We start from the raw sequence: 242,245 nt of genomic DNA, 5'->3' as shown, positions 1-242,245 counted from the left end.
AGGTAGACAACGTTAAAGAGCACAAAAATATTATTAAAAGCAGACAGCTGTTTCGGATGCTCAAAGGGCAACCTTCATCAGTGCAACAGGATGCACTGATGAAGCACTGACTGTTCCTGTTGCACTGATGAAGGTTGCCCTTTGAGCATCCGAAACAGCTGTCTGCTTTTAATAATATTTTTGTGCTCTTTAACGTTGTCTACCTTAGTTTGAGGTTTTACTTGGTCTGAAATTACCCTAAATTTAATTTCACACTTCTCACTATTAAATGGAGTTTTTCAAGAAAGCTTATTTTTAATTAACAAATTTTTGTTAGTGAGTCAATTTTATGAGATTAAATTTTTTAGTGTTAACCTATTTTAAGTCACCAGAATTCGATTCTATGATAAAAAGAAATAAATGAACCTAACTCTTAGTGAAGCAGGTTTAAACTAATTTGTTATTTTACAATGTATGGAAACCCTAATTGTCAAGGTAAGAAAACTCTTTGTAGAAATATGTAGTTAAATTTAAAACTTGTTATATTTAAGTTTTTAACAGAATATTGGAAGACTAAAATTATTAAATCGTAAATTATTCAATTATTCTTGTAACGAAACTATTCAAAGTCATTTAAATTGTTCAACTTTATTTTAAATCTATTTCTGATGGATTTTTTATCTTCAGTAGATTTTAAGATCTTATTTCAATATCTTTCAAATTAGCAGATAATTCAAATTGTTTAGGATTATTTTTAAATATTTAGTTTCCTCTGTTCATTTCTAAATTAAAACTCAACTGGAACTCTTTATTTTTGTTTGCATTCTTTTGACATTTCTTAAAGTTAACTCTAAGAAATCTTCTGTAATTGTCAAAAGCATTCCAATTTGAATGAAAATTAAAGCTCAAAATAAAAATTAATAATGTATAAAAACGCAAATATAGCGTTTCTCTCACTTTACAACAGTGTTTCCCAAAGTGTGGTAAGCGTACCCCCAGGGGTACGTGAACAGTTTAGCGGGGGTACGCTTTCTTATGCGAAATATCTTGCAACAAACGAAAATTTCACAAAATGTTATCTAAAAACAAAGCTAACCATGAAAATTTGCAATAACGTATTTCTCTATTGGCTATTTTTTGCAGAGTTAACAGTTAATAATTAGGGGTGATGCAGTCAGTTATGATTTTTAACTTTTGAGCATTTTTTTATAGTAAAAATCACAATCATTTTTTTAGTGGTACACAGCGTTACGAAAAATTTAGAAGGAGTACACAGAAGACATAAGTTTAGGAAACACTGCTGTACAATAATATATACGTATTATGATAACATTAAAAAGCACTTAAATCTGGTATAAAATTCAAACTTTTAAAATTAATTGAGTATTTTTTTTTCGAAGCTGGTTTTTTTCTACGTTATTGGTTCAGATTGTTTAATTTCTCCTTTAGTTTTTGTGCATAGATACTGCTCGTGTGTCTTGTATTTTTCGGAATTGACTGTCTTCTCGATGTGCTGCTGATGGACACGTTTTGGGGCACAGTATAAGCTTCGAATAAAAAATCAGAATAATCTAGGAAAAGCTGCACGATCTTAAGACCTGAATGACTTCTTCCCACAAAAAAACTTTATTCCTTGCTAGTCTAGCAGGTGAGACGATAACCTTTATTTTTCACTCTTATCCTAAGTCCTCTCTATTTAAACCTAAAATCTTATTTTGCACAAATTGAATACTGATAATTTCCAGATTCATGGGTTTGTGATATCCAGATGAAAGAGCTTCTCGAAGTTGTTCTGCAATCTTTATCAAATGGGGAAAGAACAGATTCGTTGTTGCCCTCCCAATGAGGTAGCTCAAGTTCGAATCGCCAGAATCTGCTGCTTTAGACACATACTTTTTACTCGCACAGACCACAGTGCTGTAGTGGTAGACAGATAGTGAGTTGTAATCCCCATACTATCGGGCTAACCGTGGGAGGTCTTTCATGATTTTCCTCCCCATGTAACGCAAATGCGGGTTGGTTGCAACAAAGTCTTCCCTGAAGGCTAGTTTGATCCAGGTGTTCCCTTGTCTTCTGGTTTCGTTTCAAATGTCTTGCGTTTGAGTTTTGGAGAATAGATTTACTTTGTTCTTTGCTCCAAACCCTGCAGAATTCTTGTAGCTTATTTATTTACACAATGTTATACTCTACGGTCGTATTAAGTGTATACTTAGTTGCTATACTGTTGTTGTTGAAGGATAACGTGTAATGAAAGATAATGATAGAACAAATATTTTTTAAAGAAAACTATTAAACATATTGTGTAAAATATTACCTAATTTTTGTATTTCCAGAGCCTATATACTTAAATGAAAAGTGTTCACAGTACCTGTATTTTACTGTTAGAAAGCTTTTATGGCTAAGAGCAGACAAGCGATCGCAGAGTGAGGTTATATGAAGTGTGGCAATTGGCCTGGCATTTAAGAATAATTTAAAAACAAAAAGTGACTTTTTTTCTAGAAAATTAGTTAAACTAGTTATGTAAACATATTCGTGACAAATTGATACGAGCAGTGATTAATTTTCTATTAATATTGGTTAGAAATTTCTTAGATACCTTAAAGTCTTGAAAAACAAATTAAGCCTTTTGTAGGGAAATTTTCTAAAAATTGAATTTGTCATTTCGAGAAGGGGTGAGCTTCACTTTGGATCCATTGGAGAAAACCCCTTTTCAAAATTATTTAATTCAATTTTTAAGTTTGTATGGAAAATTTTTAAAGTGTTATTTAATGTTCAGTAACTTTGATCAAAATCCTCTTTTATTTACGTTATCAAGCAGATTTAAAATTTCATAGAAAAATTTCCAGTATTTCATAAATACATTCTACTTTTGCTATATGTAGGCTTAAATTCATGAAATAAAATGTAATTTCAGATTGTTGAAATTAGTTTAATCATAGAATTTTTTTTCCTTAAATTTAAATGTTTTCTGGAAAGAAGCTGTTTTTAGAGGGTGAAATTTAAAGATCCATTCAGATTAATAAAATTAAAACCCCTGCCTCTAATTTCTCAAAGCTTTTTATTTTAATACAGATTCATGCGAAACTGAACTGTTTCATGGAACTTTTTTATCCGAATTTACGAAAATATTAAATTCCAAATTTTAAGTTAACTCTTAAGACTTTGTATTCACTGCTGGTTGAGAAAAGTTATATTTATTATACTAGATTCAATCCCTTAAAACAAACTTTCAGATTAACTGCTCTCAGTCACCAAAGCTTTTATTGTCTCTGTCTTTTGATTTGTTCCTTCAGCAAAGTTTTTCAAACTTAGTATTTTATTTATTGCAATATATTCTGTTCTATGCAATCTATTCTATGTAATATATTTTTATTGATCATAAGGACTGTGAGAAAAAGTTGAAAAGTAGTATTAAAAATGTTTCTTTTTTTTCTTTCCATAGTTTGCCACTTCAAATTTATCCAATTTAAATTGGTAGCACATTTTGATATGGTTTTGTGTTGTATAATTTTGATATTGAATATTGTATTAAATTTTTCGCTATTGGATTACTGAAGTTGTTCAATTTTGTAATTTGCGTTAAACTTTTTACATAATGTACAGATTAAATTTCCATTTCAATTTTGTCTTGTAATATTTGAATTACAAAATAAAAGTGTTACACTTGAAATTTAGTTTTTGATTATTTTTTGGTTGACTATCTTTTTCCTAGGATTAATTTAAGATTTATATTGAAATTTCCCGATAAGGGAACATAATTAAACTAATGTTATTGTTCTCAGATTAAAAAAAGGACATATCTGCAAGAAATATATTTCCGTAGTATCTGTTTCAACGCTGTACGGAAGCCCATTGTGCAGCTCTAGTGCGACGTAAATTAACAACAATCAACGCTGTGCGGTGAGCAAAATAAACTAGATCAAATTGAGTAAGTTTTTGTTCTAGATCGAATTTCCACGAAGTGAGTGCAAATCTTCATTGTTCGAAAGAATAACTTCAATATTTAAGTGTCCGATTCTGTAGCTTCACTTCAGATGTGATAAATAATTGGTTTTAGAATCTTTCATTTTACGAGTTCCTGCATAAAATACACTCGGACTTCTATTTAACGAACCTCCATTTTACGAATTTCTCTATTTCACGAATTTTTTCGAGGAACCAGGAACATTTTGGAAATTTCTTCTTAATATAACTTCCAAATAGCGAAGTGAAACTTCTATTTAACGAACTTTTCATTGAGATCCACTTTCCCTATTTTCCGAAATATTTCTTAACATTTCAAACTTGTTAACGCATTTTATGGGGGAAGTGACCTCGAATTAAATTTCGAAGCCACTGCTTTATGAAATGTATTAATGTTTTCTCTAAAATTTATCTTAAAGAAAGCAGTAATTTCTTTTTATCTTTTTGTTTGTATTTCAAATGAAAAACTCAGTTCAAATTTTAGCACAATACAAAGTACATTAAAGTTTTTTTTTCATTCACATTCTTCTGGAAGAATAAATCTTAAGAATTGCTCTTTTTAAGGAAGTAGCAGCATTGAAAAAGTAAGGCTAAACGAGCATTGAGAGAATTTATCAAAATAAAGGTCAAATAATATATTTTAAATGCACATACTTTTTTCTTTCTTTTTGATATGAAACATATCTAATAATTAATGCTTTCATTCTAGTTATCCTTCTCCACTAATTTTTTTAAAATTTCATTCTAAGAAATTATAATATTTTTAACTAAATTATCTTTACCTTTTTATAGCATATTTACATAAAAAATAGGCACTCAAATTTTTTTGTATAAATGCCTATTATTATTTGTGCTAAAATACGCTTAAATGACACTACAATAGATGGCGCCAAAACATTCTTTAAAAACTTTTTACAATTTTTATTTTTAAAAATTAGTGCTGCCATCTGTTAGAAAAACAGATTTGCTAGAAATTCAAAAAGGATTTTCATGCTCACTAGTGATTAAAATCCATTTAGGTACTTTAATTTCATTACATGATACAGTTATGTCAATTTTTGAATATTTCAATAATATAATTTTAAATTGTTAGTTGTAGTTTAATTGTTTAAGCAATCTGTGAAAGAGGCTTCATTTATTTTTTTCAGATCTGGCAAGTTTTAAAGTTGAATTTTTGATTCCGCTGAAATGCTCAGAATTAATTAGAATTATTGTTATGTAAAATAATCATTAAGTTTTCTTTTCGTAATTTTGCGACAGTTTTTTTTTCTCTTCAAAGTTTTGGATTCAAAGTAAGAAGACATCCGATTGTAAGGAAAGCATTTAATTTACCCGTAGAAATATAATATTCTGTGCAAAAAATATTCTAATATTTTCATATTTATTTATATTGTCATCAGTGTTGAACGGTTGATCCAATTCTGAATTTATGGCTATCAATATTCAACTCCGCAGGCATGTCATTTGGAACCCAACACAGAAGACAAAGCAACTCTTGAATGATGCAATGGGACAAACCAGTCGTCATGGAGGATTTTTTTGATGGAAGTAAACCCCATTTGTGTTAAATTAAGAGTATAACCATAAGAAGCTCTCATGGTTAGCACGACGGGATTCTAACCCAGTAAGTGCGAGACGGGAGCGGAATTTACACCAACCAGCCACCGCTGGAACATAGAAATAGGCCTCGCACCTTCATCTGCACCTTCGAAAAATAGTTAGATTTTTTAAACAGTTACTCACATTCTTAACAATACATTTATAATTTAATGAAATAAACATTGTAATGAGTGTACTACAATTTGATACTTTAGTGTGATCGCCATGGAATTTAGCTGCATGATTAATGCCGGTACCAACTAAACCTTCAAGTTTCAGCTACGGAAGATCATTTTTTCACTTCTTCCTCAACTGTAATATTTTTTTTTTAAAATTATGTTTTCAATATTGATGTTCTCTGTATGTTTTATACAGTGTATGTCTTTTGTTTAATTTATATATAAAATTCATAAAAGTATTACAATTATTATTATAATTTCATTTGTAAAATTTAGTTACAAAAAAAAAACTTCTTTTTTTCTTTGAAAAAAATGTTGTTGCCGATTACACATGGAGGTCTACTTTTAGTTTTAAAACAAGTTAAAGAAGAAAAAAAAACAGAGATATTTGATGCTCTGTCATAGATGAGTGTGTGGATAAGTGAAGGAAAAAAAAAAGAATACCAAATAGATGGCAGGACGGAATAATTTGAATTTTTTGGTTGGATGCTTTTTCTTTTTGCTTCAAGTAATGTGTGACTGCAAATTATCATATATGATTATGACACGAGGAAACTCAACCGAGAATAAAATAAGGATTATTATTTTTTACAATATATTTTTAAAATGCATCCACCGTGAAATGGGTGACTTGGTTTGGTGACACACATATATATATATATATATATATATATATATATATATATATATATATATATATATATATATATATATATATATATATATATATATATATATATATATATATATATATATATATATATATATATATATATATATATATATATATGCTGACTCGGTATTAACACTAGAAGGACTGAAACTTAGTATATTGCTCAAAAGCAGTCAAAATGACAAGATTGTAAAAAAAAAGAATAATATGTAAAAAAATTTGTTAAAATTAATTTTTAAAATTTTTTTTAATATTATTTACAGTTATATAGCAAGTTATTAGTAATTATTAACATTAAAAAAATTATATGTTGCACAAAATTCCAAGAAAGTGTGCCATTATATACACCATTCTTTATCTAATTGAAATTAAAAGCAGTCAAAATGACTTCCTTAGGCAATCTAGTGTTAATAGGGTTATCGATATTTTAATAACTAATTAGGATAGGTACGGAAAAACATCAGTGTCGGCTTCGGGAATACAAGGGAATATTTTGGGACAATTACCGATATTCTCATGTTTGTTAAGATTAAAATTCTTTACCCGGTATTCCTTACACTCATGTTTTTTTTTTTAAAGTTACGTTACTTTAACAGGCATTCCCTACGCTGATGTGTTTTCTTTTAATGTTAAGGGCAAAAGCTTATTATGGATATATTTTCCCGATATTTCCAACAATGATATTTTTCCTAATTATTCAATATTGGTTATTAAAATTTTTTATTGTTAATAAATGTTAAAATATCCACGAATAAATTAATATCCAAGTGGACATAACACATACACTGGCTTAAGAAATTAAGAGAATTTGCAGACTGGGTCGATTATCTCTGGAACTACTGGACACGATTTTAATGACATTTGATGTGTACATACATTGATACATTACGAAACAAATAACCATACGATAATTGTAATACACGCGTGCGTAACACTCATTGGAGTCGGAAGGTATGAAACAGCTGCTGCAGAATAAACAAAAAAAAAAAAAAAAATGTGGATATACAGGCCTTGCAGCGTGATTTCATACTTGAAATAAGGCAGTTTATCATTTCCTGTGACATTTTCATACCTTCCGACTCCAGCGAGTGCTGCGGACGTGTGTATTAACAATTGTTGAATGGTTATTTGTTTTGTATTGCATCAATGTATGTACACACATCAAATTTCATTAAAATCGTGTCCAGTAGTTCCAGAGATAATCGACCCAGTCTGCAAATTCTCTTAATTTCTTAAGCCAGTGTATTTCATGCATTATCCAAAGCAAATATGTGATTGTCAACATTCACCGGTGAAAGTGGACATTCTCCAGCAGTCAGTCTTCCCTGGTAACATACACATTTTTTAACCTATTAAAATATACTTTTAGAGCAATTTCAAATCGATACAGACTATCATTTTTTAATGCAATCTTTAATTAAATCTGCTTTTGAGATTTCTTTAATACATTCTTTTTGTTGTTGGTCCTTTTATATCTCCCTCCCCTCCCCTACTTGCAGGTACAATACTAATTAGTTTTAACATGGCAGATTTCTATTCATTTTTTTCATACATAATTACAATTAAAAGGGGCATTAAAAGGAAATCAGGTAATTTATTTACTGGTATTCTAGAACGAACTTGAATGAACATGAATATTCAAAAGGTTTATCTAGAGAGCTAGGGAGGAAATAACATTAACATCGATGATATTTTGTAATACCATTATTTTCAATTTTTTTAGGAATGAATAAAATGTTTTATGTTGAAAAGTTTCTAAAAATTCAGTTGACAGATAGCAAAGTAATAATGCCGAGAAAATTTGACTGCAGTTGCTTAAATATGTTGAAAAAGATAGATAAATATATATCTCAATTTTAAAGCGAGAGTGTGAAGTAATAACTATAAAAGTATAAATTTGGTGACGTGGATCTAACGTGCTATTACGTAATGTTCTTTATTGAATTTATCTCACACAGCGAATATGAATTAATTAAATATTTAAATGTACGCGATAAACTATCTTTTTGTTCAAATAGAGCTACAAGTTAGAAATTATCACTGATGTTATCTTTAAAATATGTGAAAAACTGAATCGCTTCTAGTAAAATTTAAAACACTTACTAACGCTTAAGCCATCGAAAAATTCCATTTCATTTTTCGTTCATCCCTATTTGATGAATGAATTAATATTTGAAAAAATTGTATTAACATCAAGTGTCATCCACTACAAATTGTAGAACAGTGTGTCTGAAAATGGTTAAAATTCTCATTCCGGAAACAAATAAATCGATTTATTGTGATGTCTCTACACCCAGTAACCGTACATACATTCCCTTAAAATTTCGACGACAGATATTTTCCTCTATTCATAGCCTATCACATCCGGGGATTAGGAGCACAAGAAAACTAATTACGAAAAGATTCATATGGCCAAGTATCAATAAAGATTGCCAATCATGGTGCAGGGCATTTGTGGATTGCCAACTATCCAAAGTTCTGAAACATACGAAATCACGGCCGGGTCACCAATGTGGGGGCGGAGTTATCGACCATGCCAACCGTCATCTATCAAAAGGTACCTCCTGATTGAATCAAGTTAGCATGTCTTATATAACAGTGAATTGATGTTTAATTTTCGTAGTGGTAGTTACGCTACAACAGTCTATTTGAAGTTGAGTGGATGAATAAAAAGTATTTTATGAACGATTGAAATTTTCTTCTTCTTCTTCAGGAGCGCAACAGCCCTTTGCAGGCCTTGTCTGCCTCAACAGCACGCCTTCTCCAGCTCCCTCTGCCCATGGCAACTCCCCTCCAGTTCTTAAGTTTTAGGACTTTGAGGTCGTTTTCGGTGTCTTTGAGCCATCGAGTAGGTGGTCTACCTCTAGAGCGGGACCCCTGAGGGTTCTTGAAGGTGGCAGTTTTTACAGGGCTATCTTCAGAGCCTCTCCATATATGGCCGAGCCATCTTAGTCGGTTGCTTCGGATTATCTGCATAATTTGAGGATGTTTATAGAGCCCATAAAGTTCAAAGTTGTACCGCCAACATCCCCCCGATTGAAATTTTGAACAAGATGTATAGGGAGAGTGAAGTGAACTAATAGTAGGAATTGGAAGAAAAAAAAGCTATGAACTAAAAAGAAAACTTAATGTAGAAAATGTACTTATTTGTTACAGAGTACCGTAAAAAGTCGCCATACTATTACTAACACCAATTAGGATTTATTATTATCAGGATAATTGGAAAATTATTATTTTGGGATACTACTGGCATCATAGTAATTGCTGCAGTTGCCAAATAGGCTCTTATTTTAGACAGTACAACGTATTTTAGAGTAAATTTGATGCCATTACAGCTGAATCAACATTTTTAGATTTCTTATGCTCTCTTGAAGGAGAAAGTGGCTTGACTGTGGTGAAATTTTAAATATTATGAGTTGCCTTGAGCATTATTTCAGATAATCTCTATTTTGATACGATGGACTACTAAAAGTGTGTAATCAGGGCCTGATTATCGCCTAGGCCCAATAGGCATGAGCCTAGGGTCCACAATTTCTGAGGGGCCTCAAAATTGAGTAAAAAGTTCTCTATATTACTCTTTTTCTTAAAAAAAAAAAATACTGAAAGAAAAAAAAACAGTTTTTCTCAAAAAATGCAATTATTTTATTTCAATTTCTTTTATATAAATCGTAATACAACCAAATTTACGTAAATATGGCATTAATACTAAACATACCAGCACTTTACTACATAATACAATACAACATACAACTTTTGACCGGTTATGGTTATGTTTAGTGTTAATCAAATTCGAAAGTACAGATGAATTTTGATTGGTGCAATTTTTGCGCAAACGGCTTAAACGAATGTTTTAAACTGATTTACACACTTCCACAATATTGAAATTTCGATTTTCCTGATAGTTTCAGATTGATGAATATCAATTTGGTTGCGCAAAAAAGAAAGAAAAAGCTTTAAATGATGAAACCAAAAAAAAAAAAAAGATAAATTCTTTGTCAAAATATTTCTCTGTTGATAAATTACTGTTTCTGATGAAGCTGCTCTCATTGAGAGCTGGATTAAATGTTTTGTTTAAGACTTTTCACTGAATTCATCGAGAGTTTTAAATATATCTATCAATATTTTGAAAATAACTTTTTCATTACATATGATTGTTAATTTTCTAAAATGCGTTATATATAAATAAATTATTATTTAAACGTGTTTTTAATTTTCAATGAGTGGATATAATTTTGGCTCTTTTCTATGTTGAAATGTATTTTTTAATAAAAATTATTATGAATAACCTTAATATCTTAACATACATGCTGAACTTATCGTTAAATCTAATGAAAGGTGGGCTAACATTGTGTTGGTTTAAGTACTAAATAAAAAATAATTACTGCTTACCATTGAAAATAATTCAGCCAATCAGTGACTTTTAGCAAAAACACTGATTTCAATTGTTTGTGGTCATCAAATTACTTTTATTTTGACATAGCATTGTTTTGTTGTTTGCTTTGATGGATTTAATGCTTTCAAAATTTCTTGAATCATGCAGTTCAGTAGATTATTTTTTTATTGTTTGGACTACTCCTCAGCAATTTAATTTCAAAATATTTTGTAAGGGGGCCCAGAAAATTTGGTGGGTCTAAATTAGTCTTGATCGGTCCCTGTGTGTAATCCAATAAAGTGAGGCTACTGAAAAGGGCAACGAATAATAAAAAATAATTTAAAAAATTGGAATCATTTTAAATTTATTACTTGAGCTCGGGATTTGTCTGAAAGTTTTGTGCAGGACTTTGTTGATGCTTTTTCCACCCTGAGCGAAGAGCGAGTTCGTTCACCAGGAGTTGGTACCTCCCTTCATTACTTTAGTATGCGACGATACTATTTCGCTATCTTTGGGTTGTGAACAAAGTTGCTATTGGGCGATCGTATGGCAAAAATATTTATTTCGCAAACTTTATCTGCATTTTCTTTAAAGTAGTTCATACATTTGCTGATATTTCTCTCTTTTAAAAGAATAGTTTGTCCATTTTGAGATATTTTGCTGGGAGAACAGCAGTTTTTAAGTTTAAAATATATTTAATTAGTTACAGAAACGAAAGGTACAATAGCAGACGATAAAGCGAAGTAAAATGACTGAAAAATAATTCACTGTTTGTGTTTGGCGCGCATTAAGGGTTGTCTCAATTTCAAGCGCAGAGATGTTTCTCTCCCGCGCTGAAATTAACTCTACGTCCAAGGAGGTGGAGCCAAGTGCCAACTTCTGGTGAACGAACTATAGTTTCTTAGAAGTCTATTCAGCTCTTATAAAAAGACTCATTATATGTTTTGTTTTTTACCATATAATACGGAACTTTAATGATTGCAGAAGTTCCCCACAAATGAATATTTCTGTCTTTGGCACAAAGAAACAAAAGAATTTTTTTATTCAATAAATTAACATTTATCTTTGAGTGATTCAGTGAATGCTCTCTTCTTTGGAGGCGACACTGGACTTCATTCTAACCTATAATAATTACTATATATCTTATAGTTATTCTTCAGACATTGATAGTTTTATCAATAGTGAGAATATCATTTTATTCTATAACCAACATTTAACAGTCGATATATCACTATTGATGCTTAACCATGTAATTTTGATGTCACCCAAAAGACAAGGGTACACTTGAATTGAGCATTGAGACAAACTATCATTCGTGGAAGGTTACAAATTGTTTTGATGGAACTAACTTGTATATTTAAGTTACATAGTGATGAAAACCATGAAATCTTCCCACAGTTCACCTGACGGGATTCTAACCCAAGATCCGTCAAACATTGAGTTTATTTTACGTTCGCTTTATGGTAGGTGCGTGCCGAGAACTGAATTCATATCGACCAGCCTTGCTGGGATCCAAACCTGGTTTACCTCAATTGGAGCTACTGCGGCTCAGTGAGAGATCATTGTTAGGATTGAGAAATCATTGTTTTGATTACGTCTAAAAATGTATAATGGTTACCTGTAACTGTGCACTCCAATGTTCTTTAGAGAGCTTGTTTTATGAAAATATATGTAAAATAGGAACAACTTATGTGGCACATTTCAGCGGATTTTATAACCATATAACCGTCGTTGAACAGCCGACTCAATGCTTGGGTTTACCACTACTCATGTTCAACTCCGTAGCCCTTGTCATTTTGAACCCAATACAGAAGAGAAGGGAACTCCTGGATCAAGTAGTTGGAGAAATGTGCCTCAGTGGAGTACTTTTTCATGGACCTAACCCGCATTTGCGTTACATGAAGAGGAAAACCACGAGAACCATCCGCGGTTAGCCTGACGGCAAGGGGACTCTAACCCGTGATCCGTCAACCACTGAGGATCAGTTTCCAGCTCAGTGGAGGCTCAGAACAATGCGTGCATTTCGGTAACACCTTGTGAACTGACGAAAAAACTTGTGCGTATTGAGAACAACAATATTTTCTTTCTGAAAACGCACTTTAGATGTCGTTACGCCGTTAAGCGATGTCCCGTCCGTTTTGCCCGAGCTTCTCCTATCTATAGTGTAATTTAATATACTACCATAGCTACACCAGAGGAAATATTTATAAATAAATGAGGGGGAGTACAATGGAACTTAGTAGGGTGACGTCGGAAAACCTCAAACACCCATGTCTGTATCGCCATGCAAGTGGTACGAAGTGCTTGTCCCGAGTACCGTGGCTCCAACGGCGGTGAATTTTTTAAATTGTATTTAAGAAAAATAATATATATATATATATATATATATATATATATATATATATATATATATATATATATATATATATATATATATATATATATATATATTACAATATTGTAAAGCTATTGAAATATCCCTTTGCTAATTTTATTTTATTTAATTCTTTTTTTTTGTAAGTGTGCTTATAATAGAAGCGTTAAAATGTGTAACTTGTAAACGTAACCTATTTCTTGTGCCGCATTAGTAAACGAAAAGAAAATACAGCCACTAAAGGGGAAGATTAAGGAAAGATTTACAATAGGGGAGCAATTAGAACTGGGGAGATCATGAAGCTGGAAATACTACACGGTTAAAATGGAAACTGGCAAAAGAAAAAAAGAACAAGGTAATATCATGAAGGCAAAGTGACTTTGAAGATATGACTTTGAAATAAAAATCGTATAAATAAAAAGGAAATTAAAATTATAAAATTTTTTCACTTAATATCCAATTTTGACTATGAAAAACCAAACAAATTAAAAAAGGAAAAACAATAATAAAGATTATGAAATGCAAAAAGAAAAAATAAGAAAGTATTTTTATGAATAAAAAGATAAGGATAAAAAGGTTTCAAAGTATTTTTATACCATACTTAAGGAAACTATTTTTTACTTACATAAACTTCTTCATTAAAAAAAAAAAAAAAACTATTGATCATATCAACTCATTTTTGGTCTCATTAAAAATAGGCACTAAAATGTAGAAGGAGCAACACCTAACTTGTTTTGTCATCTACTAGATGGTAGTGCCAAACTTCTCAATAACAAATAAAAAAAAAGTTTTTTTTCCACGAATAAAAGCATTTAAAACTTATGAACTATTTATCCACTTGCGTTGGTTTCATTGTGAAAAAATACTTATGAAATAATACATCACTTGTCTAGATAACAATGTGAGACCCATAAATGTGTCAAACCTTTTCTTTATAAAACTCGAACTTGGTTTCATTCAATTCAGTGTGAAAAAACTTGGAAAACAATGCCTCACTAGTCTATGCAGCAATATTTATAGTGTAATGTTTTGCAAACTTTTAACCACTTACTGACTGAAGGGCACTTTATAGTTTGTCGCAGATTTAATAAAACACATTAGGAAAGAAATATTTCGTTTGCTTAAATAACGATATTTAATATCGGATGCAATTTTCTAATACTTAGAGGAGACTACTTTTCCACTGGATAAAACTTTTTTACTATAAAATAAATACTTTTTTATTTAACAGTATTTACCGTCAATATTTATTTAGCATGAGTTTTTAGTATTATTCTCTGCAATTGATGTGTTTTTAATTTTGATTTTCCATCAAATGAAAGGGCTTATTAAAACTGAAAGCGCTGTTCTTCATTAAACGGTAATTCTATAATATTGCCTTACATAATAGTTTTTTTTCAAAAAACATATTAAGAAACTTTATATAGCTTACTAACCGTTAACAGTTTTTAAACACTAAATAAGCTGTATGTAGTTTTATAAGGAGCATTTTGTAATACTTTGACGACCACTTAACCTGTGTAATTAAAATAAATACAAAATTGTAAAGCATTGCTCGAAATTAACTTTTCACTCTAGTTTTAAATAATATTTTACACAGAAATAAAAACATTTAGCAGGTTTTTATCGTAGCCAAAAAGTACGATTTGAAATTGAAAAAAAAACAATGAAACTGTTACAGTGACCGAGAAATTTTTAAATTTAATTTTAATGGAATTAGTAAGTATATATAGACAGCCGAATCTCTTAAATCATTAAAATTTTTGTTGTTGATGTTTTGGAATCATTGTTCAAAATGTTCAATAATTGATGTTTATTGAATAAATAATCTCTTCAATATTAAGTAAAAGAAAAATTAGATTTTATTAGAGGCGTATTGAGCTATAAAAGCTGATTTATTAATAGTTTCAGCAAATAAAATAGTTCGAATCTAAAATTAACGATTCGTGAGTTTTCTAAGGATATATTTTTTATCTAGGAAATTTAAAAAGTGATTTAGATTTACTAATAATTTCAGCAAATCGAATAGTTTGAATCGAAAATTAACTATTCGGGAGATTTCTAAGGATATATTTTTTATCTAGGAAACTATAAAAAGTGATTTACATTTATTAATAGTCTCAGCAAATCAAATTCATTTAAATTTAGATTTATTAATAGTTTTAGCAAATCAAATAGTTTGAATACAAAATTAACGATTCGTGTGATTTCTAAGGATATATTTTTTATCTAGGAAACTATAAAAAGTGATTTAGATTTACTAATAGTTTCAGCAAATCAAATAGTTTGAATACAAAATTAACGATTCGTGAGATTTCTAAGGATATATTTTTTATCTAGGAAATTCAAAAAGTGATTTAGATTTATTAATAGTTTCAGCAAATCAAATAGTTTGAATACAAAATTAACGATTCGTGAGATTTCTAAGGATATATTTTTTATCTAGGAAACTATAAAAAGTGATTTAGATTTACTAATAGTTTCAGCAAATCAAATAGTTTGAATACAAAATTAACGATTCGTGAGATTTCTAAGGATATATTTTTTATCTAGGAAATTTAAAAAGTGATTTAGATTTACTAATAATTTCAGCAAATCAAATAGTTTGAATCGAAAATTAACTATTCGGGAGATTTCTAAGGATATATTTTTTATCTAGGAAACTATAAAAAGTGATTTACATTTATTAATAGTCTCAGCAAATCAAATTCATTTAAATTTAGATTTATTAATAGTTTTAGCAAATCAAATAGTTTGAATACAAAATTAACGATTCGTGTGATTTCTAAGGATATATTTTTTATCTAGGAAACTATAAAAAGTGATTTAGATTTACTAATAGTTTCAGCAAATCAAATAGTTTGAATACAAAATTAACGATTCGTGAGATTTCTAAGGATATATTTTTTATCTAGGAAATTCAAAAAGTGATTTAGATTTATTAATAGTTTCAGCAAATCAAATAGTTTGAATACAAAATTAACGATTCGTGAGATTTCTAAGGATATATATTTTATCTAGGAAACTATAAAAAGTGATTTAGATTTACTAATAGTTTCAGCAAATCAAATAGTTTGAATACAAAATTAACGATTCGTGAGATTTCTAAGGATATATTTTTTATCTAGGAAATTTAAAAAGTGATTTAGATTTATTAATAGTTTCAGCAAATCAAATAGTTTAAATACAAAATTAACTATTCGGGAGATTTCTAGGGATATATTTTTTATCTAGGAAATTTAAAAAGTGATTTAGATTTATTAATAGTTTGAATACAAAATTAACTATTCGGGAGATTTCTAAGGATATATTTTTTATCTAGGAAATTTAAAAAGTGATTTAGATTTACTAATATTTTCAGCAAATCAAATAGTTTGAATACAAAATTAACTATTCGGGAGATTTCTAAGGATATATTATTTATCTAGGAAATTTTAAAAGTGATTTAGATTTATTAATAGTCTCAGCAAATCAAATATTTTGAATACAAAATTAACGATTCGTGGTATTTCCAATGATATGTTTCTTATTTAGTAAACTATAGAAGCTTTTTTATTAATAGTTTCAAAAAATTAAACAGTTAGAAAACAAAATCAAGATTTCACGAGAAGATATATTTATTTTCCTTCTATGAAAACTTTGTATCACATGGAAACTGATTTTGTATCAAATATATTCGCCTCAGCTGGAGATCTGGATTTGAATCTAGCATATGTAAATTTTTTCTATCAGAGAATTTTTTTTTCTAACAAACTTAAGTGCTTTTTTTTTTGGAACAGTGTCTTTTACTAAAATAAATTACACAGTGTTACAAAATGGAAAATACAAAAGTAAATCGGCTCTTATTTGTGCTTGTGATTTTTTTTCTTCTTCAAATGCTTCTTCCTACAGTTTTTTGTGCATTTTAAGTCACTTTATTTATTACTTTAATACACTCTGTCCTTTCTTCTTTTTAAGTAAATTTATTTATTACTTTAATACAATCTGTCCTTTTTTCTTTTTAAGTAAATTTATTTATTACTTTAATACACTCTGTCCTTTCTTCTTTTTAAGTAAATTTATTTATTACTTTAATACACTCTGTTCTTTCTTCTTTTTAAGTAAATTTATTTATTACTTTAATATACACTGTCCTTTCTTCTGTTTAAGTAAATTTATTTATTACTTTAATACAATCTGCAGCATAACTGGATAGAATTTCCAGAAAGAAATTTTACTTCGGCACACACAGATCTGAAACGCGGATCCGTTGACCTCTTCCAGTGTATTTCTTTAGTTATAGAGGGAGTGAGTCATTGCATTTTTTGTAAAATCATTTTTATCATGATATCAAACTTTTCACGTTATTCATATATTTCTATTGTATAAAGATAGAGATAATAAATTTTTCTTGGACAAGATTTCAAATTATTTCAATAATTTAACATTAAATGGAGATATTAAATGGATATATATATATATATATATATATATATATATATATATATATATATATATATATTTTTTTTTTTTTAAATTTCAAAAATTATATTTTTTTTAAATACTTTTGAAAAATTATTTTTGATAATTTTCTTCTCTTGTCATTATTTTTATTATTTTCCATACCCATACTTTCTCAATATTTTAGCTTATCTCTCTCTCTCTCTCTCTCTCTATATATATATATATATATATATATATATATATATATATATATTTTACGAGAGATACTCGCCTGTTATTGATAACTAGAGCAACAGAAGATAAACTGCTAATCTCGGAAGAAAAATTTTGAGGTTAATTTAGGGTCCTGTTAATGAAAACGAAAAATATTTTATAATAATGATCTCTAAAACAAATTTAAAGAATCCAGATCAATAAAAGTATCCGTATTGCAAAGATTAGAGGATTCCTCAAGGAAACTGACATTAGATAATGCATAAAAAAAGACTTCATTCGTTCCCTTTTACTACATATTATAATTATATTATAGCCATCGTCGAACAACCGACCCAATTTTATGGGTTTGCAACTACTCATATTCAACTCCATAGCATTGTAACTTTGAACTTAGTCCAGAAGAGAAGGGAACTATTGGATCAAGAGTTGGGAGAAATGTGCCTTCTTGGAGGACTTTTTGATGGATCTAACCCACATTTGCGTTACATGAAGAGGAAAACTACGAAAACCTCCTACGGTTAGTCTGATGGCAAGGGGACCCAATATCCTGAGGACATTTTACGTCAGTGATGGGGGTCGGTGGAAGCCGAAATTCGTATCGACCAGCCTTTGTTGGGATACAAACCGGGTTCGCACCTCACTGGAAGGTGAACATTCTATCCCCCCATCACAACTCCCCTTTTATATTATGCAGGACACATGAATGAAAAAAAAACAAACATTCAATGCATTGGTGGCAGTTTTAAAGACTTAAATGAGATTTTGTAGAAAATGTTTCAGGAGTCCCTTTTCAAGTCAAAGTTTTCTGTCTTGGAGGGGGTGGCGAGTCTTTGTCCACCCCTGATATAGGATAAATTCGGTTTTTGATGATAGAGGTAAACTAGATAGATGACTGATGGTCAACTTGATCGGTTTCACTAGTCATTGCTTTCTTTATGGTTGGAAATTTCAAAGGTAAATATGCAAAATAATTTGCTCTATTTTAAGTCACAAAATTAAACGTGACGTTTGTTAGGATTATTGCAACGAGTGTTGCAGGCGCACTGCAAAGACAGTAGGTTTTGCAGTTTGCAAATAACGAATTTTACACTTAGCCTACGACATGAAAAAACCGCGATCTTCTAATTAGCCTACGATATGAGAAAGCCGCGATCTTCCAATTAGCCTACGACACGAGAAAGCCTTGAACTTTCAATTAAACTACGACATGAGAAAGCCTTGAACTTCCAATTAGCCTAAGACATGAGAAAGCCGCGATCTTCTTATTAGCCTGAGATATGTGAAAGCAGTGATAGTTTAGTCAGGCGAACAGTTAAAATGTTGGATAACTTAATGTTAATTCCACGTTTTGTATAGTTAGCAATAATTACTATCAGCAATAATGCAAAATGAATATCGATTAATACACTATTTTAATAGTTTTCCAGTCATTATTATTATTAAAAGTAGTAATATGAACCTTTTTTCTTTAACGCCAATATACTATTTTAATGTAACTATTAGTATTTACAGTAGTAATAATGTTTACTTTAATGAAGTATACTTTGATTATTATTATTAATAGAAGGAAAGCAACTTTACCATTATTTTGTTTATAAGAATTACTATTATTAGTATAGTAGTGATGATCTGACTATCTTTAACATGATTTATTATTAGTAGTATGGCTTCTTCCTTATTTTTACATTCGTAGATTATTAATATTGACAGTAATATGAATGTTCCTAAGTACACATTGATTACTTGTGTGAATGCTTAGCATGACCCTTTAAGATTCTATCAAAAAAGAGTACTCTTCTTTGAAATATTTGTAAAGCAAAATTTCTCTTTTCAGAAACGACTTAAATGAAAGTATATTTCAAGCGAGGGGGGGAAGAAATCCTTGTTACGCGAAAGAGTGATCTATCACAAAAAATTGTCAGCGGGGTCTTTTCAGGAAATGTTGTTCATTCCGAACAAATCTCTCGCAAATCGAATTTTTTTTCCTAATGCGATTGAAGTGAAGAAGATTTGATCTGATGGATCGATTAGCAAAATCTTTTTTCACTTTAGAATAAGATACAGAAATATATTTATAGATATGTATTGATTTGTAAGCAATTACCCGTCTAGAAATAAGCCCAGCTAACAAAATAAGGCTTATTTTAACTCAGCAAAAACCTTTCAATGTAAACCTTAAAAAGTTTGCTATGCTGTTTACGTGTAAACCTTACAACCTTAAAACGAGATCTGTGACATTCTACGCACATTATCCTCATACAAAACCTTGGAACCTTCTCTATAAAAACCTTCAATCGAGGTTGACTTAGGGTTTTCAAGCGTGAAAAAAATCCTTTAATAAAGCTAGTCTCAAGGTGAAAATTACCCAAAATCTAGGTCATTATAAGGTTTCTTTCCGCAAGGTCTTGCATGCTCAGCTAAAATCCACCTCGTCATGAAATTTTATTGGACAATGCCATTTGATCCTGTCGCTAGTGTGACGTCAGCTAAAACATCCTAATCCTTTAATCCTAATCCTTTTTAAAAAAGTTTTTAATTCTTTTAGGATGAAAGGCTGCAATATTTTCGCTTTATTGAAAAAAAAAGGTTTGTAGTACAAACATTTTCGTGGCAATAGAAAGAAAATTCCGACACAAGGTAACATGCCTTCTGGGAAGTTATTCTGGCGGTGGAACAAATTGTTCTCTAATTAACTAGACTTATTAGAATTGTTCTCTAATTGTTCTCTAATTAATTAGAATCATTATGAAGTGGCTGTCGGATTCACAATGGCCTCTGGTGGTATTGAATGGATCGTTCACATCATAATCTGTGGATGAAAGTAGTGTGGCATTAAACAGCAATTCACAATCTTGAGGTACCATTTGACAGATGTCTGGTGTGTTCTCTCCCCATATATTTGACCTATATGGAACTCGTGTGCATCGAAAGTAAACCCAACTTCGATAGAAGATCCATATTGAACAATTGTGACTGCGTCCTCCTGTTGCTTCTCAGTCTCATTTACACACAACGGTGCACAGTCTTCTGCTTATAGCAATCCACACACACAACCGTGAACTTATTACAGCTCTCCCGGTCTTTCGCAAATACGGCAACAAGTGCTTATCGGTTCATCGAATTCTATCTCTCTTGAAATCCTGGTGAGGAAGTGTTGTAGCATCACTACCACTACGTTTTAGCTGTCTACCCTTAAGTTTTTAGCTTTTCTTTTTAAATAATAACAATAATAATAAATAATATAAAAATAATAGTAACAGAGAATAATAGTAAGAAGGAATGGAAAGCTTTGAGGTAATTGCAGCTTAATATTATTAAATAAGAGATAATGATCATATCCCGCGATTGTTTGGGCTACTGAGAATGTACGACCCATATTTCACGCAATAACAAACATTTAATTCTGATGAAGATTAAGAATTAAAAATGTTTTTTTTTCATCCCATTTAAAATGATTACGCATTTCGAAAAATAAGTTATCGAATACAAAGAACAAAAGAAAAGAAAACAAAAATTGTTTAATCTATAGGAATGTTTTCTTTTAGAAACTCAAAACAAAAGAAATCGGAACAAAACATTTTGATTCATTTCATGAAATTACAATTTGGTTCAAATTTAAATACTATTTCACAAAAACAATTAAAATAATCAATAATATATATTTCTAAAGAACACTAGGTATATTTTGAAAGAAATTTAAATTAAGAAATCTTCTTAAAGGAGGATTCGTATTTTAACTTTATAATTCGATGCGTAAATTTTTAATAAAACGTTTACACTTTTATAATCATAAATTTTATCCTTATAAAAAACAAATTGTGCGGAATTTTTAACAAAATATAATCTCATTAATGAAAATAAATATAATATGTAAATAATAAATGACAATAAATATATATGATAAATTCTATAAAGTTGATCCCCTATTGTCAAAACCCACATTTTTCTTTTTATAAAAGCATTCATTCCATATGTTGACTAAATTTGCTTAAAAGCGTTATAAAATGCTAAACTCTGCCCCAGTAAGAGATGTTTTTTATGCTACGTATTAAAATTTCACAGAATGGGAGAAATATACACTCCCTGGGGCCATATTATTAGACGCACTGTAAAAATTCTATGTAAAATCTTAATTATCAGGTAATTATTAATCTCAATTATCACTATACAGCTTTATTGTGTTTACCTCTATTGAAATCGGTCTGCACGTTAGCGTATCAATGGGTTAAATGTGACGATATATAATATAAATGTGACGATAGGATAAACGAGACGATATATTATATAGATCATTTATTATATCAAGCATTATATTAGTAGGGGAGAGTGGGGTCAATTGTAACAGGGTACGATTGTAACAGAGCAAAAATTTCGAGTGTCGGGCTCTAGATTTGGTTCCTAGGTGGCGCACAAGGTGCATTTAACAAATCTACATGTACACCCCTGATGGCAACCATTTTTATGTACTTTTGAAAGAGTTACATCGCAAAAGATATTTTCACGCCACGCAAGTACTTTTTTTCGTACTAGAATACTATATTATAGCAAAGTAATTTTGTTTAAACAAATAAAAATTAGTAACCGAATATGTAAGTGGACACCTTAATTAACATTTCAATAAAAAAAAGATTAGTTTTGCTAATTAATTAGCATTGTTTTTAACAAATGAAGCTGAAATGGCGTCTTGGGGACAATTGTAACAATAAGTAAAGGGACGATTGTAACAGCTGAAAATAAATAATCTTATGTTTACAAACCATTACTTAACTCTTTAAGAACCACCAATAGTTTCCTATTGCATTTATATTATGTTGCATGTGCATTATTTTATTTGTCACCTTTCACAGCATAAATTAAAATTTTTAACCCCTTAAAGTTAAAAGTTTAACCCTTTAGGTCTCTGTTCATTATTATTTTTACTCCTAAAATATCACTACTATTTTGATCAACAAAAAAATATATCACAACTATGATAATATGTATAATTAACTATGTTTTAGTTGAATTTATGAACTGTTACAATTGACCCCGTAAGTGGGGACAATTGTAACAAGTGCACGACTGTCATAAATTGTTAATAACTAATATAATAATATTTAAAATCAGGTATTTATTTTTCTTCTAGTAGAGGATAGTCCACTTTACACGTCTGTCAATTAATACTAATAATATATTGGATTTTTTGATAGTTAAAAATAGTTAAGTAAAAAATGTTACAATTGACCCCACTCTCCCCTATAGTATAATAATGAGATCAAATTATTGGGCGTATTGTAGTACATGTTTTGCACGAGTTTATCTGCATTATTATTATATTTAAACATACATGTAATGGGTTTATATTCAGGAGATTCCTTACATACTTCCTATTTGGATTTATTTTTAACGCATTGCATTACAATGTTAACCCATTGATACTGGAGCAAATGCAAATCGTTTTCATCCGATTAAAAACAATTATAAAGCTGTATAGTAGTATCACCTGATAATTATAATTTTACACGGAATCTTAGAGTGCGTCTCATAATGTGGTCACACAGGGACTCTACAGCCTGAACATCATTGTAAGTTGACACTATGATGAAAATATTAATGCATGATATGACTAAATGAATCTTTAGAGCCACGATGGCTCAGGGGATAGAGCGTTCACCTTCCAATGAGGCGAACCGGGTTCGAATCCCAGTCGATACGAATTCTTCCTCTCCATGTAACGCAAATGCGGGTTAGCTCCATCAAAAAGCCCTCCACGAAGGCAAATTTCTCGCAATACCCGATCCCGGAGTTCCTTTGTCTTCTGGATTGGGTTCAAAATGACAAGGCTACGGAGTTGAACATTAGTAGTCGTAAACCCATAAAATTGGGTCGGCTGTTCAACGACGGTTATAAAATAAAATAAAATGAATCTTTAAATGTTGACATTTTTTTAATTTTTTTTTATTATTATTTCCAATGGCAAGGCAAAAATAAAAATAAATGAACAGGAACAAAAGTAAAGATGACACAACAATAAATTGACCGAAGTCCATTGCCTCATAAGTTCTCTGGCCTTCCAATAAAGCCCAGTCTCGGAGTCGCCCCTAACGACTGCGCAGTGGTGGAGGTGGTGTTTATCCATTTAATTGTTGAAATAAATTTAATATAAAGTTTTCTAGTTTCAGAGGATCTGGTGATCTAGAGAAATTGTTTATAATTAATTACAAGCAATGGCTGTTTTTTTTCTTCTTTTGTAGACAAATATTAAGTTTGCGCAACAAATCTCATTTTAACACTGCAATTAAATTTTAAAAGTTTCATTACAAGGAAATTAATTACATTTATCTATATTTTGATGGGCAGGTTGAATGCTTTGTTATAAGAAATGATGAATCACTTGTGTCTAAATTGGACCATGCAGGAAATGTGGTCTACCGACGCAGGTTCACTCACTTAATTAATAGAAGTAAATCTAAATAAGTTCAATTATTAAGTTACAAAAAATATTGAATCAATATAAAATTCAAAATGTATTTCTCAAGTTATTTGACAGGAATACATACCAAATATGATTTTCTGACGTAGAGCAGAAAAAAATCAGGAATTTTGCAGTTAAAAACACTTATGGGTCCCACGTAAAAGCGTTGGATCTCTTAAAAATATATGAATACATCACATATACCCAACAAAAAAATACACTAATTTTTAATTCGAAATATATATTATACACCTTTATACATCATACCGATATTACACCTATATATATACCTATATTATACACCTTTATACCTCACACCTATATTACATTAATACAGGGTGCGTACCCAAATAATTAAGCAAAAAATAAGCACCTTTTAAGCACTTTTCAAGCACACAAAAAGTATTTTTAAGCACTGTAAAAAATATCACAACTAGACAGGGTTGGAAAGTGTTTGACAATTAACTTGTTTTGACCGTCATGTCAAAAAAAAACCTTTTGGCACTATTTTTGACTATTGTCAAAAATCATGAAATTTTGAATCCCCTAAAACGAATGGCCTTTTCAGACGCTACGGACTGACAATAAGCCAAAATAAATTGGGGTTGAATTAATTGTGAAAACGTTGAATAGAACAATGTGAACTGCGTCTTTTTGCATAATTCGAAGTGAAAATTAACATGGTAAAGGAAAAATCTCATTTTGAGAAAGGGAAAATGACGCACTTTTTAAAAACACTCAATGTCAAAAAATCAACAAAAAGCACCTTTAAGGTCTTTTAAAAATAGAAAATAAGCACCTTTAAGCACTTTTTAAAAACTCTGCACACCCTGCTATATATACCTATAGTATACACCTTTATGCCCATACGCCTATATTGTGCCTATTATTTCATTTATACACCTGAAATGCAAGTTTTTCTTTTTTTTTGTATTCTTTCCTCCCTATGAAAGGAAGAAATATAATTATTAAGGAGAGAGAGAGAGAGTTCGTCAACTGACCGTTCTCGAATTTTTCTTAACGAGAAAATGATGAAAAAATTATTTTCTATCATAAAAATGTCACATAATATTTTATTGCAAAACGAAATTTCCGAAATATTTCAACTTACAAACGAATCCTTCAGAAAGTTCTTCTCTGGGTCAAAACACATAATCCAGGCAGAAAATTAGAAAGAAATGTTTCACCTTTTCCTTGCCTTGTTCTATTGGGTTTGTTAAATGATTAAAATAGTCTCTCAGTATGCAAACGATAGTTTATTTTCCCTTGAAGCATATATATATTCTGGTCACGTAGGGACATCTGCAAACAAACATAAATATAGGTTCGTTTTTAAAATCTGCTCTCGCGTAGAAGTACGGATTTCCTTGTGAGACGGAATTTATATTTATTAACGATTTGTTGCGGATAGGGCCCAAAAATGTTGAGTTTTTGCTTTAGTATTCAATAAAAAGAAATGAACGTCGTTTATTCTTTTTTGATGGATGAAAAAATAATCTATTTTTATCTCATTTAGAACACCGCATAAAATATACAGATTCGATTCCTCAAATATTGAGCTTCAAATATTGCTGTAAAAATTAATTTCTTTATCTCAATTAGAACATTTTAATTTGCAGTTTTGTTCCCCTTATGAAGCTTCACGTTATGATTGAGGCTGAAAAAAATAATCTATTTCTATCTCATTTAGAACACCGCATAAAATATGCAGATTCGATTCCTCCCGTATTGAACTTCAAGTAATACTGATTTTTTTTTATCTCAATTAGAACATTTTAATTTGCAGTTTTATTTCCTCCATATAACTTCAAGCTATACGTAAGGATAAAAAAATATTTTCTTTCGCAATTAAAAAACTGCATAAAATATGGAGCTTCGATTCTTTCCTTATTAAACTTCAAATAATGCTGAAAAAATTAATTTCTTTATCTCAATTAGAACATTTTAATTTGCAGTTTCGTTCCCCTTATAAAGTTTCAAGTTATGTGTGAGACTAAAAAAAATAATTTTTTTTATCTCAGCATCATAACGGACAACAACAACATTTTATAACGTATTTATAATTATACTAATCCGCTGTATAAAGCATTATTAAAAATATACAATCAAGGATCAATGGAGTAATGAAGAGCAGTAAGTATAATTAATTATTTAACATTAGAACGGATTTATAATTCTAGTCATCCGCTGAAATTATTCTTGGATGAAAAAAAAATGTTTTGTTTTAAATCGCTTTATTATTTAAAAAACATTATTCCAATTTTGGAACTACGATGCCGGCTCGAAGATTCAATCAAGCACTTCACAAAGCAATCCGAAATTTAATGAATCAATTGGCGCATCATTATTTTACTTACTCAGCACAATTTTTGATGACTAATTGAACGAGGAAAAGCACTTTTAAGCTCTCTTTAAACTTATTTTTTGCTTCCATTTTTTTTGAAAAAAAATTTATAATGGTGGTTTATGGAAACAAGTCTTTATTCGCCAATTAAATTAACTAAAAAAGGTTGTAGAACTCGAAGACAGAGTTTCATTTTGAAAGGTTGACATTCGAGTGAGAATGTCGTTACAGTAGTGAAAAAAAAAAGTTCGGAGTGAAGTAGTATTTGATTTAGTTATTTATTTTCATAGTTTTACAATTAAAATAAATCAATGTATTTAGAATAATTTAAAAATGAAAATAATAAATATTGTGTATGATAAGTAACCCTTTTTGAATCCGATTTATGCAAATAAGGAGTATTAAAAAGAGAACGTTCCCTCATTAACCTTCTCTTTCTTATATATTCTTCTCAGAAAATTGAAGAACGAATTGTTAAGGATGATCACTGAAAATGGCCATTCTTGCAACAGCCAGTTGTTAGTCAAGTGGGGAGTCAAGGAGTTTAGGCTCTTGACTAGCAATATAATATTGGCTGTGTGGTCAGCCATGTTTATTTCTCAGACCCATTTTATTTTATTTTATAACCGCCAGCCTGATTCTGAGTTTACGACTATCCACGTTCCACTCCGTAGTCTTGTTATTTTGAACCCAACCCAGAAAACAAGGGAACCCCTGAATCGAGTATTGGGACAAACTAGTCTTCGTGGAGGAAATTTTTGAAGCCTTCATAATTGAAAAAAAAAAACACCACAATGATAAATGATTGTCAATGACAACGGATGAAAACGATCAAAATAAGTCTTCATAGGTGAGAAAAAACATCCCAATGATAAATGATTGTTAATGACAACTGATGAAACGATCAAAATAAGCCTTCAAAATTGAAAAAAATATCAAAATGATAAGTGATTGTCAATGACAACTGATGAAAACGATCGAAATAAGCCCTTATAATAGAAAAAAAAAACATCAATTATCATCAAGTATTGGATCATAATCACTTATTGCAGATTTAGATCAAAGCAAGGTGCGTAAAATTTTGTTCGAAAATATGTATAAAAATTGCATATAATTTAAAAAGTTAATATTTGCGAATTCGTAACAAAATGTGTCAATAGAAAGCTTGCCACCCCCCCCCCCGCCAATCCAAAAAGTTTTTTCTTAAATTTTTAGATTTGGTATATTTCATTTTTTAACAGCTGAAAAACTGTTTGAGATAAATATTTGGAATTACTTTTAAAGACACAAGAACTATGCAAGATAGTTTTTTTTTGACGAAATAAAAAAAAGCTTGTAATTTCTTATAAATTTAGATAGTATTCTTCCTTCTTAAACATTTTTATTATCAATAAATTAAAAAAAAAATATTGACCAAATACAAAACTTAAAATGTTGTATTATTGAAAAAAATTAACCTGCTCTTATTTCGCCGATGAATAATCTTTCTAGCAAAAACTTCGGAAGAGATTTATTTTTATTCATTTTTAATGTTTTAACCATTTTTAGGAGTGTTTCAACTGTTGAAATGGTATTTATATGAAGGAGTCTATGTATATATTGAAATTATGAAGTGAAAATTAATTGGCAGCTAATGTACTTCATTTAAACCGTTAACAATTCTATCAACAACAAACGAAAAAGGAAACTTCACCCTCTAGCGTGATAAATACTAGAGAGAGTCAGATGGTGATGAGCAGATCAGCATTGCTGCCATCTGTTTCGGAATTCTGTAACTCTCCCCTCGGCAGTAAACAAGTTTAAAAGATCTAAATGGTTTCACACCACAGAATTTTAATCGACAGCCGAACTCATTGTCCATAGCTAAATTATTAATCTGAGGAAATAAAAGATTAAATTAAGGTAAATAAAATATATAAATCGAGAAAATTAAAATGAAAGACACACCACCAAACTTTTTTAAAAAAGCTCTTGTTTCCTTCTGGAATCTTATTGAAACCCTCAAAAAGTGGTATATCTGAGTATATATCTGAGTGGTATATCCCCCGTCGCAATGTCTGAGGCCGTCTGCTGCTACGGAAACAAGAATAGCGCATTTCAGGGAGGGTAGCTTCTCATCACTCTAGGGCGAACACAATAGACCGAAGAAAAATATTTTCTTTAGTTATACCTTAGTTATACCACGCTACCATAGTCACCTCACCTCCACGGGTCCAGACGGATGGCTAGGGGAGTTCTTACTTCAGACAAACTATAAAGGTTATGTAATGTTATGGGATTTTTCTCAGGTGGTAATGATTCACTGTCATCCTATTTTTTAGACAAAGCAAGTCATAGAAACGTATCAAAATATGACAATCCATTTGTAATTATTATTATTTTGCTGTGAATATAACATATTTAGAGAAATTGTAGTGAAATTATATCTCCATCACTTTCGCCACATATTTTCTATAAACAAAGCTAAGAATTTCTTACTGGAATGTGTCATTTAAATTAATAAAAGTAAAGTAGTCATAAATTTGAATAACATTAAAGTATCAACTATTTAAATGAAATAGCTAGAAAATTGCGTTATAAGAAATTTAAAGAAAGTAATACAAGTCACATAAAAGAAAATCCATTTCGTGAGTGACTGCACCCAAATGGATGTCATAATTATATATATATATATATATATATATATATATATATTTAAATTTCAGTAAAAACATGAGAAATATCAAATAAATTTTTAAGTGAGTAAAACTCTTCAAATTCTCAATAAATCTATCGACAAAGAGCATTGAAGGGATTCAAATAATCAAGAAACTAGTTATTTGTCTCGCAAAAGTAAATGAAGTGCCCTTAAGTTTCATTATGAAGTAAATGAGTGATTTAAATCCCTTTCTTGTGATTTCTGATACTTCAGTTTTGTGAAACTGTGCAAAGCCTTTTTGTGAAAGTTCTTGTCTTCGTAATTTTTATAAAATCTACTCACATCTTAAAATGGGATAGAATCGAGTTCTTTCTGTCAGAGTCCTGTTTTTGTAGGCATGTAAAAAAATAAGTCTTTATGATTTTGTTTTAAAAAAAAAAAGCAAGAAAAAAAAGCCCTTATCTTTAAAATGAAGAAACAAAATTATGAATATCCAATTTTAAATTAAAATATTTTGTGATAACCGCTAAAATAATTAGATTTTTCTTTTAAGGGTTTAATTTAGGATAGAGGTTTAAAAACGTATCTTATCCTAAAATAGCAAATCTTTTTAACATCCTACTTAAAAACCTAAATTTCGCAAAAATAGATTTAAATATAGTTGTCTCCATTTTTATGGAAGTTAATAGCATTAAAAGTGCGTCTCATTTATAGCAAACAAATAGTTAATTCGAACGTTTTCCCAAAATCACGTCTCAGCCAGATTAAAGCGTTTTATTTTTGGAAAAGTTTTATAGCTTATTTGTGTGCGTGGGTGAGATGTCAGACACCAGGTGGCGGGACCACACCTACCTGTGGCACGACTGACCAATCGTTTATTTTGTCAATCCTTTTATCACCTGAACAATACCGCGCAGTATCCGAAAACGGGAGAGTTCTCCCAAAAAGTTTTCGCGCGGGGAGAAGTCCTGAAAATATTCTTTTTTAAAAATCTCTTTTTCCATCCTTGTTTTTGAGGAGATCAAACGATAGGGAGAGTAGCGGCCTGAGAAGGGTGTGCGGAGAATGAATGTTCCCGCTGCTTTGGTGGTACTCATACTCCTCCTAATAAGTTGCTCAGGTGAGTACTCCCCTTTTTTAACACACCACCATTATTCATTTTTGAAGTACAGAACAAAAATTTTACACACATAGCTGCCAACTCCACTGGATTTTGTCAGTTTCTCCCGATCTACTGGCTTAATTAAAATTCTCCTGGTTTTTGTACATTTTGGAAAATTCTCTAAAATAAAGTCAGTCTCCTAAAAAAATCCCTATTGAAATAGAATTTTGCACAGATTATTGCTTTCTTGCTTGAATATTAAAATAAGTATTACTAATACACAATGAAGCAAACCTCATTTATAGACATTACTTCAAAACTTCTTTTTGTTCGAAAGTGCTCAGTTTTTTTTTTTTTTTTTTTAAATTCAGAACTCTCTTTTTAAATGAATTAAAAAAAAATCTTTTAACGATCTTTGAATTAAAAGGCCTTTTGCTATTCTAAATTATGGGTTAACATAATGCATAACATTTTAAAAGCATGTTTAATGTCACTCATAACTGGAAAATATTTCAATTTTTCGATTTCGATGACTCTAAAAATCCCAAAAATTCCCTATGAGTGAAATATGTCATATATTATGCAACAGTTATATGAAATTTCTATTCTTTCGCAAAATCTACAGAATTTTTTCCTATTCATGTTGGCAGATATGTACACAACATATTTAGCGTTTTTTTTTTGTTGTCAAAATGATTTGTTTGCCCTTCTGAAAAAAGAATTAAAAAAGAAAGCGTTTCAGTTTTCGAAACTTTATGGTTTTCTCTATAACTCCCTTTCCCCCCCCCCCTAAACTAAATTTTTAAATCAGAACAAAATTCACCTTGAAGCGTTCTTTCCCGAGGGTGTTCTCAACAAAAGAACGATCTCCGCTGCTTAACGATATACTTACCACCTTCGAAGCACTTTTATGAAATAAAAGCTTCTGATTCTAAAGGTGATTATTTTTGTTACATTAAAAACTGTAATTTATTTTAGCCCTTCAGTTGAGTTCCGCACAGAAATTTATTTTACAGCAATTCAGTCATTTACTATACAAGGAATGAGTTGCAGGTTAAAATTCAAAACATCTATTCTTTTTTATCGTGTTTTAACCCTTTATCTACTGCATTACGAACTACTGAACATATTTTCATACATATATTTATTTTTAGTTAGAGAAAATGCAATGAAAAAAATCTCCCCGGTGAGAAATTTAATTTGTTGGAACTAATTCATTAAAGTTATACTTAAAAGTACCAAAGTGGTGCTTAAAAAGTACCGCCAGTGGATAAAGGGTAAAGCACCATCGTGAAAAAAAAGGGTTCACTAGAAAGCTTTTTAAATTTACTGGAAATTAGTATTATAATTTTTTTTTCATGTTTAAAAAATGTATACTTCATTTATAATTGTAGTATCAGTTTTTATTGTTGAAATCAGCAGGGAAACATGATTGAAATATTTATGAAAAACATTTAAGCACTCATAATAGTAGTTTCTAGAGTTGTAATCAGCGAGCCCTTAATGAGGAACACCGTTGCATCCTTTTCCAATTTTTTTTTTTAAATAGCAATAAAAACCTTCTGTACTTGAAAGAAAAATATTTGATTATTGTCTAAAACAAACAATATAATTGAATTAGTCTGATATTTGTCATGAAAAAATGATTATTAATGAATGATTATATTAATGAAAAACAATACGTAAGGTCAGCAAATGTGAAAAATTCGGATATTAAGTAGAGGCACACATCATCGGTGAAATCCATTTATTTTCTAAAATATTATACCGTAATTTTTAGAGTAATATTTATTTAATTAGAATGATTCAGTGATTTTACTGTAAAAACTTACGGTATATCAGATTTTTTATTCCGGATAATGTGTCGGTAAAAATGGATTTTACGGTAAAATGTACCGACCCCCTGAGAGTCGGTACTTTTGAGCGTAATTTAATATGGAATTTGTTACTGTGTGTGCGTAATAAAGACGCATTTGAAGTTTCTCATTTGTCTAAAGAAATTACTGAATAGGTATTTTTTTCAAACTTATTGAACTAGGTGTTAATTATAAAATAAACAAACAAAATCCAATATTTAAAACTTCAAACAAAGTGTAAACCAACCAAGTGATTGTGTTTGGTAGGCATACATACAGCATTCATATGGAGGTTCGAATCCCGGAAATTCTGTCTTTACACCGACTGAAGTAAAATATTCTCATAAGTTGTGGGAGATTCTCTTTTCCGCCTAATGCTCTGGGAAAAGTAATTCGCGAAGATGTCCTTGTTTTCTGGGTTAAGCTCAAAATTGATTGTCGTACACAGCAGCCGATTATGACTAGTGGAATTATTTAGCATTCATTTTAGTTTATCTCCAGAGATTATCAAACACAGGATTTGAAAAATTACTTTAAATTCCCAAAAAGCACTTTCCCTTTTTGCGTCATAAAAAGATGCTCATTGGACAGAACTATCACGTGATAAAAGAGATTCATACATCTTTGACTTCCATTAAATTAATATCAGTTACGACGGCGTTCATTTGTAAATTATTTATTTATTGTTAACGGTATTGAGAAGTAATATTTATTTATCATCCCTTCTTAATGTCTTTCTCTGTTATTATTATGTTTTTGACAGATCATCATTCAAAATTAAAAGTTTAAAACAAAGTGCAGTTTCTGCATTATATTTGAAAAAAAAGTAATCACAATGCACAATAATACTCTGAAAAAAGTTACAAAAGGAATGTTCGTATTATTATTATTAAACGGTAAATTTTACTTTTAAATAAACTATATTCATTTTCATATCAATTTTATGAAAAGCTGTTCTCTCAGACGCCGATTAAAAGGATGAATGCAAGATATCTATCTATTTATAAAATGAATGGTTTAAATTACTATGCAATAGTAATTTATGATTTCGATTATGATTTCGTAGCTATCATCTAATTTTTAACCAGTTACCTACGTCGGAGGCTTTAATGCTCATAATATATAATTATACACGGCTTTACAATAAATATATTATTGCTTTTTGTTTCATTTTGGTACTCAAATTATTAATTTATACGCATATTGCTTCAAATTTTCTATAAAGTTGGAAGTTTATCGGTTACTAAAACAACTAACTTTTATCGTTATGCTCTAAGATTACAGATTGATTTAATTTTTATTGAATATTGATAGTTGAATAAATTATCAGCTAACTTTTAATTAAAACTAAAATAGCTAATTTTTAGACGTGTAATTATATATTGTTGTTGGTTATTGGTGCAAAATTAGCTATTTCTACAGAACCACTAACAGAACTTTAGATGAAACTTTGAAGCCATGATCAATTTTTTCAAATTGAAAATACATATCTCTAACTAAAATAAGTTACATTAATGAAATATTTAGTATTATTATAGATATTTCTTGTCAGAAAGTTGAACACTTTACTAAATAGCGTTTTTAAAGAAAAATGTACATTTTAGTTTAGTATCAAAAATTTAAAAAAAAAATACAAAAGGGAAAATATAAAATTAAAAATTTGATGATCGTGAAATTAGTTTTAAAAAATACTTTTCATATTTTGGGAACAAGTAATGTTGATTATTTATTTAAATCGAAGTAATCCTCCATTTTGTTACGATTAACACTAAGCATACCATTACCGGTCAAATGAAAGTTAAAGAACTTTTGCATCAAAAATGCGCCTATTATCTTATCGTTTTTGCACATTTGACTTCATGACTTTTTCTAACAATTAGATATACACTTAATATTCCATTATTATTATTATTTTTTTGTATTTTGTTTGTTTCGAAAAATACTTGTTGTATGCCATTTTCTACCACTACCGGTCATTTGACCGGAAGAACCATTTATTGCTTTATAAGATTATCGGATCAGAAATGACGATGTCATGCGTGTTCGACGTATTGCATTCGATGAGTTGCACATTTCTGCAAAGACTGTTGCGTAGTGAGTTCAATCAGAATAACTGTGAATTCAAATTTCGAGATAATACTTAAAATTTTAGATTGGCATTTTTGTGTCAGAAAAAGTGACAAAAATTAAATTTTTTGGTCACTAGCTTATATTTTATGTTGATAGCTTTACTTCATATCGAACTAACTGCTAGACTTTACCCAGAAAAACGTCGAAACAATCAAGACAGCATAAGTTCTTAGAAGAAATAACATTAACTATAAGAATAATTATACGAAGTATAACTCTTATATATTCTTATAGTTATAAGAATAATTGTGAGAATAATCGAAATAATAATCATTAGAAGAAGTAAGTTTGCGGAAAATGTACAATGGAAACAACCTGTACATGTAAAAAATGCGTTGAGCAAATGCAATGAAATGAGAGCAAATGCAATGAATTAAAAATTGTTATCCTTTGTGTTTGTAATACGCAAAAATCGACAATATATAAAATTTTGTTTAATTATAATAAAGTGTTTTTTAGCTTATTTCCTTCCTAACATCCATATTTCATACATTCAATCAAGAAACGTAAATTCCGGTAATTTGACCGGCTGTGGTAAAAATAGGTATAGATTAAGTGTTGGTATGTTTAGTGTTATAATATATGAACATAATATTCTTTCATAAATATAAAATTCCCAATGTACTAGCAAAATCCTAACTAACAAATCATTCTTTCATAATATATAAGCAAAGTATTCTTTTTTAAAACGACTTTTAAAGAAAAAAGAATGTGAGGCGAAGATGGGAGTCACCTAGTTTAAAAATCTTTTTTGTGACACATCTGCCAATCAATCAATATATTTTTTTTTTAGTTTCTCTTCCACTAAAAATGAAGTAATTTATGCACAGACCTCCGTGTAATATATAGCACATTTATGACTTAAAGGTTAACACACGCTTTTTATACATTATTCAGGCATCTTCAAAATGTGCTATAGGGAGGATTCAAATTTTATTTATTTATTTATATTGCTATTTCGAATACACGTTTTTCTTAGAGAAATGTATTGCCAGCACTTTTTAGGTAAAATTAGCAAATAAATATTTTTATACGCGACTAAAATATATTTTAATAAGCCTCAAGTGTTTAAATTCTAAAACAATATCCTATGAAAGTATTTGTTTACAAAGATGTTGAGTACAGATAGGTGTAATATAATATCTAAAAGGAGAAAAAAAACAGATTTGAATGAAATATATTTATAAAATCAATAATAATAGTTTAAAATATTTCAGAATGATCTATTCTGTAATCAAAAACAAACAATTCCATAATTTAAAAAAATTATATTCTTTGTGATTTTGCACCGTTTATTATTTTAATACATTATTGAAATCTATATCTATATTTCTATAATTTCTTATGTCAATTCAATCATGTCAATTCAATTGTTATTCCAACTGTGATCTTCCTCTTTATTTTAATTCAACATGAATCCAATCTATATTTTTTAATATTTTTATGTCAATTCAAGTGCAAACTTTTCTATTAAAAATTATATCCAATTGTGATCATATATGGATTAGTTTGTGAATGCCTTTATTATTCAATTTTTTTAAAATCATTTTATATTCTTCATAAAATATATTTTTGTGGTAAATTTTTATCAGTAAAAAGTTTATTTTCATGTTAAAATGAATGGGAATACATTTAAAAGCTAAAATAGTTTTTCTTTCATTGCTGAACAATTGTTTCATATCCTTAAAATGATCATGTTTCAATTTAGTATACTATTTTTGTCGACATCTTAGCTTTTTAAGGAGTCAAAATTTATTATTATTTCTAATAATTAAATATAATGAATTTTCCCTGGTCCATCAGCACCCCATTTTGATGAAACTCTTCAGAAAAAAGTAATTGGCATGAAAATCACAGACGAGTAAAGAAATGCTTAAGGAAGCACAACATTACTTAAATGTATAATTTTAGTTCCTTAATGTAAAAATCCTCTTTAGTGTTTAATAGCTTCCTTTACCAATTTTTTTGAAGAAAAAAAGTGCAAAAAATCAACCTATTTTTTTATTTCATTCATAAATACAAGGAACTAAAACGAAACATAATACACAAGTTCTAAGTTGAAATTTTAATTTTTTCCATGTGTAACAAATATTTAATTTACCATCATTTAACTATCCCAAATGATCTGGGGCAAATGAAAGAAGTTAAATATGAGTCTTTGTATATAGGTTCACATCTTCATCATCTGAAAAATCATCTGAATTACTTTTACTTCCGCAAGCGAATGTCATTTTTTTACTCTTTTTTCTATGCAAATTCAGCAACCATCATGTATAGACAATGGTACAAAGCAAGTCTGCAGTCCCACAATCTAACAGCATAACTCCCAAACAAAAATGGGTAAACTTCCAATCACAGCAGATTATTCTTTTGTTTTGCTTCCGGCCGAGTAAAATCGCGATAAAACAAAAGGTATTGACGAGTATAATCGGGATAATGAATAGTTGTAATACCCGAGTTAACTCGGGATCATCAGGGAAGCGGTTAAGGACAGAAAGAGGCTGCTGTAATCATCTGAATCAAGTGTTCAAACAACGAATGAAGGATGATAAAGGAAACTACATTTCCTGTAATGAAGAACACACAAAATGAAAGATTAAATCATAAAACACAGAAGAATACTTCTGTAAGTTTTTTTTTTCTTCCTCGGGTCAGTTGGCTGTTCTAGTTCTGTAATCTTCATTAGTGTATTAACGCAGAATGAAAGAAGAAAACACAGGAGATGCAGAATAAAATTACAAATGATGAGACGCACTGTTAGTGTTTTAATAATGGCATGTTTTGCACGAGTTTATACGCAATACTTTTATATTTAAACATGCGTGTAATGAGTTTTTATTCAGGATATATTTCCTATTTGTATCTATTTTTAACGTACTATTGCATTACAATGTTAAGCAATGGATAGAGGAGCGTAAACAAATGCATCCGAGTAAAAACAATAAAGTAAAACAATATAGTACCTGATAATTATAATTTTGCACAGAATCTTATAGAGTGCGTCTCATAATGTGGCCACACAGGGACTGCAGATGCATGGCTGATTGGGTATAGCGATGAAGAGCACCTATTGTAGAATGATTCAGGCCGGGATAGCCTGGTCGTTATGGCGCTGGGCCCATGTCCGAGGGTTCGAACCTTGCCGGCCGAAGACTCCCCGTGTAGTAAAGTGACTGTCGAGTCGCAAAAGTCCTCCATGTTCCATGATAACAAATCAAAACCTCTCTGGATTGGATCGTTCCTCTGATTCAGGTCAAAATGACGATCTGTGGATGTATGAATGGCTGTCCGCCCTGTAAACGGGTGCGACGTATGGTGTGGCAGAAGTCGAGTTCTTGGTCATAGAACAAGAGCAATCGCACCCCCTCTGACTAAACAGGCATAAGCCAACAACAAACTGGAATGATTCTTATAATAGGAATGGTTGAAGTCATGCTAATTAACAAGAGAAGAAGATATTCAACACTCTCTTTGAATATAGCTCGTTCACCAGGAGTTGGCACTTGGCTCCGCCTTCATCACGTGGTATACGACGATACTATTTCGCTACTTTTGGGAGAAGGTTGTGAGCAATCCTGAACAATGTTGCTATTTGGCGATCGTTTGGCAAAAATATTTATTTCGCAAACTTTACGTGCATTTTCTTAACAATAAATATTTCATAAATTGGATGATATTTTGCACCCTTTTTTTATGATATTTCTTTCTTTTGAGTGAATAGTTTGTCCTTTATGAGACATTTCGCTGGGAGAACAGCAGTTTTTAAATTTAAACTATATTTAATTTGCAAGTGTAACAAAAGGTATAATAAGAGATGATAAAGCAAAGTAAGTGACTGAAAAAGAATTCACTTTTTGTGTTTGGCGCAAATTAAGGGTTGTCTCAATTTCAACAACGGAGATGTTTCTCTTCTAACTCCCGCGCTGAAATGAACTCTGCGTCCCAGGAGGTGGAGCCAAGTCTCAACTTCTGGTGAACGAACTATACCTTTGTTTTCCCGCTGGATTTCTGAGCCTTAATATAGCCGCAATCTGTAAATGATGGTTCCGATAGTTTGGTGAGGACAGTGGTCCAAATTTTGGACCCCTCAATGTTCATTTCACTTTTTGCGTATTTCAACATATCTCGAGAATTTTTCAAGTGATTCAAAGTTTTTTTGCACACAATTATAAAAATTGTTTATCCAAAAATAATTACATGAAAAACTAACTTTTAGCATATATCTATATTTTTTCATTATTTTATTTAATAATAGTTATTGCAAAGTATCCAGCTTTTTTTAAATATCTTTTTAAAATATATAATTTTGAATGACAAAATGCATAATTTGAGTGAAATCGGTCTTGAGAAATCGAATTTTAAAAAAGTAGTATTTTTAAAATTCGATTTCTCAAGACCGATTTCACTCAAATTTTGTATTTTACCACACAAATATTATTCTCCTTAAACGGATGTTAAAAACTGTATACTTTACAATGTTTTTAAACTATTATTAAATTAAAAAATAAATATTTACTAAGAGTTAGTTTTTTAATGCAATTATTTCTTGCATAAACGAATTTTATAAAAAAAACTTTTTCAATTTATTTTAAAAAGATTTTCGTGATATGGCGTAAAAAGTCAAATGAACACGAAGAGGTCCAAACTTTGGACCACTGTCCTCACCTAGCCCCCTCTACTTAAAGGCTCAGAAATCCGAATCTGAAGCAAAAAAAAGGTATGTTTATGAGAAGAAAGTGTGTTTTTGTGTCTTAAAATATCGTCTGCAATCATTAAATACCCTAATTGAGATAAAAGCGCACTTTTGAAATTCAAAAATAATGTATTGTTTTCAATCCCCTCTAACGCTTACACGAATTCAAAATTACATGAACCGCCTCCCTCATTATTCCGAGTTAACTCGGGTATGTATAGATTGCAAATATTTATTATTCCGAGAAAACTCGGGTGTAGCAGAATTTGACAGCTTATCTTGTTTTATCACGTTTTCACTGGGCTGGAAGCAAACAAAATATAACCTGCTGTGTTTGGAAATTTGCCAAATTTTGGTTGGGAGTTTTGCTGTTGGATTGTGGGATTGTACACTTTGTGCGATTGCATATACGATGGTTACTGAATTTACATAGGAAAAGAAAAGAATAAACAAAAATGGCGTATCACTTCACCAACGTTTGTGTTGTTCCTTGTTTTAAAAACTATCCTATAAAGACATATATTTATTTTCTTTTCATTTGCCCGAGATATCTCGGGATAGTAAACCTGATAGTAAATTAAATAATTTTTGCACGTAAAAAAATTTACAAATTCAACTTAAAAGTTGTATATTATGCTTTGATTTAGTTTCTTGCATTTATTAATGAAATAAAAATAATATTTTAACTTTTTGCATTTTTTTTTCGAAAAATTGGCAAGGGTTAAAAATTGGTTAACATCGTATAACAACTAACATTTACAACAACTCAACTCTTTTTTTTTAAAGGTGTCTTTTAGGGCTCTTTTTTTCAATGACAGTAGTTTAGAAGTTGACCTTTTATTGTATTGAATGATGCGCTATAAATTTGTTAATAACAAGCAAAATTGCAGAAATATTTCATACGATTTCACACTGAGACAAACGTGAAAAAGCAAAATTGCGTGGTAGTGCAGTAAACGATTCTTCGTGCATATTTTAAAAAATAATATTAAAATTTTATATCAATAACTAAATATATAAATTTTATAATAATAAATAAATTTTATAATATATATAAATTAAAAAATATATAAATTTTATATCAATAAATGACAATTTTTTATTTTTTACTCATTTGAACAGCCAAAAGCGGTAGAAGAAAAAAAAGTTATAAAAAATAAACTGGCTGGTCCAAAATTTCTGTTGAGCAGAAATTTTGCTTTTTAAAGATTAAAAATGTATGTGAATCATGAAGTCACTTTGTTGTCCTGTAGTATCGCATGGATTGTTTGTCAGAATCTCTGTGTGAAATCATTATCTAAATTAATTTAACTTTCTGTGGAAAAAGGAAGTGTAATTAGTCTCTTTTCATTCAATCATACTTGTAGTTAAAAGCAAATAGAATAAACAACGTTGACGTCATTTAATTGACAATCCCTAATCCTATACGAAAGCGTGCTGCTGCCTTGTACGGACGATTCCCCACTGCGAAGTTTTTGATGCCAACGACTTAATTAAAATCTCGTTTGATCTAGTACGATTAAAGTGATTCATTCAGTTCTTTTTTACTTCAGCTTTGACAAGATGGTTTCTGATAGAAATCTTTAAACTTCAAAAATGATATTAGAATCTAGCAAATGTTCTGCAACGCTTAAAACACATTATTTAAGTTCGAAAATGCCTTGGGGGGGGGGGAGATTTAATATTGGATTTTCTAGGTGAGTAGAGGAAAATAAAATGTAAAAGTTCTTTCTTTTTTCCATTAAAAAATTGAGCATTTCTGTGGTAAAGGAAGAAAGTAGGAATTTAGTTATTCAATCCTACTGCCATTTACTGAGCACAAAAAAAAACCAATTTGTTTGAAAAAAACTAATTGATCAGAACTGAAAGAATATAAGAACATATGCAATGCAGAACGGAACAATGTATAACTAGTTACAACGTTCATCAAAAGATGGCGCTGCTTTTAGAGGAAATTTTTTTTAAACGCCATTCCAATTGAAATATTTGCATGGACGATGGTTTTCTCAGACTGCACCACATTGTCAAAGCAAGTGCCGGTTAAACAAGACAAAGTTTTATAATTTGTCTAAGTTGGCAGTGCGACTTGTTAACGAATTCTGCGACTTCTTTAGAACAAAGCAGCAAGCAGGTCATACTTGTCAAGTTAACTACCAGTCTGTGTTGACCTCTGCTATATATATATATATATATATATATATATATATATATATATATATATATATATATATATATATATATATATATATATATATATATATATATATATATATATATATATATATATATATATATATATATATATATATATATATATATATATATATATATATATAAAGAAAATATGGAAAAAATTACAGAACAATGAAAAAAGGGAGGGAAAGAAAAATAATAATAAAAATAACAAGAAACCGAGGAAAAAAATTATAAAAATCCGGAAAATAAAAGATATAATCTTTTCATCAGCTCACACGATCATATCCGCAAAAAGGAGAGTTTTATAACATTGTATCAATATAGTCAACGCATAATATATCAATACAATAGTGTGAGGAGCACTCAAAAGATTTTTACAAAAAAATTACAACAAATAAAATAGAACGCAATAAGTAAAACTATCACGTAAAAACAGAAAATAAAATATAAGGAAAAAACAGAATGAAACATGAAATGAAATCTATAAAGCGAGTAGCGAATTCAAATGAACTTACATGAACGAAAAAAATTTTCAAGAATGATTTAAAATATGCTCGTAACAAGATTGCCAGATTGCAAAATATGAAACCAAAAGCGCAAATTGAGGTAAAAGCGTAAATAGGCATATTATGCAAAAACTAATAAATATTCTTGCCATAACCAGGAACATCAGAGACAATATGTCATAAACCTAATAATAACTTTGTAAAAATACTGGCAGCAAATACAATCACGAGGTGTCAGGACTCCAAGCAAACCATTGCTGCAGCATAAAAACACACTCTGGCCCCATCCCTGACCAGCAAACACTTGGCAGGCAGTCAGTCAACACAAGCTGTTGTCCGTGAGGCTAACAATAATAATAATAATAATAAAAAAACTACAAGCTCGATCCACACAAACAAGAGATGGCCTAACTGTCTATAAACGCACACACAATACACTTATCTATATCATGATCCACCAAAACACTGCCTCAACTACTACTACTCATAATAAAAATAGGTAAAGCACACAACACAACATAAACAAAACATACGTATCGCACAATCAACCACGGACTGGCTCACAATAGCAGCCAACGTGACTGATCACCACGCACGCCACACCACTGACCCTGCTCCCAGTCCCCGGGGACAGACAGTGAGTCCGGAGCTTTCCAGTTACCCGTGATGGCCATTTATGCTAAATGTAAGAAAAAAATAAATATATAAATAAATAAAATAAATAAATAAATAAATAAATAAAAAAAATACCTGTGACGTGACTAGCTATTTTATATTGTACTGTTATTGTCGATATCCATCCTTTGAGTCTGTAATGTAACGCTGCTAGTTTATCTATGTAAAATTAAATTGTCGCTACTAGGCCGGGATAGCCTGGTCAGTGGGGTGCCGGGCCCATGTCCAAGAGTTCGTGGGTTTGGTCACCGCCGGTCGAAGACTCCCCGTGTAGTAAATGGTGACTGATGCACGTTAAATCTGTCGAGTCTCAAAGTCCTCCATGTTCCCATAACAAATCAATACCTCTGGGGGTACCGATCCAGGAGTTTCCTTGTCTTCTGGATTGGTTCAAAATTACAAGGCTTGAACATTAGTAGTCGTAAGCCCAAAAATTAGGTCGACTGTTCAACGGTGGTCATAAAATAAAATAAAATTAATAATTTTAGAAAATTAACATTTGTTTAAGAAAAAAAGAAATAGAATAAAAAATAAAATAGAAAAAACATGAATTGCCTGTTTTGCACACAATTTTAGCCACGAATTTGCCCAAAATGGATTTGCACGTAAAAATTATATAAATTAACAAAGAAATTTTTTTTGAGTACATTTATTTACAATAATATGCTATTAACTCAATGATTTTATATAGAATTTAATTACTTTAGTTGGATATATATATATATATATATATATATATATATATATATATATATATATATATATATATATATATATATATATATATATATATATATATATATATATATATATATATATATATATATATATATATATATATATATATATATATATATATATATATATATATATATATATATATATATATAAAATAAGGATGATAAAAATAAGATGATAATTTCAAGATGGTAAAATGAGTACAGTCTTCTAATTTCATATCGATTTTTTGTGTGCTGATAAGTGCAATCAAAAGTAATAAATTTCAAAAATAAATACTTTTTGACACCATTTTTGGGTTTCTTAGCTAAATAAATAAAATTAGTATTATGCATCTTAAGTAACTGATACGTTATTTAAAGACTTTCATTATAAATGAGAAGGAAATATTTAATTCACAGCTCAAACAACAACAATGTCTGACTATAGGTGATAGCTGGACCTGTAAATAAAACAACAGCTAACAATTATGAACAACCTACGTTCACTAAATGATATGCAAATTAGAAACAGAAATATGTGTTTGATTTGGAGAGGGTTCATTATAAATTCCAATCAAATGCATCTTCGATCCCTCCTCACGTCTCTCTCTTAACCTTTGTATTTAGAGATAACATGTGCCACGTCTGGTACCCTTTTTTTAAAAAAAAAAAAATCTATTTCATTTTTTTATTTCAAAAATATTATATTCTAAATTCATAATGTCTAATTATTGAATTAAAAACTAAATTAGTAAGTAATACGTGAATGAACGTAAATATTTGTTTCAGATATTATAAAATGAGCATTCAATTCGGAGATAACTTGAAATAAACACACTTTTGGGAGTTTTTAAACTTTGGAGAAGAATTGCACCACAGTTTTTAAAGTGTAATTATAAAACGTGCAGTCCCTGGCCAAATTATTAGACGCACTATAAGATTCTATGTAAGATTTTAATTATCAGGTGATACTTTATACAGCTTTATGGTGTTTTTGGGACTGAAACTGGTTTGCACTTGCTTACGTTCGTGTATCAATGGGTTAAATTAGACGATATATAATATAAATTAGACGACGGGATAAAAATAGACGATATATTATACAAATAAAGAATATTTATTACATCAGGCAATACATTAGCATCTATACATAATAATAAACGCGGCTGTGTGTGTGTGTGTGTCTGTAATCACAATATATCGCCCCAGAAGCCTCGCCCGGGCACGAAACTCGGCCCATAATTGTGTTTTGACATAATGAGGAAGTATTTTTTTTCTTTTTCAAAAATTTTGATTAGTTATTTAGTTATCAGTCATTTTGTAAGTCTATGCTTTTCGTCTTCAAAGAGCCATATTCAAAAAACTATTAAAAAATGCATATACTTTTCCCCACTCTTATAAATGTATGCTAATGCGAACCTCACAATTGAAATATTAATTTTCGACAACTTAAACCAATAATATACGAAGGAAATAATAATTTAATTGTAAAGTTCGCATTAGTTTACATTTATTAAAGTGGAGAAAAGTTTAACTTCTGTATTAAAAATGTGGCAACATATTCGATACGTAAATAGAACGCTTCGCTTTGATATATTTGTCGCTGTTCATAATTGTTATAATAAGTTTTTCTTCTTCTTTCCACGCTCTATTTTTTTTTCTTAAGCGAAGACGATAATTTTTATAGCGATATTGTAGTACTTTGTACAACTAAAAATTCTTTTCACAACACTTTAAAAATATTTACTTTATTTTCTTTATATATACAGAGAACAGTCGGCAAAGAACTCGATTAGGTTGAAAAACATTTCGCTAAAAAGGAACGAATTCCAAAAGAAAAAATAAACAACTTAAAGAATAAAAATGCTGATGCCAGCCAATTTTTTGAAAGTTAACTTAGAAAAAACAAACCAAACGATGTTAAATAACAAACCAAACGATGTTAATAACAAACCAAACGATGTTAACAAAATGACGTAGAAAGCGCAACTAGATCAAAATTATACAAGCACAACTAGATCAAATTATAATACCTGAGTGCTTGACGTAACAGATATAGAAATAGAATTTGATACCATAAAAAATTATATAGAAATAGAAATTGATACCATAAAAAATTTATTCGTTTTCGTGTTCTTTTCATGTATTTAGCATTTTAGTTTTTTTTTCTTAAGCGTTGTAGCTATATAATTTCAAACATCCTCAAGAGCTATAACACATCTGCAGCAGAACTGGATATGAAGACAAAATTGCTGGACAGGAACACTTTAATTGTCCACTAATCTTCAGATTTCCGGCTATGTTTTAAAAAACTTTATTTGTGAAAACCTTTAGCTTGGCGAACAGCTGGGCGCCTTTGGCGGCTAGTATTATAATAATTAGATCCAATTATGAGACGCGATGTAGTGTTTTAATAATGACATGTTTTTGCACGAACTCATAGGCAATACTTTTATATTTAAACACACATGTCATGGGTTTTTATTTGCAAGATTTTTCATATACTTTCTATGTGTATTTATTTTTAACGTATTGCATTACAATGTTAACCTATTCATACACGAACGTAAACAAATGCAAACCGGTTTCAGTCCCGTAAAAACAATAAAGCTGTATAGTATATCACCTGATAATTAAGATTTTACACAGAATCTTAGAGTGCGTCGAATAATGTGGCCGAGTACTGTATGTAACATGTTTTGTTTAGACGACTTAAAAAATACAGTTTCGAGCAAAGCTTTGTATATTTCGAGGCCTGTGAGAAACCGTAAAAATTCGAATATTCGGTAATATTTCCTGTTCGTAAATCTTTTGCTATATCATTTTAAGGTACATGGAAACCAGCATTTCAGGGTACAAAATAATACATGGGACGAAAAAAAAAATGATTTTTCTAAACTCATGACTTAGAGAAACGAAACAAATCATTCCAAGTGACTAAACAGGAAAGATATCGTCAATGAGAAGTTTATTTGCTTCATAATTAAAGAAAAGTTTCAAGACGACACAGCAATAAGTGTGTGAAGATTATAAGCAAGAAGCAGATTTCGTTCAAATGAATGTTGATTCCACAATGAATGGTATGAGTGCCATCCTCCATCTTCTTACATTTCAAATATAAATTGCAATGACGTGCCTCCTTCGACTACTGCGGTTCCCCTTGTTATTCCACTGCATTATTTTCTCACCGTTTTCTAACTGCAACTATTTTTTTCCTGTTTTGTACCTTCACGTGTTGTTGTCATAAGAATGAACGTTGGATTAGAATACACAAAACATGTTACAATTCTTCTCTTTAAAATTGCACAAAAATTTTTTCTTTTTTCTTGATTTAAAGTTAATTTAAAAATAAATAAAATAATTCTTATAAATGTACTTTCTTTTTTTTGTTCCTTAACAAATTTTTTATAGTAATAACTTAAGTTAAGAAAAATATGTAGTGGTAACTAATCTAAAAGATTCTGCGCTATTGTATGAATTAAAACATAAAATTTTCAATATGCTTATAAAACAAAAATTATTTACTCAAGACTTTACTTTTTAAGCTGATATGCTTATAATAAAATTGGAAAACTGGATATGAACTAAGAAAGAAATAATTTGAGGTTTATTACGCTATTAAAATGCAATCGCATTGAATGTTCTATCCAACGAAAATATTAAGTAACATTTGGAAAAAGAAGATTTTATTGAAGTGGTTCAGTCTTTTTCAGTTGTTTACTTAATACTTGGTAAATATTTGACGATATAAGATAATTTTGATGTTTAGTGCCGTGAAAAAGAAATTTTTTTTTTTAAACCTTCAATGCGCTTTAAAGAATTTAAGTAACTCAAAACGTGAAAAAAATTACTATAGCGTATAATCTATTATAAATATGTATAAAAAAACTTAACATCAATTATAATGAGTCTAAATTGAAATAGTTTTATGTTTTCATAATTGCATAAAGTTCTTATGATTATAATGAAGTTGTGTTTTAAAAATCGCTCTTCCTCGATACTGTTTAAATTCTAGTGAAGTTCGTTTATAAAATTTTTATTTCGCTAGGAATTGTTTCACTATTATTTCATTACTTCGCTTCACCCATAAATGATTTTCTTCCCCAAAAATTTGATATTTTTTTACAAAAAGATATTTTGATTGTTGTGATTTATACAATCCGTCTATAGAATAAAAATCTTGACGATTTCCTTGAGCATTGGATAAATACTAATTATTTATATTAAATAATCTGTGAAAAAATTACAAAAAATTAAGTCAATTAATTTTGAAGAAAAAAATAATTAACGAAAATTTAATTTTGAACAAAAGTTCATTTATAATGACCGTTTTTAGCAAGCCCAACTTCATCTCTGCAGTTAGTGGCCTGCAGAGTGACATTTTAACTTTGGTAGAAAAACTGTTTTCTGTCAAGAAAAGACAATTATTGCGAAGCAATCATCGGGGTTGGTGAGCGGCAGCGAGCAGTGGGCTTAGCCCCCTAGTATATATATATATATATATATATATATATATATATATATACAGGGTGTCTCAGTTAAACGTTTCAGAACTCCTAAGAGGGGTAGGGGCATCCTGACGACTCGAAATCATATAGCAATGTGGGATCGGAAATGCTTTCCTGAAGCGGTGATGTACACAGAAGCACCATATAAAGAAAAGAGACCCGTAAGTGAAAAATCGTTTTAATAATACACTGAAAAAATAATATGGTACATGGGTTAACGTAAGTGTTCGAAGTTTCTGCCACCGGCTACAATGTGCACCTCACATCTCCGGCGCATGGACATTCTGCAATACTCCAGTTACTGCGATTCTTGCAACCAGCTCCTTAGCATTGTCAACAGGGGTGTCATAAACCAGTGTTTTCATATGATCCCAGAAATAAAAATCAAGACATGATAGGTCGGGTGACCGAGGAGGCCAATACTTAAAATGAACGATTGGAATAAAATAAACAAAAGAGAAAGGATGAGTGAGAGAGCACTGTTCAAAACCATATGACGGTGAATGGACGAATGATCCCGCATGGTTTGCGGTCTTAATGAACTCTTGTCGTAGGTTTAAACATTTTCCAACTTCATGGGAAAATGTCATATTCATACCAAAGTCAGGGAAAGACTGTCACGCTGGGCCCTGGACAAGTGGGTCGCCATTCCATCTTCAGGTGGGTGACCACTTATGGCTTTAGAAAGCTGTAAGAAGCTTTATCAAATATGTAACAGAAGGTCGAAATAAACAATGACACACACTTGCAATTGCGCTTGACGTAAAAAGCGCATTCAACAATGCAAAGTGGAGGCTATCGCTAAAACCTTTCTCAGCACAGAGAAGCTTCCCGGGCAATGTGACAGGTGACAATCTTGAACCTTCCAAATCTGGGAGTTCCATCTAATGTGTGGGTCCTGCTTTTAGGTTTCATCTTACGAGTGATCCTTATACTAAAATTATCCTGACGTTGTTGCTCTGATTTACGGAAAAAATATTTCATCATCTCGACAAAGATGCAACTGAACTGATTCTAAACTGGCTCAGTAGAAAGGGTCTCGATGTCTCTCAGTCCAGATCAGTTTTCCAAAAGACCGATAAACAAAGGTTAGATTATCCTGCGTGCATCTAAAATACCGTGTTCTTCAACAACTTCACAATCGATACAAACTTTAACTGGATAAAGCACCGGAGGAAAATACATCATTAAAGTCATAATATTAAAAATTAAAAAAATGACAAAGAAGAATATGTATGAACATTCTAAAACAAGTTTTTCTATTCTGAGAGGTTAGCCCTTTAAGGGGCTGATGTTTGGTAGAAAGGCACAGAAAAACTAAATACAATACAACGAATACCTAATTACTTACTGCTATAAAATCCCTGAGGCTCTTCAGGTTATGACCTCAAGGCAGAGCTTTTGACTAAGTACCGTTGACGAAGACAATTGATGATGCATGGTCAATAGAACTGGGTCAAGATTTACACGGATGGCGGGATGAGCCTTCCTCCAATAATTCTAAATTTAGAAATATTTTAGGACTGTACTGGTATGTTTTTATGTTAAAAAACATCGAAAAGGATCAATCTTTTAAGGTTCATTTCGAAGCCTACTTCACTGTATAAAGAGCTTTTCACTGGAGTTCCTTAGTAGTAATTATTTACCGTCCATGGCCAAATTATTAGACACACTCTAAGATTCTATGTATAATCTTTATTATCAGGTGATACTCTATATAGCTTTATTGTTTTCACGTGACTGTTTGCACTTGTTTTGTTTACGTTAGTTATTTGTATTTATTTTTAACATATTGCATTACAATTTTAACCAATGGATGTACGAACGTAAACAAGTACAAACCGGTTTCAGTCGCGTAAAAACAATAAAGCTGCATAGTATATCACCTGATAGTTAAGATCTTACATAGTTTTTTCAGTATATAGTTCATAGTTGTTTCAAACCTTTTACTTTATTATTAATCTATTCTACCTTATTATTTTCTATGCGTAGTTCTCAGAATACGAAAAATACGGTTACTAAGACTTATTAGAAAAGCCAACGTTAAAAAGAATGAAACATGAATAAAAGTTCATAATGAAGTACATAATTTAGTATCTGTTTACATAATGTGCATACATTATATTTACTTAAAGTGAAATATTATGTCTGAATGAAATTGTTTTAGATAGTTTATAACAAACCTTTTGTATCCTATAGTAAAAAAATAACAGTAATATTTTAATAAAAACAAGTGAGATTCACTTATTTTAAGGAAATATGACTGAAAGCGGGGACCATAATGCTTTGCTGGGCGAAGGTTATAGTGAAAAAGTCGCGTAGTAATAAAATAATAAATTCTCTTATATTTTAACGAAAGTGTAGTGATAAAACATCCTAAAATGCAACAAAAGTTACTCTTATCTCATAAAGATATTGCATTGATAAAAATATAAGTTCATACAGGGCTCGAAATACCGCCCGTCCTCGGCTGTCAAAAATTCCCCGCGGACGACGAATTTCTCGAATCTGACGTCCGCGAGGGCGGCCATTTTCCCGTTGATGTTCGCGATACATTTTCAATTTTTGTTATCTTACAAGAGTCTAGCGCCTCACTTCTAAATTGACCCTAATCTAGATATACAGCAACATACTGCGTATGATGGAATTGATGCTTCCTCTGTCTGGGAGTACTGTAGCGGTTGAAAGGGGCTTTTCAGCAATGAACTTACAAAAAAACACATTACGTACTGGTCTTAAACAAGAAGCGTTAAACGCAATCATAAACATCTACCTAAATGCAAAACCCCTTTCAGATTTCTGTGCAGAAGCCTCTGTAAATCATTGGCTTGATTGTGGAACTGGCAAACGTCATATTTGATTCATTTAAAAAAACGCAGTACCCGCGGATAAATTGACATTCCAGATAACTTGACTTTTGTCATTTAAATTATTTCATAAAATAAATACTAGGTTACTATTAGTAACCTAGTATTTCTCTTATTATTGTATAATGTAATCCTAGTATTTGTAATCCTAGTAACTACTAATTCATTGTGCAATTTATATAAATATTTGTAATAAATGGGAGAAAATTATGTTTTTATTTATTTAGAAGCTACGGGTTAGTTTAAAATGAGGACGGGTACATTGTTGGACATGTCGTCCTCGGTGACGGGTAAAATTTCTGAGTTTTTTCGAGCCCTGTGTTCATATATCTCATAAAGAAAACATGAAGTAAAATTTTCTTTGTCTCTGAAATAAAGTGCATGGATTAAGTAAAATTTACTTTATCTCTCAAAGACACTGATAGTCTTTCACAATTACAGATCGAAACTTTGCTATTTTACTTTAAGTAGCAGCAATTTTAATCAAAAGATATTTATTGTACAGTGCGCAAAAATCTATAAAAAAAAGTGGTGATCGCCTTATTTCGATCACTGGTAACCCATGGGTGCAAATGTTTTTTCCTTTCTGGATGGACTCCGTTGAACGCCACGACATTTCAAATCATGGGTCGCACAAACTATCTCCATGGATGTTTGATGTAGTTCCCCTATGTACGTGTTTCACAAAATACTCACAAAATATGGACTCCGTTGAACGCCACACGGTTTCAAATCATGGGTCGCACAAACTGTCTCCATGGATGTTCATATCCTTCCCCTATGTACGTGTTTCACAACAATACTTTTCCTTCTTCAGCATTCATATTTATATTGAAATCTACCGTCAATCACAGTCATTATACGTTAACAATAAGAAAGAATGTAAAAATACTTTAAATTATTATGATGTAAGCATATTAAAACTGCCTGCTAGTGAAAAGAAAAACAGCAACGCATGCGCACTGTTTACTATTATTCTTGAACGCAGTTGAAAAGTGTGTGCATGCCATCAAATCCAAAACCAAGACCCATTTTGCCAATGGGTGAAAAAAAAATAACAGACTACTTTGAATAACTTTTGATCTAGTAATCGGATCTTCACTTTCTAGGACTCAATCTTAATGATTTAGGGGAGTGACCTCAAACATGCTAATTATTTAGTAAGGACGATATTTTAAGTTATCAAATCTGTCACAAAAATTTTCTTTTCCTGAATAAACGCGTCTCTTTCTTAGACGGAATTGGATTTCTGACCCCAAAATATGGGGGATAGTCGCAATCTGGAAAATATGCACACATAGATTGGTTTGAAAGAGCGATTCAAAGTTTGAACCTTTTAATGTTACTTTCACTTTTTGCGTTAATTTTCATTTTAAAGATTTAAAATTAGATGTCTCAGAAACTATTCAACCCATTTCGTTCAAATTTTGCATTTTGTTTTGTGTTTTTTTATTTTTATTATTATTCCATTATGCGTTCCATTTTAAAGTTACGAACTTTAAAATGACGCAACAAATTGTATACCTTACAATTCAAAATTTTTTCAACTGTAATTAAATAAAGTAGTATAAAGTAATAATTGTTTACTAAAATGTATTATTTGCGCGGGATTTCTTTTTTTTGGAAAAACGAATTTTATAATTTTGTGCAAACATTTTTCAATTTGCTTAAAAATATCTTGAGATATAACGAAGTACACAAAAAGTAAAATTAACATTGAGGGGTCCGCACTTTGGAACGCTCTGTAACGTATCATAAGCTATATCAAGAACTATTCAGTTTTTCTTTTAAATAAAAACTTTTATTAACAAACACAAACATTAAGAAATATGCAATACCCGTAACGGGATAGTGAAAACATCATAAACAACTAGAAAACCAGTAACGGGATATAAGGAAACTCAAATTCCACAATAAAACTAATCTAAAAAGAATCAACAACTCTGTCGTTCTAAATATTGACTTCTAATTTAATCGTCTGCTTTTATTTTAAGTTTATCTCTTTATGCGTTTACTTTATTTTAATTATGATTTTGCAAACCCATTATTTCTTTAATATTTTTAGACTTTACAATCGTCTGCTTTTATAAATTCTTTAATATTTTTAAACTTTACAGCTCTCTTGACCAAACTACGGGGATCATATTTCCCAGATCGCGGCTGCATCCTCAACATTCGAGGTCAGAAGTCCGAATCCGTCGAAAAAGAGGTCCGTTTATTCAGAGAAAGTACGTTTTTGTGTCTGATATCGTAACTTAAAAAATCGTCTGCACTAACTGATTAGCATATTTGAGCTCATCCGCTCAAACCGTTAAGATTGAGTCATAAAACGTGAAGATCTGATAATTAAATCAAAAGTTATTTTGGTTGCAGACAGAGGAATCTCGATGATTCAGTTATAGTTCTCAAATGCATACTTTATTAAAGAATTCAATAGAAATTTATTGTACAAGGATCGAATGAAATCAATCAGTTTTCTTATCATTCACTCACAATACGATGCAATTTTTACAACCACTTCACTCCATTTAACATATATCTCACGAACTCAAATATTTCATAATTAAAATATTATACAATTTATGTTACATTTAAGACACATTTCTGAAAACCTATTTTAAGAACGCTCATTTTGTTAAAGAAAAAAAAAATCGCTTAGTTCGAAATAGGATCGAAAAAAAAAAACATTCATGTCCTTAAAATTTCATATAGAAGTCGTAAAAATCTCTTTCAAGTCGAACAAATAGCAACTTCAAACCACCATTCTGAGAATAAGAAAAAAAGAGTTAAAAAAAATTTATATCTTTATGTTTGGAAACTAGGAAAATGATTGTAAGATTTGTCTTAAAAAAGTTATTGAAACATGATTTTTCTAGAACGTGTGATGGAGAATATGGGAGATTATTTCTGCACGTGACAAAAACATTTTTTTTTCTTCATGCGAAATTCAAAACAAACTTTATATCTTACATGTATACAAGAACTTAAAAGCAATAAGTTTTGATGTAATTAGGTCAAAAATTAGATATAAACATTCGAAGAGAGTTTTGGATTAACCGTACTTGAACCCAATGTTTCCGACTATTGTAATTTCGAACCAGTGCCGGATTAAGCGTTACTCGGGTCCCTAGAGGCCATTAAAATTTTTGGGGCCCTTCGATTAAGTTGTTTTTCTCGTATATTTTTTATTTATTCAAAGTATTTATATATCTTTTCATTTAAGAAGGCATATTTAAAATTAAAATAAATTATAATAAATAAAATTTTACTTTATTTTGTTAAATTAGAACTAGAAAATAATCATAACATTTTGAATATATTTAAAATTGATTTTGTTTAAAAAAATCATTGTTTTTTCTTAATTTTTTAAAATTTATTTTCAAAATATCCATTTTAAGGGGGCCCCTAATCATTGGGGTCCCTAATGGGTAATCGGGCACAGTTTTGAACCCAATCCAGAAGACTCCGGAAATTTAGCTTCATGGAAGACTTTTTGATGAAATATATTTGGAAAATATGAATGAACTTTTCAATACTTACAAAATTGTTTTGCTTTCTCAAAACTTTATTAGAATAAACTTTCGTTTGAGTTTCAGAAATTTCTTTAAAAACAGTTTAAGGTGCTATAATTTAGAAAATATTGTATGACAATTTATTAAAAATATAACAAATCTATCGGGGCAAAATAAACCATTGTTTCCTTCAACAAAGTAATAATTTACTAATGATTGGGAATTTAACATAAGCGTACACTTATTTACCAACTTCACCGAAAAACTACTTACATTTTCAACCTAATTTTAGTATTTCGAAGAAAAAAAAACCCAATCAAAATTACATATTACACAATTGATTAACAATGGTTTGGGTATAATTGCTGGATAATTCTGATAATCAGATTAAAAATCACATAACCTTTTTCAATAGAGACTTTTTTGTACAACTTTAATGGAACAAAAACAGTGCATTTCTTTTTACAATGCCCACAACTAGATAAATTTGTCAACATATTTCCAATTTAAATAAAAATATTTGTAATGCTATTTTTTTTTTAAAATTTTTAAAAATATAATAATGAGAGTTTTAAAAAAAATATCCCCAATCATTTGTGTCTGATTGACACTAATAGTCCAATCAAACCACGAATATTTCCACCCAAAATTCCTATTAAGACCCGATCATTCGGACAAAAAGTTCTGCAATGAGTTTATTATTGTTATAATCCATGCATCTATATAACCATATCAATATAGATAAAAATGAACAACTTTTGATCCAATTTTTCAAGAGCTTTTCATGAAATATGGTTATAAATGGACGATTTCATAAGTAACGAAATAAGATTTAGAGAAAAAGTACCATTTTTTCGGTGAATTCGTGTTGATAGTTTGGACCCCCTAGTATGAATTACACTTTTTGCATCTATCTCTGCGTCTCTGTTTTTGCATTTATCTCATCTTGGACTGATTCTTTGAGACACGCGCTTTCTCTTCAGAGCGACCCGCAGTGGACTGATCGTTAAGACACGGCTCCCAGCAGATCACCGATGTCAAGCATCACTGGCTACGGTCAGTGTGCGGGTGGGTGACCACTTGGATCAGCCTGCGAAGGGACCGAGGGTGTGCGGTATGGGTCCTCGTTAAACTGTTCTACCGTAAAGCGCTCGCGTGCAGGTCGTCGGGCTACCGAAACGGGGGCGCCATCCCCTCTGCAGAGGATCAAAATTGCGATGGCATGTTTTCGGATCATCGTCAGGGATGTTTCCCAGACCGTCGCCAACAGCCTATTGTGAAGATCTTGGGCGATGTAAATGAACTACAGCATCTATCTTTGGGATTTCAAAACAAAAATTAATTACTTATAATAATTTATTTACTTTAATGATGAGCTAAAAATTGAAATTTACACCATTTCAATGAACATAAATTTGAATGACACAGTTCAAACTTTAAGGAGTCTATAAGTTAATTAATTTAATTAAAAAACTTCTTACAGATGGACTCAAAGAGTAACCGCTTAAACTAATGGGTTTTCAACTATCACTCCCTCCATATTTAGAGTTTGTGTGTTTATATATTCAGGGAAAGTAACGTTCTCATAGTGTTTGATTTCGTAACTTAAAATATCTTCAGCCGCAAAGCATTTAAGTCTTAGTACATAGGAATCCAAAAGGGTTCGGGCTTTTTTTCATTTTCAGTTAATCTTCAAACCAATTGTTTAAAATTTTCTTAGCTAACATAAAATCTTGATGATAAAAAATTGAATGAAACAGAAATGCGCGGCTTTTTTTTAAAAATCAAATTCTGATAAAACACGCACATTTGTTAAATATATAGTCACAAAAAAGAAACATTTCTTTGATAATCACTGTTTCTAACGTAAGGAATATAAATATAATAGAAATTTGTAAACTTGAAAAAAATAGTTTAACCTACAGTTCATAGATAGACTGCATGTTATTTTCGAGATTTAGCATAAGTATTGCGGCAGTAGATAAAGATTGGGTTTTTTTTCTTTCTTTTTTTGGAAAATGCGTGCAGTATTAACAATGCAGTTTTGAAAAAAAAAGTGTGTGTTTTTGTTTGCTTTTTTTAAATTTGTGGAATTGTATTTCGATGTATAAAGATAATTTTTTTTAGAATTTTGAATACCTAATTATTCTAAAGAAGAGCGCGTTTAATTTTTTTATTAGAGATTTTTACGATAGTATAAATATTTTTTCTAAAGATAAATATTCAACTGATGTGGTTTGGATAGTAAGCTGCATTCCGAGATAGTTATTTTGATAACCTTAAAGAGAATGTCCCAGAAAACAGCAAAAAATGACTTTAAATACTTGACAAAAATGATCCTAAAATTAATATATACTGCTTTGTAATAAAGCAACGGATCGCAAACATTAATTCTTACTGAAATTGACATGAAATGTGTAATTATGTTGAAATACGTATGTTAAGAGAAGTTAAGATGAAATTTTAATTAAAGCGTAAAATGTTATATGCCAAAATAACAAAAGAAAGAAGAGGGAATGTATTGCTATCTACGAGGACTATTAACTTATAAATAAATAGCAAAAGTAATAATGTAATATCAAATGTGAAAAATATTGGGAAAGTTTCACAAAAAAAATTGATTCAAGTTTGAAAATGACAACAGATGGACAAAAAAAAATTGACTTAAGTACAAAAATGAGACAAAAGAATAAAAAAAATGGACTCAAGTTCGAACATGATTGACAAAAGAATGACAAAAAAATGAACTGAAGTTCGAAAATGATTGATAAAAGAATGACAGAAAATTGGACTCAAGTTCGAAAATGATTGACAAAAGAATGAACAGATTTAAAAAAAAAAAAGAAAAAAGATTCAAGTTCAAAAGCATCTTAAATTGTAAAAAAATGTCCTAAATTGATCAAAATCCAAAGCATGCTTTTAAAAATCTACCACTCATCAAAAAGTCATCAAAATTCAGGCATAAATCATAACATGTAATTTCAGAACAGATTATTATGAAGCATCCCTCGTTCTATACATAGGGTGAGACTAAATAAGATTTGCAGGGGTGGTAGGCACATCATAAGAAACTGGAAATGTCATCTTCGCGTAGCTATGAATAGGTATTTTCATTTACATCATTATTTCATGTGTTCTAATGATCCATGTTGAAAATGATACGGCATTAGATTTTTAATCCTAATTTGGCCTCAAATGAGTCTTTAAATTAGGATCACAAATCTATCATTGAAATAATTTTAAATGCCATTCTCGACAATAATTATTCGAAATCATTTAGATAAATGAAAGTACCTGTTAAAAGAATTCACACTCCTCTAACGGCGTACGATGACAGACATAGATTCCTATGAAATTTATAATCCTCCGACCAGTAGTTGCAGTTTTGCTCTCTTGTTTAGAATCACGGAAATGATTTCTTTTCAAAATAATAGGATAAGTAAAGAAAAAAAGAAATTATGGTTAAAAAAAGAAAAATTAATGGTTTTTTTAAGATAAATTCTTCGGGGGGGGGGCAGACGACAGGTTTCGTAACAAAACTTTGTCACCTATCGTCGGATATTCATCGAAATATAATTATCTTATTTCAATGTGGGTGGTGGGAAGCACTTTCAATTAGATTAAAAACTGATATTATTGAGAAAATTGTTTCTTAGAGAAAGATAATTAGGAGTAACAGATAGATTGGGTGCAAACAAAAAATGCATGAAAGTTTTGAGACAATGCAATCTAAGGCGTGACACGATTGAGGTTAAAGAAATTACATTTTGCTTTTATTTTCAATCATTGCCAATACTTTACGCAATTGAAAGAAAAATAATTGAAACAATCTAATTCATCAAGAATAAACCACGTGTTTTTGCTGCAATTAACAAACACCTGGGGCCCATTTTATAAATGATTAAAATTATTTAAAGTATTTCCTTCATTATGAGTATGCTTTTTAGATGGCTAAAAATAATAAGTTATTTTTAATAAGTAGTATTAATTTTGCCGACAAAAACATCATCATACATACATTTGTATCTTTTATATGATAAATAGCACAATTTTTTTTAAACTTATTTAAAAACAAAAATTTCAAATTATTGGTATAAATTGTAAATTATCATTTAAAATAATGATTTAATCTATTATAATGTAATTACTTGTATATACTATTATACTATTATAATGTAATACTATTATAATGTAATGTAATGTTTTAACAATCTTTAAGATGTTAGAAGCAAACAAATATATAATTTTTCCAAAATCTTCTTCAACAGATGAAATTTGATTCTACTGAAAGTAAATCGCATCAGAAGTTTGAAAATTATTAATTTTTTTATTTATTTATTTATTTCATGTTTCGCAAATACAATAGCGATGCAATGAAATGGAGTTCATTCCTCCTCTTGAAGGCCTTTTAGAAAATTTTCTTTTTGTTATTACATTGTATTCATTACATACTGAAAATTCGTTATTGATTTAATATTGCTATGCCTTGACAATGTTTCAGACTTCCTACACTTTTTACGAGTAGATAATGCTTCAATATTGGTATATCATACAGTAGATAAAAATTCGTGAACGAATAGTTGCTGTAATTCAACACTTTGGAAAAAGAATTTCATTTACTTTGTAGTTATGTAATGAAAGATTTTGAAGAGATGTTCTTAGAAATGGTTTATATTTACTGTAAGGCAATTTCACCATTTAGGAATGCCGCGGTCTTTAAAAGCATAAATTCAGTTTTTAAAAAAATCCATCAGTTCCTAAAATGTTCAAAATAAGCCATGTACACTTATATCAAGTTTTAGTAATTTTCATCATTTTATAAACTTTTTAAAGATTAAAAACTTGGTATAAAGGACGCAACATGACATGTTACGTTTGTAACAACTAAATTTTTATTTTTTAAAAATTTTTGAAATTCTGAAAGTTTTTATAAATTGAAGCAATTTTATATGGCATCAAGAATTGTTCGCCAACAATTATTAGACCTACTGGAATTTCTTTTTAACTGAGCTATAAGGTTTTAGAGTCAGCAAATATGACATTAGTATGGAATTGCCCTATATTTAACACTTGCTTGCCTAAAGGAAGTCATTTTGACTGTTTTTTAACTGCTTTTTCATTTGCAAAAAATGTACAAATAATTGTGTATAAATTAATATTTTGTTTCCAAGTGAAGTAAATTTTTTTATAGTTAATATTTACTAATAACTTGCTATATAACTGTAAATAATATAAAAAATATTAAAAATTAATTAGGCAAATTTCTTTACACATTAGTTATTCTTTCATAATGCAGTCATTTTGACTGCTTTAGGGAGGTATATACTAAGTCTTTCTATTTTTAATTAGCATTCTCAAATGGTTTTCGGAATGAAATACTTAATAAATTTAATTTATGGTTGGTTAAAAAGGTATATGCATTAACAGAAAAACTGAAATCTGCTGACCTATGCCTAAGTGAAACATGGTTGCATATATATAATCACTTTGAAAATCTGAGAATATACTCTTCAGAAGTTTAATGTAACAAAGTTGGATAAATTTCATATTTTTAAAATTCTTCGTTTATGAGAATAAATTTTTAATTATGCTATAGTTATCACTAAATCATGAATAATCAAAATTATGATTAAATAAAGAGACCCACTTCTTTTAGATGTTATTTTCATTCTAATAGACAGTCATGAGTGATAAAATATAATGAACGAAAAATTGCTTGGAACAAAAATAAATAGTAAATCAGAATTTTTGAGTGTAAGAATAATAACTTCCAATTCTTTTGGGAAACAATTCAAAGCACAAAACGATAAATTTAACGAATGATTATAAATATCAACTTTTCACTATTATTACCAGTATTTGATCAAATAAAAAACTCGATAGTCGTTTGAGAATTAGTGTACAGTTTTTTCTTTAGGGCAAAACAATTTTATTGTAAATTTTTACTGGGTACTTCACTGTAAATAATTTATTATTTTATACCTTTTTGTTTTTAATTTTTATAAAAGAAACTCTTATACTTCGATTCAATAATTATTTTTTAGAATTCCTATGGATACCTGAAAGCTGTTGATGCCATACTTGGAACTTTAAATGTTTTTATAAAATATGGTAGACGATTCTTCAAAGTAATGCAGTGTGAAAAAGATTTAAATGCAATTTTATCTTTCGACAATTTTATACATACGTTTCGACAAATGATAAATGTCGAGCTATTTTTCAGCTTTGCTTTCCTTTGCTTTCGTCTGCATAATATTTTTATAAAGCAGTGTTACTATAAAAATGGAGAGCTTTGCCAAAGAAAATGATACGGATGTTAAATTCTTTCCGAGAGCGTTTTCAAAATCTCTGAAATTCAAGCTCGTTTTAACAGAATCGTACTCTTCTAAGAATATCCACGAGTGTCTTCGTTAATTTCTAACAAAACAAAACTTTTCTAATTTTGCAATGATGATGTAAAAAGATCGTCTCATGAAATTAGATAAACCCTATCTCTAAGGTACGAACTAAATGTTTTTACCTAACCTACAAATGGAAAAAATTAAATTTGTAAAATAATCATCTCAGCTATGGAAAATCTGAAGACACATGTACAATGAGCCAAAATAAATGAATAAATAAAAAAGAAAAAAAAAAACAGTCCACCCGTGAATAACTTCATCTAATGGATGAATCTTCACGTTCTAGGACTCAATTTTAATGGTTCGAGAGGGTGACTTTGAATATGCTAATTAATTAGTGCAGACGATAATTAAAGTTAAGAAATCAGACACAAAAACGTACTTTCACTGAAAATTTTTTTTCGACGGATTCGGATTTCTGATTCCCCAAAATATAGGAGGTAGACATAATCAGGTAATCTAATGGTTTTGTCAGGAGAGCGATCCAATATTTGGATCCTTTAATGTTAATGTACTACTTTTTGAGCATTTCGCCGTGTCTCCAGAATTTTTTGATCAAATTGAAATTTTTTTTCACACAATTATCAAATTCGCTTGTCCAAAGATAAGTTGACTCAAAAAATACATTTCAGTAAATATTTATTAGTTTTTATTATTTCATTTAATAATAGGGGAAAAAATATTGAATTGCAAGGCATACAATTTTTTACATCATTTCAAAATAACTAATTCTAAGAAGTGAAGCCTAAATTTTGAGCAAAATCGATCAAATAGTTTCTGAAAAATTAAAATTTAAGAAAATCGTATATTTAAAATTTAATTTCTCAGAAACTATTCTGTTGATTTCGTCCAAATTTTGTATTTTGCCATGCAAAATTGCATACTTTAAAATCACGAAAGAAAAATTATGCAATACAATTGAAATTTTTTTATTAATTAAAGTACTCTTATTAAATGAAGTAATATAAAATAAAGTAATATAAAATAATAAATATTTACTAAAATTCATTATTTGCAATGAATTTTCTTCGAAAAAACGAATTTTACAATTTTGTGCAAAAATGTTTCAATTTGCTTTAAAAAGATCTTGAGATAGGGCGAAAGAGTTAAATTAACGTTAAGGAATCACCACTTTGGACAGCTCTGCTGACAAGACTACGGGGATCCTATTTCCAAAATCGCGGCTAACCCCTCTACATTAGGGGCAAGAAGTCCGAATCCACCGAAAAAAAGGTACGTTTATTTAGAGAATGTACGTTTTTAGGTCTGATTTCGTAACTTAAAATTTCGTCTGCACTAATTAATTATCATATTTAAGGTAACCTCCTCGAACCATTAAAATTGAGTCATATGAGACGCAAAAATCCGATTTATTATGTAGATCAAAAGTTACTTAGGGTGGTACGCATCGTTTTTTCTACCAGCTATGACTCTTTTATGGCGCCAACTAGATGTTTTTCAAAATGGAGGACATATTTCGAAATTGTTTTTAAAATATTAGTTGTGCTTAAAAATTAGAAACAGGAAAGCTGGTTTTCATGACTGAAAGAAACGATTCAAAAACGATTTCGAATCGACTGAGCTATTTTTAGCGGTCTTAAGTGAATCTGAATTATATAAAATTATGAAAAGAATTTTATAAAATGCATAAGTAAGAACATGTATTCCAAAACACAATAAAGCATTAAAAAAGTTTAAAATTCAAAAACTACTATTTTGTGACGTGAATCTTATTTAAGAACCTAAATAACGATAAAGACACTCTATTTAACGAAAAAGTTCTCTTCGAAAGTACAAAAGTTGTTTCTCCTCAAAACTTGCATATTTTTTGCTTAATACAAAAGATATGATTTCTTTGTGATCATTTATCTAAATACATATGTATTCATTTGAAGCATATTCTCCCCACCCAAAATTGCTTCTTATTGTTTCTTAGCAACAAACAAGATAATCAAAACTAGACGTTATTTAATTTAAAGATTCAAAACTGTTTTTTTCTATTAACATAGATTTGGTTCCACAGATTTTATTCCAGATTCTATTAGGACAATTTCATTTTCCCACTTACCATTCCACTCTTTCAAATTTTTATTTAATTTTCGGTTAAAACTCCTTACGTTTTTTTTTTTGTTGAAGAAATTGTTTATCAATGGTATTGCATTTCTTCGCAACTTGAAATAATTATTTTATGGAATATATATTTTAATAGTCTTTGTTGACTGTACACAGTCTCGCATTTAATTTATATAAAAAAAAATTATCGAAATAACAAATTTATCATTTTGTAGTTGTAAATGAGTAATGCAATATGTTTTGAATGAACAGTTGATGCGCAATAAAATAATATAGCATTAGTTTATAATGTAATAAAGGAAAACCACTTTTAGTTTTGCACCACATTTTGAATAAAATTGTTTCTTTCTATTTTTATATAAATGTTACAAAAATAGCTGACAAGTTAAATATAAATAGTACAATAATGAAATATAATTTAAGCAATTACGGATTAAATATCTCTGCTACCAAAATGGATAAGAATAAAAACAGCATTAAATAAATAACGTTAATTTTATGCTCATGACAGCTAAAGTTTTATGAGTTTTCATTGTTAATTTAAAATGCCATCATGTGATTCTTCTATCCAATGAGAATGCCTCGACAACCATGAGAAACGGGGCATTTGTTTATGTTTTATAGACATAATTTTCTCGCGATATTTGAGCGACAGCTCAAAATATTAGAATAACTAAAAAATTAGACATTAAAAAAAGCCCTATTTTATTCATTTGCTTTTTACTTATTTAAATTTCGAATTTTGAAAACGTCACACTTTTAAAATTTGATTTCTCGGGAACTATAGGAGAAAGTTGAATAAAATTTTGTATTTTGGTGTTCAAAATTGCTCTCTTTAAAATAATGTAAAAAGAAAATTTATACATTACAATTTAAAAGTTTTTCGACTTTTCGATTTTTTTTAAAATTTTTAAATAAAATAATACTAATTTTCGAAAAGTTATATTTTGCAATGGAATTATCTTTTGATAAACGAATTGTGTTTTAAAATTCTTCCCTTCGCTTAAAAAGTTCTCTAGATACGGTGAAATACGCAAAAAGGGGTCCAAACTTTAAATTTGGTCCACCATATTGCGGCCTACATTTTGGGGATCAGAAATCCGTTCAATGAAAGAAAGTACGTTTTTGTGTCTGTTTTCGCAACCTAAAAAAATATTATTTGCACGCATGTCTGAGGTCACACCTTTGAAGTTAGCTCAGTTAAAATGGCTCCTTTTGGTCGAAAGGAATATTTACAGAAAACTATCGCAATAATTTATATTAAATTCTATTACTAGACTGAATTATAAATTTAATGTTAAATATATTTAAACATTGTGAGAGCACGCAATGCTCCCACTGCTTTTTGAGAATATGTGTTTATCAGAGTTAAAAATATAATTCATAAAGTATGCTTAGAAAGTTTTAAAAACCAGCCAAATAATATTCTTTAAAACTTTGAACAAAGTTCCTTATGGAGAAAGAAAATTCGGGTACTTTTATTTAAAGGAAGCTTTCAAGCAGAAGATTTTCCACAAAAAGGGAAGAAAAAAAATGGATTTCGATCCATTTGTATTCTTAAAAGCTGTTCTTAAATCAAGTTTTAGAAAGGAACAAAACAAAAAAACTTTACAGGTATTCACCTAAAGTATCCTAATCCTTCAGAGGTCTATTAGCTTCGTCCTTTCAAGTATTCATCTGAAATGCATTAAAAGTATAAAGCCTTTAGAATTTCAATACTTATGCGTACATTCTTTCTAATCGTGACAGAATCATTCGAATTCAATAATAATGTAAACTGTCGTTCTAATTCTAATGGCATTTTGTTGTAACTGTCATCTTGATTCTATATACGATTTTATTACAATTACCGTATTAAATCCAGATACAATTTTATTGTAACTGTCACTTAAATTATAAATACGATCTTATTGTAACTGTAGTTATAAAGCTAATTTAATATAGCGATTGTCACTCTAAGTACATTTTTTGCTGCATCTGTCATTCTAATTCTAAATGCAAGTTTATCCCATAATTAATTATCTCTTGAATAAAGAAAAGTTTGCGAGTAAATCCCCTTAGAAAACAGTAAATGAATGTAAATTCTGTGGGTTTAAAATACAAAAAAAAAAAAACAAAAAAAAAACGTGTAAAGATAGAAATGCTAATCAGTTATGAAATTGTATTTCTATTAACTGTTTTTATCATGTTAATAATTAAACTAGTTCTATCAGTCGATGATACATCAAATTCATAAAAGAACAGAGAACGATTAATTTAATAACGATTTATAAACAACACATGAAAAAGTTTTAGAGAGGCTGAACAAATAATGAAAAAAAAAACAATATTAAAATCAATTTTAGAATAGAAAAAGGCTTAATAAATGCTTTTCTTTTGCGTATGTAATGAATCTTTTATGTTTTACAGAATCATTCAACAATCAGTTTGAATCAAATTCAATTGGTTGTTCACTGACAAAATGTATCGTAAAATAGCTCAAAATTGTTTTTTGAAATTAAACGCTTTAATAAATTTTCAAGATCAGCTTAGATTTTCTATGGCTTATTTATAATGAGCCTTGTTATCTGCTGGAGTTTTGAATGAAAAAAAAGCATCTAATTTTAATCCTTTTGATTAGATTCAATGAGCCTTAACTTCTCCAATGAACTTTCACTGCTCTAGACTCATTGAAAACTGCTTGAAAGAAATTTCTCTAATTCACCTAAATGCAAGTGGGTTCCTGCAAACTATTAGGCTTATAAGAACCGAATTTTTCAATTAGATTACTATAGTAGATTGAGATGCAATTGTAAAATATTGTATTGTGTCTTGCAGCAGAAGGTGGCCGCGTAGAGGAAGATACAGAAGTAGCCATGGAAGAAATGAGAAACCTTTTCCGATCCCTTTTCCCAATTCTACCCGAACAGACACATTTCTTTTGGAAAACAAATCACCGCCTAGCAACCATACACAAAACCGGTAAGTGCTCTGAATAATCATTGCTCAAACTGCAAGAAAACTGCTTAGTGGGGTCAATCATTCCTCCAATTCTCTGACCAATCGATGTAAAATTTTATTGTTAAATGCATCCTTTAACAATCAATGATTTATTTTTTACATCACGGTATTAGAAAGGAGCAGAGTTTCCAAGAAAATTTTGCGAAGCGAAGTATATCTAGATATATCTAGAAAAAGTTAAGCGCACAATGGGTAAATTAATGTACGATAAGGAAAAAGTATGTATATTATTCCTGTGGGGCTATCGACAATGTCATCTATGAAAGAGTTAACATGTCTTGGAATTGTAATGAATTGGAATTGTATTTTTTTAGTGGTACTCTGAAAAATATAGGAATGGTTCTTTATTAGCAATACGGAACCAAAATGAAACTGTTAAAATCCCATTTCTTTTACGTGTCTGGACTTGCTATTTTACTATAGAGGCATTCCAAGTTGATAAAATTCATTACATTTACAACTTATATCATGACATTATGTGAGTAAATGAAACTCTCATTACTTTTCCTATTCCAGTTTCATTAAAGCTCCAAATCGAGTGGCCAGTTATATATAACAGTTAGTTATTATTCGTAATACATATACAGTTCCAGGGCAAATGATTAGGTGCACTCTAAGATTTCTATGCAAACTCTATATTATCAGGTGATACTATACAGCTTTATTGTTTTTACGCGACTAAAACCGGTTTGTACTTGTTTATGTTCTTGTATAAATTGGGGAAATTAGACGATATGTAATATAAATTCGACAATTGTATAAATGAGACGATATATTATATAAATATATAATATATCAGGTATTATATTAGTAGATTATATTAGTAAGTATATTAGTAGTAGTATATTATGGTATATTAGTATTATAGTATATTAGTAGTAGTATATTATATAACATAAACCTATCCTCTGCAGTGAAATTTTCCCTTTTAGGTGTCCTATCAAAATGTTTTGTATTTTCTTGACTATTGTTTTACGTGTGTTTTTGAAAATTAGCAAAGGACTAATTGGAATCTGAATTTTATGGGTCCTTAAAAAATCGATAGTCATAAAATAATTGGGTGACAAAATTTTTCCATTTTAAAAGTTAAATCAGGAGCCTGTTTGGACAAAATACCGAAAAACCAAAGGTTTTATCGCTTATGACGTCAGCAATAATGCAATCAATTCTACCCTATTAAAAAAATATCGAGAACAGTGGAACTTCAGAACGTGTGTGTCTCGTTATTCCTTTTTGAGACGCTGAATTAGCAACATGAAGAATTATTGTCTAGCCTTTTTATATCTTATAACACATTTCACGGCTTAGAGGTGTTTCAAGTTCGTTTTTTTTCTATAAATAGAAATGGATTAATCCAAAAATCACCAGATGTTCGGCTTAATCCTTCATGTACCATTTTCAATCTCGTGACTAGACACATTTGAGAAAAACAGAGAATTATTTTCTGTTAAAAAGATTAAATGTCCGTTATTATTTCATTACTTGCTTCTGTTTATTTCTTTAAAAAAACATAACTGTATTTTTTTATACAATTTTGGCATTTTTTTTTGAAAAGGGAAATCGGAATAATAAATACAGAGTATCTACTACATTTTAGATTTCTGAATTCATAACTTTTTATGACTTTCCATGACACATTCCAAGAACTTTTCATGACTTGACGAAGTTATTATTCTCTCCGACAAAAACGGAACAATAAATTTAAAAAGCATTATAATAACATTCACTGAAATGATAGGTATAACCAAAACTGTTATACTCTGCATCTTCATATTTAAAAATTTCAAATTTAAAAAACAGAGTAAAGAAAGAGTTGAAGCAATAAAATAGCTGAAAAAAAATGCAAAAGAAAATATTCTATTTTCTGCAGAATTATATTCTAAAGATACTTTTCTTGTTCATCGGAAAAGAAAGACATACTGTTGATTTTTCTGTTCTCATTTCGGAATTTAAAAAAAAATCAGCCAATGACTGGTTTGCTTCAGTTAGAACTTTAAATTGATAAAAAAAAGTAAGTTACAAAAATTCTGAAATCACAGAAGTTTAAAAGATAATTTGCTCTAGAAATGAGGTTTTTTCTTTCATTTTTTGAAAGAACACCATCATTTTTAAAGAACACGATGAAAACATTTTATATTTTAATAAAATATGACTGTGAGTGGGGATTTTGTAACAAATGCAGATGTTCGGAACACCGTGAAATCTTAGAGGAGCGTTCAATTCAATTTTAAAAAATTTTATTTTTCGGAGACCTAAATCCATGAATTTCCATTATTTTTTTTAAAAAAAAATTGTTAAAATCATGACATTTCACGACAAATTTTGTTCAGTACCGAAATTCATGACTCTCTATGATTCCTCATGACTTTCCAGAAGGGCAGATACCCTGTAAATAAGTATTCTTGTGTTCAAGCAAAGAAAGCTGTAACTCAGATAAGAATAAGGCTTAACAACGTAAAAAATGAGTGGAAAAACTATAGTATTTGTTCTATAGTCAAAAACCATTTTCAATGAAGAAACAAAGAATGAAGTGTGCAGAAGGTTCATAATAGTTGAACTGAAACAATAGAATATCATTCAGTTTTTGTCACATTTCTTGTGCTCTTTTCTTATTTTTAAGCTTTAACCATAGATCTGGAAAAAATCTTTTTTTTTTTCTAGCTCTTTTCATGTTGCTTTGTTTTGTTCATAGCACCGAGTTAACCCTTTTCTGACTTAAAAGCATGTTCGTTTATTATTCCAATTTTCCTTTAAAAAGAATACCCCCAAAAAGAAAAAAAAATGCAGTGATGTTTCCTTAATTAGAAGGCAATCGGAGCACAATCGACGAAAAGTAAATGGACAGTAAAAAATCAGAGCACAATTATGCTACATAGACTGTTGTTTTGCTTGCATCATATTCTTCAGTGTTGAAATTCGGTCTTTGTTTCAAAGGTTCTTCATTATAGAATTCAAATTGTCCGTTTATGGAGCATTTAGTATACACTATTCATGTTGTTGAGCTTTAATAATTTCAGATCTATTAAAATAAATTTTTCATGCAACAAATTATTTCACACATTTTCTTCCAAAGCGAAAATTGCTAGATTACATGTTCTTATGTGGCAAAAAAGTAATGTTAAATATTAGTTTTAAGTGATAAAAATTTAAGATGCTACTTCGTGATGCTGCGTTATTTAAGTTTTTAAAAGCTTCCAATACATAGGGGTGGAAAAAATACAATACAAGCTTGCAAAAAGAATAAAATCTCATAAGAACATGGAATCGCAAACGTTAGGGAGTGTTGCAACAGTGAACGAAAATCATCCTAATCCATCTTTTACATAAAGGTTCAATTTGTGGATTGTTTTAGCCAAAATGTTATTTTTCGTTATCCGAAGCAAACTTCACATTTTTGTGAAAAATTCAAAAACCATACCTTTTAAAAAGTTGCAGTTTTAAACTTATGAATTAACTTCATTTTTCAAAAGACGAATTTTGCGAGGAATTTCTTCAAAAAATGAAAAATAGTGTGAAGTGCCTGTCCTTTACTATAAATTATTTTAAATAATATTTCATACAACGCTTATATAAAGTATTATATTGGACTTTATAAAACATAATACTTTAAAAGATAAAATACTTCAAAAAAAGTTCATTCATGAGCCCAAATTTGTTTCGAAATTACTCCTTTTCATAGAAAAATGTTCTAGAATATTCCTATTATGAACACTAATAAAATAACATTAAAGTTAATAATAGTTAAAAAATTAATAATAATTCAAAAATATTTCATTTATTTTACAACGGTTCTCTGTTTTTAGAAATACATAATTCTAAAAAGTGCACAAATGTTAAACTGAGGAACAGAGCTAAAATATTTTTAAAAAAATATTTAAATAGTTAAGTTTTTTTGTCACATCTAAAAGTGTAGGTAGAAAGTGTATATTTACTTATTTCGCAATGGAAAAAAAATCTTGCCTAGTTAAAGAATTCTTTATTAAAGAACTTAATTTTTGTATCCACAAAATTAAAACGATCTTCTTCCCTATCTAATGTATTTGGCGAAGAAGCTAAATTTAGCAATAATGAATTCAAATATTCCTGAAACTTTTTTTAAAAATAAATCCTTAAGCTTCTCTTTAACAAAAACAACCAAATAGAGAAACTTTATTTGATTATATTACATTTTATTAGTATACCAAGGATAAAACTTCCTGGGTTAGTTTACTTAAAAGATCTTAATAGAGACCGTATTTTTTCCGTATAGAGGGACGAAATTCTAACTTAATTTTTTTCGAAAGCTATAAATTGATTTTAATACAATTTGTTTTATTTGATGAATATAACTACGTAACACAGTGTTTGTAATTTATTGCTTCGTTTTATTACTATTATTTTTTAAAATCAACCACAGTTTTAATGCTTGCTCTTCCTAACTATACTAACAAAATGAATAAATCCACATTTTACAAGATTTTAGTATCTTGTGTTCAGTAAAAAAAAATGGTTCCATAAGTATATATATCGACAAAACAAAGCCGTTAAGACAAGTGTGTTCATAATTATATTTTAATCTTTATGAATTGTATTAAATGACTTTATACCGCATAATCTGTTGAGTCTTATTTAACACTAGAAAGACTGAAACTTAGTAAATACCTATAATGCCCCAAAAGCAGTCAAAATGACTGGATTGTAAAAGAATAAGTAATGCGTAAAGAAATTTGTTTAAAATTAATCTATTATATATAATTCTCTTACGTGGCTCCCAAATTTTGGTTGTATTTCTTTTCCGCCGGTGGCAACGTTTGCTTTGTTTTGAAAACACCAAAGCATTCTGCCTTTTAATGATGTGTTTCTGATCCAATATATATAATTTTCTTACGTGGCTCCCAAATTTTGGCTGAAGTACTTTGTACAACTAAATAAAATTCTTTTCACAACAGTTAAATATTTACTTTATTTTCTTCATTCATAGAGAAAACAGTCGGCAAAGAATTCTGTTAGGTTAAAAAACATTTCGCTAAAAAAATGACGAATTCTAAAAGAAATAAAAATAAACAACTTAAAAAATAAAAATGCTGTTGCCAGCCATAGAATTTTTTGAAAGTTAACTTAGCAACATAAATCAAAATGACATAGAAGCGCAACTAGATCAAAATTATGATACCTGAGCGCTTGACGTAACAAATCCTTCAATTCTAAAAGTGTTGTATCGCCAAATGCCCAAATTAACAATTGTGTTCTTAAAGAAATTCGATAAAAAGTTTTGAATAAACAACCTACTTCTACAACTGCTTCTTGAAGAACTTGGCTCATTGATTAAAAATATTGTTTTAATTTTACAGTACTAAGTTTACTTCTACTTTCATTATTGCTATGACCCTCTATCAGTACATTTTACAACTTCATGCTAAATTTGAGGACTTTAAGTTGTTTTGTGGTTGAATACTGACATTTAGAAATGTGTACATAAAAAAAATAATATTTAGAGGTTAAGAGTTGCCTCAGAAAAATTTGAATTGTTGACATTGAACTTAACAATGGAAACAATCGTTTTTGTGAAAAATTGAATTGTATTGTTGACATCAAAACTAAAAATATTGTGTTTCAATTTAACAATACTACCTTAATTTATACTTTAGAATTGCCTCGGAGAAATTTGAATTGTTAGCAATGACTTAAACAAAAAGTTTTATTTTAACTGACAAATACTATATTATAATTTTAACTTTTTCTATGACTATACTCATTTTCTTACTCTTTTCTTTGTTTTTTAAACATTTTATTTTTTTGTGATAAAATAAAAAACTTATAGTTGTTCTGCTTCTGAACACTGATGAAAACACAAAATGATGGGCTTCATCAACAATCAAAAATATATACATTTATTTTACAAATTCCATATTATTAAGGTGGCGCCCTTCAGAGAATTAAAAATACAAAGCTATCTTCATCAAAGCCGATGCTTTACATCCGGCGTTCAGTGGCAGACTACTATTTCATATTGTTTTACAACACATGGCTTTAGCCCTCTGGTGGCAAAGACTTTAAAACAAAACTTACAACAGTTACTTTTCTCAACAACTGAAATTTAGAATAGTGTGATTAAGAAAAATATGTGAACTGTTTGCAATTTCAAATTAATATTGAAATGTACAGGTTTAGAATTTTCTACAGTGAAAAGTTTTCGGAATTTCAGTATTCAAAAAAGTATACAAAAACTAGACGTTAAGAACGTATCCAATGAGCGAGAAAAGCGAGCATTGGATTGCGAAGCAATCCGAAATGAACTGTGAAAGCAGTTCCGGGGGTTGGTGAGCGCCAGCAAGCAGGGGGCGAACCCTCCTAGTTTGTAATATTTTTTAGATTATTTATAGTTATATAACAAGTTATTAGTAAATATTAACAATTAAAAATTATATGTTGTACAAAATTCTAAGAAATTGTGTCATTGTTATACATCATTGTTTTTCTAATTGAAATTAAAAAGCAGTCAAAATGACTTCCTTAGGCAATCTAGTGTTTGTCTTAATATTCTCTGTGCTGAGTATCTGCTTGGTTTACAAACTAATTTTACTTTAAGAATGAGTGCATATGGGTACTCTATGATTCTTACTTTTTATCGTGAAAATAATTTTACGGACTCTTATGTATCTTTCTGTCATCATAAATTTTAATATTTCTGGATAAAAAATGGGCTACCAAGTAGTGCAAAAGAACTGCGCCATGGCTGTCCACACTACTTTTGTGTGTAGAAGATGCGATACACTAAAAAATTTTATTGAGTTAGTGTCCACTTAAGAAAATGAGTCTCCTTGCAATCTATGCAAATAACCTGCCTACATACTAATATTTTTAACTATGCACTCGCTTTCATTCAAATCATCTTCTGTTGCCATAAGACACATGAAACGACATTTAATACAAAAGAATGGAGACTGTCGAATCTTAAGTAAGACTGGCTTTGCTAAGAATGGATCAGTACAGGATGATTGTACATGCTGGACTGCGACCGATGAATTAATTTGGACAACTGCTGTGATCACCCCCCGTGACATCCTTCATGGCTGGAATTCAACTAGGCAGAGCTCGGTCCCAGATTTCTCACCGAACGAGTCTATCTCGATGGAGCCGTGTTTTTACAGCAACCATAGGAATCAATTGTATGCTAATCGCTATGGTTTGTCTTAAAACTGCCCGTAGTGTGTCTACCACTACAAAAATATAATTTCAATTCACAGTAGACACGTTTTCTCGATTCTTTTATGGGGTACCTTTACATAAATGACAGTTGACAGGGTCTGTTACCCCCCCCCCCCACATTGGTGTCCCGGATGTGATATGAATACGCCTACCTTGGTAGAAACGCCCGCTACGATTTGAACACACCTACTTCGATGGAAGGTAAGATCCACATTGAACAGTTGACTTGCTACTTGTGACTGCGACATTATCCACCTCCTCGTGCTGTTGCTACTCAGTCTCGATCACACATAAAGTACAACGTATTCACTCGACTGCTAAGGGCAACACAGGAGTGACCACGACCGTGAACTTAATACAGCTCTCACGATCAGCGTTCAAAGGGAAGGTGATCTTAATACAGCTCTCCCGGCTTCTCTCAAAAACAGCAATGAATCCACTAGTGGTATCCCATTCATCAAATTCTATCACATATATAATTCTGGTTAGGGAGTACTGTAGTGTATCCACCACAACAAAAATGCGATTCCAATTCACTAGTATATAAGGCATGTTGACTTGATTTTATGGTGGGGTTCCTTTACTTAGATGAAGGTGGACATTATTGATATTTACTATCACCCCCCACACTCCCCATTCGTCTGGCCGTGACTATAGTAACTATTTCAAGTAGGGGTTTTGGCCCTGTCTGGTCCACCAGAGAAAGGGAATCTTTTTCTTCAATCTGTGTTAGTCCTAGAGTGAAGAGAAGCTACCCTAATTGCTTGTTTCCATAGCAGCAGAGGGCTTTGTGGCGGGGGGTAGTTCTCACAGTTGGTTGATAAACTATAGAGGATCCGTTGCAATAATATTTATGGCAATGAGGGTATGTGCATAAGTTTTGATCTGATGATAGGAATTTAAAAATATTTCGACTTTAATTAATTAGAGCATTCAAAAAATTACTTTCTCTTACGGGAGGAGGTGAACCACAATCTCAGAATTATTGTTGATTTTGGCTCAAAAAGTTTTCAATGAATCGAAAAATACTTGCTCACAATGATGAAATTAGTTTATCCAAATACAAATCTGGGCAGATAACTGTTAATAATTATTTGTATTAATTAATTTATTATTAATTTAAACCAATAAATGCTTAAAAAAAATTTCCGATGGAATATTCGATAGAATTTTAAATAGAGCATATAAATTTTTCGCATAATTTTAAAGACTTCAAATGACAAAATGCAAAATTTGAACAAAATCATTCAAATGATTTATGAGTTTTACCCAATTTTTAAAAAAGTCGTAATGTTTGCAATTTATTTTCTCCAAGGTTTTTTCCTTCTAAAATCTTCGCGGAAATAAAATTTTAATCTTCTTCAAGATTTGTACCTCTAAGTCTGCTACTGTGTTAACAACTTAAATGGAAACATTGCTCACTTTAATAATTTATTAAGGTTTCAGCAAATTTAACCCTATTAGAGGTTCCAACATGATGGTAAACATATTGTTTGATAAGGAGAAAAAATTAATATAGAAAAAGCAACTGCACAATCAGCTATGATTTTACAGCACATGGAATAATGCATGTTGTTAAATATTTATTTGCGCATTATTTTCATTTCAGCCAAAATATCTTCCCGCCACAAACAAACATGCTTCTTAGACACGATTTGCGTTTGACAAATCAGACATTTGGAGGGAAATAAAAACTTTTATAAGAAGAATATTACATTCGGTCGATGTATCCTAAATATTTCAGAGGTGTTAAAATTTTTTTCATTCTTTTTTTAGAAAGCATTCCTCAAAAGCCATCGCTCACTTATTTCGCTATTCTATTTTAATGATTTTTTCAAAATTTCGGTTCTTCGATCAAATTGTAGACCTTTTTAACACTAGATTGTCTAAGGAAGTCATTTTGACTGCTTTTGATTTCAATTAGAAAAACAATGATGTACATAATGACACAATTTCTTAGAATTTTGTGACTTTTTGTACAACATATAATTTTTTTATGGTTAATATTTACTAATAACTTGTTATATAACTGTAAATAATACAAAAAATGTTAAAAATTAATTTTAAACAAATTTATTTACGCATTCACAATCCAGTCATTTTGACTGCTTTTGGGCAATATACTAATATACTACAATATACTGGGCAATATACTACTTTTGGGTATATTCTAATTTTCCGTCTTTCCAGTGTTAATGGAGCGAGATAAAGTAATGTATAGACATTAAAAGATAGGATTTTCAAAATATCTTTTTTTTACTATTACTAAATTTAAAAGCATTCATTTAATAAAAATCGATATTCGCATCAGTAGCTAAGACAGTATTTTTGTAGGAAGACACTTGTTACCTCAATAATGGATTGCGTATACCAATAAGCCTGATATGAGAAATTAAGGCAGATTGTGTGTTTTTCAGTATCTACGGATAATAGAAAGGACGCATTCATTCGTAATTTTGACCTGAACCAGATAATATCAGTAGGTTATGTTATGGGTTATTGCATCATTCAATACACGGGAATTTCATGAACCCCCGTCTACCCATCAAAGCCTTTCCCTAGGAAAATGGTACGAATTGGAAAAAAATAAAACTACTGTCCCCCCCCAACCCGAAGCAATACACGAGGACCCATTTAAATATCTTTTGAAAACAATATTAGAATGATCATCTTTTAATGTCTATTTTTAGAATTGTAATAAAAATAATAATGATTCAATTTAAATAAACGTTTCAAAACCTATCGAGAAATGTTAACACTATTTAAAAAAACAGGCATTTCGTTTAAAGTATTTCTCAAAATCTCTAAAATATGACTATAAGTGAAATAAAGCCTTCAGAATAATTCATAATAAAGAGGATGACGAATAAAAGAGATCGGTAGGCAGACAATATTCTATAGATGACATAGAAGAGGGTATTGGACTTTGTTGAGAGCAAATCAGACTGAAAGTCACGTAGAACAAACTGAAAACTTAACTTTTATTTACATAAAAAGAATATGAAAACAATAAAATGTTGCCAGCACAGGAAACTCAAACTATCTAACTAATCTCGAACTCAAACCTCAACATCCTCCCCACCCTGGTCGACCTCGAGGGAGATGACCAGAGCTACCGAACGGGTTATATTGTGACCATTAACTCTCAGCTCACAGGATCTTATTTTTCCATCTCGTCCTTCATGCAAGCTCACCACTCTAGCTTTCTTCCACATGTGACGTGGTCGGACATCTTCTTGTAGAAGTACAATATCGCCAATTCGGATGTTAATGATATTGTCCTGATTACGAACTTGATGAAATGACCGCAATTGAAGCAAATATTCCTTAGACCATTATTTCCAAAAGCAGTCGAGTAAGTCCTGCTGCTGCTTGTAGATTTTTCTTATCTTTGTGTTGTTATTTGGGCTGGATGGAATGGCCGTTAGTTCTCGTCCTGTCAAGAAATGGCTTGGTGTTAAGGCTGTAGAACTGTCATCTTTTCCATCTTCGTATACCAAAGGTCGGCTGTTCAGAGCGGCTTCTATTCCAATGAGGGCAGTGGACAGACTTTCCTCGTCAAGAAGTGCTCGTCCGAGTACCAAGTTTTTCAATACCGGTAGCCATTCCAATTCAGATTTTTGACGAAAGTAATTTTAACAAGTTCAGTATGACTTACCGAGTTATTTCGGCACCAAATATTGGACTTTGTTGAGAGCAAATCAGACTGAAAGTCACGTAGAACAAACTGAAAACTTAACTTTTATTTACATAAAAAGAATATAAAAACAATAAGATATTGCCAGCACAGGAAACTCAAACTATCTAACTAATCTCGAACTCAAGCCTCAACAGAGGGATAATCCTAGTCTTAATAGAGAGAGTTTATTCTAAATGAGTTGGTTTTAGAATAGTTTATACTGTTTGGAAATTAAATAAGTGTCTCGTGCATTTGTACTTTTCACAGTAGCGTACGACCGTGAGTATAAGATTTTCCGTTATGGAGAGGGGAAAAGTGAGGAGAGTGTAGAAATCGCTCGAGACACCTATTTCATTTGCAAAGAATATGGACCTTACTAAAATTACATTATTTCTCATTTAAGGTGAGTTTTATTGTGTTTTGTTGTAGCATCTTATAAAGAAGAACCAGATGGAGGTATGTTCCCTTGGAGGCTACAAATTGATTTCCGAAAAAGGGGTCCGGACTGCATGAGGAAGTGCATTACACAGGGTGTCCTGCATCCAGTACAATGTCATTCCCTTTGCTGAACTCCCCTCTCTCCTCCTCTCAAGTGAGTGTCAATCAGGCGATGTAACCTGTTTAAATAATTCATATTATTTTTACTTTACCCAAATAAATATCATTACCTCTAATATTCATGATATACCGTAACTGCTCCCGATAACTTTAATTATCAATAATGATTGTTACTTGATGAGTAACTAATTGCATCAGAAATTTAAGGCAATGTCCACTTATTTACATTTTTAAGACTCTCTTTTCGTCTCAATATCAATAAAAGTAGATTAATCTGCTGTATCAAGATTTGGGTAGAAAAAGCAGACTATTTCATTTTTTATGTCCAACTCTACTCTATGCCAAAAAGAAAATGGATACACTTGTTTATCTGTTAATTCATAGTTTTGCATTCAGCAACTTTAGTAAGTACAGTTGTAAAAGTGTTTTTTTTTCATTAAATTTTATTCATATTTTTCCCCTTGACATTTTCCTGGATAACAATACATGTTTCGATCATTTCTTTTACCGCTACAAGAAGAACCGCTCCGTTATATCATTCATCGGAATAAATCGTCTGTCAGGAATTTAGGCTACTTTCAGCATTTAGGCTCGAGAGATCAAATTTTGACAGCCACTGATATCCAAACAAATTAAAAAGTGCAAACAAATCAAAATTCCGATGATTTTATGACTTTACTAAACTCACACACAAAACTAAAAAGAAAATCATAAAATAAAATATAAAATATTCAGGCAGACTAAAGAAAAGAAGTTGGATGCATTGTTAATCCCCCATTTTTTGAAAACAACGCGTTTTTTCGTTTTTCAAACAATAATCTCTTTTCACTTTATTCTTTTTAATTTCTTCGAATTAAAATACGTAATTTTTAAAATTTCTTTTATTATTCTTTAAAATTCCTATCCCATACTTCAAACAAAAAACTTTATATTGCAAAAATATAAATATATATTAACTGCATCTATAAAAATAGAAGTCTTATCTAGATCGCGGAAAATTCTAATTACTGTTTTCTTTGTACACTTTCACGAGAAGTAGCTCACCTAATTGTGTTCTTTCTCTAATCATTTCTTAGAGCGGGTATCAATTCCAACTGATAAGATCCTTTTCCCAATAATTACTATTTTAGTGATGCTGTTTTAAATATAATAAGGAAGGTTGCGTGATTTTTTTTTGTTTTTTTTTATTTAAGATATTTTAATTTCGGGCATACATTTACAAGAAAAAACTTGTTTCTTTATATGTCATTTACGTGTATTTTTTTAGTCAAAATTTATTTTTTACATAAATATTCGCGTATTTAAAATAGAATTTTCATTAAAATAAATATTTTACACAACTAGATTTTGATAACAATGTTTTTCACGCAAAAGAAATTTCATATGCATATGACAAAAATACATTTTTAACAAATTTTTTAAAATTTATTTTATAAAAACATAATTTTTAGGAAATCGAATTTCACGTAAATATAATTAAATAAAAATTTATTTTTCTCATAAATATAATATAATTTTATAGAAACAGATTTCACGCAAATATCTATATTTAAAAAAAAAAATTTGCGCAAATACACAATTTTATAAAATTGCATTTTAAGTAAATTAAATCCTATAAAACAGAATATTTAATAAATGTAATCTTCATAATTTATTTTTTTAAATGCATTATACATAAATAAAATCTAAAAAATAAATAATAAGAACATAAAATATATTTTTTTTGAAACGTAGAAATTTTTAACTTATGACAAAATACAGTAGAAATGTTTTTACATGCGAAAGTGAAACAGACAACTCTTTTGCAATGTAAAACTATCTAAATAATAATTTTTTTTCTATAAATTAAGCATTTTATGTAGTTTAATTTCATTTATTTACACTTTATGTTCATAATTTATCAACTTAAATACTAAAATAAATAAGTGTGTGAAAAAAAAAGACTTCGGGGGTAATAATGCTTGTGATAAACATCTTTTCATAATATTGCAGAGTGAGTAAAGTGAGACGCCATTATTTACAATTTATTTCTATTTGTTTTGGCTGTATTGTTTTAAAATATATTCTTGAACTATAAAGTGAGTATGTTAATTTCCAGAACTCATTCTATAACTTTTGCCAATGTTATGTGAATTACATTTAACCACTTCCATTAACAATTTTTTGGAGAAAAAAAATTCAAAAAATCAACCTATTTTTTTATTTCATTAATAAGTACAAGAAACTAAAGCAAAACATAATGCACAAGTATTAAGTTGAATTTTTTAATTTTTTTATGTGTAAAAAATATTTAACTTATATCTCGGGTAAATTAAGTACGTAATTTAATAGGGTGATCTCGAGTTTTCTTAGGTAAATTAAAAAAAAGTTAAAATGTGAGTCTTTGTATGATAGTTTTTGAAACAAAAGATAACACAAAATGATACTTTCCAAACGCAAGTGAATGGATGCCCCATTTTTTTAAACTCTTTTTTCAATGTAAAGTCAGCAACCATCCTGTATGTCAGTGTTTCCCAAACGTATGACTTTTGTGTACCCTTTCTAAATTTTTCGTAACTCTGTGCACCACTCATAAAAAAATGAGTGTATTTATTACTATTAAAAAATTGCACAAAAGTGTAAAACTACAACTAACTGTTCACACCACTAATTATTAACTGTTAACTCTGCTAAAGATAGCCAATAGAAAAATACGTAGTTTTAAGTTTTAATGACTACCTTTGTTTTTAAATAAAATTTTTTGAAATTTTCGTTTGTTGCAAGATATTTCGAATAAGAACGCGTACCCCCACTAAATTGTTCCCGTTCCCCTTGGGGTACGCGTACCACACTTTGGGAAACACTGGTATATGTAATCGCACAAAGTATACAGTCCCAGAATCCAACAGCAACTTGGAACAGTCTGAGTTGGGACCGAGGGTGTGCGGTATGGGTCCTCGTTAAACTGCTCTACCTTAAAGTGCTCGACTTCGTGAAGATCGCTGGCTACCGAAGCGTGGGTGCCATCCCCTCTGCAGAGAATCAAAATTATGATGTTTTCGGATCCTACTCAGGGATGTTTCCCAGACCGTCGCCAATAGCCCATTGTGCAGCTGACGTAAATGAACTAAAACTTTTTATATGAAACTCTCGGTTGTATGGAATGGAATATGTGTTCAACTTTCGTATTAGTTTGACATCAACTTCTTGTGTTATGAGTTAAATCACTGAGATAGAATAAAGTTCTTAACAGATTCGAGCAACACTAAATTCTTCTTTTAGAAACTAGTTTTAAAGAAGGAACATATCAGTAAATCTCAGCTGAACTAAAAACTAGACTTTTATTTAAATAATAAATAATTTTTTTTCTTCATCTTTGGATAAACGAAATTTATGATTTATGATTATGACAAAAAGTGAATGATACTTTGGGTAAAATTCAAAGGTGAGCTTTCGTTTCAAAACATTTTATTTCAGTACATTACACATGAAGCATACATTTGCCTTCTTTGGGTTCTTAATACATTATATAAGACTTCTGTTTACATTATATAAGACGCCATCTAGTGGCTCTGAATAGCATTTTTATTATAAGATGCCATCTAGTGGCTTATAATTTGTCAGATTCTACACTTTGAAATATTAATTTAGGAAACTCAAAATATCTACCCATTCTGTGTGTCTTATAGTGTGACTATGAATAATAATAATTTTTTTTTTCATTCTTTTTACAGGAGATTGCGGCAATGATTTCAGAAAAAAGTTTAAATAAATGAAGGACTGAAATGACTGCCGCCGCCATTTTAGATTTTTAAGAGACTGTTAAAATGTTATGATTGATTCAATCCCAACGATAACAGATTTTTATGATTCACAATTAATGTAAAATGAAAAACTAAATAAAATTTACGATGTTTACATAAGGACTGTTTCTTATTTATGAGAGCTCATTACAAATAGCTGTGTTTATGAAGTTGAAAAAATAAAACGCAAATTTGTGGGTGCTGCTTTGAATATGATAATATTCCTGGAAGTTTCTTACTAGTAATTATTTACAGTTACTTGGCATAAATTATGAGACGCACTGTAAAGATTCTATGCAAAATCTTAATTTATCAGGTGATACTCTATAACAGCTTTACTGCTTTTTAAGTGACTGTTTGCACTTGTTTACGTTGGTGCATCAATTGGTTAAATTAGGTGATATATTATAGAATAATTATTATATCAGGTATTATATTGTAATAATGATATGCAGATGTACTGTTTTTTACGCGACTGTTTGAACTTGCTTACGTTAGTGTATCAATTGGTTAAATGAGATAACATAAATTCGACAATAGGATACATTAGACGATATATTCTATAAATATAGAATATTTATCATATTAAGTATTATATTACTATAATTAGACCACTTCATTAGACACACTGCAGTTTTTTAATAGCTGCATGTTTTGCACGAGTGTATACACAATACTTTTATGTTTAAACATACACGTAATGGGTTTTTATTCAAGAGTTTCTTTTTATATACTTTCTATTTGTATTTATTTTCAACGTATTGCATTACAATGTTAACCCACTGATACAGCAATTTATATTATATATCGTCTAATTTAACCATTTGATATACGAACGTAAACAAGTGCAAACCGGTTTCAGTTGCGCAAAAAAAATATGGCTGTATTAGTATCACCTGATAATTAAGATTTTTACATAGGTCCCCAACCCTATGCCCGCGGGCACCATGGCGCCCTTCGATCGGTTTAGGTGCGCCCGCTGCTTGTGCCCAACGATAAAATACTTCAGTTTTCCATTTTCCCATAAAATGTTATGAAATATTTTTTGCTTTTTCAATATGGATGATAAACACAACCAAAATAGAAATCGCCAGGAAAAGGACCTCCATCCCCACAGATATAAGCACAAAGCAAAATATAGCTGACCACTCGCGAATTGCATATATGAACTCATACTTTGTATGTTTTGTAAGCAATTTCGTAATAATTTATTTTACTCAAGGATATTAATAATAATTATATTCATATGTTAAATTAATTTTTAAAATTAAATTTTTTGTGCATTATATGCAGTGTGTATTATTTCCTATATCTACCAACTATAAATTTATCTTGAAAAAATAAGTCGTGCCCGCCATTCGACCGATATTCTGGTATTTGCTCTTAGGTACAAAAAGGTTGGGGACCCCTGACATAGAATAACCTCAACCTAGAAACCACTTTACAACAAAAACCGTCTCGTTTATACAACATAATCCATATAAATCTAAAAAGTTCTCGAGAAGTTCCGATTTGTCAAAATATCATGCTATTGGGAAATAATGCCGCTTTTTCAAAAATGATTCAAGAATAATGCATTTCATTCAAATCATTATAAGGTTTAAAATGAAGAATATACATTATAAGAAATCCATGTTTATTGATAAAGTGACGATCTGGTGGTGATCATTTAGTTTTGCCCATCTTCCATTGTTTTATTCCCAGATAGAAAAATAAGGTTTATTTTCCCTCAACAAAAACCTTTTGATGTAAACCTAAAAAGTTTTGCAACACGGTTTACGTGTAAACCTTCTAACCTGTGGCAATCCTTCAAACCTTCAAGATCTGTGACAATCTTCTCTATTCCATGCACATTATCCTAATCCAAAACCTTGGAACTTTCTATATAAAAACCTTCAATCTAGGCTGACTAAGGGTTTTCAAGCGTGAAAAAATCCTTTAATAACACTAGTCTCAAGGTGAAAATAATCTTAAATCTAGGTCATTATAAGGTTTCTTTTCTCAAAGTCTAAAATCCACCTTCAATGGATAAAGCCATTTGATCCAATCCCTAGCGTGAGGTCAGCTAAAACGTCATTTGAGGTTTAGAGTTTTTTTTTTAAAAAAAGTGCATTTTTATGCCTGCTCTAATTTGAAAATTTGTAGTTACACTTTCGAATTTTTTAGTTTGCATCCAAGTACGTAAAAATACAATCATCAGATTAAAAGTTATTTAAAAAATTTTTCTTTTCTGAACTGAATATACGAATTCATTTTGAAATGCTTGAAAATCGGGATTAGCAAGGTTTTGCTCACATTTATAAATTTCATTTAAAATAATATCAAAACTTCGGGAATTTAACAATAATGCGAATTAGCAATTTTTTAGACTGCATTGTTAAATGTGCCTCCATTAAATATATTTAACAAAAAGGACTCTAAACGGTTTATTTCATTCTTTATATTTTAAATTGCCAAAAATGATTGTAGTGATTTTTTTACAGTGTTCAGCAGGTAAAGTAATAAAGATGACTCTTTCAACTGTAATACAGAACCTAATCTCTGTAATGTATATAGTTTCTTTTTTTTAAAAAAAAAATAACTTCCTTTAATTGTTGAAAGCTATTAAGTACGAAATTTTATTAATACGATTTCAGTTTATACAAAAAATTCATATGCAGTCTTTTATAATTATTAATGTAATCTTAAAATTACAATAAATTATAGGATTTCTGTATACATTGGATTCATATTAAAAATTAAATATCAGTGAAAAGTGGATTATATATTATTTTTACATGCCATAATTACTGAATGATTGCTTTTACTATTATAAGTGATTGAACTATTTTATGGAATTATTTATTTTTCGAAACTTTTTTGACAGTTTTGGACAGCGAATCTGTTTGAAACCCTAAATCTGTATTCACAAGTTACGAAGACATTTTTTTAAACCTATACAAACTTAACTTTTTCTTCTGAGGAAAAAAAAAACGTTTGCTCGCTAGTGTTTCTTTCAAAGATTTGTATATTTTAAAGTTTTTGAAATTAAACTTAATAAAGGAAATAAGATCCAAATAATCAAAAAAATTTTATTGATGAAAATCGATCGTCATTCATGGAGTATCAAATAATATTTTCTTTTTTAGTTTGATGATGACTGGACAGAAAACTCCTCTTCACTCGAATCTCTGGAAATATTTAATAGAATTAAATACCTATCGCGTATTTTTATCTGTTAGATCAGTCAGTTACTTGATTTGTCAGTTATTTTTAAGAAATCCAACCAAATAAAATGACAGAATAATAAAAATAATAATTAATACAGGAAATTTCTCTCACAGGATGCGTGGCCAAATTATTCAACAAAAAATAAGCACCTTTTAAGCACTTTTCAAGCACTCAAAAAATATTTTTAAGCACTTTAAAAAAAATATAACTAGGCAGGGTTGGAAAGTTTTTGACAATTGACAATCTTATCTTGTTTTAGACGTCTTGTTAAAAAAAAAAGAAAGAAAAAAAACTTTTTGACATTGTTTTTAGCAATTGTCAAAAATCATGAAATTGTGAATCACGTAAAACGAATGGCGTTTTCATACGCTAAGGACTGACAATACGCCGAAATAGATTGGGGTTGAATTAAATGTGAAAACGTTGAATAGAACAATGTGTCTTTTTACATATTTCGAAGCGAAAATCAGCATAGTAAAGGAAAAATCTCATTTTGAAAAAGAGAAAATTAAGCACTTTTTAAAAACACTCAATGAAAAAAGCACCTTAAAGGGCTTTTTAAAAACGAAAATAAGCACCTTTAAGCACTTTTAAGAAATTCTAGGCACCCTGTTTCATGATTGCTTCGACGAAAGGACCACTTTTTATACCCATTTATTGGTGAATAGCAAAAATAAAGTTTTCAGCGAAAATGCAAAAAATATATGCTTTTTTTTATTTTTTTATTTTTAAAAAGGAATAATTTTAATTGCTTGAAATTGATGTAAAATAAAAAAGACTTCCAATTAAAATAAATATTTATATTCGTAAACAAATCGAATAAAGAGTCAGAGAAAAGACTCTGGATACTTCTGGTCCGGAAGGTTCCTTCCCTTTCAGATATCTGTCTAAATGGAGTCGAATGAGTGGTGCTCTCTCGTCAAATAAAGGGCGCACTTTTCGGACTTCATTCTCAAAAGGCTACTCTCATGATTTAGAAAGAAATTCATTGTTAGAAGGTGGCATGACTTAAATGAATAGTGTGTCGAGTATTTAACTTAAATTTAATGCATCACATTTGATCATTTTGCACCCAATGTTTTATACCGGTACATAAATTCCAAAAACTGATTCATTTAGCCCGTTTGAAAAATTTATTGAAAGGATATACAAATGTATCCTGTTTGTAAAAGTTTCCCAGTTCTAGAATATTTTTTTTTAAAAATATTGCCACATAAGATGTTTACACGTGAAAAGTTTGAGTGTTAAAAATATCTATAGTGTTGCACAGCTTCACCATTTCGAACGAATATATTTTCTTCTGTTTTTTAATAATTATTTTGTCATATAAAATGTTCTATTCGCCTTTAAATTTAATCGCAGCTCATAAAAAGTAAAAATATGCTATTTTAAGAAAATAGTTATTTAAAAATAGTGCATTCATAATTTTTGAGGAGTCAGGGAATCCAGCCGAACTCTTCAAAAAGCTCGGAGTCAAATATTCTGATTCCAGGGCTAAAAAATTGAAACAATTAAATTGACACCAGTACTATATATTTAGGACGTCTGTATTGGCAACAATAAAGTCATTCATTTTGTTAGATTATCTTAAGTAATAATTTAAGTAGAGTTGAATAACGAGTTAAGTATTTGCTTAGAATAATTTTGTATTTTTTTCAGATTTATTTTTGATCCTTTCCAAAATTTGCTGTAAAAAGTAAACAGTGCCCAAAGCTTACCTTTTTTTAGGAATAAATTATACAATACTCAAGTTAAAACAGAAGTCAGTCTCATACTTGTGGTGATTATGATTACTAAAATTCTATACATAAAGACCAGGAAAATAAGTACTTTTGGGCTGCAAATCCTTCACTACTTTTTGATAAATCATTTAATAATGATTGAAAAATTTTGAATTGCTAAGGTAAGAAATTTTTTATATTATTTAAAAACCACAGTCATATAATTTATGAGTTATGAAGTTTTAAAAAAGTTGCATTTATTTCTCGACAACTATTCAATCGATTTCATACACATTCTGTATTGTGTGTCATTTAAATTTTCGTGCTTTAAGATGATGCAAGAATTTGCATGCCTTACAATTCGAAATTTTTTCTACTGGTGGTAAAAAATTTAATAAAAAATAATAAATAATTATTTAAAATAAATTTTTACTCTAAACTATCTCAGTGAACTTTATCATTAGTTGTAAAAATTTCTAATTACTACTTGTTTAGTTTTCGAGCTCTAATGAAATAAGCAAAAAGTGAGTTTAACATCCAAATATTTGATTGCTCTCATGGAGTATTATTTTCCCGCATTTTTTGAGAGCCATCGAAAAAAAAAAAAACCTCGACTGATTCACCAATTCATAAGCAAAATAATATTATGTCATAATATTAGGCCATAATATTATCTAATAATATTAGGCCCATTGCGATTGAGTCGAAGAACTTGAAAATTACGTTTTACTAATTGATCATCCAGCTATAATACATTAAGAATTACAGTGAATCTGAAGTTTATATTTACATTATAGTTTGCACTTAGTGTTACATATTATTAATATCCTCAGAGTTTAAACGGTTTCGATTTTTTGCACCGTTTAATTTAGTTTAAACACGTTATATCGTGTAAAATAAACTCTGCATTCAACCTAATTTAAAAAGTATTACATACAATGCTTCATAAGATCAATCATATCAGAATTTCCATACTATATTAGATAAACAATTATGTTAACAGTGAAGAAATTTCAATTTTCATTTTTAAAGTTTATTTCTTTGTGTTAAAGAATACCGTCTAACTTAAATTAATTTCCGATTTTGTTTTAACTTGCTAACCATAAATGTCGGGTATCCCATTAAACTGAGCAATTTATTTGAACATTTATTGAAATATTGTGTTTTCTATATTTTTTAGATAGTTTTTGGTAAAATAAAAGATACAAAGTCGAATTTTTGAGTAAAAAATTATTCTAAAGTAATATATAAAAAAATAAAAAATTTTAAAAAGAATTATGGAAGTAAGAGAAAAAAAATTTTAAGTAATTTTAATATGCTTCTTACAGAAATTTTGAATAAGTTTTTCTTTTGTATATATATATGGAGACATTGCAATATTGCTTTTGCAGATATGTTGTTTTGAAATTTGTATCATTCATACTACCCTTCGAAATTCATAACAAAAAATAATAAGAATCATTTTAAAAACTCGAATAGTTACGAAAAATCTTTTTTCAAAAAATAATTCCAATAATGGTGTTTTAAAAACCGAAACCATTGTTTAAAACCATCGTATAACAAATAATTTTTTATTTTCACCTTCTATCTTAAATTGGAAAGAAAATTACAAATGTCTACACCACAAAAAACTAAATCTACTTTAATGAATGATTATTTAAGAAACAAAAACGAAATAAATTCAATTTTAATAATGGAATTAACTGAATCAAATTACTCGTTCTTTAATTAATGTAACCTCCACTTCTAGTTATATAGATTTAATGGCAATTCTTAGAGAAATGTAAAAACAACTTTGAAAAATATTTTTTTGCATTTTAAATATTTGACTTATAAAATTCAATTTACTTTAATAAAGCATTTTTCTTCTGCATTTGTGTCAATATAGCATTCATTTTCTTGATTTTGGCTGAGTAAAAGTCCAGGAGCTGATGCAAAAATAATTTGAGAATAAATGAAGAAAAAAACATACTCATTACTTTAATTCTTTTCTAATTTGATATTAAAACATTGAAAAAAAAATGGAGATGAAAGGCTATAAGTTCTATTTTTTCAAAAAATTAGTAACAAACGTTTTATAGAATTTTTTTTAAAGAGTTCGAATTCAAATATTCAGTTCTCTGATGGATAAGTTCGTGCGATTTTATGATAAGGTTTCGCCCAGTTGTTTTTCGCTCATTCATCATCATTTTGTTTATATAAAATATATTGTTCTGACGCGTCACAAAATGAAACGCATTTGAAAAATAATCAAATACAATTGAAAGAACGTAGAATATGCGGAGAAGTAATTTTACTTGTTAACAATCTATAATGATAATCTTATGTCAAACCAGCTTTTCTCTCTTTTCCTTCAATTTTTTTAAAGATTTCGTTGTAAATTGTATGATTTATATCTGGTTATTAGCCTTTTTATCATTGTTTTTCACATGAAAGAGCTTATAAAATGAATATCTCGATAAACCTGAATTTTTCAACAATGAACAAATAATCATTATTTAAAGAAAAAAAAAGTGAAAAAATATATGAAAAAAATACTTCAAATTTTAGCAGCTTTCGAACAAATTGGAAGAAATGGGTTGTTATACGTTATAAGATCGATGTGAATCACCAAATTGATCTGATCACGAGACTGAAATCAGTAAAATGGTTTAAAGCGTTTGGTGTTTACATTGTTTGTCATTAAGAGATCTTTTCAATTAAAAATCCAACCTTTCTTCACTGAGATCAGAGAAATCTCCGTAAGTGACGGGCTTCATACACAATGTACACAATCCATCCAACTCTTCGAAGCACGAAAGACAATAAAGACCTACAATAAATACTTCGTTTTAATCAATATTTTTAAAAAATAAAATTTATTTGAATCCACCATAGAATTCAAAAATATGCGTTTGTTGTACTAAACCACCAAGACTGTGAAATGATTTCCTTTGAAATTTAAAGAGGGTCGATCCTAGGCTAATTACATTTCCTTTTAATTTTGAACCAGAACACTGGCGGATCAAATAACGGGACGAACTCATTTCGTGATCGATTTCTAACCCCCGCGTTACATAAAGAGGAAGAACCTTCCACGGTGACTGCCTTTGACGGTGTGTGAACATCCCAGTGATTCGAAAAAGCCAACTGGAAAACTCGATTCTTCCAATGAGGCGAACCGGGATAGAATCCCAGTCAATAAGAATTCTGCATCCGGCTTGCACCGACCACAGTGCTGACGTGAAATATCCTCAGTGGTAGACGGATCATGGGTGAGAGTCCCCGTGCCGTTATGCTAACCGTGGGAAGTTCTCGTGGTCTTCCTCCCCATGTAACTCAAATGCTGGCTAGCTCCATCAAAAAGTCCCCCACGAAGGCAAATTTCTCCCAATACTCGATCTAGGAGTTCCCTTGTCTTCTGGATAGGGTTCAAAATGACAAGGCTACTGAGTTGAACGTGAGTAATCGTAAACCCATGAAATTGGGTCGGCTGTTCAACAACGGTTATAAAATGATAAAATAAGATCATCTTATGTTTTAGCCCTGGATAGCCTGGTTGGTAGGGCACTGGGCCTACACCCAAGAGTTGGTGGATTCAATCCCGCCGAACGAAGACTCTCCGTGTGTGACTGATGCATGTTAAATCTGTCGAGTCTCAAAGTCCTCCATGTTCCCATAACAAATCAATACCTCTGGGGGTACTGATCTAGGAATTTTCCCGGAGTTGAACATTAGTAGTCGTAAACCCAAAATGTTCAACGACGGAAATAAAATAAAATAAAATCATCTCATGTTGTAGACTAGTTTGGAACAAAGAGAAGAATAATGACTCAGTCTGACTAAAATTTATTAATGAACCTATTTATTATGATCTTTCACTTAGCTCTGCATAAATAAATGTGTCATAATTTTTATCCGATAATTTTGAAGAAGTGAAGCTCTAAATACGATATTTCTTTTTCAAAGATTAATTTTACGATAAACAGGGGATAATGCATTTTGTAATAGGGCCGATCCAATATTTCAAGTGCTGAACTAATTATTTTAAATGTAGCCCCCCTGTTGTTCTGTCGTTATTTTTAGATTTGTTATTTTAACATTAAAGACTAATAGCAGCAAGCTTTTGAGTGAAATGTCATTTGGGGCTTCTCTTTTTTTCATGTTCCGGGCACAGGAGAAAATGTTCGCTCACTCGCGGATTACAGTCGCGAGGTAGGAATTATTTAAATATATAATTTTCTAAAGGAGAATTGTCTCTGTTCAGAATTTCCTTTCTTATTCATTGGCTAATTAATGGAAAATTTTTATTCCATTTCCTTCGTTAAGGGGTCACACTACTCTTGCAACATTTCTTTTTTTTAAATAAAGGTATAATCATCCATTTTGTGGATGCTTTACCTGCTCATTTAATTTATAATGAATAATTTATCTTCAAAAAATAGTTAATCTGTTACATTTTTTTAAAATTTAAAAAAATTCAAAATTTTTAAATTTTTAAGGCTTTTTTATTTTAACATATTTTCAAAAAAGTTTTTTCTTACTGCTTACAATATTCATCTTAACAATTTCGTGCATTCATTTGTTGATTTATGAATTAGAAAATTTTTTATAAATTATTTTGTAAAAAAGTAGAATAAAACAGTTAAAAATTCCTGTTAGGTATATATAACATGCTGTAAAAATTTTAATACCTCATAAAATGCTTATTCCATGCACAATTTAAATAAGTGTATTGTATTAAAAAAGTTTACTTCAAAGCTTTATCTTAAAAAAAAATCCTAAGGGATTTAATTAAGATTAAAACACAAAATTACCATCTGTGAGAAAAAGCACTTTAAAGTCTGTGAGCTGATCAAGTTTCTGCTTTAGAGCAATTTAAAATTATTCATAACTTTTTTTAAAAATGTAGATAGAGGGAAGATTTTTTTCAGTGCATTTGAAATAGTTTGAAATTTTATTATAAGCAATGAAAAAAAATCGATATTTTGGTCGTTTTTTGGGTACTGTGTAATATGTTCGAACTATGCTATCGAATTTGCAATTTTAATTAGGTCAATATTTAAAAAACTTTTTTTTCTAAGTTTGAAGTTTTTCTAAGTTCAAGTTTTAATTTACTTACAACATCAAAATTTGATAACTAAGTTCAATCGAACACATTTTAATAAATAAATGGAAATTTTTTTTAATTACTTAGAAAATAAATTAGGAAATTCGAAACAGATCCGTGGAGGGTCTTCTCTTCTATCTTGAAAAGGGAAAATTTAGGAATTTTATAACTGAATGTCCCCCCCTCTTTGTGTCACAAATTTCGTCAATTTTGTTCATAAACAAGGGAGACAATTTTTAATATTTTACCAATTCCAAACTTTTATTATTCGCTTCCCTTTATTATCCCGACTTAACTCGGCTATGTATATATTGCAAATAATTATTATACCGAGTAAACTCGGGCATAGCAGAATTCGTCAGTACGCTTTGTTTTATCACGTTTTTATTCGGCCGACAGCAAAACAAATAATAATCTGCTGTGATTGGAAGTTTGGGGTTTTTTTCAATTGTATATATGATGGTGGATGAATTTACATAGGAAAAAAAAAAGAGTAAAAAAAAAAAAAAAAAATTTTGCGAGCGAGCGAAAATAACGCAGATGATTTTTCAAATTATGAAGATGTGAACGTAGACTAATATTTAACTTTTATTATTTGCCCGAGATCATTTGGGAAGGTAAACTGATGGATGATTTTTTCACGTAAAAAAAATTAAAATTTCAACTTACAACGTGTGTTATTATCTTTTGTTTCAGTTCCTTGTATTTATAAATGAAATAAAAAAATACGTTTCTTTCCCTTAAAAAAATCGGTAAGGAAAGCGATTAATATCTAAGAATGTAAAAAAATATTTTTTCGTCGAAATTAAAACGTGAAGTCCTACTTCTTAACGTCTGTACCAGTTATCGGCATTTCAGCACTATACGTATATTTATGAGGAAAAGAAAGACGATTTTTTTCACTTTGTCAAATCAGAACTCAAATATCTTATAGTCAGTTGAAAACAAATATAAATTTTAAAAGAGTGATTTTATTCTTTCTCCTTATGGATGTACTGTTAAAATTTAAACTGGAATACCTTTGCAACCAGGTATCATGCATCGTCTAAAACTATCATCAGCCACTTCATTGCAGACTAAACAGTACTGCTTGGCAAATCCGAAGAATTTCAAGAGCTTCCAGAGAAGGGTGTATCTGTTGATGAGGCGCCAGACGAGGGACACTTGCTCGGTGGTGTCGTCGCCATAAAATTTGCGTCGCAACTTCCTGCGAAGGTATTTGCGAATGCCACCCCTCGATCTCAAGATCTTGTTATATAGCCAAAGTGTCCGCAATTTCTCTCTCTCGGGATAGAATAGTGAACAGATGATGTGTCTTAGTCTTAAACCGTAACTTTCCGTAAACACCATCAACACACATAAGATGTAGAGGAAACCTGAAATGAAAAATCTCTGAAAAACATGGTCTCTTATATTGGGAAAGAAAAAACTGTCAAAAACTGTCGTGTGGATCTATTACTAGAACGCACTCGTAATAGATCCACACGACACCACCGAGGTGATCAGCTTGAAGGTTGACATAGTCGATTCTGTGGCTATCGACTATGTCAACCTTCATCTATGAAAAGTTATCCCGACATAGAACCGAGTTAACATGTCTTATATACTAGGGAATTGTTATTATATTTTTGTAGTGCTAGATACTCTACAATTCTATGTAAAATCTTAATTATCAGGTCATACTACACAGCTTTAGTGTTTTTACGTGGCTGAAACTGGTTCGCACTTGTTTACGTTAGTGCAGTGATTCCCAAAGTGTGGTACGCGTACCCCCCCAAGGGTACGGGGACAGTTTAACGCTCTTATGCAAAATATCTTGCTACAAACAAAATTTCAAAAATTTTTTACTTAAAAACAAAGCTAGCCATGAAAATCTACGATTACGTATTTTTCTACTGGCTATTTTTTTTTTCTGCACAGCTAACATTCAATAATGAGTGGTGTCAACAGCTAGTCGTGATTTTAAACTTTTGTGCAATTATTTTTTTATCACAGCAAAAAAACAATATCATCCTTCTCACTGATGCAAATAAATTTATTAACAAAACTTTGTACCAAAAAAGAAAAATAAACATATATCTTTAAAAAATACATTCATTTCTTTTTTATCAGTGGTACACAGCGTTGCGAAAAATTTAGAAAGGGTACATAAAAGTCATAAGTTTAGGAAACACTGCATTAGTGTATCAGTTGGCTAAATAAGACGATTTATAATATGAATTCGACGATTGGATACATTAGGCGATATATTATATATAAATATATTATATATAAATATAGAATATTTATTATATCAATCATTATATTAGTATAGTATAATAATTAGATCCAATTATGAGGCGCAATGTAGTGTTTTAATAATGACATGTTTTGAACGAGTTTATAGGCAACACTTTTATACTTAAACACACATGTCATGGATTTTTATTCGTGACATTTTTTTTTATATACTTCCTATTTGTATTTATTTTTAACGTATTGCGTTACAATGTTAACCCATTGATAGAGGAGCGTGAACAAGGTTTCATCCGAGTAAAAACAATACTAACGCAAAGTAATATTATGGCGAACGCTAGATAATATTAGTTTGCATAGAATCTAATATTATATAATGCAGAGCAAACAGCGACCTTTTGTATCTTTCTAATATTAGAAGTTGTGCAAGATAACGTTAGATTTGGCCGATTTTCTGATGTTATCTAATATTAGGTGCTACTTGGGGTGCGTCTAATAACATGACTGTAAATCGGTATAGATCACAAATCGACGTGCACAAGATAATAATTAATATGAAGGTTTCATTTTAAAGCAGCATTTAATAACCCTGACAATATATTGCTCAAAATAAGAATGTTACTCCATTTCTTATTAATCTTTATTAATAACACTTATTTCTTTTGGAAATAGTGTATTGAGGGCTTGAAAAATAACGATCCAATGAAAATTTCACTCCATCTTTCAGGAATCGATGTGGGTATATTGTTTTGGTTTTTTAGTTTCATGTCAGTATTTTGGTCAGAAAATAGTATATTTTATGATTATTGTGTAACACTCTCGGTAATGTAACCTTAAAAAAAAGTCACCTAATTAGGTTATATAACTAATAATATATTTTAGTTACTGGTCCTCTAAACTAAATCTTCAACCCATGTTGTGTTTTTATTAATATCCCACTCATGAAGATGTTCGTTGTCAAGGCAGATCCTATCTATTTTAAGGGAAGTGTTTCTTCTTGTTTTACAGTGGCGCCATCTATAGCCAAGAATTAGAATTATGCCATACAAATACATCACAATTTTAAAGGGAGGACACCTGAATCGATCCATCTCCAGAGAAATGGAAGACTTTGTGACCCCGACAGAATGCCCCAGTCGGTGAAGATCTCTCAGGCAAAGATCCTATATTTTGTAGACTGCAAGTGAAAGCCTTGCATTTTCATTTAAGAGCAGTTCAACTGCCATCTTTTAACTTCATCGAATGAATGTCTATCCAAAGAAGAAGAAGAAGATATTTAAATTCCTCCTCTTTTATTAGATTAGTGCAAGAGGTCCATTAAATCCCTCTTAAAAGCAAATCATTTCCGAAAATGGATTAAAAGGGAACTTTTAATAACGATCAAAGAATTCAACGAGAGAAAGTTTTTTTACCATCAATTAACTTTTGTTGTTTCCTTCATTTGTAAATTTAGACCGGAAAGATCATTAAAAAGATGACAACTATGAATTCTGGTTTAAAATAACCGATTCGAATCTCTCTTCTCCAGCTGATGAACGAGTCGGCTTCGTCGAAAAAATGTTTTTCACACCATTTCATTAAAAGTGATTTTAATTTGGGCAAATATTTTTAATTACGCAAACGAAAATATTTATCCAATGTAACTCAGTTAAATTATTGCTCGTTACGTTTTTGAGAAAATGTTTTTAAAGGAATTATTGAAAAGCATTGAAACTATTAAAAATTCGAGATTAGTAAATAAATTATATTTTAATTTATAAATTCTAGAGCCAAATTTATTTAGCTGAGTAACTAAATTAATTTTTAAAAAAACGTACGCAGATGAGTTTAAAGTATTATTTTTAATTGTTTACTAGTTATGAATGTTCACTAAATAATTTTTTTTTCATTGTGCCTGTGAGATTTCTCTTACATGTCGTCATAGAAAGGCACCAAAGAATTGAAATATGTGAGCTGTCATAATCATACATTAATTCAGTGGAACATTTAAACTATCGTCTCCTCCACACATCTAATAAAAGCCATCATTCTCATTAATACGAATGAATTCGCGTGACTTAATTGTCTCTCTTTGTTTAAACTTCGACGATGAAAAGGATCATAAATTTATATAGCCATCTTCTGATTTAAAATAAACAAAAACCTTTTTTTCTTGATTTTTGAGTTATTAAATTTCTTTTAAACGAAATTCAGTTTTATATTCCCAAGAGATTAAAAATTTTGTTATTTTCATGATATTTTGGAAGCTTTCATTTTTTTTTTTAATTACGGGTTATTATTTGTACCTATAAACTAATAATTTTAAAACTTTCCCTCGCAGTTTCAAAATTTTATTTTCCCTCGTCATACATCATATTCTTTTTTTGTTGATATTTTTATTGATTTTCGATTTCTTCATTTTAAATCTTTATGATTTCAATGATTTAACATACAACATAACATATTTTAATCTAATTTTGTTTCCTGCTGAACATCATACTATAATGGTGTTAACTTCCTGCTAAAAAATAGAAGAATAAATTAAACTGTTTTGTTTTTGATAATTACATTTTTTGATATATATATATATATATATATATATATATATATATATATATATATATATATATATATATATATATATATATATATATATATATATATATATATATATATATATATATATATATGTCACGGCGAAAGACCGAAATCGGTGGTTGTTGACTTTTACCGGTGAATGTCGACAAACACCAAATACGTCGGTGAAAGATCAAATATTTCATTACATTCTTGTACATTCTGACCCTCACCGGTGTATGTCGACAATCACAGATATGCTTTGGTGAATGTCCGGAATATTTATTACATTCGATTTGATATGAATTTATTCGTGGATATAATTACATTTATTCGATATTTTAACCCTACACTGATGATTTTTTAAGGTTAAGTGCCACTGCCCGGTATACCCTACACTGATGTTTTTTTAAGGTTAAGTGCCACTGCCCGGTATACATTTGCCCGGTATACCCTACACAGAGGTTTTTTTAAGGTCAAATGCTATTGGCCGGTATATATTTGCCCGATACTCCAAACACTGATGTTTCTTCTAATCTATCGTTGGTAAGTATTAAAATATAGAATAAATATAAATATATCAAATAAATATAATAATATTAACGAATAAATTAATATAAAATTGGATATAACAAATTTTTCGGACATTCACCAAAGCGACTATGTGATTGTTGACATTCACCGGTGAGAGTCAGAAATAAGGGTATTTAGCAAATATTTCGGACCTACACCAATAGACTACGTAAATGTTGACATTCACCGGTGAATGTCGACATTCTCCAGAGTTCGGTGTTTCACCGTAACCCACGCACGCACGCCCGCACGCACGCACACACACACACATATATACATACATGCATACATACATACATACATACATACATACATACATACATGCATACATGCATACATGCATACATGCATACATGCAAACATGCATACATACATACATATGTATATATATATATATATATATATATATATATATATATATATATATATATATATATATATATATATATATATATATATATATATATATATAATATATTGTATCTAACCCAGTCAGTGAAGATTGACATTGTCTATAACAACTCTTCCCCACATTGGTGACTACAGGACGTGATGTGAACACGCCTGCCTTGTCAGAATCTCCCACTTCGATTTGAACACGCCTACTTAGATAGATTGCCCACATTGGACAGTTTACTTGCTACTTGTTGGGACTGCGACATTATCCACCTCCTCACGCTGTTGCTACTCAGTCTCGATCACACACAACGTCAGCCTGTATACACTCGACTGCTCATGGCAACACAAGAGCAAACACGACGGTGAACTTAATTCTGCTCTCGCGACCAGCAAAAGTACGGTGATCTTAATAAAGCTCTCCCGACTTCTCCTCAAAAAACAGCAGTGAAACAATTCATGGTATCCGTTCATCGAATTCCATCACAGATATAATTCTGCTGGCGGGGGAGTACTGCAGTGTATCCACCACAACAAAAAATACAATTCCATTTCAATAGTATATAAGACACGTTAACTCTATTGTATGGTGGGGATACCTTTTCATAAATAAAGGTTGACATTGTTGATAACAACTCTCCTTACAATATATATATTTCACAAAAAATATCCACCTCACTCATGGCAGATAAATGAGTATAGCATGTAAATGAAAAAGCTCCTCCTTCCTATTCAAAGATCAACTCCGTAAGCATGTTTTTTTTTCCTCCCTCCATTAAAAAATGTATAATAAAATCAGGGCATTTAATTAATACCGTTACTTAAAAAAAAGGCCTCACTCAGATTAGTTATTTAAAAAAGTCTTATAAAATTAATAATTCAACTACTTCTTAACGATTTCGCTTTTTTCTTTCTCAACGTTGAATCAGAAAGTCTTACATAAAATGTTAATTAGACATTGTATTATTTATTTGCCTCGGATTATAACATTGTGTTTAAAAAAACGAATCCTCGAACCCTGTGTGCATAAATATTATTAACGAGTAAATAATGTAATCATTTATGGCATCTATTTTTGTCATGAACAGAAGGAACATTTATTATTCTCGCGAAGAGAGCTCTTTCTCTTAAATAAAAAGGTTTTTTTGATAATTCTTGCATTACATTTCAAAATAAACTTTATTAAAGAAAATATCTGGAACAGAGACGATTCCTTAAAACACAACTTCAATCTTTTGTTGACACCGCCACTTCCCTTACCACTTATTTTGAAGAAAGAAAAAATGTTTTTTTTTTTTTTTTAATATTATTAATAAATAAGAGGAACTACAACAAAACATAATGCAGAAATTTTAAGTCGAAATTTGAAAAAAAAAACATTTCTTTTTATGTGTAAGAAACATTTAGTTTAAAATCAGTTTACTATCTCGAGTTATTTCGGGCAAAATGAAAAAAAAAGTTAAATATGAGTCTTTGTATGATAGTTCTTAAAACACAAAGTGATACTTTTCAAGCGTCAGTAAAGGAATACGCCATTTTTTACTCTTATTATTGCTATCGAAATTCAACAACGATCCATATATACAGTCCAACAGCAAAATTCCCAAATAAAACTTGGCAAAGTTCCAATTAAAGCAGATTATGTTTTTTGCTTCCGGCCGAGTAAAAACGTGATAAAACAAAATGCACCGACAAATAATCTGCTAAGCCCGAGTTTTCTCGGGATGAAAAATATTTGCAATGTATCGGCCGTATCTCCAAGTGTGGTTTCCTAAGCAATGAAAAAACACAATAATAGCCGAATAAAATAACTATATAAACTGAACTCAGTGGCACGATAGCCCATACAGGGCCAAGGCCTACTGTGGCCATCACAGTTTTCTTGACCTCGGGCTCTGGGGTGCCGGAGCAGATGTTCCGGTTGAGTGGTCAGCCGAACGCGAAACCCCCAGTGTTTAGTTCCCAAACATGCTTGGTACTCATTTATCGACCCACTGAAGGGATAAAAGGCTGAGTCGACCTTGCCCGGCCCGAGGATCGAACCCAGGACCTGTGGCACGGGAGCGCGATGCGCTACCACTCAGCCACCGGGCGTCAAAATAACTATATAGAGTGCGGTAATGGTATGGTATTAATATGATTAAATAATATGGTTAAATTACGTCGACGCATGGATTAACGGCTCATAATGGGTTTATGGTCAGCTCAGGGTAGAACCGCAAATAGTTACTCCATCGTTTCTAGCCACACTCCTTCGAAAAAAGTACCGTTGAGATGATTCCCGGATAAGAACACTTTTTTTTGATCTGACAAATAAATTCTGATCTGAAGTAATATACATTTAAAGTGAACAGTTTCACATAACTTTCGAGTACTTTCCCTTCTGCCAAACCTTCAAATAAATAAAAAAAAAAATCTGATCTGATTTAAAGTGAACTGTTTCACATAACTTTTGAGTACTTTTCCTTCTGGCAAACCTTTAAATAAGTAAGTTAAAAAAATTTAGAGTTGCCTTAATTGCATTTTCGAAAAAGCGTTTTTGAAGAGAAAACGGGAAACTAAAATAATGAATATGAGAAAAAAAACTGTTTAAGGAGGCCTTAAAATAGTTTTTATATTTGATCATTGCGATAGAGTTGTTGCCAAAAAGAGGATCCAAAACTTTATAACTTCAAAATGCTTTCTATAAAAATTCCTATATATTTCTTCTAAATATAATGTTTCAAGAATTGCAGTCAGTTTCGTTGGTTCTTAATGAATTAGACTTTTATTGGACAATTCGAAGACATTTATAGAACTTTTCAAAGAGCCATTTCCAATTTTGATAGATCATTTTATTTTTCAATTTCTATAAATTTAATATATTTCTCTATTTCCTACATCCATTTGTTCGAAATTAAACATAAAATTCCAGTACCATTTTAGAAAAGGACGTATTATTTTTACTTTTGGTATTACCGTTGTCTGCCTATCTACATTATATAAACCAAAACGGATTCTTTTCTCATGTTGTCGTCAAAAGCAACTGTACAAAGGGTGATCACTTAAGAGAGATGAAATGGGAAAGAACAGTTTCTCATCAGTCTCCCATTGATATCGAGCTTCAAAATTTATTTTCATTTTTTTAAAATACATTTTACGAATCTTTTTAAAAGGCTGAAATTTGTATATCTTCATGAAATTATGTGTTACCAATGGAATGCCCAATATTTATATTTTTCACCTAATGAAGGCAACCGGAGATAGTTCGAAATGCATCGATAAAAAACATGTATGACCTTCAACGATAGAAAGACTGAAACTTAGTATATTGCCCAAAAGGCAGTCATAATGACTGGATTGTGAAAGAATGACTAATGTGTAAGGAAATGTGTTTGAAATTACTTTCTTAATATTTTTTTATATTATTTACAGTTATATGACAAGTTATAAATAAAATATTAACACTAAAAAAAAATTACATGTTGTAAAAAAAATCGCTGAAAAATTGCGGCATCATTGTTTTTCTAATTGAAAATAAAAAGCAGTCAAAATGACTTCCTTGGACGTGTTCTATTTTTAGAACATAAATAATAGAATAAATATGGTAAATGAAGGTTATCAAAACAGAGAGAGGGAGGGGGGAATATCACTCAAATATTGTAAGACATGATTGCTTACAAAAGAAGCTATGACTGAAAAGGAAGATGAAATTTACCTATCTTCTGATATTTGTCTAGATCGATAGGTATAGGATCAGGTAAGCATTCGGTGGTGTCAAACTCGGGAACTGTACTCATCAGGGGATCGAATTGAGTGATTATCTGCCGGTACATATCTGCCAGAACTCCACTTCCTTTCACTTCCAGTTGAATACCGGATGGAACTAGAAAGTAAATGTCTTTAATGGAGGTGCTCTAAAGACCATTTAAATGCAACATGATGCTTTATGTTCATAAAATGGATGGAGCAGCGATGCCTCTGGGGATAGAGCGTTCGCCTTCCAATGAGACGAACCGGGTTCGAATCCCAGTCGACACGAATTCCGGCTTGCACTGACTACAGTGCTGACGTGAAACGTCCTCAGAGGTAGACGGATCATGCGTTAGTGTCCTCTTGTCGTCAGGCTACCAGCGGGAGGTTCTCCTCTCAGAGTAACGCAAATGGGGGGTTAGCTCCATCGAAAAGTCCTCTACGAAGGCAAATTTCTCTCAATACTCGATCCAGAAGTTCCCTTGTCTTCTGGATTGGGTTCAAAATGACAAGGCTACGGAGTTGAACGTGAGTAATCGTAAACTCATGAAATTGGGTCGGCTGTTCAACGACGGTCATAAAATGAAATAAAATGGATGATCCCGTGAATTAGCTTAATACGTTGATTTAAAAAAAAATGCAGTTATTTATTTTCTGCGAATTGGCAAACTCTAAAATTTCATTTAAACTTGCATTCTCTAATTTGCAAGCCCATTTGGTTGCTCTTTGTCTAAATATCAACAAAACCTCCTCATCTTTATGCAAATTCTAATAGTTTTGATCTGAAAAAAGTGTCTCCGGCATCGCTGCAAAATGTTTTAAATAATAACGAGTGCTAAAGCTAACATAAATTTTCGAAAATCAAGCAAGAAAATATAATATGCTTATTTTTAATACGTCGTCCAAATGGCATTTACAGACGTTTTTGCTGCCGAATATGGATAATAATTCTTTTTAAATAACAAACTGCATGAAAAATTTATAAAAATAATTTATATGGGCGAGAGGTGACATATTTCATGACTCATTGACTTTTTTTTCTCCTTCAAAATGTATTGTTTACTCTTTCATATCGGGAGTATTATTTTAATTCAAATAAATTTATCTTTCGTTTGGGTGAAAGAAATTCTTTACCCATAAATAGAACGTTTGAATGGATAACAAATTATCTGTTAATAGAGCATTCTTTGTTTTGCTCAGAATGCTTTTCAATAACAAATTCACCACGATATCGTCTCTAGAACACTCTTTAATGTGTTTATAGTGACTCCAAATACTTATTTTTTGAAGAATTTTTTGAGCTGATGTGACCGAAATTTGGAGGTAAAATATGTCTCTTCCAGCATTCTTCCTCCACGTTTTAGTAGTAATTCACAAAATTTCAATGCTCGTAATCATGTGACTAGTCAATATTTTGGTTTATTTTAGCTTTATGTAAAAATCTTCTGCAATTCGAATCGCAATTTCTTTTATTCCATCAAACTCCTTCTACATGTCATCCCTACCTTTTATGCACACCCTGGCCAAATTATGAGATTCTATGCAAAATCTTAACTATCAGGTGATACTCTATACAGCTTTATCGTTTTCACGTGACTGCACTTGTTTACGTTCGTATTAGACGATACTGGTTAAATTAGACGACATATAATATAAATTCGACGAATGGATGAAGTAGACGATACATTATATATAAATACAGAATATTTATTATATCAAGCATTATATCATAATAATTAGATCAAATCATTAGACACATTGTAGTTTTTTAATAGTGACAAGTTTTACACGAGTTTATAGGCAATACTCTTATATTTAAACATACATGTCATGGGTTTATATTCGGAAGATTTTTGTATTTATTTTTAACGTATTAGATTACCATGTTGACCAGTTGATACACGAACTTAAGCAAGTGCAAACAGTCACATAAAAACTATACAGATGTATAGAGAGTATCACCCGATAATACATAGAATCTTAGATTGCGTCTCATAATTTGGCGAGGGAGTGTAGATTTTGAGCCGGAAAGCTAACGGAGCAATAAATTGTAAAACTGTGTGTGAGAATGAAATATTTGAGAATGTAACTCACGCCGTCCCTTTGATTGAATCTTTCCGTAGAATCTGATGATGATTAGAAGATGGTAGAGTGAATAGTCGAGGATGATATAGAGGGCCATTTGTATGCCGGATGTAAGGAGGGCCATACCTGACACAGAGAGCTTCTTTTTCTCGGCAGCCACCATTCGAACAGAGAATGTGCTCACGTATTTCCTCCTCTCTCGTTTTGTGAGAGGTAAAACGGTCTCTTTCCCCATAATGGCACGACGGTCATCCATGCTTACAAAGTCTGAAGATATGTATTTGTTATCAAAGTGATCAGCTTTCTTGTAACGCAGGCGGTACACGTACGCCCTGCAATAGAACAATTTTCATTCCTCCTTCTTTCTTTTATAATGCATGAGAATTCAGTAATCAAAACATTTTATGACTAATGAGAATTAATTCAATTAAAATAGTTACAAAGAAATGAGCCTAAATAAAATGCGGAAATTCTTCACTTTATCTAGATAGTAAAGGTTTAAGAGCGTGTTTTTTTTAGCACATTCATTTGTGGCAGAGTATTTCTCTATCTCAATTGGCAACACTAGAAAAATTAATTTTCATAAGTTGTCTGAATGAAGTAATATCGTATAATTAGTTATACGTTAAGTATTCGTTTAGATTCTTCTTGCGTCTTAAAAATAATTTAAGGTGAGTACAATGATTAGTTATATTCATTTTGTTGATTGTTTAAGGAATAGTTATAACTATTTTAGTTTAAATATTTATTTAGAATAGTTTTTGTAGAAAATTAGTTACGAAGTTAGTTAGGTTTATTTTTAACCCCTTTGGGAGTAGGAAACCAATTATTAGTGAGGGTCAAACAATAGTGTGTACAGTCGTCAAAAAAAAGAAAAAGATATCACCCTGAATAACTTTCGTTCTAATGATCGGATTTTCATGAACTAAGTGACAATCTTAATGCTTCCTGGGGTTGACCTCAAATATGTTAATTAATAAGTGATAACTATTACTTAAGTTACGACATCAGATACAAAATCGTACTTTGAATAAACATGTAGTTTTTTTTTTTTTTTTTTTTTTTACATATTTGGAATACTAACCCTTAAAATAGGGTGGGGGGGAGTAGACATATTTCAAAAAAATTGGGTTGCAATAAAAATTTATAGATATGGCGAAAGTTAAAAATAATGTCAAATTCCCTCGCCATAGAAAGTGAAACAATTGAAAACAACTATAAAGAAACTGCATGAATGACAAGACGATAAAACATTACTGTTAGTAAGCAAACAAGTGGAGAATTTTTAGATCTACTTTCTGGGGAAAGAAAACCGAGCTTTCTTTTTAATTCTTTGAAAATAAAATTTGAATCAATTAATAAATTATTTATGATTTTCAAAGATTTTAAAATCAGAACGTTGAACTTATTATCTGAATTTTTTTTAAATTTTTTAAAAGTAGTTTTAACGTTATTTACATGAAAATTATGTACTAAAACCAAATTTACATGAGTTATTGCTTGCTTTTACACCTCAGTTCGAGTCTTTTAGGTGAAGAAAGGATCCTGTAAAAAATTCGGAGGGCCAGATAAAGATAACGATTCTGATGCATATTCAGAAGGCTTTATAAAATCCACGGTATATTACTTTTCGATAAAATTCGAAAAAACTCAGTAAATGTTAAGTAGCATTTTACACACACACACACACACACACATATATATATATATATATATATATATATATATATATATATATATATATATATATATATATATATATATATATATATATATATATATATATATATATATATATATATATATATATCCCTATGTTTCTATACATTCCGAAACTTACTTTTGCAAGCACGTTCTTTCACTTCCGTTGCGATCAGTTACTTATTTATGCCAAAATATGGCTACTAGAGTTTCTTTGCTTTATTCCTTTATTTGTAACCTTATTTTACTATTCTCATCATCACTACCGACATCTGATACCTCATTTTAAGTAGAGCTCGTAAGGTCTTCAAGAAATTAAAAATGTGGCCGCAAAACTAAGAAAATGTATTTTAATACGTTTATATTCACCACAGTATTCAATATTTAATTTCAAAAACTTGTAAATTTGTGGTCGCGGAATGTTGGGTTTCAAATTTTTGATTTTAAATTTAATGATAACTTTATAATTACGATACTGATACCACAGTTTTCTTATCTTATTAAGGGCATGTAAGTCCTGTTAAAATATTAAAATACAGATGTTTGCAACTACGTGCATAAAAAAGTAATTTTTTTTTTTAATGAAAGTTCTAATAAAAAAAAAGAGTTTCAAATCCTTGAAAAAAAATTCGTCAAAAGTTGGCATCAACGCCTTGAGGTCTCTAGTAAATTGTAAAGTGAATTTTAATTAGAGTTCTTAGCTGGATGTTGCAGTTACAGATTATTTAGAGATTTGCAAATTTTAATCAGAGTTTTACTAGTTTAAATTGTTGAATTAGAGAAAATATATAATATGACACCCCACTACCTTTTACTATTTAAAGCATTTACTTAAAAAAATGATTTCATTGGTATTTTTTTTTTATTTTCTGAAATTATTAGAAAATGGTCGCTGAAATTATAGGGGAAAAAATAGCTTAGCAACATTATTTAAAAATTAAGGCTGTTGGTAGAAACTATACTTCCCACCGTCTTATATAAGGTAAAAATGCTCAATTAAATAAATTATCTGAAACTAAATGCGGTAGATTTTACTGAGTTGAATTAACAATTTAACTTTTCGATCAATAAGACATTCATTGGTTAAATAATCTGTTGCTTAATTAACGAAAAACTGTAAATAGAATCCAAATGTTTAAAAATACTTCCTATAGGATTTAAGTGGATACCTTTTAAGCATTTCGAACATTGCAAATATTGTAAAACATAACTTAGCTGAATGCCATAAAACTTCTTATTTGTAAGTTCCAAAATTATATAAAACAAATAAATTTTTTGTAAATTTATATTTTTGATTATATAATATAAATAATTTATTTAGTGTGGTGTAGTAAACTTTTATGCATCTTTTCCGGTCAGTTCTCTTATTTCAGTTGGTTCACAACAGCTTCTTTTCACAAAAACTCATCAATTTTAGCATCTAATTTCAAATATGGCGGGGGGGGAGGGCGATATATAGAGGGTAAAGTAACTCATAAATTATTTTTTATGATTCGCCCAAGTATTGTTAGAGATATGTTCCTTGAAAACATTGTTTCAAATCTTTAAAAATGTTAATTTCTTTAACTATGTTGATGTATGTTAATTGTAAAAAATATTAAAAAAAAAAGTCAATATTTTGATTCAAACAAAAACATATTGCGGAGAATGATAGATTTTAAATAGCAAGGTTGGAGAATTTTTTTTTAAAAAAAAGTTAAAATGATAATAATTCATAATGACTTAGGTAGCTCACTAGGGTCATGGTTTTTAAATTCATGAAGGGAAAACTGATGGCCATTGTGAAAATTATATAAATACCCATTTAAAAAATACATATACTTTCTAACATTTGTAAAAAAACAAGTAATTCTCTGAATTAGAATTTTTAAAGAAGTTAGCTATGTGAAACTAAAATGTCTGAACATATGCACTAAATAAAATCATATGTACATACATTTTAGTTACATTCATTTGTACGTATACAAATACATACAAAATGCAGTACGTGTAAATACGTGCAAAATGTATCATTATAAAATACATTGTACTATCTACTGTAAAATATAATCATTTATAAGAATACAATATTCCTGTAATCGTGTATTTAGATTACAAGTAATCACAATTACATGTAATGAAATTACATGTAATCATGATTACATGTAATCCTACATTTTGATTACTTGTAATCCTAATTACCCGTAATCGTTTTCGTTGTGATTACTTGTAATCGCAATTACTTGGAATCATGATTACAAGTAATTGATTACAGTATTCAAAATTGTAATCATGATTACAGCTGTAATCAAAATTTTTTGAAAGTTGTAATCACGATTACAAGTAATTGATTACTGTAATCGACTATATAATCATGATTACAGCTGTAATCAAAATTTTTTGAAAGTTGTAATCACGATTACAAGTAATTGATTACTGTAATCGACTATATAATCATGATTACAGCTGTAATCAAACTTTGTAATCATGATTACAAGTAATTGATTACTGTAATTGAAAAACGTAATCGATTACATTTTCGCTCTACTCTGATGTAATCAAAAATTTTGATTACTTGTAATCGTGATTGCAAGTAATTGATTACATAGCTGTAATTATCTGTAATCAATTACAGTTGTAATCGATTACTGTAATCGACGGCCAACTCTGCTGTAGGGACCCCATTTCCCAGATTGCGGCTACCCCTATATTTTGAAGGTTAACAATCCAAATATGTTAAAAAAATATGTTTATTTAGAGAAAAAAAAAATGTTTTTGTATCCAATTTCGTAACTTAATTAATAGTTAGCACTAAATAATTTGCATATTTGAGGACACTCCCAGGAACCACTAAGATTGACACTTAGTTCGTGAAAATCCGAACGTTAGAACAAAAGTTATTCAGGATTTTTGCGAACTGTATACATCTCAAGTTATGACTCGACAGAGAGAATTGTAATAGAATCATGTATGTAAAAAAGTCTTGGTAAATGTTTGGATGAAATTGAACATTTTGAATTGAATAATATAAATTTTCATCATCTTTCTAAAACTAACATTAGTTTTCAGCTTTAAAACAAAAGAGATTTGTTATTCAATCATTTGCGTTTTTACTTGAATAAAAAGTGTTTTCAATTTTAAAAACACCATTTTGAAATACACAAAAAGTAAAATTAGCAAATTAAATTTAACTTTGAACCATTTTCCTGACCATATTTCCCACATAGCGTCTACACCACTCCACATAGTTAAGGGGGTCAGAATCTTCTAAAATATTTGTTTAAAGAAACTACGTATCTGGTTTCGTAACTTGAAAGAACCATCTGCACTTATTAATTAGCATATTTAAGATCCACTTTTTTTAAAATTGAGGCTTAGAACGTGAAGATCCGATAATTAGATAAAAAAAATTATTCAGGGTGGTCTGCTTTTCTGCGCACTGTACACATACGCTATAAGAAAATACAGGCGTGCATAACTTTTATGTACAACTGTACACAAACATATTACCTAAAAATGTATGTTCATGCATGTATATGATACAATTTATGTACTGAAGTTTATTTATGTAAATTTATTATAACGGTTATGTACGATTTACAATAATTGTATGTACGTACGCCTATACGTGCTTACGTACATTTATAACTGTACATACAACGTATGTAAGTTCGTAAAAACGATCGCAAATGCATTATGCGTACATAACACAAACACGAAAGCACATTGTACACAAATATGTGTATAAAACATACACATTCACATATAAAAATATATTCCTCTACAACAATATATTTATTTGGTCCCCAAATTATTATTGTACTGAGGTTTTGTAGTGTGTGTGTATATACATATACATATATAAAGAGTAATGAGAAGGTAAAATTTCTTCCTGTATATTACGAAACTATTTGTTTGACGACCTGCATTGCATGGCGATGAATGATAAGACCCGATGAGGTCGGTACAATGGAATGTTTTCAGAAGGTTATTTAAAGAAATCATACTTAAAGATAAGTATGAAGAAAACGAAGGCCAGTCCCAAGTCAGACCAATCTATGAAGGCTGTGATCCATTCTGTTCGATGCTTTATCTCTTGAGCTATGTCACCTCGGATCTCCGAAAAGGATTTGCTCTGTTCCAATGAATAGTTGTAGTAATGGACAAATGTCACATTCACATAAAACTGATAGTACATGTAGCGAGTGAACACTTGCAAATCTTTTAAAACAAAAAATATAGATAAATTACTTTACCCATTTTCAGGCCTTTCCTTGGAAACTGACAAATCAAACACGCTTCAACAGTACTGCAGTAAGAACGAGCCATAAAACAAAATTCCCCTACTTACGCTTTTAACTCCATTCTGTTTTCATATTTTGCAATCTGGCAATCTTATTACGAAAATATTTAAAATCAAGCGTGAAAGATTCCGGCAAGTTCATTTGAATACGCTACTCGCTTTACAGATTTCGTTTTGCGCTTTGCTCTGTTATTTCCTTGCATTTTCTGTTTCGTTTACGTGATATTTTTTATGAGTGTGTTCTATTTTGTTTTAATTTTTTTAGTGCTCCTCACACTATTGTACTGATATATTTTGCTTTGACTATATTGATACGATATTAGAAAGCACTTCTTTTTACGGATATAAACGTGTGAGCTGATGAAGAGATTATATCTTTTCATTTACTGTTTTCTTGTTTTTTAACATTTATAATTTGTATTTTTTAAAAAATATTTTATTTTAGTAATTTTTTTTCTTCTTTTTTCAAAATATTCAGAAAATACGGAAAATAATAAAGGTTAAAGACATGAGAAGAAGAAAAATTATAAAAATAAAATTATTTCTGAAAATATTTTAAAAAGAAATTTTATTACCTAAAAGTAAAAAAAAAATATATCAAAAATTCGGAAAACAAAATAAAAAAAGATAAAATCGCTTCATCAGATCAAACGATTATATTCACAAAAATGAGTGCTTTCTAATATTGTATCAATATAGCCAAAGCAAAATATATCAATACAATGGTGTGAAAAGCACTAAAAAAATTGAATAAAAAATAGAACACATTAAGTAAAAAATATACAAAGAAAAATAAAATGAAATCTAAAGAAAATACAGAACAAAACACAAAACAAAATTTATGAAGCGAGTATCGAATTCAAATGAACTTACATGTACCAGAATCTTTCAAGAATGATTTAAAATATTTTCGTAATAAGATTGCCAGATTGCAAAATATGAAAACAGATGCGTAAAAGAAGTGATTTTTAAGGCACGTTCTTACTGCAATACCGAAGAGCGTTTAGTTTGTAAGTTACCTTGGATTGGCTCGAAAATGGATGTGCGCAAGGCAATACTATTTTACTGGATAATTTAAAGTTTATAATTAATAGGGGTTGATATTTAATTATACAATTTTAATGATTTTTGAAAATTAACAATTATTTATAAAAAGAATTGCAAATTTTGTAGGGTGATCCTCATATTTCTGCGGATACATCTCACTCATTTTTGCAGATATAATCGTGTGAACTGATGTGAGATTATATTTTTTCTTTATTTTATTGTCCGGATTTTTAATAAGTTTTTTTTTTTAGAAAAATAGAAATTTTGTTTAAAAATACTTTTATTTTCATAGTTTTTCGTCTCTCTTGCTATTAATCTTTATTATTTTTCAAATTTTCTCAATATTTTAAATTATTTTGTGAGTTCTATGTACTTGCAGCTTGTGCTTGATAATTTTCTTCCTTTTTCTCTCTTTTCTTTTTGTCTTTTGTGTGCTATATATATATATATATATATATATATATATATATATATATATATATATATATATATATATATATATATATATATATATATATATATATATATATATATAAATATATATATATATATATATATATATATATATATATATATATATATAAATAAATATATATTTGTAGAAAATGCAACACCATGAAAGAATCATCAGAATCAAATGAAATTTAATGCAGAAACGACTTGTACTGATACAAATAAATGATGAAATTTTCAAAACAAAAGAAACAAATTAAGCGTCCGAAATCAGTATTTGGTGCAGCCACCACGCGCTGCAATAAGTGCTGCTATACGACGTGGCATGGAGTCAAACAGATGTTGAATATCTGCTTGAGGAAGAGAATTCCATATCGCTTGTATGCGCAACCAAAGTTCGTCTTTGGAAACTGCAGGACGCGGATCACGAGTGAGACGCCGACCAACCATATCCCACACGTGCTCAATAGGCGACATATCCGGCGAATAAGCAGGCCAAGGAAGAAGTTGCATGCGTTGTGCTGAACAGAAGTCTCTAACAGTCCGCGCAACATGTGGGCGTGCATTATCCTGCTGAAAGATAGCTCCAGGGATGCCTTGAAGGAAAGGAACGACTTCGGGCTGTAGCACTTCACGGACGTATCTGTTGCTATTGAGATTACCCTCAATTCGTATCAAATTGGATCGTCCATGATACGAAATCGCACCCCAGACCATAACTCCGGGTGTTCGACCACTATGTCGTTCAATAATAGACTCAGGAAGGCAGCGTTGACCGGCATAACGTCTAACACGAACACGGCCATCATGGGTCCACAAATTGAAGCGTGATTCATCTGAAAAGACAACTTGGTGCCAATCAGCTCGCCAGTCTCTGTGCTCAAGAGCCCACTGCCGACGCAGCCGTCGATGATCCGCCGTGAGGGGAATCCTGTATAATGGCACCCTTGCACGCAATCCACGGCGCAGCAGACGACGACGAATTGACGAAGCCGACAATTGTACACCTGTAGCAGTAGACCAATGTGCTGCCAGCTGCCTGGAGGAAGCTGTGCGATCATTCACCGCCATGCGGAGCAGGTGTCGATCATCGCGCTCTGACGTCACCTTCTGTCGTCCAGTGCCTGTTTTTCGAGTTGTTCGGTGCTCGTCGGTCCACTGCTTCCAAACTCGCATCACTGTGGAACTGTTCCGCTGCATACGAGCTGCTATTGCGCGATAGGAAAATCCTCCTTCTCGAAGGCCGATTATCCTCCCTCGTTCAAACTCCGTAAGTTGCTTGAATTTCTTATTCTTCCGTCGTGGAGGCATACTCAGGTCTCACTAAACGTTTGCCACTAACAAATAATCATAGACTATTTTCAACGTCCCGCTACAGCACTTTATTTATACGCTTTCAGCATCAATTCAGAGGGCGCTGCGCGCGCCACGCACGCGCGATGGCTCTGAAACTTTATTAATTTGCATAATATCCTATAATTGACATTTGCTGCGAATTTCATTTGATTCTGATGATTCCTTCATGGTGTTGCATTTTCTACAAACAGCAGTTTATATATATATATATATATATATATATATATATATATATATATATATATATATATATATATATATATATATATATATATATATATATATAAGTTGTGGAAGTTGTGCGTTTATTCATTTGATCAGTTCTCGGCGAGTTTATTTGTAGTTATAAACAAAGAATTAATAAATTGGGTTATGAATAAACACGGAAGTTAATGGTCTTTAAATAGGTAAAATTCAGAAAATCCCACTCATCTTTTAACCAAATTTGTTTTTTTATTAACACTAAACATACCAAAACCAGTCAAATGACCGTTTAAGAACTTTTGCATCGACAATGCACCCATCGTCTTATCGTTTTTGCACATTTGACTTCATGACTTTTTCTAACAATTAGATATAGTTAATATTCCATTATTATTATTTTTTTTGTATTTAGTTTGTTTCGAATAATACTTGCCGTATACTTATTTCTACCACAACCGGTAATTTGACCGGGAGAACAATTCATCGCTTTATAAGGCTATTGGATCAGAAATGTCATTCCTGTTCAACGTACTGCATTCGATGAGTTGCACATTTCTGCAAAATGACTGTTGCGTGTGTTAGTTGAATCAGAATAAGTGTGAATTCAAATTTCAAGAAAGTACCTAAAATGTTAGATTAGCATTTTTGTGTCAGAAAAGGAAACAAAAACTAAATGTTTTGGTAAGCAGCTCAAATTTTATTTGGATAGCTTTACTTCATATCTAACTAACTGATAGTTTTCACCCTGAAAAATGTCGAAACAATCAGGATAGCACAAGTTCTTAGAACAAATAATATTAATTATAAGAATAATTATATAAGAATTATAATTCTTATAATTATAAGAATTATAGGAATAATAATAATTAGAAGAAATATGTTTGTAGAAAATGTAAAATGAAATCACCCTGTATAATGTCAAAAATGCGTTGAGGAATGAATTAAAAATTTCTTATGCTTTGTGTTTGTAATACATAAAAATAGTGCGTGGAGTCCCTCCGCGCGGAAGAAGTTAAACTTCGTAACCTGCGACGTTAATTGTAGAAGGATCACTAGTTCTATTCAACGACTCTTTTTCCTGCTCCGCTCGCTTCCGTGCTCTGTAATCACGGTAATATTGTGCATTTTTCCCTCGCGGACCTCTTGAACCAGTGGAAGTGCTTGTGGTTGCCTCATCGTCTCGCCATGGAAAATGTATTTGTATTAATAATGTATGTGAATGCGTCATAATGTAATTTCAGAAGAGAAAACCTAACAATCAATTGATATTCACAAGAGACGTACCTTCACATAACCTTAAATCCGTCGCATTGTCCGTGGGATTGTTTTCACTCATTTTTTATCCCAGCAGATCACCGAAGTCAAGCATCACTGGCTACGGTCAGTGTGCGGGTGGGTGAAAACTTGGATCAGTCTGCGTAGGGACCGAGGGTGTGCGGTATGGGTCCTCGTTAAACTGTGCTACCGTAAAGTGCTCGACTTCGCGCGCAGGTCGTCGGGCTACCGAAGCGGGGGTGCCATCCCCTCCGCAGAGGTTAAAAATTGTGATGGCATGTCTTCGGATCATCCTCCGGGATGTTTCCCAGACCGTCGCCAATAGCCCATTGTGGAGCTCTATTGCGACGTAAATTAACAACAACAACAACACTCATTTTTTACAATTGTTATTCACTAAATTTGAAATTAAAAAATACTCTCCTATTAAATTATATGTGTATCAAATCAAACTAAAAAAATATTTATAGAAAAACAATACTTTTATGCTAGTGAGAACCAAAACAATATGGAAATGAATGAGGGAAAACTGGATCCTACCACGTGATTTCCCGGCCAATAAAAATGTAGGGTTAAAAGTTTAACGCAACCTTGTTGGAAGTCGCATAAGAAGTATAATTTCAAAAATTGGCGCATATAATTTTGTTTGATTATAATTTTAGTTAATTTCCTTCCCAACATCCGTATTTCCTACATGCAGTCAAGAAACATATAGTCCGGTCACTTGACCGGCTATGGTAGAAATAGGTATGGATTATGTGTTGGTATGTTTAGTGTTAAATCAGCTAAATGACTCTTATATTAGCTAACTAAGAGATTTAACTAAGAGAGAAATCCTGTAAAGAAGCATTTCTAGACGCTTTCCTCTTTTTATTATCATAATTCTTTTTAAATTTAATTTTTATATCAAGTCAATATTGTCCAATAGTTTTGCCTGCCCACTTGGACACAGTGAAGTAAACAATTTAACTTAATAATTTGTTTAAATAAGTATTCTGGCCAATTAATCAAACAAAATATACTAATAGTTACTTTAAGAATTGAAATGAACGGCAGTTTGGAAAATGTGAGTTAAATTAGAAATTTTTGTAAAGTTAAAGGAAATATAGATCACGCTTTATCCACAACCTTCCAAATGGCGCACTCATCTAAATTGTTTGATTCCTTGACTTTTGACTATTCTGCCAAGTCTGATGCTATAGGTTATTATTGTTGTATAAAAATAAATGATTGTTGTATAGTTTAGGGTAGATAAGGATTTGAAAGCGAAAAAGGTTTAAAAGACAGCTTTAAAAATGTTACAAAGTCTGCGAACAACGAGAAATAGCATTTTCGCTTTTAAACTTTTCAATTGCCAATTAACCTTTAAAAAAAAACTTTAGTGAAGGTAATATTATAAAAAATGGATGCCGCACAGTATGCATAACAAAAAAGTATTTTTGGGAATATGTGTGATCGATTCATAATAATACTTAACAACGATTATTTGTATCATAAAATGTCACTGATTATGATTTTCTATATCTTTCTTGAATTCATCACAAAAAAAGTAAATGTTTATCCTAACTAAATATTGAAAAAAAAAATAAATATGTTGTATTACATTTGACTCATTAATTATATTTTGAAGTTTATTTTCAATCTATACAGTCTCTGGGGCCAAATTATGAGACGCACTGTAAAGATTCTATGTAAAATCTTAACTATCAGGTGATACAGCTTTATTGTTCTTTATGTGATCGTTTGCACCTATTGACGTTCGTCTGTCAATTGGTTAATATTGTAATTCAATACGTCAAGTGCATAAACAATCTCCTGAATAAAAACCTTATACATGTATGTTTAAATATAAAAGTATTGCCTATAAACTCATGCAAAACATGTCATTATTAAAAAACGCAAGTGAGTCTCATAATTTGGTCTAATTGTTATAATATACTAATATAATACCTGCTATAATATTTATATTCTATATTTATATAATATATCGTATAACATATCATATAAATATAGTATATTATATAAATCATATAATATATTAATAAATATAACATATTATATAAATATATATATATCATAATATATCGTTTAATTCATCGAATCGTCGAATTTATATTATGTATCGTGTCTAATTTAACCCATTGATAGACGAACGTAAACAAGTGCAAATCGGTCGCATAAAAAACAATAAATGCTGTGTATAGAGAGTATCACACCTGATAATTAAGATCTTACATAGAATCTCCAATAAATTGGCCAGAGACTGAACATCGTATAAATCGTAATGAATATCTGTATCGTAAACTATCTATTGTATGAATTATACAGTACAGAACCCGTTATCCGGAAATCAGAAAACCGGAAAACCAAAAACCCGGAACGAAATTCGATAAATTTTCCCGCCATTTTTTTTAAAAAAAACATTTTTTTCCTCTTAAGATTTTAGGATTTTTCTTTCTTTTTTGAAAGATGTTCACCTTACCATCATTTTGGAAATAATCATTAGTGTATTACTTCATCGTTTTTTCTTCTTTTTAAGATTATATTTCCAAAAAAAAATTTTTTTTAGTTTTTTTAGTTAACAATAAAAAAAACAGCTTTTTGTAGCGATTCAGAAAACCGGAAAAATCAGTTATTCGGAATAGCGATGGTCCCGATCGTTCCGGATAATCGGTTCTCTACTGTATTTTGAAGTTTATTTCGAAGCCAGAATGGTTTCGATCGCCAAATATGACGTCACCTCTTCTAACAGGAATATTAAGCTTTTCTCTCATCACATGAAAACGAAGCAATTTTAATCTCAAAATATCTAAACAAAAAAAACAAAAAAAATATTCCTACATCCACTAGTTTTTCAAATAAGCATTAAAATTCAGCATAATATTCTTATTATTATTTATATAATAGGCAGGTTTCTTTAAATAACAGACAAAATTGCTCATTCTATATAAATTACAAAAAAAAAAAATATAATAATTATTGAAAAATGCTTACGTTCTTTGAGCGGCTCAATTATTCCAGTTTTGATAGCTTTTGGCAGAGAACATAGAAGATCAACAACTGAAAAATTTAAAAATTAACGATCAAAATATATGTATATATATATATATATATATATATATATATATATATATATATATATATATATATATATATATATATATATATATATATATATATATATATATATATATATATATTTAAACCTTAGAGCTGAGCAAATCTTCTTTTTTTTTTTTAAAAAAAAAGGTGATATTTTCCACGAAAACACAGTGCGTGTTGGAATACTAAACTACAGGAAATAGTAATTGAAATATGGAAATACGGAATACTAATTGAAAAAAAAACTAGAGATAGTGTGACTCAATGAAAAAGCAATTTATAAGAGTTCAAATCTGTTCTTTTTTATCTCTCTTGAATTTAAATATATTTTTAAAAACTTTATTATGAAACTTCGATCCCCGCCGGCCGAAGACTTCCCGTGCAGTAAATGGTGACTGATGCACGTTAAATCTGTCGAGTCACAAAGTCCTCCATGTTTCCATAACAAATCAATACCTCTGGGGGTACTGATCTAGAAGTTTCCTCGTCTATGCAATAATCATAACAGAATGAGAAGGTTACGGAGGTGAACATTAGTAGTCATAAACCCAAAAATTGGGTCGGCTGTTCAACGACGGATATAAAATAAAAATAAAAGTAGTTGCATTTCTTCAGAGATGTTACTTAACTCGAACAAATATTATCACTCTTAATTTTAAGTAGTATCAAAATACTGACATATAAAATGATTTTTCATTATTGTTATGATTAGAGCCCGGGTTCTGATGACCTAAAAAATCTCAATTAATGCCCTTAAAAAGTGCAAAAAATGCCCTTATGAACAGCAAAAAATGCCCTTAAAATAGCAAAAAATGCCCTTAAAATGCGAAAATTGCGCTAAAAATGCCTTATGACATGACTTAATAGAAGTAAAAATATTGAACTGAAACAATGTTTTACTCTTTAAAATTATTATGAGTCGTTTAAAAAAATATAAAGCAATGCAATACTTGTTCTACGTTCATTAAAGTTTGACAAATATGTTTTATATCCAAAAATAACAAAAAAAAAGGAAAATATATTGACTCCAAAACATTTTCATTTTGTATAGAAACTTAAATGAATATAACAACTTCCATCTCATAATATTACTAAATATCAGAATTACAGTGGATTATTAATTTTTTTTTTAATATTTTGAAATGTAAACGAGCGTCTCTTGTCTGAAAGCAAATTTTTATACCAGGAGAAGCTTCTTTCAACGTCTACTGATGTTATTGGTGCGTACTTGAAAAGGACGGTCACACTTACTGACAATACTTCTTCAATTTAAAACGATGTTGCTTCACCTGTTAGTATCCTAGAAATTTTCTTCATTGTTTGAAAGCCATTGTAATAATAAAAAATTATAAAAGATAATAAAAATTAGAAAAATTTAACAAAAAATTTAAAAAATGCTTTAAAATGCAAAATACACCCCAAAATTTTAAAGAAAATGCCCTATAAATCTCAAAAAATGCTCTAAAGGAAAAAAAATGTCCAAAAATGCAAATGTCATCAAAATCCGGGCCTTAGTTATGATTATTGCATGTTGAATTGAACATGATATGTTGCTTACTGTTGGCTATTCACGAGTTTCTTCGCTTTATTTTTGCAAGAAAAGAATATTTTTAAGGAGTCGATATTTTTTTTTAGTTCAAGTTTCAAAAAGTACCAAACTTATTTTCTAAAGCAATTTACATTTTAGTTCATGGTGGCTGGGGTAAAGTAATCTATCGGGTCACAAAATCCTCCAAGTTAATACCTCAGAGAGGGTCCCTATATAAACGGGCTATGACCAAGAAGAAAGGTAGTCTTACTTCTTGCGACTTCACATACGAACTGCACGCTGCTTACTATGTTGCAGAGAAAACTGAAGGCGCCCATTTTACCCATACAATCTTCTTTAGCGTCGTCGAAAGCCCTCAAACACCGATTATAGGGGCTGCCATACCGACTACTGCACACACTCACGATTCTCATAAGCCATTCGAATATTGTCTTGATAGCCTCAACTGAAAAAGAAACAAAACAATTTTTTAATATAAATAAAAAGACAACATAAATAAAAGACACAAACAAGTATCATAACAATAGTTCGTTCACCAGGAATTGGCTCCGCCTTCATCACGTAGTGTCCGACGCTATTTTTGGGATCCTGAGCAATTATGCAATCTTTATGTGCATTTTTGAAACATTATATGATGTTTCTCTCTTTTGAGTAAATGGTTCGTCCATTTTGCCACACTATATTTTATAACCGTCGTTGGACAGCCGACCCAATTTCATGGGTTTATGACTACTAATATGTTCACCTCCGCAGCCTTGTCATTTTGAACCCAATCCAGAAGACAAGGGAACTCCTGGATCAAGAATCGGGAGAAATTTGCCTTCGTGGAGGACTTTTTTGATGGAGCTAACCCACATTTGCTTTACATAGAGAGGAAGACCACGAGAACTTCCCACGGTTAGCCTGACGGCAAGGGGACTCATGATCTCTCTATTACTGAGGATATTTCACGTCAGCCCTGTGGTCGGTGCAAGCCGGATGTGGAATTCGCATCGACCAGCCATTGCCGGGATCGAACTCCGGTTCACCTCATTGGAAGGCGAACGCTCTATCCCCTGAGCCATCGCGGCTCGCCACACTGTATTTAATCAGTTAGAGTAACGAAAGTTATAACAGCAGATGATAAAGCGAAGTGGGTGATTGAAAAATAATTCACTGTTTGCGTTTGGCGTGCATTAAGGGTTGAAGTGAACTCTTCGTCCGAAGAGGTGGAGCCAAGTGCCAACTCCTGGTGAACGAACTATAGTCCAGAAGCATAAGATTCCTTTCATATAGATTATACTAACGTTGAAAACAACAGCTCAAATATAAAAAGGATGCAGAAACAATACTTTGGAACTTCTTTCTTGTAATAATAACTCTCTATTCTGTCATAGCTTTTAAAAAAAAACGCTTCAGTCTTGCAAAATTTTTACTTCAATTGTGCAGATTGATTTATTAACGTGTTTTTTTTAAATACGCATCCTTTTAATCCCGCCTGTATTGGAGGGGTAACAAATTTTTAATATGAACTATCGATACAGAAGTATTGTTTCGAATTCCTTTCCTTCATATTTCTTTCTACTCATTTTAGTATTTGTAAAACTCACTGATTTCCAGAAACAAATCACGAATGGCGATGAAAGCTTCTTTTACCTGGATAGCGAAAGATTTCAAAGCTTTTAAAATATCTCGCATGGCATCAACAATAACTGCAATGAAAGGGAATAATAATTAACTTCTGAATAGTAATATTATTACTAGAGCCCGGATTTTGATGACCTAAAAAATCCCAATTAATGTCCTTAAAAAGTGCAAAAAATGCCCTTAAAAAGTGCTAAAAATGCCCTTAAAAATGCGGAAATTGCGCTAAAAATGCCTTATGACATGACTTAAATAAAGTAAAAATATTGAACTGAAACAATGTTTTACTCTTTAAAATTATTATGAGTCATTTCAAAAAATATAAAGCAATACAATACTTGTTCTACGTTCATTAAAGTTTGAAAAATATGTTTTATATCCTAAAATAACAAAAAAAGGAAAATATATTGACTCCAAAACATTTTCATTTTGTATAGAAACTTTAATGAATATAACAACTTCCATCTCATAATATTACTAAATATCAGAATTACATTGGATTATTAAATTTTTTTGATATTTTGAAATGTAAACGAGCGTCTCTTGTCTGAAAGTAAATTTTTATACCTGGAGAAGCTTCTTTCAACGTTTACTGATGTTACTGGTGCGTACTTGAAAAAGTCAGGTCTCACTTACTGACAATTTATCTTCAATTTGAAAAGATGTTGCTTCACCAGTTAATATCCTAGAGATTTTCTTCACTGTTTGGAAGCCAGTGTAATAATAAAAAATTATAAAAAAATAAAAAAAATTAACAAAAATTTTAAAAATGTTTTAAAATGCAAAAAAAGCCAACAAATTTAATGAAAAATGCCCTATAAATCCAAAAAAATGCTCTAAAGGGCAAAAAATGTCCAAAAATGCAAAAAAAATGCAAATGTCATCAAAATCCGGGCCTTAATTATTACAAAACAGTTATAATATTTCCATTCAAGTGAGGTGAAATCGTTTGCGATCAAAAGACCATTTTTTGATCCATAAAGTTGGAATGATTTGTAACAAGGAGAGATGATCAATCCTGGTGGTCATCAAAAAATAAGAAGAGATAATTTTCTTAAATTTTAGAGTTTTGACCCTACTTTCTTTTTCAATTATAGAAATTTAAAAAATGAATATACGTTTATACTAATTCTAACAGCTTTAAAATGTAAAACATTTTTTAGGTGTAGGAAAAAGCGAAATGGGTATTTCCATTAAAGAGTGTCAATAAAAACAGTCTCCTAATATTACCCAATAATTTTCTGATTTAAAGTTTTCTCCTTATTTTCTTTTGACACGAAATTAATTTAAAAATATATATATTTTGGTATATTTTAATTATAAAAAATATCGTGATCACCGAAAGGCGATCACAGGTTACCCTTATGGCAAAATGGTTGTTGTCTAATTTTTTGTGCAGCCTCTGTAAGTTTATTCCATGGCATCGTTTTTTTTTTCTTTTCTTGTTTCAACTGAAACCTTAGGGACAGAGTCACTCAGTTTGGGACCCTCTTTATGTGTGATATTCACCTGAATTAATATTGAAAACGATCCACTTTGAACTATAGCCTAGAATTTCTGATTTTTTATGAAAACAATAAAAACAAAAATATAGTTCAAATGATGAAATTCTTTTTTATTCATAACTCAAGAAGTATTTATGGGATCTCTCTGGCCCCATACCTAAAAAATAAACTCACCCACTTAATGCATAACAAAATTAAAACTGAAAAAAAAAAAGAATTTTTTAAAAAAAAGTTATCAAACAGCAGGGGTCGCCATAGCGACGCATGCGCACTGTTTACTATTACGCTTGAGCACAGTTGAAAAGTGTGATGACGTCCAAATAAGGTTCTCTCGCCATCAAACCCAAAACAACACCCATTTTGCCAATGGGTAATATTATGTTGAGTAAAAAAAAATGTCATCCAAAAAAGAAGTAAAATGATCAATACATACAAAAACAGCAAAGCTCTAACGCCTGTTGAAAAAACATTTCTGTCTTGTTGCTTTAACTGGTCACAATCAACCTTAAAAGAACTTGGTTCATCTTCGATGTTCCCAGCTTTCAAAACCAAATTTTGACTGTATTATAAGAAACACTTTTTTTTGTGGCATTCAGTTGCACCGAGTTTATTTCATGGTACATCTGATCTGTTCACGTGACCATTTTGAAATGCTGTTTTGGTGCACACGATAATAGATAAACACAACAGCCTTTGGAATGCCAGCTTGGAGAAAGATTAACTACTACGGGAATGGCTGCTGTTGGAGAAGAGGTAACGCCCCTCGGTGGAAAACTTTTCACTCAACCCGATATTAAGTTGGAAACTAATAAAATAATCTTTGGTTTATTTTGATTCACATTTTTTGTTAGAACTATTAAACATTGATTGTCCTGGGCCAACATTCAATTCCTGGTCATGGTGGTACCCCCAAGAATTGAGACGGATTTTAAAAATGAAGGAAACAGGTTGGTTCATGATATGTAAGTTTGTTTTTTATTGAAGAAAAAAAAACATGTTGGTTTTGCTCATATTGGCCCAATATTAAGTTGCGTCAAGGGGTGATGATCAATTTTGAAGAACTGAGAATTTTCATGGAAGTTTAGGATGAAAAACCATTATATCAATGATGATCTATCACCAGAAAACCATCAAAAATTTCAATTATAACTCTATACTCTTCAGATAAATTCGTCATGATTCATTAAAAATCAAAAATATTTTTGAACACCCTGTGTATGAGCATTACCTACGAGTGGTGCAAAGATGGCTTTAAGAATGGCCTTTGTTTGCTTGACGACCAGTTCTTGTCCACAGTTGAGGCTGCTCACTAGAATATTGGCGTTTCGTAAAGCATTCTTCGTCGGTCCACTCATCACGAGAATATACGTATAAGCCAGCAAGACAACGCGACCACGACCTATAAGAACGTAAATATGCTCTTCATTTTCCCATCTGTCAAACGGGCTTTCACTTATCATAATAACTTATTTTATTTTATAACCGTCGTTGAACAGCCTACCCAGTTTTGGGTTTACGCCTACTAATATTCAACTCCGTAACCTAGTAATTTTGAGCCCAACACAAAACAAGGGAGCTCTTGGATCAAACTAAGCTTTTTGATAAAACTATCCCCTTGATCCTCTATCACTGAGGATATTTTATGTTAGCACTATGGTCGGTGCGAGCCTGGTGCGGAATTCGTATAGATTAACTACATTTAACATCACTTGCCGAGCGGCTATTTCTCGCAGCCAACTCATGGTCAAAATTTACTGTTATCGAGTAAATTTCTCCGGTATATATATATATATCCCTTTCAATAGTCAGTAAGACACTTATTTCTACAGTATCGATATTAAAACTGCATATAGTTTTAATACTATTAATTAATATTTGGTGATTATTTAAACTGCTCTGACTTAGCGAATAGAAAATAATTGAATATTAAAGTACGTCCAATAAACTCTTTTCTTGATCAAATAGAGCTTTAAGCAAGCAAATATCACACTCATATTGGATACAAACATTAAATATCGATATCTCGGTTACTTTTTAAATTAGAATGTACCATTTTTATTACACCTATCGGCGCTTTACTACTGAACACTTCAGCCCGGAAATATCACGGGAGAGAGAAATAGAGGGCGAAACCTCACCCCGTCATTTTCACGAGAGCGAGAAGGAAGGGGTTAAACATTTTTTATTTTCACCAAACGTAACATTTCTTATTTTAAACTTTGTTTTAACTTTATTTCGCTTCAATATGATCGTATAAGTGGAGTTCTCATACAAGCAAAGTACACACACGAAATCTATATTAATTTTTCATTTTTTTTAGTTCTTGTTTTTTATTTCATTTCAAAATAAATGAATTGCTTTAAATAAAATACTATTTCTATTTATAATTAATTTGAAATACCAATTTTTTAAGTATAGTCATCATATTTTTTAAAGTACCAAAAATTTCATTTAAAAATGTTATTTCACATCCAAAAAAAAATTGAGTTTAATATTTAAACATCATAAAAATGAATTAATTTTAAAATCAAAAGTTGCTTTTTAGAACATTTAATTAAATTTGCTGCTATAGAATCAGTTATTTTAACAACTTTAATTATTTTTATATCTTATTTAGAATTTAATAGTAATAAAACACAATTTTGTTTTTTTTTGTCTTAAGAAATTAAACGAATTTTTTGCCGAAGTGTAATGAATCTGTTACAGGGACAACACCTCATTGTGAACTTTCTTCATCATTTCGCAGTTCCGATTTCGCGCAGAGAAAAAGGGTATATTTTTGCGTGATGTGCTGCCAAGTTCCCACATTGGCGGAATTTATGCATGGTCACTGGCCCGCCAAGTGACCATAATCTTACACTAACCCCTACTCCCAGACCAGCCACTCCTTGCGATCAGGGCTGATTATCGCCTAGGCCCATTAGGCATGGTCCTAGGGCCCACAATTTCTGAAGGACCCCAAAAAGTAGTGAAGAGTCTAATGAAAGGTGGGCTAGCTTTGTGTTGGTTTAAGTATTAAATAAAACACTGTTACAACAAACAGTATTAAATAAAAAATCAGTGACTTTTAGCAAAAATCACTGATTTCAATTGCTTGTGGCCACCAAATTATTTTTATTTTGATATAACATTGTTTTGTTGTTTTATATTTTGCTTTAATTTATAGATACGTAAACTTTATCTTAGAAAAATAATCTTCAATTGTCTGCTTGCAAAATTTCTTTGAATGTTTCTCTTGAATCATGCAATTCAATAGTAAAAGAAAACAAAAAATTTTTTAAATTCTAAATCGACAGAACTTCTTTGAAAAAAAAAACGCGCTTAAAAGCAGCAGAAATTTCAAGAAAAGGGTAATTTTTTTCTGCAACTTTAATACTAACTTGTGTAATAAAATTTTTAAAAATTTGGTTTTTTCACAATTGGTTAGGATTAAAAATATTTGCAATAATGTTGAAAGTTTTCGAGAAGCTGTGATCGATTTTTCTTTTAATTTTTGTAATGTTAATTTTTTAATTAAGAAAATGATTGAAGAATTCTAGTTTTTTATATTTTTTTCTTTTAACAGGGCGCAATTCAAGTCTTGACTGAGCAGCCCCAGTTAAGCATTTTATTAATATGTTACGTGTCTTTTAATCGACTTCTTTTTTTTTTTTCAATCTGCGCATTGTAATAGAGGGCGTTGTTTTCCTTAGTTTTAAGTGTTTCCTTTTCATTCGGTTTGATTATGAAATCGATGTTTGACCTGGTTAAAGTGAGTTTTCATTTTCTGATGATTTTGTTTGAGTTTCTTTCCTAAATTGGTTCCTTGTATTTCATGTTTTTTCCTGGACTTCTATACAAAACCTTCGGGGTACTGAGGGAGTTACTTTAGGCATTTGCTTCTCCCTCAATAGAAAAGGATTTGTTTTATGGCTACCGCGGCCGGTACCCCCTGAAGACGTGCTTCGTTGGTCATATTTTTATATACTTCGTTTCCTTTATTGCAATTCAATAGATTATTTTTCATTGTTAGGACTACTCTTCAGTAATTTAATTTAAAAATATCTTGTAAGGGGCCCGGAAAATTTGGTGGGCCTGATCGGTCCCTGAGTGGGAGGGTGGTGTCAAGCACAAGTGTGAGGATGAAAATTACATGTAACCAAATTTCGTATTCTTAGAGTCCACCGTTTACATGGCATACAGACACGCACTTTATTACATGTATACATCGAAAGTTTATAAATTAATACAAAAAATAATGTTATTAAATAAGAGAGTAAAGCAGTGAGAAAGATCAAAACCAATTTGATTGCTTTATATTATAACAGTTTGTAGTGTGTAACAGAAACACAATTCCAATTCCCTAGTATCCAAGACATGTTAACTTGATTCTATGATGAGGTACCTTTTCATAGATGAAAGTTGACATAGTCGATAACAACTCTCCCCACACCGTCGTTGAAACAACTCTTGTAATTTTGAATCCCACCCAGTAGACAAGGGAACTGGATCGGGAGAAATTTGCCTTTTGGATGATCCGCATTTGTGTTACATGGAAACCGAGAAAAATCTCCTATCATTTGCCTGGCGACAAGAAGACTGTGAGGATATTTTGCGCAAGCACTGTGGTCGGTGCGAGCCAGATGGAGGACGACCAGCCACGGAGTCGAATCTCCACATAGGTAGGCCATTGGGCCACTCTAATTTGATTGCCTGTGTGGGGAAAGTAGTTATTGACCGTGTCAACCATCATCTATGAAAAGGTACCCCATCATAGAATCGAGTTAATATGTCTTATATACAAGTGAATTAGAGTTGTATTTTTGTAGTGGTAGACACACTACAGTACTCCCCCACCAGAATTAAATCTGTGATAGAATTCGATGATCGGATACCACTAGTTGATTCATTGCTGTTTTGTGAGAGGCCGGGAGAGCTGTATTAAGTTAAGGGTCGTGATTGCTCCTGTGTTGTCCATAGTGGTCGAGTGTATGCAGGCCGATGTTGCGTGTGATCGAGACTGAGTAGCAACAGCGTTAGGAGGTGGATAATGTCGCAGTCGCAAGTCAACTGTTCAATATGGACCATCCATCGAAGTATGAGTTTCCGTCAAGGTAGGCATGTTCACATCACGTCCAGGTCACCCATGTGAGGAATGTAGTTATCGACCCTCTCAACCTTTCCTCTATGAAAATGTACCCCATCATAGAATATGTCTTACATACAAGTGAATTGTATTTCTGTAGTGGTAGACACTCTACACTTATAAGAATCGCATTTAAACCTGCAATAAAACTGTGAGATACTTACTGGAAAATAATTGTGGAACTGCCAACATGGTCATACAGCGGCATTCGTGGCTGAATGCAAGACCATTAGCGAAGAGAGCTCCAATCAAACAAGAAAGGATACTTGTAATTCGAGGATTGCAATTCAATTGGTTGAGAAAGAAGAAAAACATTGCAGTGGCTGACAACACTCCGACACCAAAACCAAAGCAACTTTTCAAGGTGAAATTTTCAATCGTTCCACTTGAGCACAATCGCCTGCAACTTCCAAAAATTAAACTCAAAAACCAATTTTCAAATGGGTTTCCTCATTTTATGACGCAGAATTTTGATTAAACAAATTCATATTTTTTTCTTCATATATTTTGTATTGATAAACAAATTATTAAACAAAGTTATTTTGTATTAATAGCATAGCACTGTGGACCAGAAGGCCATGATCTTTGGCCAAAAGTCAAAAATTAAATTTTCAACTAAAATATGTGTATGCAGTTTTAATATAGCCTAAACTATAAGTATTCATAATCATTCCAAACATTATAATTTACTTTTTGGACCGAAAAGAGTACAATGTAATGAAAAATATGTTAAAAAAATTTTTTAAAATTTAACTTTTACATTTTTATTTCAGACATATATGTTTCACCTTACTGTTACATTTGTATGAGAGCATATATGGCAACGTTACATTTAAAAAGTAACGAGTAAGAGTACAAGTATTTTTAAAAAAAGTAACGAGTAAAAAGTAAAAAGTTCTTATTTTAAAAAGTAACGAGTAAAAAGTACAAGTAAAAGTACAAGTACTAAACAAAAAAAGTAACGATTTAAAAGTACATTTCTAGGAAATCGAAAACTCAAAGTAACCTAAACTTTTATTGAATAATATTCTTATGCTCTTTAATGTTTTTGCAAAATTGTTATTTATTTAATTATTTTTAATTTTGAAAGTTATGGATATTTAATTTAATTTATTATTAATTTAATTTATTTTTAAATTCGGAAGAATATTATAATGTAATTTTATAATATAATCATATAATGTAATTTTAAAATCAAATATAATTTTAATATCAAACTTTTTACGGATTTGCACGAAAAAAAATTTTTATCTATTGATTTTAATTTTTAGTTTATTATTTTTATTTATTTAAATTACCATTGATTTAAAATTGTTTTACTCTTTAGAAGAGCGTTTTAAAAGCACAAACATAAACAAAGCAAACACGGGGTTTCAGATAGCTTTGTGAACTTTGAGCTAGTAAAAAATAATTGAATGTGCAGTATAAGTTGAAACAGAAGGTATTTAAACACGAAGTTAGCTGTGAATGCATATATATTGCACATTAATTTTATAAATTAAAAGAACATAAACATTTTTTTCTAATTTAATTTCTTTTTTTTTTTTTGAAAGCTTATCGAGTTTTAGAAAAAAGTAACGATTTCATTCGATATTTCCGTTACAAATACTTGTACTTTTTCCCTAAAAAAGTAACGAAAGTACAAGTAAAAGTACTAAATTTAAAAAGTAACGAAGTACAAGTAAAAGTACGTACTTTTTACTTGTACCGGCGGTACAAGTAACGAAAGTAAAAGTACTGCCATATATGTATGAGAGTAATTAGTCTGAAATGATAGTACAATTTTTCAATGAGTTGGATTAGTTAATACTCTTGATAAACTTATAGTTTATATCTTATCATTTGACATTTTACAATGTTTGAATGACTTTCGAAACTTTGTTCCAAAAAGTTCCACGAGGTAATTAGCTAAACTTTTTTTTGTTGTCTTCTTTGTTGTTTCTTCTTTCGAAAAAACCTGCCCCATTTTGCCCGTATTGCAAAGGTGAACTAAATATACCAAAAAACAAAAATTATGTTTTTTTTTCTTCATGTTTTCGAGTTATTTTGCAATTAATTTGCGTTATTTTGTAATATTACTTCGGAAATATAATTTGCTTTTCATTTTTAATGTAAAATTACGAAAATCATTGTATTTTCATCGCTTTTATTTAATTATTTAAACGTACTTTTTTTATTTTTGCTCGCCATATTTCAGCCGCCATTTTGCTTTTTTGGGAAATTTTAGTGTATTTCAAAATTTCAACTATCAATTCAGTTTACCTGCACATGAAAATCCCTAAATAAAAAAGCCAAAATTTTGAAACAAATTTTTATCGAAATACTAATTTTGGCCACGAAACCTTGGATGCTGGCTCACTGTGGAATGATGGAAAATAAGTATAAACTTCAGTAATGCTTCTTAAACAATAAGAGTAATTAACAGCACTGCTTTCTGAGGGGGGAGGGAATTTCTATACATTCTTATTTAAGTATAACAGAAAGAAATTGCATCATCTCTTGTTGGAAAGAAACTGCACATATACGGTCAAACCCCGTGAACCTTCAATGGACCGAAACTTCTGTTCACTATAACCGGGAGTTCACTATATTTGTTGTGTACATAGCAACGAATTAAGTGAAAAATATATTTAGCATTTTAATAATTTATGGTTATGAAATAAGGCATGAAACACCGGTGTCTCTGCGCTGAAGGAAAAAGTTTGCTCACTTTTTAGCAAAAACATTTGCTGATATTTAGATCTAAGAGAAACGGTTATTCATTTTTGAAATTTCTTTAATTTACAAAATCAATTACAGATTCATTTTCGAATATGAATTTCAAAAAAAAAAAAAAATTCCATCTACTTTTTTTCGATTTTATCTTTTAGTACAAATGTAATTCCGATAATCTAACACAGTGGTTTCCAGCTGGAGGCCCGCAAAGCCTTTTTTTGTGGCCCGCGAACTAAAATATACTAGTTGTTTTTTTTTTTGCGGACAATTTTGGTAAAAAATTTATATGGGTTTAAAATACTTTTTTTTCGTTTAAAACAACCTAATTTCTTCGTTTCTGTGCAATGCCAACGGTGCTAAAACATTTATTTCTCAGGTTTTGCATCCAAGAAAATATTTATTCAAATGCAAAAATAATCATACATGTTGCCCTTTTTTATTTAGTTTTTTTTCTTTTTCTGTATTTTGTGAATATAATTTAGCATGTGCATATCAGAAATTTTCTCGAAGAAATTCTTCCATTTAACTTTTTGAAACCACTCATTTTGGACGAAATTATTTACATTTGTAAATTTTAAAACGCATAAAAGAGGGAATGAATATCATCTTTCATTAAAATTCCTTCAATTGAACATCGCATGAGCGGGAAAGAAAAGAAAAAATTAATTACAGATGCTCGAGAATTTTTTTGTTTCTTTAATTCCTAAAAAGTCGAAAAAATGTTAATTTATCACAGAATTAAAAGAAAAAAAAAACTTGTCAATAAGTGTCTGATTAAGAGAAGATACGAAACAAGTATTATTTGTAATGCTTGTTATTTGGCTTTTAATACTAAAAAAACTTTGATAAAAATCTGAGAGTAATATTTAATGTTCCTTCAAACATAAAAGAGTTCTATATAAAATTTTGATAAAGTTGCGGCCCGCCATTTGAGTGTTTTTAATTGCGGCCCCCGGCCACATGTAAGTTGGAAACCCCTGATCTAACAGATTTTTTATAGTAAGTATTACACATTTTCATAATTAAAAAATACCAAAATGTACTTGAGAAAAAAGGGAAATAATCATTTCATTCTTTTAGAAAATGTATACCTCAAAAGACGATTAGTTGGACAACATTCCATCATCCATGTCCAGCATTCTTCGTACCAAGGATATCGAGTTCTCTCCCCCCTACTCACTCTTAGTGAATTCATTCTAGCTCTCTTAAATCTCTTGGCCGCTCTATACACTTTAAACGCTTGCCAAACCTTCATCACTTTTAACTAGAAATAAAAATTTGTTCTTATTCATTCAACATTGGAAATTAAAACCACAATTCTTACAGCCCAACTAATATAAAGATAATTTTAATGAAATGCAAATCACTTCTAATAATATTTAAGTAGGCTTAACTTCACATGACAATAGCTAAAAATATATATTGTTTTCAATTTCTTTTATTATTATTAGACGACACATTTAATTATAGACATCGTTCTCACGATTAAGATTCTAAATAATGTTTTTTGTTGACTATAATACTAAAGGGCTTTTCAAACTTTTACCTAAGATAACAAATCATTAAAAAAACTTGGTTTGAGAAATATGGTGTTCGAATAACACTCTTTCTTCAAATCTCTAAAAATAGTACTCGAACAGAACTTAAAAAATTTGAATTAAGAGTTCCAAACACAGGCGGTTTAATTATCAAGATAACTTTTAGAATAAATAGCATCTTTAAAGGTAAATGCTTTATTAACTGTAAGATATTATTTATTACTGGATCATTTAAATTAAATGGTGTTTGATAATTTATGTCAAACAAAAATTCATATTTTTACCATGAAGTTATTTATCTCTTTTCATTCAATTGCGTAAACAATAGATTTGTATTTTTCTTCACTTTAATGCATTTTTGGCAGTTATAGATGTTTTGACTTTTGTCAGAGTTGGGTACAAATGTAACATTAATCGTGGAGAAAAATTGAATATTTATTTTAGTGAAGCTTCCCGAGTTCTTACCTTTAAAGAATCACTTCTAGTTCAATACACAGTAAAAAAAAAAAAAAAATAGTGGCGATAACTAATCACTATAGATTTGGGAAAAAGTATTACTTTGAGGTCAATTATGAATCGGTTAAGGTATCGAATCGCTGGTTTGAGAATTCAGTTTTTGGTTACCATAACATTCTTTGTTTTCAATGACCGCAACTTTTGCTGACCTTTATGTGTCTCAGTTCATATGGCCAAATGTAAGAGAGGATTGTTAACCGTCATGATTCAACATCTTATGATGAAATAATTTCTTACGAAATCGCATGTTATTCACTGGCTTTGCTGACATCTTATTTAAAATGTTCTCTTGCATAGATTATTTTAGACTCTCTTAACCAAATCTGAACTGGATCATACGTTTAACAACATTTCAAGATCAAGTTCAGCCTTAAAAACTTTCTTTCTTCACGTATCTACGCTTATGTTTGCCTCACCAGAGTTAAAGGGAATGAATATTTTTAGTATTTTTCTACTGAACTTTTAATAAAATTGTCTTATAAAGCAACATTCTGTTGATGCAAAGTAATAATTTGTTTCATTAACATTTTAATTTTTAAACTAATGTGAAAAGCATACCCACGTTGAAAGTGGTCCTTTAAGTAGAAGTAGCGGATGTTAATCGAACTCAACACGGAATGCAAGTCAACTCCTTTTTGAATAAAACTGAGCCACATAATTAATTACTTTTCAAACATTAAATGAAAAGATAAGAACGCAGAGGAGTATTCGCGAATGCAACGACCTACGTTGTTATTTGATACGAATGACTGCTGACAGAACAACACGATCATCAGTTGGACCGGAGCATTAATGCTCCTTTATTGTAGCTCATTAAATTTAAAAAAGAAAACTGCTTGATATTCTTTCTTATGCAAGCAAAAGTAAAATAGAAGTTTTTTTTTAAGCGAAGGAATATCCAAAACACATCGGAAAAATATTTGTAAATAAACAGGAAAAAAATATGTATCTTATCTTCTTAAACCTAATCCCAGAGAAATCCTTCTACTAAATTTAATGATCTAATATGAAAAGTCTATTTAAGCATAACCTTCCATACTTTTCTGAATCATAGAACTTCAAACATTAAAATATGCAAAAGGAATACACAGAGACACACTATGTTATGTCATTTAATTTTGCAAAAAAAAAAAAATCGATAACAATTTTTATCAAATAATTTGAAGTCTTAATAAAAAAATCATTATTTATAAACTAAAAATGCTTACGATAAAAAATTTAAAAAAATTCCTCATATTGAAATAAAAAAATTCATAGTTTTTTTTTATAATCTTAAAGTTCTAAATAAAACGTAGAAAATCATTCTGTACAGAACTATCTTGAAATTAGAAAAAAAAAAAAATTATTTACAAGTGAATTTTTATTATAAAAATCATAACACTTACCTGCTTAATAAATTCGGAGAATTCCAAAATGAAATGTTTTTCGTTTGAAAATTTTGTTCTCAAATAATATATACATAGATTATCCTTTCATTACTTTAAAATAACAAACCACAGAATAAAATTATATAATTGTAAGATCTCGATATGAATTTCAATATGTAACTTAAAAACAGAAGAGCTGAATTAAATCATTCAAAATTAAAAATACTTACCAAGCAAAGGATAAAAAATTACTAATAATCAACATAAATGATATTTAATTAAACCATTGTTTCAAATAATTGTTTTCCGAATTATATAGAATCCTTGATGGGCAAGAATCTAAAATATTTCATTCAAAATATACAAAGAGTAAGTGGCACAATGGGCGACAGTCAAAGAAGGACCTATCGAGAACCCTCGCTGTACCGTGAGAGCACACCAAGAATGAACGGTGACGACCGACAAATTATGTATATAAGAGAATTTAATACAACTTTTTAAATGCAAATTAGGTTTTTCACACGTGCTATAAACAATCAGAAAACCCCTAAGATTTTTGAACCTACGGGAGAAACGGTAGTTGAAAGCAAATCTCCTGAATCTATTATTTCCATATTTTTTGAAAATGAAATAGGGTGTTCTAGACACAGATATCAGCAACATTTTCAAATTCATGACTCATTCCAAGAATTTTTTATGACTTGGTACTATTTTCTCTCACAAAAACGCAACAATACATTTAAAAAAGCACTATAACAACATTAAACGATAGGAATAACCAAAACTGATAAACTAATCTTCATATTTATAGATTTTAAATTTAAAAAACAGAGTAAAAGCAATAAAATAGCTGAAAAGAATACAAAAGAAAAAAAGGTTTTTTCTTTTTGTAGAATTATATTCTAAAGATACTTTTCTTGTACGCGGGAAAGGAAAGTAATACTCCTGATTTTTCTGTTCTCATTTCGGAATTAAAAAAATTCGCCAATGACTGGCTTGCTTCAGCTAGAATTTGAAATTGATAAAGTAAATAAAAAATAATAACACAAATTTTGAAGTTTAAATGATAATTCGCGCTAGAAATGATGCTTTTTGTTTCATTTTTTGAAAAGAACACCGTGGTTTTTAAAGAACATGATAAAAACATTTTATATTTAAATAAAATATGACTGTGAGTGGCGATTTTGTTACAAATTCAGATACTCGGAACACCATGAAATTGGGGGTGGGGGTAGATTCCATTTTAAAAATTAGATTTTTCGGCGACCTAAATCCATGATTTTTTTTCTTCTGTTTTTTAAAAAAAATAGTTAAAATCATGACAAATTTTGTTCAATACCGAAATGCATGATTTTCCAGTTGCGCAGATACCCTGGATATGCAAATTAGATTGGTGATACAATAGGCGAGGTCTAACTCGAAAAATAAAAATTCGTTTTAACACTAAGCAAATCGTCTGAAGGGCAGAGAGGGGATTTTTTCCCCATCCTCCCAATTTCTCTATTTAAATGTCAAACATGGACCCTTTTACAATATCATGACTGGTGCTTTAATCAACCCGACCTGAAAGGTTTAATTTTATTATAATAGAGACGGAAATTTCTCCTTCAAATTTTTTATAAGTAATACTTATTTGTATTTTTAAATGATAATATATACTTTAATTAAAAAATATAAACTCGTTTCATAAAAAGCATAATTTGTTGTTCGTCTATAAACTTATGAGCAGTTTTAAGTGCAGGTTTACTTCAAAATCATTTCCTTTCCTTTTAGAACATTCCACCACCTGTTTCATTTTACAGAAACATGCGAGAAAACAGCACAGATTTTCTTTAAGATAATAAATTTGGAGGGATTCTTGCTTGCGAAACTTAATGTATCAAATATGAATCTGTCAAGTATTTTACAAAATGAAACAAGTTAGAATCAAACAGCATTATTGACAGCTAGAAGATAAAATTTTATTTTATAATAAATTTAACGCATTCGCTTTTCATAACCTTTTTTTTTCTTCATAAATCGTAGATTCATGTAGTAAGAAATTTTTATTATCCATTAGTAAAATGGGTCTTGGTTTGGATTTAATGGCGTCCACACTTTTTAACTGTGTTCAAGAGTCATAGTAAACAGTGCGCATGCGTCGTCATTGCATGCGTTGCTATGGCGACCGCTGCTGTTTTTCTTTTCACTAGCAGGCATTTTTAATGTATTTACATAATAACAAAGTATTTTTATATTCTTTCTTATTATCAACGTATAATGACTGTGATTGACGGCAGATTTCAATATAAATATGAATGCTGAAGAAGGAAAAGTATTTTTGTGAAACACGTACATAGGGGAAGGATATGAAATTCAATTGAGACAGTTTTTGCAACTCATGATTTGAAATGGTGTGGCATTTATCGGAGTCCATCCAGAAAAGAAAAAGCATTTGCACCCGCACCAGTGATCATAATAATAAGGCGATCACAACTTTTTCATTGATTTCTTTTTAAAATCTTTAAACGATTAAGAAATCCTTTTTTTCTTCAGATTTTTAACAAATTAAAATTATTTAATTGATCAAATAATTATACATTAATTCTTCGGGGAATGTAATATATTTATCTTATCTTTGGATTTAAAAGCAATTTATAATTTTTGTTGGATCTCATAAACAAGTTTTTAATAAAAATGAAGCTTTAAAACTACGTTTACCTTAAATTATCGATTGAATAAACAAAACAACGCTCTTTACTGCATAATATTATAGCACTGCAGAGGTATTAACTTTTTTTGCTTAAAAAAAACTTAAAATTTACTTTAACGATAAATGCGCAATTCAGTAGTTAAGCTCGATACACTATATACATTTCTTTATTTTCACTTATGTTGAAAAATGAAAGAGAATACAATTCAAACAATTACTTTTTTAAAAAACACTCTCCCCTCACATCTTTGATTTTTCTTGTGGAATAAATTCTATTTGCATTATTATTTCATAATTTTAACCACTTACTTACCAATCTAAAAGGAAAATGAATATACATATATACTTAAAGAATAATAATAAAATGAAATTTTTTAGTGGGAAAACGTAAAGCTTTTCATCCGGACATATTCCTTTTCGATAAATGCGATATTTCCAAATAAAGAATCCGAAGATAAAAATTACTCTTTAGAATGTGTCTACATCGCTAAAAATAAAAATGCAGTTGAAAATGAGTTCGAGATAAAAGAAAGCAAAAAGTAAACTTACCGACGTGGAGCAAAAGTAAAAAATGCATTAAAAATAGTTATACTAATTTAACAAAAATTCGCTAAGAAGAAAAAACCGTGCTAACAGCTTGAATCATACAAAATAATTATAAAAAAATATATTTGGTAGGAAAAATATGAAGCAAATTACATTTCAGTCCAAATTCATCTATGAAAAAAATCTGGTTAATAAAAATTTATTAGGAAAAATTAATTAACTTTTCTTAATTAATTTTTAGGATGGAATAATAGGAAAAAAATTTAATGAATAGAAAAAATAAATAAAAAAAAATTTAAAAAATGAAAATTAAAGTAAAAAATAAATAAACATTCAAATAGGTAATCATTGTACAGTTTAAATTAGACTTAAATTGGGAATAAACCATTTAATTGGTATTCCTTCATTCATAGGGTGGTGTGTATATATATATACACAAATATATATCACATATTTTTGTATCCTCTCTTTGAAAAAAAAAAAAGAATTCTGGCTACATCCCTGTGATGGTAACAAAACATTTGGATGAAATTAAGAAGGAAAAAATATTTTATATTCAAAACTCTCAAATATAATTTTAAAAAATATTTTAATTTTTCTTTGAAAAATATTAGCTTTAAGTTTAACCATAAAAATCAATTTTCTATCCATAAGTCAGTATTTTTTAAGCGCTTTAGAAAACTGAAGAAAAATAAAATTCATAACATTTTAAACATAAATACAGTACACATCATGTGCATTATAGTGCACACGACGTATACAGTTTTAATTTTGATACAGATCCAATTCTTGAAGGGTACAAAATTAAATTACACAGTATCAAACATCTTGAATGTGCAAAATGCTCCCAAAAAGATTATATATTTTTTTGTTCAACTTTAAGGAATCCCAAAAATTTTATTTGTCTGAAATATTGTTTTTAAAGATTTCTAATTGAGGGCCCATGAACAGGCTCTTAAAAGAATCTTTTGGAGGCTATTTCATTACAGCACCTTGCGATAAAATCGGAAATTAGGATTAGTATTGGCAAATGATTTTTTTCAACCCAAAAGAAAAACTTATATTGCAAATATACATTCAATCCAGGTTGGTGGCAAAATTTAAAAAAAACAAAACAACAATTAAGATTGATTTACAGTCTAAATTATTTAATAATTGTATATTTGTAAGTAATTATTTATGAACATTTAAACATTTATGATGAGAGAGTAAATCATTATTTTTAATTGTCTATTTTTTTGTTTTAATTATTACATGTTTATAAGTATTAATTCATGAACCTAATGAGTCTTTTGACGCAATTTAATTAATACAATCCAACTATTTTATATTAACTTATTGAAATAAAGTGCATTTACAACTTAAGACATTCACTTGAGAGATTTTACTAAATCATAAGATGGACTTTTATGTTCAATTTATACAATAGATATCAGACCTCATTCAATAATGGTGTTTCATTTGCACAGTCATTTCTTTATTTAAAAAACAATCAATTAAAACAAATATTTACAACAAAAGAACATTATGCGACAACATAACAAGAACAAATGGCAACAAAAACACTTTCTAGTTATGTCTTGAAAACTTAGAAAGGGAATTATGACAACTATACAATATGAACTCGACAAGCTTCTGAAGTAGTCGACAAGTTTATCTGTTGTGGCCACCTTTGCAAATTCATTTGTGAGACACTGTTGTGATATATTGCAAGATTGTTTTGAAAGTCAATAACATAAATCTTAAAAACAAGCAACCTTTGAATGCTACATTTTGAAACATGGGAAAATTGAATAGTTTTAGTCGAAAAGCTTCTAATAAATTTTGCCCATGAGACATGTCTTGTAATATTTATTCTGCTAAAAACCTTTCGTTATTACTTAATAAATATTATTTTTCATTATTTTCTTACTAAAATGAATAACTGTGGGGACCCAATTTGTTACGTCGAGGAAAATGCTTAAATTATTATAAACTTGACTCCATTAGACAATAAGAGGAGAAAACTCAAAAAGAATTCTTGATGAAGACAGGAAACAAATCCAGTCTGGAACAGAGTTACAATATTCTATAAAACAATTAAATTAGAAATTTTGACCCTTAAGGCTCCGTTACTTCTGTTCACTTCAGATATTATAAAACCAAGATTTCTCAAATACCAAACTTATTAAATAGGATTTTGTCGAAAAGTACAGAATGTTTCGTTAAGACACTGTGAACAGTAATTAAAATTTCATAAATGTTGAGCAGCGATAAAATTTTTGTCATCTAGTTTTCATGGTCAAGTTGATATCAAGTTTTTATTATAAGAATAAAAGTCGACAATTATTTTTTTCTGCATTTCGTGGGACGTCGTCCATGCTTCAAACTTCTTTCTATTGCTCTCTTTTGATGCCGCAGTTGGGGGAAAAGATCTGCAAGAAATTGAAAATTATGTATCATAAAGTAAGTAATAAACCATACACATAGTCCCTGCGGCAAAATTTTTTCGAGCTATCTGCGACAAAACTCTCAATCACTAATAACTCTCTGCTAAATACTTTTAATAACAACAAACATATATGATACTAATTTAAAATAACAAAAGCGGTGTGTTTACAACCAAAAAACTATTAATTGAACATGTAATAATTTTTTATTCTAATATTATGGGTGATATTTTCGTTTTTTGTGGGAGGGACTCACACATTACTTCCTTCTTCTCATTGTGTAAATAGTCATCTTCTTCTTTGTCAGCGCAACAGCCCCTTGCAGGCCTTGGCTGCCTCAACAGCTGACGGGGTTCTTAAAGGTGACTATTCTCAAGGCATAAATAATCATCAGAATAAAAAAATAATGAAATCTGTAGTAGAAATTGCCAATAAAAAGATCGATGATGAAATCATGCATATCGAACACCTCGAAAAGGGATTACTTAAATGTGTGTTTCGTTTCGACATTAGGTTGTTGCAATAAACAACATCGAATAAAAAAAAAATTTGACTCAAAAACTATGGAGAGCAATAGCCAAAATATCGATAGAATCATTGCCTTATAAAGTTAATACTTAAATGCAGGATTCGAATTTTCCATATTGTATGAAATATATCGGGATCTTTAAAAACCACGTGAAAATCAATATCAATAACTACCCAAAATACAATCGAAACATTATATCGATTTAAAATACTATCATCTTAAAGTGAGTGTTAAAAAAAAGCAATTATCTACATGCATAATTCAAATTTCTGTAGAAAAAAAAATATTTTTTAAAATTTTTTTATAAAACTTTTCAAAAGAAAAATCCTTCTGCAAGAACTTTGTAATGTTCTGCGACAATGTCGCCACGCTTCTGCCACTGAAGTGATCTTTACTGAATCAGTAAATCAAGTATATATATTTCATATTATTTTTTATAGGAGTTATTTAAATATTTAGTATCCAAGTTCGTGATTTTCTTATTTTTGCTGCCAATAGAGAAGGAAGGGTATGTGAAGGACATTAAAATACCCTATTTAAAAAATGCAAAAAAATTCTTAAAAAAATAAAAATAAAAATTGGAAACAATTTCGGAGAAAAAAGACATGCAAAAAATTTCATTGCAGAGTTTTGACCATTGTACAAAAATACAAAAGTTTCCTACAGAAAATTTGCGACTCAAAAATTTATAAAATTAATGCAAATTCAGGGTTGCCGCAGAAAAAAAATGAACAAAAGAGTTGCTTCTAGTAGCCTAAAGCATGAAAATAGTCGCCTAAAATTATGAAAATAGTTGCCTAAATAAGAACAAAAATTTTTCAATAATATGACTAAAATTTTATTAAATGATTTCATTGTAATATAACATTTTCCATTTAGTCAAGTTGATGGCCAATATGATAATTTTTAAATAAACGTTAGTGTTGTAGCATTAAATTTTTATGTAAAAAAATTAGTATAATTGCAGAACGTTAAATACTTTTAAATGCCAGAATTAATTCAGAAAAATAATCTTTTGTTAAAAAAAACGTTGTTTCTATTAATTTTCCCTTTTATCAATAATTGATTTAGCAAATAAATAAATATATATACATTGAAAAGTGATTACTAAAATTCAAAATTCATGCATCATAGTATCGTATTAAAAATTGGGATCTTTAAAATCATGTAAAATTTTAATAGTAATAAGTGTTGAAAAGGTGATTGAGAAACAAAATAGATTCACAATGGAATCTGTACAAATTGAGTGCATTAAAAAGTGATGACTCAAATTTGCAATTCAATATTTTCGTATTTTTTAAGAAAAAAAAATTCATTACGTTCAGAAGCTACTGAGGGGGGCAGGTTGTCGACCCAATGTATGCTAAAAGAAACATTGCTAGGAGCACAGAAAAGTCTCCCAATAGTCTCCTTTTCCTGAAAATAGTTGCTTTATTAACCTTTTCATACAAAAAAAAAAGTTGCCATAGTTGTCTCAGGTCAAAAATAAATGCAAATCGCATTTTAGTCACCTGCGGCAACCCTGCAAATTTCATTTTGTGCAAAGTTATACCTTTTATTCAAATTTAATTGTAATTTTAGATTACTGAAATAAAAGTTAAAGCAAGAAACAAAGGGGGTTATTGTGACATAAGCATGAAGGTGACAAAAATATGAATATCTAAACGGCTTGTTATGGATAAAATTGCCCAAAAATATATTTAATACTAAAATTTTTCTTCTTCTTTTTCATAAATAGGAACATTAATATGTAGACAAATAACTCACCTATAGAATAGGTGTGAAAGGAAGTTGAAATTTTGCTTACCTTTTGATTTTCTCAGAGCGTTTGCAGCAGCATCCATCTCAGCTTGTTGAATACTAAAAAATAGTTTTTTTTTTTAAAAAAAAGAGTCAGATAATTTTAAGGCAAGATTGTAAGTTCAATCTATAAAAAAAGAAGTGCTAATTAAAATTAGGACTGAGAAAGATATTATTTTGTGTTTCAAACACTACCCAGACTTATTTAACAGGGTGCAAAGCCAATCTTTCAACAAAAAATAAGCATCTTTTAAGCACTATATACCTTAACAAAATGCAAAATAATTTTCAAAGACTTTACATGATAATGAAAAAATAACTAGTTTTTGACAAAGAACTCTTTTCTTGATTATACTAGCCATTAAATATTGATCAAGAAATTTTTTGCTTTGCTATCAGAGGGTGGAAAATGAAGCTTGAAATGGAGAATATATCTTGCAATAATATCACCGAACCCAGCTCATTATACAGTAGAGAACCATTTATCCGGTATCCAGATAACCGGGAAGAATTTTGCTTGGTTTTCCCGCTATTTTAAAGTATATAAGGATTATAAAAAAATAAAAATAAAAAAAAAACAGAAATTTGACTCATCCTTAAAGTTGAGTAGAGGGAAAAGGGGCAATTCTTCTCCTCACTTGCCCAGAGGAACTTCAATTCTTTCTCTGACCTTAAAGATCATTAGATCCAGAGGGGGCAGGGAAGGGACAAATGTTTTATTTTCTCCTGTGTTTATTTTCTTTTTCTGATAAGCTGCCATCAATCAAACTTAAAGGAGTGGCAAGTTGATTTCCTTTTCTCTTTGATTTAGGAGGGGGTGGGGAAAATGCATTGCACAGGCATAGCAATGAATGTTTGAGTTAAGGAACTTGAAACGTCTGGCTAAGAGTATTGATTTTAAAGGTGAAATGTGAGATTTATTTTAAATCATCCATTTCAGTTACTCACTTTTGTTATTTATTATGGTGAATTGTTTTATTATTTCCGATAATGCATTATTTAATCACCAGTTATATTCATCTAACTGACATCAATTAACAAAACAATATTTTTTTGTTGAATAAATTCTGATTCCTTAGAAATGCAATATCATTAGCAAGTTTTTCTTGATGTGCAATCACATCTGCTTTCCTTAAAAATAGTCTTTTTATAAAAAAATAAAATAAAAGGAGAAGATTGTTTATTAATTTAAGCATATAATTATTTGTTAATAAAAGCAGGTGATTATTTTATAAAAAAGATAGTTTTTTTTTCTTTTTTTAAATTTTGATTCCACTGCCTTGTTTTTTTTTTTTTTTTTTTTTTTTTAAGGATAAATTTGTACTCAATAAATTAATTCTTTTTATTCATAAATTTTATCATTAAGTTTTTTTTTTTTTAAAATTCCGTTTATCTTACGTGCTTTTCTTAAATATCGTTTCCATTCCATAATTTTCAAGTGTTGTTTTTACTTAGATTAATAAGTTTTCTTTTCATCCCCCCCAGTATAATTAGGTATGAAATATATTGCGTTTTTTAATTATTGGTTTTGTTTTATATTAGTTAATTTGGGGATTTTAATTATTATCAAAAATAAATATGCAAATTTTGTATTTTTTAAGCTTGTTTTTCTTGTCTAAATTTGCAAATGTTTTTATCCTTTCAAATGTTATTTTTCTACCATTTTTTTTAATTTAGGTAATCTTTTCGTTTTTCCCCTATTTTTAAATATGTTTAACTTTTTCCTTGTAATTTGGGTTTGATAAAACATTGATTAACGGCACTTTTGGCCGATCCAGAAAACCGGGAAATTCAGACATCCGGGATAGCGATGGTCCCGAGCATCCGGGTTAATTGGTTCTCTACTGTACATACACGCAGAGCAGCAAGTATTTCATCAAACCTGTAAAATGATTGGCATTTATGCTACGGACCGAAGGTATGGCGAAATGATCATGCTTGAATGAATTGTGAAAACGATGAATATAGAACAATGTGAAAAGCACGCTTTTGCATAAAATGTGGCAAAAATTGACATGGTAAAGAAAAAAAGATTTTTTTTCGAAAAGGAAAAATTAAGCACTTTTTAAAAACACCCAATGAAAAAAGCACCTTTAAGGGCTTTTAAAAAACAAAAATCAAAAATAAGAACTTTTTAAAAATGCTACGCAGCATGTTTAAGATAGAAATGATTGCAAGGAAAAATAAGATTCTATTACTATAACATAGAATGAATTGCCGGTTACAGAGACAATGAAGGCATGTGGGAGTATCAGTGATACACGTATTGAAGTACAAATATTACAATTATTAACATCATCAGAATATAATTACCAGTAATAAAAGTTAAAATAGTGGTATTATTCACAATAGGATCAAAATCTTAGTATTACACATTAATGTAGATAATTCACATAATACACAGTTCAGTCACATTAATGTTACCACCACCTACTTTCGACGCCAACATGAAATAACCATTTACAGAACGCAGGCAGCACATTATAGTGGAGTGTATATAAAGGATGTCCTAGGGCATCGAAAAGCATTTCAATCATTGGCATAATGCAGAAACATAGCTATTTATCCTACATTCAAAAGGGCATGATTGTTGACTGTTCGCATGCCGCTGTGTTAAAAGTATACCGTGCATGGCAAAATGGCACTATGCAAAATCAGTGGCGTGGCACGTGTGGCGCACCACGGGCTATAGATGACAGAGGTGAACGAAGGCTATGTAGATGCGTTCGGGTAATTAGATGTGCAACTGACTACCCAGATGAACCAAGGGGCTACCAAGAGGCTTTTACTGCACGTCTCGCAGAGGTCCGCTCTGTTAAAGGTGGTTATTCTGGCTTTTGACAGGTGGTCACATTAATGTGATTGGACTGTGTAATATGTACATGAATAATCACACTATTATAAGAACAACAATAATTACCAAATACATTATTACGAGTGTCAATTGATTTCACTCAGGTTTTGAAAGTATCAACGAATACAAGTTAAATATCGCATTAAAATTTTGAATTAATGTTGACAACAACACATGGTTTTAAACAGTTAAATAACAAAACTTTTTCATAAAACGAATTCACTTTCTGAAGAAAGAAATACCTGTGGCCAGTTCCAACAGCTAAACGGTTCCCTTGAAAGTATACAGCAACTGAATAAACTCTGGTATTTGTGGGACCTTTACACTCAATCACTCTGGAAAGAAAACAAAAAATTCATAAAAGGAAAGTTTTGTTAACAAATTTTTATTTAAAACAAAGATGTTTTCGCACTTGTATGTCGGGATATCGGGTTCACCCCCATCCATTGACCTCAAAGTCAGACAACACTGTTGAAGTTTAGACTTTGGATCGTTCCAATCTTGATTCATAATAAAATCCTACAAAATAAAAAGACATATTTTAAAAAAGAAATAAATGTTGATTCTTATAGCTGATTATAAAATTTTTTAGACTTAGAAGTTAAACCAGGGTGCATACCCAAATCTTTCAACAAAAAATAAGCACCTTTTAAGTACTTTCTAAGCACTCAAAAATATTTTCAAAGACTTTGCATGTTCGTGATAAAATAACTCGATCCGACAAAGAACTCTCTTCTCGATCGTATTAGCCAATAAGAAATGATCGAGAGGTTTTTCGGTTCGCTATTGGAGGGTGGAAAATGAAGCTTGAAACTGAGAATATCTTGCATGCGAGAGTGCAATAGTCTTACCGAACCCAGCTCAGCAAACCTGTAAAATGACTGGCGCTTTCATACGCTACGGACTAACGGTATGTTGAAATGGATTATGGTTGAATGAATTATGAAAAGGTAGAATAGAACAGTGCAAAAAGCATGCTTTTGCATAATATGTGGCAAAAAATGACAAGAGAAAAAACAACTCATTTTCGAAGAGGGAAAATTTTAAAAACACCTGATGAAAAAGCATCTTAAAGGGCTTTTTAAAAACCCAAATCAAAAATAAGCACCTTTAAGCACTTTTTGTAAAAACGTTGCACACCATGTTAACCCTCAAAGCATTGGACAAAACAGGTTCTAATAGGGTAGAAAGTGAAATGACAAGTGCTTCACAGAATAACAAAAGAGGTAATTTAAATAGCCTGGATTGTACTGAAAATAATTGATTTGATATAATAGCTTTATTGGTTTTTAGTTTAAGGCTAGTTAAATTGTAAAAAATGAGTTTTGCTTTATGTCTTTGGGTTCGTATTAATAAATTCACTGAATGAATTTATTAATACGAACATAATAATAATATCAGTTAAAGCTATTTATGTAGGATAGAAAATAATCAAGCAAAATAAAAAGTTTATTTACAATATTGAAATAAATAATAAACAGCTTAGTAAAAATAAATATATAGCTTACAATTTTGAAGCTTTTTAAACAGATTTTTTTTTAAAGTTAAAAGACTATGTGATTATTTGGTAATTTTTACACAGGGTACAAAAACATTTACAAAGATTATAACAAACACTTTTCATACAATTAAACAAAAGAAAAGTTGAAAATATAAGTTATAAATATGAAGAAAAAACAATCTAATTCTAGTGACTCAATAAAGAGAATATAATAACAGAAGCGATTTATAATCAAGTAAAATATATACTAAATTTAAAATAAAAATATTATGAATAATCACAAAAAATAACAAATTATCATATTTTTTAGGTGTGAGAATGTTGTTAAATTCAAAAGTTATTCAGTTCATAAATTAAAAAAAAAAAAATATTTCATTATTAACAGCTATTGGATAATAAAAATTTTCTATGCCTCTAATATTTTGAAAGCAGTGTATTATTAATAATTTAAAATTGCAATTACACAATTATACTTTTTCACTATTACAGTTTTGAGAAAATTAGCAACAATAAGTGAGATTTAAAAAAATATTCAAAAGTGATAGCGCGTAGTATTCTTGCTTTGTTGATGTCAAATAAATGTGTTTTAATAAAACAAACTGTTCTTCAATATAACTGGATTTTGTTACAGTACCTCTAAAAGGTTTTAAAGCTTTACAATATAAATTTCACATTAAAAATTTCTTTTTATTTCAAATTAGTAAAAATTTCTTTTTATTTCAAGGTAAAAAATTCATTAAAAAAGTCAAATAAATTACAAAATAAAAAAATAAAATGTGTATTTTAAATCATGACAAAAATATTTAAAAAATGCCTACATTACTCCAAAATATCTATCTTTTAATTAAATATTAAAGAATCGTATGCAGTTTATCAAATAATAACATATATATATATATATGTAACATAAAAAGCTTCTATTAATCTTTTTATGTTAGCTTCTTCGTTATAAAATAACTCCTATTTTATTACTAATTAATTATTCAAATTGAACTGCTTTCTCACACTTTTAAAATCCACATTCTGCTTTCTAAATCTATTTTTGGCCCAATTATGCATAAATTTAAATAAAGAAATTTTTTTCCTTTCAAGGTTCATGGGAATCAATCAACCTAGTTCATAAACCAATAGTAATCCCTGGGATTTCCCTTTTCCCCTCAAATATAACAAAATAGAGGGAAATTCTTTTGCTACTTTCCCTAGGATAAAAACTTAAGCACACACTTTTGGAGTGCGAATTTGAGCTCCGCCTTTGATAGAAAATGTCTTGAATATATTATGTGAAGCTAATAAAATATTTTTTGTCTTCCAACTCCTATCTGCGTGGCCTAACAACAACTCTCACCATGACTGCTACCCTTTCACATATATATAAAACATATTTCTGTAAAAAGTCAAAACAATCTTTCAAATCAGAAACTAATAACCAATCCTTTTTCAATTTAACTGTCCTTAAACTAAAAATCAATGATGTAATTGCATCAAATCGATAATTTTTTATCCAAAGAGGTAAAGGTAATTCTAAAACATTACAATAATATTAAAAGACAATTTTTTTACGCAAAGGAAATTAAACAATAATTCAGTACAGTTATCTTTAAATTATTACCGGTTTGAACCTAGGATAAACACTGGTGTATAGAAAATGTTTGGCGTTTTTCTTTACGACAGTAATTTTTGTTCTTTGATATTTATCCTGTGTGTACCACAATATCTAAACCTCAGTAATCTGTTTAAGGCAATATTTTGTCTACTCTGTCTCATGTTTCAGAGATTTCAACCAAACATTGAACACAACTTGTATGGTAGGATCATTATCACATTTTCATACTTTTGTTGATGGAAAGTTTCTTTATACACAATATTGTTCAAAATTATAAATGAAGAATATTTTTTTCAAACACAAATATGCATGGGTAATATTTAGTTGACTCATTTGTAGATTTGTCAATTAGTTGTTATCTAACTGCTTGAACTAAAACAGTAATTTTATTTTTAAATGGGAAGTAATTATCATAGCAGTATATAAATAAATAAAGAGATGTTATTCTCAATAATCTTGTTTATAAGTGAATCAATATTAGTACAAGTTGCAAAATTATTGGTATGAGTTATATTTAATCAATATTAGTATAAGTTACAAAAACACATTTGTAATTCAGAATCTAATTAAATTAGATTACAAAACCGTAAGCAAATGCAACTAGCTTTGGAATATAGGCTGAAAGTGAAAACATATTAAGTTTAACTAGAGTGGTAAGAAACATGTGTAACAGTTGACTGACTTACCTGAAGACGAGGAAAGAAGCAAACTTCGCAAAATTTTTTACAATATCCCAAATCTTTATCTACATATAAAGCTCCAAGGAAAGCTAAAAAAAAAAAAAAAAATTTGAATTATTAATGTAAATTATGTAAAAGAAAATATACAAATACAATTACGGTAGAGACTCATCTTATAGACATTCCTCTGCAGGACAAAAAAAAAAAAACAAATTATAAAAACTTTCATGAATAACTTGGTAGAGTGATCACTCCTTTAACCAGGAGCAAACATTCCTTCAAGACACTTCAATCTTTTAAAAAATTATTTTTTGTTTGAATTTTTTATTATACACGATTTTTGCACAAGTCATCGTAAACAAAATGATAGAATAAGGGAATTCTTTTTCTGGGCATGTAAAAAATGTACAGCTTAAAATTTTTTTTTCTCCCCACGACTTATTATTGATTACAATATTGTGACTTCCTAATTGCATGATCGAACTACCTTTATTCAATGACGTCTAACCAGCCATTTATTTTCAGTCCTATTTTAGGGAATCAATTTCACATTAAGAAATTAATTCAGAGTCGTTTATTGGAAACTCAAAACTCATAAAATTTCCAACATGGGTTTAAATTATGACTGTTTGGTTGACAAGCTGTGACTTAAAAATCCCTGAATTGAGATTGACAAGGATTCTTCATATGTTAACAAAATTTAATGTCCATTTTTCTAAAATGTTTAGATGACTTTATTCTTAGTTTATATCTAAATTATATTTTATTAACAAGACACAGTATTTTTTATACAGTTTAATTCGATGGAAACAAAACATAAATTTGAAATTCTTTAGTAGTGTCATTTTATGACTTCGTATCTCTAAATTGAAACTTTTTTAACTGCCTCCCTTACCAATTTTTATGGAAAAGAAAAATGCAAAAAATCAATATTTTTTTTTTAATTTCATTAATAAATACAAGGAACTAAAACGAAAACATAATGCACAAGTTATAAGTTGAAATTTTTTTATGTGTAAGACACATTTAATTTACCATTAGTTTACTAACTTTGGCAAATGAAAAAAGTTAAATATTAATCTTTCTATGATAGTTTTTAAAACAAGGGACAACACAAAGTGATATTTTCAAAATTTCAGTGAAGTGATACGCCATTTTGTTTACCCTTCTTTAATGCCTTTTTTCCCAGCAACCATCGTATATACAATAGCACAAAACATGCGCGTAGTCACACAATCCAACAGAAAAACTTCCAATCACAGCAGATTATTTATTTATTTATTTTTTTGCTTCCAGACGAGTAAAAACGTGATCAAACAAAACATACTGACAAATTCTGGTATGCCCGAGTTTTCTCCGAATTATAAATATTTGCAATACATAGCCGAGTTAACTCGGGATAACTAGGAAAGCAGTTAAAAATAAATTTAATTACGTTAAGGTGTCAGGAAGTGCAGGTAAAATAAAACCATATTCTAATGAAAAAAAAATTATAACAAATTTCTATTAAATCTTTGTGGATTAATGTAAAGCACAGTCACATTAATTCTTAATTTATGAAGCTATTTAACAATCATATTAATTTAGTTGAAACAGTTTACTTCTTATTACAGGGTGCATAGCTAAATCTTTCAACAAAAAATAAGCTCCTTTTAAGCACTCAAAAAATATTTTTAAGCACTATATACATTAACAAAATGCAAACTAATTTTCAAAGACTTTAGATGATCATGAGAAAATAACTAGTTTCTGACAAAGAACTCTTTTTCTTGATTATAACAGCCGTTATAAAATGATAAAAAGATTTTTTGGTTTGATATCAGAGGGTGGAAAATGAAGTCTGAAATTGAGAATATTTATCAAGATGCAGTAGAGTTGCTTATGAGAAGGCAATAATCTAACTGAACCCAGCACAGTAGACGCACATACGTACTCGCAAGCATTTAATCAAACATGTAAAATGATTGGCGCTTTCATATGCTAAGGACAGACAATAAGCCAAAATGAATTGTAAAAACTTTGAATAGAACAATGTGAAAAGGCCGCTTTTGCACAATACGTACCGAAAATCAACATAGTAAAGAAAAAATCTCCAAAAATTATCCGAAACGGAAAATTAAGCGTTTTTTAAAAAAAAGCCCCTTTAAGGGTTATTAAATAACAAAAATCAAAAATAAGTACCTTTAAGCACTTTTTAAAAACGCTAAGCACCATGTATTACTCAGGATATACTGCAGTTTCACTGCTGCTAAATAAAAATACTGAGATTCCATAAAGTTGTAAGGAAGAAAGAATAGGTTGTAATAATTACATTATGCCAATTGAAACTTATTTGAATAGTTAAGTTGTTATATTTAAATTACTATTGCACTTAGGAATAATTAAACAATAACCAAATGATTGAATGAGTCATTAAATTCATTGCAGTACAGCAGAAATATTTCTCTCTTGCAAAAAAAATCTGACTTTGTGATACACAATATAAGCATGCACACACATTATTAAACGCACTGTAGTGTTTTAATAATGACATGTTTTGTACTATTTTATAGGTAATACTTTTATATTTAAACGTACGTGTAATGGGTTTATATTCAGGAGAATTTTTTTATGTACTTCTTCTTTGTATTTATTTCCAACGCATTGCATCACAATGTTAACCCATTGATGCACGAACGTAAATAAGTGCAAACCGGTTTCAGTAGCGTTCTCGCGTGTCTTAGTTGAGGATGCGTTTCTGTGGCTTTATGTACTATGTTTATTTGTTTCGCAGTTTTATACTACGCAGTTATTTGCTTATTTTGTGTGCAGTGTTTAAATAGTCAATTGGAAAATTTTCACGATAGATAAAAAAGGCAATCTTTCACCATGTCAAAAAGGCCCTCGTGAACGCTAAAATATTTTCAAACCGCGAAATATAACGAAGATTGAAGGTTTCTGAACAGGGCTGACTGTGAGCCCAACTCAAAAATCCTGAAAATTTCTTGGGTAAAATCATTAATGATGCATTTCAAAAAATTAATGTCTTTATAAATTTAAGTCATTGATATTTTCAAAACATGAAATTCAAAATAAATTATAAGCAGCATGATTTGAAGGAATAATTATGTATAAGTTCACTTTTATTTTTAATAACGTTCATTATTCTACCAGAAAAAATATTTACGAATGAAAGAGCATAAATTCTAACTCTAATATTTTTAAATAAAATACACAAGAGTTTTTATAATAAATGTGATCGATGATTTCTAAAAACTTCTAGATCTTGGATTTCCAGAAAAATCCTTAGCACAATCATCTCTGATCACAAATGATGCATTTTCTATGAAATAAAGAACGCATGCAGAATAAAGCTCTGAAAAGTTGAGTGAGGAATTCCACAGATCAGTGAGAGTCTGTTGGATGGTAATCCAACTGCGTTGCTCATAGAAAAGATTTTATGAAATGCATGGGACAATCTTGCATGAAATTGAAGCTCAGCTAAACGTGCTAAAATATAAATTGCATTCATTTCAAATTTTTCATGAATAAATATTCTTTCCCCAACTATGATGTTTTATTTGTGTTAAAAAAACAGATAATGAGACAGGGTGCGTAGTCAAACCTTTCAACAAAAATAGGCACCTTTTAAGTACTTTTTAAGAACTAAAAAAATATTTTTAAGCACTATATACATTAACAAAATGAAAAATAATTTTCAAAGACTTTGCATGATCCATCATAATATATTAGTTTCTGTCAAAGAATTATTTTCTTGACGATATTAGCCATTATAAAATGATCAAGAAATTTTTCGATTCAACATCAAAGGGTGGGAAAAAAAAGCCTAAAATTGAGAATATCTTGCAAAATGCATCAGAGTTGCGCATGAGAGTACAAGAATTTCACTGAACTCAGGTCAGTAGACGCACATGCGAACTCACAAGTATTTCATCGAACATGTAAAATGATTGGCTCTTTCGTACGCTATGGACCGACAGTACGCTGAAATAGATTGTGGTCGAATTAATTGTAAAAACGTTCAATAGAACAATGAGAAAAGCATAATACCACACGAAAATCTACATGGTAAAGAAAAATATCTCATTTTGGAAAAGGGAAATGGAATAAAAAATAAGCACTTTTTAAAAATGCTACGCACCATGTGAGGAGAATAATAAAAAAAATATTTGCCGATAATTAAGAAGTGCGTCTAATCATTGAATGCATAGAATGAAGAAGTACCTTCCAGCAAATCAGCTTTATCTTTTGGCTTCAATTCAAGTTTGTTGTAAGGATAGATAGCATACTCCACCATACCTAGATCAATACAAACAACAGCTTGTGTACGGTTATTGACCAGAGAACTCCTCAGAAGCTGAAAACCAAATAAATAAAAACAAATTAAACAAAATTCACTTTTTTTTAAAGGAAAAGAGCTCTAATATTAGGGGATCAGGGAAATACTTTAATAGTGAATAGCATTTAAATCACTCCAATTTGTGTACATTTTAATGATGAAAAGAAATTTCTTACAGATAGGTGACCCTCGTGATGATGAGGAAAAAACTTGTACAAATATTCTGATGCAACAAGTTGTAACACAGTGTCCCCAAGAAACTCAAGTCTCTGGTTTGAGCCCCTATTGTTAGACAATTAAGATATAATTATCATTCAGTTATTGAAGTAACACATTAAATAGATGATTTATCAAAACTTACAATGTAAGATTGTTGTAACCCAGGCTTCTGTGAGTTAAAGCTCTTGCGAGAAGTCGAATGTGGGTGAATTCAATTCCTATTTTATCTTCAAATTCATGTAGTTTCTACAAAAGAATGTAACTCAAAACTTAAAGAGGAACCAAATTATCGTTCTATAACAAAGATATTAATGTAAATAATATATTTAGGCATTATTATAATTACAATTTCATAAAGAAAATAAAAAACAGTTTAGGTATCACAGTTAATACACAAACATTATTCAAGAAATACTGTAGTTGTTTGAGAAACACTTTAATATTTTATATCAAACAAAACTACTGTGTGTAGCTAAAAAAATTTATTTGAAAACATTATATTTCATTTTATGAACAACAGCTGTATTAAATAGAATATTCCACAATTTATGTTTAGAATACTTATCAAAAATTAAATAGAATAAATATGGACGTAAAGAATCTCAATATTTTAACCAAGGAAAAAAATGTTAAAATCAAAGAAATTGTTATTGAGAGAGGTGATCTAAAACCAATTTGATTGCCTGATGAAATTTAATGGTTACTCCAATAATGTTCTTTCACTCACTATTAATTTCTTTGGGTAGTTAAATAGTTTTGAAGGACTTTAATTTTCCATTCCTTGATTATAAATAGTTAGATTTTAATGATTTTTTTTCTTCACTTAAATATTAATTTGGGATCCGTAATCTGCATACTTTTTTGTCTTCCTTTATTATACAAGAGGCGGTCTTACAAGAGGCGGTTATGGTACACCCAACGTATCTGCTACATTTCAGATTTTCAAATTCATGACTTTCCAAGAACTTAATAAATTGTGACTATTAAAAGAACTTAATAAATTGTGTAATTGTGACTAATAGTTACTATTTTCTCCCGAGAAAAACAGAACAATAAATTTAAAAAGCATTATAATAACATGAATTGAAATGATAGTATAACCAAAACAGTTATACTCTGCATCTTCGTATTTATTCATTATAAATTTAAGAAACAGAGTAAAGAAAGATTTAAAGCAATAAAATAGCTGAAAAAAATACAAAAGCAAATAATGTTTTTTTTTTTTTTTTTTGCAGAATTATAATTTAAAGTTACTTTTCTTGTTCATCGGAAAGGAAAGAACTCCTGATTTTTCTGTTCTCATTTGGGAATAAAAAATATTCACCAATTACTGACTTGCTTCAATTAGAATTTTAAATTGATAAAAAAAATAAATAAGAAAAATTCTGAAATCACAGAATTTTAAAAGATAAATCGCTTTAGAAATTATGTTTTTCCTTTTTATTTTTTGAAAGAACACCAGCATTTTTAAAGAACATGATAAAAACATTTTATATTTTAATAAAACATGACTGTGAGTGGGGATTCTGTTACAAATTCAGATATTTGAAACACCATGAAATTAGAGGGAGGGGTATATTCTATTTTAAAAACTAGATTTTTCGGTGACCTAAATCCATGACTTTCCATGATTTTTCTTGACTTTCCAGGTGAGCGGATACCCTGTACACTTCGTAAAATACGATATAGAATGAAATAAAAGCCTTTTATACGAAAATATTTTTAAGTTTACCTGCAAAAGAGGCACAGAAGATATCCATTTTCTATCCCCTTCAGGCTCTTGTTCCTTAAAGGAAATTAAAATGAAATTACTTACTTCTAAATTTTTGGAACAGTAATTAGAGCATGTAAACTTTTCATTTCAATTAAGCTATATAAAAATACTCTGTTTATTTTATAAGAAAACACCAAGATTAACTTATTAATGAAATTTTTTGAGGAAAAAGAAATTGAATAAGTAATTTTTATTTCCTGACATAAAGACATTTTAAACATGAAAAAAAAGTATTTGGTAATAGTATGGACTTTTTTCTTTAAAAAAAAAAAGGAATTTCGTAACAGCTCATGACAAAAGATCTCATTCTGCTTATTCCCCACTCTCCTTTCCAGTTCTCTACAATTTTTACTTTAATGTTTTAAAATTCCATACATCATTTTTGTTTTAATTAAAGAGTTCCTAAAACATAATTTCCACAGGCATTTTGTTGTTTTATAAAAATGTATTAAATTCCTCAGAAATGTGATAGATCGAGAGAAAAAATTAAAGTTAATTCCATACCTGCCAATATTGGTGAAACAAAATAACGGAGATTTTACTGACCGACTCAATTTCAGGTTTACAACTACTGATGTTCAACTTCGCAGCCTTGTAATTTTGAACCCAATCCGGAGGACAATGGAACTCCTGGATCAAGTATTAGGAGAGATTTGCCTTTGTGGAGGACTTTTTAATGGCATTTGAGTCACATGGAGAGGAAAACCACCCACGGTTAGCCTGACGATAAGGGACTAACCCGTGATCCGTTTACACTGAGGATATTTCATGGCAGCATTGTGGTCGGTGCAAGCCGGACGCGGAATGCGTACCGACCAGTCATCGCTGGGATTAGAACCTGGGTTTACCTCATTGGAAGGTGAACGCTCTACCCCCCCCCCCGAGTCATCACGGCTCGAGTTAAACAATTAACACTCAACATAGTGCAGTGCTAGCATTAGTCTGTTGAGGAGTAAGAGAAGCATTTTTGCCATCAATGGTTATTTCATCATAATTTTTTTTAAAAAATATCTTCCACAAATACAGAGAAATTTGAGAATATACAGGTAAACAGGAGATAATCGTAAAATACAGGAGTCTTCGTTAAAAAACAGGAAACTTGGAAGGTATGTAATTCATGCAACTGAAGACTTGGGAAAGCAAATTTTTTTAATTTATTTATTTTTTTTTTAAAGGTTTGTTGGAAGGTTTTTGAAGTTGACTAAAAATGCCTTGATTTTCTTCTAACAACATCAAATTTCATGATTGTTTGATTTGCCAACCACAGTAGGCCTAATAAATGTTTTTGACACAAAAATTAAAAGAATACCTGCAGAGGATGAAGAGGATAATTTTTCCAGACATCCTGTAATTCAGGTTCAGGAAATAGTGTTTCTGAAAAAACTCTATCTGCTACTTCAATACCGTTGTCGAGAAACAAAGCTCCTAAATAGAGTTAAATACCTTTAAAAATTTGAAATAAATCATTTTTATGCAACAATAATAAATTTTTAAAACCATTTCCATATTTTAAAAAACATATAGCATTACCCATTAAAGCTTCAAAGCAATTAGCCATAGCATGCCGAAGTTCCAAATCATGGCATAAGTCAGAACCATGAGCATAAAGCATATATTTTTCTAACTGAAGTTTCTGGAATGAAACAGATTGACAGAGAAATTATACTTAAAAATAGACTTAAATTTGATAGATGAATCTGCATAGGTATACAAATACAATAGCAATTCCAACAATGACCATTCAATCTATAAATTTAATTAGTCTTTTACAGAAACCTGATGAAACAGTCTGAAAAAAAAAATTTTTTTACCCCCTAGGATTAATGTAAATGAAAAATATATTTTAAAATTGCTAATGAAGTTTAGCCTACAGCAGAGGAGTGTGCAAATGAAACACTGCTGATAATTTCTCATCGGCTTGAATTTCATGGAAGTAAAAAGGGAAATTGCAACAGGTTGATTAGGCTTGAGTTTAAATATACCTTATAAATGAACGATTTTAATTTTGTTGAGGCTATTGAAGTACTCGAGTGACACAAAAAAATAAAAGTTCTATGGTATATAGAAATTTCTTATTTTTCAAAAATGCATATTGATAAAAATTTTAAAGAAAAATTTAGAAATGCGTCGCAGAGAATAACAGACTTCATATTTTGAAAAGGGATAATTCAGATGAACAATATTAACATAGAACTACTTATGCAAGGGTTATTCCAATTTTTTCGTAAATCCATTTCTGGAAATTCGTGAAAAATCTAATCACAATTTTCAGGAACTAAAATTGCTGTGAAATCGTATTCTTTATGCCAGCCTCCTTTTACGTGAATATGTTTAAAAAAAAGACCTTTTTTTGAAAAAAAAAAAAAAAAAAAAGAAACAAAAATAACGTGTTTTTAAGAAGTTTTAGTATAAAAATAATGAATATGTCATTGATTCCGTTTTAACAAAAAAGTATTTTTAACGGATCAGTTTTAACAATAAGAAGTTTTGAGAAAGTTCCCTCAATGGACCGGAAGGTCTCCGAAATCGATTGCTGCTCGCTAGTATGCAAAATTCAATAAAAAACAATTTTTCTAAATGTTAGAACAGAATGCAATTGATTTGTAAAGAACATTTTTGAGTAAAATTATACAAATATTATTTCCAGCTGAAACTGTTATTAAGAATTAACTTTACATAATAGAACTGAACAATTTCATGAGAAACATGAACTAATTTTAAAGCAATCAAAAATCGAATAGAATTTTTAAAAAAGAAGAAAAAAAAACAATATATTAAGTTGCAATGTTAGTTGAAAAATAATAAATTATTGTTAAAATATTTTAATTGAGTAGATTTAAATTTTTATGTAACCATCTGCTGATTTTTTGCTATGGATTCCAGTTCAAATTTTTTTCCTGATACTTCTTATCTTAAGGCTTTACTTTGCTCCTATAAGTCTGTGCATTACCAGTACAACTGAATTTCTTGAATTCTGTCGATTTTGAAGGTCAATGTGGGTCTTCTACTTAGGCGTCTTAGAACTGGTCCCCTTCCCCCAAAAAAGCTAAGATCTTTTTCATGTGCAGACACTCTTTTAGAATGTTTTTCTCTCTTCATAGGCAAAAGCAGGGCTAAAGAGAACAGAAGGGCTGGTCACTCCTTTGAAGTAGCTCTCGCTGCGCCAATCCTCCGATTTTCTCTAGTGATGTCACTTTTGGCGCAAAGCTCGTACTTTTACTTCAAGAACGGAGCTTTCGGCCTTACTAGCTCTAACTAATATTGGAGCATTTCTTTTTGCGACATATTCTAAGACATTTGTTATTTTCTATAATGACTTTCCTCAGTTTTTGCAGAGAATTTACAAAAATTTAAAACTATTATCGAAATGCCAGTTTGCGCGATTGCAACATGAAAAAATTTTGATAGGAAAACAAAAGGAAAAACGTGTTCCCTAAAGTAAATAAATGAACAACTATGTAAAGAATGGATTCCGAAATGACACAGTTAATATAAAACAGCAATACGTTTATTCTGTCGTTAAGAACTTTTATAAAAATTCATTATCTAAATAGAAACCTAAATTATTATTTTGTTTCAGTAATTATCTTTTAAGGTTGATGTTTCCTAATGATGAGGTATGAACAAATTGCTATTAACCGCATATTTTAAAATCGGGGATTCTAAATTTAACTCAACTTATTGTTATAAAAGAATATGTAGATAAAAAAGTGTCGATATATACTTTGATTTTTCTTAATAACTAAAGTTAAAACTGAACTTTTTAAAATAAAGTATTTATAGTGTCATTTTCGCCAGCTAGTAAAATATTTTTATAAGTTTAAAATGGTATTTTTTTAATATACTGGCCAAGAAAGTTTTTTTAAACTATGCTTATGAATGGAAATAATGTGTTAATTACGTAAAGTTTGAAAGCTAATAACCAGTAAAAGTCTAACTTATTTTTACAAAGAAAAAGATGTAAAGTTATCATAATATCTTTGCGTGCGATCTTCCGAGATCTGTGGACACAGTGACGTCTTGAGGAGGGAAATCATAGCTTCAGTTCTAAGAGCGGAGTGAACTAGCCCTTCTATTCTCTTTAGCCCTGGGCAAAAGGAAGAATATATTAATGAAAAGACTTCTTCTTCCCCTTGCCCCCTCACACACATACCTTCTAGTCTCTCAAAAATGCTCTACTTTTGAGGCATGGTCACATTCTAGGTCATAAAAAGAATTTTTCGCTTTAAAATTTTTTGCAAAACTGAAAAATTATTCCTATCAAGTACAGTGATGCTGAAAAATTAAGCACTTTTAAAAACATTGTACCAAAATGAAGTACTTTTAAGGGCCAATGTTTTCCAAAACAAAAATTAAGCAATTTTTAAGAAGCGCGGAAATCCTGAAAAACGCGCAGTGGACATTCTTTAAATGCAACGAAGAAGATCCTAACTAGATGTAGTAAATATGGACATCAGATATAAAACAAATGATTGAGATTAATCCTTCGCAAACCAAGCTTCAAAGAATTCTATGGAAGAACAGCACTAAATAAAATTTACGAACAGTCACACACAGAATGCATAGCAACAAGAGCTCCATACGAATAAAAAAAAGTAATATCTAAAAAATTAAAACAGAAAAGCTGACTCGCATAAAAAGGTTTGACACAAGACGATAGATTTTAAACAAATAACGTCTAATTTTTTAACAAAGAATTCTATGGAAGAACAGCACTAAATAAAATTTACGGACAGTCACACACAGAATGCATAGCAACAAGAGCTCCATACGAATAAAAAAAAGTAATATCTAAAAAATTAAAACAGAAAAGCTGACTTGCATAAAAAGGTTTGACACAAGACGATAGATTTTTAACAAATAACGTTAAGTTAGAAAGTTGTAACATTTTCAGCTGTCATTATGAATCCTTGGTGTTACTTTGAAATTTTACTTTCAAAACCAAGATAGAAGCAGTTCGCACATGATGTAATTTCTGCAATTCAGAGATAAAAATTTAAAAATAAATATATTTTAAATCAATCACTCAGTGCATGTGGTAAGATTTACAATCTACAATTATGTGAAATCATTCAATAAATGACATCAAAAATCAAATGGGTCATATTTTTTCATAAACAAACTGGCCACAGCAGTATTAATTGCTTTAAAAAAATGAAGCTAATAATTTCCATTCAACCAATGAACAAACTATTATAATGTTGTGTCAGTTCATTATCAAAACATTTCAAGGGCATTTTTCAACATGTATAAATCTATAAAATACCTCCTGAACCAATAGAGTACTCACTGCAACCAAAATAAACCATTGAAACAGCGATGTGATAAAAATTCAATGTGTGATAAGAAAGGTTTATAAAATCAAATAGTAAAATTTTGCATTTTATTTCCCTAAATAAATATTGTCACTTGCAGCAGTTAAAACTGGTAAAAATATCAGCTGAAAAAAATCTTAATCATTTTATAATTAGAAAAATTCATTTGTTGTTGTGTATAGAACCCCACTCATTCAAAATTTTGAGAGCTTAGCTTTAAAGTATCATGCTGTATCCTAACCTAGTGATAAATGTAGGATATACAGGGTATCTGCTACATTTTAGATTTTCAAATCCATGACTTTCTAATGAATAATTCCAAGAATTTTCAATGACTTACCTACTATGACTAAGTTACTATTTTCTTCACAAAAACACAACAATAAATTTAAAAAAGCATTAGAATAATGAATGATAGGTATAAAAAACTTTTATACTGTGCATCTTCATATTTATCGATTTTAAATTTCTTCTTTAAAGTAATTGTAATATAAAAAGCCTAAAGGGCTATTCCATGGTAACTTAAGTTACATTCACAGAAACTTTATTGCACTGAGAACTTAGAAGCAAACAAATAATACTAATGCACAATCTAAAATAAAGTGATTTCTTAAAATTACAATCAAAACCAAAAGGAACCTAATTAGAATAATTATAATTTTTCAATTTAAGCAGTGTAAAAACCCAAAACTAGTGTGGTAACTTACATTTCTGAAAAAGGAATGGCATAAATTTGCTATATGCTTGAAGGCAAAATTCTGTTCTTATACAAATGTTAATTGATTAAGATTATATGTATCATTTTGCTGACATGCTTAAATATTTATTATGCCTAGAGTTAAGATTTTATTTCAAAAGTTAAATTAAATATAATTTTTTAAATGGGTAACTTACGTTACGAAATTCCCTTTGCATCAAACTTTTACACCAATAATGTACAAATGCAAATTAACACATTTAAACAGTATAGTGCAAGGGAGAAAAAGTGTACATGAAGTAAACTCAAAAAACTTTTGATTTACACACTTGATTCAGACATTACTATGCACATTTATAATGTCCTATGTTATTAACTAGTATAGGAGCTCAATTCTTTTCACCATGCTTTCTTTCTGGTAGAATATTTCATTTCTTTTTCTTGGTCATTTCCAATAGATTCCCACAGCAGCCATTACATTGACTTTAAATTCTTGCTCTTCAACAGACATTACCACACTAGGATATAACATTTCCTCGTATCTAACCATATACCAATCTCCAGCTTTTATTTTGGATTCATCATTTTGTTTTTCAACACCTTTCACTTAAGAAACCCTTCTGGTATACCTTCTTGAACTTTTAAATGGTGGATCTGCTTAATGTTTTTAATCTGCGGAGCTTTTGAGAATAGATTAGACAGATTAACTTCTTCTGACGCTTCTTAATATCTTCTGGTGTGATTTCTACCATATTTATTTTTGTTCAATGCTCTTGTGTTGCTGCCCCAAACTCAGAGGCATTGATGACAATATGTTTTCTTTTCAATACATTTCTTACACTTTCTTTAATAGATCCACCTGTCCCATCAACAGGACTCTTGCCGTGTGACGTGGCAAAATAATTTCACATCAATATTTTTCCATGATGAATCTCAAAAACAGGTAAGACCGGAGTTATATATCGATTTTTGAACTGACTCCTTGGCCCATCTGACCAGATGTAAACATTTTTGATATCCACCGGCACACATTCTCCAGACCAGCACTCATCTGTTTTTTCTGAACATAAAAGTAATTTTCTGAAGAATTGCATAAGATGGAACATTATGGAATTTTCTGAAGGCTTCAGTAGCTTATCCGAAGTTTTCATGATACTTACAAAGACAAACATTTCTAGAAGGTTTGTTACTAAGCAAGATATGCTTTGGACGGAGCTCAAAGGACTTAGTTTTCCAATTTTGCATCCTGGATTTTTTTTCCATAAACATTTGGTACATTTCTCGAACTGAATGAAGAAGATAACGTGCTTGTACTTTCTTCTTGCCACCATTAGCTTGTAGAGAGATTTCGTCCAACTTTGAAAACATATGAATGCCAACACCCAATAAAATGACTTAATGCAAAGATTTTCAATAAAATTAATATCCTAAGACAGTGTTTATTTATTTAAACTTTGTTATTGTTACTGGATACATCTTATTTAGTTTATATGCCAATTTTCAAAAGAAATGAACTCATTTCACATTGGTAACTTACATTACATGCAAGTCAGTAACTTACGTTACATATATTGAATAGTGCACAAAACAATAAATAAATAATATTTAAAAGGAAAACTATTGCTACTTATTTAGTGCTAGCCTCTAAGAAAGAAAAAATAATATTCTTACTTTTGTATCACATGTTTTTTTTTTACACATAAAAACTTTTCCTAGTTTTTGGTAACTTACGTTACATGCATTAATGTTTAGTTGAAATTTATATAATTAAGTGAATTTAACAACAAAAAGTTATTTTAACACTGCACAATATTTCTACTAAGTGTAATAAACAATATTTATTCTTTGGAACATTTTGAAAGGAAGATAATGTTAACTTACTGATTTTCAGAATGTGACCATGTTCTTCACCCAAATCAGAACAAGCACATGCCAATGTTCAATGGGCTACCAACAGTATAAAACTGAATTCTCAAAAAAAAAAAAAAAAAAATTATAAATTATCAAACTTCAAACCTTTCTAATTCAGAAAAAAATCCAAAATAATAACATTATTCTTATTTGAATTATACGATGCTTTTCCCCTTTTTCATGGAATTGCCCTAAACTAGAATTTTAAATTGATGGAAAAAAAAATGAATAGTAAAAAGATTTTGAAATCAAGGAAGTTTAAAAGGTAATTCACTACAGAAATGTTCCTTCTTTCAATCTTTGAAAGAACACCATAATTTTTAAAGAACATTTTATATTTTAATAGAATATGACTATAACTGGGGCTACAAATTTAGATGGTTGGAACATCTGTGAAATTGGGAGAGGGAGAATTCCACTTCAAAAATTAGATTTTTTGGCAAAACCTAAACCCATGACTTTTCATGATTTGTTTTAAAAAAAATAGTTAAAATCATGACATTCCATGACAAATTTTGTTTAAAACCGAAATCCATGACTTCCAAATCCATGATAAAGGAGATAAAGGAGAGATTGTAAAATATAATAACCATAAAAGAGACACAAATTGACATCATACTTTGGCCAAGACTGCCAGATGTTGATTTTGTACTATTGCAGCTCGGTAAGTAGCAAGACCACCCTCTTCAAGTTCAGGAAACATGTAGAAGAGGTGTATACTCGATAAAAACTCTACAACTGCATCTCCCAGGAACTCGAGTCTTTCATTGTGATTGATTGAAGATGCAGATTCTTTCTGACAACCAAACCTTGACATTATGTTAATTAAAGTGTTGATACCTTAAAATAAAAAATTAGCTATTAAATTTATTACTAAATAATTGATTATACGTATAAATTTAAATAAAAAACAATATCATCAAAATTAATATATTTTTATTCGGTTAACTGAAACATTCTGTTGTTTAAAGTTCTGATACCTAATTATTTTAACAAATATTTCATTTACAGTCAAACCCCACCGAAGTGAACATTAAAGGGACTGAAATTGAATAATTTTTGGTTGTTATTGTTTGTCTTTAACGCTAAACATACCATAACAAGTCAAATGATCGTTTAAGAACTTTTGCATTGAAAATGTACTTATCTTATCATTTTTGCACATTTGACTTCATGACTTTTTCTAACAATTAGATATAGTTAATATTCTATTATTATAATTTTTTAAAAATTTTGTTTGTTTCGAATAATACTTGTCGTATACCTATTTCTACAACAACCGGTCATTTGACCGGGAGAAAAATTTATTGCGTTATAAGGTTATTGGATCAGAAATGACAATGTCATGTGTGTTCAACGTATTGCATTCTATGAGTTGCACATTTCTGCTAAGACTGTTGCATAATGGGTTCAAGCAGAATAAGTGTGAATTCAAATTTCAAGAAGGTAGCTAAAATTTTAGATTGGCATTTTTTGTGTCAGAAAAAGTGACAAGAAAAATCTTTTGGTATGTAGCTTATCTTTTAATTCAATAGCTTTACTTCATTTCCAACTAACTGTTAGTTTTTGCCCAGAAAAACGTTGAAACAATCAAGACAGCACAACTTCTTAGAAGAAATAATTATAAGAAGTATAATCCTTATATATTCTTATAATTATGAGAATTATAATTCTTATATACTCTTATAATCATAAGAATTATAGAAATAAGAATAAGTAGAAGAAATATGTTTGTGGAAAATATACAATGGAAACCCCCTTTATAAGTACAAAATGAGTTGAGCATTGAATTAAAAATTCTTATTCTTTGTAATATATAAAAATTGGCAATATACAATTTTGTTCAATTACAATAAAGTGCTTTTAGTTTATTTCCTTCCTAACATCCATATTTCATGCATTGAATCAAGAAACATAAAGCACAGTCATTTGACCAGCTATGGTGGAAATAGGTATATATGAAGTGTTGGTATGCTAATCTTTAATAACTATAAAGAAAACTATTACAGATTTTCTCCTTTATCATTATTTTTTTATAACTGTCAAATACAATATTCATGCAAACTTTTTTTTTAAAAAAAATTATGCAATAATAAAAATCTAGATTTTTGGTAAAGTTAGTAATTGCATGATTTCAAATAGCATATAATCAAAAATATTGATAGACACAGGAGTAACCCACCCCTTTTTCGTGTATTCATGTAGTGTATTCTTCTGTCTCCATACTGAGGTTGCCGTAATCCACAGTTTGTCAGTGAGTTTCTCGCATGATCAGGATTGGTCCCAAAATTCTCTCTGTATGAAGGATGAGTAAGAGCCAGCTGTAAATAACACGCCTTCTTTTTAATTATTCTTTACAGTCACCTCTCTCTTAAAAAACAAACTCAATTTGAGGGAATACTTTAATAAGTCAATTACAAAAATTATTTCAACATAATTAGAAAAAAAGGTTAATATAAGTAAAAATTCATAAAGTTAAATTATAATAATTTCTAATCAAATGCCAAATGTAATGTTCGTATTAGGATTCAATAATAGTATTATACAACACTTATAATCTTAATGTAGAAAAAAAATCATGATTTTTTAAATAAAAAAAAATTAAATGTTTGCCTTTTTACTAACCTCGGTAGACATTAAATCAAACAATTTGAATATTTCAAAGTTACTAAATATTTAAGGAATTATAATACAAAGTTAAAATTTGTATGTTCATGTAATCGACTCACAACAGAAAGGCTACTTTTCATATATTTATTATTTTACCCTTTCTGCATCAATAGAGTTGTTAACGACAATGTCAACCTTCATCCATGAAAAAGTACCCCGACATAGAATTGAGTTAACATGCCTTACATGCTAGTGAATTGGAATTATATTTTTGTAGTGGTAGATATACACAATACTCACCCACCAGAATTATAGTTGCGATAGAATTCGATGAATGGATACCACTAGTCAAATCACTGCAGTTTTTTGAGAAGTCGGAAGTGCTGTCTTAAGATCACCAGACTTTTGAGTGCTGATTGTGAGAGCTGCATTAAGTTCACGGTCGCTCCCACGTTGGCGTCGGCAGTTGAGTGTACACGTTACGTGTGATCGAGTAGCAACGGCACGAGGAGGGCAATGTCGCAGTCACAAGTAGCAAATCAACTGTTCAATCTGAACCATCCATCGAAGTAGGCGAGTTCAAATTGCAGTGGGTGTTTCTATCAAGTTAGGTGTTTTCCCGTCACGTCCGGGTCACCCATGTGGGGAATAGTTGTTAACGACAATGTCTACCTTTGTCTATGAAAAGGTAACGCGACATAGAATCAAGTTAACATGTCTTATATACTAGTGAATTGGAATTATATTTTTGTAGTGGTAGATGCACTGCATAGTTCATGGTAAATTGTATTCAAAGGATTGGTTGTTCAGGTGTTAAGACTAAATCAAATATAAAACACATACCAGAAAATAAACCCAGTAAGTTTATATTCATATACAGCAGGAAAATTACAATGGGAATATACAGATAATCTACCCTCACTAATCTTTTTTATGTTTTTGTAGTTTCTTATTTGTTTGTTCTGCATATGATGCGACTTGTATATATTATCATATAATAAACTTATTACAGAGCAAAATCTCTTTAAAATTTGCTTTTACTAATATCTTTTAAAATACCACAAATTATCCTAGTTTCTTAACAAACTTCAATAATTTAAATCGACGGCATTTAAAACATATTAAGTGATCATGATTTAAAGAACTAGTTTTAATCATTTGATTTATCTGCATTAAAACTATATCTGTCTTATAAATTGCTAAAGAATAAAGAATTTATGAATACAATAAATATAAAATAAACTATCGAAAGTTTTAAAAAATAATAGTACATTTTTTCCTTTTAATTTTAAAAGTAATTTATCAAAAGTGGTATGTATCATAAAAAAAATTACTATTATTATTTGAAATTATTACCTGCAGCAAAAATCTATCTTTAAACTTATATTTAATTCTGTCTTCTAAATTGCTCAAAGAATGATGAAATCGTAAATGACACACTAAGACAGGCATTAACATAGCATGCTGGAAAAAAAAGTCATATATTAGTATGCTTTTTAATCATTATACTTAAAAAAGTCTTAATTAAAACTGATAAAATAATAAGTAGCAAAATATAAATTACACAAAAAGAAAAATGAAATGACTTCCATTATATCAAATGAAATGTATCCATGAATAAAAGCAGTATATAAAAAACCAGGATTATAACTTCATATCAAACTGGAACTGGTTGAGTGCTTGAAAAGTGAGTTTCATAAATATGAATCCCCTAAAATATATTCTCTTAAATACAACAACTGTACATAATAAAAAAGTATCTAATATTTATCAGGAAGGGATAAAAGAGTCTAGATAATCACCCAAACTGAACTACTGGGCTTAGAATTATTTCTAGAATGAAATCAAATCTATTTTTTTTTTAAGTAGATTAAAAATAATTTTTCTGAGAACACATTTAAATAATAATTTTATATTTTGCAGAAAAATGTTTTAACTAAAATTCTCTCATGCAGCAAAAAAGTATAATTTCAGCAAATATGCATACAATAAAATTTAAATCAGTCGATGTTAATTCAATAATAAATTTTACTTGGATAACATCACTCATTAATCCTGTTCGATAAAAGCCTTTGCTACTGATAACAACAGTCACATCTCTCTTTAAATCACTGAAAGAAAAAAAAAAATTTTTTTTAATAAAGAATAAAATTCAAATCAATGTATACTACAGATAAATATATATAGTGTCAGATATGTATTATTCTAAAATTAAGCTTAAAAAATTTTGTTAATTAAAAAAAAAAAATTACTTTTATTCCAGGAATTAGAATTTTGATTCTTAGTCTGTGTGACTGACACACACACGCACACACAGATATATATATATATATATACAGTAGGGAACCGATTATCCGGAACGATGGGGACCATCGCTATTCCGGATAACTGATTTTTCCGGTTTTCTGAATCGCTACAGAGAACCGTTTTCTTATTGTTAAACCCAACCAAAGAAAAAAAATATAAATTGGGAACTCCCGGTTATAGTGAACCAAAATTTCAGTCCCTTGAAGGCTCACTATAGCGGGGTTTGACTGAATATATATATATATATATATATATATATATATATATATATATATATATATATATGTATGTATGTATGTATGTATGTATATCTATCTATCTATCTATCTATCTATATATATATATATATATATATATATATATATATATATATATATATATATATATATATATATATATATATATATATGTATGTTACGGTCAATGTAAATATTTAGGTCAGTATTCCTAATGCTTAGTTATTATGAATAATGACCATTAAACTTGGGCAATTTGATAAATCTGAATTACTTTACGATAATTTCTCATATTGTCCGGTCACTATAAATACCGCTATTATTTCTTTGGGCACTTTGATTAATTGACAGCAATGGGACAACCATGTGCGTGTGGTGTGATTCTGGCTGGCCAATGTTCATCGGTGAATGTTGACAATCAAATTAGTCGCTTTGGTGAATGTCCGAAATATTTATTACATCCAATTTGATACTAATTTATTCGTGGATATAATTACATTTATTCGATATTTTAATACTTACTGACGATAGATTAGAACAAACATCAGTGTTTGGAGTATCGGGCAAATATATACCGGGCAATGGCACTAGACTTTAAAAAAATATCAGTGTAGGGTATACCGGGCAGTGGCACTTGACCCTAAAAAAAACATCAATGTAGAGTAAACCGGGCTGTGGCACTTGACCCTAAAAAAACATCAGTGTAGGGCATACCGGGCAAATGTATACCGGGCAGTGGCACTTGACCTTAAAAAAACATCAGTGTAGGATATACCAGGCAAATGTATACCGGGTAATGGCACTTAACCAGACCTAGTATGACTAGACCTTTGGTAAATGTCCAAAATATATACTAGGTCTAGTGCCACTTTTGCTATAGCTTAAATATTTAAAATAAATTAAACAAAGCGTTTGAATCAATTTTAAACTGATACCGAAATTATTGCTTTAAAATTAAAAAAAATAATAAAAACTGGGCCAAATAAGAGTAATTGAAGTAGTTGCTTTATACAGCGCATGTGCGGGAAAAAATTAAAAAAAAAATTATCCAGGTGCATCTAAAAGTGGATGAATATCCCAAGACACCCTGTGGCTGTGTGTGACACAAATTGCCCACTTGACTTTTAGCATTATACATGATGACAGGGCAATGTAATAATTGCAACATAATTTATCATTTTGTCATATCCTTTTGGGCACTTTTTAAATTGCCCGGGCATTATAAACAATGCCCAATTATTTACATTGCCCGTGACATATATATATACATACACTACCGGTCAAAAGTTTGCGAAAATTTTGAAATTTGCAAAAAAAAGGTCTAAATTCAAATGTTCATAGAACTGCGAAAAATCATTCAAATTGCATAAAAATTTGATACGTTCTAAAGTGAACCCTCTACAGTTAGTTACATATGATCAAATTGCAATACTTTGCTTTTTGCGAACTGAATCCAGATTTTCATCATGGGTTGTTTCTATGGTGAAAAAAGTTGTTAAGTTTGAACTTTTGCCAAAGTAGCAAAATTTTTTTTTTGTACTTTTTGTTAACAGAAAATAGTTATTTGAACCGTTCTATGTAAGCCCTCAAAATTTCAAATCGATTTGATTTTTTTTGACGAAATTATAGAATTTTGATTGTACTTTTCTCGATTTTTGAGCATTCCACATATGCGGTCTTTTGGTCTGTACATCTTCTACCAGAGAGCTTTTTAATTTTAATGTTTTCTATGTTTTCAAACAGTTAATAGTGATTATAAAACAAATATTCTTATTCATTGTAATTATTGTTATTAAAAAGAATTTATTATGAATATAATTAAAACAATATCTCACAGATGTCACATTTCATCGAAAATTTGTTTGTTCTTGCAAACGATGCTCTGATATTTCGAATCGAAATCAGTTATGGGACATTTTACAACAGGAATGGAACTCTATATCACTTGAAGTGATTAATGGTTTGTTAGAACGAATGCCACGAATATGTAAGGTTGTAATAAAAGCAAAAGGCTGATGGTTCGAGAAATCTAAGATTTAAATGTTAATTTATTTAATAACAAAATACAAATAAGAATATGTTAAATATTTGACTTGTTGTAAACAAATTAGTTTAGTAAAAATGCAAATTTTTTTTATACTATTGTTATTATTTTTTTAGAATTATTTATGTAATTATTGCTATAACTTTTTATTTCAATTTAATGTAAAGTAAAAATATCACAACAAAGCAATAAATATAAACAATAAATATAAACAATAATAATTACAATAATGAATAAGAGTATTTGTTTTATAATAAATATTAGTTATTTGAAAATATGGAAAACATCAAAATTAAAAAGTTCTTTGGTAGAAGATGTATAGACTAAAAGACTGCATATGTGGAATGCTCAAAAATCGAGAAAAGTACACGTTTTTCAAAATTCTATAATTTCGTAAAAAAAATCGAATCGATCTGAAATTTTGAGGGCTTACATAGAACGGTTCAAATAACTATTTTCCATTAACAGAAAGTACAAAATTTTTTTTTGCAAGTTTGGCAAGTGTTCAAAGTTAACAAATTTTTTCACCATAAAAACAATACGTGATAAAAAGCTGGATTCAGTTCGCAAAAAACAAAGTATTGCAATTTGATCATAGGTAACTACCAGTAGAGGGTTCACTTTAGAACGTATCAAACTTTCATGCAATTTGGATTTTTCGCAGTTCTATGAACATTTGAATTTAGACCTTTTCTTTGTAGATTTTAAAATTTTCGATAACTTTTGACCGGTAGTGTATATATATATATATATATATATATATATATATATATATATACATACATTTTTCATATGTCTATAATTTTTCTTTGTTTTATTCTACATTTTGAACACTCTCTCGCTTGCACGCACGCACGCTCGCACAAACACACACAGATATATATACATATAGAGAGAGAGAGCATAATAAAGGCAAACACGATAAAAAGTAAAGGGCACAATGGGCTATTGCCGACTGTTTGGGAAACATCCCTCAGGATGATCCGAAGACATGCCATCACAATTTTAATCCTCTGCGGAGGGGATGGCACTCCCCACTTCGGTAGCCCGACGACCTTCACGCGAAGTTTCGCACTTTATGGTAGGACAGTTTAACGAGGACCCATACAGCACCCAGTGATGCTTGACTTCGGTGATCTGCTGGGAGACGTGTTTTAACAATCAGTCCACCGCGGAACAAAAACAATTTGTATAATAAGTAATATAAGTTAGACAAAAAAACACATAATTCCAAATAACGATAGCTCAAAATCTGTTTGTAAAATAAAAAATGTTACTTATATGTTAATCTGTGGTTTTTCTAATATGAAATATTTTGGACAAACCAGTAACTCTCTAAATATTAGAATTAATCTAAATCGTTCAGATATAAACAGCAATAAAATTATCAATAACCTAGAATTAAATCATTTTAGAGTACATAATTTTAAAAGCGTTAAAATTAATATTTCAGATATAGTAGAAGAAATCGATTTAAGACTTACAAAAAGAAAACTACTACATGCTTCTAAACACAACAATTTTGCCGTATGGGCTAAATAATGCCTTCCAATAAACACAGATTAACTTCTCAACTTACTTACTTTTTCACAAGGATAGGATAGGGAAGTAATAGAAACTCGCTTAAAAGTGAAAAATTAAATATAAATTTTATTTCTAATTTTACAGAAGATTTTAATAAACATTATAATATTAAGCCAATGAAACTTTTGTTTTCTCCCGTAAGAATAATGATGTATAAAAGTTTCAAGATCTTATTATTAACATTTCTTTTATTGATTTACACTTCATGATTCTTTGTTTCGATCTTGTAAAAGCTAAAATGAGTAAAAATTCCGAAAAAAATAAATAAAAAAATTAGACAATTTAGATTTGGTTATTAACTTTCAAAACCTTATTTCAGATAAGATTTCATAATATTTGTGAAAATTTGAAAAATTGTTTCCATTAAAGGATTTTAACATAATTAAAAGCATTAAATTAATTAATTGTTAAATTAATAAAAACATAATTGAAAGTTCATCCTCTCTTCCTGAACTTTTTACAAAAAACCTTTAGGGTAGCACTGAGAGAACAATTTTTAGACATTTGCCGCGCTCTTTCGATAGAAAAGGTTTTTATGACTTCCGGAGCTGGTGACACCAGCTTCGGTTGTCATTTTTAATTATTTTCTTCTTTAATTTTTTATTGGTTTCAATTTTCTTATGGAATTTTTGCTGCAACTTTCCTTTGAAATTGTAGCATTTAACTGCTTTATATACTTGATTTTGCTTTCTCTTTTTATCAAAATATTTTTCTAATAATCTTAATAAGTTTTATTTAAAAGAAAATTTAAATAGTAACAATTCAACAAATTTTTTTAAAATTGATCGATTAATTAGGCAACTAAAAAATATTTTAAAAAAATTACCCCCATAGACAAAACTAACAATAATTATATGCAATCTTCTGTAATAAATTCTAAGTTGAACTTTTAAACATGGAGTTAAAAATATGTATAACGATATATACACATCAGTTGCAGAAAAAGTACATATATTTGTTACATTCATCAAATTAGCATAATTTTAAATAAAAAAAATGGCTTACTTTTCCATTCTCATTTCTTGAAGCTTTGTTTCTTTAGAAACTAATTTTCGCCGATCCTCGTAACGCACTTTTGGTTTATTGGCTAAGAGATGCCTATATTTTACATAGTCACGCCATGCTTTTTGATATCTAAAAGAAAAATTAAAAATTATAAAAGGAGAAGGAAGAAAAACAAATTAAGCACTAGAATTTCGCAAAAAGTGCCACCCCTAATATTAAATTCGTCTTGAATTAACTCAAAAAAAGCATATAAAATTGTTCATAAGCAAATCTTAGCAATCTACAAACCTCATTTCTAAATAATATACAAAATGCCACTGAAAAAAATAGTCAAAAAATTTTGTGTAAAATAAAATAAATAAATAATCGATGGCTAAAATAAAATAATCGATAGCTCAACTACTCCTGCCTGCAAAGATACAGCCATTAACAAAAAAAAAAAAAAAAAAAAAAAAAAAGAGCCTACAAGATGCAGCTGTTAAAAAAAAAAAAAAACCCATACATTAACAGATCGACATAAAAAACCTTATATGCGTTTGATTTCAATCAAAATTGTTAAGCTGGTAAGACTAAATAAACAAAAATTATTTCAGAAATATCTATCTAGGCAATCTAATCTAAATATCTATCTATAAATCTAGTTATAGAAAAAAATATTGGAGCTAAAAATGGTTGATCAAGAAACAAAGAATTCAAATTAAATAATAATTAAAATTGAATTATTTTCGGAGTTTTTCAAATTTTGCATAGTTTTGTTGTAAATGCAAACATTTTGATAAAAAATGATCATAGTTCATTTCCAACATTATTTCGTAAAAAAAAAAATTTTTTTTTAAAGGAAAGCTTGATTTCTTCCATTCTATATGCATCGAGAGAAAATGTATGACAAGGTGCATTCAACAAAAAATAAACACTTTTAAAGTACTTTTTAAGCACTCAAAAAATATTTTTAAGCACTATATACATCAACAAAATGCAAAATAGTTTTCAATGACCATGATAAAATAACTAGGTTCTGTCAAAGAACTCTTTTTCCCGATTATACAGGGTTCCCACTCTTTCAACAAAGCAAAAATTAAGCACTTCTTTTTGAAAAATTGAAATACTTTATCGAAAAATTAAGGACTTTAAAAATAGTACGATTGTTTATCATCAAATATACATATGCCACCAGTGACAGCACAAATTATTTACTATCCTTACAAAATCGATCAATAAAAAATAATAAAAAACAATTTTATTATAATGTAAGTACTGATATAATTGTATTAATTAACAGGGACCACCAAAGAATTACCAGGCAATTTTTGCAAATCTGGGTCAGAGTTTTTTAAAAATACTTTCAGATTGTTAAAAGTTAATATCACTCAAATTATAAAAGTTAACGCATTATCTAATCCGTATTCCATTTTTAATGGTTTTACTGAAATAGAATTGTAAAATTAAGTGCAGAAATTAAGATTTGCAATTTTTCAAGCAACTAAAAATTGAACAAAAAATTAAAAACAGTATATTAAGTTATAATGGTAACTGAATAAAATGATTGTTAAAATCTAAGGATTTTTTTAGTTGAGTAGATTTAAATTTTTATGCAGCAATCTGTTTATCCTTAAGAAATAAAAATAATAGCATAACAATCGAAAACTTTAAAAAAAAATCTACATTGCAAAACAAATTATAAATAGTAACCAAATATTTAACTTTCTTGTTAGAAGCAAATCATGCTTTCTTATATAGTACTCAGGAAAAAACATTGAAAGTATTTTTGAAAATTGAAAACTTGAGGTTTTCATCAAACACGCAATAAACCCCAAGTATTTGATGAAAAACCTAGATGGACTGGAATTCTTCAAATCCTGTTTTTTACAAATTTGTTTAATTTTTAGTACAAACAGGAATTTTAAATAATGTTATGCTTTCTCTAAATTTGCAGTTACTTATTACACATTGAAATATACTAATTTATTCAATTCTTCACGATTTTAGGAAATAGTTTTAGTTAGGGATTCTAGTTAAAAAAAAATTTCGGACACTTCTATTCCTAGCATTTTATTTAATTCCAATAAGCAGATTTGTTACCAGTAGAACTGAATTTCTTAAATTCTGTCAATTTTGAAGGTTAGTGTGGCCCTTCTACTTAGGTACCTTTAAAGTGCCCCCCTCCCCCAAACAAAGCACTATCTCTTCCGTGTGCAGTATCCCCCCAGTCCACACAATTTTTTCTTTTAGAATGCTTCATTCTCCTCATAGAGAATTATTCAAGGCAAAGGGCAGAATATATTAATTAAAGAACCAATATATTAATGAAAGGACATGCTTTCTTCCCCTTGCGTGTAGCCTCCACATTAATGTGTCTCCTTAAAATGCTTTACCCTCGATGCATGGTCTAATTCTAAGTGATAAAAGAACGACACTTTGTTTTAAGAAATTGAACTGAAAAATTACTCCTATCAACCATAGTGATGCAAAAAAATCAAGGACTTTAAAAGCCTTGAACCAAAATTAAGTACAGTAGAGAACCTATTATCCGGAATGATCGGGACCATTTTTTTATTGTTAAACCCAGCTAAAAAATTTTTTTTGGAAATAAACTTAAAAAGAAGAAAAAACAATGAAGTAATTCACTAATGATTATTTCCAAAATGATGGTAAGGTAAACATCTTTCAAAAAAGAAAGAAAAATCCTAAAATCTTATGAGGGAAAATGTTTTTTTTTTTTTTTAAAAAAAATGGAGGGAAAATTTATCGAATTTTGTTCCGGTTTTTTGGTTTTCTGATTTCCGGATAACGGGTTCTGTACTGTACTTTTAAGGGCCCTTATTTTTCAGAATAAAAATTAAAAACCTTTTTAAAAACACCCCATGAAATAAGAACCTTTAAGCACTTTTTAAAAATGCTATGCATCATGATGCACATTAACTATGGTTAGTGTGCTAACTGAAAAATATTTTTGAAAATACATTTTCCTCACATGCATGCAACATTTAGGGAGCTTAAATTATAATATCAAAAAAAAAAAAAAAATTCATTAAAGCCGTTTTTTTTCTTTCGGCTATTGCATGTAACCTTGTGTCATGTCTTGAGACTATAGATATTTCAGATAACTTTTTAAAACTTAAAATATGCTACTGTTAAATGTCAGTTATTATACAAATTATCTAACGAAACAATCTGTATAATAACCGACATTTCTAAAGATGATCTGCACATAATCTAAGAATCAAACGGTTTAAAATATTATTGCAATAAACAAAATTAATAAAGATGTTATTCATTTTTCAATATACAGGGTATCTGTTACATTTTAAATTTTCAAATTCATGACTTTCCGTGACTATCGACAAAGACACAACACTAAATTTAAAAAAGCAATAAAAGAACATTAATTGAAATGATAGGTATAACCAAAACTGTTAAACTCTGCATCCTCATATTTATAGATTTTAAATTTAAAAAACAGAGCAAAGAAATAGTTGAAGCAATAAAATAGCTAAAAAAAATACAAAAGCAAAAAAATGTTTTTTTTCTGCAGAATTTTATTCTGAAGATACTTTTCTCGTTCATCGGAAAGGAAAGAAATACTCCTGATTTTTCTGTTCTCATTTCAGAATTAAAAAAAATCGCCAATAGCTGGCTAGCTTCAGCTAGAATTTGAAATTGATAAAATAAATAAATAATAACAAAAATTCTGAAATCGCAGAAGTTTAAATGATATTTCGCTTTAAAAATGATGTTTATCCTTTCATTTTTTGAAAGAATGCCATCATTTTTAAAGAACATGATAAAAACATTTTATATTTTAATAAAATATGACTTTGAGTGAGGATTTTGTTACAAATTCAGATATTCGGAACACAATGAAATGTGTGGGGCGGGGTTAAATTCCATTTTAAAAATTAGATTTTTCGGAGACCTAAATACATGACTTTTAAAAAAATAGTTAAAATCATGACTTTTCATGACAAATTTTGTTCAATACTGAAATTTATGACTTTCCATGATTTCTCATGACTTTCCAGGTGCGCAGATACCCTGAATATATAAAGAATCTATACTATTGCAATAAATGCAATCAAACAATTAACAAATTTAGTGGATACAATGAAGAAACAAATTTTTGGACTTTCACGATACGGAAACCATTCATGTACGCATGACGTAAATTTTTATTTTATATAACCATCATGGAGCAGTCGAACTCAAACCTAATCCGGAAGAACAGAATAAAGTACTTACAGAGGGTTTCCGGCATAGCTTAACTGAGGAGGCCTCACACCAAAATGGACAATGACTGGAAAATTTGTTTTCTCCTTTCCGTGATCTTCTCTATCCAGTTGATCTACCCTCACAGAAGAGGGCTTCATGCCAGGGCATGTAACTATCATACCCTTCACTTCATCAGCTAAATCTTGCCACTTTCTCTCCGAATACTTCATCACCACATTTAATTTTTTCTCATCAATTAGAATTTTATTGCATGACAACAAATAGTCCAGAACAGCATTCAGTGACAACAGCTCTTTGCTATTATCTGAAAAGATTGAATTGCATGACATGTATTAAGGGCAATAGGACTCTGACTAAATAGCTGTATTTGCATAGGATGATGAATTGCACTGTTTAAATCATGCTATTGAATAAAATGCAAAAAGATGATTCAAACAAGACTTTCCATGATTTTTTTTTAAACAAGCCAAACTAAATATTTGTATCCTAAAGGGTGCATCCATCAAGCATTTCAAAATTAATTTTCCACAAGGGGCCATTCAAATATTATGCAAGCACATAATGGGCAACTTGCTTGTTTTTTCTTTTTTTAAAGGGGACATTAAAATGTCCTTGTTTTGAAGAAAAAAAATTCAACAAAAATTAGACAAGGAGTTATTATTTGCTACTTTCAGTTTTATTTATAAGTGATAATTTCAACTCAATTAGTTGGTTTTTCAACTCTCGCTACATAGGGTTTTAAAAAAGTGCAAATAAAAATTGCGATATTTGATTTTTAAATATCGTAAATAAGAATAGCAATGTACGATATTCAATCGCAAGAATAAGAATTGCAATGCATAATTTCTAAATCAGGTAAATACGAAAATCGATGTTTGATAATAAAATTGTGATTTTAAAAACCAATCCAGTAAATTTCAATCACGATATTGGATTTTTAAATCTCGTAAATAAGAATTGCAATGTACGATATTTAAATAGCGTGAATAAGACTCACAATTCCTAACTTTAAAATCAGGTAAAAACGAAAATTGATGTTTGTTATTAAAATTGTGTAAATAAGAATCGAGATATCAGCAGATTCTGTATTTGGGATTCCTAAAAGGCTTGCTTGTATTGTTTTTGTTAAGCCATAATAAATGTAAATTTACAAGATTAATTGAATGAGCAAATAAATATCTTCAACGCAAATCCACTGCTATTTCTTTTTTTAAAATTATTATTATTTCATTCGCTTTTGCATCAGCAAATGGGAAGCAGCGACGTCTGAATTGCTGGAAAACGTAAGCAAATAGATGGGCAGCTCTTGAAGAGTTATGTTCAGTTTTGTTGAGTGTAGTTTTAATTCTTTACATTGAAAGTATTATCTTCTTCAATAAACACAGTTGTACAGTTTTCTATGAATTCTTCATTTATAACAGATGTCTGCAATATCTGAAACTTAATAAGTTAGCTCCTATTCTTAACATGAATTACGAAAATAGGAGCTATTTGCAGGCGGGTAAAAATACGATTTTTTTTTTCTGAGCGTAAAAGCGGAGAAAATAGCCAAAATAAGTAAAAATGCAGAAGGACTAGCGCCTACGTACTTTGAATTTTCTGTTTATCCTTGAAAAATATAATTTTACTTCAACAACTGCATTTTCAGAAAAAGCGGAATATTTATAAAAAAAAACCTAAACTTTTGATAAAAAGGCTGAAATTCGAGAGACAAAAGCGAAAAAATCTCATCCCTGAATTATTGACAAAATTATGAATAGATTTTTACAAAAAGTTTAAACTGCCAAGGTAACTGCTACAGTTTAGATTTTCAAATCCCTGACTTTTCATGACTAATTCCAAGAATTAGTCATTGGTTACTATTTTCTCCGACAAAAACACAACATAAAATTTAAAAAAGCATTATTATAACATTAAATGAAATGATAGGTATTTCCAAAACTGCTAAACTCTGTATTGTTGTATTTAAACACTTTGGCTGGCTTCAGCTAGAATTTTAAATTGATAAAATTAGAAATAATAATATGAATTCTGAAAACACAGAAGTTAAAAAGATAATTCGCTCTAGAAATGATGTTTTTTTCTTTCATTGCTTGAAGGAACACCATAATTTTTAAAGAACATGATAAAAACATTTTATATTTTAATAAAATATGACTGTGAGTGGGGATTTTGTTACAAATTCAGATATTCGGAACACCATGAAATTGGGGATGGGGATTTAATTCCATTTTAAAAACTAGATTTTTCAGCAACCTAAACCCCTAACTTTTTTTTTAAAAAAAATAGTTAAAATCATAACATTTCACGAAAAATTTTGTTCAATACTGAAATTCCTGACTTTCCATGAATTTTCTTAAAAAAAAAAAATTAAATTCATGACAAATTTTGTTCAATATCGAAATTCATGACTTTCCTGAATTTTTCATAACTTTCCAGGTGTGCAGATACCCTAAACTGACTTTCGTAATTTTTTTTTTTTTTTTTTTTTTTTTTTTTTTGAAAAAAAACAGGTCTATATTTTAACAAATGTTTGCATGAAATTGATTGTGATCAATAACTCACCGTCGAGTTCTCTTGAAAAACGAGGCATGAAATGAAATCGTGGGCATCCATCGGGATCGTCGTGGGCTTTCCAGTTAAGATCAACTAATTCTAAAATCTCCTCGAGAAGGAACTTATTAAATAGTTCGAGTCCGGCAACAGTGAAATTTTGTGGCTTTGGCTCTTCAACATAAAGTATTGTGTATTCGTAATTGAAACGAATCACTTTACAGCTGGGAAGAGATGGCAACGGGTAGTGAGAAAACATTGAGAAACCTTCAAATATATATTTTTTTTCATCATGAACTATCTTTGTGGGACATTTGGTCTGAAAGAGAGAATTCATTTTTAGTTATTCTTTGATATTTCTCATACATATTTTAAGAAGCTTTTTGAGATGCAAAACAACGTGTAACTATCATTTTGGTTACTATATGCAACAATTGCACAAAATTTCGTAGCTTAAATATTTGTGGAAACATGAACATATAAAAAACGAATTTTACAGTCATACGTTTTTTTTATACAACTTTACAAATATTCAATACAATTAGACAAAACTTTTGGATTAATTTCAAATTTATTACAAAATTATTGCTTTAAATGAGATTTTTCAAAAATGGCATTATTGGGGATCCTCCCCCATAAAAGTATCTTTTCTTTCGCAGCTTTCCTAATACTTTGTTGTCTAGACCATCATTTAGAAGGGTATTATCGTTTGTTAATAAATGCGATTTAATAGTACTAAATGAAATTAGTGGAAATGTTCTCATAATTTTGAGCTTTCCTTTAAAAATTAAGAAAACTACTTGGAAACTTTTGAAATTTATGAGATGCTAAAATCAGACTTTTTATATTAGTTGCTAAATACCATTCACTACAAACTAAAGAAAAATAATTTTTAATTTTTCAGCGCATGCACAGTATAAAATAACTACTTTAATAAAATAACTTTTGACTCATATCTCGCGTAATTTTTTTTAAAATTTTAAAGCAGTATTTTTTTAAATTAATTTTAAATTCATGCCAAAAGTCTCGTTTAATGTTAATGAATACTAAGTAAAGTAAAAAACAGTAAGATAAAAAATTCATTTTTTATCTCAATGTCCATATTTCCATAAATATTTAAGCCAAGCTTATGAAATTTTCTGCAATTATAGCACATAATAATCAAAATAATAGTTATAAGTCGTAGAGACGTTTAAATTTGCATCAGCTAGCAGAAAAATAAACTAAGTACAGAGACACAAAAACACCGATCAAAGAAACCATTGAAGTAGGAGGTAAGAGGATGAAGGAGTGTAGTTCCTGAGCGGAGAGACTCTGGCGGACGAACATGACTGATGAGCTACTGATAGGAGTGAGCAGTCAGGAGTGATTGTGACACAAAGTGTAAAACCCTGAAAATTTTATGTGCAAAAACTCGATAACAAGATATTAATTTATGAACTTAAAAAAATTTTTGAACAAAAAATTTTTATTAAATTGCCTACCAATATAGAATATCAATCAAGAATCGCGATATTGGATTTTAAGAGTGTGAAAATACAAATAGCGATATTGGGTTTTAAAATCGCGTCAATCCAAATCACAATTTTTAGATCCTTTGATCATGAATAGACACAATGGACTTTAAACTCACGTGAATATGAATCGCTATATTGGATCTTTAAATCACATAAATACGATTCATAGTGAGTAATTTTTAAATCAGAAAAATACGAAAACCGATGTTTGATATTAAAATCGCGTGAATATGAATCACACAATTCTGGTATAATATCAATTATTAAAAATGAGTCCGTTTAACAAAATCAAAAATTGATGAAAAAATTACAAGCGTCGAAACGTCTCGTTAACATGATATGACATAAGTTTGATAATTTAAATTTTAGATTGTGCAATTTAATTCTTACTTTAAACTTTAGATTGCGGCAACAATTTTGTCGGATTATAAGTTTTTTTTCCGCGAAAGTCTGTGAATCAACGGTCTTGAGATACGGCAAAAAAAAATCACACGTCCTGCTCCTAGTTTCTAGACCTGGACAGATGATACGGAAAACTCGGAATACAATCATCCCTGAGTAGTTGAGGTTGCAGCTTCAGTGAACCTCAATACTTTGTTTTCCAGGTGAAGAAATATCAACTAGTTTTAAAGATTTTAGTAACCAGCTTTTTAAATGTTTAACAAATAACCTTTTTGCTTGTTGATAAATAGTTAGCTACATTTTATTTTATCTTATGACCGCCGTTGAACAGTCGACCCAATTTTTGGGTTTACGACTACAAATGTTCAACGCCGTAGCCTTGTAATTTTGAACCAATCCAGAAGACAAGGAAACTCCTAGATCGGTACCCCCAGAGGTATTGATTTGTTATGGGAACATGGAGGACTTTGAGACTCGACAGATTTAACGTGCATCAGTCACCATTTACTACACGGGGAGTCTTTGACCAGCAGGGACCGAACCCACGAACTCTTGGACATGGGCCCGGCACCCCAGTTAGCTACATTAAAGAAAGATATTCTAGTTTTTATTTGACATGTCTCAAGCTACCACTTACCAACATAAGTTACAAATTTATTACTACATTATCTGGCACAGGATGTCCAAAATTTTTTTTTTCCATTTGTAGTTTATTGTCAATCCCTCAAACTAAACTTGACGTGTATGAGAAATCGCACGATCTAAACACTTCTAAACTGATTCTCTAAGTGTTTTTTTTAAGAATATCAAAAGTTAGTCCAACACTGTACATTTAAAGGACAGAAAATTATTTCATCTCTCAAATTAATCTGTACATCATTTAATAGGCACACTAAAAAGAAAAAATAAGATCTTTGCTGGAACAGCAATGCTTCAACACACTTAAATTAACTAAATACTATTTAACGTCTGCTATAAAATGATAAAATGAAATTACTATAATCGAGACATTACTAATTAGAATAAAGCATCAATCATTTTAAAAACTATAAATGCGAAGAATTAAATGGTTTAAAATAGCATTGCAATTAAAGAAATAAACTAAATGTCATTTATTTCTTTTTCAGTATCTGAAGATTCAATTCTATGATCAAACAATCAACAAATTAATTAATAAAAAGAGAGAAACAAATCATTGATGTGCACTAGGTGAACTGTGGAAAACAATTGACTACACACTTTAACAGATTTTGGGTCTGTCTAGGTTTTTTTGAGAGGTACCTATTTTGTGAAAATGTAGACATAATTTGTGAAGAATAAAAGTTACATTAAAAAACAAAAAAGCAACAAAAAAAATATGGTAAAAATAAAAATCATTCATGACTGGTAAATTTCTATATATTTTTCCCCACATATTAAAAATATTTTTGCTATTGTAAATTTCGAGCTTAAAATTGTATTTAAATTTAAAAATACATTGTCCATAGTAAAATTTCAACTTGCATTTAACAGTACTAGAACTAAAAGTTATTTTCATTAGGAGAACTTTCATTATTTTCGACTAGAACATGCAGAAAAAAGTTTCCTAAGGAATAGATATTTTTATAAAAAAAAAATAAAGGTCTGTTAGAATAAATTTACAATAATGTTAAGGATAATGAATGTTTAAAATGATGTTTGAATTTTGACTTCCAGTATAGTTTATAGAGAGCGAACCTCATTGTTTCAGTTTAAAAAACTCTGGGATTTATCATTTTTTATGGGGATACAAAAACAAAATTTTAAGAGGCAGCGAATCTTAGAACTTGCTTTTTATAAAGTATTTTGTGAAACTACCGTTTTTTCTAAAGCTGAATTTGTGAAGGTACCGCTAAACGGTAGTAAATTTGCCCTGGACAGACGCCTGCAAATGTAATGTGCACATCAACAGCTTTTGAACCCTAATATATGACTCATTTCAAATAATAAAAATTTCAAATTTAATAAGAACAAAATAAAACATTTTTAGAATCAGTATATATAATAGTGTGAGCAAGAAGTGAGTTGCTTACAAAATGTTAAAGAATTGATAAATAAGAAAAAAAAACTTGCCATGAAATTAGTATGAGGCGTCATTGTTATTTTGTAATGCCACAATTTATCAGTATTATTACTGTATGGATTACATGGAGGTATGGGTTCCTCTACGACATAAATACCATGCCTTATACCAGCTCGGCTTGCTTTTGCACTACACCGGCAAAGAGGTCCATCATTCATCTGAAATAAATTACATGCTTTTATTTTATATTTTATTTTATAACCGTCGTTGAACAGTCGACCCAAATTTCGGATTTACAACTACTAATGTTCAACTCCGTAGCCTTGTAATTTTGAACCCAATCCAGAAGACAAGGGAACTCCTGGATCAAGTTTTGGGAGATCTTTTTGATGGAACTATCCCACATTTGCGTTACACAAAGAGGAAGACCACAAGAACCTCCCACAGTTAGCCTGAAGGCAAGGGGACTCTAACCCATGATCCGTCTACCACTTAGGATACTTCATGTCAGCATTGTGGTCGGTGCAAGCCGGATGTGAAATTCGTATCGATTCGTATCTCACCCTCCCAACATAAGGTTTTTAGGGGTGCCGCTGAGCACATAAATATTTTTTTGCTGTTAATTATTTGATCTTCTTAAGTAAAACAAGACAGCTTTATTTTTTGGCGCGGTGCCAACAGGTAAGAACAACTTTCTTTTATAAAATTTTGTTGCTTCTTTTTTGCTGAAAAATAAAACTTTTTTCAGGTGACAGCTTTGTTAACGTATTTTAGGCTATTCTCTCCCCCCCCTCCCCGAAAAAAAATAATTTAGAAATTACGTTATTTGATGCATTTAAAAATATTTTGTTATACTTCACATTATCTTCAGACCATTCAAAGGGATTATTTATTATGCACGCTGATTCCAAATTAACCAGCATCAATGATATTTAAATCATTTGTTTGTTAATCTGAATTACTCGCAGCTGTGTTGGAGGCACCGGGACTATACTCGACATATCTTGAATAAACATGAACAGTCAACATACATGTGAGAAAAAATGAACAATGATATGCTTCAATTAAAATGAATGATAGCCATGCTTCAATTAAAATAAATGGTGAGTATGCTTGAATTATTACAAACAGTATACTATAAAACAATAACAGTGAATTACTTCTTTTGGATCATTAAACCATAATTCAGGATGTAATCTATCTGGATGTTTTCTTTTTCTTTCCAATTCTTCGAAAGTAGTATCTTCTTCATCACTTGAGCTCAGATCTTCACTGCTTGAGCTGCTACCATTGTTTGTTGGCTCTGCAATGAAAATAAAAACTGCTAGATCAAAATAGTATTCTTAGGAAGAAAGATAATTTTTTTCCAGCCCGCAAGGACTCGACTTTGCCTAATTGGGGCCTGGGGAAAAAACTTCTTTGGGGGTCCCCCTCTGTTGCACTACTACAGTAATGAGGAATTGAACTTTATGCAGGTATTTAAATTTTTCACCTCATTATACATAAGTAACAAGAGAATTGACTAGAACCTAAAATAGCAATCCCTTCCCCTCCAATGGTCAGACGAAATATCGTTCTGTCCATTTAATTAATTTTCTGACAATTCTATGTCCATCATGCCAAATACAGTTTTCCTCTTGTTAACTTTGTCATTTAGCTGCAAAAAATTAGATTCTTTGCTGACTAAAGGCGGAATTCAGCTAAATTTTCGCAATGAGGATGGCTCACTTAAGCAAATCAGAAGCCTGTATTTTTGTAAACATATTGCATTTCATGATATGTAAAACTACAGGCTTTTGATCGGCCAAACGTGTCCATCGAAACTGCGAAAATTTAGCTGAATTCGGAACCAGAAAGCCACGGATTTACAAAACATAGATTTTTTGTATTCTTACAATATATTAACAAAGAAGCTAACATAAAATTGATAGATTTTACACTGTACTGATATTTTGTTCCAAAAAAGTTCATTAAAGAAGAAAACCTAAAATAAACTTTATAATCGATGAGGGGCCCGGGGCAACTGCCCCTGCCTTTGTCAAACTCTGCCTACCTGTGGCGCATTGAAATAATCTTCTTTCAAAAAATAACCCTATGGATTCTTCCCATAATAAAGTAAAAACAGAAGACCTTTCCTTAGGAATCGTTTCTTCTCCTCACTTCCTAAATTTAGACATAATGCGTTAGTTGATGAGCAATAATTCTACCCAGCTGAACTTGAGTTCCTCTATTCCTTCTTGACAACTTTTCTTCTTCTTTCAGTGAGCATTTTATTATTTTTTACTCCTGTTATTATTCTTGCTATCGGTTTCTGTTAATTATAAATTCTTTATCAAAATGTAGCTCCCAGAAAAAATAAGAGCCATACTGTCAAGTTCTTAGTGAGCCAAAAACTGCACCAGTTGATAAAGAAAAGAAAAACCAATGCCTAGAAATAAAAGAGCCTGGAGAACCAGAAAATGGTAAGAAGTGGAGGAATAGGTTCTCAATAAAAGAGAGCAACCCTAAAGAAGAGGAAAAATTAATTGTCCAGATAATGATATGGGCATTTTTCTTCATGAAGAGATAAAATCTTAAAATTTGAAGGACAGTAGAGCAATCTTTGCCTGCTAATTAGTAATTAAAATAACCAAGATGTACAACACGCCAAAAAAAAGGGAACATCCTGAATAACTTTTGATCTAATCATCGGATCTTCACATTCTAGGATTCTGTCTTAATGGTTTCAAGGGGTGATCTCAAATATGCTAATTAGTTACCCAAAGTGTGGATCCCTTAATGCAAATTTTACTTTTTGGTTTATTTCGCCATATATCTCGAATTCATCAAACAACTGCTTTACGACGAGAATTTTCGGCGACTGTTATAAAATAAAATAATAAAAAATAGTAAACACTTACTGACATTAACTTCTTCTAAGGAATTATCTTTAGATAAATGAATTTTATAATTGGGTGTAAACCCTTTTTATTTGCTTAAAAAATTCCAGAAATAGGATGAAATACATATAAATTAACATCAAGAGGTCCTTTAAACCAAACTATGGGAAACTTATTTACCAGAGTATGACTACTCCTTATATATTTTGGGGGTCGAAAATCAGAATCTGTTGAATAAAAGGTGTTTATTCGGAGAAGCCTGAATTTTCAACTTAAAATATCCTCTGCGCTAAATAATTAGCATATTTGAGGTCCCCCCCCCCCTTCGAACCATTAAGAATGAGTCCCAGAACGTGAAGATCTGATCCAAAATTATTCAGACGCACTGCACATGATAATTAGATAATGTGAGGGAATCACAAATAATCAAATGATTAACATTGATGAACAAAACAAATGAAAAATCTATGTTAATAAAAACTCATGAAAAATTCCTGTGGTTTGTTCTGCATGGGTGATGGTGAGCCCAACAAAAAAATCCTGAAAATTTCTTGAGTAAAATCATTAATGACGCATTTCAAAAAATTTATGCCTTTATAAATTTAAATCGTTGATATTTTCAAAATATGAAATTCTAAATGAATTATATGCATAATTTAAATAAATAATTATGTATAAGTTTATTTTTATCTTTAATCACATTTATTATTCTACCAGAAAAAATCTTTACAAATGAAAGAGATGCCAAGCATAAATTCTAGTTCTAATATTTTTAAATAAAATATAAAAGAATTTTTATACGCAAATGTGATCGGCAATTTTTTGAAACTTCTGGACCTTGGATTTCCGGAAACTGCCGGATCGCGGTTAGTGAAAAAAATTCTGAAATCCGGATTTTTTCCAGAGCATAATCATTTCCGGTTCTGTATCCTTTACTGATTATTAAAAGAAAAACAATTCCTAAGGATAGAACAAAAAGGGAAGGATGAGGTTTATCTCCTTTTCTAAACGAGCAACCTACAAAACTATTAAGTGAATACAATACACAATAGCTTTAACTTTTGACATTTTTTAATTTCAGTTTTGCTTAGCTTTTTCTTTTATTAGTTTGAAAAAGAAAATTCCTCTTTTAACCTATGATCATTGTTAATGCATTTTTTTCTCAAATGATTTAGAAATTATATCTGATATTCAAAAAATATTTTGTTGTACAGAATATTTTTTCTACTTCTCATTTAAAGGGACATTTTTTTTATTTATTATGCATACTTACTCCTGTATCACCTATACAGAATAGGCCGTACTACTCTTAGGTGAACCTGTAAACAAATATTAATTTTTTTAATCATTAAATCTCTTTTAACACGTTTAATCTCGTTTTAAATCATTAAAAAAATTTTGCTTAATCATTAAAAAAAGTTTTGCTTAGAATTGCGCATAAATGACGTCTGCTTATTCTAAAAAAGTTTTTTACTTGTTACTTTTTTTTATTTACTTCACCAGTATTAAAGCCAGAAAAGACCAACATTCCCAACACCTAAAAATTTACCTTTTATTTTCATTTTTCGAAGTTTCACCTTACGAACAGGAGGTTCATATTTTGGTTTCAGAGCTCTGGCACGAGCAGCACGATCCACTAACTCAAATTTGAATCTTTCGTGCAGTGCTAACAAGGCATTAGTCGCTACAACTTCATTGGAATCCTGTAATAAAGCAAAATATTCTTAAGGTAAATATGCAAGAATTTTTAAAAACATTTCTTTTGTAACTGTGAAAGTGGCAGCAAGATTAAGAAGAAATTTCTGTCTAAAACATTTTTAAATAGTTTATTCCAAAAGGATGCAATATAAATTAAACTCTAATTATGCAAAATATTGCTGGACACACTTTTGGCAAACCGTGTAAAGCAATGAAATAGAAAATAACTTTATATCTATTAATGTATATAGCCCATAAATAAAAATAATAACTCTATTTGTCATAAGTTATTTGTTTTTTTCTCAATTTACTTTCATTTCATTTCAAACTGTCCAACAAAAAACTCGGAGTCAATGCGTTTTTAGTGACTTCAGCTCTTTTTACCCAAACTAACTCTGATTGCAACTCAATGACTACATCTCTGCAACCCTGGTTAAAATGCAAAGCGTTCTATAACGGCCACCCTTAATAAATATTTTTAAAATCCTCATCAAAATACATAAAGACATTATGACTGCCCTTAAAAAATATTTTTGGAATCCTTATCAGCAGAAATAAAAATGTATACACTAAAAGGGTTCACAAAAATCCTATCACTGGTACAGACATTGAATAAACATCAAATCCAGTTTGATTTCCAAATGAAATTAAGGAGTTCTTTTTAAAAATTGCTTTTAAAATATTCCTCATACTCTTGTCACCAGTGCCGCAGAAATTTTACAATAAATTGTACCAACTGAAATTCTAAAGTTCCCAATTCTTGCAATTAATCTTAAGCATGAATGCAAGACTACCTTCCCAGTTGTAGTCTCTTTATGTAGAGTTGCTACAGAAAAAAATGAACAAAATATATGCTTTTAGTAGCCTAAAACATTAAAATAGTAGCCAAAAACTAGGAAAATAGTTGCCTAAATAAGAAAAAAAAATCATCAGAAATATGACTATAATTTTGTTAATGACTTAATTGTCATATACCATGATCCATTCAGTCAAGTTGGTGGTAAATATGATAATTTTTATTAAACGTAAATGTTTATATATATATATGAAAAGTGATTACTCAAATTTGAAATTCACGCATTGTAATATCCTAATAAAAAAAAAATTTAATTTTTTTTTTTACTTCATGTGGAATTTTGTAGCAATAATCATTGAAAAGCAAAATTTGCACAGTTTTTATATTTTAAGAAAAAAAAAAAGTTCAGTGTGTTCGGAAACTATCTTGTGGGGTGCAGATTTTCCACCCAAATTATGCTTTAAAAAAAAGAAAAAAAAAAAAAAAAAAACAATGCTGGGAGTTCAGAAAAGTCTCCCAATATTCTTCTTTTCCTGCAAATAGTTGCTTTTTTAGCCTTTTCAGGCAAAAAAAGTTGCCATAGTCACCTTATGCCAAAAATAGTTGCCTTTTAGTCTCCGGTGGCAACCCTGCTTATGTGATGATTTAAAATTTTTCACTAAAAAATATTTGAACCAAATTACCTTGTTTTGTGCATAAAACATTCCAGAAGGAGAAGATGTGATGTTTTTACTAGGTCTAGTACTGAGAGCAGGTTGATCTTCTTGGATTTCACGCCTATCTTTTCTAGACCTTATTTAACAAAAGCATAATGTTAGGACAATAAATATGGATTCCAGATAACTTAAAACTAATTCTATTAATATTTTTCTAGAAATGCAAGAAATTGATACATATTTAAACTTTGGATATATGATGACCACACCACTGTGGCAGAATTTTTTTGAACTATCTGCGACAAAACTCTCTAGCACTAATATCTTTCAGCAAGATATTTTTCGTATTTTGTTGGGGGGGGGACACAAATTATTTCCTTCTCTTCATTTTGTAAATAATCACTACAGTAAAAAAAATAATAAAAAATCCTGAAATCTGTAATAGTAATTGCCGAAAAAAATTCAGCGACGAAATCACGGGAATCGGACTCCTCGAATGCATGTTTCGAGATTAGGTTGTTATGAACATATAAAAAATATCGGATTTAAATACTATGGGGAAATCAATCGAATTAACTGCCAAAAATTTTATAGAATTATTGCCTTGAGTAAATACTCATATGCACCATTCAAATTTTCTATATTGTTTGAAATGGATATTGGGATATTTAAAATCCACTTGCAAATCAATATCAATAGCTGCCGAAACATGACATCGATTTACAATACTATAGGTGTAAATTGAGCGTGTCGAAAAGTGTTATCTAAATGGATAATTCAAATATTACGTGTAAATTTCTGTAGAAAAGGAAGGTACTTTCTTTTTCACTTTTCAAAAGAAAAATCTTTTTGCAAGAACTCTATTACGTTCTGCGACAATATCGCAGTGTTACTGCTATTCTGTCACGGGGGACCACACGTCCTTAAGAAGTAATTCCAACAACAACAACAACAAAAAAAAACCTTGTAGGGATAGTAGTAATCGACAATGTCAACTTTCATCTATGAAAAGGTACCCCCCCCCCCCACAGAATCGAGTCAACATGCATCATATACTAGTGAATTAGAATTATATATTTGCAGTGGTAGATATACTACAGTCAGTGTGGCCACTCAAATCAGATTTCAAATTTCCCCGATATTTCCAGATAAAAATCTCAAAATTTCCAGGTCTATATTTTTCTTTCTTTCTTATAAAGTGTAGGATGTGTGCAAGAAAAGTATCAATATTATGAAATATTTTATTCAAAATGTTACTTCTTTAACATATCATCTTGAAAATATAATTTATTTTGACAATTTGGCAAGATTTTGTTTTTTTATTTCATTTTTTAATGTTTTGGTACAACATTCATTTTTAAAAAATTAAGACATGTGGAGAAAATAATAGATTTAGCTTGTAGAATATATTGCTTTTATTGAATAAAAATGTTTTTAATGTGTTATTTTAGGTAGTTTTTGCTCAAAGTGTACCTATCAAATGGCAAAAACAGAATAACCAGTAAAACCTTGGATAAGTATTGTTTAATATATTTTCATTAAGCAAAGGAAAACTGTTCCAGGTGATTATATATCAAAAAAATTTTATAGTTACAGTGGTTCCCAAAAGTGATCGTTCACTTTTTACAACTTTTATTGAAATAGGCAATCAAAATTCCTTAATTAAAATGAATATTTCAAAATGGGTATTTGATGTATAATCTATTCTTAGCAAAACTGCATGTAATATTTTAGTTCAATATTTAGTAAATCAAAGCAAAAGTTCATTGTTAAGATAGCAATTATCAAATAGGAACAAAAATTTTACCCCACGAAAGTCATCATACACTTAAATTTTTTCGGATTTTAGAATTAAAATTATTGTCAATTGCTTTAATTTTTTTTTATTTAATTATATATCATTTATTTATTTGAAATTTAGTACCAAACTTATGATAGCAAAATTATATTTTAACTTTTGTTTGCTAATTCCGTAATATTTTATTTTATCATTTAAAAACGGCTCGTGGTCGTAATAAAACAATAGACCAAATTTTAAAGTTGATTATTTGCCACCGTAAGAGATAAATCAGTAATTATTATTGTTAAATTAGTTTATTGTGTGCTATTACACTGTAATATATGATAAAATGCTTTAAAGGAGGACTTCATATCAAAGATTAAAATTACAAAATTTATGGAAAAATTCATAAATTCACAATTGAGTGTTGTAAAAGTTTCTGTAAAATTTAATAAAAAACAATGTACAATGACTTTTGTGGGATAAAGTTTTCGTTACTTTTTGACGATTGATTTCTATAAAATAAACTTTTGCTTTGTTTTTTAAATATTCCATATTCCGTCCGAATATATTTCTATTATTAAATATCCATTCTGAAATATTCATTAATATAATATTTTATTAAACCAATATCTCAAGTCAAATTTTTAAATAATGTTGTTTTGAATTAGCATTATTATTTTAGGAGATTCAGTATACAAAAATAAATGTCACAAATGCAAAATTGCCTAATTTTTTGGTTTATCTATTTTTTTCCTATAGAGTATACAATTCTTTAAATTTTATACTTATTTGTTTTTTTCTTTTCTTATTTGAAATTAAAATATTTAAAGAATTCCTAACTAAACACCTGGGTTTTTAGGTTAGCATGGTTAATTGTTTTTGTTTTAACAACTAGAATCTTGTACAGTGCAAAACTAAAACACCAGGTTTCATTTTCCTTCTTCCTACTAAGCACATATGAATAAAAAAAAATTATATTTCATGTTTATACATCATATAATATGTTTCCTATACATTCCTTAGCCTTTGTCAGCTTTTTAGGGTAATAGGAAAAGTTTTGGAAATATGATCTCTGGAATGCAAGCAACATTTACAAACTTTCCATATTGTGATAACTATACAATTCTAATTTTGAATCAGAAATCAAATATATACCAACAAAACAGTAAAATTAAATATTAATATATAGTTAGTTCTTAAAAAAACTTTTTTTTAATTTAAAATATGTTATAAAAGGTAAAATAGAGAAAAATAGTATTAATGCAACAATTTGTTGACAAACATTGCTGTTAGTGATTGTAAAAAAAAATGTGTGATTGGTTGGTTTGCTGAGAAAAAATAATTTACAGATTTCTTTGAATGGGAGTACAAAAGCTTTCAGAAAAAGAGTGTGATATAAAATCTATTATTATTAAATTAGAACCGACACATTTTTGGAGAATTTTATAAAGTTAAAAATACAAAAACATTTAGAATCATTTTGTCAAAATAGAAAAAATTTACCACTAAAGCATCGGAACAAACTTGAACTATAAATGGATTCAGCCCACGAACAGAAATTAAAAACAGAAGCAAATATCCTAACCCCTTCTTCCACATCCACCACAATCTTTGCAGTCCCATAGTCTCCATAGAGGTCAAAGGTTTCTACATTCGTTTAGCAACCATAGGAGAATTTTATGTGGCATTCTAGTTCAACAGGGTTATAAGGGAGCAATTTTGATACAAGCAAAGTATCGTTAAGTTGATCAATATTTATCCCGACCTGCCCCAATTTAGGGCATACGGGTAAATGTTTATTAAAATCAAGAAAACAAAAAAGTACATAAAATACAAAAAAGTAACATTACAGAGTAACATTATGTAAACATTACAGTCTGATGGCAACAGCAGTAAAATAATTAAAATGCTCCGAGAGTAAAGTGGTAAAACAAACAATTATCAAATACAATTAAAAGGAGACGCTAAAATTTGTAATATCGTTAAGTTGATGATATTTCAACAGTTTGGTCTAAAAAAAGTGGATATAATGGATGAAATAATTTAAATTAAGGAAATTAGTAAATAATTTAAATTAGTGAAATTGAAAAAATATCGAAGAAAAAATTTCTAGCTTTTCTTTAAAATTCACTGATTTTTCCAGGTTTTTATCCAAATTTCCCTGATTTTTCCAGTATAAAAAAAAATTCCCTGAAAATTCCAGGTGGGTGGCCAGCCTGTACAGTACACCCCCATCAGAATTTTATCTGTGATAGAATTTATTGAATGGATACCACTAGTTGATTCATTGCTGTTTTGTGAGAAGCCCTGAGGGCTGCGTTAAGATCACCGTACTTTTTGAGTGCTGATCTTGAGATCTGAATTAAGTTTAAGGTCATGTCGCTTCTCCGCTGCCTTCAGCAGTTGAGAGCATACGCTGTGTGTAATAGTCTCAGAAGGAACAGAGCGAGGAGGTGGATAATGTCACAAGTCAACTTTTCAATGTGAACCATCCATCAAAGTAGGCGTGTTTCAATCAAAGTGGGAGTTTCTGTCGCGGCAGGCATGTTCACATCACGTTCGGGTCACCCATGTGGGAAGTTTCGTTATCAGCAATGTCAACTATCATCTATGAAAAGGTACCCCACCATAGAATCGAGTCAAGTCTTATATACTAGTGAATTGGAATTATATATTTGTAGTGGCAGACCCACTACATCCAAAAGATACCCCCTCATAGAATTATATACCAGTGAATTAGAATTATATATTTGTAGTGGTAGATACACTACAGCTTCTATACAGGGCCAAAAATCTTGTTCTAATGATCTACTCATTCATAATGCATGTAACAGTCCTTCTGAGTGAACTATTGAGATCTTATTTTTTTACGTTGAAGCTACCCCCATGAAATCCAAAATCAGTTGGGAAAAAAGAAAGGACAGCCTTTATTAAGTAGAATATTTAAGCTTAAGCCACTAATATTGAGTCAGAGTGAGTGAGAAATATTGAATCATTTTATCAAAAGGTTGATCCTGCAACTTGACAAAGAAGTACAACCTAACCATAAATTTTATTTTGATGGAAACACAAGTGAATAAAATGAAACGGTTAATGCATGGAAGTAATTATTAAGTCATAAATCATAATTAATCAGCTATCATTAAACACAGTGACAGCGGAAGCATCTCATGAGAGGGGGGGGGGCGCTATCTCCTGCCCTGTGTGTGTGTATATATATATATATATATATATATATATATATATATATATATATATATATATATATATATTAAACCATGTGATAAATCCCGATGCTTAATTTTAAAAGTGTATGAATATGAATCACATAAATATGAATCACTTGCACGATTTTAAAATCATATGAATAAGTATTGCAACATTTGATTTTAAAATCATATGAATAAGTATTGCAATATTTGAATTTAAATTGAGAGAATATGAATCCCAAAATGCGGCTTTTAAATCTCTCAACTCTTTATTGGATGGAATCACGACATTTGATTCTAAACTCGCTTGAATACTAATCGCTACATAATGTTTTAAAAACGTGTAAATACAGGTGGATTATATTGGATTTTTAAATCTTGTAAATAAGAATCACAATATATGATATTTAAATCGTGTGAATAAGAGTCGCAACACAATTTTTTCCCTTTCCAAATGAAAAATCTTTTGGCAAAAACTCTAACATTCTGCGACAATGTCGCCACAATTCTGCCACGAGGACCTTCAAAAGCCGTAATCTGGAAAATATAGTCGCCAGGATAGTTCTTTAATATTTCTTTAAATAAGTAACTTACTTTCTATATCTATGCTTTTGACTATGACTACCATAAATTTAACTTTATAATGTAAATAAATCAAAAGCCATTAAAAAAAAGCAATTTTTTCTATTTTTAGCAACAGTGTGATAAGGCTTACAGACAATTTATGAAGATGCAGAAGATAGTTTCCAGGATCAAATATTATGAACACTTCTAAAAACAATGAAATTACTAAAAAAAAAAAAAAATTTTTTTTTTCAGTAAATTAAAATTTTGAACATTTTAAGAGCAGGCTTTCACTCCAAGAGAAATTTGCATCAAATTTTAATAAACAATAATTTATAAAATTCACATACCTCTGATGATGAGACACAAAACTGCTTCTTTTGCTACAAACAGAGGAACTTCTCAGATCTCGATCTTTTTCTACACTTTTATGACGAGCATCATCCATCATTCCATTATTGCTTGCATTCTGATGAACTTCATTTGATCTCGCATCAGACAGAAGACGTGGGGATTCCCCTTTTAAAAGACTGCGGGATCTTGACCTTTCTTTAGAGTCACTTCTTATTGTTCCAGATAATGATTTTCCACTATAATGGTTTTTAGATCTTGACCTACAAGGACTTTTACCTTTAGAGTGCCTTGAAGCACTTCTTTGATCCCTCCGAGATGGGTTAACTTCAAAACTAGAACTCCTGTCTCTTTTAGCACTTCTTGATTCGTGATGAAGTGATTTTTCTTCTCGAGTATGTCTTTGAAACACTTCTCTTGAAGCACTTCTTCGATCTCTCCGAGATGAGTTGACTTCTAAACTAGAACTCCTTAATTCACAATGAGGAGATTTTTCTTCGTGAGTATGTCTTTGATACACTTCTCTCAAAGCACTTCTCCGATCCCCCCGAGATGGGTTGACTTCTAAACTAGAACTCCTTGATTCACAATGTGGAGATTTTTCTTCGTGAGTATGTCTTTGATACACTTCTCTCGAAGCACTTCGCCGATCCCCCCGAGATGGGTTGACTTCTAAACCAGAACTCCTTGATCCACAATGAGGAGATTTTTCTTCTTTCTTAAAATGCTTAGTTTCTTCACTATCACATTTGGAACTAGATACAGAATGAGATTTACAATGGGTTTCACTAAATTTGGATGTATCATCATTTAACTTTGTAGAGGCTGAAGTTGAGTGCTCTGCAGCAGCAGTTTTCTCTCTAGAATGATGTTGAGATTTATTTTGATATGAAATAGATTTTGATGAATACTGTTTTGTAAAATCTGATGCAGGATGAAATATTTCAAGTCTTTTTTCGGTTGAAACGTGTTTTTCTTTCCCTTTATTCATAGATTTTGATCCAGAATGAGGATTTCTTTCTGAATCCAGTTTTTTAGAAACCTCCGTAGAATGATATGTCCTGTGTTCCGCACCACCACATACTAAATTTTCAGTTTTTCCTTCCTCTTTACTTAAAGAAGATTTATCTCGGCTGGGATTAAATTTGGATGAATCACGATCTAATTTACCGGGAGACATTTTATAATAATCTGCTTTAATATTTTTTGGTCTATAGCCTGGCTCACTTTTTCTTTTCTCACCACTTGCAGAACAGTAATGGGACAAATTAGCATTCAGTTTTGTACTGGTTACTGTTGTTTTGACATCCTCAACAGCAAACATTTCTTTTTCTTGACTAGGGCAATGATGGGTTTCTGGTTTCATATTATCTGTTCTGATACTATCTTCCACAACAATATACATTTGATCATTTTCATGAACGGAGTTTTCTCCGACAGAATGGCAACGGCTTTTCATTAAGTTAAATGTCAATGAATTAGCGTCTGGTTTGTTATAATCTGCACTTTCTTCCTCAACAATATAAATTTGATCATTTTCTAGAGTAGAATAATCATTTTCAAAAGAAGAACATTGTTCACTTACAGACTTACTCTGAACTAAATCAAATTTTGAGGGATCTACTTTGGAATAATTTTCTTCAGTGTTTTCTTTTTTAACAATACACAGTGGATCATTTTCAAATCTAGAATCACTACCAGGAAAAGAACTATGATTTGTTTCTATCGTGGTTAGTTTACGTGAGGGGTCATTTTCATTTGCTGAATGTGCATGAAGCTGATCAGAACAAGTGGACGTTGTGATTTCATTTTTGCAAGCTATATTTTGAGATTCTAAAGAGAGAATTTTTAATGTACTTTCATTCATGTCTTCAAACACATTTGAAATTGGAAATGTGATCTGAGTCCTATCAAGTGTTATCTTAACATCTTCCCCAAGCTTTGGAACTGATGATTGTTTATCAAGAATCAGATTCACTGATGTTTTAAAAAGTGATTTTGATTGTGTTGAATCTTTTGCTTTTTCCTCAGATGCACTTGATTTTCCTTTAATAATTAATTCAATTGATTTATCTTCAAATAAAGGATCACTATATCTTAGATCTTGCAAATGCTCTCTTTGACTGCTTGGCTGATATTTGAATCTGTGATCATTAGAAAGCTCAGTACTTCTTGGAATTTCACGATGTTCTTCAAGCCTTGGATCTTTGGACTGCTCTATCGTTAGTTCTTTCTGTTTTAAATCTAAAGAATGTTTTTGGTCATCTTTAGTATGGTCAATACTGCAATTTTTAAATTGAAATTTTGGACTTTTCAACTGCTCATTTATTAAATCCTTTAACTGCTTATAAACTCTTGGATCTTTTAGTTGTTCGTAATGTTTTGGATCTATTAAATGCTCATAATGTTTCGGTTCAAATAGCTCAACATCTGAACTTTCAAACTGCTTTACATGTTTAGTATCTTCTGACTGTTTTCCAAATTTGGAATCTTTTAGCTGCTGTGTATGTTTTGAATCCTTTTTAAGCCTGGAATCTTTTGAATGCTCTTTCAAACTCTTTGACTCCTCTTTTGTATTAGGATCTTTTAGTTTAGGATTTTGCCTATTCTCTATTTGTTTTGGAACACTCAAATGTTCTCTTTGTCTTGGATCTTTCAAATGCTTTTTTAGTCTTGGATCTTTCAAGTATTCTTCTACCCTTGGATCTTTTAAATGCTCTTTTAGCCTTGGATCTTTCAGTCTTGGATCTGTTATGTGTTCCTTTAGTCTTGAATCTTTTGAATGTTTCTGATGTCTATGATCTTTCGAATGTTCCTTAATATTATGATCTCTAGAATGTTCCTTCAATCTGAGATCTTCATGCTCCTTGAATCTGGGATCCTTTGAATGCTTTTTAAATCTAGGATCTTTTGAGTGTCCTTTATATCTAGGATCTAATGAATGTTCAGAATACTCATTGAATTCAGAGTATTTTGAACATTCTCTTAATCTACTATCGTTTGAGTATTTCTTAAAATGGGGATAGTCCTTAGAATGTTCCCCAAGTTTTTGCACGTCTTCAGGTTCTTCTTCAATTTCTCCATCTTCTAATTGTTCGATGAGACAATTTTTATTTTTACTACCAACATTAGGCTCTAAATTCCTAGAATATTAGAAGGGAAAATAGAAAATAAATTTAAAAATTATTTATTACAATAATCACTAAAAATATTTCATTTTAATGAAAAACTCAATTTGCATTCATACAATTGAACATAGTTAAAGCAAAAAATTGTTTTGTTAATCACTTCATAAAACTTGTATGATGCATGGAGATTTTATGTCAATAATATAAGCTAGATTCTAGAATATTAAAGGCTCTTATAATCATGTTGATATACAGTGAGTGCATAGATGTGAGTCAGGTGACCTACTTAGTGAGTAACTGGGCATTTACCCTTTTTCTGGGTAAATAAATGAAAACAATTTCAAGTTTTGCTAAGTGAGTGACGAGAAGATCTATTTAATAAGAGATGAAACATCCAATATTTATAGAATTTAAGAGGACTTAAATTGCAAATTTTCTGATTGACTCAATACAGGTGAGGATTTAAAGCAAGTGACGTCATGAACTTCATAACATTGTATGTGAAACAGCTGAAGAAAAAGTATTCACAAAACAATTTCGGTATGAAATTCAGATTTGACTTTCTCTTAGCGACATTTTTCTCTTTTACTTTAAAATGGAATATTAATAAAGAAATATAAATATTATATATTCCTCATGATAAATGAAATATTTACCAGTATGCATCAACTGAAGATAGCTGCATAGATGAATTTCCAGCACCTATAAATAACGATTATTTTAAAGCATACTAAACAAGTTTTAATAAATTATCATTTACAATTTGTTAAGCACAACAATTATACACAGCTATGAATAGATCTTCCAAAAAGTCAATGGATTTTTCACTAAAATCGTATGCTGATGATTGTGTAATATCTCAAATATTATAGGAACAGGGAATTTTAGGGAGTTATATGAGGGCAATTCCATATGTGACGGAATGACATTTTGACTTGCATGATGACAATTAATTGAAGTTTCTATGCATCTAATTTCAAATAAACATGATTTTTTCTCGTGCATATCATTATTATTGGTATAATGTGATTCATAAACTAAAAAAAAAGAATTTTGTATTTTTTTTTATTTTTAATTTTATGAACTTTTTACTTGTGTGACGGAATGACATTTTGGCAACCAAGCTTTCGGCATGCCGCTTAGAACTGGTAGTTTCTGTGAATTTTGCAACTATTATTTTCCTGAACTATTTTTTACTTTTAGTATAATGTGTAAGCAATGTAAATTGTGAATTTGGAAAATTAACCTCAGGTTGGCTAGCAGTTATTAACATCTATTTGCTGTGACGGAATGACCGTGACGGAATGACAAAAAGTTTAGTGGAAGAAAGTCTTCATTTAAAAAATGTTTTATTTATATGTAAATGATAAACAGAATGTAACAGATAAACAGAATTAATATTTACGTAAGAATCAGTTAAAATTTCAACAATTTGAAAATTAGGTTGTCTCAGAAGAGGTTTTATATCTAACTTGCCGATGTCACATCTTATCTTCGTTCTCAGGAAATTTAAGCATAAATCAATTTTTGTCCCATGTTCTTTAAATACTTTAACATCTAAATCGTCTTTGTTTATCAAAGTAATTTGCGCTGCATATAAATGTGCCTTCTTTTTTTTCGCAGTATGGGACAATGATTAAAGAGCCGACCGCATACTCCTCAATCATATTTTCCATTTCCTCTTCAAAACAGTGGCTTTTCAAATCATACACTTGGTTTTGGTTAAAATTAGAAAGCATTCCAATTTTGATGATTCGCTTCTCAACTGAATGAGCATCTAGTGCAGGTCTCTTGTTCCTGGCAATGCTAATGTAGCAAGTGTCTAGCTGAAATCATTCTCTTTTGCCCTCTCTTAAATAGAATAGCTGGACAAAAACAAAACTTCAACGATTTGTTGCTTCGACTTTATGAAATCATAAAATTCTTTTACATATTATGTGCCATTTTACAGCAGCCAACATCTTGTTTGGCCTTTTAGAACAACATCACAATTACATGGTATTTATAGGTACATGTGCTGTGAGGTATTAATGAAATACACTTAACAAAAATGAGAATAAAAACAAAAATGAGATAAGACACACTTTACATCAATATATGCTTCTTTATGAAAAGCCTCTTTTAAGGCGATAAGTATATATTGCATCTGCACTCTTCGTTACTCTGTCAGAGTTTGTATTATGACTGAATCCTTCATACTTGGGGGCTTGTAACTAACATCATCTTGACTGTAAATTTTTTTTAACCAAATTAAACAGCTCATCAACATTACTTTTCTCACTTAGTTTCTTTTGAGTTTGATGTTAAATACTTCTCACATAAAGACTGAATTAATTTTTTTACCTCTATTGGTGATTTTGAAGTGAGTGTACAATTTTTTTTATGGTGAGTGTACAATTTTTTTTATGGCTTTACCAAGACTCTGCAGGAATTTTTATAGGGAATTTAAATTATTTGTATGTGAAGAGATTGGTAGAATTTTATTTTTTCTTTGTTTACACAATCTCTGCACAACAGCGCTTGCACTTCTGAGTTTTTTAAGTCCAACTTTTGTCGCGGAAGCTTTCTTCTCTGCCTTTCTTTCTCTGTTTTTTTTCTTCATCATATCATGGGGATCTTGGTATTTTTCAACATTTTATCTGTCTTTCAACAGCTGTTTTAGCCATTAGGATAATTGAAAAAAAAATAATTCCCTAGTTTTTGACTAAGTTTCTCAAGAATTCATTTTGTCATTCCATCGCCGAAGATGTGTCATTCCGTCACGCTAATTATTGGAAGTTAATAATCAAATGCATAGAATTTTACAATTCCTCATTGATTCTTATGCCACATCTGCTTTATATTCCAAAATATACACATTTTCATTCAAAAACGCAGTTGCTATTTAAAAAAATATACTAAAACATGTGACGGAATGACACACAAAAAGTTACTTTTATTTAATATATTAAACTTAAAATGACTTAAAGGCTATGTTTTAAATGTTTAAATTTTATACTATATGCATATTTTTATCAAAATATTGCAAAAGAAAGATACATTTCTTTTATATTATAAGTATTTTTCAAGAAAACAATTTGAGCACAAATGTGAAGAATTCACTTGACAGCCATATGATTACTTTAGAATGCTGCCAGATTCAAAAAACTTAAAATTATAAAAAATTAAACAGTAATATGTAGACTTTGGCTATTTTTGAACATATTTTTAAAATTAAAATATGCAATTCATAAAAAAAAAAATTCACTTAAAAGTTGACACTTTCGTGGAATTGCCCATGATCAATAAAATATAAAAACTATATTACACTAAAAACTACAATTTTTAACTGTATATATAATTGTGTAACATATTAATTATTTATAAACATTTCATAAATATTTTCATTAACCATATTTTATAAAGATTTTATAATACAAAATATTTTTTCATGTTTATTCTATATTTAAAAATAAGGTTTGAATGCTAACCGAACTTCGTTGTCTCAATTATTGCATTATTTATCACAGATTATTTGAGACCCGTCAATTACAAAAATGTTGTTTTTACTTACAAGGTATTTCTGATCAATTAATGCTCTGTATGCAATTACATTTTTTTTTTTACTTTTATCAAAGCACCTGACAGAAGAATACTACACAATTAGGATTTAAACAAGTAGAATGTTTTCCCTCCCTAGGAACCATTGCTCTAGAATCAAATTTCAGAAGACTTGTTTCTTAGCCTTTCATTATACTTCATCTTTTCCTTAAAGTTTCCATAATAATTTACAGTATACAATATTTAAGATTAAATATTTATTGATAGACCGAATGAAAAAAAAATATTATGTAGAACAATAAAATAATTTTAGCAGGTTTACTTAATAATTAAAACCGAAAGCACAAATATAAACAATAGCTCAGTTTTTTTAAACACTGGTCTCCAAGGACCAAAAAATGAAATAAACGTTAAGAAACACATGAAAAAATTAAATAAAAATTCATTATCAAAAATTAAAGAAACTAACACAATGTGGGAAAACAAAACAATTACAACTTTTCACAACGAAGGAAATACCAAAATCTTACCGAATTTTATTTATGATTTCTTTAATGGATTATAAGAGCATGATTTATTGAACAACGTAATGATTTTATTTTTCCTAGAATAATAAATGAGTAATTAAATTTTCATAAGCCATGCTGCCTTCACATGATTCGTCTACCTGACTGAAAAAAGAAAAACAATTCTTTTTTTTATTAGGAAGATTCAGACACACCACCTGTTGGGGAAAAAGACTGATTTCACCTATAAGAACATACACTGAGGGACCCATATTGGTATGTCCAGATTTTCTTATATTCAGGGTTGCCACAGAAAAAAATGAACAAAATAGTTGCTCTCAGTAGCCTAAAACATGAAAGTAGTAGCTTAAAAAAGAACAAAAATTCATATACTATATATATATATATATATATATATTCGAGGGCTATTTTTTTTAAATAAGGGACATTTGAAAATAAAAACCAAACGAACAAATATTTTCATGAAGCAAAATTTATTCTTTGATTCTACAGGGTGAGTCAGTCAAACCTGCATTTTTGAAATGACTGTAAAAAATAAATAGATGGATATTTCAAAATTTTATTGTTACTATCTCAATCTACATTAGAAAGCATTTAAGAAACAACATTCACTGTTTAGAAATAACGCCAGTAAGATGGTGTCCTTTCCAATCGAGACATTCTTGTAGACGATTTCTGAAACTGACCATCACATCACGGAGCATATGCTGAGGAATTCTCTCGATTTCTAACCGGAACCACCCTTTCTGCTTCTCGTTTCACCAATTGCTTCAAAGTTTTTCACCCACAATTTGATTGAATTAACAGACGACACTGACCTATTTCAATTAATTTGAAAATTCATCCGGAAACGACGCTGAGCGGCTGCATAACTACCACTTTGGTAAAAGGCTTTCACATCGAACAAACATTGTTGTTTAGACCACTGCTCCATTGCGACTGAAATGCTTAGTTGAGGGGGACACAATGGTAACCTTGGTAACTCGCTCCACCCACTTTCACGGCTCTCCCGCCTTTTTCAAAAATGCAGGTTTGACTGGCTCACCCTGTACATACGTTTCTCTTTTTTTTCCAAAATAGTTGTCAATTTTGCTTAAGAACTTATCATACCTTACAACTAGATTTAGAATACGATCTTCATAGTAACTTGCCGCCTGTTCCGATATCCAAGAGGTTACAGCCGTTTTCACATCTTCATAATTGATGTACTGCATGCCGGCAAAAGGATGTTTAGAACATCGGAAAAGATGAAAATCACTTAGCGCAAGGTCTTGGCTGATGAAGGGTGTTCCAAAACTTCCCCGCCGAAAGAGCTAATAACGCTCGGGACTGAGCTGTAGAGAAAGTCATTGTCATGGAAAAGCGAAATTTTTGTCAGCATGCCAATAGGAAGCTTCGTAAGCTTCAGAAATCTATCAGTGAATGTATGTAGCAAACAGGTCTTTTGCCGACTAAAAAGGCATAACTGACCGTACCTCATATGCGACGGGTGATTTGTTAAATTTGAACATTTTAAAGACACAGAACTGACCGCACAGATACACACACAGCTGTAACTGAGCACAGTTGTTCCCAATGAATGCCAAGACACGCTGCAAGTACTCGTTGCAAAGCAAGCGTCATCTATTAGTGTACACAACAAAAGAAACCTTAATTAAAAAACAACCCTCGTATATATATATGCATGAAAAGTGATTACTCAAATTCGAAATTCACATATTGTAATATCACACTAAAAATTATTATTATAATTTTTTTTAAAAATCATACGGAATTTCGTAGCAATAATCATTGAAAAGGCGATCGAGAAATGAAATAGACTTATTGAACAAATAGACAGATTGAATGAATTAAAAAGTGAAGACTCAAATTTGAAATTCAACATTTTTTATTTTTTAGGAAAAAAAAAATTTCAGTGTGTTCAGAAACTATCTTGTGGGGTGCAGATTTTCCACCCAATGTATGCTTTTAAAAAAAATAATAAAAAATTGCTAGGAGTACAGAAAAGTCTCCCAATAGTTTCCTTTTCTTGAAAATAGTTGCTTTTTTTAGCCTTTTCAGGCCATAGTCGTGCCTCATGCCAAAAATAGTTGCATTTTAGTCGCCTGTGGCAACCCTGTAATACTTGTCCTAGAATGTTCTATATTGGCTGAATAATGAATACAAAATAGGTGACAATTCTATATAGGGCCAATAGAAGTCATAGAGTAGGGTAATATCTTACCTGCTCTATGTTGTGTAGAAGGAGGAGATGAATTTGGTAAAGGAGATGATATTGGAGGAGGGGGCACATTAAGTGGAGGCATAATAAAAGAAGCATTTTGGAAAGGAAAAGGTGGTCCGTATGTTCCCTGTCCAATTCCTGGATTCTGAAACGATGGTGGCATCATATTTGGAGGAGGTACAGTTATTCGAGGAGGCCATGTCTGAGGTACAAAATTTGTGGATGGCCAGTTGAAATTTGGTGGACCACTGAAAATATTTTAAAAAGAATATTTTAGCATTTTAAAATAGAAAAAATATATATTATACAGAGATACATGAAAGAAACTGATGTAACAATAATCCCTAACCCTTTACCCGATTTAATGTTTTTCATTCTCTAAAGCTTGTGATATGGCCTCATCCATCGCGACGGTTAACAAGGGATGCGTTCAGGAATTAGGCAGAGGTTCCTGTTCTAAAAGTTCACTACAGCCTCCAGTAACACACGATAAGCCCGCGGGTGAGCCCAGTGATAATACGGCTGCTTCCTCCGAGAGCTGGTGAGGTGTCCAAAGGCACGGGCCCTTCTTCTGCATGAGTCTCTGGTCTCCAGAGACAGTCGGGGGGACAGTGTGTCTGGCGCCAATGGAATGTCCAAGAGCCAGAGAAGGAGGTTGAGAAAAATGAGGGCCACTGAAGCGAGTGGCAGAACTAAGAGGCCTAGGTCCTCTGATGCAACGCCCTCACCCAGTGTGCCAACCGAGAGAAGATGTTACTCCTGCGAGGAGAGCTCAATCCAGGGAAGTGGTTCCCGCTAGTGGGGATAGCCGAGCTGGAGAAGGGGACCTAACTGGGAACCTCCAATCTGGAGTTTCTTTTGCTTGTTCTGTCAAGTTGACCAAGATTGTTATTGTCAGGAAGGATTTTCCTTCGGACAAGCTTTCTCTGGGAGACTCCAACAACATCCTCAAAGCGATCTTAGCGCAGACTGACGCCATTCCCGGTGGCGAAAGAATGCCTGAGATCCAGGGTTGGGGTTTTGGACGTCCTTAACTGGTTTTGGACAGGACACGTGGGTTTTACAGTCTTAAACTGGGTAAAACTGTCCAAAACCTTGAACTTTGGTAAAAGGTAAAAATTCTATAGGTGTAACCATTGTCAGGGGTCTGTCTAGGTTTTTCTGAGAGGTACCAATTTTGTGAAAATTTAGACATAATATGTGAAAAATTAAAAATGATATTAAAAAATCAACACAAAAACATAGTAAAAATATAGATTTATCGTTTCTTAAGGATACAAAAATAGAATTTAAAGAAAAAGTACTTTGTGAAACTACCGTTTTTCCTAAAGTTGAATTTGTGAAACTACCGTTTTTCCTAAAATTGAATTTGTGAAGGTACCGCTAAACGGTAGTAAATTCAACGTGGACAGACTCCTGATTGTACACATGATAATTACATGTATCAATAAATATTTGATATTTTTTATACAATTTACTTTAACTTATCAAAAGAAGATAATATAATATAATAGGAAAAGGTTTATAATTTTTGAACCTCCATAATTCATTGAACAACAAAAGTGAATACCTAATCCTTTAAATATAAATATGTTTTTAATACTGATAAATAATATTTTTGCGTAAGGATAAATAATGCAATATTAAAAAATAATAATTTTTTTTAAAAAAATACTAAATTTGTTTAAAAATTAAACTTTTATTTTTCACAAAATTTTTTTTAAAAATTTTTATAATTTCTGCATCACAGGATGATAAAAAAGACATCTATTTTTAAAAAAAAATTGTTTTTAAATATTACTATATTAGTTTAAATTGAAAATACAAAATAACTGAAAAATGTATTAACAGTTTTGAAGGGCATAACATCAGTTTCAGTTACTGACACTGGTGATGTATCACCACTTTGCTAAAAGAATTGAACATGAATGAAATAACAGTATTCTTGAATAGTAGGTACTATAGGTAAATAAACCTGCTTATGACTAACCAAGCACTTAGTCAAGCACCTGCTCAGATCTACAACAGCAACCTACTAAGAGGAGCGTTAGTTTTACAATATAATGAGTACACAATAGAGTGGATTAGAGGTTACTTTAATGAGATCCTTGGACGACCTCATGCTTACATTTATAGGCGCTGATGAGTTACCCAAACCTGTGGAGGTGGCCCTTAAGACCAGAGAGCAATTCTCTGATCAGGGCACCTTCTTGTGGCATCTTCAGAGACTGAACCCACTGTTGTAGTCTATAAGCTGGAGGGTTCTACAGAATGCTGCGGGGCCAGGCATTTTTAGGTGGATCTTTGAGGCTGAGCCTGAAGACGTGGAAGACATTGTGAGGGTCAATTATAGTGCACTCACTGGTGTGGATTGTGGCATCTTTAAGATTATCCACGATCCTAACAAGAAAAAGGCAGCAGAGGCTCCAACAACATCGGACGCCCTCTCTGTCGAACCTGAAGACCAGAGGGATGAACCTTGGAAGGCTAATTCCCCTAATCCAAGGTAAGTTCAATTGGGGCTCTTGATTTTTTCAGAGCTAGGGTCAGACGTTACTATGCTTGCAGAATGGCACCTACCAATCCTGGTTATGCTTGATATTGATGAAGCAATGGAGCTGTTAGAGGGAGATCTTTCTTCTAAAGCAAACCAGGATTGGTAGGTGCCATTCTGGTTTTACTCATATTGCTAACCAATTGTGGCAACAATCAAGATTGGTCAAATTAATCTCCATAGCATTGCTGCCTCAAGCCTTATGGCTAAAAGGTTAAATGATGGAGAACTAGATATTGCTCTTATACAAGAGCCTTGGACCCGCAAGGGTAGAATTATGGGTCTCAGCGTTAAAGATTTTAATATTTTTTATGAAACCCGTTGTGACCTTCTCAGGGCCTGCATAGTGGCTAGGTGTAATCTAAATGCCCTTAATCTTGTCAACTTTTTCAACAGGGATTTAGTTGCTGTTAAGCAAAAATTCTATGACAATGAGACAATTTCTGACTTTGTCATTGTTTCTACCTATCTCCCCTATGAGGAGAAAGACCCATTGGCTGATATTACTAAGGCTATAATTGCCACCGTAGATTCATCTTCGGCTGTGATGCAAATGCTCACCACACAGTGTGGGGCAACAGTGATTGTAAAAAGTGGGGAGATGTACTAATGGAACATATCTTATATTTTAATTTGTATATCCTTAATAAAAACAATGAACCTACCTTTGTTACAAGTTACAGAAGGGAAGTCATTGACCTTACTTTATGTAACTCTATTTCCACAGATTACGTTACTGATTGGAAGGTATCTGAGGCAGTTATTGCTTCAGATGACCAACTAATTACTTTTTCTATTAAAGGCCTCTCTAGACGGAAGGTCATAAGGAGGAACCCCAGAACAGTTGATTGGGGTTCCTTTAGAGCAGCTTTAGAGAGGAAGATGGGAAGCTTCTCTGCCAAGTACAATAATGCTAATGATGTGAAGTGGACTGTTGACCAAGTGCAACAGATTCATATCATATTTCATGTAATGTCAGAATTCCAATATAATCACCAAAAATTGGCGTTTACATTGAAATAGATGATACCACAAAAATTTTCTTTTGAAAACTAAATTTTTATTGAGAACAACACAGTTCAATGGTATCCTGCCTACTAGCTCCACTTTCACACAAAATAAAAATTTCAATTTAAGATCAATGAGTCACAAGAATAAATATTATAAATTAGTAATAATAAAACGATATAAAAGAATACAATCTTTGAAGAATTTAGAATATTAAGTAATAAACTATTCAACAATATAAGTAAATTATTTTCCAATAGAAATACAAAAATAACTTACTTGAATGGAAACATATTAACTGAAAATTTTAATTAAAAAAGCATGAAAATACCGCAGCTAAGCCCGTTCCTAAATTTGAATAACACAAGTGTAACATGAAAAGGGGAACATTTATTGTACATATCTTCATGTTGCATTGTTTCGAAAATTGAAAGGGATCATATTTCCAAACAGTTTGTTTAAATAAATTAATTAGCGTATAGCTTACAAAAAAAGACTATTAAAGGACTTCCACACCGGACTGCTAGTCACGTGATCTCAGCTTTTGTTAGTTCGCACCAGAGAGTTTCTGTTTTGTAAAGTGGCATCAAGCCGCTTTAATTTACTTTTTGTCACCAAATTGTTCTTGGAAAATTGTAATTTTTGCTTTCAATTTAGAATATTCCAACACTTTAAGATTTCCACTATTCATTTTTCATCTCGTACCATAATTTTTAACTGGGTTAATTTCCTTTATTTTATCATCCCTTCGCATTTCCTGATTTATAAATCTCAACACTCATAAGCCTAAACTTGTAGATAACGTAAATTATTACCAAAAATGTTGATTTCAGTAAAAATATTAAAAGGTGGCGAGTGTGATATTGAAGTAAGAAAACATTGAGTTTCAGTTATATTTTAAAATTTCTGTCAAGTTCATTAGAATATCTGTTCATAAGATGCATAAAGCTACTGTATATTGATTGATTTCTAGTTATACTTTTTTACAAGTGTTAATTACAGTTTAAATCCGTGATTCCTAGGTGTCTGCTACTGCTTCTGTGAATACTGTTAAAGAAATTGTCGCTCAACAGCTGAGGATTCCTGTGGATCAACAAAGACTTGTTTTCAAAGGAAAAACGCTTTTGGGTAATTTAAATAGTTTTTCTTGTGTCATCTCAGTTTAATGATATTTCTTTTTGAAAAACCTAACCCTGGTGGATTTTTCTGGGTTTTTTATGTTTTATTGCTTTTTTTTTTCTTCATAAGAGTGGGCAGGGATGAGTACCTTATTTTAAAAAAAGTTTATATTAATAATTAAGTTTAATTTTATAAATTGACTTAACATATAGGTAATTAATGTGTAATTAATACAAATAAATTGGTGCAAAAGTCTGAAAAAAGTTTCTTCTGGCATCACGATACAAAATGTTATATGTATTACATACATCACACACTTGAAACCTATTTTAACACCGGATTACTTTTTATTTATATTTTAATCTTTAAAAGTATTTGAGGAATTTTTTTTGCGTCGAAAGCGATTCTAAAGCACTGACTAATCAATGGCTATATGATCAAATCTATCCAAGAAGGTGACTCTCCAGTCTCCAAACACCTGTTTTCCATAATGAGAGGAAGGCTTGTCAAAGACAATGACTAATCATACAGAATCAAATCCCACAAAGTCAATTCTCCACACATGTATCTGTTTTCCATAGTGGTGAAAAGGGGGGTGAAACCTCATTTCTGTTAGTTTAGTATAAAGGGGTAGTATGAATTTATCTGTTATTGGAAAGGAACAAGTTTTGTGAATCATCTGTCCAATTATTGCACATTTCATCTGTCAACCTTCATCTATGCTGAGGTACCCCACTATAGAATTGACACGCCTTATAGACTAGTAATTTGGAATTGTATTTTTGTAGTAGTAGACACACTACAGTACTACCCCACTAGAATTATATCTGAGATAGAATTCGATGAACGGATACCACTTGTTGATTCGTTGCTGTTTTATGAATAGCCGGGAGAGCTGTTTTGAGAAATCACCTTACTTTCTTAGAGCTGTATTAAGTTCATGGTCGTGGTCGCTCCTGTGCTTACTTTTAGCAGTCTAGTGTATATGTCGTGTTATCGAGACTGAGAAGAAACAGCGTGCGGAAGACAGTGTCGCAGTCACAAGTCAACTGTTCAATGTGGAATTGGCGTGTTCAAAATGCTGTGGACGTTTTTGCCAAACTTGATGGTTTTCTACTGCACCAGAACTTGTTACTAAACTTTATTTGATCATTGTGTTTAATTTAGTGTAGTGTGTTTTCATGCAATCACTGTAACACAGAAATTGAAGGAGCTCATCTAAACGAATGTTTAAAAAGATCTCTGGAAACTGTAAATAATTTGTTAGCTGCAATTGGAATATCATACTCCACCTGCCCCTTGACAGAACGACAGCAACAACATTGTTGCAGTAAAATTTTCTTTTTCTTCTCTTTTCTACAGAAATTTACTTGTAATATTTGAATCATGCATTTAGATAATCATTTTTTGACGCGCTCTATTTACGCTGATGTTAATGTAATGTAATTGATTTAATGTTTCGATTGTATTTTTTAAGTAGCTATTGATATTGATTTTTACGTGAATTTAAAATATCCGATATATTTAAAACAGTATGAAAAATTCGAATTGTGCATTTGAGTATTTACTTTTTTAGGTAGTATTTCTATAGAATTTTTGGCAATTATTGCTATTGATTTTTCCATAGTTTTTAAATCCGTTATTTTTTATACAATATTATTTATTACAGCGGCTTAATCTTAAAATAAAACTAGTATGATTCGCGTGATTTCGTCGTCATTCTTTTTTATGGCAGTTACTGCTACGGATTTTATTATTTAAAATTTTTTTTTTATTGTGGTGATTACTTAAAAAATGCAAAGGAAATAATTTATGCCCCCCCCCCAACAAAATGCGAGAATATGATCCATATCATTAGAATAAAAATTATTACATGTTTAATTAAAAAAAACACAGTGGCACGGCACTTTTGTTATTTTAAGTTAGTAATATACGTATCCTCACACCTGGAAAGTCATGAATTCTGGTGTTGAACAAAATTTGTCATGATTTTAACTATTTTTTTTTAAAAAAGTCATGGATTTAAGTCGTCCAATTTCTTTTAAAATGGAATTACCCCCTCCAATTTTTTGGTGTTTTTTGGCGAATATCTGAATTTGTAACAAAATCCACAGTCATATTTTATTACAATATAAAATGTTTTTATCATGTTCTTTAAAAATTATGTTTTTCCTTTCATTTTTTGAAAGAATGCCATCATCTTTAAAGCGAATTATCATTAAAACTTCTGTGATTTCAGAATTTTTGTTATTTATTTATTTTATCAATTTCAAATTCTAGCTGAAGCAAGCCAGTTATTGTCGAATTTTTTTTTTAATTCAAAAATGAGAACAGAAAAATCAGGAGTATTTCTTTTCTTTCGGATGAACAAAAAAAGTATCTTTATAATATAATTCTGCAGAAAAAATAACTAAGTAGTTGCTTTTGTATTTTTTCCACTATTTTATTGCTTCAACTCTTTCTTTACACTATTTTTTTTAAATATAAAATCTATAAACATGAAAATGCAGAATGTAACAGTTTTGTTTTTTACCTATCATTGCAATTAATGCCATCATAATGCTTTTTTAAATTTATTATGTTTTTGTTCGAGAAAGTAGTGACTTCGGTAAGTCAAAAAATTTCTTGGAATTAGTCATGACTTTTAAAATCTGAAATGTAGCAGATACCCTGAATATATATGTTTGTTATTATTAAATGTATCTTGCAGAAAGATATTAATGCTAGAGAGTTTTGTCGCAGATTCTGCCACAGGGTATTCTCCTGAAATTGAAAGGGGTGAATTTAGTGGAGTTAAGGGACAACGCATGATGAATTATAAGCACAACAGATAGTCAAAAGAATTTGGATTTAAAAGTTGCCAAACTCTTTTATGCAAATATTGCTTTCGATGCTGCCGCGACTGTGGAATTTAAAGAAATGGTGACAGCTTTGAAACCAGGTTACTCTGGCCCTACTCGCACCGATTTAGGACGGAAACTGTTAGATGATAATTGTGAAGCAGAAATTAATAAAGAAACGCGAAGTATTACTAATGTTAGATTATTATTATATGGATGTAATTAGGGATGCAGTACTAGCAACATGTGTTCCTTCATTTTTATTCAATGCTGTTGATTGTGAAAGTAACATAAAACATCAGAATATTGTGCTGAATTAGCAGAAAAAGAAATACAATGATGTATCACCACAATGATAATTATATAGAACATTGTAAGCACTATATTGATCTCCTCACTGATGATATTACAAACATGTGGCAGAAGTTCTTTCGCAATTCTCATCCGTCTGTTTCAGGGTTGGGTTTTTGACGTCAAAAAGTGGTTTTTGACATGACAAGGGTATAATACTGGTTTAAACCGTCAAAAACCCGTCAAAAATGTCAAAAACTGAAGTTTGCCAAGAAAATATATAAACTTCAAAACTACCAACAGTTGCCATGCATTATATTGAAATTTAATTATACTATAGGTAATCAGCAGGTTTTAAAATGTTGTTTAATTAAAATTAAGGTAAAATAACAGATTTAAAATCTCAGAAATTTATATTCAAATGCATGTGCAGAAAAATTTTTGCACAAAAATTGTTTAAATATTTATATTTAAAATTTTTTTTTTCTTTTTGATACTTAAGAAAATTAAAAGTTTATTACTATGCATTTTTGACATATAAGGAATATATAACTAATATTTATAAGGAACTTACAAGTTATGTTGTATAAATACAAACTTGATATAAGATACAAGTGTATAAAAAAATTTTTTTAATGTTATACCGAATATCTTTATTATCCAGTATGTTAATTTGAATTTAAAAGTAGTTATATTTATGAATAATGATAAATATAATTCATATTGTTTATTATATTTATTTATAATTATTACACTTATCATTTTAAAACAATTTTTATCTCTTAATTTTTTTTCCTCCACTTGCATTAAGAATATAAATAATGCATATCTTGAAAGCAAGAAGTAATTATTCAACAGCTGAATATTTAGATATTCAACAAAGCTATATCATCAGGGGTCTGTCCAGACATTTTGTGAAAGGTCCGTTTTTCGCGAAATTGTGAAAAAATTACTCACATTCTTTCAATCAGGGTCCGCTTTTATGAATTTGTGCAAATAGGGTTCGTTATTGCAAAAAAAAATTTTTTCAAGGAGTTTTTAAATTGTATAGACATACAAGATTATGCTCAACACTGTAAAATTATAATTAAAAAAATTAAATTTTAAATAATAAACAACAATTGCTGCTTCTAAATTAGAGATGCAACATACAAATATTTGGTATTTAGCCTATACTGCTGAACGCAGAATATTAATTTCGGACGAATAATGGAAGAAACGTCTGCCGAAGACAAAACTTAATTCGTTTACATCCATCTTTCTTGTTTTCTGCCCTGGAAAGGGTTTATTCGATTAACAAAATAATAATGAAGATAAACAAATTTGTGAAGGGTCCGATTAAAAGAAAAATCATTTTGTGGAGGGTCCGTTTTTAATTAAAAATATTTTGTGACGGGTCCGTTTTTATGAAAAGATATTTTGTGAAGGGTCCGTTAACGGACCCAAATTTCTTCTAAACAGACCCCTGATCATATTCAGCAAAATGAAATTCCCAAGTATTTGGATAAACTAAATTTTCAGCATAGTAAATGAATAGGCTGAATATACTGTAAATCGACACTAACTACTCTGTGTATTTAACAGAAAGCACTTAAATTTGTATTGTCTTATGTTAAAAAGATTATTAAGAAGATTTAAGAGAATATTAAAAAGATTTTTCTTTAAAAGAAGATGTCTAAATTACAAAACTGCTATTGTTTATCTTTAAAAATGTCTAATTTTTAGTATAATCTATACTATACACTAAATTTGGTTATAAATAAATTTCTTAATAATATCACTGCAGATTTTCAATAACACATGAAAATGAATACATAATACTATTACAAAAGATGTGAGTTTTCAAAAGTACAAGATTTTGGTTACTATTCAAAATATAAGTGTTTCTTCAAAATTTAAAATTTATTTTTTCTAGAACATATTTAGAAACACTATTCTTTAAAAAATATATAAATTTTATGTATTAATTAAATTTCCCATATGAATATAGGTTTTTGACATTTTCGACATTTTTGACAGTGAGGTTTTTGACGTGACGGTTTAAACCATGGTTTAAACTGTCAAAAACTGTCACATGTCAAAAACCTGCCAACCCTGGTCTGTTTGAAAAGAGAAGATTGGTCTAATGCTACCCGTTGGAATTCATTGTATTGATACACATATTAAGAATTACCATAAGTATGCAGAAATTCCTACAAGCATTTGGACAAGGTTGCAATATATAAAGAAGCATTGCACATGCAAAAACAATTATTAGGACTGTGCGAAGTATTAAATCTGATGCGGGCAGAAAAAAACCAATATATCTACTGCTGTTGAGGTTGGTATTTAATAGTGAAAATCTTTGCCCTTATAAAAAACAAATTGATAAAAGGATGAACATTATTTAGCAAGCATTGTGGATCCTAAATATACAGGAAAAACCTCTGATATGTTACAAAAAGCTGAGGAGTGGTTTGAAACACCCAAAATGGTTGAATCCCCTCATCAGCTACAAGTTAAAAGACCCAGAAATATTTCCACCAAGCATGTTTAATGCTGATGTAATCAAAATAATTTAGTTCATTACAGTGGTGGAAATAGATTGAAACGTGTGTTAATGATAGAGATATGACAGGTTTTTGCAACTTTATGGTTGCCCTAAGCAAATATCCAGCTAGCTCTGCATCACTGGAATGAGTTTTTTCTACTTGTGGACTGGTTTGGTCAAAATTGAGAAATAGACTGGGTGTACAAAAGGCGTTGAAATACCTAGACATTGAAGAATTATAACACTGATAACCTGATTGATTTATAATGTATTTCCTCTCTGCTGGTGTTTATTTTGAATTAAAATCCTTATGAAGTAACTTTTATTGTAGTATGATTTATAGTCAAATTCTGTTTTTTGTATGAAACATATAAATTTTTCTTCATGAATTCGACAAATAATTTTTCTTTTCAGATTGTTGTTAGGTTTTTTTTACCATAGGTTCATTTTTTAGGCTAGACTGCATATATATTTCAATAGAATAGCTCTTTAATATAACAGAGGATAAAAAAGAAATCAGTTTTAGTAAAACCCACTTTAGGGTGGGTTTTACTGGACAGGTAGATTTTTTGCAACCTTGTTTTAAAGATTACTTTTTAACTTAAGGTGCCTTGATGTTTTTATTTCCATTGAAAGATCTCAAAAAATTACTGATGCCTCACTGTTTAGAGTTAGAAGTGGTTGAAATATGATTATTCCTGCCCTGTTCTATATCTTAGGTCAATTATCCAGAATTTTTTTTTTTTTTTAATCTACTTGTTCTGCCCATAGTGTTAAACTGTTTGATGAGGTATCCCAATAGGAAGAAGGAAGAATCATGATAACTTAATTATATGTAATAAACTAACAACAACATAGATGTATGACATGCTAGCTATTAGGTAACAGAAGACTGGCAACAAACACCAAATAATAAAGTCTCTCTGGATCGGTGAGGTCTGGATTCTGCAACTAAATACTGTCATCATCCATTGTCATAGAGGTTTTTTTTTCCCCCCTAAAAAGGTGGGATTATCATAACTATGACAAATTGGTTCAATTTGCTCACCGAGGAAGGAAGGTAACGTTTCTGCAGAGGGAATCTCTGATCTTGACACCTCTTTCTTCTCGTTGGTTCGTCTCTCTCCTTGGAACTTATCGAATAAGATATATCAGTTATCAAATGACCATTTCCAATTACTTGTTCATGAACAACTTTAGTTCATGAATAACAGTGTTCTGTCTGAAAAATTAGTTTGCAAGTGTCTAATCAAAAGCTGAGATTAATATAAGTTTGGAAAAGTCCTCAAAGATGCCATAAAATGATTTTAAACTGCGATTCATATTTAATTCAAAATATTTTATTCGTTTTTAAATAGGGTGAAGAATTAATTAAAATATGCATTTTGAATTCAAAGTAATCATTCATAAATCACAAATTAGTCTAAGAAAGTAAGCTGAGACTTTTAAAATGTTTTACTTTAACCTTAATATTTTTGTTCAATTGGGATGAAGAGTTTGTGAAAATTACCTTAAAAGTTTCAGGTGTAAGGAAATTTTATTACGATGCATTGCAAAAATTGCTTTTGCCGTCAACACTTTGGCAATTTCACATAAGAACTATGTTGTATAACTGATTATGAAAGGTTCGTAAAATATTCCAAATTAACTCCAATACATTTTATCTATATCGAATTAAAGGTTTCATAAATATAAACAGATAATGCAATTATCAGTCAACATTGAGAAATGGAAGAACTTTTTTAGTATTTTACAATTTTCTGATGAGCTCGATTGCAGTTAATATTTGTGACTTTCCTTTTATGAAGAGAAGCAAATTATGAAGCTGTTCCATTTATAAATTTTAAAAAAGAAGGGAATAAAGAGTTCAATCATGGGTATTAATCATGTCTTCTGTTGAAAGAATGAATTTTGTTTGCACTGAACAAGAATGAGACTTTTATAATGAATAGGCCAAATAAATTAACTTAGTGTTTTAATTACTACTATGCTTAAATTGTAATGCTAATTTTAGTTAAAGCCTATCAAATTCTCTTATTTCTACAGTCTTATTATTATTAAATATTTCTTTTAGTAAATACATATCTCTTCATAAATTTAATTTAAAATTAAATTATCAATTTAAAAGTTTAAAATTTATTTTATTTTATTTAATAACTGTTTAAATTTACTACATTAAAAGTAATCTATTAGTTGTGTTGTTTAAAAAATTTCAATTGAAAGTATTAAAAATTTAAGTGATTTTGTTTTCAATCAATCGAAAGTATCATTTAAGTGATTTTGTTTTCAATATTCGGCCATATTTGTTGAATACCTAATTAAGTAGCAATAAAAAAAAAATTTAATTTTAAATACGATTTTTTTTAATTAAAATTTTAGAGTGTTAAGTATAATCTTGTTTACATTTACAATTTAAAAACTCCTTTAAAGTGTTGTTTGCTATCATCCCAACAACAGGACCCTATTTGCACAAATTCATAAAAGCAGAACTCTTAAAAAAATTCACAATTTTACAAAAATAAGATCTTTCACAAAATGTCGACAAGGACAGATTCTTGGTAAATTTAAAATGGATTTTAATATATGATTTGTTTAATTAATAAAATTTGATTGTTATTTTTATAGTCCTTTATAAAATTAGATTCTACTGTACTCATTTGCGTAAAATATAGTAAAACTTCCTTTATTTTAGTTTAATAAATTCATTTAATTTGTTATTCTTCCCAATTGTTGTTTTCACTTGATATGATATGTTTGAATAGCTTGGAAATAAATGCTGCAATTATAAATTCTCCAAAAAATCATTTTATATTTCTGGTTGAAAAAGGGTAACTTTTGTGGTGATTCTTTAAATGGTTTATATCTTTCTTTTATGCAATAATCATTGAATTCTTACAGATTCTGAATCTTTGTGTGACTATAATATTGAGGAGGGTAACAAACTCCATTTGTTTGTGAGGGAAAGTTCTCCCGATGAAAGCACATCTCAAGCCGATTTTTATGAACTATTACAAAAATTGCTGGAAAAACACTTCATTCCTGACGATGTTGAAAAAGTCTTGGAAGAATTTCGTAAAGTAGGTTCTTATTTTGTCTTCATTTATTTAACCCAAATTACAATGAAAAAGAGTAACAAATAAGAAAAAACTCTCTTAAATTTAAAAAAAATTGGAATAAAATCTAACTCATATATAAAACAAAAACCAATGATTAAAAAATGCAATATATTTCGAACTTAATTATGAGGAAAAAAGAAATTGATAAAATGCAAGAAAAACTTATTAATCAAATCAAATAGAAGCACTTGAAAATTACCAACTGGAAACCATGGTTGAGAAATGAGTTACCATAAATATTAAAACCCCAAACAAGGCAGGATATTTTAAGATCATCTGAATTAATCTATAACATACGATTAAAAAAATAAAAAAAAAAAACATCTTGTCTGTAATAATAATGTATTATCTGAAATTATAAAACAAATTGTCATCATAAAGCACGTATAACAAAAATTAAAAAAATCTAACCTGCCAATATTCTTGAGGCATCTAATCAACAACACTCCAGGTACGAATAATAGAATCTTCAGGATGCACAATTGGTTTGGGGAAAGAAAAGAAAGAAATCTGAATGGATCATGGTATATGACGATTAAGTCATCTTATTGAAAAAAAGTTTGTTCTTATGTAGGCAAATATTTTCATGCCACTAAAAGCAACTATTTTGTTCTGTGGCAACCCTGCAATAAGTCAAGTAATGCTTGTGGGTTGTATTATCTTAATTATTGTGTCTACTCAATTATGAAACATTAATTGTTTTTGAAAGATACTGTGTGAAAACTATCAATTGTATGTTTTATTTAAACCTCAACTAAAGGTAATGAATCAATCTCAAAGCACATGAGAAAGTCTGGTGATGTGAGGGTGGGCATAGTATTAACTCATAAAAAGTGGCTGCATCCATATTTGATGCAGCTCTGATAGTTTCAAATGATTCTCTAAAAATAAGCAAGAAAATTCAAGATAATAATGAGTATGGTTATTTCATTGCAACATGGTTCTTTTCAAAAATACTTTTTTCTTAACACAATATCTATTTTTGCAGCTTGTAATAATTTATTTTTAAAATTACCTCCTCTTGTGCAGTTTTTATCATTGCTTAGTAAAATTATGTTTTTAACAACAGCATATTGTTACATCTATTTTCAAACACTAAGTTTTAATACTTAATCGCTTCCCGTATTACCCCGAGTTAACTCTGGTATGTACATATTGCAAATATTTATTATCCTGAGAAAACTCAGGCGTAGTAGAAGTTGTCAGTTTGTTTGTTTTTATCACGTTTTTACTCGACTGAGAAGCAACAAAAAACGTTACCTGCTGTGTTTGAAAATATGCCAAATTTTGTTTGGGAATTCGGCTGTCGGATTGTGGGACTGTATCATGGTGCATAGCGTTTTTAAAAAGTGCTTAAAGGTGATTATTTTCGATTTTCGTTTTTTAAGAGCTCTTTAGGGTGGTTTTAAAAAGTGTTTAATTTTCCCTTTTCGAAAAGTGCGTTTTTCGCATTCTATTCAATGTTCTCACAATTCATTAAACCACAATCTATTTCGGCATACATTGGTCCATAGCGTATGCAGGCGCCAATCATTTTGCATGTTTGGTGAAATACTTTGCAAGTCTGTATGAGCATCTGCTGAGCTGGGTTCAGTGAGATTATTGCCTTCTCATGTGCAACTCTGCTGCATCTGCTCAATTCCAGACTTCATTTTCCACCCTCTGATATCGAACCATAAATATCTTTTGATAATTTTATAATGGCTAATATAATCAAGAAAAGAGTTCTTTGTCAGAAAATTATTTTGCATTTTGTTAATGTATACAGTGCTTAAAAATATTTTTGATTGCTTAAAAAGTACTTAAAAAGGTGCTTATTTTTTGCTGAAAGAATTGGCTATGCGCCCTTTGTATAATTTGTGTGATTTCATTATCTACGATGGTTACTGAATTTACATACAGAAAAAAAAATAAACAAAAAAGGCGTATTACTTCACTAGTGTTTGGAAATTATCACTTTGTGTTCCTTGTTTTAAAAACTATCCTATAAAGACTCATATTTAACTTTTTTCATTTGTCCGAGATAACTCTGGATAGTAAACTGGTGGAAAATTAAATGTTTTTTTATACATAAAAAAACTTAAAAATTCAACTTAAAACTTGTGTATTATGTTTTTCTCATTAATGAAGTAACAAAAAATAAATTGGCCCAGGAAGTGGTTAATGAATTGATATACTGTATGACTTGAGAGGCCTTTAATTTCATTGACTGTCGAGGAAGTTTATTTCTGTAATTAAGTGGGGAACTATAAAAAGACAAACTAAAATTTAATTTTCTTCCAGAATCTATCTGACCAGTTACGTCATCTGAGCCTCGATGACATTGAACGCATCGCCACTTCTCATTTGGAATCTTGCAGAGGTCAACAACAAAGTGAAAACACCGCAATGGCCAGTTAAAGCCTCTTCAGACATTGCTAACGACATAATAATTCTTAATATTCCACTAGAAGAAGCCTTTAGTCCCCAAACATTTTGTGCGGAAGACGCTGTGTGTAAACCATCAATTATTTTATTCATTCTCTCATCAATTCATTGAAGGCAAAACTTTGGGTATTTTTAGTATAGACGTATCAAATTTACTTAAAATAGTGGTGTATTTTGTTCAGCTATTTAAATGTGATGATCCATTTTTATTTTCACAAAAAAAAAAACTCTCCTTTTTCAACAACAACAAAAATAGGTGTATCATGTTTCTTTTTGTATTTCAGTGTTTGTGCTTAAAAGTGTTATGATGAGTCTTTTTTAAGCATGTTTCTCATTTACAACTATATTGTAAAACTGTAAATATTTTGCTTTCTTTGATTTAACTGTATGATACATTGAATTTTGTTAACGTATTAAAATCTTCTTAACTTTATTTGTGTTTCATTTCATTTTCAGGGAGGGTCAAAAATAAATAATTATTTATTTGTTTTTCTTTGTAGTGCACCGTGTATTAATTATGCTCAAACTATGAAATAATTGTGTTCTTAATATGTCTTATAAAGTGGCTTAATACTGATATTTGTCAAAAATATGCCCAACTATTATCCTCGTGTGTACTTAGAACTTAAATGGATTGTTTTTGTAATCAGTCCAAGTAATGTATTAAATATATGCATTTTAATTGTACCCTTCCTAGAAAAAAGTTATAATTTTACTGATTCCTAAAACCCTTATTCTATGAACCCTATATGATTTGGTGAGAGTAACATGTTCTATAATTATTTCCTACTTTTTCTTATTTAAATCATCTGACATTTCCCCTTTGAACATAGTGATGGCCAAGGAGACAGAATAATGACTCAAGTATTGCACCTCTTTTTCAATCATTTGTTTTGAATGGGGACATAACATAGAGTTGATTTATTCTTTCCGAAAAGACAAGCAAAGACACATGATGGAAAGAGTGCAATACTTGGCACAATATCACAAATGTTGGAGCACAAAATTTTTTAACCAGCTTTATTTCGATATTACAGATTTGCAAATAATCGCAGCTTTTGAAAGAGATAGAGAAAAAAGATATTTTCGTTAGTCGCGTTTCTTTAGGATTATTGAATTGGTTTTTTAAAGCAAAACTAGTTTTTTTTTCTTAACAAATAATTTTTAATTAATATACTGCCTTTATTAGAAAATTTAAATAGTTCTCGTCTTAACCCTTATCACGATTCCCTAAAATTTATTCATTTATAAGAATAAAAGACTATATTCTAATAACGATAAATAAACTACTGTTGCATTTTAACGTAATACTCAACAATTTGTCTAAATATGAAATAAAATATTTATTCTAATATAAAGATTTCAGTGCCGAATGCAGAAAAATATAAGATTAAAGAGTTTAATTAGAAATTTTACTTTGTAGTTAATGTACAATCAATCTAATTCCATAAATTACAAGGAAAATTGAATTGTACAGTCCGCAAAAAAAAAAACGAATCACCCTGAATAACTTTCGTTCTAATAATCGGATTTTCACGAACTAAGTGTCAATCTTAATGGTTTCTGGGGGTGACCTCAAATATGTTAATTAATTAGTGCTAACTATTAATTAAGTTACGAAATCAGACACAAAAACGTACTTTCTCTGAATAAACATATTTTTTTTTACATATTTGGAATCTAGACACTTGAATTAGGGGGGGTAGACAAAATTTTAAAAAAATTGGGTGGTAAATTGGGCCGCGCGCGAAGTCAAGTTCCTACCAAGTTTATCACATTTTAATATTAATCGCCCCAATCAGTTATTTCTTTATTGTCGCCAAATTATTTTTTTAAAAATAATTAATTTTAATTTTTCTCAGCTTCTAATAAATAAAAGCAGTTGAAACTTTAGATTTTTCAATTGAAAAATATGTAGATTAATATGGTATAAAAAAATTCATACCTTATAATTCAATATTTTTTCATCCTCACTTTAATTAAATAATAAAAAATAATAAATAATTATTAAAAATTATTTTTTGCATGAAATTAGCTTTGGGTAAATGAGTTTTATGAGTGGGTGCAATTTTTTTTTTGAATTGCTTCATTAGTTTTGAAAATATGACTGAAAACGCAAAAAGCGAAATTAACATTAAGGGGTACGAACTTTGAATCGCTCTCCTGACCAAACTATGGGGACCACATTTCCCAGATTGCGGCTACCCCCTATATTTTGAAGATAAGAAATCCAAATATGTAAAAAAAAATGTATGTTTATTCAGAGAAAGTACGTTTTTGTGTCTGATTTCGTAACCTAATTAATAGTTAGCACTAATTAATTAGCATATTTGAGGTCACCCCCAGGAACCATTAAGATTGACACTTAGTTCGTGAAAATCCGATCATTAGAACGAAAGTTATTCAGGGTGATTCGTTTTTTTTTTTGCGGACTGTACACGCAAGGTGACTAGTAGAAAAGCTTTCGAAATTTAAATAAAAGATAAAAAAAATTAGAATTTTTAGTTTATACTAAATGTAAAAACCTTACTTTTATTGTGATAAAAATTGCAATTTATGCAACTATTTATGAGTTACAGGTAAATATATATTTAATAATTTTTATACAGAAAACCAGCAACTTAAAATGTAACATTTAAATTATTTTATTTTGCAAACAAAAAAAATCTTAATCATTTTATAGACATTAAAGAAAATTATAATGCTCCTCTATAAAAAATGTAAATTTCTTAAAACTTTTTAGCCAATTAACAAATAAAATATATACAAAGGTAAAAGCAGTTGAAATTTTATAAGAAAGGTTCAGGATGTTAAATTTTTGCACCACAGCCAGTTGTTAGCCTTGGCTGTCTGAACAGTTTATTCCATACCACTCCATCACATGCTAGTACACTGCACTAATTTACACCTATGCAACTTAGTGCAACAAATTCAGAAAACGTAACATAGAAGTGGCTGAGTTGTATAGGAGTAAATTAGTGCAACAAATTCAGAAAACATAACATAGCAGTGGCTAATTCTACACTTTAATATACTAGTAAAATAAAGTATTTCCAATATAGCACTATTTTTAAATAAAAAGACGTCAATATTCTTTATTATAACAAAAGCCTATTTCTCCCCTTAATATTGAAACATAATATTTATAATGTACGAGGTATTATATTACCATGTACTAATGTATCCTACCAGGGGAAACAATGTGGTCCTATAGGTTACTGTATTGTATAAGAGTGTGTTAAATAGCGCTAAAATGAGGAAATTCGACGTCAATATTTTTATTATAACGTCAGCCTATATCTCTTAGAATAAAGATTATTACTTTTGTTCTGATAATGAATATTGACTTCGAATTTCCTCATTTTAGCGCTATTTAACCCACTCTTATATATATACAGTAACCTATAGGACCACATAGTGGGCCCCCTATTAAGCCTCTAATTGTTTCCCCTTTTAGGGTAACATTAGTACACAGCAATATAATACTTGGTAGAATATTAAGGGGAGAAATAGACTTTTGTTATAATAAAAACTATTGACTTTGAATTTCCTCATTTTAAAGTTATTCAACACACTCTTATATATACAGTCAACCCCGCTTAAAGGAATACCATCGGTTCCAGCCAAATCTATGCTATTAAGCGGGTAATTCAATTAGAAGGGGAGTGCTATATTCAATCTTAAATTCTGAATTTTTGTGAAATTTTGCTTTTTAATGGTATTTGATGCGTAGTATAGCGTTTTGATCAAATAAACTCAGTTTTATGATCAATAAATAATTATAATTAAAACTTTCTACCTTAGTATCATAAAAAAAATATCATTTAAAGTTACATAAAAATTAATCAGTGTTGGTGAATCATGTTGGAACTAAAATATTATTTGATCCCATCCGAAAAATTCTATAATTGAAGACTGTTTTTTGTACCCGTTTAATTTATCAAAATTACATTTTCCCTTTTAGTTTCTACTAGAATTATCATGACTTGTGCATATTCCTTTCAAACACATTCAGAATTTTTTTTTTTTTTTTTTAAATCTTCGAAACTTGAGAAATTTCTAATTAATGCGCTATTTCAGTTGGGAATTTTTTTGAAATTTATTGATTCTAAGATTCATTGTTTTTTGTTTTTTTTTTTTCAATTAATTTAAATCATTCCTTTTCGCTCTCAACTTGCGACCAACTCAAAATTATTCACAGGATTAAGCAATTATTCTACTTAAGAGAAAACATTCTTTACACTAGTGTATCAGGTTTTTAAAACTTAATAATGCATGAAGAGGGGACCACAAGTCTTGACCTAAAAACAAATCACTCTATCCCTTTTTCACATACTAAATGATGTGCGAGTGAAGTAAGTCAAACAGGGGTAAAACACCCTTTGTTTACTCCAATGTATAACTGACAGCAAGACTTGATTAGTTTTTCAACTTCATCCCAAACACCTACTAATGAATGAGAAGTCCCTATTGAAATTACCATCTTGTATCTTTATCTTAAAAAGGAAAATTGTATTTTAGCTGGTGAAACATTTCTCGAAAATAAATTTTTTTTTTTTTTTCATTTCAGTACCACTTCTTATATATATATATATATATATATACATACAGTAACCTATAGAACCACATTGTGGGGCCCCTATAAAGCCTCTAATTTTTTCCCCTGGTAGGGTACATATTAGTACACGGTAATATATTACCTGGTTCAATATAAATATTATATGTCAATATTAAGGTGAGATGTAGGCTTTTGTTATAATAAAGAGTATTGTAATCGAATTTCCTCATTTTAACGCTATTTAACACACTCTTACATATATATATATATACACACAGTAACCTATAAAACTGCATTGTGGACCCCCCATTAAGCTGATAATTGTTTCCCCTGGAAGGGTACATTAGTACATGGTAAAATATTTCTTCTTCTCATTGACAGGATGGGCCCTGGCCTTCTCAACAAGCCTATGCCGAAACATTCTTCCCTTAGCCTGAGTTCTCCATTTTATTATCTTTAAAACTTGTAGGTCCTTTTCAAGGCAGTCTAAAAATCTTAGGTTTGATCGTCCCCCTTTTTTTGTACCTGTTGGCCTGACACTGAAAACTTTTTTGGTTGTCCTGCTCCTCTATTCGCACCATGTGGCCTGCCCATTTAACCCTTTGAATTTTGATCAATTTAATGACATCAGGTTCTTTATATGCTTTGTAAAGTTCCGTGTTTGATCTTCTAAACCAGGTACCGTTTTTACTTATTCCACCAAAAATGCTTCGTAGTATTTTTCTCTCAAATCTAGCTATCATATTTTCATCTCCACGGGTCATTGTCCAGGTCTCACATGCGTATGTAAGCACTGATCGTATAAGACATTTACAGAGTAACACTTTTGTTTTTCTCAATGTGGCCCTGTAGTTTACTATGTATGTATATCTAAAATAGTGTGTTCAATCGCTTTAAAATGAGGAAATTCGTGTTCTAAAGAGCTTTAAAAAGAGGAAATTCGAAATCATTTTTCAATATTAACGCAAGGCCCGATATCAGACCTTAATATTGACATATAATATTTAAATTGGACTACATATTATATTACCGGGTAATACTGCACCCTACCAGAGGAAATAATTATAGACCTCATAGGGAGTACACAATGTGGCTCTTTAATTTCCTATGTATGTATAAATATAATAGTGTGTTGAATAGCGTTTATATGAAGAAATTCAAAGTCAATATTCTGTATAAAAATATGGTCCTATATCTCCCTCTAATATTAGTCCCGCAGTGGACTGATCGTTAAGACACGGTTCCACCAGATCACCGAAGTCAAGCATCACTGGCTGCGGTCAGTGTGCGGGAGGGTGACCTCTTGGATTAGTCTGCGTAGGGACCGAGGGTGTGCGGTATGGGTCCTCGTTAAACTGTTCTACCGTAAAGTGCTCGACTTCGCGTGCAGGTCGTCGGGCTACCAAAGCAGGGGAGCCATCCCCTCTGCAGAGGATCAAAATTGTGATGGTATGTCTTCGGATCATCCTCAAGGATGCTTCACAGACCGTCGCCAATAGCCCATTGTGCAGCTCTAGTGCGACGTAAATGAACTACAACAACAACCCTCTAATATTAACCTAAAATATTCAAATTGGACTACGTAATATATCACCGGGTAATAGTGTACCCTACCAGAGGAAATAATTATAGACTTCATAGTGGGTACACAATGTGGCCCTGTAGTTTACTAAGTATGTATATCTAAAATAGTCTTCTGAAAAGCTTTGAAATGAGGAAATTCGTCTTCTAAAAAGCTTTAAAAATTCGAAGTCATTTTTCAAAATTAACTAACGCAAGGCCCGATATCAGGCCTTAAATAAAATGGCGGGAGAAAGGATCAAATTTCAAGCCAACCTACTTCCCTTTAATATTAAGTTATAATTTTCAAACTCGGACCGAATATAGGCCACTATGTGCCGGACCCCTCTACCAAATCAAAATTTTATGTCCCAATTAGGGGGCCGCAATGGCCCCTTAAGTCTTCTGTTTAGCAAACCGGGAGAGGGTACTTGAAGCTATGTTGTAGCGCGATCATCGTATAAGCGTGGTCCAACGGCTAACACCATGTGCTAGTGATTTACGCATGGAACGAGGGGGCGTTGGTTCAAACCCCAGCTGTGGTCAATTTTTAATTTTTTTTTATTTTTTTCTTATTTTGTTTATTTTACATTCTATTATTTTTTTAATGTGTTTTTCGATACATTAAAGGATCCTATAAGGAAAAAAAAATTTTTATTCGGGAAATTTCAAATAATGCTTAAAAACTGCTAAAATCCCGGAAAATTAGTTTATTTTTATTATATTATTTTTTTAAACTCCTTTAACAATACTTTCATGATAGTTTAAAGGTGAAATATGATGTTCTAAGTATAAAATCAAGGGTAGTCTCTTTGTGATAGAAAGCATAATGGAATAAAAAATAAAATAAAATAAAATGGCGGGATAAAGGATCAAATTTCAAGATAACCTACATCCCTTTAATATTAAGTTATAATTTTCAAACTCGAACCGAATATAGGCCTCTATGCGCCGGACCCCTCTACCAAAGCAAAATTTTATATCCCAATTAGAGGGGCCGCAATGGCCCCTTAAGTCTTCTGTTTAGCAATCCGGGAGAGGGTACTTGAAGCTATGTTGTAGCGCGATCCTCACATAAGCGTGATCCAACGGCTAACACCATGTGCTAGTGATTTACGCATGGAACGAGGGGGCGTTGGTTCAAACCCCAGCTGTGGTCAATTTTTAATTTTTATTTTCTTATTTTGTTTATTTTACATTATATTATTTTTTTAATGTGTTTTTCGATACATTAAAGGATCCTATAAGGAAAAAATAATTTTTATTCGTGAAATTTCAAATAATTTTCAAACTCGGAATGGAAGTAGGCCTCTATGAACCAAACCATCCTACTTAAGTAAATATTTATAGATAGATTAGGGAGGTCGCAGTCACCCCTCATGTCTTTTGTTTAACTAAGGGGGGGAGGGTAATTAAAGCTATGTAGTAGCACGAACGACGTATAAGCGCGGTCCAACGGCTAAGACCATGCGCTAGTGACTTACGACTGGAGCGTGGGGAACCGGGTTCGAACCTCGGCTGTGGTCAATTTTTAAATTTTTTTTTTCTTTTGTTTATTTTGCATTATATTATTTATTTAATGTGTTTATCGATGTTTTAAGGGATTCTATATATAAAAAATATTTTTTTCTGTTCGGGAAAATTCAAATAATGCTTACAAACTGGAAAAAACCCGGAAAAGTAGTTTGTTTAAATTATATTATTTTTCTAAACTTGTTTTACGATATTTTCACGACAGTTTAGCATAGCAAAGGTGTTCTATGTATAAAACCAATTGTCTTTCTTTGCAGAAGAACGCACAATGGATTAAAAAATAAAATAAAATAAATTGGCGGAAAAAAGGCTCAAATTTCAAGACCGCCTAACTCCCTTTAATATTAAGCTATAATTTTCAAACTCGGAATGGAAGTAGGCCTCTATGAACCAAACCACCCTACTCAAGTAAATATTTATAGATAGATTAGGGAGGTCGCAGTCACCCCTCATGTCTTTTGTTTAACTAACGGGGAGAGGGTAATTAAAGCTATGCAGTAGCACGAACGTCGTATAAGCGTGGTCCAACGGCTAAGACCATGCGCTAGTGACTTACGATTGGAGCGTGGGGGACCGGGTTCGAACCTCGGCTGTTGTCAATTTTTAATTTTTTTTTCATTTGTTTACTTTGCATTATATTATTTATTTAACGTGTTTATCGATGTTTTAAGGGACTCTATATATAAAAAATATTTTTTTCTGTTCGGGAATTTTCAAATAATGTTTAAAAACTGGAAAAAACCCGGAAAAGTAGTTTGTTTAAATTATATTATTTTTCTAAACTTGTTTTACGATATTTTCACGACAGTTTAGCATAGCAAAGGTGTTCTATGTATAAAACCAATTGTCTTTCTTTGCAGAAGAACGCACAATGGATTAAAAAATTAAATAAAATAAATTGGCGGGAAAAAGGCGCAAATTTCAAGACCTCCTAACTCCCTTGAATATTAAGCTATAATTTTCAAACTCGGAATGGAAGTAGGCCTCTATGAACCAAACCACCCTACTTAAGTAATTATTTATAGATAGATTAGGGAGGTCGCAATCACCCCTCATGCCTTTTGTTTAACTAACGGGGAGAGGGTAATTAAAGCTATGTAGTAGCACGAACGTCGTATAAGCGTGGTCCAACGGCTAAGACCATGCGCTAGTAACTTACAATTGGAGCGAGGGGGACCGGGTTCGAACCTCGGCTGTTGTCAATTTTTAAATTTTTTTTTCATTTGTTTATTTTGCATTATATTATTTAGTTAACGTGTTTATCGATGTTTTAAGGGATTCTATATATAAAAAATATTTTTTTCTGTTCGGGAAAATACAAATAATGCTTAAAAACTGGAAAAATCCCGGAAAAGTAGTTTGTTTAAATTATATTATTTTTCTAAACTTGTTTTGCGATATTTTCACGACAGTTTAGCATAGCAAAGGTGTTCTATGTATAAAACAAATTGTCTTTCTTTGCAAAAGAACGCACAATGGATTAAAAAATTAAATAAAATAAATTGGCGGGAAAAAGGCTCAAATTTCAAGACCGCCTAACTCCCTTGAATATTAAGCTATAATTTTCAAACTCGGAATGGAAGTAGGCCTCTATGAACCAAATCACCCTACTTAAGTAAATATTTATAGATAGATTAGGGAGGTCGCAGTCACCCCTCATGACTTTTGTTTAACTAACGGGGAGAGGGTAATTAAAGCTATGCAGTAGCACGAACGTCGTATAAGCGTGGTCCAACGGCTAAGACCATGCGTTAGTGAGTTACGATTGGAGCGTGGGGGACCGGGTTCGAACCTCGGCTGTGGTCAATTTTTAATTTTTTTTCTTTTGTTTATTTTGCATTATATTATTTATTTCACGTGTATATCGATGTTTTAAGGGATTCTATATATAAAAAATATTTTTTTCTGTTCGGGAAAATTCAAATAATGCTAAAAAACTGGAAAAAACCCGGAAAAGTAGTTTGTTTAAATTATATTATTTTTCTAAACTTGTTTTACGATATTTTCATGACAGTTTAGCATAGCAAAGGTGTTCTAAGTATAAAACCAATTGTCTTTCTTTGCAGAAGAACGCTAAATGGATTAAAAAATTAAATAAAATAAATTGGGGGGAAAAAGGCTCAAATTTCAAGACCGCCTAACTCCCTTAAATATTAAGCTATAATTTTCAATCTCGGAATGGAAGTAGGCCTCTATGAACCAAACCACCCTACTTAAGTAAATATTTATAGATAGATTAGGGAGGTCGCAGTCACCCCTCATGTCTTTTGTTTAACTAACGGGGAGAGGGTAATTAAAGCTATGTAGTAGCACGAACGTCGTATAAGCGTGGTCCAACGGCTAAGACCATGCGCTAGTAACTTACGATTGGAGCTTAGGGGACCGGGTTCGAACCTCGGCTGTTGTCAATTTTTAAATTTTTTTTTCATTTGTTTATTTTGCATTATATTATTTAGTTAACGTGTTTATCGATGTTTTAAGGGACTCTATATATAAAAAATATTTTTTTCTGTTCGGGAAAATTCAAATAATGCTTAAAAACTGGAAAAAACCCGGAAAAGTAGTTTGTTTAAATTATGTTATTTTTCTAAACTTGTTTTACGATATTTTCATGACAGTTTAGCATAGCAAAGGTGTTCTATGTATAAAACCAATTGTCTTTCTTTGCAGAAGAACGGACAATGGATTAAAAAATTAAATAAAATAAATTGGCGGGAAAAAGGCTCAAATTTCAAGACCGCCTAACTCCCTTGAATATTAAGCTATAACTTTCAAACTCGGAATGGAAGTAGGCCTCTATGAACCAAATCACCCTACTTAAGTAAATATTTATAGATAGATTAGGGAGGTCGCAGTCACCCCTCATGTCTTTTGTTTAACTAACGGGGAGAGGGTAATTAAAGCTATGCAGTAGCACGAACGTCGTATAAGCGTGGTCCAACGTCTAAGACCATGCGCTAGTAACTTACGATTGGAGCGTGGGGGACCGGGGTCGAACCTAGGCTGTTGTCAATTTTTAAATTTTTTTTTCATTTGTTTATTTTGCATTATATTATTTATTTAACGTGTTTATCGATGTTTTAAGGGACTCTATATATAAAAAATATTTTTTTCTGTTCGGGAATTTTTAAATAATGCTTAAAAACCGGAAAAACCCCGGAAAAGTAGTTTGTTTAAATTATATTATTTTTCTAAACTTGTTTTACGATATTTTCACGACAGTTTAGCATAGCAAAGGCGTTCTATGTATAAAACCAATTGCCTTTCTTTGCAGAAGAACGCACAATGGATTAAAAAATTAAATAAAATAAATTGGCGGGAAAAAGGCTCAAATTTCAAGACCGCCTAACTCCCTTGAATATTAAGCTATAATTTTCAAACTCGGAATGGAAGTAGGCCTCTATGAACCAAACCACCCAACTTAAGTAAATATTTATAGATAGATTAGGGAGGTCGCAGTCACCCCTCATGTCTTTTGTTTAACTAACGGGGAGAGGGTAATTAAAGCTATGTAGTAGCACGAACGTCGTATAAGCGTGGTCCAACGGCTAAGACCATGCGCTAGTAACTTACGATTGGTGCGTGGGGGACCGGGTTCGAACCTCGGCTGTGGTCAATTTTTAATTTTTTTTCTTTTGTTCATTTTGCATTATATTATTTATTTAACGTGTTTATCGATGTTTTAAGGGATTCTATATATAAAAAATATTTTTTTCTGTTCGGGAAAATACAAATAATGCTTAAAAACTGGAAAAATCCCGGAAAAGTAGTTTGTTTAAATTATATTATTTTTCTAAACTTGTTTTGCGATATTTTCACGACAGTTTAGCATAGCAAAGGTGTTCTATGTATAAAACAAATTGTCTTTCTTTGCAAAAGAACGCATAATGGATTAAAAAATTAAATAAAATAAATTGGCGGGAAAAAGGCTCAAATTTCAAGACCGCCTAACTCCCTTGAATATTAAGCTATAATTTTCAAACTCGGAATGGAAGTAGGCCTCTATGAACCAAATCACCCTACTTAAGTAAATATTTATAGATAGATTAGGGAGGTCGCAGTAACCCCTCATGACTTTTGTTTAACTAACGGGGAGAGGGTAATTAAAGCTATGCAGTAGCACGAACGTCGTATAAGCGTGGTCCAACGGCTAAGACCATGCGTTAGTGAGTTACGATTGGAGCGTGGGGGACCGGGTTCGAACCTCGGCTGTGGTCAATTTTTAATTTTTTTTCTTTTGTTTATTTTGCATTATATTATTTATTTAACGTGTTTATCGATGTTTTAAGGGATTCTATATATAAAAAATATTTTTTTCTGTTCGGGAAAATTCAAATAATACTAAAAAACTGGAAAAAACCCGGAAAAGTAGTTTGTTTAAATTATATTATTTTTCTAAACTTGTTTTACGATATTTTCATGACAGTTTAGCATAGCAAAGGTGTTCTATGTATAAAACCAATTGTCTTTCTTTGCAGAAGAACGCTAAATGGATTAAAAAATTAAATAAAATAAATTGGCGGGAAAAAGGCTCAAATTTCAAGACCGCCTAACTCCCTTAAATATTAAGCTATAATTTTCAATCTCGGAATGGAAGTAGGCCTCTATGAACCAAACCACCCTACTTAAGTAAATATTTATAGATAGATTAGGGAGGTCGCAGTAACCCCTCATGTCTTTTGTTTAACTAACGGGGAGAGGGTAATTAAAGCTATGTAGTAGCACGAAGGTCGTATAAGCGTGGTCCAACGGCTAAGACCATGAGCTAGTAACTTACGATTGGAGCGTAGGAGACCGGGTTCGAACCTCGGCTGTTGTTAATTTTTAAATTTTTTTTTCATTTGTTTGTTTTGCATTATATTATTAGTTAACGTGTTTATCGATGTTTTAAGGGTCTCTATATATAAAAAATATTTTTTTCTGTTCGGGAAAATTCAAATAATGCTTAAAAACTGGAAAAACCCCGGAAAAGTAGTTTGTTTAAATTATATTATTTTTCTAAACTTGTTTTACGATATTTTCACGACAGTTTAGCATAGCAAAGGCGTTCTATGTATAAAACCAATTGTCTTTCTTTGCAGAAGAACGCACAATGGATTAAAAAATTAAATAAAATAAATTGGCGGGAAAAAGGCTCAAATTTCAAGACCGCCTAACTCCCTTGAATATTAAGCTATAATTTTCAAACTCGGAATGGAAGTAGGCCTCTATGAACCAAACCACCCAACTTAAGTAAATATTTATAGATAGATTAGGGAGGTCGCAGTCACCCCTCATGTCTTTTGTTTAACTAACGGGGAGAGGGTAATTAAAGCTATGTAGTAGCACGAACGTCGTATAAGCGTGGTCCAACGGCTAAGACCATGCGCTAGTAACTTACGATTGGTGCGAGGGGGACCGGGTTCGAACCTCGGCTGTGGTCAATTTTTAATTTTTTTTCTTTTGTTCATTTTGCATTATATTATTTATTTAACGTGTTTATCGATGTTTTAAGGGATTCTATATATAAAAAATATTTTTTTCTGTTCGGGAAAATACAAATAATGCTTAAAAACTGGAAAAATCCCGGAAAAGTAGTTTGTTTAAATTATATTATTTTTCTAAACTTGTTTTGCGATATTTTCACGACAGTTTAGCATAGCAAAGGTGTTCTATGTATAAAACAAATTGTCTTTCTTTGCAAAAGAACGCACAATGGATTAAAAAATTAAATAAAATAAATTGGCGGGAAAAAGGCTCAAATTTCAAGACCGCCTAACTCCCTTGAATATTAAGCTATAATTTTCAAACTCGGAATGGAAGTAGGCCTCTATGAACCAAATCACCCTACTTAAGTAAATATTTATAGATAGATTAGGGAGGTCGCAGTAACCCCTCATGACTTTTGTTTAACTAACGGGGAGAGGGTAATTAAAGCTATGCAGTAGCACGAACGTCGTATAAGCGTGGTCCAACGGCTAAGACTATGCGTTAGTGAGTTACGATTGGAGCGTGGGGGACCGGGTTCGAACCTCGGCTGTGGTCAAGTTTTAATTTTTTTTCTTTTGTTTATTTTGCATTATATTATTTATTTAACGTGTTTATCGATGTTTTAAGGGATTCTATATATAAAAAATATTTTTTTCTGTTCGGGAAAATTCAAATAATGCTAAAAAACTGGAAAAAACCCGGAAAAGTAGTTTGTTTAAATTATATTATTTTTCTAAACTTGTTTTACGATATTTTCATGACAGTTTAGCATAGCAAAGGTGTTCTATGTATAAAACCAATTGTCTTTCTTTGCAGAAGAACGCTAAATGGATTAAAAAATTAAATAAAATAAATTGGCGGGAAAAAGGCTCAAATTTCAAGACCGCCTAACTCCCTTAAATATTAAGCTATAATTTTCAATCTCGGAATGGAAGTAGGCCTCTATGAACCAAACCACCCTACTTAAGTAAATATTTATAGATAGATTAGGGAGGTCGCAGTCACCCCTCATGTCTTTTGTTTAACTAACGGGGAGAGGGTAATTAAAGCTATGTAGTAGCACGAACGTCGTATAAGCGTGGTCCAACGGCTAAGACCATGCGCTAGTAACTTACGATTGGAGCGTAGGAGACCGGGTTCGAACCGCGGCTGTTGTTAATTTTTAAATTTTTTTTTCATTTGTTTGTTTTGCATTATATTATTAGTTAACGTGTTTATCGATGTTTTAAGGGTCTCTATATATAAAAAATATTTTTTTCTGTTCGGGAAAATTCAAATAATGCTTAAAAACTGGAAAAAACCCGGAAAAGTAGTTTGTTTAAATTATATTATTTTTCTAAACTTGTTTTACGATATTTTCACGACAGTTTTGCATAGCAAAGGTGTTCTATGTATAAAACCAATTGTCTTTCTTTGCAGAAGAACGCACAATGGATTAAAAAATTAAATAAAATAAATTGGCGGGAAAAAGGCTCAAATTTCAAGACCGCCTAACTCCCTTGAATATTAAGCTATAATTTTCAAACTCGGAATGGAAGTAGGCCTCTATGAACCAAACCACCCTACTTAAGTAATTATTTATAGATAGATTAGGGAGGTCGCAGTCACCCCTCATGTGTTTTGTTTAACTAACGGGGAGAGGGTAATTAAAGCTATGTAGTAGCACGAACGTCGTATAAGCGTGGTCCAACGTCTAAGACCATGCGCTAGTGACTTACGATTGGAGCGTGGGGGACCGGGTTCGAACCTAGGCTGTTGCCAATTTTTAAATTTTTTTTTCATTTGTTTATTTTGCATTATATTATTTATTTAACGTGTTTATCGATGTTTTAAGGGACTCTATATATAAAAAATATTTTTTTCTGTTCGGGAATTTTTAAATAATGCTTAAAAACAGGAAAAACCCCGGAAAAGTAGTTTGTTTAAATTATATTATTTTTCTAAACTTGTTTTACGATATTTTCACGACAGTTTAGCATAGCAAAGGCGTTCTATGTATAGAACCAATTGTCTTTCTTTGCAGAAGAACGCACAATGGATTAAAAAATTAAATAAAATAAATTGGCGGGAAAAAGGCTCAAATTTCAAGACCGCCTAACTCCCTTGAATATTAAGCTATAATTTTCAAACTCGGAATGGAAGTAGGCCTCTATGAACCAAACCACCCAACTTAAGTAAATATTTATAGATAGATTAGGGAGGTCGCAGTCACCCCTCATGTCTTTTGTTTAACTAACGGGGAGAGGGTAATTAAAGCTATGTAGTAGCACGAACGTCGTATAAGCGTGGTCCAACGGCTAAGACCATGCGCTAGTAACTTACGATTGGTGCGTGGGGGACCGGGTTCGAACCTCGGCTGTGGTCAATTTTTAATTTTTTTTCTTTTGTTCATTTTGCATTATATTATTTATTTAACGTGTTTATCGATGTTTTAAGGGATTCTATATATAAAAAATATTTTTTTCTGTTCGGGAAAATACAAATAATGCTTAAAAACTGGAAAAATCCCGGAAAAGTAGTTTGTTTAAATTATATTATTTTTCTAAACTTGTTTTGCGATATTTTCACGACAGTTTAGCATAGCAAAGGTGTTCTATGTATAAAACAAATTGTCTTTCTTTGCAAAAGAACGCATAATGGATTAAAAAATTAAATAAAATAAATTGGCGGGAAAAAGGCTCAAATTTCAAGACCGCCTAACTCCCTTGAATATTAAGCTATAATTTTCAAACTCGGAATGGAAGTAGGCCTCTATGAACCAAATCACCCTACTTAAGTAAATATTTATAGATAGATTAGGGAGGTCGCAGTAACCCCTCATGACTTTTGTTTAACTAACGGGGAGAGGGTAATTAAAGCTATGCAGTAGCACGAACGTCGTATAAGCGTGGTCCAACGGCTAAGACCATGCGTTAGTGAGTTACGATTGGAGCGTGGGGGACCGGGTTCGAACCTCGGCTGTGGTCAATTTTTAATTTTTTTTCTTTTGTTTATTTTGCATTATATTATTTATTTAACGTGTTTATCGATGTTTTAAGGGATTCTATATATAAAAAATATTTTTTTCTGTTCGGGAAAATTCAAATAATACTAAAAAACTGGAAAAAACCCGGAAAAGTAGTTTGTTTAAATTATATTATTTTTCTAAACTTGTTTTACGATATTTTCATGACAGTTTAGCATAGCAAAGGTGTTCTATGTATAAAACCAATTGTCTTTCTTTGCAGAAGAACGCTAAATGGATTAAAAAATTAAATAAAATAAATTGGCGGGAAAAAGGCTCAAATTTCAAGACCGCCTAACTCCCTTAAATATTAAGCTATAATTTTCAATCTCGGAATGGAAGTAGGCCTCTATGAACCAAACCACCCTACTTAAGTAAATATTTATAGATAGATTAGGGAGGTCGCAGTAACCCCTCATGTCTTTTGTTTAACTAACGGGGAGAGGGTAATTAAAGCTATGTAGTAGCACGAAGGTCGTATAAGCGTGGTCCAACGGCTAAGACCATGAGCTAGTAACTTACGATTGGAGCGTAGGAGACCGGGTTCGAACCTCGGCTGTTGTTAATTTTTAAATTTTTTTTTCATTTGTTTGTTTTGCATTATATTATTAGTTAACGTGTTTATCGATGTTTTAAGGGTCTCTATATATAAAAAATATTTTTTTCTGTTCGGGAAAATTCAAATAATGCTTAAAAACTGGAAAAACCCCGGAAAAGTAGTTTGTTTAAATTATATTATTTTTCTAAACTTGTTTTACGATATTTTCACGACAGTTTAGCATAGCAAAGGCGTTCTATGTATAAAACCAATTGTCTTTCTTTGCAGAAGAACGCACAATGGATTAAAAAATTAAATAAAATAAATTGGCGGGAAAAAGGCTCAAATTTCAAGACCGCCTAACTCCCTTGAATATTAAGCTATAATTTTCAAACTCGGAATGGAAGTAGGCCTCTATGAACCAAACCACCCAACTTAAGTAAATATTTATAGATAGATTAGGGAGGTCGCAGTCACCCCTCATGTCTTTTGTTTAACTAACGGGGAGAGGGTAATTAAAGCTATGTAGTAGCACGAACGTCGTATAAGCGTGGTCCAACGGCTAAGACCATGCGCTAGTAACTTACGATTGGTGCGTGGGGGACCGGGTTCGAACCTCGGCTGTGGTCAATTTTTAATTTTTTTTTCTTTTGTTTATTTTCATTATATTATTTATTTAACGTGTTTATCGATGTTTTAAGGGATTCTATATATAAAAAATATTTTTTTCTGTTCGGGAAAATACAAATAATGCTTAAAAACTGGAAAAATCCCGGAAAAGTAGTTTGTTTAAATTATATTATTTTTCTAAACTTGTTTTGCGATATTTTCACGACAGTTTAGCATAGCAAAGGTGTTCTATGTATAAAACAAATTGTCTTTCTTTGCAAAAGAACGCACAATGGATTAAAAAATTAAATAAAATAAATTGGCGGGAAAAAGGCTCAAATTTCAAGACCGCCTAACTCCCTTGAATATTAAGCTATAATTTTCAAACTCGGAATGGAAGTAGGCCTCTATGAACCAAATCACCCTACTTAAGTAAATATTTATAGATAGATTAGGGAGGTCGCAGTAACCCCTCATGACTTTTGTTTAACTAACGGGGAGAGGGTAATTAAAGCTATGCAGTAGCACGAACGTCGTATAAGCGTGGTCCAACGGCTAAGACCATGCGTTAGTGAGTTACGATTGGAGCGTGGGGGACCGGGTTCGAACCTCGGCTGTGGTCAAGTTTTAATTTTTTTTCTTTTGTTTATTTTGCATTATATTATTTATTTAACGTGTTTATCGATGTTTTAAGGGATTCTATATATAAAAAATATTTTTTTCTGTTCGGGAAAATTCAAATAATGCTAAAAAACTGGAAAAAACCCGGAAAAGTAGTTTGTTTAAATTATATTATTTTTCTAAACTTGTTTTACGATATTTTCATGACAGTTTAGCATAGCAAAGGTGTTCTATGTATAAAACCAATTGTCTTTCTTTGCAGAAGAACGCTAAATGGATTAAAAAATTAAATAAAATAAATTGGCGGGAAAAAGGCTCAAATTTCAAGACCGCCTAACTCCCTTAAATATTAAGCTATAATTTTCAATCTCGGAATGGAAGTAGGCCTCTATGAACCAAACCACCCTACTTAAGTAAATATTTATAGATAGATTAGGGAGGTCGCAATCACCCCTCATGTCTTTTGTTTAACTAACGGGGAGAGGGTAATTAAAGCTATGTAGTAGCACGAACGTCGTATAAGCGTGGTCCAACGGCTAAGACCATGCGCTTGTGACTTACGATTGGAGCGTGGGGGGCCGGGTTCGAACCTCGGCTGGGGTCAATTTTTAAATTTTTTTTTCATTTGTTTGTTTTGCATTATATTATTAGTTAACGTGTTTATCGATGTTTTAAGGGTCTCTATATATAAAAAATATTTTTTTCTGTTCGGGAAAATTCAAATAATGCTTAAAAACTGGAAAAAACCCGGAAAAGTAGTTTGTTTAAATTATATTATTTTTCTAAACTTGTTTTACGATATTTTCACGACAGTTTTGCATAGCAAAGGTGTTCTATGTATAAAACCAATTGTCTTTCTTTGCAGAAGAACGCACAATGGATTAAAAAATTAAATAAAATAAATTGGCGGGAAAAAGGCTCAAATTTCAAGACCGCCTAACTCCCTTGAATATTAAGCTATAATTTTCAAACTCGGAATGGAAGTAGGCCTCTATGAACCAAACCACCCTACTTAAGTAATTATTTATAGATAGATTAGGGAGGTCGCAGTCACCCCTCATGTGTTTTGTTTAACTAACGGGGAGAGGGTAATTAAAGCTATGTAGTAGCACGAACGTCGTATAAGCGTGGTCCAACGTCTAAGACCATGCGCTAGTGACTTACGATTGGAGCGTGGGGGACCGGGTTCGAACCTAGGCTGTTGCCAATTTTTAAATTTTTTTTTCATTTGTTTATTTTGCATTATATTATTTATTTAACGTGTTTATCGATGTTTTAAGGGACTCTATATATAAAAAATATTTTTTTCTGTTCGGGAATTTTTAAATAATGCTTAAAAACAGGAAAAACCCCGGAAAAGTAGTTTGTTTAAATTATATTATTTTTCTAAACTTGTTTTACGATATTTTCACGACAGTTTAGCATAGCAAAGGCGTTCTATGTATAGAACCAATTGTCTTTCTTTGCAGAAGAACGCACAATGGATTAAAAAATTAAATAAAATAAATTGGCGGGAAAAAGGCTCAAATTTCAAGACCGCCTAACTCCCTTGAATATTAAGCTATAATTTTCAAACTCGGAATGGAAGTAGGCCTCTATGAACCAAACCACCCAACTTAAGTAAATATTTATAGATAGATTAGGGAGGTCGCAGTCACCCCTCATGTCTTTTGTTTAACTAACGGGGAGAGGGTAATTAAAGCTATGTAGTAGCACGAACGTTGTATAAGCGTGGTCCAACGGCTAAGACCATGCGCTAGTAACTTACGATTGGTGCGTGGGGGACCGGGTTCGAACCTCGGCTGTGGTCAATTTTGAATTTTTTTTCTTTTGTTCATTTTGCATTATATTATTTATTTAACGTGTTTATCGATGTTTTAAGGGATTCTATATATAAAAAATATTTTTTTCTGTTCGGGAAAATACAAATAATGCTTAAAAACTGGAAAAATCCCGGAAAAGTAGTTTGTTTAAATTATATTATTTTTCTAAACTTGTTTTGCGATATTTTCACGACAGTTTAGCATAGCAAAGGCGTTCTATGTATAGAACCAATTGTCTTTCTTTGCAGAAGAACGCACAATGGATTAAAAAATTAAATAAAATAAATTGGCGGGAAAAAGGCTCAAATTTCAAGACCGCCTAACTCCCTTGAATATTAAGCTATAATTTTCAAACTCGGAATGGAAGTAGGCCTCTATGAACCAAACCACCCAACTTAAGTAAATATTTATAGATAGATTAGGGAGGTCGCAGTCACCCCTCATGTCTTTTGTTTAACTAACGGGGAGAGGGTAATTAAAGCTATGTAGTAGCACGAACGTTGTATAAGCGTGGTCCAACGGCTAAGACCATGCGCTAGTAACTTACGATTGGTGCGTGGGGGACCGGGTTCGAACCTCGGCTGTGGTCAATTTTGAATTTTTTTTCTTTTGTTCATTTTGCATTATATTATTTATTTAACGTGTTTATCGATGTTTTAAGGGATTCTATATATAAAAAATATTTTTTTCTGTTCGGGAAAATACAAATAATGCTTAAAAACTGGAAAAATCCCGGAAAAGTAGTTTGTTTAAATTATATTATTTTTCTAAACTTGTTTTGCGATATTTTCACGACAGTTTAGCATAGCAAAGGTGTTCTATGTATAAAACAAATTGTCTTTCTTTGCAAAAGAACGCACAATGGATTAAAAAATTAAATAAAATAAATTGGCGGGAAAAAGGCTCAAATTTCAAGACCGCCTAACTCCCTTGAATATTAAGCTATAATTTTCAAACTCGGAATGGAAGTAGGCCTCTATGAACCAAATCACCATACTTAAGTAAATATTTAAAGATAGATTAGGGAGGTCGCAGTCACCCCTCATGTCTTTTGTTTAACTAACGGGGAGAGGGTAATTAAAGCTATGTAGTAGCACGAACGTCGTATAAGCGTGGTCCAACGGCTAAGAACATGCGCTAGTAACTTACGATTGGTGCGTGGGGGACCGGGTTCGAACCTCGGCTGTGGTCAATTTTGAATTTTTTTTCTTTTGTTCATTTTGCATTATATTATTTATTTAACGTGTTTATCGATGTTTTAAGGGATTCTATATATAAAAAATATTTTTTTCTGTTCGGGAAAATACAAATAATGCTTAAAAACTGGAAAAATCCCGGAAAAGTAGTTTGTTTAAATTATATTATTTTTCTAAACTTGTTTTGCGATATTTTCACGACAGTTTAGCATAGCAAAGGTGTTCTATGTATAAAACAAATTGTCTTTCTTTGCAAAAGAACGCACAATGGATTAAAAAATTAAATAAAATAAATTGGCGGGAAAAAGGCTCAAATTTCAAGACCGCCTAACTCCGTTGAATATTAAGCTATAATTTTCAAACTCGGAATGGAAGTAGGCCTCTATGAACCAAACCACCCTACTTAAGTAAATATTTATAGATAGATTAGGGTGGTCGCAGTCACCCCTCATGTCTTTTGTTTAACTAACGGGGAGAGGGTAATTAAAGCTATGCAGTAGCACGAACGTCGTATAAGCGTGGTCTAACGGCTAAGACCATGCGCTAGTAACTTACGATTGGAGCGTGGGGGACCGGGTTCGAACCTCGGCTGTTGTCAATTTTTAAATTTTTTTTTCATTTGTTTATTTTGCATTATATTATTTAGTTAACGTGTTTATCGATGTTTTAAGGGACTCTATATACAAAAAATATTTTTTTCTGTTCGGGAAAATTCAAATAATGCTTAAAAACTGGAAAAAACCCGGAAAAGTAGTTTGTTTAAATTATATTATTTTTCTAAACTTGTTTTACGATATTTTCACGACAGTTTAGCATAGCAAAGGTGTTCTATGTATAAAACCAATTGTCTTTCTTTGCAGAAGAACGCACAATGGATTAAAAAATTAAATAAAATAAATTGGCGGGAAAAAGGCTCAAATTTCAAGACCGCCTAACTCCCTTGAATATTAAGCTATAATTTTCAAACTCGGAATGGAAGTAGGCCTCTATGAACCAAACCACCCTACTTAAGTAATTATTTATAGATAGATTAGGGAGGTCGCAGTCACCCCTCATGTGTTTTGTTTAACTAACGGGGAGAGGGTAATTAAAGCTATGTAGTAGCACGAACGTCGTATAAGCGTGGTCCAACGGCTAAGACCATGCGCTAGTAACTTACGATTGGTGCGTGGGGGACCGGGTTCGAACCTCGGCTGTGGTCAATTTTGAATTTTTTTTCTTTTGTTCATTTTGCATTATATTATTTATTTAACGTGTTTATCGATGTTTTAAGGGATTCTATATATAAAAAATATTTTTTTCTGTTCGGGAAAATACAAATAATGCTTAAAAACTGGAAAAATCCCGGAAAAGTAGTTTGTTTAAATTATATTATTTTTCTAAACTTGTTTTGCGATATTTTCACGACAGTTTAGCATAGCAAAGGTGTTCTATGTATAAAACAAATTGTCTTTATTTGCAAAAGAACGCACAATGGATTAAAAAATTAAATAAAATAAATTGGCGGGAAAAAGGCTCAAATTTCAAGACCGCCTAACTCCCTTGAATATTAAGCTATAATTTTCAAACTCGGAATGGAAGTAGGCCTCTATGAACCAAATCACCATACTTAAGTAAATATTTAAAGATAGATTAGGGAGGTCGCAGTCACCCCTCATGACTTTTGTTTAACTAACGGGGAGAGGGTAATTAAAGCTATGCAGTAGCACGAACGTCGTATAAGCATGGTCCAACGGCTAAGACCATGCGTTAGTGAGTTACGATTGGAGCGTGGGGGACCGGGTTCGAACCTAGGCTGTTGTCAGTTTTTAAATTTTTTTTTCATTTGTTTATTTTGCATTATATTATTTATTTAACGTGTTTATCGATGTTTTAAGGGACTCTATATATAAAAAATATTTTTTTCTGTTCGGGAATTTTTAAATAATGCTTAAAAACAGGAAAAACCCCGGAAAAGTAGTTTGTTTAAATTATATTATTTTTCTAAACTTGTTTTACGATATTTTCACGACAGTTTAGCATAGCAAAGGCGTTCTATGTATAGAACCAATTGTCTTTCTTTGCAGAAGAACGCACAATGGATTAAAAAATTAAATAAAATAAATTGGCGGGAAAAAGGCTCAAATTTCAAGACCGCCTAACTCCCTTGAATATTAAGCTATAATTTTCAAACTCGGAATGGAAGTAGGCCTCTATGAACCAAACCACCCAACTTAAGTAAATATTTATAGATAGATTAGGGAGGTCGCAGTCACCCCTCATGTCTTTTGTTTAACTAACGGGGAGAGGGTAATTAAAGCTATGTAGTAGCACGAACGTCGTATAAGCGTGGTCCAACGGCTAAGACCATGCGCTAGTAACTTACGATTGGTGCGTGGGGGACCGGGTTCGAACCTCGGCTGTGGTCAATTTTGAATTTTTTTTCTTTTGTTCATTTTGCATTATATTATTTATTTAACGTGTTTATCGATGTTTTAAGGGATTCTATATATAAAAAATATTTTTTTCTGTTCGGGAAAATACAAATAATGCTTAAAAACTGGAAAAATCCCGGAAAAGTAGTTTGTTTAAATTATATTATTTTTCTAAACTTGTTTTGCGATATTTTCACGACAGTTTAGCATAGCAAAGGTGTTCTATGTATAAAACAAATTGTCTTTCTTTGCAAAAGAACGCACAATGGATTAAAAAATTAAATAAAATAAATTGGCGGGAAAAAGGCTCAAATTTCAAGACCGCCTAACTCCCTTGAATATTAAGCTATAATTTTCAAACTCGGAATGGAAGTAGGCCTCTATGAACCAAATCACCATACTTAAGTAAATATTTAAAGATAGATTAGGGAGGTCGCAGTCACCCCTCATGACTTTTGTTTAACTAACGGGGAGAGGGTAATTAAAGCTATGCAGTAGCACGAACGTCGTATAAGCATGGTCCAACGGCTAAGACCATGCGTTAGTGAGTTACGATTGGAGCGTGGGGGACCGGGTTCGAACCTCGGCTGTGGTCAATTTTTAATTTTTTTTTCTTTTGTTTATTTTGCAT

At 30.4% G+C, this 242,245-nt stretch overlaps 4 protein-coding genes across 6 annotated transcripts; 2 read left to right on the top strand and 2 right to left on the bottom strand.

The window, feature by feature from the left end:
* The first annotated feature begins 30,134 nt into the window (after nucleotides 1-30,134).
* On the top strand, nucleotides 30,135-80,799 carry LOC107452576 (uncharacterized). Of its 2 annotated transcripts, none has more exons than XM_016069077.5 (4): nucleotides 30,135-30,354; nucleotides 65,293-65,433; nucleotides 76,769-76,931; nucleotides 80,611-80,799. In XM_016069077.5, the coding sequence occupies exons 1-3, from the start codon at nucleotides 30,300-30,302 to the stop codon at nucleotides 76,906-76,908; spliced, it is 336 nt and encodes a 111-aa protein (XP_015924563.1). In that variant the 5' UTR covers nucleotides 30,135-30,299; the 3' UTR covers nucleotides 76,909-76,931; nucleotides 80,611-80,799. The 2 variants fall into 2 exon arrangements, with proteins under 2 accessions (XP_015924563.1, XP_015924562.1); XM_016069076.5 differs by having other exon boundaries at nucleotides 65,290-65,433.
* Nucleotides 80,800-83,671: 2,872 nt separating this feature from the next.
* Nucleotides 83,672-129,569, bottom strand: LOC107452575 (DC-STAMP domain-containing protein 2). Its single transcript, XM_043052394.3, has 12 exons — nucleotides 129,305-129,569; nucleotides 125,663-125,898; nucleotides 121,602-121,772; nucleotides 118,835-118,936; nucleotides 117,496-117,690; nucleotides 115,589-115,654; nucleotides 107,964-108,177; nucleotides 102,286-102,608; nucleotides 100,157-100,324; nucleotides 91,719-92,075; nucleotides 88,323-88,422; nucleotides 83,672-83,849 (listed from the first exon to the last, which is right to left on the bottom strand). Exons 1-12 carry the CDS (start codon nucleotides 129,466-129,468, stop codon nucleotides 83,804-83,806), a joined length of 2,142 nt encoding a protein of 713 aa, XP_042908328.3. The 5' UTR covers nucleotides 129,469-129,569; the 3' UTR covers nucleotides 83,672-83,803.
* Nucleotides 129,570-136,327: 6,758 nt separating this feature from the next.
* drosha (ribonuclease 3 drosha) lies at nucleotides 136,328-206,505 on the bottom strand. 2 transcript variants are annotated; one of them, XR_015431870.1, is made up of 27 exons: nucleotides 206,246-206,505; nucleotides 202,405-202,652; nucleotides 196,770-196,815; nucleotides 192,985-196,128; nucleotides 187,106-187,214; nucleotides 185,478-185,631; nucleotides 182,210-182,352; nucleotides 181,100-181,267; nucleotides 177,102-177,408; nucleotides 174,546-174,840; nucleotides 170,310-170,438; nucleotides 165,166-165,244; nucleotides 164,490-164,597; nucleotides 162,706-162,844; nucleotides 161,143-161,363; nucleotides 154,131-154,233; nucleotides 153,910-154,025; nucleotides 152,559-152,612; nucleotides 150,969-151,072; nucleotides 150,784-150,889; nucleotides 150,493-150,625; nucleotides 146,275-146,357; nucleotides 142,897-143,003; nucleotides 142,727-142,819; nucleotides 139,638-139,690; nucleotides 136,798-137,286; nucleotides 136,328-136,739 (listed from the first exon to the last, which is right to left on the bottom strand). XR_015431870.1 is itself a non-coding variant. In XM_087158363.1 (26 exons), the coding sequence occupies exons 1-26, from the start codon at nucleotides 206,257-206,259 to the stop codon at nucleotides 137,198-137,200; spliced, it is 6,345 nt and encodes a 2,114-aa protein (XP_087014489.1). In that variant the 5' UTR covers nucleotides 206,260-206,505; the 3' UTR covers nucleotides 136,328-137,197. The 2 variants fall into 2 exon arrangements, 1 of the variants encoding a protein (XP_087014489.1); XM_087158363.1 differs by having other exon boundaries at nucleotides 136,328-137,286.
* Nucleotides 206,506-206,526: 21 nt separating this feature from the next.
* On the top strand, nucleotides 206,527-218,722 carry LOC107451380 (ubiquitin-like protein 4A). The gene is made up of 4 exons (XM_021146184.3): nucleotides 206,527-206,834; nucleotides 206,989-207,094; nucleotides 215,645-215,823; nucleotides 218,146-218,722. The coding sequence occupies exons 1-4, from the start codon at nucleotides 206,787-206,789 to the stop codon at nucleotides 218,260-218,262; spliced, it is 450 nt and encodes a 149-aa protein (XP_021001843.1). The 5' UTR covers nucleotides 206,527-206,786; the 3' UTR covers nucleotides 218,263-218,722.
* Nucleotides 218,723-242,245: the final 23,523 nt, after the last annotated feature.

The sequence above is a fragment of the Parasteatoda tepidariorum genome, chromosome 2 (assembly GCF_982258835.1).
Source record: "Parasteatoda tepidariorum strain Cologne lab strain chromosome 2, Ptep-v5.0, whole genome shotgun sequence".
In the NCBI taxonomy this organism is placed as follows: Eukaryota; Metazoa; Arthropoda; class Arachnida; order Araneae; family Theridiidae; genus Parasteatoda; species Parasteatoda tepidariorum.
This window is presented reverse-complemented; position numbering and strand designations above follow the sequence as displayed.

Excerpts from the sequence above, each read along its gene's own strand:
- LOC107452576 (XM_016069076.5), top strand. The coding sequence starts at position 30,300 with ATGAATGTTCCCGCTGCTTTGGTGGTACTCATACTCCTCCTAATAAGT. Across the intron at positions 30,355-65,289 it reads CCTCCTAATAAGTTGCTCAG|CAGAAGGTGGCCGCGTAGAG; the intron begins GTGAGTACTCCC and ends TGTGTCTTGCAG. Across the intron at positions 65,434-76,768 it reads AGCAACCATACACAAAACCG|CATCTTATAAAGAAGAACCA; the intron begins GTAAGTGCTCTG and ends GTTTTGTTGTAG.
- LOC107452575 (XM_043052394.3), bottom strand. The coding sequence starts at position 129,468 with ATGAAGGTTTGGCAAGCGTTTAAAGTGTATAGAGCGGCCAAGAGATTT. Across the intron at positions 115,655-117,495 it reads CGTATGTGAAGTCGCAAGAA|TTGTTGATCTTCTATGTTCT; the intron begins GTAAGACTACCT and ends TAAATTTTTCAG. Across the intron at positions 100,325-102,285 it reads GATTCAATCAAAGGGACGGC|TTCCATCCGGTATTCAACTG; the intron begins GTGAGTTACATT and ends TTTACTTTCTAG.
- drosha (XM_087158363.1), bottom strand. Across the intron at positions 196,816-202,404 it reads TTCTACACAACATAGAGCAG|GTGCTGGAAATTCATCTATG; the intron begins GTAAGATATTAC and ends CGTTATTTATAG. Across the intron at positions 143,004-146,274 it reads GCTTCTTTCCTCGTCTTCAG|GATTTTATTATGAATCAAGA; the intron begins GTAAGTCAGTCA and ends TTTATTTTGTAG.
- LOC107451380 (XM_021146184.3), top strand. The coding sequence starts at position 206,787 with ATGTTGATTTCAGTAAAAATATTAAAAGGTGGCGAGTGTGATATTGAA. Across the intron at positions 206,835-206,988 it reads GTGGCGAGTGTGATATTGAA|GTGTCTGCTACTGCTTCTGT; the intron begins GTAAGAAAACAT and ends CGTGATTCCTAG. Across the intron at positions 215,824-218,145 it reads TCTTGGAAGAATTTCGTAAA|AATCTATCTGACCAGTTACG; the intron begins GTAGGTTCTTAT and ends ATTTTCTTCCAG.